General features: G+C 37.5%; 1 long non-coding RNA gene across 2 annotated transcripts; it reads right to left on the bottom strand.

Annotated features, from left to right (window-relative positions):
• Window positions 1-81,782: 81,782 nt before the first annotated feature.
• LOC144613049 (uncharacterized) lies at window positions 81,783-286,048 on the bottom strand. Of its 2 annotated transcripts, none has more exons than XR_013550372.1 (4): window positions 285,204-286,048; window positions 282,081-282,156; window positions 121,309-121,425; window positions 81,783-82,330 (listed from the first exon to the last, which is right to left on the bottom strand). It is a non-coding gene; the product is annotated as an uncharacterized LOC144613049 (long non-coding RNA). The 2 variants fall into 2 exon arrangements; XR_013550373.1 differs by lacking the exon at window positions 81,783-82,330 and adding an exon at window positions 117,779-118,211.
• Window positions 286,049-288,358: the final 2,310 nt, after the last annotated feature.

The raw sequence follows: 288,358 nt of genomic DNA, 5'->3' as shown, positions 1-288,358 counted from the left end.
ATCATTTCCCCATTCACTATCACATGTTAAGTTTATTCCATAGAAAGGAGAGGTAAGAAAAGAAATTAAAGCAAAAGAAAGTAGATTCTTCCAATTTCCTAGATCCTCACAGCCAACACTCTTCTGTGTTCAAAGGACAAATTAGGCTTGAATATTATCCAGATACCACATTTTCAGTCAAGTTGTATAGAATCAACTGAAATTCTTCATTTACCAGCTGTGGTTAGCAGAATAATAGTCCCCCAAAGATGTCCACATGCTAATCCCTAGAACCTGTGAATACATTACCCTACAGGGCAAAAGAGACTTTGCAGATGTGATCATGGTTCAGGACCTTGAGATGGAGAGATTGTCCTGGACCATCTAGGTGGGTCCTATCTAACCCATGAGCCATTAAAAGCAGAGAATCTTTCCTTGATGTGGAGAGAGATGCCATGTGAAAAGGACCCCATCTGCTATTGGTGGCTTTGAAGATGGAGTGAGAGAACATAGGCTTGAGCAGCCTCTAGAAACTGAAGAGGCCCTCACCTGGCAGCCAGTAAGAAACAAAGGGGGAAAGGGGTGGAGGGGTGTCATCAATTCTGCCTACAACCTACATGATCAGAATTGGATCCTTTCCTAGGGCCTCCAGAAAGGAAGGCAGCAGCTCTGCTGACACCTCGGTTTTAAGCTAGTGAACTCATGTGATACTTCTGGCCTACAGAATTGTAAGATAATAAAGTTGTATTGTTTTAAGATGCTAACTTTCTGATTTGTTTTAGCAGCCATAGAAAAATAATATACAAGCACTTCAGTCCCATCCAAGACTTTTCTGAATTAAAGATTCAAATTTTTGGCAGCTCCATCTTCTATTACACCCATAACACAAATATCTGCTCCGATCAAATTTTTGGTTCCCAGACCACAGCATTCATTTTATGCTTTCACGCTTTGGCCCATGTTACCACATCTGCCTTAAATGAAATGTCATGTCTTTTGTGCAACCTACACAAATCTTCCCAAATATAGCTGACCATTCCCTTTCTTTTAATCCAAATGTGTGTTCTACTCCACCTGTGATATCACAACTATTACCTGTTAATTTTAATAATTTAATTTTAATAGGCAGACTTTAAAATTTACCTCACAATTATTAAAAGTGTTTTTTTTTTTTTTGTTAGGAAGCATTCCATTTTGTTGTGAAATATATCTTAAACAGTCAACTTCAGGTAAATGTGTAGCACCAAGATCTGGATCTTGGGTAATGTCAAGGCTTTAGATAAAGGATAGTGTTTAATGGAAGAAGCATCATTGAGAGATCCAGGGGGGATTTGAAAAAAAGGCAGTAAAAGGAGAACAAGAGAAGGTATTAGAGGAGATCATCAGGAGGACATGACCACCAGTTGCCCTTCAAGCTAAATCTGGGCTATCAGAGAGTCCTCCCTCCCTGCCCTGTCCTTGGAATGTACACCCACTGTTTCCATAACTGGAGCCATTTTAGGGACCCAACTTGAGAGAGATTGAGACCATATAGATGGTACATGCCACTGAATCCTGTTAAGGTCTCTGTATAAAGTCATCAGATTCTGGTGAGCAGATGCAGATATGTACTTGTCTTGCTGCTGCCTGAGACAAGCCTTGTATGTAAGTTCTCTTGCTTGTTAAAACTTCTTCCTACCAATCTGGAATAGTCTGCCTCTTTTTTTTCCAGTCTCTCCTTGACTTCCATGTACAGGGGCTATTTTGCAAACCAACAGAAGGGGAGAGGAGAAAAACAAGAGTGTGTGCTGTACTATATTATATACTACTCTGCCTAACCCTCAGTGTTATTTATTGAATATGTAAACCATCCTCTTTTCAGCATCATTTGATTTTAGCCCCGTGGAAAAGAATATAAAAGATACTTAATGCAGAGATGGAGAAAGAAGACCTTATTTTTACACTGAAACTTTCTATTAGAATTACACTCTCTTTCCCATCATTGAACCATGTCATATCTCAATTCAGAATCTTTAGGATAAATTTTAAGAAAGACACATTAACCAAACATTTAAAAAAGAGTTAATACCTATTCTTCTTAAATTATTCCAGAAAATAGAAAAGGAAGGAAAGCTTCCACAATTATTCTATGAGGCTGCCATTACTCTGATACCAAAACCAAATAAAGACACTACAAAGGAAGAGAACTACAGACCAATATCTCTGATGTACATAGATGCAAAAATCCTCAACAAAATAGTAGTAAATCAAATCCAATAGTACATTAAAAAAATCACTCACCATGATCATGTGGGACTTATTCTCAGGATGTAAAAGTGGCTCAATATTCACAAATCAATCAATATGATACATTACATCAACAAGAGAAAGAATAAAAACCACATTATCATTTCAGTAGATACAAAAAAGTCTTTTGACAAAGTACAATATCCATTCATGATAAAAATCCTCAACAAAGTAGTTTTAGAGGAAACACCTCAACATAATAAAGGTCAGATACAACAAATCCACAGCAAGCATCTTACTCAATGGTGAAAAACTCAGAGCTTTCCCCCTAAGATCAGGAATAAGACAAGGATATCCACTCTCACCACTTTTATTCAACTTAGTACTGAAAGTCCTAGCCACACCAATTACACAAGTGAAAGAAATAAATGGCATCCAAATTGGTAAAGAAGACACAAAACTTTCACTATTTGCAGATGACGTGATTGTATATGTAGACAACACTAAAGACTCCACCAAAAAGCTACTAGAACTGATAAACAAATTCAGGATACAAATCATAGGATACAGAATCAATACAGAAATCTGTTGCATTTCTTTGTATTAATAATGAAAAATCAGAAAGATAATTAATTATAAACTACATTTACAATTGCACCAAAAAGAATAAAATACCTAGGAATAAACTTAAGACCTGTACCACGAAAACTATAAAACATTAATGAAAGAAACTGAGGACGACACAAACAAATGGAAAGATATTCCATTCTCATGGATTGGAAAAACAAATACTGGTAAAAATTTCCATAGTATCCAAAGCAATCTACAGATTTAATGTAATCCATACCAAAATGCCAATAACATTTTCACAGAACCAGAACAAATAAATCTAAAATCTAGGGGTGCCTGGGTGGCTCGGTTGGTTAAATGTCTGATTTCCACTCAGGTCGTAATCTTGTGGTTCGTGATTTGGAGCCCCACATCAGGCTCTGTGCTGACAGCATTGGAGCCTGGAGCCTGCCTCAGATTTTGATTCTTCCTCTCTCTTTGCCCCTCCCCTACTCAGGCGCTCTCTCTCTCTCTCTCTCTCTCTTTCTCAAAAATACATACACATTAAAAATAAAAATCAATTTTGTATGGAACCACAGGAGACCTCAAATAGCCAAAGCAGTCTTGAAAAAGAAGAGAAGAAAAAACTGGAGGTATCACAATCTCAGATTTCAAGATATACTACAAAGCTGTAGTAATCAAAACAGTATGACACTGGTACAAAAATAGACATATTATTTGCAAGTTTTTACTTAAATTCCAATTAGTTAACAGTGTAATATTAGTTTCAAGTGTAGGATTTAGTGCTTCATCACTTACACACAACACCCAGTCCTCATCACAAGTACCCTCCTTAATACACATCACCTATTTAACCCATCTACCTACTCACCTCACCTCTAGTAACTCTCAGTTCGTTCTCTATAGTTAAGACTTTGTTTCTTGGTTTGCCTCTCTTTTTTCTCCCCTATGTTCATCTGTTTTGTTTGTTAAATTCCACATATGAGTGAAATTATATGGTATTTTTCTTTCTCTCACTGACTTACTTAGCTTAACATAATACTCTCTAGCTCCATCCATGCCATTGTAAATGGCAAGATTTCATTCTTTTTTATGGCTGAGTAACATTCCACTGCGCGCGCACACACACACACACACACACACACACCTTTTTTATCCATTCATCAGCTGATGGACATTTGGGCTCTTTCCATAATTCGGCTATTGTTGATAATGCTGCTCTAAACATCATGGTGCATGAATCTCTTCAAATCAGTGATTTTGACATATAGATCAATAGAACAGAAAAGAGAGCCCAGAAATAAACCCACTATTATATGGTCAATTAATCTTCAACAAAGGCAAGATTATGCAACAGGAAAAAGTCTTTTTAACAAATGGTGTTGGGAATACTGGACAGCAACATGCAAAAGAATGAAACTGAACCACCTTATTTTACCATATACAAAAATAAACTCAAAATTGATAAAGGATCTAAATATGAGACCTGAAACCATAAAAATCACAGGCAGTAATTTCTCTGACATTGCCCATAGCAGCATTTTTCCAGATATGTCTCTTGAGACCAGGAAAACAAAAGCAAAAATAAATTAGTAGGACTATATCAAAATAAAAAGCTTCTGCACAGCAAAGGAAAAAAAATCAACAAAATTACAAGACAACCTATTGAATGGGAGAAAATATTTACAAATAACATATCTGATAAAGGGTTAGTATCCAAAATATATAAAGAACATACACAGCTCAAGCCCCACCCCCAAATAAATAATCCAATTAAAAATCAGCCAAAGACATGGACAGATATTTCTCCAAAGAAGATATACAGATGGTCAACAGATATGTGAAAAGGTGCTCAACATCACTAATCAGGGAAATACAAATCAAAGTCAGAATGAAACATCACCTCACATTTGTTAGACTGGTTAAAATCAACAACAAAGAAACAACAGGTGTTATTGAGGATGTGGAGTAAAAGCAACCCTTGTACACTGTTGGTGAGAATACAAACTGTTGCAACCACTGTGGAAAACAGTATGGATGTTCCTCAAAAATTGAAAGTAGGATTACTGTATGATCCAGCAATTCCACTACTTGGTATTTACTCAAAGAATACAAAAAGACTAGTTTGAAAGATATATGTAACTGTATGTTTATTGTAGTATTATTTACAGTAACCAAATTGTGAAATAAGCCCAAGTGTCCATTGATAAATGAATCAGTAAGGAAGAGGTGGTGTAAATGTATATATATATATATATATATATATATATATATATACACACACACACATATATATATACACAGTGTGTATATGTATGTATATATTATATTATATTTATTATATTTATTATATAGTGTATATATATGTATATATATATATATATATATATATATAAAACGGAATATTACTGAGCCATAAAACAGAACAAAATCTCGCCATTTGCAACATCATGGGTGGATCCATAGAGTATTATGCTAAGCAAAGTAAGTCAGTCAGAGACAGTCAAATATCGTATGATTTCTGTCATATGTAGAACTTAAGAAACAAAACAATGAAATGAACAAAGGAAAAAAGAGACAAACGAAAAACCTAACTCTTCATTATATAGTACAAATAGATGGCTACTGGAGGATAGGTCACTGGGGGAATGGGTGAAATAGTGAAAGGGATTAAGAGTACACTTAACTTGATGAGCACTGAGTAATGTATAGAATTATCAAATCACTATGTTGTACATCTGAAACTAACACAACACTCTATGTTAATTACACTGGAATTAAAATTAAAACAAATTTTTAAAAAGAAAGATACATTAGGACCAGAAACAAACATCATTTTCTTAAAAATATTTTGCTCAGAAAAAAAAAAAAAAAGAAAAAAAAAACTAAAAAAAAAAAAATATTTTGCTCAGGATCTTTTCAAACAGCAATTTCTTTTCAGCAGCAAATTTGCTTTGATATTGTCATTTCCAACATCTGTAAAAAGGAAAAAACAAAAGTAAAATGATTAGGAGCAGATGTCAGTGAATTTCCGAGGTCAGTTGACCATTCCAGGTGGTAGGTTCCCCAGAAGGACCAAGGGTCTGTACGAATGGTGAGTTTGCAGAAGGATCCAGGCTCTGCAGAGAGATACAAATGGCAAAGTTAATCTTGGGATTAAGATATGACAACTTTTACCTCACATATTTTTTTTAAATTTAGAAAATGGAAACTACTCTCCCTTTCCAGCTATGTAGCAGCAGTTTTTCTTACTTGGTGTTTCAACGCCATTAGGTTTAACTTGTCTTCATATGTAGGTAATAACTGGGAAAGAGTGAGGTAAGCAAATGACCCAGATAATTCAGACCAAGCAAACAAACAATAACAAAAAGTTAACCTCTAATCATCAACTCATTTAACTATGAAATGCCATTCTAAACACTGTTTGTAGGTAGTAAAGGCTCTGTAAATTGTGGAAAAAATAACTTGTAATTCACTTTCATTTAAAATGGTGTAGCTTTGGGGCACCAGGGTAGCTCAGTCAGTTGAGTGTCTGCTTTTGGCTCAGGTCATGATCTCACCATTTGTGAATCTGAGCCCTGAATGGGGCATGCTGCTGTCAGTGCAGAGCCCATTCAGGATCCTCTGTCCCCCTCTCTTTCTGCCCCTCCCCCACTTGCATTCTGTCTCTCAAAATTAAATATTTTAAAAATAATAAAAATAAAATAGTATAGCTTCTATGATGTCAAAATCAGTTCAGTTCATTTTCATTAACACCTACTGTGCCTTGAAATAAATGCATGTCATGCTAGATGCTGCAGTCAGCAAAACACAGCCTCTACATTCAAAGGGTTTACAATTTAGTTGTGGGGTGTTGGGGAAGGAAGATGGGCAACAAATAGGTGCCCTCAGGTTAACAGATACTAAATTCAGTCTCATAAGTTGTCTTACTATCATTTTCAATTGGAGGTATAGGAAATTTCTGTGAGACTGTATTTTTTCCAGAGGAAAGGCTGGAAATTCATACTGCATTAAGGTCTAAGTGCATCCTGCTCTTTTACCTCCAGATCTGGAGCTATTATCCCAACCATGAAATGCAGACCCTCAAAGCTAAATTGGTTTTAATGGATGTATTTGAATTTTAACAATAGCAATGAATTTCTACACAGCTCAATGAAAAGGACAAGCCCTCTGATGCTCCAAGATGCAGGTGATATGTGTTTTGGAAATCAGTGAAGCATTAAGTTAAAATTCTTAAACACAAAGAAGTACTTTTAACACTTTGATGGTAGGATGCAGGCATTATTCGTTGGATCATCAGAATTTAATTCTTCAATCAGTTTTTGGTGCCAAATTTTGGGAGTTGGGAGAAAAGATTAAGAAAATATACGCGTGCCTAAAATATTTTGACTAGCAACCCAAGGACTGCAAAATTGAGTGAGACTTTGACCCACCACAAAGAGGAAGACCCCATCACCCCTGCACCCACCCCCCACAGATGCTTCTTTAGAAGGATTATAAGTGGAGGAAGGGAAGTATAGTTAAAAGCAACAGAGTTATGGGGATTCAGTGAGGGATTTGGAACCTCTAAATTTATGAAATGTGCATATGTGTGTGTTCAAGGGAGAGGCAAGGAAAGAGACTCTTTACATTTCTAGGAAAAATCAACTACTATAGGATGATATTCCTGGGGAAAGAGGCTGCAGCAGAATTGATAATATTTTGCTGAATCAGCACTTTGGTACTTTAGTTGTGGTTTATTTTATGATGACTTGGTACTTTTGCAGACAAAATTAAATTGGTTGAGCGAGTTACTTTGCTAACTTTGAAAGATGTTAATGTAGGATGTGTGTGTGCATGTGTGTGAGAGAAAGAGAGAGAGAAGATATGTGAACTTAAAAGGAAGTTCACAGTGGAGCAGAACTTTTTTTTTCTTTTAAAGAGAACAGCCATTAAAGATGCTTGCTATCTGTTGATAATGGTGGCATGACCAAGCTATGTGTGACCAAAATGTTACTGGTTTTTAAAATGTTTATTTATTTTGAGGGAGGGAGAGGGAAAGGGAGAGGGAGAGAGAGAGAGAGAGCGAGAGCAAGAGCGAGAGCGAGAGCGAGAGCCGAGAGCCAGCCGGAGCAAGAGCAGGAGCATGAGTCAGGGGAGGGGCAGAGATACAGGAGAGAGAGAATTCCAAGTAGGTTCCATGCTGTCAGCACAGCGGGGGGGGGGGGGGGGTCATTCTCATGAATTGTGAGATCATGACCCGAATTGGAATCAAGAGTTGGATGTTTAACTGACTGAACAACCCAGATGCCTCAGAATGTTACTATTTTAAAAGGTCATCATAAGGATCCTACTGTTACAGAAAGCAAAGTGAATACCCACACATGGTTGGGCTGGTGGGGGTAGGGGAACAGGATCCTTTTTTGGCTCTGGGAAATTCTAGGCTTTAAATCCTATTTGAAGATGAAGTTCCAGGATCCTTACTTATTTCTCATTTATTTGACCTAGTTTTTCAGGTAAGTTTCTAGAAGGAAAGATGGCAGGATGGAGATTATTTCTCTTCGAAGACTAAAGTTATTAAGCACTCTAGCCAGCTGGCAGAAAAGGACAACAAAGCCTTCCAAATAATATTCATAATAAGTAAGGGGTGAGCTATCTGGTTTCAACATGAAAATCCATATTGTTGTAGGGAGGCAAAGGGTTCATGGCTGGTGCTGAAACCCTTCTGAGGCATTACACTGATACCATAAAGGGACCTTATAACTTACAACCCAAACGAAGAGCTGTTTAAAAGTGGTAGTATGAGAGAAGATTGCTATTAATAATTATACCAAGAAAAGAAGCATAAATTGAGGCTGTCCTGGGAAAACTGGGGTACAAAACCCTAGACATTTGAACTGGATTAATGGGGTGGTGTGTCTCTTTTGCTACAGCAGTTTCCATGGTGCACAAAATTTTGCACCAATGTATGAACTCCCTGATTTGAAATTAATACTCTGTGGTGGTGAAAGTCATGATATTGGGTCCCTTTGATTTGTTGTGAGGAATACAAAGTATTGCTGGGATTTGAGTAAGCCCTGGTGTGAGAAACTGGAACTTATTCCTGAGCCCACAGTAAAAAACACCTTCTCACCAGTGGTCTAGAGATACCATTTTTATCAGCATAAAAGAGGACCTGACTTACAAATACAGCAATATTAATGTTGGACTCAATGGTTGACTATGTGAATCAAAGATTAAATTAATGGTAAAATTGTTTGTTCCTATGCACTAAACTAATAACTCCTTTTCTTCCTAAGGTATGCAATGATTTTCTGATAATCTGGTTCTAAACCATCTAAAGCTTTTTCAGTCTCATGTGTGGACCTGGTGGGTTGGTGCCTTGGTTAAGCTTTACTGTTTTTTTTTGTTTTTTTTTTTTTTAATTTTTTTTTTTCAACGTTTTTAATTTATTTTTGGGACAGAGAGAGACAGAGCATGAACGGAGGAGGGGCAGAGAGAGAGGGAGACACAGAATCGGAAACAGGCTCCAGGCTCCGAGCCATCAGCCCAGAGCCTGACGCGGGGCTCGAACTCACGGACCGCAAGATCGTGACCTGGCTGAAGTCGGACGCTTAACCGACTGCGCCACCCAGGCGCCCCAAGCTTTACTGTTTTTTTCTGGTAGCCTGGAGAGATAAGAAACTTCAAAGCTGTGTGAGCACAAACTGTTAGTGTTTATTGAACATTCATTAGCATGTGAAAGAAAAGCATTTTTAAATTTGGTGTTTATTATTTTAAGTCTTTGTTGGCTAGATCTTGTGGAAAACAGAGGCATGTGAACATATGTTTGAGATTTTGAATGGGAGATACATAGGATGATAAAATATAAATAAAAGTAAAACCATAAATTATAAAAAGGATGATGCTGAGATAGTCAATTAATTAGGCTTACTTAATAAAGTAATTTTAATTGCCATTCCTTTCTTATTATCAGAAGGAATACTAACTTCCAACATTTTTAGGAGAAACAACTTGTTTTTTCTGTTATTATAAATCACCAGACCAGGAGAGATTGGGAGAGAGGGTCAAAGACTGCACACTAGCATTAAGGATACACCTAATTGAGTAGCAAGAAACCTCTGGGAGGGGAAACTAGATGCTGCCTGTCCTTTGGTACCTTCTTTACCCCTGTTTCTATGAACATGCTAAGTAGAAGGTGATCTATTCCCCTAGATGGTAAAGCTACAAACTAGGGATGGGATAGGAAGGTGATGGATCAAATTTAGATTAAAAGCACAACTAGGCATAGGAAATTGAGGGTTCACTGGTTACCATTTCCTGTTTTAAAAAAGTGGAAAAATTAAGTTTGGAAATGATTATAATAGAATAAAGATCTCTTAGATTTAATTGTGTTCCTTGATGTTTAGAGACTCATTTATTAGAGATTGTTGGCCTTTGGTTAAGGATCTCAATGTTTCTTTTTCTCTTAGCTCTTTTATTCTGCCCTACATTGTATTCTTTAGGGAAAGTAATGTAGGTAAGTTTGCTTCAGGACACTGACATTTATTATTTATTGCTTCTCAGTGAAAGGACTGGTCTTTCCCTCCTTTGAGTTTCCATTTCTCTGCCTTGATTTGTGGCCCAGGTTAAATTGATAGTGTAACTAGAGAGAGGATTTTTTTTCTAGCCAAGAATTCAAGCATCCTCTACATGAGCCTTGTCCTGCTACCGCCCCCTGTATACTGGCTCCATACTCCCACCACCCTTCCCTCCTCACCTCCTATAGGAAATATGCAGTGATGTCCCCAGAGGAAGTGTATTCCAAGAAGACTGCCAATCTCACAGTGAAAACCCTAAGTCTGGAGTTCCACTTTTGGGTAACAAATTCAATTTCTTTGCTTGGCATTAAGACTATCATTCAGCTTTTCGGTTTCCTTTCGTGTCAATTACTATGTTTTATCTTTCATGAAATATGTCCATTTCATGTAATTTCTCACATTTGTATCCCAAAGTTCTCTTTTCTTTTAATGTGTAGAGTCTGTGGTGACAAATCCTAAAATAAGTATTCATTGCTCATATTATTAGTTTGTTATTTATCTCTTTTTATTTTTTTTTAATTTTTTTTAACGTTTATTTATTTTTGAGACAGAGAGAGAGAGAACATGAACAGGGGAGGGTCAGAGAAAGAGGGAGACACAGAATCTGAAACAGGCTCCAGGCTATGAGCTTGTCAGCACAGAGCCCGACGCGGGGCTCGAACCCACGGACTGCGAGATCATGACCTGAGCTGAAGTCAGATGCTTAACCGACTGAGCCACCCAGGCGCCCCTATCTCTTTTTAATATAATTTATTCATGCTCTTTACTAACTTTCTTTTATTGACTTTGTTTTGCTTTTCTAGTTTCTTCAGATGGAGTTTTACACTGATTGTAGATCTTTATTCTTTCCTAATATATGAGTATTAAAATTCCCACTTATTATGTTTAGCTACACCCTACACATTTTGATATGTTGTATTTTAATCATATCAGCTCAAAATATTTTATAAATTTTTATGTAATTTGTTTCTTTTATTTTTTAACATGAAATTTGTTGTCATATTGGTCTCCATACAACACCCAGTGCTCATCCCAACAGGTGCCCTCCTCAATACCCGTCACCCACCCTCCCCTCCCTCCCACCCCCCCACCAACCATCAGTTTATTCTCAGTTTTTAAGTGTCTCTTATGGTTTGCCTCCTTCTCTCTCTGTAACATTTTTTCCCCTTCCCCTCCCCATGGTCTTCTGTTAAGTACTCAGGATCCACATATGAGTGAAAACATATGGTGTCTGTCTTTCTCTGTATGACTTATTTCACTTAGCGTAACACTCTCCAGTTCCATCCACGTTGCTACAAATAGCAAGATTTCATTCTTTCTCATTGCCACATAGAATTCCATTGTACGTATAAACCACAACTTCTTTATCCATTCATCAGTTGATGGACATTTAGGCTTTTTCTATAATTTGGCTATTGTTGAAAGTGCTGCTATAAACATTGGGGTACAAGTGCCCCTATGCATCAGCACTTCTGTGTCACTTGGGTAAATTCCTAGCAGTGCTATTGCTGGGTCATAGGGGAGATCTATTTTTAATTTTTTGAGGAACTTCCACACTGTTTTCCAGAGTGGCGGCACCTATTTGCATTCCCACCAAGAGTGCAAGAGGGTTCCCGTTTCTCCACATCCTCTCCAGCACCTATAGTCTCCTGATTTGTTCATTTTAGCCACTCTGAACATTGTGATGCCTCCCGCTTTGGTCTTCTTCTTCAAAATTACTTTGGCTATTTGGGGTCTCTTGTGGTTCCATACAAATTTTAGGATTCCTTGTTCTAGCTTCGAGAAGAATGCTGGTGCAATTTTGATTGGGATTGCATTGAATGTGTAGATTCTTTGGATAGTGTTGATATTTTGACAATATTTATTCTTCCAATCTATGAGCACGGAATGTTTTTCCATTTCTTTGTGTCTTCTTCAATTTCCTTCATAAGCTTTCTATAGTTTTCAGCATACAGATCGTTTACATCTTTGGTTAGGTTTATTCCTAGGTATTTTATGATTCTTGGTGCCATTGTCAATGGGGTCAGTTTCTTTGTCTTTCTGTTGCTTCATTATTAGTGTATAAGAATGCAACTGATTTCTATACATTGATTTTGTATCCTGTGACTTTGCTGAATTCATGTATCAGTTCTAGCAGACTTTTGGTGAAGTCTATCAGGTTTTCCATGCATAGTATCATGTTATCTACAAAAAGTGAAAGTTTGACTTCATCTTTGCCAATTTTGATGCATTTGAATTCCTTTTGTTGTCTGATTGCTGATGCTAGAACTTCCAACACTATGTTAAACAACAGCGGTGAGAGTGGACATCCCTGTCGTGTTCTTGATCTCAGGGGGAAAACTCTGAGTTTTTCCCCATTGAGGATGATATTAGTTGTGGGCTTTTCATAAATGGCTTTTACGGTGTTTAAGTATGTTCCTTCTATCGCAACTTTCTCAAGGGTTTTTATTAAGAAAGGATGCTGAATTTTGTCAAATGCTTTTTCTGCATCTATTGACAGGATCATATGGTTCCTATCTTTTCTTTTATTGATGTGATGTATCACATTGATTGATTTGCAAATGTTGAACCAGCCATGCAGGCCAGGAGTGAATCCCACTCGATCATGGTGAATGATTCTTTTCATATGCTGTTGAATTCGACTTGCTAATATCTTGTTGAGAATTTTTGCATCCATATTCATCAGGGATATTGGCCTGTAGTTCTCTTTTTTTGCTGGGTCTCTGTCTGGTTTGGGAATTAAAGTATTGCTGGCTTCATAGAATGAGTCTGGAAGTTTTCCTTCCCTTTCTATTTTTTGGAATAGCTTGAGAAGGATAGGTATTATCTCTGCTTTAAATGTCTAGTAGAATTCCCCAGGGAAGCCATCTGGTCCTGGACTCTTATTTTTTGGGAAATTTTGATAACTGATTCACTTTCTTCGCTGGTTATGGGTCTGTTCAAGTTTTCTATTTCTTCCTGTTTGAGTTTAGGAAGTGGTGGGTACTGAGGAATTTGTCCATTTCTTCCCGGTTGTCCAGTTTGTTGGCATATAATTTTTCATAGTGTTACCTGATAATTGCTTGTATTTCTGAACGATTGGTTGAAATAATTCCATTTTCATTCATGATTTTATCTTTTTGGGTCTTCTCCCTTTTCTCTTTGAGAAGCCTGGCTAACGGTTTATCAATTTGTTTATTTTTCAAAAAACCAACTCTTGGTTTCATTGATCTGCTCTATAGTTTTTTAGATTCTATATTGTTTATTTCTGCTCTGATCTTTATTATTTCTCTTCTGCTGGGTTTGGGATGTCTTTACTTTTCTGCTTCTATTTCCTTTAGGTGTGCTGTTAGATTTTGTATTTGGGATTCTTCTTGTTTCTTGAGATAGGCCTGGATTGCAATGTATTTCCTCTCAGGACTGCCTTTGCTGCATCTCAAAGCATTTGGATTGTTGTATTTTCATGTTCATTTGTTTCCATATATTTTTTAATTTCTTCTCTAATTGCCTCATTGACTGATTCATTCTTTAGTAGGGTGTTCTTTAACCTCCATGCTTTTGGAGGTTTTCTAGACTTTTTCCTGTTGTTGATTTCAAGTTTTATAGCATTGTGGTCTGAAAGTGTGCATGGATCTCAATTCTGTTTACTTATTAAGGGCTGTTTGTGAGCCAGTATGTGATCTATCTTGGAGAATCTGCCATGTGCACTCAAGAAGAAAGTACATTCTGTTGCTTTGGGATGCAGAGTTCTAAATAGATCTGTCAAGTCCATCGGATCCAATGTGTCATTCAGGGCCCTTGTTTCTTTATTGATCCTGTGTCTAGATGATCTATCCATTGTTGTAAGTGGGGTATTAAAGTCCCATGCAATTACCACATTCTTATCAATAAAGTTGCTTATGTTTGTGATTAATTGTTTTATATAGGGGTGCCTGGGTGGGTGGCTCAGTCAGTTAAGCATCCGACTTTGGCTCAGGTCATGATCTCATGGTCTGTGGGTTTGAGCCCCGTGTTGGGCTCTGTGCTGACAGTTCAGAGCCTGGAGCCTGTTTCAGATTCTCTGTCTACCTCTCTCTCTGACCCTCTCCCGTTCATGCTCTGTCTCTGTCTCAAAAATAAACGTTAAAAATTTTTTAAAAATTGTTTTATATATTTAGGGGCCTCCATATTCAGTGCATAGACATTTATAATTGTTAGCTCTTCCTGATGGATAGACCCTGTAATTATTATATAATGCCCTTCTTCATCTCTTGATACAGCCTTTAATTTAAAGTCTAGTTTATCTGATATAAGTATGGCTACTCCAGCTTTCTTTTGACATCCAGTAGCATGATAGATAGTTCTCCTTCCCCTCACTTTCAATCTGAAGGTGTCCTCAGGTCTAAAATGAGTCTCTTGTAGACAGCAAATAGATGGGTCTTGTTTTTTAATCCATTCTGATTCCCTGTGTCTTTTGGTTGGAGCATTTAGTCCATTTACATTCAGTGTTATTATTTTTTCCGTTCATCACTTTGAAGTTTTCCTGCCATTCCTTTCTGGCCTGCCAAGTTTTAGTAGATAGGTCTGCTACTACTCTGATGTGTCTCCTTTTGTATGTTATGGCCTGTTTATCCCTAGCTGCTTTCAGAATTCTCTCTTTATCCTTGTATTTTGCCAGTTTCACTATGATATGTCATGTAGAAGATCGATTCAAGTTACATCTGATGGGAGTTCTCTGTACTTCTTGGATTTCAATGCCTGTTTCCTTCCCCAGATTGGGGAAGTTCTCACCTATGATTTGTTAAAGTACACTTTCAGCCCCTTTTTCTCTCTCTTATTCTGGAATTCCTATGATATGCATATTGTTCTGTTTGATTGCATCATAGTACTCTAATTCTTCCCTCATACTCCTGGATTTTTTTTTATCTCTCTTTTTCTCAGCTTCCTCTTTTTCCATAATTTTATCTTCTAATTCACCTATTCTCTCCTCCGCCTCTTCAATACGTGCTATGGCTGCCTTCATTTTATTTTGCACCTCATTTATAGCATTCTTTAATTCCTCATGACTACTTTTTTTAGTCCCTTGATCTCTGTAGCAGTAGATTCTCTACTGTCCTCTATGCTTTTTTCAAGTCCAGAGATTAATTTTATAACTATTACTCTAAATTCTTGTTCTGTTATATTGCTTAAATCAGTTTTGATCCATTTGTTAGCTGTCACTACTTCCTGGAGTTCTTTTGAGGAGAATTCTTCCATTTCATCATTTTGGGTAGTCTCTGTGGTAGCTCCAAACTGTAAGGCACTTCTCCTGTGCTGTCCGGAGTAACTTGTGTTGATGGGCAGGGCCACAGTGAGACCCAATGTCTGCTCCCAGCCCACTGCTGGGGCCACAGTCAGATTGGTGTGTACCTTATTTTACCCTCTCCCAGGGGCAGGACTCACTGTGGAGTGGTGTGGCCCCTGTCTGGGCTCCTTGCACACTGCCAGGCTTGTGGTGCTGCTTTGATGGGATCTGGCCAAGGTAGTATTGGCCAGGGTGGATTAGCAAGGTACACAGAGGTGGGAGGGGCAGGCTTAGCTCGCTTTGTCTTTGGTGGTCTCCTGTGGTAGGGGCCCTGCTGCACCTGGAAGGAGCAGGCCCCTGGGAGGGATGGATCCACAGAAGCACAGCATTGGGGTTTTTGCGAGGTTCAAGCAAGTTCGGTGTCAGGAACTTGTTCCCTTTGGGATTTCGGCTGGGGGATGGGAGAGGGAGATGGCGCTTGCCAGCGCCTTTGTTCCTCGCCCAGCTGAGCTCTGTCTTCCAGGAATCAACAACTCTCCCTCCTGGAATCCTCTCGCCCTCCCAGTTCTCCGAGAGCAAAGCTGTTGATTTTTAACATTCCAGATGTTAAGTCCCGATGGCTGTCAGAACTCACAGAGTCCAGCCCCTCCACTTTTGCAAGGCTCCCTCCCACCAGTCCATGTAGCACATACTGCCTCTCCACCCTTCCTACCCTCTTCTGTGGGCCTCTTGTCTATACTTGGCTCTGGAGAGTCCATTCTGCTAGTCTTCCGGCAGTTTTCTGGGTTATTTAGGCAGATGTGGGTGGAATCTGAGCGATCAGCAGGGCAAGGTGAGCCCAGAGTCCTCCTATGCCTCCATCTTTTTTTTTTTTTCTCATTTTTGTGTAATTTAGTCTTTGACCCATGAATTATTTAAAAGGTGTAGTTTAATTTCCAGATGAATAAGGTTAACTCAATATTTATTGTTATGTAGTTCAAATTTAATTACACTGATGTTAGAGAATACACTCTGCATGATTCAGATTTTTTTAAGTTAATTGCCTTGTTTTATATTCCAGAGGATGGTCTGTCTCAGTGAATCTATCATGTGTACTTGAGAAGAATATGCATTCTTCAGTTATTGGATGGAGTACTCTATAAGTATAATTAGATTAAAGTGGTTCATAGTGGTTTTGAGATCCTTTATGTCCTTGTTGAATTTTTACTTAGCTGTTTTATCAATTGCTCAGAGAAAGTTGCTCAAATCTATTTTGATGAAAAAATTATCTCCTATTCTCTCAATTTTTGATTTGTGTATACTGAAGCTCTGTAATTGTGTAGACATGTTTGTTATTTCTTCCTGATTATTTCTCTTATTTTTATAAAATGTAATCTGTGGTATTTCTCTTTTTATTAGAGTCTATTTTATCTGATATTAGCATAGCTAGTTCAACCTTCTTATGGTTACTATTTGCATATCTTGTTTTTTTCATCTACTTCCTTGAAACCTCTCTGTGTCTTTATATTTTATGTGTGACTTTTATGGCAGCATATAGTTTGGTCTTGTTTTTACCCATATATCAGTCTCTATTTGTTAATTGCAGTATTAAAACCAATAATGGTTCCTGTAATTATTAACATATTTTAGTTTAGTCCTGATGTTTCCTTATTTGTTTTTTGTTTCTATATTTCCTTATTTTTTATTTTTTGGGAGAATATTTTTAGTATTTCATTTTAATTATTATTTGGCTTTTTTGATATATGCAACTTTGTGTGTGGGGGGGTCATTTTTTTTAAATTTAAATTCAAGTTGGTTTAGTTAATATACAGTATAGTGTTGGCTTCAGGAATAGAACCCAGTGATTCATCTCTTACCTATGATACTCAGTGCTTATCCTCAAAAGTGCCCTCCTTAATGCCCATCACCCATTTAACCCAGCAACCCTCAGTTTGTTCTCTGTATTTAGAGTGTGCTATGGTTTGCTGTCCTCTCTGTTTTTATTTTACTTTTTCTTCCCTTCCCCTATGTTTGTCTGTTGAATTTCTCAAATTCCACCTATGAGTGAAATCATATGATAACTGTCTTTCTCTGACTAACTTATTTAGTTTAGTATAATACATTCTATTTCCATCCACATTGTTGCAAATGGCAAGATTCATTCTTTTTAATCACCAGGTAGTATTCCATTGTATCTGTATACCACATCTTCTTTATCCATTCATTAGTCAATGGACATTTGGGCTGTTTCCATAATTTGGCTATTGTTGCTAATGCTGCTGTAACCATTGGGGTACATGTGCCCCTTTGAATCAGCATTTTTGCATACTTTGGATAAATTCCTAGTAGTGCAATTTCTGGGTTGTAGTGTAGTTCTATTTTTAATTTTTTGAGGAACTGTTTTCCAGAGTGGAGGATGTTTTATTTGTAGTGGTTCCCTGGGGATTACAATGTACATAACTCACCTTCTACATTAGAATTCTACTTAGAATTTCTGTTAGCATTCCCTACAGGAAAGATTTGTTAGTAACAGTGCTTTTCATTTTATTTCATCTGAAAATTTCTCTATCTCATCTTCATTTCTGAAGGATATTTTCATTGGATGTAGCATTACAATCCAATAACATAGTTTTCTTTCTTTTATCACTTTAAAGATATTTGTCTTCTGGCCTTGGAGCTTGCTGTCCTCCTGTAAGCAGTATGTTATTTTCCTCTAAATGTTTTCAGAACTTCATATTTGAATTTAGAAGTTTATTTGTAATGTGTCTAGTGTTGTTTTCTTTGAATGTATCCTTTTTAGAGTTCACCAATCATCTTGAGTCTATAAACGTATGTTTCTTAAGAGAATTGGGCATATATCATGAAATATTTCTTTTGTTCCAATATCTTTCATTTTCTGGAATTCCAAACATACATATATTAGACCTTAGATGTCTTATATGTCCCTGAGGATCTGTCCAATTTTTTCTTTCTTTGTTATTTCCACTGTCATATCCATTTTGCTTTTGAGTCTATCTAGTGTATTTTTTATTTCAGATATTAAAATTTTAATATAAAAATTTCCTTTTTGAAAATATTATTTTTATTATTTCCTGTTGAGATTTCTTATCTTCTAATCTCATTTCATGTGTTTGATTTATTTTGTTTGTTTTTGACCTCATAGAGCATAGTATTGCCTTAATCTTTGTCATGTTGGCATTGTATACCTTGCTTTTTTTTTTGTTTTTTTCTTTTTTAGAGAAAGAGAGAGATGGGATATATTTTTCTGGTCCTTTGTATGTCACATAATTTTGGATTGTATCAGACTCTATGACCTGTTATAATATTCTGTAGAACACTGATATTTTTATATTAGCAGACAATCAACAAGTGAGATATGGACCCTAAGTTCTGTCCTGTTTCCTGTGGGTGGTGGTTCAAACCTCAGTTCAGTTCCTTAAATCATTGCTATGCTTGTTTATAAGTATTATTGGAATTCATAATTTAAAAATTACTCTGAGACTTGTACAGGTGACCCAAATCTATTTATTTTTCAAAACTTTTGCTGTGATGATTTGAATCTGCCCAACCATTTGTATTTCATGAGTTAGGTGCAGTCTTGTGTTAGTGGTTCAAACCTCAGCTCAGTTATCTAGGTCTGTGCTATGTTGCTTCGGGTCTGTCTCATGCATGTTTGTTCAGAGTTTTGGCTAAGGTTTGCCAATTAACTTTAAATTTCCCCAAATACACAAGGCAGATTAATTAGGTGAAAGTGAACTTTTGTTTTAGATTTACTTCCAAGTTAGCCACTTATGGATGAAGAGTTGTAGAAAGCTCAATGTTGAAAATGGCAAGAATAGCCAATGAAAATTAGTAAGGTATATTTTGAGAAAAGTAAAGGACATGATATAAATCTGAGAGGGAGTTCAGCATACTGGTTAAGAGCATAAGACCTGGGATCAGGCCAAATTGGAATAAAGCTCCACATCTCCTATAATATAGCTCTGTAATGTTTGGGAAATTAGCCTATTTGAGCCTTAATTTACTCAACTACATTGAGAATAATGATTCCTCTCTCATAAAGTTCTCATGAGAAGTCCATATAATTGTGCAAACTGCTTGGCATAAGGCCTTACACATAATGACTTTTCAATATATTGCAAGAAAATATTAAAAGAGCACCTGAAACAAGTTGAAATAATGGTAGTGTTATGGGTTAGAAAAACCTTGAATTCAAAGTGAGTATATGTTTCTGTATGTTTTAGTTTCCATACACATCAACTTGAAAGAATCAGAATCCTTGTTCTCTTATTAAAAATTTTGAAAATGTTTACTTATTTTTGAGAGGGAAAGAGACAGAGTATAAGCAGGTGGGGGTGAGGTGGGAGTGGGGAGGAGCAGAGACAGAGGGAGACACAGAATCCAAAGCAGGCTCCAGGCTCTGAGCTGTCAACACAAGAGCCTGACACGGGGCTCAAACTCATGAACCACAAGGTCATGACCTGAGCCAAAGTCACACACTTAACTGACCAAGCCACCCAGGTACTCCAATCCTATATCTGACCAGTGTGGGATTTGGAGAGGTGGACATAATTGGGTGTAGCTGTCTACAAAACATGGAGGCATTAACATAAGTTTTGTAGTGCCCCCTACTCAGTGCATCTCAGTAGGGCCAAATGAGCTGTCTAAACAAGGAATCTATGATATAAGAAAAAAAAAAATGTTTCTGGGTCTCAGAATGTAGGGAATATGGAGGAGGTGGGGAAAAGCTCTGATATCCCCTAGCTAAAGCCCCCACTCTGCCTATTTCAGCCAATACACTCTCCTACAGCTTGTTTCCATGGCTTCAAAGCCCAGCCTGGCCAAATATAAACTTCCCATTGAGACAAATATCATACTTTTTATGAAAAATGCCTTTCAAATGGTAGTGGATCGTGTGTATGGTAGAGGTGGAGGTTTGCTGATAAGGGCAAACTATTTTGACCAACACGGAAACTTGTATGTTTCAAAGTAAAGTCATTTCCAGGAGAGTCAGATTGAAGTAGAGATAATATGCAAAAGATAATATGCAAAAAGAAAATAATGAACCAGTTAGTTTGGGTCAACGGACTATGAGAGAGTACACTCATTTGTGTAGTTCACAGTTTATTGTAATTTTTGGATACACATACTTGTAGAGCTATTTATGGCACACGTTGATTTTCCAGATACCAATCAGGAGTTGCTCTCTGAATAGGTCAGTGAGAATGGAAGCCTCCAACTGTACAAGAGGTTCCTTTTGGGCTCAGGATGTCATTAAATGGGGGGGCCTAAGAGCCTCTTCGCACAACTTTACTTGGAATCCAGGATTTCAACTTGTCTCATGTGACCTTTCACCAAAATATAGCACAAACAATTTAAAATTTTATTTTTTTCTTCTCTCTTTCTCTCTCACTAACACAGTTTAATGATGCTTCATTGTTTCTTCTCTAGGGAAATTCTTGACCTTCTCTAGGGCTGCAGGTTCCCCTGTCATCTTCTTCTTCCACATTATTTACTCTGGTATAGTAAGCTGAAAATCCTTATTCTTTCTCTGAACACCCCCTTAGGATGTTTTTCTTTGTTCATTCATGACACTTCTCAAATTTCACTTTATTTGGATAGCAAAAAATCAAGTTATTCAAAGATAATTTCATCCGTCAGCCTCTGAGCCCTATCAGCCTCTCTTCCTGTGACAAAATGTATCAAACAACAAAAAGAAAGGGGAAAATAAAGGGAGGAAAGGAAAGATAAAATATATCCAGGAAAATTTCAGAGAACAGAGAACTACTTATATAATTTATCCTTCTAATGTCCCTTAATAGAAAGCAGAAGTAAGTTGCAGGTGAGGTGACCACACATCCAATATTGCCCAGGACATACTGGTTTATGATTGTCCTCACACCCAATCCAGTTAGCACCATCTTTTATTCTCCACGGTGTCTAGATTTGTTTACCCATTGATAAGAAGAATGAGTTTTTCATATCAAAGTTGAATTGTACATTCTGAGAAGCAGGCACAGAATATCTGAAATTCAAGACTGTCTCTGGTCTTTGGGAGGCCTGGTCTTCAGACAAACATCCAAGCTCAGAAACATTCATCAAGAAAATGTGTTCTAGACAGAGAACATTCACTCATCTTTTGGAAGGGATTCTACCCTCGTGCCCAGAGTATTTACCAGGTAGCTACAATTTAGGAACAAAACCAAGCCCAAATAAGAGATTAGAACATCTCTATTCAGGACATGTGTGTTTTTGGGGATGAGTGGGTAAGAAGGGTGGGGATTTGGATGTAAATAAAGTTAATGTGTTAATGGATGTAAATAAAGTTAAGTTCAGAGAAAAGGGGAAGGACTTTAGAACCAGGCACATCTGAGTTGAAGACCCGTATGCACTATTTATTGGCTGTGATGCAAACTTCCTAAGCCTCAGTTTCTTCATCTATAAAATCAAGCCAACAAAATGGAGATGAAAATATAGATATTAGAGGAGTTATAATGATTAAATATAAAGTATAATTACTTGAACAGAATAGTAATGATAGCTTATATTTTTAAAAATGCTTAGAAGTATCAGATACCATTCTAAGAACTTTATATTAATTCATTTAATCCTTACAAAAACCATAAGATGAGAACCTACTGTTATCATTATCATTTTACAGGTGGTGAACAAGAGGTCAAAGTCCCAGGTGGCCAAGAATCAGGGAATCTGGATTTGACCCAAGCAGGCTGTTTTCAGAATTGTTCTTGGTCTAGGGGTTAGGCTGTTTTCAGAATTGTTCTTGGTCTAGGGGTTAAGCATGACCTTAGTATTTATACAGGTGTTCTCTGGCAAGCAAGCAAAAGATGTTATTAAGAGGGGTAAGGAAAAGAAAATTAGTTGTGAATAAAATGGAAAATGTACACAAACAATAATAGTTGAGTGTGAACCACCCTATATAGATAACTGTCTGAAAAGCTCTAAGTCAGATTTATGTACGCCTTACACAAAAGAAATATTTATGTACATCAATAAATTTTACATTAATTTTGATGATAATGCCATTTTAGCACATTTCTCACTTTTGGAATTTTAAAAAGTGAATTAATATGAAACAGAAGCTCTTAAAATAGATACATCACTGGATTAAACTGTGACTAACTACTACCTTAATTTAGGATCAGTATAAAATATTGCAAATAAGCTTTCCTCCCAGGATGCTGTACTAGTGATTCTGAGTAGAGAACCTATGTTGTACTGAATAAACAGGTGGGCAGTCCTTCCATTAGACTTTGTAGAAAAGAAATCATCCTGATTATCATTCAGGAGTGTCCCACTCTCTGATATTCAGGAAACCAGTAGTCAATTATTTAAAACTTACTTAGGCATCTTAGCTCTGTGCTATTTGTTTACTTTGAAACCAAAGGCTCATGCTAACTTTCCATGTTTTTCAATGTCACCAAAGGAGGAAGGGAATTTACTTCTCTAGTTCAAGCCCCAACAAAGTTTAATAATCCCTTCAGCAATCACCATCCATTTTCATTTGTAATGTCTAACATCTCCCTCTTTCTTATTTCTGTTATTACTTCTCTGTCCTTTTCCTCTTTTTCTTTTCCTTATCTCTTCCTCTTTTCACAAAGATAAGAATATTTCTAGCCTCCAAAAGAAGGTGGGGTTTTTTTGAGCAAAGGAATTTGCAAGTTATTTTCCTATTTCCTGGGGCTCAATCTCACTGATGACATTATGTAGACTCACTGGACTACATAGTGAAGCTATGACATACATCACGACGATCAACCTGACAGAAGCCATTTGAGGTACCGGAACATTTTCCTGTACTGGCTACATAAAGATTCACTCTTGGTATATACTAAGAGTTTGGTTCAATTTCTGGTATTAACTTGGTTATCAATAAATTATTATGAATGGATTATGCTGGCCCAAGTGCTAGCACAAGAACCTTGCCCCAAATTTACTAGTGGCCAAATCAGATGCATCTCCTATCTTCTATTTCATTGTTTTTTTTTTTCTAATAGTAATATTAAGAGGGTTTCTTCAAATATATCTTGATAAAAATCCTGCTACTCCTACTTGTCACTTAGAAAATTTAATAGTGTTATCCCATGAATATAGAGTAAATCACATAATTTTACTCATTCTACTCAATATAATCTTGGTAATATGTAATTAAGGAAAGAGCTTGGCTAGTTTGGTAATTGTTTTACACTGAAGAACAGTAACTGAAAAACCAGGCAGTCACAATTAGAAAGAAACCAAGTATAACCTATAGTCTGGTATTCTTATGTTTGATAACCACAGGTCAGAACTGAAACATGTGGACAACCATCTGCATGAATTATGAGTTTTCTGCAGCATTTCTGGTCATTTAATTAACAATGTATTTATTGTGTGTCTTTACTTGCAAAGCTTTATATAACGTAATTAGAGATATCAACAAATAAGACCATGGTCCTTGATCAAAAGATACATGACAGAAATCTATTAAATACATATAAAAGAAAGAGGCAGAGACAAAAGCACCAGTAATTCACTTTCTAGTACCAAAATTTATGAAAGCCATTAAATAGAGGATCTTTTACTAGACTGTTGACTGCATAAAAGTTATTCCATTCTAACAGCTCTCTAGTATCCTGTGGATAGTAGCACTCTTTACCAAATCAATTATATAGCATAGTGGTTAGAAACATGGGCTTTTGGCTAAGCCTTTTGTTGGCTGATGGAGTTTGAATAAGTGACCTGTAAAATGGACAAAATACTAAAATTTACCAGCATTGTTATTAGGATTAAGCAAGATGGTGACAGTAATGAGTTTTATTCAGTGTCAGCACATAGTAAGCACTCAGTAAATGTTAGCTATTTTTAAAGTTAACGGAAGATGAGCTGGCAGAACTATTTTAGGATGTCATATGTTGTTTCCATAGTATAGGATTTGAATTAAAACAGAGAAATATGAAATGACAAATGCCCACCATGAGGTTCAGACACACCCACATCATTGGCATTTTCTTCATCCCAGAAAAGCTTTGGGCTAGCCAGGATACTTCTTGGTGATAAAGGAAGAAAGAACACCAAGATTTCAGGGAGATAACTCAATTCCTCTTAGATATTTTCATCTCTACAGAAAAAGTCAGATCGCCCAGAGTCACATCTTCACTAGTTGAAGAAAGATCTAACATCGGTTTGAATTCGTGGGTGAAAGATGATTATTGTTAATAAGTAGCTACTGATTCCTGAGTCCAGTTGTTGCATAAAATGAGAACAAGCATTGCTTCCTATATTGAATTCACCTGGAAGTGCTGGACACATATCACAAGGTATTAAGCAACATTCACACATGGACTATTCACCAAGTATTTACTGATAGCTTGCTAAATGCCAAACACTGATTGTTTAAGAGTAGGTAATTTGTGGAAAGATTAATTCAAAAAAGGTAAAACTATTGATTTGTAATCTTAGATGCCAGGAAGATCTTCAAATATCTTTATATATGTGCTTAATATTCTATATTTTCATCACTGCTTTCCCCTATGGGGAATGACTATTTAACCTAGTAAGATGGGAAGTGCAAAAGCTTTAGTCAAAAATTAGTTTGGTGGTAAGTACTAACACTATCTGTATGATCTGGAACAAAAGTCTTCATTTACTTGGTCGTCAGTTGGATCATCTATAAAATTGGAGGAAAAATGCCTGACTCATTTAGTTGTTATAAAGTTTGAGTCATAACCATTGGCTAGCATCATTTTGACCCTCAGTAAACATTAGTTTACTTTGGCCCTCTCTTCATGGCACTAACTTATGCCTTTAATTTTCTGCTAAATACTTATGACTGGTTCAGGTGTAGATAATCAGAGGGACATTACCGAGCTTTAAGTCATGCCTGCCAAAGCAAATTCTAGGTCAACCTTGATGCCTCTATTGGAAGAACTGACAACAGAAAAATCTCATTCCTTCAAGAAAAATGTATTAGGTATCCACATTATGCTTGGCATTAAAGATACAAATGTGCCTTCATGGAGCTCACGGATAAGCCATACAGTACTTTAAACAAGGTATATGTGCTCATATGGGGGAAATGTGTGGTCCAATGGAAGTATACACCAGGCATTCCAAGGTCAGTTTTGAGTTCAGGAGTGAAGTGATCAAGGAAATCTTGCTAAAAGAGAATAATGAAAAGAATTGCAACAGCAGCCATTTACTGAGTGCTTGCAGTGGTCATTTTATAAAACTTAACCCTCTTATTCTATACAATGTCTCAATGAAGAGGATTCCATTTTATACCCATTTTGTTGATGAAGAAGATAAAGTACCCATTAGGTATTTTTATAATGACACATCTAGTAAATGAGGCACAGAGATCTGATATCTAAATAGAAACTTTAAGTAGTTAAAAGAGGAATTCTGGGAAGAGGCGAAAAAGGTTTTAGGCGGAGGGCATTCTGAGTACAAAGGGCCAGAGATAGCACAAAAATAGAGACTGGTAGTGTAATAGGAACTAAGAGTGGGACTGGGGGAGAAAGTAGAGGTAAAACCTCAAAGGGAAGCAAAGACCAGATACTCAGAAACTTAATACATCAGGCAAAGAAGTTTCAGCGCTCTAGAGGACCATGAAAAGTCAGTGAAGGATTTAAATACTTGCCAGAGCTGAGTTTGCAGTATAGAAAAAACACTTTAGCTAGAATACAGAGATAAGATTGGAGGAATGCAGTCAGTAGTGAAAACGGACAATTAGGATTTTTTTCAGTGGCCTAAGGTAGGAGCAGAAAGGATGATAAAGTGGATGGGGCAGACAACTATTTTAGATAGTTGAGTCAACAGCAGATGGTGATTAACTGAAGAATTTGAATGAGACAGTAGTCAAAAATATCTCACAGGTTTCTGGACTAAGAAGCCAGGTGGAAAGAATTTTCATTTGTTGGAAAAGGGAGTGCCAGAGAAAGGACAGATTAAAGAGAAATATATTGAGCTTAATTATCTAATTGTACAACTATCTGTGCAACACCAAAATTGGTTTTAAATGGGATTTTCAAAGGATAATTTGTCTGAAAGGTTCAAGTCTTTCAAAAAAAGTCAGTGTGAAGGATTTTATCAGTACTTTTGTAATGGAAATTGCATTACCATATAAGCATTCCCTGCATTATCATGGCTGTAGATTATGTGGAAAATTTAAGAATTATTGAAGGAAAAGTGCATGTTAAAAGCTATATTTAGTATCCTGGACCTAATTCTAATGTGGAGAAGAGTAGATGTCCTGACGTCAATGGAGAAAATTCAAGCATCAGACCAAGTACTGGATGACTGTCTTTTGTATCTGTATTGGTTTTCTAGGGCTGCCCTACCAAAGTACCACAGACCAGGCAACAACCTAAACAATAGTAATTTATTTTCTCACAATTATGAAGGCTGGAAGGTCAAAATCAAGGTGTTGGCAGAGTTGGTTCTTTTCTGAGTGCCCTGGATGAAGGATCTGTTCCAGGCCTCTCCACCTGGCTTGGAGGTGTCTTCTCCTATGTCTGAACATGGCCTTCCCTCTGTACATGCCTATGACCAAATTTCCTTTCTTATAAGGACACCAGTCATATTGGGTTAGGGCCAACCCTAATGATATCATTTTAATTTGATTGTTTCTATGAAGACCCTATGTCAAAATATGATCACATTCCAAGGTACTGGGGGTTAGGACTTCAATATATGACACTAGGGGCAGGGAAGACACAGTTCAGCCCATAATAGTATCTTTGTTAATACACCCTAAGCCAAAATCAGAGACAGTAGGGAGTTTATTCCAGAGGTTTCAGAGATATTAGTCACAACATCCAGGTTCCAGATTCGTGGTGACAGCATGCCCAATACTTAGTGCCTTTAGTGGTGACAGTGCCAACCACAAGGCCTAATTCCAGCTGCTGACACTGGTAGGCTCACTTAGTAGTTCTTCTGGCTGCTTCCAGCTGCTTGGCATCCTTGGTTTCTGCCCATTCTTTTAGCCTATTTCTCCAGATTTTCTAGGATTCTACAAGGCACCCAATGCTTTACTTTCTTTAATTCAGTTAATCATATATGGTTTCTAATGTTTCTAATCTAAACCCTTGACAACTAGAAAAAAGCATTCATAGATTTTTCTGCATGTTGAATTAAGACTTACTCTCTTCTATGGTACAGGACCAAGAACAGACTGCAGAGCCAGCAGATCTGGGTTTCAGTCTTGGCTCCATTATTTGCCAGAAACATGCACAAGTTTCTCAAATTGAGCATCAGTTTCCTCATAAGGAAATTGGAAATCATGTAATACCAAACATTTATTGGGCACCTATCAAATTCTAGGCACTGTTCTGTTATTTTATATACATTATGCCATTTGCTTCTCATAACAACCCATGACCATAATTAGTATTAATATTAATATCAGTTTTTTAGATGAAGAAAATGATGCTACATGCCAATGACTCCCCAAATGCTTGTCTCAAACCCAAAACCTATCTTTTGAGCTTAAGCCAATATACCCAATGACAATTATGACATATTGAAAACCTAATGTATTAAAAACTAACTCTTCTTCTTTCTTTTTTAATAAGCTCCACACCAAGCATGGAGCCCAGTGTGAGGCTTGAACTCACAACCTTGAGATCAAGACCTGAGCTGAGATCAAGAGTTGAATACTTAACTGACTGAGCTACCCAGGTCTCCCTTAAAAACCTAACAGAAACCCATGGGGGAGGGGAAGGAAAAAAAAAAAAGAGGTTAGAGTGGGAGAGAGCCAAAGCCTAAGAGACTGTTAAAAACTGAGAACAAACTGAGGGTTGATGGGGGGTGGGAGGGAGGGGAGGGTGGGTGATGGGTATTGAGGAGGGCACCTTTTGGGATGAGCACTGGGTGCTGTATGGAAACCAATTTGACAATAAATTTCATATATTGAAAAAAAAAAAAAAAACTTAACTCTTCAGCTCTGATTCCTTCCCTGACTCAATAAATGAAGACAGTCAAGTTTTTCAACCCTAAAACCTTTGTTATTATTGATAACTCACTTCTCCTACTTCTAATCATAACTAAGCCCTGATTAGTTCACCTCTGTATTAGTGTTCTATTACTACAATAATAAACTACCACAAATTTAGCAGTTTAAAACAACATCGATTCTCCCAGTTCTGAAGGTCAAAAGTTTGGGCACAGTATGACTGAGTTCGTTCATAGCCTAGAGTCTCACAAGTCTAAAATCAAGATGTTGGCAGGGATGAGTTTTCTTCTGGAAGTTCTGGGGGTGAATCCTTTTCCAAGCTCATTAAGACTGCTGGTTGAGTTCAGTTCCTTGTGGTTATAGGACTGAGGTCTCAGTTTTGTTGCTGATTGTCAATTGGGGGCTGGTTTTTGATCCTAGAAATTGATAGCATTTCTTCTCATACCTTCTGCAGGGTCCCTTCAGCAGTAGTGGCTTCAGAGCTCCCTCATGCTTTGACTCCCCCTGCTTTCCCCTTGTACTGTATACCTCTGCTTCCAGCTGGAGACAATTCTCTGCTTTGAAAGGCCTTATATAATTAGATTGAGTCCATCCAGAATACTCTTCACATCTTAATGCCAGCTAAGAAAAAAAAAACGCAATTGCCTCTGCAAAATCAATTTTGCCATGTAATGTAACATATTTACAGATTTGAGTGTTAGGATATGGACTTCTTTGGAAGGAAATTATTTTGCCTACTATAATAAGCTGACAGGTAAATCTCTTATTATGCATAGATAATAGCAATGTTACATATTTTTAATGTTTATTTATGTTGAGAGAGTGAGCAAGCAGGGGAGGGGCAGAGAGAGGGGGAGAAAGAGAATCTCAAGCGGGCCCCATGCTGTCAGCACAGAGCCTGACATGGGGCTTGATCTCATGAACCGTAAGATCATGACCTGAGCAGAAATCAAGAGTCCAACGCTTAACCGACTGAGTCACCTAGACACCCCAGCAATGTTACATATTAAGAGTTATATACTGTGGAGCTGGACCCCTTGAAGTTCTTTTACCTATTGGCTATTAACTTGGACAAGTTAGTTAACCTCTTTGTGCTTCAGTTTCTTCACCTGTAAAATGGAAGTAATAATATTGTTTGCATCATAAAATTCTTGGTAAAATTAAATGCATCACTGTATTTATGGTTTTTAGAATACTGCCTAGTACCTTGTAAGTGCTATGCTTTTTCTATTGTTACAAATTGATACTTAGTATGAAGGGAAGATCTGTGGGAAGGGACTGGAAAGAGTCAAGCAAAAAGCAGAGAAACTGGTTAGAAGACCATGGGAACAGTGCACTTGAAAGACTGATTTGGGCAGTGGAGATAGAATGGAATATATTTGAGATATATTTTGAAGGTTTTAGTAGGCTGAATAATGTCCTCACACAAAGATACCTATATCCAAATGTCTGCAATTTGTGAATACGTTATGTTACGTGGCAAAGAGGAATTTGAAGATATAATCAAACTTACTGAACTTAAAGTCATAGGGAGAATAGCTGCAATTACCCAGGTAGATCCAATCTAATCACATGAGTTCTTAAAGAAGAGAATTGTTTCCAGCTGGAAGAAGAAAAGGGCTTCAAAGAGACGAGGTATAAAGAGAGGTCAGAGATCCCAAGCTTGAGAATGATGTGGCGGATTGTTGCTCGCTCTGTCAGAGGGCCTTGTTTATAAGGCTGGAGAGAGATTTGAAAATTTAAGGGAGGCCCCCAGTTAACAGCCAGCAAAGAAATGGGCCTTAGTCCTACAGCCACAGGAAACTATATCCTGCCAACAATCGAATGAGCGGGAAGCAAAGCCTTCCGGTAAAAGCCCAGCTGGCTGATGCCTTAATTTGGGGTTTGTGAAACCAGGAGCAGAGACACCAACTGAAGCAGCCTAGCTTTCTGAACTACAGAACAGTGAGTAACAAACTTTTTTCAGGTCTTTATTTATTGTTTTTGTTTGTTTTGTTTTAAGCCACTAAACTGACTCATTGCGGTCATTTGTTATGGCAGCAATAGGAAACTGCTGCATTTATATATTGATATCAGTTATCCTCATAGACTGAGAGTTTCATAAGCACAGGGATTGTTTAGCTCACCACTCTACCCCAGAGACCTATTCCACTGTTTAGCATTATACTAGGTGCTCAATAAGTATTTTGTTGCAAAAACGAGACAATGAAAATTTGTATAACTTGACTAATGTCACACAATTAGTGTTTGAACCAGGCCTTGGCCTCATGCAAGAACACCATCTATAATGAATTGTTCTGAACACTGGAGAGTGTATATAAAGTCTCTGATGTGCAGTTGACATTCAGTAGCTATTAAATCCTCCATTTCCCCTTAATTATCCTGACCCCAGTTCAGACTGTCCTCATTGTACTTCTGGCTAATACTAATGTCCTAATGGGCTTCACTGACTTTAAGCCCTCTCTCTTCCAATCAATTTCTTACCAGATTAATATTCCACAAACACATTAGGTGAGACAATGTCTTTGCAAGAACAGGGCCAACTGTAAAGCCTATGTGTTATTACTATTATTACCATCACGCCTGCTTCTATGCTGCATTAAATCTGCTGAGCCAAGCTTCCAAGGTGCCAGTGTCACAGACACTTCCCCTGTTCTCCCAGATATGTTTCTCAGCATTCCTCAGTATGTACCCATCATGCAAGCAAAGCCATCTCTTTTCTTTTGGAGAAACAGCCTAGTCTATGACCCTAGACCTTTGCTTATACCCTTTCTGGCTCCCCTTTGTAAATTTTGCTCTGGCCTCAGCTTTAAAACCCACCTCCTTCTCACAAAGTTTTCCTTAACTACGATATCCATTGCTGGTCTCTGAATTCCCATAGAACTGAACTCTGATCCATGCTCTTTTGTATTTATTTATCTGGTGTATTCCACAGTCCTAAACTGAATGCCTTTTATATAACAAATATTTTTCATGGCATAAACTGTGACCTTTGCTCAATACTGTTTTGGAGATAGTTTTTGGCTCGTTGATATGTGTGGGTATGAGTCTTGCCAGCTCTACAGTAAACCCCTTGCAGAGTCACTTGAGAAGCTGACCTCTGGAGTCAAACAGGTTGCATTCAAATCCCACCTATATCTTACAAGCTGATTGACCTTGGGGAATTTCTTTAATTTCTCTAAAACTTAATTTCCTTGTCTATAGAAAGGAGAGAATAATGATATACTTCATTGGGTTGTTGCTATGGGAAATAAATTTGTGTAAAGCTCTTAAAATATTTTCTGGCCTACAAGTGTGTGATACACATTATCCATTGTTATTTTTTACTACTTTAACCACTATTCTGTGTCTTCCACAATGTCTATTACAATGCTGAGCACATAGTGGGTGTTGGATAAATATCCCTCACTAAAGAATTATTGAAAAATAAGCTATATCAGATAGCTAATCTAGCAAAGGAAAATCAGGGGAAAAAGGTTCAAAGAATTATCAACTGGGGGCGCCTGGGTGGCTCAGCTGGATAAGTGTCCAACTTTGGCTCGGGTCATGATCTCACAGTTTGTGGGTTTGAGCCCTGCATCAGGCTCTGTGCTGACAGCTCACAGCCTGGATCCTGCTTCAGATTCTATGTCTCCCTCTCTCTCTGCACCTCTCCCACTCACACTCTCTCTTTATAAAAAAAATAAATATTTAAAAAATTCAAAAGAATTATCAACTGGACTGAACATTCAATTGACAGAAGCCAAGAATTAATTAGGGAAATGAAGATAGCCACAAATTATTCCAGTGTATATAAATCAAGCTAAGAAACAGGGAAGTCAGGATTATAGGATAATTTTATTTTTGGAAAATTTAAATTGCTAATTAACATGTGTTTTCAGTAAAAAAGAAATTCCAGCAATAGAGAAAGTTGGAATATGACCTTTATCCTCACCTCCCACTATTCCCACAGCTCAGAGGTACCTACTAGGAAGAGTTTGTCTGGTTTTCCCAGAATGTTCTGTGTGTGTCATTACTTACCTTTCCAATCCTCTATTTCCTTATTTTGAGAATGAGCAAATACAAGTTTTTTGTAGGAATGTTCCAAAAATTTAATAAACTACACAATATAATAACCAAAGTTAATTTGAGGACAGCATAACTTTATAGGCATAGAGGGAAAAGAGCAGAGATCTGTCAGAGTATTTTCAAGGTGAATCAGAGATTAATTCTCATGAAGGTAGTAAATCTCAAATGTATCACTAAAGATTATTATAGAGCATGCTCTTTCCTAAATCCATTCAAGTGATTGTACTGTTCAAACAGAAGTTTGTAGATGAATTAGCTTTTAAAAATGTTTAAGAAAGAAAATAAATATGTGCATTTATAATTATTCATCACAAAGTCAGTGTGCCAAATTTAAAGCATGTTGTTTAGTAATCAGAAAAGCTGATGAATAAATTGGGAAAAAAAATAGAGAAAAAGAAAATGAATAAGCAATCACTGGATAGTAAAAGAGTAAATGAGGAAGTTAGATCATGGAGCCCATGCCCACGTGCACAGGATGAGTCTCTGCAGTGTTATTGTCCAGCACTTGCCTTTTGAGCAAGAACAACCTAGTGAACTTCCCCTGGCCTCCTCGTCTGCTGGCAGTATGCCAGACAGAGAATGAAATGGACTACCATAGCTTTCCCTTTCTACCATGCATCTTCACCTCCTCTTGCCCTGTTTCACTCTTTGGACTCCTACTTCACCTCTCAGTGTTATATGATGATGATAATAAAGACTGATGGTGACAGCGGTGATGATGGCAGTAGTTTAATGACAAGAGTATCAATGGCAGGCTAGAAACATACATATTCAAGAAAATGTACCTTTATTTTATTCTTCTGCATCTAAATCACATTTCTATTTCAAGTTGCAGTTCCTCCAAGTCCATTTGAAATCTCCCCCGACTCTTTTCCCAGGGTTGTGTCTATGTTATCACATGGTGACAAGGCAATGGGGTGTAGGTGGGTGGCCTTTAGGATTCATCACTCTTTCAACCCAGCTTCTATTCCTGTCTATAGATCCTTCTGATATTCTTAAGCCATCTGGGAATTAAAAAAACCCTCTGGTGTTATCTCTCATCCTTTACCATCTCTAAGACTCTGTTGGGTACACAGGAGACATTCTGCTGCACCTGCCCACACTGGGGTACCTTGGAACTCTGTGAGCTGTGTTAAACCCATCAGTTTAGGTACAGCCCATACTATGTTCAGGAGGCAGCATGGCCTGTCAAATCATTCTCACACTTTGAATATCTGACGTCTCCTTACACCACATGTCTCTAAAGTCCTCTTCTATTTCTAGCTGGACAGAGTTTTAAGAATTCTCCTTTTAAGCATTAATGTGAATAGAGTAGATCGGACCTCCATGGATAATACAAGGTAATGTCCTCATTTTAAGGTACATAACCTGAATTACATCTACAAAGTCTCTTTTGCCATGTACCATAACATATTCCCAAATTCTAGAGATTAGGGTATGAACATCTAGGGGTGTGGGCTGGATTATTCAGGCTAACACAGTCTCCAAAATATGCAGCAAATATGTTCAGTTATCTTTATTCCCATTGCCCCAAATAAGTCTTTTATTTGGATGGTTTCATTGAGTTCTCAGTTTCCCTGCTTTTGTTCTTGCCCTTTCCAGTGTCTTCCTACAGAGTAGTCAGAATGATCCTCTAAAATATGTTATTCAAGTACTGCCACTCTGTAGCTTCTATCCTTCTAAAGTCTAAGTTCCTCAATCTGATCACAGGGACTTGTGGGCTCTGATGTCCTTTTATTATCACTAGTCTTTTGTTTTTCCTCACTCTACCCCTTTGTCACCAGGCTGTAATCCCAGTGACTGCTTGGAGTCACTGAGATCTACCAGTATTGTCTTACCCTTGTTACTGCCTATCCAGAATTTTCTGTGTGGGCTACTTCCTCCTTACCATACTTCTCTCTACAGCCTGCCTTAGCTGTCTCGATTTCTTCTTTCAGTTCTGCACTTAAAGAGCTTTTTGTGGCCCACCATTGAGAAAATTGGTCTGCATCTGTTTGTGATTCCTATGGTTCTTTCTCCCTCGCTTGGACCATGTCCAGAAGGCAGCATAAAAATTCCTCCTTATTAAGGGCCCCACTTTTACTCTAGCTTTTCCTTAAAGTTTTCCCTCCATTCCTGTGTCAGGATGCTATCTAGTTTCTATGGTGGGATGCAGATCTCTGAGACTGTTTTCTGTGTTCGATGTTTCTATAGGACTTGAACTTCAGAAACTCGAAGTACTTTTCTATAAGTTTATTAGAACTTCCCTCCCCTGAATCAGTGGATGACATGGACCACATGTCAATGAATAAGTTACAGGGCAACAAGCTTGACTGAAAAATAAATCTGTTAATATTTTAAAATATCATCCAGACATAATGATAAAAATCATGAAAAATAACTACCATTCACTGAGTACTACTTATTGCCTGTAAAAGTACCACTAAATGCCACATGTTTTGTTTTAATATTAATTTATTTATTTTGAGAGAGACAGAAATAAAGAGAGCCAGCCGAAGAGGGGCAGAGAGAGGAGAGAGAGAATCCCAAGCAGGCTTCGTGCTGTCAGCATAGACAGAGCCTGACAGGGGGCTCAATTTCATGAGATCATGACCTGAGCCAAAATCAAGAGTTGGTTGCCTAACCAACCAAGCCACCCAGGTGCCCCAATGCTACAGTTCTAATCTTCAAAATAGTCCTGTGCCATAGGTAATATCCCATTTTATTGATGAGCAACCTGAGATTTCAAAAAGATAACAAAGTGCTATTTTCAAAGGCTTCTAATCAGAAAGATCAGTGTCTCCGTTCTGGCAAAAATGTTGAGTTGTTGTTGTTGTTGTTGTTGTTGTTGTTCATACCTGCTTTGGGCAATAGTCTTTTTTGTTCCTTATAGGCCCTGGAGCCCTCTTACCCATTAATGACTTTTTCTCTTGGAATTTGAGGAAACATCTTGAATGCCTTTCTCATGTATAGTAACTGTGAAGAGACGTGTGGTATATATATTTGACAACATTGCGATTCGTCATCAAACATATTAAAACAGGTGGTTTGAGAGTGCAGTCACTATGCAGAATTTAGAGAACTTAGAAGATTTGAGTTCAAGGATGATAGAAAGACATGATCAAGAAATGCTGATGAAGCAGTCAATTCTCCAAAAGAGAAATTGTGTCCAAAGCTGGCAATCTGTGGACATCAAGGAGCAAGAGTTACTTGAAAGAGCCAGAGAGATAAGGGAGAAAAGCTGAGGCAAGGTGTCTTTTAGGTGGAGGGGTCTTTAGAGGGATTACTCAGGGTGTCCCGTTTAGCATCACACAGTCCTCAAAGAGCCTTGCTTTTATGTTCCCAAGAGCCTTGCTTTTATGTTCCCAAGAGCCTTGCTTTTATGTTCCCAAGGAGGCTCCAGGCTTGATACTAACCAGACTGAATTCTCTGTGAATATTCTGTGGTGCAGACCTTGAGTGATTTACAAGTAGAAACTTTTGAATCTAAACAAAGAGTCACAGGAAGAGAATACTTCTCTCACCTTTAGTTTCCTAACATGCTTAGGTGTTTTATGCCAGCAGGGAGGGATGCAAACCCACATCCCTATAATACAGATGGAAGATAGTCATATATCTTAAACATTTTTAACTGCCAACCTGAGTAGGGTTTTAAAAATGGATACCTGCCTTAAAATATCCAGATGGAACTAGATCAAATATCTAATAAATGTAACAGTTATTAATAATGAATGAATAAGGCACTCTGAATATCTAAGTAAGAAGGAGAAAATTTTAGAAAATCTAAACATACTTTATAATAATTTTAAGTCCTCTTTGGTGATTTAGCATCAGATCAGCAAATATTTCTGTTTTCATAAGGTTGAAGTCAATGATTTTAACTATTTTTAATGTTTTATTTCAAAATAATTTTGATTTACAGGAATGTTGTAAAGATAGTACAGGAAGTTCCCATATATTCCTCATTCATTGTCTCTGATGCTAATTGTAAATTACCATGGCACATTTGTCATAACTAAGAAACTGTCATTGGTAAATTAATATTACCTAAACTCTAGACTGTGTTTGAATTTCATCAGTTTTTCCACTGAACTCCTTTTTCTATTTCAAGATCCAACCCAGGACACCACACTGTATTTAGAAGCTGCTGGGTTTCTAGAAAGCTAACTATAGCAGACAACCTATTTCTTCATTTTGTAAGGTGCAGTTTACAGCAGTTTCTTCATGTTGCTAGAACTTGTTTGAAAAGAGATACATTCAATCTGCTGATGGGTTTTGTCTAAAGTTCTGCAAATAAGTCTTGTCTCTAGGTGAACTAATTATTTTGGTAGTGGGAAGACCAACTGGGTGTTAAGAAATTTTTGGAGATAGGTCAGTATACAGCAGTAATATAAACTTGGGGATTGGGGCGCCTGGGTGGCTCAGTCGGTTAAGCGTCCGACTTCAGCTCAGGTCATGACCTCGCGGTCCGTGAGTTCGAGCCCCGCGTCGGGCTCTGGGCTGATGGCTCAGAGCCTGGAGCCTGCTTCCGATTCTATGTCTCCCTCTCTCTCTGCCCCTCCCCCGTTCATGCTCTGTCTCTCTCTGTCTCAAAAATAAAATAAACGTTAAGAAAATATATTAAAAAAAAACCAACTTGGGGATTTTTGTTTCCTAATTTAGACCAGAGCTTCTCACCCACTGACATTTTTCCTAAATCAACACTACTATTGGTTCAGATGAATATATTTTCAGTATGGGGTCAATAAAAGAAAAAAACTATGATTAAATTTTATTATTATGGTTATGTGTAATGATATTTCCTTAGGGGTAAATAACATTTAAAACAATCTGACCAATCATGTTCTTCTCAATTAGATTCATATTTTCCATGGAGTACTTCTTAAAAACTTTACACTAAAGACTACTAATGAGAGAGAGAATCCAACTCGGACCCTTGAGATCTGGCAGCTTATTAAAAGAGTCTTCCAAAAGAGAAAAAAATACATATATCTTTGAAGTGTTTAGCTTTGACTTAAAAAGTCATACATTTTGCATTTTATTCCATGATGTATTTGCTTTGTTTTCATATAAAATTAGTGTTTTAAATTATTTAATACCAAGTCAAAACTGAGTTCTGTTTATCCTGTGCCTTCATAAACCATCTTGCACCCTGATGGTTGAGGGTATGGCTGTCCCTTCTTGATGAGCAGACCTGTTAATGGAAGTCCATGCTAATCCAGGTGTTTGTTTAATTGCAGCCCTGATTAACCTCTTTAACCAAATCTCTTTGTACAAACATTATTATATTTTATACTCAGGAGAAAAATGTCTTAGTTCCAGGACTTAAGTCTTCATACTTCTGAATTAATAAATATGTGGTCTTTCTGTCTTCAATGTACTTCCAACTTTATTCACCTACCAACTCATGTGTATGATGAAGAAATTACAGACATAGGCCTTGGAGTCAGGGAAGCTGGGCATCTGGTCTACTCTAAACCAACATGTAGGACACTCTTTACCATGTAGTCATGGCATTTAAACTTCTAGCACTGTTGTATATCAGCCAAATGACCTTGAACAAAAACTCCACTAAGCCTTAATTCCAACAATGTTAAATTGAGATTGATCATAGTAACTAGCTTTCAGATTTATTATGAGAATTAAATGGTATGGTGCATGGAAAGCATTTAGCTAACTGTCTGATCCATAGTCACAGCTCAGTTATTTTGTTAGTATATTTTAAGACCCAGTTCCAATGTCATTTCTTCTGTGGAGTCTTCCTCTTTTTTCCATGGAGAATTAGTGGCCTTTACTTTGGGTCTCATTGCATTTTTGTTTTACTTAAAAAAAAACATAGAGGATTGTCATAGGTGAATCATCATATGCTTTTAAGTAATGAGATTATAAAATAGCAGGTACATTATATGTGTGAGATAACCATGTTAACAGTGGAGTGTTTTCTTTCAACACCTCTGTATTTTTCAAACTTTCTATAACATGCATTTTAGAATCTGAAATGAAGAAAGCAATGTAATACTGTTCTGACCATCCACATTAAATTTATTTTATCAAAGTAACACATGCACATATTTCCCTTTTCTGCCACTCCCTAACTACTGAATCCTGATCCCCAAAGCATATTATTTTCAAATCTTTTGATTGTTTCTCCCATTTGAGATTCTAAATAACATGCACATATTATTCCTCCCTTTTTCCATCTTCTTTCAGCTTTCTAGTATAGAAAGTCTTGGACCACTTCTCTCTTGAGCCACAACCTAATTTTCCAATATCTTTGTCCATCCTCTCAGTACAGTTAGATTATAGGAGTTTTCATTAAATCATTATACCACATTGTTATTATGACTAAGTATAATTCATACCTTCACTATGCAGTTTATTATGTTTATCTTGTATATTTTGGTTTCCTGGAATTAATCATTGTTACATTATTTGTTTCTTCAAAGATTATGTACCTCTCATTGCTTCTTCTCAAACTCTCCCAAGAAAGAGCCAATTACCTCTTAATAGCAAATGCATCCAATGGTCTTCCCTGCACCACCCCCATTTCCACAGACCTCTTTCCTAGACCCCTTGTGCTTTTGATCACTTGGGACTGCTTCCTGAGATTTCTAGGCCTCTCTCGTGGACTGAATTCTGTCCCTCTAAAATTCATGTTGAAGCCCCCAACCCCCAGTACTTCAGAATACGAGGATATTTGAAGATAGGGCCTTAAAATAAGTGATTAAGTTAAAATTAGGTCATTAGCATGGGCCCTAATGCTATCATTATCCTATATTTCTACCTTTTATTTTTTTGAATCTCCAATATTTTATTATGTAGTCCGTGTTTGTTGATATTTAGCCACATATTTACTACTTCTTTTGCTTTAGTTGCTTCTTGCAGTTCTATCTGGGAGAAACTCCCTTCTGTTTTAAATACACCCTTAAGAATTTCTTTTGTGTAGGGCTATTGCTGGTAAAGGCTTTCTGTTTTTGTTTGTCTGAAAATGTCTTCATTCTACTCTTGTTTTTCAGAGATGTTTCTAATGGGCTTAGAAATCTAGATTGTAGTAATTTTCTCTCAATACATGGAATATATCATTCTGATTTGTATTGTAACTCCTGAGAAATTGGCTCCCCTTTTATCACTACTTTAAAAGCCTGACTGCTTTTAAGATGATCTCTTTTTCTTTATTGTTCTGTGTTTCACTGTAATGTATGTAGGACCTTTTTGTTTATCCTGCTTGTGATTTATTTGGCTTCATAAAAGTGTGGATTTGTTTCTTATTTGTACTACAAAATTGTCAGCAGAATTTCAGTTCAGTTTTGCTAATGTCTATCCCTTTTCTTCTCTTGGAACTCTGAGATGTGTTAGATGTTCTTACTCCAGTTATCTGTGTCTTTTTGCTCCTCTTATATATTCCATGTCATTTCTCCATACTGGTTTGAGATAATTTCTTCAGATCCATCTTCTACTTTATGAATTCCCTATTCTTTTCACTCTAATATTTGGCTCAACATGCCTGTTCAATTTTAAGCTATTTTTAATCTTGTTGATTTTAGTTCCTCCTCTCTAGACATTTTCAATGTGTTTTATTTCTTTAAGCATATAATTTATTTTAAGCACGGTTACTTGAAATCTATATGTGATCATTTACTGTGATTTTTTTTAAGACTGGATCTGTTATATGTTGTTTACAGTACTTATTAATGGTACTTTGTTTCCTTGTGAATCTAGTTTTTATTTTTATTTTCTTTTTCACGAGCTTATTTTCCTTGGAGGTTTATTTGAGGAGAATTATTTGAGGCCTGAGATGAAAGTGAATACTACAGAGGTGACTGGCCAAATGCTGGACCACTCTAAATCTGTGACTGGGTTTCTTTTGAATCAGAAGTTGAAATTACATATCAAAAACTTGGGTAAAGGCTATGTTATGGTTGTCAATTCTTGGTCATTTTTCATTTGGGATTCAGGGTCAAGGTTCAAGACAAAAACCTTTCAGTCCACTGAAAGAGATGTTATTGGTTTTGGATTTGGTGCTAGATCATCCTTATCCCGAAGAAGTCCTTATACTTTTATGGGCCCTAGCTTTACCAGAGAAATCCATTTGGCTCCCTGTTTTTGGCAGTACTTGTGCTTTGTTTCCTGTCTTTTTCATTCCTTGAGTCTATGAAAGCCAGAACTCAAGTTCATATAGTTTGGCAGTTGTCCTTAGAATGAATTCCAGCCACAGAGCTCTACTTAGTTCTTCAAACTAAGAATTTATTCAAATTTATTCAAATTAATATTTGGATTAATAAATAATAAATAAATATTGATTATTTATTCAAATAAATGTAGTCAAATTTATTTTTATTTTTTTCATGTTTATTTATTTTTGATATAGAGAACCAGAGTGCAAATAGGGGAAGGGCAGAGGGAGAGAGAGAAAGACACAGAATCTGAAGTAGACTCCAGGTCTGAGCTGTCAGCACAGAGTCCAAATGGGGCTCAAACAGCAAAATCATGACCTGAGCTGAAGTCAGACGCTTAACCAACTGAGCCACCCAGGTGCTCCTTCAAATTTATTTTTAATATCTTATCCAGGATTTTAGGTTGCTTTAGCAGCGAAGGTTGATTCAAGAAACTGACCTCTTGTGTTATCAATAAAGACACTCCTGCTGTTGCTGATACCACACTATCAATTATAATGTATTGAATGTACTTGCTGGTGTTTCTTTTTCCTACTAGACTTGGAGCTTCGTATAGACCTTTGTTCATCTCAGTGGCTGGCTTATAATAGGGACTTCGTATATCCCTATAAATAATAAATATGAGTAGGATATTATTCTACATCATATTACATGTTTCATGCCCTTTATTGATTGACTTATGCAGTACATTTCTGACTTATGATTAGGAAAGATAAGGAGATTGGAATTTGAAATTTCATTAATTGGTTCAGTTGTTAAGTGTTTGTGTTCCTCTTTTTTAATGGAGATATAATTGATATATAACATTATTTTAGTTTCAGGTGTGGAACATAATGTATGTTTTCTGTGGCATAACATACAGGAGAAATTTATTAATGTAATTATTAATTCAGTGTATCACCTCATTTAAATCCATAAGAAACGCAAACCAGTTGCCCTCACAGCATAAAAACAAAAACAAAATAAAAAAATCCTGTTATATAACAGTGACTTTTTATTGTCTCATTTTTCTGGTGCCCTGTTGCCATGGAAATCTCCCCATATATCTGCAGACATGAATCACCGGGTAGCACTACATCTGCAGTGTACCATATGGCAAATTTACTACAGCCAAAGGAGGCAAGTAAAAACTCCTTAAGCAAATGGATTCACCACTTCGAAGGTTGAAGCAACTATCAAGTAGGCTACATTGCTTGTTTATTGGCAATATCAAAGTTCACAAAGGCATTTGTCCTGAACAACTGAATACATAGGTAATGAGCTGGTACTTGGAATGAACAGGCCAAAGGGCTGCTGGGAGGGCTGCTCAGGAGAAAATGCCCAACCCCATTTGGTAAACAGGGCCTCTACCCTTTGCAGTTGTCTGGTCTCCACCTGAATCCACTTCATTTGTAGTGCTCATAGAATGATCCTGTTGTTTAGATCTATAGATACAGATCTATAGCTCTTGGAAAACAACCCCATGTTGGTTTCATAATAAATATTTAACATATGATTGGATGGGTGGATAGTAGACTTGGGAAGTTAATTCTTGATGTGTCTGCAGTTACAGCTGCTGTGAGCAGGGGATGATTACCATTTGTGGACCACCACACATGCTAGGCTTTCATCTACGTGTTTTACTTACATTATTTGATTTTTATTTTCGAACCTTCCTGCCAAGATATGATACCCATTTGATTTATAAGGGCACAACAGTTAAAAGATACTAATCTCTTATCTATAGTTTGCAAACGTGTTGTGAAGTTTAGGTTCTGCTGCAATTCTGACTTCAAGGCCTGTTCTCTTGTCACTGTATAACAATTTCTCTGTAAGAGATGTTTATGAAGAGCAGAGGTCAACACTGTACTCCAGAGTCAGACTGCCCAGCCCAAAAGTCAGCTGTATCTTTTACTATCTTTGTGACTTCAGGCTACTTACTTGACCCTAGGAGGATTCTTAAGAGAATTAAATGACCTATGGCAAAGGGCATAGTAAGTACTAGGTAAGTGCTCAGTAAGTGTTAATTACTATCACTATGTTCATTCACTAATTTTAAAATATAGCATACTAGTGTTTGGATATACAAGGATGAGTAATTTTTTTTCTTTTTCTTTTAGGGCAGTAGTTCTCAAACTGTGGTTCCCAGACTAGCAGCATTACCATCAACTAAAAACTTGTTAGAAAAACAAAGTAGCAAGACTTATCCCAGATGTACTGAATAAGAAACTCTAGGGATGGAGCCCAGCCATCTGTGTTTTAACAAGCCCTCCAATGATTCTGATTCATGCCAAAGTTTAAGAAGCATTAGTGTGGGAGAAAAAACGTTGTCTTTCCCAGTTTTACCCAAGGCCAACTCTGCTCAAAGGATGTTTTTGGAACCAATCCTGAGACACTGATTTTTCTAGAATCAATCTCCATGTCTTCAAGTGGGTGATGCAATCACTTTGTTCTATGGGCCCATCTAATCACTCAGATTCTTGATTAAGAGTTAATCATTTTGTCTTGACTGCATTTGAAATGATCAATTATTTTATAATGATTTGCTCTTCTGTGGAATGAGATGTAATGCTGTGATTATCATAGCCATTAGAAGACACTGCTGGAATTTCTCCAGGGTTGAAGCAGACAGAATATTTGAGGTGCCCAAAAAAACAGGCTAGCCTCTATTTCTCCATGAAAACCTAACATTTGATTAATTTTTCTGACTAGGAATTATTTGAATCAACTTTGTAAGGCTTTTTCTAAGTTGCACATTGTTTGTGTGGGTTCATAAGTGGAAAATGACACATTGGCAAATTTTCAGACTTAGCCTGCTTCAATGCAAGAACAAAACTCCATGCATCTGAGCCTCAGTATGATTAATTTAACACCATCCTCAAAAATGAAAATTAAACCACTCATTTTACCAAAGTCAAAAGAGAGGCAATGAAATTAAAATCATTTTTATCAAGACTGTTAAATAAGGATGTTTAAATGGTTTAAATGTTGAAATCTCCCTAGAAGTTTTAAAGTTATTTACCTTTCCTAAATCTCTTTACTTAATCTATAAAACAAAGGGGGTTATTTATTTCAGTTGATTTCTTAGTGTTGTGGTGGTGGTTGTTGTTGTTGTTGTTGTTGTTTTTCCCCTAGCTGTCAGAAAAGAATGGTGCAATGAGTATGTGGAAAACTATTATTTACATTTAGAAATAGAATGTTTAAGTCCTTTGGGAGTCCTTTGGGAGTAGACCCACATCTAACTTGATAAAAATTTTAAGCAAGTCCTTTTGAGATCTCCACAAAAACTATCAAGTTGGTAGACTTCATAGCAGTTCCTGAAACTGTTGGCATCTAGTAGCTATACAGAAGCTTTTGATTTGAGCAGATGGAACATCCCAATTAGGTTGAGGTTGTTTATCTGTCCAGCAGACCTTCAATATCTTTATTTCATAAATAAGTATATTAATATTACCTATCTCATAAAGTTCTTACAAGGATTGCATAAGGTTATCAGTGTTAATAAACCTAATGCTTGATTCACACATAAAAAGAGCTCCACATACATGTCATTGTTGTTCCAGCACAGTGGTTTCTAAACTTTGTCATGTATCAGAATCACCTGGACTGATAATCGTTTTAAAAAATAGATTCTCAGGTCTCCTTCCAGAGATAAGGTGGATCTACCAAATCTGCATTTTTAACAAATACAATTTATTGTCAAATGGGCTAACATACAGTATGTAAAGTATGATCTTGGTTTTTGGGGTAGATTCCCATGGTTCATTGCTTACATACAACACCCAGTGCTCATCCCAACAAGTGCCCCCCTCAATGCCCGTCACCCAATTTCCTGTCCCCCCACCCCACCATCAACCCTCAGTTTTTTCTCTGCATTCAAGAGTCTCTTCTGGTTTGCCTCCCTCCCTCTCTGTTTGTAACTATGTTTTCCCCCTTTCCTTCCCCCATGGTCTTCTGTTAAGTTTCTCAAGATCCACATATGAGTGAAAACATAGGATATCTGTCCTTCTCTGACAGTGACTGATTTCACTACACATAATACCTTCCAGTTCCATCCATGTTGCTGCAAATCACATGATTGCATTCTTTCTCATTGTCAACTAGTATTCCATTGTATATATAAACCACGTCTTCTTTATCCATTTATCAGTTGATGGACCTTAAGGCTCTTTCCATAATTTGGCTATTGTTGAAAGCACTACTATAAACATTAGGGTACATATTCCCCTATGCATCAGCACTTCTGTATCCCTTGGGTAAATTCCTAGTAGTTCTATTACTGGGTCTTAGGGTAGTTCTATTTTTAATTTTTTGACAAACCCCCATACTGTTTTCCAGAGCCAGCTGCATCAATTTGCATTCCCACCAACAGTGCAAGAGGCTTCCCATTTCTCCACATCTTCACCAACATCTGTAGTTTCCTGAGTTGTTCATTTTAGCTACTCTGACTGGTGTGAGGTGGTATCTCAGTGTGGTTTTGATTTCTATTTCCCTGATGATGAATGACATTGAACATCTTTTCATGTGTCTGTTGCCCATCCAGATGTCTTCTTTGGAAAATTGTCTGTTCATGTCTTCTGCCCATTTCTCCACTGGATTATTTGTTTTTTGGGTGTGGAGTTTGGTAAGTTCTTTACAGATTTTGGATAATAGCCTTTTGTCTGATATGTCATTTGCAAATATCTTTTCCCATTCCGTCAGTTGCCTTTAAGTTTTGTTGATTGTTTCCTTTGATTTGCAGAAACTTTTAATCTTGATGAGATCCCAATAGTTCATTTTTGCTTTTAGTTCCCTGTCTTTGGAGATGTGTCAAGCAAGAAATTGCTGCAGCTGAGGTCAAAGAGGTTGTTGCCTGCTTTCTCCTCTAGGGTTTTGATAATTTCCTGTCTGACACTTAGGTCTTTCATCCGTTTTGAGTTTATTTTTGTGTATGGCATAAGAAAATGGTCTAGTATCATTCTTCTGCATGTTGCTGTCCCAAAAGACTCCACCAAAAGGCTGCTAGAACTGACACATGAATTCAGCAAAGTCGCAGGGTACAAAATCAATGTACAGAAATCGGTTACATTTCTATACACCAATAATGAAGCAACAGAAAGAGAAATCAAGTAATTGATACCACTGACAATTGCACCAAGAACCATAAAACACCTAGGAATAAACCTAAACAAGGATATAAAATATGTGTACACTGAAAACTATAGAAAACTTATGAAGGAAATTGAAGACAAAAAGTAATGGAAAAACATTCCATGCTCATGGATTGGAAGAATAAATGTTGTTAAAATGTCAATGCTACCCAAAGCAATCTACACATTCAAAGCGATCCCAATCAAAATTGCACTGGCATTCTTCTCAAAGCTAAAAAAAAAAATCCTAAAATTTGTATGGAACCACAGAAGATCCCCAATAGCCAAAGTAATATGGAGGAAGAAAACCAAAGCAGGCATTGCAATCCCAGACTTTAGCCTCTACTACAAAGTTATAATCATCAAGAAAGTATTGTATTGGCCCAAATCTGCATTTTTAATAAGCTTCCTAGGTATTTGGAATACAGCTCATTCTAGGTATTAAGATTTTCCAAAGAAATAGAACAAATAGAAGATAGATATCAAGACAGAATGAGAGGGAGAAATACATTTATTTTAAGTAATGCCAGCAAACTAGAAATTCAGACAAGAATTGATGCTTCAGTCTTGAATCTGAATTCTACAAGGCAGCAGCCTGGAAATTCAGGGAGGGTTTTATGTTGTCATCTTTAGGTAAATTCGTTCTTCAAGAAAGCTCAGTCTTTAGCTCTTAAGGCCTTAAACTTATTAGATGAGGCCCACCCATATCATGGAGCATAATCTGCTTTACTCAGAGTATACTGATTTAAATGTTAGTCACAACATAAAAAATATCTTAATAGCAACACGTAGTTTTTGACCAAATAAGTGGGTAGAAGGAGAAGGAATGGTAAATTGGACAGATATGAAGAAGTAGGGAGAGCAGTTTTGTTTAGGGGTTTGGGATTTTTTTTTTTTAAGCATAAAGCCCAAGAGCAATGTTGTAGCCTTTTGGAGGTTAAGCACAATTAACCCTCTTCTCAATAGCTATGTACAGCTCAAGAGACCTGGAAGACTATGGGGTTGTGGGAAGAGTCCATGAGTGGTTTGAGGAGTAGGTGGTATATAAGAAAAGGCATCACTATTTACCTTACATTATTAATACTTTTAATGCTGTAGGTATTGCTGATGCTTATAAGTAAAAAAAAAAAAAAAAAAGTGTGGGGGGGGGCGGGGGGTACACATGGGGAAAGACAACACAGAACCTGATTCTAGTGCCCAGTCACTATCAGGGGACTGGGGCCAAGATTAAATGGGTCAGAGGTTGGGAAGAAGCAGCCAAACTAACATTTTTGAGCCCCTGTCACTCAGAAACCATGTAGCTACATCATAAAGATTATCTTATTTAATTCAAAAAACTTTTTGAGGTTTTTACAAGTGAGACACTTGAACCTCAGATTCCTCAGGTAAATTACCTAAAGAGGGAGAGGGAGACAGAGGATGCAAAGTGAGCTCCAAGCTAACAGCAAAGAACACACAACATGGGGCTTGAGCTCACTAATAAACATGAGCTGAAGTCAGATGCTTAACCGACTGACCCATCCAGGCGTGCCTGTGCAACTTTTTAGTAATAGATCCATAGTTCAGATCCAAGTCTCTCTGACTGGAAAGACCGTTCTTTCACTGCTTCCTCATGAGGTAGGGTGCTGTGTCAAATTTACACAGACTGCTTCAGTCCAAGGTGGGCCTCTCGAAAAGATGTGGATTCTGTGTTCCTTACAGTACTTCTCTCATAAACTAGCTCAGTGTCATTGTCTCATCTCCTTGTGGACAAGTGAGAATATCTATGACAGCCCAAGGTCTGAGGTCTTAGGCTTTTAAATTTGGTTTGTGGAAAGACTAAGACTGGAGTGTGATCTGCAGAGTTTGAAGACAAACGTGTGTGAAAGGATGTACCCGGGGTTGAAATTTAAATTAAAATCCTGGCAAATAGAACCAAAGCAAACATCTGATGGAGTGAGAAAATATCAAAGTCTGGGGCTTTTGGAAAGAAATGAGGTTTGTCAAACCAGAGCAAGAAGCATAAGAACAGAGGAGAGGGTATGTGTGTGTACTTGAAGCTTCCTGGGGTAGTCAAAACTTAATAAATAGAATCAGATCGATACATTGTGTTGTATCCTTGTTCCCCGTCACTTTTAAGCTGTGTGACCTTGCACAAGTAACTTATACTCTGTAGAACTCAAGTTTTTGCATGTGTAAAATGGGTTTAAGTTTCAACGAACAAATGCAGGTGAAATATCTAACCTTGTGTCCATAAGTGCTCAATACATTGCTGCTGCTTTTGTTAATTATTATTAACCATAGTTGAGAAGAAGAGCTATGAGGCTGCATATGCTTGGTGCTTCAGGAGCCACGCTTGACACCATGTTCTCCCAGAAGATCCTGGGAAATATCCTTGACTTATTTCCCTAGTATTGGAGAAAACAGAGAAGCAATTACATGGATCTCCAAGGGCCTAGGTGGGGCAAGAGACTGGGTGATTGTCAAAAGTACCTGCGATGCTATACATCTCCTGGAAGGGAGCTAAGCTGGAAGAAATCCAAACTTGTTTCTCCACAAAAGGAGTTAAGAAAAGAAGTCAATGCTCACAGCCAAAACCAAGAAACTGGGAGGAACCAGGAAAGCTGAGAGTGAAGACCAGAGAACGGGTATTCAGGAGTCAGCTAAAATGGATCCCCAAGATTGGGTGACCACTCTGGATTTGGTAATGTTTTAAGAGGCTCTGGTGAGTGGGGTTATTTTTCTTTCTTTTTTCTTTTTTTCTTTTTTGTTCTAAACAAACAATTTCACTTAATAAGAACAGGAGAGATAGAAGAGGGGATAACTGTTAATATCTAGATTGTGACTACTTGTGAGAGCATTGCTCTTTTAGAATCCTATGCCTGAATGCAAACATTAGATCTTACACTATCACTCAAGACTTTAATCCTTGATGTGGAGAAAGGCATTTGGCAACTGTTGTCCTCTATCTCAAATCTTAAGACTTCTTTCGGGGGGCATAAGCACATTCTGGTGCTCACCCACCCAAAGTACCTTCATTTCCTGCATCAGAGCAGATAAACTAAGGGCTCTTTATCTGATTTTCTCTCCTACTCTTCTCCCCTTGGTTACATGCCTCCTGGAAAGAGAGAAAGAACAGTCTTAACCTTGAACATAATAAATTGATTTCACCTTCAGACTGGCACAGTTCTCCATCAACATACTGTGCTACCTTAATGCCTGGGTGGATTTTGAAGGGCTTGGAAATCTTCCTCCTCATATCTTATAAAATTCATCGCTTGAATAAATTCCTCTGAAGTTTCTCAAATGGTCTTTTCTGCTGTTCTTCTTGGACTGAAGATATGAAATACCATATGCATTTTCTTAGATTTAAGGTATCTTACAGAGCCACAAAATTTTACCCCTCGCCACTCCTCTTTACTGCTATATGTTACTAATTGGGAGTGGGAAAACAACTATGGCTTTGGCTGTGGCTGGTGGGAAGCAGTGTGTCTTTCTTTTATAAAAGCTTGAATTTCTTGCTATAAAGTGGCATTGCTAATTTTCAGGGAATTTCTTTAGAATATAGTCATTAAATTTGTTTTTTTTTTTTTTCATCCATGGGGAAAGAAAAGGGAGAGCCCAGTTCCTGTATTCAACAAGACCATTTAGAATCCATGATTGGCTATATTTCTCTAATTTGTAGGGGATTAATGAACTGCTGACCTAAATTTTTTAACAGTGGCAAAATGAAAATTGTTTCCAAGCAACCAGAAATTACTGACATGAGGATTAAATGTTTAAGCATTTTTCACAAAAGCCGAGAAGTCTATTCTGCTGGTGAAATGAATGGAAGATATATGATGAGAAGCCTGGGCCTTCTGCAAGACCCAAATAGGGGCTTGAGAGTCAAGCATACACATCCCCATTTATTGAGGTATCCCCAAAAGCCCTCCATCATGTTATCTTTTTTCTGATTGAATATAAGTAATAGATGTACATAGAGTATTTCCCCACAAAAACCTGCAACTAAGTGTCTTCTTCACTCTTATAAACTGTCTCTTTTTTTCATAGCCTGAATTTTTATATATATGTAGAGCACATTAAATGAGACAAAATAGTCTCAGGCCAGTGATCAACACATAGGAAATACTCAACACACAGGAAATACTCAACACCACTTCAGAGGTGATCTAATCATTGGTGATGGAGGGGTGAGGGGGTTGTTCTCAGGGCAAATCAGAACCTCACCAAGATTAACAGAAAGCTCTTTCATTTAGCAAAAAAGTTTTTGATTTTTGTTTAAATTTAGGTGACCCTCATTAGGTCAGCGCTCTTCATCTTACAAATGAGAAAAAGATGTTTGCCCAAGTTTACTGGAGGTGAAGTTGAGATCTAATTCCTGAGTGCTGAATTCTGCTCTGCTTCCTAGTGAACACTGCTTAACCAGTCTGAAACTCTCTACCAACCTCCAGGCCCATAGTTTGATCTATGGCAAATCATTGGAGCCAGATAGTTCTGAAATTCTAGGAGGATACAAAAGGTGTGTATTTTGTAACAGAAACAAAGAAAATTTGGATGGTTCCTTGGTAATTACTCCCTGTTTAAACTACAATTTGAAATTATACACCTTAAGCTTTTTCCAGATTTTTATCACCTCTCACACGTGAAAGACCACTGGTACATTTCTTACATTTGATGATTCTTGGATATTTGTAACATAGTAATAATAATCATTTAGAGAAGATACAGTTAGAATTTTTAAGACAATAAGTTCAATCTCTGGTGCCCTTTCCTTTGCCCTGAATTTTTAAAATAAAATTTACTGTCAAGTTGGCTTACATTACAATACTCAGTGCTCATCCCAAGAACTGCCTTCCTCAATGCCCATCACCCATTTTCCCCTCTCCTTTCTCCCTGCACCACCCCCCCATCCACCGTTAGTTTGTTCTCTGTATTTAAGAGTCTCTTGTGGTTTGCCTCCCTCCCTCTCTGTAACTATGTTTTCCCCTTCCCTTCCCCCATGGTCTTCTGTTAAGTTTCTCAAGATCCACATATGAGTGAAAACATAGGATATCTGTCCTTCTCTGACTGACTTATTTCACTCTGCATAATACCTTCCAGTTCCACCCATGTTGCTGCAAATCACATGATTGCATTCTTTCTCATTGTCAACTAGTATTCCATTGTATATATAAACCACATCTTCTTTATCCATTCACCTGTTGATGGACCTTAAGGCTCTTTCCATAATTTGGCTATTGTTGAGAGCACTACTATAAACATTGGGGTACATGTGCCCCTATGCATTAGCACTCCTGTACCCTATGGATAACTTCACAGTAGTGCTATTGCTGGGTCATAGGGTAGTTTTATTTTTAATTTTTTGACGAACTTCCACACTGTTTTCCAGAGCCAGCTGCATCAGTTTGCAGTCTCACCAACAGTGCAAGAGGCTTCCCATTTCTCCACATCCTCGCTAGCATCTGTAGTTTTCTGAGTTGTTCATTTTAGCCACTCTGACCAGTGTGAGGTGGCATTTCAGTGTGGTTATGATTTCCCTGATGATAGGTGACGTTGAGCATCATTTCATGTGTCTGTTGGTCATCTGGATGTCTTTGGAAAAGTGTCTATTCATGTCTTCTTCCCAGATCTTCACTGAATTATTTGTTTCTTGGGTGTGGAGTTTTGGATGTTCTTGATAGATTTTGGATACTAACCCTTTGTCTGATACGTCATTTGAAAATATCTTTTCCCATTCCGTCATTTGCCTTTTAGTTTTGTTGATAGTTTCCTTTGGTGTGCAGAAGATTTTTATCTTCATGAGGTCCCAATAGTTCATTTTTGCTTTTAGTTCCCTTGCCTTTGTAAATGTGTCGAGCCAGAAATTGCTACAGCTGAGATCAAAGAGTTTGTTGCCTGCTTTCTCCTCTAGGGTTTTGATAATTTCCTGTCTCACACTTAGGTCTTTCATCCATTTTGAGTTTATTTTTGTGTGTGGCATAAGAAAGTGGTCTAGTTTCATTCATCTGCATGTTGCTGTCAAGTTCTCCCAGCACCATCTGCTAAAGAGACTGTCTTTTTTTCCATTGGATATTCTTTCCTGCTTTGTCAAAGATTGTTGGCCATACTTTTGTGTCCAATTCTGGGTTCTCTATTCTATTCCATCAGTCTATGTGTCTGTTTCTGAGTCAGTACCATACTGTCGTGATGATTACAGATTTGTAGTAGAGGCTAAAGTCTGGGTTCCTGCTTTGTTCTTCTTCTTCAATATTACTTTGGCTATTCAAGGTCTTTTGTGGTTCCATACAAATTTTGGGATTGTTTGTTCTAGCTTTGAGAAGAATGCTGGTGCAATTTTTATTGGGATGGCATTGAATGTGTATATTGCTTTGTGTAGTATTGACATTTTAACAGTATTTATTCCTCAAATCCATGAGCATGGAATGTTTTTTCCATTTCTTTGTGTCTTCTTCAATTTCCTTCACAAGCTTTCTATAGTTTTCAGCATAAAGATCTTTTACATCTTTGCGTAGGTTTATTCCTAGGTATTTTATGGTTCTCCGTGCAATTGTAAATGAGATCAATTTCTTTAATTCCCTTTCTGTTGCTGAATTACTGGTGTATAAAAATGCAACCAATTTCTGTACATTGATTTGGTACCCCACAACTTTGCAGAATTCATGTATCATTCTAGCTGCCTTTAGATGGAATCTTTCAGGTTTTCCATGTTGTCTGCAAAAAGTGAAAGTTTGATGTCTTCTTTGCCAATTTTGATGCCTTTGCTTTCATTTTGTTGCCTGATTGCTGATGCTAGGACTTCCAACCCTATGTTAAACAGAAGTGGTGAGGGTGAACATCACTGTTGTGTTCCTGATCTCAGGGGAAAGCTCGCAGTTTTTCCACAATGAGGATGATATTAGCTGTGGGTTCTTCATATATAGCTTTTATGATGTTTAAGTATGTTCCTTCTATTCTGACTTTCTCAAGGATCTTTATTAAGAAAGGATGCTGAATTTTGTCAAATGCCTTTTCTGCATTGATTGACAGGATCGTATGGTTCTTATCTTTTATTAATGTGATGTATCACACTGATTGATTTGTGAATGTTGAACCAGCCCTGCAACCCAGGAATGAATCCCACTTGATCATGGTGAATAATTCTTTTTATATTCTGTTGAATTCGGTTTGGTAGTATCTTGTTGAGAATTTTCGCATCCATATTCCTCAGGGATACTGGCCTGTAATTCTCCTTTTTAGTGAGATCTCTGACTGGTTTGGGAATCAAGGTAATGCTGGCTTCATAGAATGAGTCCAGAAGTTTTCCTTCTGTTTCTAGTTTTTGGAACAGCTTGAAAAAAACAGGTAGTAACTCTGCTTGAAATGTCTGGTAGAATTCCCCAGGGAAGCCATCTGGTCCATGACTCTTATTTGTTGGGAGATTTTTGATAACTGATTCAATTTCTTCACTAGTTATGGGTCTGTTCAAATTTTCTGTTTCTTCTCATTTGAGTTTCAGTAGTGTGTGGGTATCTAGGAATTTGTCCATTTCTTCTAGGTTGTCCAGTTTGTTGGCATATAATTTTCATAGTATTTTATGATAATTGCTTGTATTTCTGAGGGATTTATTGTGATAAATCCATTTTCATTCATGGTTTTATCTATTTGGGTCCTCTCTCTCTTTTTTGAGAAGTCTTGCTATGGGTTTATCAATTCTGTTTAATTTTTCAAAAAACCAACTCTTCATTGATCTGTTCTACTGTTTTGTTTTGTTTTGTTTTTGGATTCTATATTGTTTATTTCTTGTCTGATCTTTATTTTTGCTCTTCTGTTGGGTTTAGGGTTTCTTTGCTGTCCTGCTTCTAGTTCCTTTAGGTGTGGTGTTAGATTTTGTATTTGGGATTTTTCTTGTTTCTTGAGACAGGCCTGGATTGCAATGTATTTTCCTCTTAGGACTGCCTTTGCTGCATTCCAAAGGGTTTAGATTGTTGTGTTTTCATTTTCATTTGTTTCCATGTATTTTTTAATTTCTTCTTTAATTGCCTGGTTGATCAATTCATTCTTTAGTAAGATGTTCTTTAACCTCCATGCATTTGGAGGTTTTCCAAACTTTTTCCTATGTTTGATTTCAAGTTTCATAGCATTGTGATATGAAAGTGTGCATGGTATGATCTCAATTCTTTTATGCTTATTGAAGGATGTTTTGTGACCCAGTATGTGATCTATTTTGGAGAATGTTCCATGTGCACTCAAGAAGAATGTATATATTCTGCTGCTTTAGGATGAAAAGTTCTAAATATATATGTAAAGTTCATCGGGTCCACTGTATCATTCAGGGAAATTATTTATTTATTGATTTTTCTGTTTAGATGATCTGTCCATTGTTGTAAGTGGAGTGTTAAAGTCCCCTGCAATTACCACATTCTTGCCAATAAGATTGCTTACGTTAGTGATTAGTTGTTTTGTAATCTGGGTGCTTTTGAATTCAGTGCATAGACATTTATAATTGTTAACTCTTCTTGATGAATAGACCCCATAATTATTATATACTGCCCTTCTTCATCTCTTGTTACAGCCTTTAGTTTAAAATATAGTTTGTCTGATACAAGTGTGGCTATCCCAGCTTTCTTTTGATTTCCAGCAGCATGATAGGTGGTTCTCCATCCCCTCGATTTCAATCTGAAGCTGTCCTCAGGTCTAAAATGAGTCTCTTGTAGACAGAAAATAGATGGGTCTTCTTTGTTTATCCATTCTGATACCCTGTGTCTTTTGATTGGCGCATTTAGTCCATTTACATTCAGTGTTATTATTGAAAGATAAGGGTTTAGAGTCATTGTATTATCTGTAGGTTTCATGCTTGTAGTGATGTCTTTGTGGCCCTTGCAAGGATTCACTCACAGAATCGCCCTTAGGATTTCTTGCAGGCCTGGTTTAGTGGTGATGAATTCCTTTAGTTTTTGTTTGTTTGGGAAAACTTTATCTCTCCTTCTATTCTGAATGACAAGTTTGCTGGATAAAGGATTCTCGGATGCATATTTTTCCTGTTCATCAAATTGAACATTTCCTGCCATTCCTTTCTGGCCTGCCAAGTTTCAGTAGATAGGTCTGCTACTACCCATATGTGTCTAATCTTGTAGGTTAAGTCCTGTTTATCCCTAGCTGCTTTCAAAATTCTCTCTTTATCTTTGCATTTTGCCAGTTTCACTATATGTCATGCAGAAGATCGATTCAAGTTATGTCTGAAAGGAGTTCTCTGTGCCTCCTGAATTTCAATGCCTGTTTCCTTCCCCAGATTGGGGAAGTTCTCTGCTATGATTTCTTCATGTGCATCTTCGTCCCCTTTCTCTCTTCTTCTTCTGGAACTCCTATGATACAGATATTGTTCCATTTCATTGAATCACTTAGTTCTCTAATTCTCCCCTCGTGACCCAGAATTTTCTTTTATCTTTTTCTCTTCTTCATCTTTTTCCATAATTTCATCTTCTATTGCACCTATTCTCCCCTCTGCCTCTTCAATTCTTGCTGTCACTGCCTCCAGTTTATTTTGTACCTCCTTCACAGCATTTTTTAACTCATCATGACTACTTTTCAGTTCCTTGACCTCTGTAGCAATAGATTATCTTCTGTCTTCTATGTTTTTTTCAAACCCAGCAATTAATCTTATGATTATTATTATAAATTCTTGTTCAGTTATATTCTTTATATCTGTTTTGAGCAATTCTTTAGCTGTCATTTCTTCCTGGAATTTCTTTTGAGAATTCTTCTGTTTCTTCATGTTGGCTAGTTTTCTGTCCCTTATGTGTTTTAAAAGCTTGTTATGTGCCCTGAACCTGTTATCACTAATATTAAAGAGGGGATATACACTGTCCAGTGCCTGGCCCTTCAGGAGGGTTTTTTTTGTTGTTTTTTGTTGTTGTTTTTTTTTTTTGGAGAGGGTTACTTGCTCTCTGTTGTTGTGACTTTGGTTACTTTATCTCCCTTCCCCTAGTGATGTTTTGGACCCTCGACCAGGTGTGCTTTGATTTGCTCATTGAAGTAGCCCTGGAAAGGAAAACAAACAGACAAAAACAAACAGAAAACAAAAACATGCACACACACACACACACACACACACAATCCAAAAGCAAGAAAAATCAAGCAAACATAACCAACAAAACAAAAAACCAGAAACACCAGCTACAAATAAATGACAGGGTAGAGGTAGTGCTGATGGAAGAGGCCTTATCCCATACAAAGAGAGAAATGATAGGGGCAGGGAAAAAGAAAGAATAAAAATTGACCAGGCAGAGAGACTATAGGCTTAATCCAGAGAGAGAGAAAAATGAAAATAAAGAAGTGGGTGGGGTAAAAGAAGAGAAAATAAAATAGATCAAAAAAACTATACAGTTTAATCCAGAGAGACAGTAAGGAAAATAAGGAAGGAGGTGGGGAAAAAGAAAAGATAAAGTTTCCCAAACTGAGAAACTATATGGCTTAATCCAGAGAAAGAGAAAGGAAAATAAGGATGGAGGTGTAGAACATGTATCAAGAGAATGGATTTGTCTGCTTAAACAGACAGACAACCAGAGTAACCAGACTGGAGGAGGGAAGACAGAAGAAGAAGAAAAGGAAGGAAGAATATATATAATAAGAATTGTCCGAAAATTAAACCAGGCAGTGCAATAGCACTGGTCTGGAACAGGGACTGTCTGGTTCATCAGCGTCAGTCCAGCTCCAGTAGCTATGCAGTTACCAGGCACAGAGATGTGTGCTTTGGTGTAAGTGGGCCCTGCCTCCACTGTGGGCACGCTGTCTATTCCCTGAAGTGTCCCACCTATGGCCCATCAGGTTGTCCCCATGGGTCCCTAGAAGCAGCTCTGCATCTTTTCCTCCCAGAATCTTGGGGTTCAAAGTCCTTTGGCCTCAAGAGGGCTTTGAGAGATGATGGAACTTTGGATTCCGCTATTTCTCTGCCATGTTAGTCCCTCCCTCCAACCCCTCCTTTCTGAGGAACTGCACCTTTGACCCGCTCAGATACTCTGGGGGAGGGTCTTGCCAAGCAGTGGCTGGGTGCGGGCCCATCCCTAGGAACATTGATGAGACTGTGCTGCTGCCAGTGACCAGAGACTGTGGCTGGGTGCCAGCTTGCCCCAGAAAAAGCTCACTTGATCTTGTAGCAGCAGGATTTCAGGGATTATGGAAAATCACAACACACATCTGGAGCCAGGATTCCCCCCTAATGTCCTAGTTCCAGAACAAGTGAATGTGGTTGTTCTCTGGGGTCTGCTAGGAACTTTGCCTGTGGGTTGGCTTCACAGCCTCTACTGAATGTCCTCCCTGCAGGGGAACCACCTTTCCACGTGTGGCCCATGGACGTCTTGGACCTCACTCTCTGCTCCTGGGGATTTGCCCTTCCCACCAGAGCACTGTCATATATTGAACTCTATATATAGAGTTTTGATGGAATTTAAACCCTCTCCTTTCTCCTTTCTCCCTTTATTTGTTCAGCCCTGCAGCTGTTTCCACTTTTCCACTTTCTCTTTAGCTGTTTATGGGGGGGGGGGTGCTTTGCCTATACTCTCCCCCTATCTCCTTCCTCTCTCCATAAGCAAAAACAGCTCCCTGCTGTCCCTGGCTTCTCTTTCCCCCACTTCACCTCTCTCTTCTGAGTACCTGCTGAGTTACGTGGTTCAGGTTTTGCGAATTATTGTATTAATCCTAAAATCAATTTTATAGGTGTGCAAGATGGTTTAGTGTTGATCTGGCTGCATTTCAACAATGAGAGATGCAAAAAAACTTCCATGCTGTTCAGCCATCTTGGCCCCTTTCCCTGAATTTTAAAAAGCAATAAAGTGGTAAAACAAAGACTTGAGTAAGGCAGCCAAAATGAAGAACAATTATATGTAGAGGTGGAGAACAGAAGAAAAAAATTTACAGGGGAAGTAAGACAACCAGCCCCTAAAATATTACAAAGAATGTGGGAAATGGAGTAAGCATTCGAAATACAGGGTCTAGCACTCAAAAGAGGTATAGACCCAGGAGATTCTTGAGGAATTGAGGAGCAAAATACTCATGAAGAGTTAAGAAGAGACCAATAGTTGAGTATGGTCTTCTCTATTCACCATGATAACATTGAAAATTTTAAGCAGGTGAGTATATGATCCTATTTGCAATTCAGAAAGAAAGATTTATGAGTGGATTCTACTTACTATCTCCATTTGTGCTAATAGAACTTTGCCCTTCTCACAGCACAAAGAATGTAGCCACTGAGTTCCAGAATTATTCATAACAAAGATGTAGCTAGGGTTGGATATCCTCCAACTTCATGATTCCTGGCTAATTTAAAATAAAATCTGAGCTCGTTTTGCAACTTAAGCCTCCTCTCTGACTTTGTGTTAATAGGGAATCTAAATTTTTCAGAAATTTTTTAGGTATTGATGGGAAAATATTTTCTCCTAACTTTTTTTTTTTTTAACATATCTGAGAGGTGACAGAATTTGGACAACATTTGATTGGCATGCAATTTAAAGTAGTAGCTTATTCAGGCAGCAACTTCAATTAATATCTGAATTCCTTTTATTACTTTTACATGCAAAAGAGATATGTAAGAAATTAATAAACCTATGTTTTCTAGTTTATAAAGAGTAGGAAAAAGCTTGAGAAATAAATCCTCAATATTATAGTCAGTTATTTTATTTTCTGGACTTAGTGTCCTCCAAATTTTTAAGCAGATAAGATGGAAGTGAAGGATAAAAGGACAGAAAAATAAAACTGGTTTTGGGCATAACCATTAACCCTCTTGATTTTTTTTTCCCCAGAGCTTTTGCTATAGGTAATTTCTGTCCCTCTGGTTAATTCTTTTAGAAAGTACTATCATGGTCCCTCTGAAAATGAGAAGTCTTCCCAGGGTGATGTGAATATGTGTCTTGATTTGATATTATAAGTCCAACTTCACACCAGTTCAACAGGCTGCATGAAGTTATGGTAAGCAAGAGTCTGACGCCATGACTTACCATTGTGTTGCTGGAGGCACAGCTTGGCAGAACCCCAGGCTGCAGCTTTGGTTCAAGACCAAGAAAAGATTTAGTGTCTACTACATTTGAAGGATTGAATGTGAAGATTTTTTTGTAGTCTGGACAAAATAGAAGTTGTGCCATTTTTTGTTAGGATTTCCTAGTAAATCTTTTACAACCTCTTACATTCAAAACTTCATTGTCCTTATATTTTAGATGTGGTTCTGGTGAATAGCATATGACTGAATTTTGTTACTGTTTTTTCCAATCTAGAAATGTTTCTTTTAGTTAGATCAGCTATTCCATTTATATTAAATGAAATTATTCTCATCTGTGTTTAAAGCTACTGTTTTATTATATGCATTGTCATTGCTATTTCTGTATTCCTTTTTCTCACTGCTCTTGTCTTCCATTTGATTGATGGCATTTGGCACCTCCAATTCTTTCCCCTCTACTAGTTTAGAGGTTATATGCTACCTGTTATTTTCACAATTAATCTTTAGCATGCATCTTTAATTTATTAAAGCTTAGTTTTAACTGCTGTCTTTATTTTCCTCCAAGAAAATGCAAAGAACTTAGAATGCTTTGATTGTATTATTCCTCATAATGGATAGGAAATTGTTGTTATGCACTTAAATGATACATGTGTGACAATATATTCATATTCATGTTTCATGTACATATGAATATTGATATCTTCTACAGAATTTTGAGTATCTTATACTTGATTTTATTTTAGAGTTATCCACCATTTTTATGGCTTCATTTGCTTTTTTGCTTTCATCCGTTTCTGAGCTTTTCCTGGTATAGTGTTCATATTACCTCAACTGCATGTTGAGAAATCTTAGTAGACTGGATCTATTGGCTGTGAACTCTCATTTGTTTTTATTCCAGAAAAAGTGTTTATTTCACCTTCATTCGTAAGAGATACTTGCATTGTGTATAGGTTTCCATACTGTCAAATACTTCTTTTCAGTATATTGAAGACCAAATTGCACTAATTTGCACTGCTAATGTTAATTTGTGAAGTTAGCTGTCATTTTAGTTGTTGCTCTTTGAAAGGTACTTAGTCTGGCTGATTTTAAGACTTTTTAAAAATTGAAGTATAGTTGACATAAAACATTGTAATAGTTTCAGTTGTACAACATAATTTAATAGTTGATAATTATATACATTACTCAATGTTCATCATGGTAAGTGTAATTACTATCTGACACCATACAACTTATTACAATATCATTAACTATATTTCCTAGGCTGTATTTTTCATCCTTGTGACTTACAAGTAGAGTTGGTCTTTTTCAATTTCCTTAGAGTATTTTGCCCATTCTCCCCACCTGCTGCCCCTCTGGCAACCACCATCTTGTTCTCTATTTATAAGTGTGTTTCTATTTTTTTTTTTTGAGTTCATCTCTTTTGTTTTTTACTCCATATATAAGTAAAATCATACGGTATTTGTCTTCCTCTGTCAGACTTATTTCACTTAGTATAATACCCTTTAGGTCCCTCCATGTTACTGCAGAAGGCAAGATCTCATTCTTTTTTATAACTGAGAAATAGTCCAGACTTTCTGTGATGTATGTATAAATTGTACACATGTATAAAAATGTACATAATCTATACTACATCTTCTTTATCCATTTACCTATTGGTGAATATTTGGGCTGCTTCTATATTTTGGCTATTGTAAATAATGTGGCATTCAACATAAGGCTGAATTTATCTTTTTGATTAGTGTTTTCAGGGTGCTTTTTTTGGGGTAGGGGGTTGGGTGCAGGTGGTAAACACCCAGTAGTAGAACTACTTTATCATATGGTATTTCCATTTTTAGTTCTCAAAGAATCTTCAAATTATTTTCCAGAATGGCTGCACCAATTTACATTCCCATGAACAATGTATTTGGATTACCTTTTTTCCACATCCTCACCAACATTTTTTATTTATTGTCTTTTTTATGTTTACTTTTTTTAATTTATTTTTTTTTATTTTTATTTTTTTTTAACATTTTATTTATTTTTGAGACAGGGAGAGACAGAGCATGAACAGGGGAGGGTCAGAGAGAGGGCGACACAGAATCTGAAACAGGCTCCAGGCTCTGAGCTGTCAGCACAGAGCCCGACGCGGGGCTCGAACTCACGGACTGTGAGATCATGACCTGAGCCGAAGTCGGCCGCTCAACCGACTGAGCCACTCAGGCACCCCTTTAATTTATTTTTTTATTTACATTCAAATTAGTTAGCATATGGTGCAACAATGATTTCAGGAGTAGATTCCTTAATGCCCCTTACCCATTTAGCCCATCCCCCCTCCCACAACCCTCCAGTAACCCTCTGTTTTTTCTCCATATTTAAGAGTTTTAGGTTTTGTCCCCCTCTGTGTTTTTATTACTTTTGTTTTCCTTCCCTTATGTTCATCTGCTTTTTCTCTTCAAGTCCTCATATGAGTGAAGTCATGATTTTTGTCTTTCTGTGACTAATTTCATTTAGCATAATACCCACCAGTTCCATCCACATAGTTGCAAATGGCAAGATTTCATTCTTTTTGATTGCCGAATAATACTCCATTGTGTATATATATACCACTTCTTCTTTATCCACTCACCCATCAATGGACATTTGGGCTCTTTCCATACTTTAGCTATTGTTGATAGTGCTTCTATAAACATGGGGGAGCATGTGTCCTTTCAAAACAGCACACCTGTATCCCTTGGATAAATACCTAGTAGTGAAATTCCTGGGTCATAGGGTAGTTCTTTTTTAATTTTTTGAGGAACCTCCATTTTGTTTTCCAGAGTGGCTACACCAGCTTGCATTCCCACCAACAATGCAAAAGAGATCCTCTTTCTCCCCATCCTTGCCAACATCTGTTGTTGCCTGAGTTGTTAATGTGAGCCATTCTGATAGGAGTGAGGTGGTATCTCATTGTGGTTTTGATGTGTATTTCCCTGATGATGAGTGACATTCAGCATTTTTTTCATGTGTCGGTTGGCCATCTGAATGTTTTCTTTGGAGAAGTGTCTATTCATGTCTTTTGCCCATTTCTTCACTGGATTCTTTGTTTTTTGGGTGTTAAGTTTGATAAATTCTTTGTAGATTTTGGATACTAACCCTTTATCTGATATGTCGTTTGCAAATATCTTCTCCCATTCTGTAGTTTGCCTTTTAGTTTTGCTCATTGTTTCCTTCACTGTGTAGAAGCTTTTTTATTATGAGGAGGTCCCAATAGTTCATTTTTGCTTTTGTTTCCCTGGCCTCTGGAGACGTGTTGAGTAAGAAGTTGCTGCAGACAAGGTCAAAGAGGTTTTTGCCTGCTTTCTTCTGGAGGATTTTGATGGCTTCCTGTCTTACATTGAGGTATTTAATCCTTTTTGAATTTATTTTTGTGTATGGTGTAAGAAAGTGGTCCAGATTCGTTCTTCTGCATGTCGCTGTCCAGTTTTCCCAGCACCACTTGCTGAAGAGACTGTCTTTATTCCATTGGATATTCTTTCCTGTTTTGTCAAAGATTAGTTGGCCATACATTTGTGGGCCCATTTCTGGGTTCTTTATTCTGTTCCATTGATCTGAGTATCTGTTCTTGTGCCAGTACCATACTGTTTTGATGTTTACAGCTTTGTAGTATTGCTTGAAGTCTGGGATTGTGATGCCTCCTGCTTTGGTTTTCTTTTTCGAGTTTGCTTTGGCTACTTGGGGTCTTTTCTGGTTCCATACAAATTTTAGGATGATTTGTTCTAACTCTGTGAAGAATTCTGGTGTTATTTTGATAGGTATTGCATTGAATGTGTAGATTGCTTTGGGTAGTATCAATATTTTAACAATATTTATTCTGCCTATCCAGGAACATGGAATCATTTTCCTTTTTGTGTGTGACTTCTTCAATTTCTTTCATAAGCTTTCTGTAGTTTTCAGTGTATAGATTATTCACCTCTTTGGTTGGATTTATTCCTAGGTATTTTATGGGTTTTGGTGAAATTGTAAACAGGATCAATTCCTTGATTTTCTGTTGTATTATTGTTGGTCAATAGGAATCCAATTGATTGCTGTGCATTGATTTTATATCCTGCAACTTTGCTGAATTCATGAATCAGTTTTTTGGTGGAATCTTTGGGGTTTTACATATAGAGTATCATGTCATCTGTGAAGACTGAAAGTTTGACTTTCTCCTGGTCGATTTGGATGCCTTTCATTTCTTTGTGTTGTCTGATTGCAGAGGCTAAGACGTCCAATACTATGTTGAATAACAGTGGCGAGAGTGGACATCCCTGTCTGGTTCCTGACCTTAGGGGGAAAGCTCTCAGTCTTTCTCCATTGAGGATGATATTAGCATTGGATCGTTCATATATGGCTTTTATGATCTCGAGGTATGATCCTTCTACCCCTACTTTCCTGAGGGTTTTTATCAAGAAAGGATGTTATATTTTGTCAAATGCTTTCTCTGCATCTATTGAGAGGATCATATGGTTCCTGTCCTTCCTTTTATTGATGTGATGAATCACGTTAATTTTTTATGGATATTGAACCAGCCCTGCATCCCAGGTATAAATCCCACTTGGTCATGACGAATATTTTTTTTAATGTATTGTTGGATCTGGTTGGCTAATATCTTGTTGAGGATTTTTGCATCCATGTTCATCAGGGAAATTGGTCTATAGTTCTCCTTTACAGTGGGGTTTCTGTCTGATTTTGGAATCAAGGTAATGCTGGCTTCATAGAAAGAATTTGGAAGTTTTCCTTCCATTTCTATTTTTTGAAACAGCTTCAAGAGAATAGGTGTTAACTCTTCCTTAACAGGAAGGTTTGATAGAATTCCCCTGGAAAGCCATCTGGCCCTGGACTCTTGATTTTTGGCATATTTTTGATTACTAATTTGATTTCCTTACTAGTTACAGGTCTATTCAGATTTTCTATTTCTTCCTGTTTCAGTTTGGGTAGCGTATATGTTTCTAGGAATTTGTCCATTTCTTCCAGATCGCCCATGTTGTTGGCATATAATTGTTCATAATATTCTCTTATTATTGTTCTTATTTCTGCTGTGTTGGTTCTGATCTCTCCTCTTTCATTCTTGATTTTATTTATTTGGGACCTTTCCTTTTTCTTTTTGATCAAACTGGCTAGTGGTTTATCAATTCTATTAACTGTTTCAAAGAACCAGCTTCTGGTTTCATTGATCTGTTCTACTGGTTTTTGTTTGTTTGTTTGTTTGTTTGTTTGTTTTGGTTTTGATAGCATTAGTTTCTGCTCTAATATTATTTCCTGCCTTCTGCTGTTCTTAGGTTTTATTTCCTGTTCTTTTTCCAGCTCCTTAAGGCATAAGGTTAGGTTGTGTATCTGAGATCTTTCTTCCTTCTTTAAGAGGGCCTGGATTGCTATATACTTTCCTCTTATGACTGCCTTTGCTGTGACCCAGAGGTTTTGGGTTGTAGTGTTATCATTTTCATTGGCTTCCATGTACTTTTTAATTTCTTCTTTAATTTCTTGGTTGACCCATTCATTCTTTAATAGGATGTTCTTTAGTCTCCAAGTATTTGTTACCTTTCCAAATTTTTTCTTGTAGTTGATTTCAAGTTTCATAGCATTGTGGTCTGAAAATATGCACGGTATGATCTCAATCTTTTTGTACTTGCTGAGGGCTGATTTCTGTCCCAGCATGTGGTCTATTCTGGAGAACATTCCATGTGCACTGGAGAAGAATGTATATTCCACTGCTTTAGAATGAAATGTTCTGAATATATCCGTTAAGTCCATCTGGTCCAGTGTGTCATTCAAAACCACTGTTTCCTTGTTGATTTTTTTTATGTTTATTTACTTTTGAGAGAGAGATACAGAGAGAATGAGTAGGGGAGGGACAGAGAGAGAGAGGGGAGACAAAGAATCTGAAGCAGGCTTCAGGCTCTGAGCTGTCAGCACAAAGCCTGATATGGGCTTGAACTCATGAACTGTGAGATCATGACCTGAGCTGAAACCCTATGCTTAACCGACTGAGCCACCCAGGTGCCCCAACCTTGTTGATTTTTTGGTTAGACGATCTGTCCATTGCTATGAATGAGGTGTTGAAATCTCCTAATATTATGGTATTACTATCAATGAGTTTTTTATGTTTGTGATTAGCTGATTTATATATTTGGGTTCCCCCACATTTGGCACATAAATGTTTAAAATTGTAGGTCTTCTTGGTGGATAGACCCCTTAGTTATGATATAATGCCCTTCTGCATCTCTTGATACAGTTTTTATTTTAAAGCCTAGATTGTCTGATGTAAGTATGGCTACTCTGGCTTTTTTGTTGACCATTAGCATGATACATCATTCTCCATCCCCTTATTTTCAATCTGAATGTGTCTTTAGGTCTAAAGTGGGTCTCTTGTAAACAGCATATAGATAGATATTGTTTCTTATCCATTCTGTTACCCTATGTCTTTTGATTGGAGCATTGAGTCCATTGACGTTTAGAGTGAGTACTGAAATATATGAATTTATTGTCATCATGATGCTTGTAGAGTTGGAGTTTCTGGTGGTGTTCTCTGGTCCTTTATAATCTCTGTTGGTTTTGGTATGTATGTATGTATGTATGTATGTATGTATGTATGTATGTATTATTTTCATCTTTTCTCCCCTCAGAGAGTCCCTTAAAATTTCTTACAGGCCTGGTTTAGTGGTCACAAACTCCTTTAATTTTTGTTTGTCTGGGAAACTTTTTATCTCTCCCTCCATTTTGAATGCCAGCTTTGCTGGATAAAGAATTCTTGGCTGCATATTTTTCTGATTCAGCACATTGAATATACCCTGCCACTCCTTTTGGCCTGCCAAGTTTCTGTGGATAGGTCAGCTGCAAACCTGATCTGTCTTCCCTTGTAGGGTAGGGACTTTTTTTCCCTTGCTGCTTTCATGATTCTCTCCTTGTCTGAGTATTTTGTGAATTTGACTATAATATGCCTTGTTGATGGTTGGTTTTTGTTGAATCTAATGGGAGTCCTCTGTGCTTCCTGGATTTTGATGTCTGTGTCTTTCCCCAGGTTAGAAAAGTTTTCCGCTATGATTTGCTCACATAACCCTTCTTCCCCTATTTCTCTTTCTTCCTCTTCTGGGACCCCTATGATTCTGCTGTTGTTCCTTTTTAATGAGTCACTGATTTCTCTAATTCTTAAATCGTGCTCTTTTGTGCTAATATCCCTCTTTTTTTCTGTTTCATTATTCTCTATAAGTTTGTCTTCTATATCGCTGATTCTCTGTTCTGCCTCATCCATCTTTGCCGCTGCGGCATCCATTCGAGATTGCAGCTCAGTGACAGCATTTTTAATTTCATCCTGACTAGCTTTTACTTCTTTTATCTCTGACAAAAGGGATTCTAATCTATTTTTGACACCAGCTAGTAATCTTATTATCGTGATTCTACATTCTAGTTCACACATTTTGCTTGTATCTGTGTTGGTTAAGTCCCTGGCTATCATTTCTTCCTGCTCTTTCTTTTGGGGTGAATTCCTTCGTTTTGTCATTTTGAAGGGAGAAAAGGAATTAATGGGGTAAAAAAATAAAATTAAAAAATTAAAAACACACACACACAAAAATGAATAAATGATGCTAGATCCTAGGTATGTTTTGGTCTGGGTGTTGATGGTGGCTTGATAAATAGAGAAAAAACAGGAAAAAAAAGGAAAAAGGAAATCATTAAAATTTGAAAAAATGAATACACTGATATAGACTAAAATAAAATGATGGAAGTAAAATAGAATTTGAACAAATTTACACAAAAGTAAAAAATATAGTAGAAAAATTAAAGAAAAATATTTTTAATAAAAATTGAAAATAAAAATGAATTTTTTGTCTTTCTGTATTCAAGAAAAAGAAACGAAAGAGAAAAAAAAGAAATAAAGAAAACTGAACAAATGGACTGGCTAACAGACTGAAATATGACTGAAATTACTTCATTTTCCCCTAGAAGTCAGACCATGAAGCGCTTTATAGTCCATATACTAAGCAGGCAGTGAAACTTGTGTTCTTGAAGAGCAAGGTTGGCACAGTTTGGTGGGGCTTAGTGTAACAGCTCCATTCTCCACAACATGGTGCTGCTAGCCTTCTGGGGTGGATTGTTTTGGCGCTTGTAGGTGTATGCAGAGGAGCGGTGAAAATGGTGTCACCCAGCTACCCAGTCTCTAGTATTGGAACTCTGTTGTCCCCAATCAACAGTTGCACACCCATCCTTTGTCTTCAGCTTCCGTCCATTCCCTGCTTCCACACTGTCTGTGACCAAGGCCCAGGCTACACCTCCCTCCTGAGTTTTGTCTCAGATGTGGCTGCTTTCCCTGGCCCCCCACTTCTGAGGGACTGCAGCTTTGACCCACTCCTCCCCTCTGAGGAGGGTCTCACGGAGCAATGGTTGAATGCCGGCCACACCCAGGAAAGTTCGTGGGACTGTGCTGCTGCGGATGCCCAGAGACTGCAGCCAGGTGCCAGCCTGCCCCAGAAAAAGTTCACAAGACAGTGTAGGAGCAGCACTTCAGGGATTATGGAAAATCATAACACACATCTGGCGCACCAGCACATGTGGCCATTCTCTGGGGGTCTACTGGGCCCAGGTGGCCTCACAACCGCTACCAAATGTCCTTCCAGCAGTGGAACCACTTCTCCCTGTATGGCCCAAGAACCTCCCAGACCCTACTCTGTTCCTGGGGATTCACCCTTCCCACCAGAGCACCACCAGGTTGAGCTGCAGTTTCAGGCTCTGAACTCCCCTTGTTTACAGTCTTAATGGAATTTAAACCCTCTCCTTTCTCCTTTCTCCCGTTTTAGTTCAGTCCCTGTGGCTGTTTCCAATTTTCCACTTTCTCTCCAGCTGCTTTTGGGGAGGGGTGCTTTTCCCATATTCTCCCCCCATCCCGTCTCTGTCCTCTCTCTGCCGGCAAAAGTGGCTCCCTGCCCTCCGTGACTTCTGTCTCCCCAAGTTCACCTCTCCATGCTGCATACCTGCTGAATTCTATGGTTCAGGTTGTGCAAATTGTTGTGTTAATCCTCAGATCAGTTTTCTAGGTGTGCAGGATGGTTTAGTGTTGGTCTGGCTGTATTTCATGAATGCAAGACATACAAAAAACTTCCATGCTGTTCCACCATCTTGCCTCCTCTATACTTACTGTCTTTTTGATACTAATTACTCTGACTGGTGTGAACTGGTGCCATATTGTGGTTTTGATTTACATTTCCCTGGAGACTAGTAATGAACATCTTTTCGTGTATCTGTGGGTTATCTGTATGTTTTCTCTGGGAAAAAAAAGTCTTTTTAGGTCATTCACCCACTTTTTAATTATACTTATTTTTTGTGTTGACTTGCATAAGTTCTTTATGTATTTTGGAAATTAACTCCTTGTTGAATATATAAATTGCAAATTTTTCTTCCATTCATTAGGTTGCCTTTTTCCTTTTGTTGATGGTTTTCTTTGCTCTGCAAAAGCTTTTTATTTTGGTGTAGTTCCACAGTTCACCTTTGCTTTTGTTTCCTTGGCCTGAGGAGACATATCTAGAAAAACATTGTTAAGACAAATGTCTAAGAGATTAATGGTTACATATTCTTTTAGGATTTTTATCATTTCAGGTCTCAACTTTAATCCATTTTGGGTTTATTTATGTGGATGGTGTAAGAAAGTGGCCCAGTTTCATTCTTTTACATGTTGCTGTGCCATTATGTCAGCACCATGTGTTGAGAATACTGTCTGTTACCGTTGTGTATTTTTGCCTCCTTTGTTTTAGATTAATTGATCATATGATCATAGGTTTATTTCTGGGCTCTTTGTTCTGTTCCATTGATTTGGGTCTATACTTGTGCCAGTACCATTCTGTTTTCATAACTATAGCTTTTTAGTATATCTTAATCTGGGATTACGTTACCCTCAGCTTTATTCTTAGAGTGCTTGGGATATTCAAGGTCTTTGTGGGTCCATAACATTTTAGGATTATTAGTTCTAGTTCTGTGAAAAATACTGTTGGTATTTTGATAGGGATTGTATTGAATCTGTATATTGCTTTGGGTAGTTTTAACAACATTTTAACAACATTTCTTCCAATTCATCAGCATGGAATAACTTAATGTTTTTGTGTTGTCTTCAATTTCTTTCATCAATGTCTTAAAGTTTTCAGTGTATACGTCTTTGACCACCTGGGTTAAAATTTTTCCTAGATGTTTTGGTGCGTTGTAAATGGGTGTGTTTTCTAAATTTCGTTTTTAGTTTTTCCATTATTATTGTAAAGAAACAAAACAGATTTCTGTATGTTAATTTTGTGTTGTGCAACTCTGCTGAATTCACTTATTCTGATAATTTGTTGGTGGAGTCTTTAGGGTTTTCTATATATAGTATTATGTCATCTGAAAAGAGTGACAGGTTTTCTTCTTCCTTACCAGTTCAGATCACTTCCTTTTTCTTGTCTGATTACTGTAGCTAGGACTTCCAACACTATGTTAAATAAAAGTGTCAAGAGTTGACATTTTGTCTTATTCCAGATCTTAGGATAAAAGCTTTGAGTTTTTGACCATTGAGTATGACATTAACTGTAGGTTATTTATCTATGTCCTTTATCATATTGAGGCATATTCCCTCGAAACTCACTCTGGAGAGTTTTTATCATAAAGAGATGTTGTATTTTGTCAAATGTTTTTTCTGCATGTACTAAGTGATCATAATTTTTTAATTTTATTTATTTTGAGAGAAGGAGAGCATGCAAGCAGGGGAGGGGCAGAGAGTGAGAGATGGGGAGAGAGAATCCCAAACAGCCCTGTGTTGTCAGTGCAGAGCTTGACGTGGGGCTTGATCTCATGAACCTCAAATCTCTGGGCCAAAATCAAGAGTCTGTGCACTTAACCAACAGAGCCATCCAAGTGCTCCATAGATGATAATATTCTTATCAATTCTCTTGTTAATGTGGTATATCACATTGGTTGACTTTTGGATATTGAACCGTCCTTGCATCCCTGGAATAAATGACATTTGATCATAGCATATGTTTTTCATATTAAAATTGGTTTCCCAGTATTTTCATGAGGATTTTTAAAAATTTTATTTTAGGGGTACCTGGGTTGCTCAGTCATTTAAGTGTCCAACTTTGGCTCAGTTCATGATCTCGCAGTTTGTGAGTTTGAGCCCCACATTAGGGTGTCTGCTGTCAGCACAGACCCCACTTTGGATACTTTCTCCCTCTCTTTCTACCCCTTCCTCACTTTCTCTCTCTCAAAAATAATAAATTAACATTTGATTTTTAAAAATTTTAATTCCAGTATATTTAACATACAGTGTTCTATTAGTTTCAGGTATGCAATATAATGGTTCAACAATTCTATACATTAATCAGTGCTCATCATGAGCCCAAGTGATGTAAGTGTACTGTGAATATCTTTCATCTATTTCACTCACCACCCACCCATCTGACTTCTGGTAACCACCAGTTCTCTATACTTAAGAGTATCTTTTTTGGTTTGTCTCTTTTTGTTGTTGATCATTTGTTTCTTAAATTCTACATATGAGTGAAGTCCTATGGTATTTGTCTTTCTCTGACTGACTTATTTTACTTAGCATTATACCCTCTAGATCCATCCGTGTTGTTGCAAATGGCAAAATTTCATTCTTTTTTATGGCTGAATCATATTCCATTGTATACATATATATCCATTATATACCACATCTTTATCCATTCATATATCAATGGCCACTTGGGCTGTTTCCAGATCTTGGCTTGGCTATTGCTATATAACCTAGCAGCATATATCTTTTGGGATGCATATATCTTTTCAAGTTAGTGTTTTCATATTTGGGTACATTGGAATTACTGGATCATATGGTAGTTCTATTTTTAATTTTTAAAGGAATCTCCATACTGTTTTTCCCAGTGGCTCCAATGGTTTGTATTCCCATCAACAGCGCACCAGGGCTCATTTTTTTTCAACATCCTTACTAACACGCATTGCTTCTTGTATTTTTAATTGTAACCATTCTGATAGGTATGGGGTGATATCTCACCATGGTTTTGATTTGCATTTCCCTGATGATGAGTGATGCTAATCATCTTTTCATATGTTTGTTGACCATCTGTCTGTCTGGAAAAATGTCTAATCAGGTCCTCTGCCCATTTTTAATCATATTTGTGTGGAGTTTTTTGGTGTTGAGTTATATGTATTTTTTATATATTTTGGATATTATTATTGGATAAATCATTTGTAAGGTAGATTGCCTTTTTGGCTTAATGGCTTTCTTTGCTTTTCAAATGATTTTTAGTTTGTTGTTGTTCCAATTGTTTATTTTTGCTTTTTTTCCCATTGCCTGGGGAGGCATATCCAGAAAAATATTAATGTTGATGTCCAAGAGATTACTTCCTATATTTTATTTTAGGAGATTTATGGTTTCAGGTTTTAAATTTAATTCTTTAATCCATTTTGAATTTATTTTTGTGTGTAGTGTAAGAAAGTGATCCAGTTTTTTTTGTTTTTGTTTTTTTGTTTTTTGCATGTAGCTGTTCAGTCTTCCCAGCACCATTTATGGAAGAGGCAGTCTTTTCCCCATTTTGTTTCTTCCTTCCTTTGTCATAAATTGACTATCATTGTGGGCTTATTCTGGGTTCTCTAACATGTTCCATTGATGTAGGTATCTATTTTTGCTTATTACCATCCTGTTTTCATTACTACAGCTTTGTAGTATAATTTGAAATATGGGGCTATGGTACCTCCTGTTTTGTTCTTCCTTAAGATTTTTTCTCCTATTTTTGGTCTTTTGTGGTTCCATAGAAACTTTAAGATTATTGGTTCTAGTTCTGTGAAAATAGCTGTTGATATTTTGAATAAGGATTGCATTACATCTCTAGACTGCTTTGAGTAGTATAGATATTTTATATTTTATAATATTTTATAATATTCTTCTAATTCATGATCATGGGGTAGCTTTCCATTTCTGTCTCATCTTTGATCTCTTTCATCAATGTTTTATAGTTTTCAGGGTTTAAGTTTTTCACCTCTTTGGTTGAATTTCTTGCTAATTGTTTTATTCTTTTTGGTGCACTTGTAAATGGGATTGTTTTCTTAATTTTCCCTATTTTTTCATTACCAGTGTATAGAAAGATTTGTGTATATTGGTTTTGTATCCGGAAACATTTATTAGTTATGATAGTTTTGTGAAGTCTTTAGGGTTTTCTATGTATAGTGTGTCACCTGTATACAGTGACAATTTTCTTTCTTACAATCTGGATGCCTTTTATTTCTTTTCTGATTGCTGTGGCTAGGACTTCTAGTACTGTGCTGAATAATAGTAGTGAGAGTGGACATCTTGTCTTGTTTCTGATCTTAGGGGAAAAGCCTTAAGCTTTTCACCATTAAGTATGATGTATGCTGTGGAATTTTCATATCTGGCCTTCATTATGTTGAGGTATATTCCCTCTAAACCCACTTTGTTGACAGTTTTTATCATGAACAGATGTAGAATTTTGTGAGATTTTTTTTGCATCTATTGTGATGATCATATCCTTCATTTTGTTGATGTGATATATTATATTCACTGATTAATGGATATTGAACCATCCTTATATCCCCAGGATAAATCCTACTTGAATGTGGTGAGTGATCCTTTCAATCTATTGTTAACCACAGTTTGCCAATATTCTGGTCAGGATGTGGTATCTATGTTCATCAGGGATATTGACCTATAGTGTTTATCTGTTATAGAGTCTTTGTCTGGTTTTCTTATTAGGGTAGTACTGGCCTCATAGAACAAACTTGGAAGCATTCCTTTTTTTATTTTTTGGAATAGATGGAGAAGAATAAGTATTAACTCTTCCTTAAATGCTTTGTAGAACACTCCCATAAAGCTATTTGTTCCCGGATCTTTGTTTTGTTTCTCTGTTTGATTATCAATTCAGCTTTTCTATTTCTTCCTGATTTTATCTTGGAAGATTTATGTTTATGGTAATGTATCAATTTCTTCTAGATGGTAAAGCTTGTAGGCATAAAATTTTTCATACTTTCTTAAAAATTTTTGTATTTCTCTGGCACCAGTTGTTATTTATGTTATTTCATTATGATTATGTTGTTCTTCTCTTGAGAAGTCTGACTAAAGGTCTATCAATTTTGTTCATCTTTTCAGAGAACCAGATCTTAGTCTCATTGATTTTTTTGTCTTAATCTCATTTATTTCTTCTCTAATCTCTATTATTTTCTCCTTTCTATTAACCTTAGGCTTTGTTTTTCTTTTCCTGTTGCTTTGGGTGTAAAGTTAGATTGATATTTTTCTTGTTGAAGTAGGCCTGTATTGCTAGAAATTACTCTCTTAGAACTGCTTTTGCTGTAACCCAAAGATTTTGGGACTGTTGTTTTCATTTTAATTTGTGTCCATACATTTTTTTTTATTTCCTCTTTTATTTCTTTACTGACCCATTGGTTGGTTGGTAGCATATTCCTTAGCCTCCATGTGTGTAAGTTTTTCCAGTTTTTTTTCTTGTAATTAATTTCTAATTTCACATAATTATAGTCAGATAAGATACTTGGTATAATTTCATCTTCTTAAATTTATCCTTTCATTCCTCTCTGCACTTATGGGTGGCCACATCAGAGTTTGGTTCTAAATCCTATCTCTGCCCCTCTCTCTCTCTCTCTCTCTCTCTCTCTCTCTCTTTTAAGGTATTTTCTCTCTATAACTAGCTGTGGAAGGACTGATTGTCCAATTTGTTTCAGGTTGTTTTCAGAGTGAGATACAATACATGTAGTTGTTGTCACCCTGTGTTCATAAGACAAGACAAGCTCAGGGTCCTTCTATTCTGCTGTTTTTCTCTCTTTTTCCCACATTTTTAAATGAAGTGTTCAAGTAATTTTCAATCTTTTGTTTATCCAGGTGAATTTTAGAATTGCTTTGACACTCCCCACCAACCCCCGGCTCCCAAATTCTTCAAAGGTTTATTGACTTCCATCAAATTTAGAAATTAATTTCAAGTAAATAGTGTGTGTTAATAGTTTTTTAAAAGGTTATTCATTCATCTTTTTAAATATTATATTTTGTCTTATTTAAAATTTGAAGTAAACTTTTTGTCTGCTAGTTTGTACTTTATTTTGCTAAGATAAATATTTTTCCCCTTTTGTATTTTAAACTGCTTATTTCTGGACTATAAGAAAGACATTGGTTTTTGTATTTTTATTTTGTTATCTTATTCAACTATTTTTAATTGTCTTTCAGTTAATTCTCTTAATTTTTTTTACTATTTTTTAAAATTTATACCCCTGATTTACATCTTTAATTTCTCTCAGCAGTGTTTTATAAAGTGTATAAACCTTGCATTTTTTGTTACAATTATTTCCCAACATTTACTTTTTTTTGAAGTTATTATGAATGGAACTATTGCCTTAATTACATTTTTGGATTGTTGCTACCTAGAATATAGAAATATAGCTGATTTCTATATATTGATCAGTTATTCTGTAACCTTACTAAACTTGTTTATTAGTTATATCTAGTTTGTTGTTGTTGTTGATGGCCTATATTTCATTTCTATATACTGGATAATGTCTGAGCATAAAGAAAGTTTTTCTTCATTTCAAATCTGACACAATAAATCCTTTCCTTCTCCTTTTCCTTCTCTCTCCCTTTATTTCTCCTTTATTTGAAAGGAGGGTTTGTCACATAGGCTAGAACCCACAGGACAATGTTGAATAGAAATGTTGAAAGCCCATACATTTCTCCATTATTTCTCAGAAAACTTCATGTATTAAGTGACTTCCCTTATTCTCCGTGGTACTTCTATTCACTATACTATTGTATCTCTGCCTTTTTTAACATTTATTTTGAGAGAGAGAGAGAGAGAGCGAGAGAGAGAACACAAGTGGAGGAAGGGCAGGGAGAGGGAGACACAGAATCTGAAGTAGGCTTTGGGGGTCCAAACTGTTAGCACAGAGCTGGACATGGGGTTCAAGCCCATGAACCATGAGATTATGTCCTGAGCTGAAGTTGGATGCTTAACCGACTAAGCCACCCATGCGCTCCTGCTTTTTTTTTAAGTGTGTTTATTTATTTTGACAACAAGAAAGAAAGCATTGGGAGGGACAGAGAGGGAGAAAGGGAGAATCCCAAGCATTGTGGACTGCACAGTGTGGAGGTGTGGAGCCCAATGTGGGGCTGGAACTCCAGAAACATGATATCATTACCTGAGCCCAAATCAGCAGTCACATGCTTAACCAACTGAGCTACCCAGGAGCCCCTCTACCTCTAAAAGGTCAACAGAGATAGTATGGAAAAACCTGAAAACAAGTGAAGACGGAGTAAGAAGATTTCATTTGATGGTTTTGTGAGCAAGGGAGAGATACAGTTTTGAGTAATGATGTAGTTTTGAGTAATGATATAGTTTTGAGTAAAGATATAATGAGCACGGAAGTTTTGTTAATTATAACTTATTATGTAAGTGCCAGTTATTAGTGTGATTTTAGAAGGGAAGGGTGAAGAAACACTTAGAATGGGATGATTTACCCTATCTCAGAAACCTACTTATTGCCTAACAACTGTACTCAACAACTCTAGCTTGCTTGAAATGAGTGTGATTTTTCAGCTTAAAAAAAAAAAAAAAAAAAAAAAAGAGCCTTTGTGTGTACATCATCTTACCATGAACTATTATCCTTGTCTAACAAGCCTTAGATCACTGAATTTCTCCCTCCCAATGTCCTTTTTAGGATAGGTATGGGGTGGAGAGTATTAAAAGTTTATTGAATTAAATGAAGTTCAGATATACCCATTGTTAATGTGCAAATGACCAAATAAGTTACCCTTGGAGGGTATCTTGGTTAAGAACAGAATGTGTTTATTACCAATAACTCTCAAAGACATTTTTAACATAAAGGCTGGAGATATAGGGGACTTTGAGCTGAAATCATTGAGACTTAATCTCAGACTATTTCATACAGAAATTAGGCTCCCAGTTCTATGAATAGGGAGATGCAATTATTTAGGAATACTTGTTATCAGCTGGAATTATGGCATAATTTTAACTCACAGTGGATCCAGTGAGCCTGAGAATCTATCTTATGGTTATTTACCTGGTTTATCATTTATGGTTTGTAGACTAGCTGACAGAATCTTCTCTTTGATCTATATACCTATGGAATAAAAGCCACTATTATAGCAATGGACATGCACAAGTCTCTGAAACTGTTCATCTCCCACTAACCAGGGTAGGAAGTTAGAAACAACATCCTATCCAAAGAGAAATTGCAGAGATTAGTGACATTGCCAAAGATATAAAGAAGTGGTAGGGGCGCCTGGGTGGCGCAGTCGGTTAAGCGTCCGACTTCAGCCAGGTCACGATCTCGCGGTCCGTGAGTTCGAGCCCCGCGTCAGGCTCTGGGCTGATGGCTCAGAGCCTGGAGCCTGTTTCCGATTCTGTGTCTCCCTCTCTCTGCCCCTCCCCCGTTCATGCTCTGTCTGTCTCTCTCTGTCCCCCAAAAAATAAATAAAAAACGTTGAAAAAAAAAAAAATTTAAAAAAAAAAAAAAAAAAAAAAAAAAAAAAAAAAGAAGTGGTAGATGCCATTTAATTAACCAGTAGCCCCTGAAAACCCAGGAGGATTGTGGTTGATAATGAAGGAGCATTGTAAACTTAAACAGGTGGCAGCAATCTCAGCCTCTGGGCTGGGTGTGGTCTGGGTATTTTTACAAGTCAACATAGCCTCTGGCACTTGATAGGAAGCTATTTGGCAAATGTTTTCTTCTTGAATCTCCCTCATTGGGGAAAAAACTGATTTAGCTGCTGCCACTATGAAATGACAAACCTGCCCAAGCAGAAGCCAGTAATAATTCCTCATTATGTAACAGTTTCTTGAGAAGCCCAGCCAGCCAAGTGAGAGCTTGAGTACATTGGACCTTTTCTATTTTATTTTACTTTATCTGTATTGTAACCTGATGTGTGATTTGACCCTACCAACATGGAAACCTTCTCTGGATATGTATTTCCCCTCTTTTCCTACAGTAATTCTTCCAGAACCATCATGTCAAGTCTGATCAAATGTTTCATCTGTTAATCTTGGTGAACAAAGAGGGTGAGACAATTGACATATGACCATAGCATCCACCTGTCTTATGTTATAGACTAAACCTATAATCCAGCAGTATAACTTAACAGTGGAAGACGTATTGATACGTAGTAATATGCCAGTTCAGGGTTGGAGACTGTACTCCAGGTTATAGTACATGCAGTAAATCTATGCTCATGGTGCTGTGTCTCTAATGACTAGAATACACAATTCCAGGAACCAAGGGTGAACGTGGTATTATCTCTAACCATCATCATTCCAAGTTATCCACTTGCAGAATTTTGTGTTCTGTCTCTAAAATCTTAGGTCTGTTATGTTTGAGGCCAGGTTTTTCAGTGGGTGAAATTTCTACTAAAGAAACTGTAAGGATTCCTTTCAACTTGAAATTGTGATGACATCGTGAGGCTCTCAAAATCCCTAAACCAGCAGGCAAAGAAAATAACTCACATTGGGAGTAACTGACTCCGACGACCATGATGATGGAACTGCTGCCACAAAATGGAATGGGAGCAAGAATGAGTAGATCTGAAGTCCAGGAGGTTTACTGAGGTGTCTTTTTTTTTTTTTTTTTTACTCAAGGATAAATAGACACATGTTGGAAAGAAGTCCTAACAAAGGCAAAGTGATGAAGAAATCAGATTACTTGGAATATAGATGTGGGTTATCCCACCAGACAAATGACCTAGACCAACTCAAGTGCTGACCAAGGGTTAGCAATATGTAGAATGGCTGGTAGAGGAGAGGATGAGGATACTAATTACAGCCATGTGAGCAGCTTTGGCCATGGGGATTATAGCTTATTTTGTTCCCCTACTCCTCTCATTGTCTTTGCAGAGATTGTGGCTGCTAACCATCTAGAAGGGACATCCACAGTAGACTGGTTGAGAGCACAGGTGGATCAAGAATGGGCAAGAAATCTAGAAAATACCTCTAATGCACTGTTACAAATCTTCTCAGCTACACCTCTTAATACAGCCATGGTTGCTTTGACCACTTTGGTACAGGTTCCAACCAACTTCATACAGTTACAAACTGACTCACCAGTCTCCTGCTACTTACCCCTTGCTTTGCCCCACAGTGGAAGGCAAATCACCTGCATGTGATGTGCCCACACATGTGCACATCAGAAGTATGAAACAGTTAACCTACAAAGTTAATATTTTACCAATGGGAGATAGAAGCCAATGGACAAATGCTTTCTCCTTACTCCTCCTGAAAGACATCACTGAGGCATATTTTGCACTGCTCCTCAGATGTTCTTGGATCAAACAGCCAATAATATATTACGTTATTATATAATAATTATAAAAATTATAATTAATAATATATTATATATTATATATAATCATATATATTATTCCTATATATAATATATGATTATATTATATATTATATATTAATTATATAATTATTAATATATGGTATTATTAATATAGATTACATGTTGTTAATACAATAATATATTCCTCTATGTGTTCTGGCTCCTTTCCTGCTTTGTTCCCCTGTCCCTCATGTGTGTTACTGGAATCACACACTCCCCAGTAGGGTACTCCCACAAAAGCCTTTGTTTCAGAGCCTGCTTCGTGGGGAACCAAGATAAGATGCTCTGTCAGAAAGCTATTATTAGATGTGAAGTCCAGATGATAAACAATGCTGTGACTTACCTAGAGTCTCACAGATGGTGATCATCTGATTTCTATCCTTATCCTATTTTATGGCTCAAATCTTGTAGTGTCTACACCAGATCACGTCTCAATGGGGCTGGTAATGCAATGACTATTGAAACTAGGACATAGTTAGGCCATTGCCAGTTCTAGTGACTGTGACTTTAATGTCAAATTTTGTGGTGTTTTTTCCTAGCAAAATCAGAGGCAGAAGCATGCAAGAAAATAGCAGATTCCGTGTTTTAAACAATACAAAACTGGAATGCTATCTACCTTAGGTAATCCTCTATTTTCCAATAACTGTGAAGGGGCTGTATACAGACACTCGCATCACAGTGTCTGTTTGGAAAAAAAAAAATGTGTTCCTGCCCCCGCTTTTAAAAATGATACACTGAGGCCTAGAGAGATTAAGTTATCTGTCTAATTTCATAAGCTTATTAGTGGCAATATTTAAGTTGTGACTAGATAATCTAAAGAACAGTGTAATTATGCTTTTGGTAAGTTTAAATACAGGTCTATGGAGGAATCTGGGAATTTTTGATAAGGCCCCGAGGGCCCTTGTAACACTATATTTCTGTGATCCTAAGTAATCATCACATCCAAAGAATTAATTATGCCACATGATATTTTCCCAGTGCAATACAGATGGCTTCATCTTACAATTTTAGGCTCTAGTCAGAGATGATTCACTGGCATTTTAGAGGTACTGTTGCAACTGTTCCCCAGAAAAAAACTCAAATAGGATGCTTCAAATTGCTGTCTATTGAAAAGATATGTTATTTAGTGACAAGTCCCTTTACATCTGAAAGGGAGATCCAGCAATCTCTGTGTGCACACTTAGTATATGCAGCCAAACTGCCCTTCTGAGATTGAGCTACAGTGGATATACCTGTGCATCAGGGTCTAGAAGCCTATCTTGTACCACATGCCAGATTAGCTCAGAACCAAATGATGAAAGGCACTGTCAAAAGGTCCTAGAAACCCTGAGTCAGGACAGCTAGAGAACATTGGCAGAGTACAACCTTCCATTAAAAATGTGATGCTTAAATCCCTTCCATAGCCTCCCTCTTGTACAGATAGCTAGGCCCTCTCTGAACCCACCCACTAGCTAAATTAAATACCAAATCTGCCAATGTCCAGATTAAAGTAAACCCCATTTTACTTACTGCATGTTACTTTTGGCTATAGAATTATCTTCGACATTCCATCCATTTGGCAAATGTTTACTGAACAACATACACATTGGCTTCATACTGGCAGTAGAGACATAAAATGACCACACAGTTGTGTGTACACCTTGTCTCATTCCCAAAAGGTACTGAACAACATAAATATCTTCCTCAAAAAACACTAAGTGTGGAGCAGATGCCAAAATGTAAGCCATGGTTACTGTAAATATCATAGAGGTGCTTAGAGGGGCAGCCTTTCTGCCTGGGTGGTTAAGGAAGGTTTCCTGGAGATGGGATGCCTGAGCTGGATATACTGGAGGACTGTCAGGATTACTTAGATAATAATGGAGGAAACAGACTACCAGTAGCAAAATGTGCAAAGAGTGAGAGTACATGATGCAGTCAAGAGACAGCAGTCAATTCAAGGAAACTGGGATAAGGTGCCTGTGTAAGAGGTGGATAAAGTTGGGCAGGTAGACAAGGCCACATCATAGAATGCCCTATAGGAGATTCAACTCTATCCTACAATCTGTGAAGGCTGATGATGAGGTTGAAATAGGGTAGTGATAAGTTGAGATCAATCACTGAAAAGGCAGTTAAACTAATTATTATAGCATTTTGTAAACTGGATTATAACTTTGGCAGTTCTCCCCATACAAGTCCTGCCATTAAGTAGAATAAGTGGAAACTTTATCTGCTACAGTGCTGAGGGGAAGTCCATGAGAACTATAGCTCCCCATTGTCTTCCTTCTACATTAGAGTAAATTTCCTATTTCAGAGAGGAAAGAGATGTAAATTAATAAGTAATTTTAGTGGCAGTGCTGTTAATAGATGATTATGTTCTTTCCAGCTGTCCCTTCATTTATTTCCTACCCAGTGTCTCTGGCTGTCACCTTTATGCTATTTGAACATTTCTAAGTCTGGTCATCTCTTGCCTGTCCTTTGTGCATTTAGCAGAGTTTTCCTTTGTCTCTGTCCTTTGTTATCCAAACTCCCTATTAGAGGTTTTGGTATTATCCAAATTCATTTACAGTCTTAATCTCTTGGAAAATTAAGTTGGTTGGGCTACATTACTATTCCATAAGTGGATTCACATACTGCCTAATGCTAATACATAATATAAAACTGGTCCTTAGGAAAATGAAAAAAAAAATATACTGAGGGATTTGTGGTCTTGTGTTCAGTTTCCCTTTGGATCTCAGGTGACAATGATGGATTAATATTATTACTTTAATAATTACAATTCTTGTGACATATTCCTATCATACATCCATGCATAACCCTTCTTTCTTTCTTTGCTTGTTTGAAATAATTGAATTCAATAAATAAATTTATATCTCCTACCCAACATGGAAACTAGAACATGGACCATAACTTTTATTTGTATATGTAATTCCCACTCAACTCATTCCCATGCTTCCCTTTACTTATGATATTTTACCCTTTAAACAATTATATATGGGCACCTGGGTGACTTAGTGGGTTAAGCATCGACTTCCGCCCAGGTCATGATCTCGAGGCTCATGGGTTTGAGCCTCGTGGGTCAGGCTCTGTGCTGAGAGCTCAGAGCCCGTAGCCTGCTTCAGATTCTGTCTCCCTCTCTCTCTGCCCCTCCCTTGCTTGTACACTCTCTCTCTCTCTTTTAAAAATAACATTAAAAATAATAAAATAAACAATTATATACACAGATATATGCATAAACACTTCTATGGAATCCCTAAAAGTATATCTTTTATTAAGATTCATATTTTTTACGTGCAGCTGTTCACTTATCCTAACTGTTGTGTATTATTTAACTGTGTTAAATATTTCACATGTTTATTCATTATTATTCTCCTGTAGATGGTCATCTGTATTATTTCCCAGATACTTCTAGTATGACGAAGGCTGCCTTAACATTTCTGCACATATCTCCTGGGGTATATTGACAATAGTCATTCTCAGATAAAAACCTGGAGGTAGAATTGCTGGATGTTAGAGTCTGCGTGTTTTCCACACAGAAAGATGCACTCGGTGGAAGGACTCTCTTTATTCTTTCTTAAATATGCTCTTTTATGGTAGCAAATGCCCATTTTAATTAAATGATGCTAATTATAGATAGCACTTGCTGCTTTGAAGAAAGTATCCACTTTTATTAAAATTAACAACCTCAAATTTTATTGGGATGTTTTACTACCCTGTGAAATTCTAAAGTCTAGGGAACACAAGACAAGATCCTATTTAAGAGAAAGGAAAATTTTATCTCCCTCTGTGAAGGAGCCATCATCATAGCACTTATCTCACTGTCATGAGGATTAATGAGATAAATAAATTATAACCACTAGTATACAGTAATTGTTCAGTAAGCCAATGAGGCTACCTTGGTTTCAGATGGTAACGTGTGCTTGCTGCAGCATTTAGAAGCCTTGGTGAGAACTGCCTTTCATGGAGTTTTCACTCCTCACCTTTATCTGTGAAACAGATATAGGAGCATTCAGAATACAGAGTTAACCCTTGACTGTGATGCCTTTCATTTTGAGGTAATTCTTTTATATTTATTTTGACATTATGGGGAAAGCAAGGCCACCACACAGCAGGCATCTTGGAATTGAGTTTCCTCTGATGCTGGGTCTTTGGTCTGCTTCAGTTTCCTTTTCTGAGGATACAAACATTGGTGGGTCAATGTGGAGCAGCCAGAACTGAAGGAGGCACTAGAAAACAGAAGAGGGAGGAAGCTGTCAGTTTGTTAAAAGAGAAATTAACTTTGTTCCAGTCCCAAGGCTGAGAGTTATCTTCTCTGGAGAGCTCCCTAATGGTCTTCCTTGGTTGGTCACTGAAATCCAGTGGATACCTACATGAACTTAGCTTCGTATAGGAAATAATTGTGGAAATGAAGACCTCAGGGCATCCAGACTTCATTTACATTCACTTAAATTATCACCTGCTTGTCCAGTTGTTATTTAAATAATGCAACAAAATACTATTTCATAAACTCCAGCAGCCCTTGTCATTTGTTTACATACAGAGGGAACATTTTTATCTCTTGCTAATATTTGGTTCTTTGCAAGTGGAACTGAAGACAGAGGTCTGTGTTGATGCTGGGCTGTTTATGCCACGAAGGAAAGGGCACTAACATGATAGGTAGAAATGCTTCCAAAGCAAACTTATATATTTTAAAAATCAATATATGCTTTTCACTTACTGTGTGTCAAGCTCTGTGTAGGATACTGAGGATACAAACATGAATAAGACATTTCTTCCTCCCGTGAAGCTATTGGGACATAGGACATAGGCAACTTAAGCAGTTACACCATAGCTAGTAACTATAAAAACGCTATATGGGCAGGTGCTACCAGAACACAGGAGTGGCAGCTAACTCATGGGGGATGTTTGGGAGCCATCATATGGATAAGGTGCCATATAGGTAGTGCCTTGAAGCACATGTAGGATATTTACAGTAGAGAAAGAATTTCTAAGAGAAAACCATTTGAGCAAAAGCATGGGACTGAGAAAATTCAGGGTCTCTTTCAAGATCAAGGCCTTCTTCACATGCCTGAGAACTCAGTGCCATTTTCCTGCTTATTTCCCTCCTGCCATGCCCTACAACAGTGCAGATTAAAAGCCTCAGATAAAACACATGAAGCACACAGTGCTTGGCACATGGCTACTGGTCAATAAATGATGACTGTCCTTATGATGAGGTTGCTAGTGTGTGGCTTCTATGTTTGCCCAAGTTAATCTCTTAGCCTCTGCCCATAGGACCGTAATAAAACAACCATCCCTCATTAAGCTCACAGTAAGTAGCACTGAGGCAAAAGCATGCGAATTACAGTTTATATTTATTGTGTGGATGAGGTGACTGAGCCTCAGGGAAATGGAGCAGCTTGCCTAATGGCACAGAGTGGTGGCATTAGAAACCAGTCCAAGTCTGCCAGACTCAAAAGCCTATGCTTTTTCCATTGCTCCATATGATTTATCATATTGAATCCATGATAGATCTTCTGGGATTGACTAAAGTCAAAAAACAACCCTCAGCATCCTCCAAATCAGCTCCTAGCCTGGATATTTGAAATATCCTGTTTAAGGCACCCACAGTTTCTGCTTATCTTCCAAAAGCATTTGAAAATTACATCTCTTGCTGTGGCACACAGGTCTCCTTCCTGCTACCTAGGTCAGAGCATTTGGAAACTGATTCCACTTAGTATATAAGCAGTTTCTGCCAAGGCTTTGAGACTTTAAATGATGTTCTCATCAATACCTTTATTTCTTCTCTTTTCCATTATGCATTTAACTTTTACAGAGTAATCATTACATAGTATTCACTCACTGTCTTAATAATCCATCTCCTACTGCTGACTAAATCCCAAATACTGAGCTTCAGAGTTAAGATGAAAAAACCCTACCCCTCAAGCAATCTCTTAAAGGCTGCTTTCAAGTGTTTCAGTTTAATTGGGAAGAGAAGAGAAGATTATATGCAGGATTGAGGACTTCCATTTTCCATTTCTCAGAGGACTTATGACTTTCCAAGCCTGTAAAAGAATATGACTCAAATCTAAGAAGTCAGTGTAAGCTACTATCTACCTAAATCAGGAAGCCTCCCAGACCCAATCTCTAATCATAATTAACATTATAATTAATTTCTCCTTTTCTCAGCTCTGCTGTCTGAGCATAGGGTTGACCCCATGAACTCATTTTAGCATAGCCTAATGAACTGTTATTCTTCAGAAGCTCATTGTGAGGGTGAGGACACAATTTTATTCAACTTTGATCACAACATCACAAGGTTTAGACTCAGAAATGTTCAAGAAATACTTGCTAAATTAACAGGACCAAGATAAGAAGTAATTATATTTCCAGCAGAAGAAAAGACACATGTCAAAATAGATGTCTTAAAAATGTTTTCATTCAGCTTGTGACATAGAAAATTATCTTAAATATAACACTTCCTGATGTTCCTGCTTCAATATTTACTAAAACTTCTCTAAACATTGATTAAGCACTGATATGAGTCAGGCATGCTGCAAATGTAAGAAAAACAGTCATTCCCCTTAAGAGCTTTGCAGTCTTTTAGTGGAGAGAGCCCCCAAACTCACAAATCTTGTAAAGCAAGATAGGTGTTTCACTTACAGGTATGTGAGGATGCTGGGGGCATGGCTTACAGTAGAACAGTCAGATAACACTTCAAAGAGACAAGGGGGTGAAGGAAGAGGAAGGACATGTAGGGCAAAAGAAACAGAGGTAAATAAGTGTAATATATTCCAAGAATGTCAAACATCAAGTGTGTCCTGGGCATAAAGATCATGGAGGAAGAACGGGAGATTGAGAGCTGGGTCTAAAGTTTTGTTTTTTCTTTTTAAATTATTGAAATATATTTGGAATATAATGTCGCACATAAGTATAGTCACCATCTGTCACCATACAACATCATCACAATATTATTGATTATAATAACTTTGCTGTACTTTTCATCTTTGTGCTTTATTTTATAACTAGAAATTTGTACCTCTTAATTCCCTTTGCCTATTTCGCCCATTTCCCCACCCCTCTTGCCTCTTCAACTACCAGATCGTTCTCTGTATTGGAGTCTGGTTTTTTTTTGTTGTTGTTCATTGTTTTGTTTTCTAGATCCCACATATAAGTGAAATTATATGGTATTTGTCTTTGATTTATTTTACTTAGCATAATACTCTCTAGGTCCATCCATGTTGTCACAAACGGCAATATCACATTCTCTGTTATGGCTGAGTAACAGCTGTGTTATTTCTCCATATCATTGCTTACATTTGTTATTTCTTGTCTTTTTGATACTTTCCATTCTGACTGGTGTGGGGTAATATGGTGATTTTGATTTGTATTTCCCAGATGATGAGTGATGTTCAGCATCTTTCATGTATCTGTTTGCCACTTATGTATCTTTGGAAAAATGTCTGTTAAGGTTTTCTGCCCATCTTTTAATTGGACTATTTGTAAGTGTGTGTGTGTGTGTGTGTGTGTGTGTGTGTGTGTGTGTGTGTTGACTTGTATAAGTTCTTTACATATTTTGGATATTAACCTATTGTTGGATATATCATTTCCAACTATCTTCTCCCATTCAGTAGGTTGACTTTTGTTTTGTTGATGGTTCCCTCTGTTGTGCAAAAACTTTTGAATTTGATGCAGACCTAAGAGTTTATGTTTGCTCTTGTTTCCCTTGCCTCAGGAGACATACTCAAGTATGTTGCTAAGGCTGATATACAAGAGATTATTACTATGTTTTCTTCTAGGGGGCTTATGGTTTACAGTTTCCAACTTAAGTATTAAATCCGTTTTGAGTTTATTTTTGTGCATGGTATAAGTGGTCCAGTTTCATTCTTCTGCATGTAACTGTCCAGTTTTTCCAGCACTATTTACTGAAGTCCTGTCTTTTCTCCATTGTGTTATTGCCTTCTTTGTCATAGATTAGTTAAGTGTCATTTATTTCTGGACTCTATTCTTTTCTATTGATCTATATATCTATTTTGGTGACATTTCCATGTTGTTCAAATTGCTATAGCTTTGTAATATATCTTGATCTGGAATTGTGATATTTTCAGCTTTGTTCTTTCCCCAGATTGCTTTGGTTATCCAAGGTCTTTTGTGGATCCATACAAATTTTAGGATTATTTGTTCTAGTTCTGTGAAAAATGCTGTTGGTATATTAATAGGGATTGCTTTGAATATGTGAGTTTCTTTGGGTATAGTATGGGCATTTTAACAATATTGATTCCTTCAGTCCATGAGCATGGAATATCTTTCCATTTGTTTCTGTCATCTTCAATTTCTTTCATCTATGTCTTAAAGTTTTCATAGTATAAGTCTTTCACCTCCTTGGTTAAGTTTATTCCTAGGTATTTTATTATTTAAAATTTTTTAATGTTTATTTTTTTAAGGAGAGAGAGACAGAGTGTGAGCAGGGGAGGGACAAAGAGAGAGAGACAGAATCCAAAGCAGGCTCCAGACTCTGAGCCATCAGCACAGAGCCCAATGTGGGGCTCAAACCCATGAGCCATGAGATCATGACATGAACCAAAGTCAGACATTTAACTGAGCCACCCAGGTGCCCTGGGACTGTTTTCTTTATTTCTCTTTCTACTACTTTGTTGTCAGTATACAGAAAACAAATTTCTGTATGCTAATTTTGTATCCTGAAACTTTACTCAATTCATTTATTCATTCTAACAGTTATTTGGTGGAGTCTTTAGTGTTGTTTACATGAAGTATTATTTCATCTGCAAATAGTGATAGTTTTGTTTCTTCTACACTACTTTGGGTGATTTTTATTTCTTTTTCTGATCTGATAGTTACAGCCAGGATTCCCAGTACAATGTTGAATAAAAGTAGTGGGAAGACCTCCTTATCTTGTACCTTGTCTTGGAGGAGAAGCTTTCAGTTTTTCCTCATTAAGTATGATGTTATCTGTGGGTTTTCCATATACTGGCTTTATTATGTTGAGGTATGTTATCTCTAAATCCACTTTGTGGGGAGGTTTTATCATGAATGGACATTAAATTTTCTCAAATGTCTTTTCTGTGTCTATTAAGATGATCATGTGGGGTTTTTTTCTTTTAATTTACTTTTTAATTTACACCCAAGTTAGTTAGCATATAGTGCAACAATGATTTCAGGAGTAGATTCCTTAATTCCCCTTTCCTATTAAGCCCATCCCCCCTCCCACAACCTCTCCAGAAACCCTCTGTTTGAGAGTCTCTTATATTTTGTCCCCCTCCCTGTTTTTATATTATTTTTGCTTCATTTCCCTTATGTTCATCTGTTTTGTATGTTAAACTTCTCATACGAGTGAAGTCATATGATATTGACTAATTTCACTTAGCATAACACCCTCTAGTTCCATCCACGTAGTTGCAAATGGTAAGATTTCATTCTTTTTGATTGCCAAGTAATATTCCATTATATATCTATATATATATACACACACACACACACACACACACACACACACACTACATCTTCTTTATCCATTCGTCCATCAATGGACATTTGGGCTCTTCCCATACTTTGGCTATTGTCGATAGCACTGTTGTAAACATCGGGGTGCATGTGCCCCTTTGAAACAGCATACCCAATCCCTTGGATAGATACCTAGTAGTGCAATTGCTGGGTCACAGGGTAGTTCTATTTTTAACTTTTTTGAGAAACCTCCATTCTGTTTTCCAGAGTAGCTGCACAAGTTTGCATTCCCACCAGCAGTGCAAAAGAGGTCCTCTTTCTCTAAATCCTCACCAATATCTGTTGTTTCTGGAGTTGTTAATATTAGCCATTCTGACAGGTGTGAGGTGTTATCTCATTGTGGTTTTGATTTGTATTTCCCTGATGATGAGTGACGTTAAGCATTTTTTCATGTGTCTGTCAGCTATCTGCATGTCTTCTTTGGAGAAGTGCCTATTCATGTCTTTTGCCCATCTCTTCACTGGATTATGTGTTTCTTTGGGTGTTGAGTTTTATAAGTTCTTTTTAGATTTTGGATACTAACCCTTTATATGATATGTCATTTGCAAATATCTTCTCATTTCATCAGTTCCCTTTTAGTTTTGCTGATTGTTTCCTTTGCTGTGCAGAAGCTTTTTATTTTGATGAGGTCCCAATAGTTCATTTTTGCTTTGGTTTCCCTTGTCTCTAGAGACGTGTTGAGTAAGAGTTGCTGTGGCCAAGGTCAAAGAAGTTTTGACTGCTTTCTCCTCTAGGATTTTGATGGCTTCCTGTCTTATGTTTAGGTCTTTCATCCATTTTGAGTTTATTTTTGTGTATGGTGTAAGAAAGTGGTCCAGGTTCATTTTTCTGCATGTTGCTGTCCAGTTTTCCCAGCAAAATTTGCTGAGAGACTGTCTTTATCCTATTAGATAGTCTCTCCTGCTTTGTCAAAGATTAGTAGGCCTTACCTTTGTGGGTCCATTTCCGGGTTCTCTATTCTGTTCCATTGATCTGAGTGTCTGTTTTTGTGCCAGTACCACACTGTCTTGATGATCACAGCTTTGTAATATAGCTTGAAGTCCAGGATTGTGATACATCCAGCTTTGGTTTTCTTTTTCAAGATGATCATATGGTTTTCATCCTTTCCTTTGTTAATGTGATAAACCACATTGATTGATTTGTGGATATTGAATCTTGCCTTCCTAAAATGAATCCCACTTGATCATGGTAAAAGATTGTTTTAATGAATTGTTGAATGTGATTTGCTAATATTTTGAGGATGTTTGCACCTATGTTCATCAGGGTTGTTTTTTTGGGGGGAGGGGGAGTGTCTTGTTTTGGTATCACAGTAGTGATAGTGTGTAGAATAGTTTGGTAATTTTCCTTTTTCTTCTATTTTTTTTTTTTTTTTGGAATAGTTTGAGAATAATAGGTATTAACTCTTCTTTAAGTGTTTGGTAAAATTCAACTGTGAGGCCATTTGGTCCTGGACTTTTATTTGTTAGGAGTTTTTTGTTTTTTTGTTTTGTTTTGTTTTTGATTACTGATTCAATTTCCTTACTAATAAAGAGTCTGTTTAAGTTTTCCAGTTTTGTCTAATTCAGTTTTGAAAGATTGTGTATCTCTAGGAATTTATATATTTATTCTAGATTGTCCAGTTTGTTAGCATATAACTTTTTATGTTGAGATATTTTCTAATATTTTGTATTTTTGTGGTGTCCATTTTATTTCTATTTTGTTTCTGATTTTGAGTTTTCTCTATTTTTTTAGAGTCTGGCTAAAGGTTTATCAAATTTGTTTTCAATGAGCCAGTTCTGAGAATCATTGGTCTTTTCTATTGTTTCTTTAGTCTTGATTTAATTTATTTCCACTCTAATTTTAACTACTTTCTTCCTTCTATCAAGTTGTTTTTTTTCCTTTCTCTAGTTCCTTTAGGTGTAAGGATCAGTTGTTTATTTGAGAATGTTCTTGTTTCCTATGGTATGCCTGTATTGCTGTAAAGTTGCCTTTTAGAACTGATTTTGTTGTATCCCAAAGATTTAGGACCATTGTATTTTTCACTTTCATTTGTCTCCATGTATTTTTTATTCTGTCTTATTTTTTTCATTGACCCATTAGTTTTTTAGTAGCCTATTGTTCAGCTTCCATGTTCTTGGTTTTTTTTTTCCAGTTCTTTTCTTTTGATTCCTAACTTCACACCATTGTGGTCAGAAAAGATGCTTAATGTGATTTTATTCTTTTTAAATTTGGGGGGGTTTGTTTATAGTCTAGCATGTGATCTATTCTGAAGTATGTTCCATATGCACTTGAAAAGAATGTGTATTCTGTGTATGGGTGGCATGTTCTGTATATTTGTGAAGTCTATCTGGTCTAATGTGTAGGTCAAAGCCAGTTTCCTTGTTTATTTTCTAGTTGTATGATCTATACATTGATTTAAGTGAGGTGTTAAAGTCCCCTAATATTGCTATATTACTTTCAATTTCTCCTTTTATGTCTATTAATATTAGCTTTATGAATTTAGGTACTCCTATATTGGGTGCATAGATATTTATAATTGTTAAATCTTCTTGTTGGATTGATCTTTTCATCATTATGTAATTCCCTTCTTTATCTCTTGTCACAGTCTTTGTTTGAAAGTCTACTTTGGGGGCTCCTGGGTGGCTCAGTCAGTTAAGTGTTCAACTTCAGCTCAGGTCATGATCTCACAGTCCGTGAGTTCAAACCCCATGTCAGGCTCTGTGCTGAAAGCTCAGAACCTGGACCCTGCTTCAGATTCTGTGTCTCCCTCTTTCTCTGCCCCTCCCCTGCTCATGGTCTGTCTCTCTCTGTCTCAAAAATAAATAAAAACATTAAAAAAAAAAAAGTCTACTTTGTCTGATAAAAGTATTCCTACCTGTTTTTTTTTTTTTGTTGTTAATGTCCATTTGCATGAAATATATTTTTTCCATCCCTTTACTTTTAGTCTATATGAAGTGAGTCTTTTATAGGAAGCACATACATGGGGCTTGTTTTCCTTATCCATTAAGTCACTCTATTTATTTATTGTTTTAGTCCGCTTATATTAAGGTAATTATTGATAGGTACCTACTTATGGCAATTTTGTTAATTGTTTTCTTGTTGTTTTTGTAGTTCTTTTCTGTTTCTTTCTCTTGTCTTCTCTATTGGTTTAATAGCTTTCTTTAACATTATGCTTGGATTCATTTCTCTTTATTTCTTGTTTATTTCTTTACTAGAGTTTTTTTTTTAATTTGTGGTTATTATGGAGTTCATACATAACATTCTACATGTAGAGCAGTCTATATTGAGTTGGTGATCACTTAAATTCAAAAAATTTCTGGGGTGCCTGGGTGGCTCAGTTGGTTAAGCGTCTGACTTCAGCATCAGGTCATGATCTCACGGTTTGTGAGTTTGAGCCCTGCATCAGGCTCTATGCTGACAGCTCAGAGCCTGAAGCCTGCTTCAGATTCTGTGTCTCCCTCTCTCTGTTCCTCCTCCACTCACGCTCTGTCTCTCTCTCTCTCTCTCTCTCTCAAAAATAAATAAAGATTTTTTAAAAATTCAAAAAATTTCTAAAAGCACTCAATTTTTACTCTCTGTTCTATGTATATTATGTCATATTTTACATCTGTTTACTTAGTATATTCCTTCACTAATATTTGTAGATACTACTGATTTTTACTATTTTTATGTTTTAATCTCCATAATGGCTTTATAAGTAACTAATATATTATATTTACTATGTGTTTGCTTTTACTAGTGAAACATTTACCTTTCATAATTTTCTTCTAGCTGTGGACTTTTTTTCCACTTACAGAATTTTCTTTAATGTTTCTTGTAAGGCTGGTTTAGTGGTGATGAACTTTTGTTTGCCTGGGAATACATTTATATCTCTTCAATTCTGAATAACTTTGCTGAATATTCTTCATTGTATGTTTTTCCTTTTTAATGCTTTGAATATAGTGTACCATTCCCTTCTGGTCTACAAGATTTCTGCTGAAAAACCACCTGATAGCCTTATTGAGTTTCCTTTGCATGTTAACTGTTTTCTTTTGTTGCTTTTTAAAAATATTTATTAATTTTGAGAAAGAGAGTGTATACACATGAGCAGGGGAGAGGCAGAGAGAGGGAGAGAGATAATGCCAAGTAGGCTGGGTGCTGTCGGTGCAGAGCCTGCTGTGCTTGAACTCACAAACCCTAAGATCATGACCTGAGCCAAAATCAAGAGTCAGCCACTTAGCCAACTGAGCTACCTAGGTACCCTTCTTGTGGCTTTTTAAAATTCTTTTATTTTTAATTCTTTAATTTTTGCCATTTTAATATGTGTCTTTGTGTAGACCTGCTTGGGTTCATCTTGTTTTGGGTCTCTGTACTTTCTGTACATGAATGTCCATTTCCTTACCCAGAGTAGGGAAGTTTTAAGCTATTATTTCTTTAAGTAACCTTCCACCTTGTCTCTCTTCTCCACCTGAAACTCCTATCATAGGAATATTACCACACTTGGTGATGTAACAGAGGTTCCTGAATTTATCCTAATTTTTTAATTATTCTCTGCTGTTTCAGCTGGTTGCTTTTCATTACCCTGTGTTCCAGATCACTGATCTATTTTTTCTGCATCTTCTAATTGACTCTTGATTCCCTCTGGTGTATGTTTTAATTATTTTTCAGCTCTGACTCATTCTTCTTTTTCTCTTTGTTGAAGTTCTCACTGAGTTTATCCATTGTTCTCTCAAGTCTGATGAACATTTTATGACCCATTACTTTGAATTCTTTATCAGGCATAATGCCTATCTCTGTTTCATTTAGCTCTTTTTCTGTGACATTTGTCTTGCTATTTTATTTTTAACACATTCCTCTGTCTCCTCATTTTGTCTGTTTGTTTCTATGTATTAGGTAGTCAGCTAAATCTCCCTGTCTAGAAAGCATTAGTCTTGTGTAGAAAGGTCCTTGTTGTGTCCTATTCAACCCCCCTGGTCACCAGGAACCCGTACTCCAGGGTTGCTCCCTGTGTGGTCTCCATGCTCCCTACTGTTGTGACTGAGCTGGGATTGCCGTGAGCAAGCTATTGGATGGGGATGCAATGACACAGTTCACCTGCTGTACTGGGCAGCATTTGCTTACTGTGTTGTTAAAAGGCCTGGCTGCAGTTGCTGCAGGCTTGCTGGTGGGTAAGTCCAGGGCACAGCCTGGGAATATGAAATTGCTGTGATAGCCAGGGGTGAACCAAAGGGCGAAGTTTGCTCCCTGGATAGCCACCTAAGAGGTCTGCTGCAGGAAATTTGAGCACTGGTGTGTGGGTTTATCTAACCCCTCTACTCAGGGCAGGAGTTATTTTGGAGGCCTGTCTGCTGGGGTGGTCAGGTCAGGTAGGACAGATTGCAGGGGAACGCTGAGGTGGGGCATGTGGTTCCAGCAAGGTAGACGGCGAGTGCTAGAACTGGCTTTCAAGCATTGGCTATCTGGACTGGGAAAGAGCAAGAAAAATGGTGCCTGACAACACTGTTGTTCCTGAAGAAATCTGCAGATTTCTGCCCCTCGTGCACATATCCTAAAATCAGTCAACAAATCTTCTTTATGTATATATCAGGTGATTTTCAAAGTGCTGCTGTTGTGCTGTCTTAGGTTGAGTTATTTAGTATGCTAGCTGTTTAAGGGTGGGACTTGGTTTCCTAATTGCCCTCCAGTTCTCTGAGTTGAGCCTACTGAGTTTTAGCTCCCAAAGTGTAGCTCAACCTATTTTAAACGCCAGACGTTATGGGGACTTGTCTTTCCAGTGCAGGTGCCCAGGGATGTTGGTGTTGGGTATCAGTCTGATCCTTTCACTCCTCTGTGCTTGTGATGGCCCTCTTATTTGTGAATAGTCCCAATTGGGGATTTGGTTCCTGTTTGCATCTGCTCCCCATCGACTCTTTTTGATGTCACTTTCTCTTTACAACTAGCTGTGGAAGATCTGTTCTGTCAGTCTTTGTTTTCAGAGTAAGCTGCAATACATATAGTTCTTGCCTCCAAGTATTTGTGGAATGGGTGAGCATAGGATCCCCCTACTCTGCCATCTTCCCTCTCCTTCCCTGAGGTTAAATATAATTGAAAGAATCTGAAGTATATCATCTTGTGGTCATTGATAACCAACTTAAAAAAAAAACTTGGAACATCACATTTTCACTTTCTCCCATGGAAATAGGCAGTGTGATGAAAATCCCTAGTAACCTGGCATACTGGTTTCTTCCTTTACATTCAAGAAAGCATGGTATAATGCCACAAGAGGAGAGTGATCTTATTTTTGGTATAGTTTTGAATTGGCTATAGTCAAAGAAAATAAGTAAAAGATTTACGTTTCCACATTTTAACTCTTTTTAATAGAAATTTGATTTGTGACAGCATTTATTCCCTCCCCTCCCTCACTGTTCCCCAGTGTGTTGTGTGCCAACATTTTAACTGTGATCTGAAAGGTATGTGATTGGAGAATAGGTCTCTATCAGTTAAATATTTTAGGATGATGGCAAAAGGCAGCAATTACGACCGTAACTGTCCCCAAATTAGTGTTCTAAAAACATTAGAAATGTCATTTACACTGTGCATATTTGTTCTATTCCCAGGAACTTGAAAAAAAATTTAAATTTACTGTCTGTAGCAGGTTTGGAGTTTGCAGACCTTCCCTTCACCAGATTGCCTTTAGAGGGATGTTTTTTTACACAATGCATCCAGTTTTGTTGTTATTTCAAACTGATCTCCCCACCTTGGTAAGAAGTCAGCAGTCTAACAATTAGGAGCTGCTGTGCTCACTTGTTTTTAGCTAATGTCCCATATTGAGAAAATTGCATTTTACTTAGCTTGAGCTCTATTTTTGAGTGATGCTCAAGTTAAAAGCAGGTGTGCCTGATAGCACTTAATTTCTTCAGTGGCTAAAGTACTATAAATGAGATGGCCCATGTAATCAGACTTCCAGTGAACACAGAATCATTAATTTGAATTTTCTCTTCTCCTACTTTCAGTGGGGCCATGCTCTTTTGCCTGGACTATTACACTATCCTCCTAAATGGTCTCCCTGATCCAATCCAAGCCCTCAGTCAATGTCTGTAGTGCTGCAGGAATGATTCCTCAGCAGACTGCTTCCTCTCTCTTCCCTTTCATAAAACTTTTAAGGGACTATCCTGGCTTTTGAGAAGCTAAAATTGAAAGTTCCAAGAATTCTTTCAAATCTTTCTGCTAACCTGAGCTATTAGTTTCCTTCAACACACCAATCTCTAAATCTCTGCCTGCCTCATGTCTTTAACTATGTTCTCTGAAATAAGTTACTTCCTTAAATGTCTTCCCAACCCCATTGACTTTACCCTTAAAGTTAAATTGAGGTTTTGTGATGCCATTCAGTCATCTGTCTTGGGAATCTCAAGACTTTCTAGGTAAAGTTCATTGCTCATTCATTCATGGAGTCAATACTTACTGTCTTCTTTGTGCCAAGGACTGTTACCACTGTTGGAAATACAGAGATGAACCAAGGTTCTTGCCCTCCTTCATCTTCTATTCTAGTATAGATCATATAATTAAGGCAATAGTTAAATGCTTGAGAGTGTAATTCCATGTAGTAAAAAGTGCATTGTAAATAATAATTTAGGACACATACATAGAGCTATAAAAGCAGTAAGGAGGCTTTTATATATTCTATAGCTATAGACAGCATATACTACTTAGGGAAATTGTTGCACGTATAAATTGTTGTTATAGCTCCTTAAGGTGATAAATCCTATTTACTTTTGTCACCTTTAATCCCTCTGCAAAACACTCAATAGTATGTGCTGATGAATTAAATGTACCTATGTATAAATGGGTAAACAAATGAATTATTCTCAGCTATGTTTTATCTTGAATTCATTAGAAAGGACATCCTTTGTAAACAAGTAATACTCCCAAGATGACAAACTAATTTCTTAACCAATACTGGGGCTCTGGCCAAAAACCAAATTATCTTTAGCACATGGATTAGAGTAATAAGATACTTCTTAAAACCACGCATCTGGGCCATTTGATATCCAAGGTATCTTCAAAGAGAGATGGAGCCTCTATTATCTAATCTATGTTCTATAATTTTATAAATGAAGACATCATTTTACTTCTTCAAAAACAATAAATCTGTAATATCAGTTTTAAGAATTAGTTTAAACTAAGATTTTGTTGTAAAACAATTTTCTGGGGGAAAGAAAGCAAATTTTGGCTAAAGTTTGGAAGAATCCATATTGTAAAGTAATTTTAAATGTAAAGTCATTTTAAAGTCATTTTAAAAGTAATTATATTCTGTTAAGTTTCTCAGGATCCACATAAGAGTGAAACCATATGGTTAACAGAAACCCAGGGGGAGGGGAAGAAAAAAAAAAAAAAAAGAGGTTAGAGTGGGAGAGAACCAAAGCATAAGAGACTGTTAAAAACTGAGAACAAACTGAGGGTTGATGGGGGGTGGGAGGGAGGGGAGGGTGGGGGATGGGTATTGAGGAGGGCACCTTTTGGGATGAGCACTGGGTGTTGTATGGAAACCAATTTGACAATAAATCTCATATATTAAAATAAATGAATAAATAAATAAATAAATAAATATCACTATTTGGAAGGCAAAAAAAAAAGTAATTATATTGCCTAAGCATTATATAAAAGTCCATCCTTTTTTAAAAGATTATTTATTTTTATCATAATAAGTATACTCTTTAACCCCTATCACCTATTTCACCCACACACCCACCCTCTTCCCTCTGGTAACCATCAGATTGTTCTCCATAGTTAAGAGAATGTTTCTCGGTTTATCTCCTTCTCGCTTTTTTTTTTTTTTTTCTTAGAAGTCGACATTTAGAGTGGACAGCTGATGCCTGGCTCCAGGTTGTCCATTAACTTACTCTAGCACTGATTAAATATTTTACTCATTCTTTCCTTGGTTTCCATGTCTGTATCATAAGCCTGAAATATATCTCAGAGCTCCCAGGATCCTCTGCCCTCTTTATAGATCTATATGAATCTAGTGGGGTCCCCAACTCTCACTAGTGGAATGTTCTAAAACAAGAAGAAATCAGGGTAAGAGTGCAGCATAGAACAAAGCAAGTGTCCCCTTAGGGAATCATTGTTAATTTCTTTTTGTCGTGTTTTCTTTTTGTTTTTTGTTTTTTGTTGTTGTTTGGTGTTTTTGTTGTTGTTGTTTTGTTTTGTTTTTAAACAAAGCATAGTACAAGGCAATATTTGTTGAAGTTCTTTGGTTGCAGGCAATAGATATCCCGTTATCAACTCTACTTAATTTATGCCAAAGGTAATTTATTGGAAATCTGTGAAATAGCTCACAGAATTAAATAAAAATCTGAACAGGGCTCAGAAAGGACCAGAAGTAGGCCAATGCTGAAATTTAGCATAAACTAATGAAGAATCTCCTTAGGGCTTCACCATAGGGAGGAGTAAATCCCATCAATGACCTTGCCATTCTCTATTGCTCAAAATTTTAAATCTAGGGATAGAGGACTTGATTGGCTTTCCTTGGGTCACCCCTATGTCAGGACAGCTGGGTGGTGAGGCATTTTGATTGACAGACTCACTATGAATGTATCTAATAGAAAAGATGCAATTCCCCAATGGAGAAATCAGATGCCTTTAGTAGAAGAACTGAAAACAGATGTTCAAGAAGCAGAATGCTCACCTCAAGCAAGGTTTCAGATCAAGAAAAGGGTTGGCAAAATTGAAAGAGAAATGATTTTGGCATTATATGCCCTGGAGTTCAGATCTGAGGTCTCCTACTTAGTAGCTATTATATGGAGTTTATTTTGCATTCCCCAGAGGTTTGTTCTTAGGATAAATGAATCTATACAAATTAGTGTCTAACTCAAAGTGAGTATTTAACAAATTGCATCTATTATTCTTGCTATTACCAAAGAATGAATGTGCTTAGGGTATTTAGGGACAAGAATGCATACATATAATGACATGTCACTGGAGAACCCTGAATGCCCCTAAAAGGACACAGCTGAGAGACATTCAGGAAGCAGCTTCAGGATGTGTGTGTTTCCACATACCTGATTCCAAAAATCAGTATCCTAAATTAATCTTAGAATTGCCTACTTCTGTGTCCTCATTGCAGTGCCGGCCTCCTCTTTTCATTATCTTTGGCCTAAAGATCTAGTGTTCAAGTAATGGAATAGAGGGAGTAAATTGTAATATTTGATTAAAATAGGAGATGTCATTATTTATGCTCATTCTATTCATTTGATACTTTCCAAACATAACCACATTAAAATCAGTGTTTTTAAATGCAGAGCATACTAAGATATGTGATGGGCAGGAGGAATCTGTGAAGATGTAGGCAATAAATGGATATATTGCCTACAGAGAATTAAAAATAATAATAAAAGCCAACTAAAGGCTATCTGCTTTTTTTTTTTTATTACCACTATATGCCGGCAATTCTAAATGATATCCAAGATAAAATAATCTCCTCTCAGTAGGAAGCTTCATCTTTTCCTCTCCTTGATTCACCCTTATAGGTGTGTTTTTCCTGTCATATTGCTAAATTTTAGAGAATAATTTCCATCTCTTGTTCAATTTTGTAGCTTCTATAATAACTGGCATTGACTTTATGCTCACATGAGGGAAATGGGTCTGGAGCTTCAGCATAGTGATTTATTTGGTTCAGGTTACTCTTTTTAATATAGATCTTTGATTCAATAAAATCAAATCTCAGATTCCTTGTGTAAAAAATAGGATAATAATGCTCACCTGTGACTCTGAACACTGTGATGAAGATTAGCAACAAAATAGGTAAGATCCCTGGCACAATGCTTTCCACTCAGTCTTTCAAAAATGAAGGGTAGTTATCATGATGTCTTTGGAATCATTATTAAGTCAGCAGATATAATAAAAGTATATCACGTGCCAGGCTAATTTACAAGAAAGCAAAGGTTAACGAGACATTTCTCTTGCCCTGGAGCACATCAGCAACAAACATACACTTCAGAGTGGTCCAAAGTCTCTCAGGTCCTATGGAAACAGCTGATGAGAGTATAAGGCAAGGAATAAAATCAAAACCTTAAATCCTATGGGGAAATAAGCCCTTAAGGAGAGATTTCTCTTTTTATTTAAAAAAAAAAAACTTTTTTAACATTTATTTATTATTGAGGGACAGAGAGAGACAGAGCATGAGCGTGGGAGGGGCAGAGAGAGGAGGAGACACAGAATCCAAAGCTGGCTCCAGGCTCTGAGCTGTCAGCACAGAGCCCGACACTGGGCTCAAACTCACAAACCGTGAGATCATGACCTGAGCTGAAGTCGGACGCCTAACTGACTGAGCCACCCAGGCGCCCCAAGGAGAGGTTTGTAAGAAAAAGTAACAGATTAAACAGAGTATATGCTACCTAGAGACATCACTTAATGGAAAAAATCAAGTTAATCATTCAGAAGTTAGAAGAAAATATGATAGGAAAATGCTTCTCTAAAGATGTTAAATAAAAAAAAAAGACACAAACTAAATTGTGATATGGAAAAACACAGAATAATTAGTGGAATAAATTTGTCAAATTGTTAGAACTGGCTATCTCTGGGTGCTGGGGCCACAGGTAGTTTTAATTTTCTTTCCTGTAAGCATGCAATTTATCACTTCAAAATCAAAAGGGATAACTATAAACTCAGAATTATGGTCTCTGAGCTGTTGAAAACTAAAGACTACATTTGCTACACATAAAATTTTATTGACTAGGCCCTAGAGAAAGTGGTGGCTTTAGCCAATAAACTCTGAAGAATCTTTTACTCTTTGGACCTCTCCTGAGTGAGATGTGACTTGTGTGATTTGCTTTTAGAGAAAATGGCACCGGAGGTTACCTTGCAGAAGAGAGTGAAGGGAAGCTTCAGAGAGTTGTGGCAAGCTTGCTGGAACTTCAGAATGTATTTTAAATGCTCAGTTCTTTACAAGAAATTCTGGGCCTATTAGATAATGAGTCATTGATTTTGAAATAGGCTTTCTCATACCTCTCATCCTTACCCCAAATACTTTTCTGCTTTTCCACTGGTGAGAACTTATTTACTTCCCAGTGCCCCTCCATTTATGAGTAGCTCCAAGAAGACTAGACTGGCTCTCCTAATTCCATTTTCAGCACTGAATGTGTGTGTCTTCAAAGTTCATATTACACTGACCAGAAATATTGTTTGTTGGTATTTTTCTCTTAGTGGAATGTGGTTACCATTATTCTGCTCTAAATATCCTGTGCCTCACAGAGTGCTTGTAACATGATAGAAGATGAATAAATGGTTCATCACCACATGTCAAATCCAGGTAACATTTCAGTCCTTACCTTACGTGACCACTAATGCTGTTGCCTGCCATTCCTTCACAACTTTCTGTCCTCCTTATCCATCTACTGAGGATTGTTCTTCAGTCCTTTTCATTACCAATATCTTGAGTATGTATATTTTCTGAAGTTCAGTTCATAACTACTTTCTCTTCTGTATGGATACAGAGCAGACTCATTTCCTTCTCTCAATTTCTCTCCACACAAGGGACAATGATTTCCGCATTCCTTTCCCCAGCCAGACCTCACTACTCAAATCCACATCCACCCCACGTGTCCTGGCCACCTTTATCCAGATACTCTACAGGCACTCACACTTAACATAGCTACATCAGGACTCTAATTTTGTTGTGTACCTCCCTTACCCAAGATCAATCTCTTCTTCCTGAGTTGTGTATCTCAGCGAGTCTCATTCTTTTTTTCAACTTCTTTTCCCTCTTTCTCTGTATTATGTTGAGGAACAATTTCTTCCTATTTTGTATCTTGTAGCAATCCTTTGATTCCCCTCCTTTCTAATTTCAGGCCCTTATCAACTCTAATGTGGACTATGGAAATAATCTAATAACTGATCTACTAAACCAAATTGTTAATAAAGTGATATTCCTAAAGCACAGGTGTTATCATGGCACTCTCCTGGTTCATGTCTCTTTATCACGTACACAAAACCTCCTTAGGTAGTAGGTTCTGTTCTCAGTGAAGCAAACCCTTAATGGTCAACATTAAGGGTGTTGAGGTCAACATCCATTGAAGGAAGAAGAGCAGGAGAAGGCAGAGGGAAAGGTCAAGCTGTGATGTGGACCCTGTAGCAGCCTCTGGACTGCTCCTTTTCCTAATGCTCTAACTTCCAATCATATCAACCTCCTTACAGTTCCTCAGTAGCTCAGCTTAATATTTTCTGTCTTTTCCTTTAGATAATATTCATCATTCTCTCTTTGATCTCCCACAGTACTCAGTACTACTCAGTATTATGGTTTTGATTTTTAGGTCTATTTTTAGTAGATGCTAAGCTTTTCGAGATAAGGTATTCAACTTACTCATCATTAATATTAGGCAAAAAACATATATAATGTGTATCCAGCACATAATACCCACTTATAAAAATAGTATGGAAAAGATGGATGGCTGGAAGGATAAAAACATTATGGCCATGCCCTCTCATGATATATATGTTGAGACCATTGTGAGATAGTTAATCATTGTTCAATTCTAGAGTAGCATTTCCTGGAAGGATGCCATTCTCTGGTTTTCATTGGAGAGGAGCAAGGAGGGGCAGAGGCAGTGTGACTTAAATAGATGAGGCCCAAACCAAACAAGTCAGCAAAGCCAGGAATGTGCAGGATTATTCAATAGGCAAGAGAGTATTTAGACTCCCACATGGTACAGGCAATAGTGATCAAGACCCTGAGCTGAGAGAGAGAAAAAAAAGGACTAAGAACACAGAATTATGTTTTGTCATAGAATCTCAGAATGCCAAAAAAAGATCTTAGAGGTATTCATCAAACCTTTGTTCTTCAGAAGAGAATGTTAAGGTCCTGGGAAATAAGAGATCAGAATCTACCCATCTATCCACTCATCTATGCAATGATCAATTCATTCAATATTCATTTGCAGTTTATGAGAACCTACCATGTTTAGATACTCTGCTACTCACTGGGAACACAAACATGAGTAAGTCATGTTCTTTTCTATAAAGTAGTCCTCAATATACTAGAAAAGAAAGTGATATAATTAAAAGACTGAAATTCAATGTGATGGGTACATTAATATAAGATTGTCTATCAACTGAAGATATGAAGGATGAAGTTCTCATCTTTGAGGCTGGTGGCGGGGGGGAATTGTCAAGTGTTATGGTAATTGATAATAAGCATGAGCCCCAAGAATGAAGTCAGATATGGAGTCAAAGGTTATGAGAACCAGCATCTCTCTACTTTTTTCTGGCTTCAGAACAGAAAACCTATATGAGCAGAATCAAGAAGATAGATTTCTGTGAACTAAAGGAAGAAGTGGAGTTAATTTCTGACATTCCACCAGTATCTGTGCTTAGCTTTTACTTCTGCTTCTTTCCATTCCAGGAATTAACAAGGGTCATGACATAAGCAGCACTGGACTCATTCTAGATTTTCATAGTTGAACTTACTTGAGTCCATTCATCTGTCTTTGTTTAAGTAAGAGAGAGGAAAGAATGAAGGGAGAGAGGGAGGAAGGAAAGAAAACTTCTAGAAACAAAGACTGAAAAATAGCACCTTCTTTTCATAGACTTCATTTTTAACATGGTTTCATGATAGCTTTAGTAGCCTGGTGATTCCACAAGCCTTTCAGGGATCAGGCATGAAGCCAGTAAGTCATGAAATTGATCCTATCAGTTATTTCAACGAATCAGGTCAGGGTGACACAAAATTTCTCAGATTTAACCTTAGAAAATAAACTGAGAAGAGGTGTTGGGTGTGTATTTAATCAGACGAAAGTTTGCCTCAGAAAAAGAATTAATTTTCTAAGAAGTCATTCTGATTTGTGACTCTTAGATTTATATCAGCAGCTATTCTAATACTGAAGTGCTCTTGCTGGAAAAAAGAGCAGGGTGTGGAAAGCATTAAAAGAAAAAGCCAAGGGGGTGCTTGGGTGGCTCAGTCCATTAAGCATCTGACTCAATTTTGCCTCAGGTCATGATCTCATTATTTCATGAGATCCAGCCTCATGTCAGGCTCTGCACTGACAGCATGGAGCTTGCTTGAGATTCTCTCTTTTCCTCTGCCCCTCCCACCCCCCATACTCTCTCTTTCTCTCTCAGAATAAATATTAAAAAAAAAAAAAAAGCTTCGAAGTTAAAAAAAATTAGGGATGCCTGGGTGGCTCAGTCGGTTAAGCATCCAACTTCAGCTCAGGTCATGATCTCACAGCTTGTGAGTTTGAATCCCACATCAGACTCTGCTGACAGCTCAGAGCTTGAAGCCTTCTTCAGATTCTGTGTCCTCCTCTTTCTCTGCTCCTCCCCTGCTTGCACGTTGTCTCTCTCTGTCTCAAAAATAAATAAACATTTAAAAAATATGTTAAAAAATTAGGAAATACAAAATACACTAAATTGTCTCATCTCTGGTATTCAGATACAAGTTGAGTATTTAAATGGTATGTGCTCAAATTAAACTCAAACTCTACTCAGTTTCACCATAAAAGTATGTACTGAAGGATGCCAGATAGTTTACCATATTTCTTTCTTAACATATTATTCTAATTTTGAAATAGAAAAACAAGATAATGAAGAAATTACTGAAAAAGCAACTACTATTTGTCCTTGAGTTAGTTAGCAGTTAGTATAATTCCATCTCTAGGACCAGATGCTGAAACTTACTGTTACATCACAAATATCATTTATGTCTTTCTCTATTTCTATACTTTGAACATTAGATGTTCTTACTTCATTTGAGCATTGTCTCTGTTTACAACATTTGCACTAAATTGAAAAACACTTATAAACACTCTGGGGACAGGGTGTGAGTCTTTATATCATCTTGCCACAGACCTCACTATGACCAACCATTTGCATGCCTTCCTGTGAATCTTTCATTGGCTAGACTAGAAACAATGGTCAGTGAATCACTACAGTATCTTCACTCAACAATGAAGTTTCACTAATATTCACTATACTTGTTAAGGCAGAGGCAGTAGGTTCATAGAGACCATGAAAAGATGTTAACAAGAATAGAAATAAAAATTACTTTCTATCTGATCTTATGTAAAATCCAAACATAAACTAACCAGGCTCTTGACTTCGTTGGTTTTTCAGTCTCAAAATCAGAAAATTCAAGGTAAAAATCAGGAGCATAAATGGAAATGATTGGACATTTTATCAAGGATTCCACAACTTATGAAACTTTCTAGTATCATGTAATTATTTCAGAAAATACTCTTGCTTTCTCAAGTCTAACCTAAACTTCCTTGTGGAGATATAAATTTATTCCTTCCTGCCCTATTTCCAGACATCCTGGGGGATTGCTTTCCCCTCTTTTTATGTAATACTCTTCCTTGGTTTGAGACTTAGGAAGTTTACTCTCCAGCTTTTCTTTCTATATCTATGGCTGTACTAATGAAAAGAATATGCTCCCATGTATACATTATTGTTGAAAATACTTTTGTAGAGACAGAACTAGCAGTTAGGCTCATGTGTATGTAAAACATTACCTGCCTCTCTCCAGACCCTTTCAACATTCTTAGGATGGCCCTCTATGGTGGCTTGCTGTGTTGGATCACAAAATAAGGCCTCTCCAGCTACCAAGTGCCCATAACAACTCAAGGCATTCCTTTTTCCTGAATCCTAAACTCCTTCCAGCCTTTGCTTAGTCCTGGATGTAGGATTCTATCTAGAATATTGCATACACCCCAGGATTCTGGCTCATAGAACCCTACTGATGCCGTGTCCTTCCTCTCATACTCCTGGATGAGGTGATAATAAGGTACAAATCTGCTTTCTCCATCACAGATACAGACCTGTCCAGTGGATTTGACTGGGCCAATTTTCTACTTGCTAGTGTCACAATTCCACAGGGTCCAGGAGATCTACTTATGGGACAGCAAAGCTGTAAATCCATTCTGAATGATAAACAACCTGGGATCAGTTGCTATGGTTGGACAGGGGTCCTAAGAAAGGGAGGAGCCAGGAGAAGAGGAAAGAATAATACACAAATTGATGTCTTTGGAAACAATGGCTTCCAAGATGTTATTCCTGGATACCTTGATTATATTAGAGATGAGGATCTTAAGCTCCTTGTGACAGATTGGGTGATTATATAACTTCCAAAGGCAACCCCTCAGTCAGCCAGTGCCAAGCCCTGTGCAACTCCTGAAGGGGTCTGTGTGAGTACACCAGTGTTCTTACACTTTGGGGACCAATGACTGAGGAGATCCAAATATCCTCATCCTTTGTGTTCTCTAGGGTAGCTTTCATAAAGGCATTGTTCTCAGAAGAGCTATTAATGGCAGCATGCTAGGAGCACCATTTCCTTTAATCTTTGTGAAATCACTAAATTTTTCATTTTGCTACAATTTTTCAGTGATAATATTCTAAGCATTTGAAAGCAAGAATAGTTTCTGCTTTTGATAGATGAAGCCAGATGGACTCAATAATAATTCTTTTAAATATATTTTAATTTGGAATCCTGCCCTTAATCCACATATCATAGTGTCTCTACCAAAATCTTAAGGCTATGAAACAAATGCTTTGTTAAACTCCCTCCAAAAATTTTTTTAAAAAAAGAGCTGGAAATGATGTCAGGGCACTAAGAAAATTAGTTCTTTAGAGTAGATGAGAAGAAGGAATGAAAGGGTGTTGAGGGTAAATCTTGGCTTTCAGAATAGAAAGCCACAAAAGCAGCCAGAAGGAAATGGAATATTTTTAAACTGTGACAAATGGCTTTATGCTTCTTATATTAGCTATTAACTGCTGGGACTCATTAGGCATAGTATGCAAAAGGCAATAATTGAATGTACTAGCACTCTGCGGTGCCACAGTGGCTTTCCTATTTCTAGCGTCCACTGTAATTAGGAATCCTCCTCGATATATGGGACTGAGAAAAGAAATGCTGTCCTTGAATCAAGCTGGCCTGGTTCAAGGCATTTTTATTCTAACTTTAACTCATAAAGGTAGACATTCCAATTTACTAGATACAGAAAACCTCTTTTTGGTACTTCTGAGTACAGTACAGAAAATCTTCCCAAATGATGGTTTGAGGAAATAAGGAAGATAAGAGACTTTATGTTCTTTCAGAGCTCAAGTCCCCACAGCCTTTACCAGGCCTTATGGCTGTTCTTCTTTGCAGTCCATGTATTCTCTAACCCCTTCACCCTCTCCTGCAAGATGTCCTCTCAAGCAGGGTCCCTTCCTTCATCAGGTCAGTTCCCTGGACTTAAAGCTACTTATCAATCTTTTCAGCCATCCCTACACATACACTCAGCCTGATGGCCTTTTCTACTTGCATTTAAATTCAACCTACCCCCTTTTATCACCATTCATAAAACTTTGCTTCTTTCCAAAACAAACAAATAAACAAACAAGAAAACAAACAAACAAACAAAACCATATCTCTCCATGAATAGCGCAACAGAACTAAGTGTCAAGTCCTGAGTCTCCACTCAAAAAATCACACATGTGTAGGATATGAGGGTTTTGATCAAAAAGTTCTCAGATTTCAGTTAACAATAAGCTTGGAATAAACCTGAATAGTGGGATGCAGTTGATAAAAATCTCTCTTAGCCCTAGGTTGCACTGAGAAACATATAATGGCCTAACAGAAACAATAATCCTTGTATATGTGGTATCAATCATATGTCAGGCAGCATGTAGCACCTGGAAAGTGTGTTCACACCTGGAATATTGACAAAACCAGGTATACACAAGAGAGAGACAAGAAAATACTTAGTGACTTGAAAAATATGCACAAAAAACAATAGAAACATATAGGGATATAGAAGACAAATGGGATATTTTCCCATCCAAAATGGTCCCCTTCCTGACTTCTCATTTCCTTTTCTGTCCCCATCCTTACACCAACATTCACTCAGTCCCCATCATACACCATGTCCTGTCATAGGCAGTAAGGAAATCAAGGTGATTGATTAGGGACTGGTCCCTGAAGTTCCAAGCCACTCATCCTCAGAATCCAAACACTGAATGTAACAGTGCAACTCTGTCACAAACACTTCATGCCAGGTTGCTTGTGATGGGTGGCACTTACACACACTTCAGTTAATATTATTATCTGAATGAGGATTGCATAGTGGAAGTAACATGGGCTTTCCAGTAAGATATAATAGGGTTAAAATTCATTCTGACCAATATTATCTGTGAAACCTCTATTTGAAGAAGATTTGGATTACATGGTGATAATAATGACTCAAATAACACTGATAAATGCACCCAGCTAAAGGTCTGCCACATTGTAGTTACTCAAAGGTGTTAGTTTCTAAACCTCTCTATTCTTACTAGTATGAAAGCTCCTTTTAACTTTTTTGAATTTTTTCCTGACATATTAATCCAGGGCCTAATGGACCTGACAAACATAAGTTAGGTTATGTGTTTTATTAGATGAGTTATAATTCTTTGTCTTAGAGGAGTGTTAGAAAGATTAACTAAATTAAGGAATAGGCTTGCTTTTTAAAAACTATAAAACACCATACCTATATGTGATGGTGATGATGACCATGACCACAATAAGAAGGGCACCATATACACTTATTGACTACAGTATCACAGACAGGAAGTCTAAGGGGTGAATAACTGTTAATAATAATGGTAGTAGCTCACCACATTAAGTATAACAACTGGTCTCTCACAACAACTCTTTGAGAGAAGTACTATAGTTTCCCCCATTAAAACAAAGAGATTGTGATACCAAGGGATTAAGGAATCTTCTTAAGAGACACATCTAATAAGTCATGGGTCTGTGATTCATGGTCTGACTTCAGAATCTAGGCTAAGTAGAAAAAGCTCCGTTGTTAGATCCAAAGAGGGTGGTGCCATAGCTTTGGTCAATGGTCTCTGCAGGCTCAATTCATATACATCAAAATAAGCTGCTTTATTTTTCAGAAATCCTGAGACTGTTTCCAGCTCATTCTGTACATCCTTTGCCAGGCAAAAATAGGCCTCTTTGCACCCTGAGAATAATGGACTGAACTTGGCAGAGATTATCATGATGAAAGCCACCCTGCTGACTGTGGTTCTATTCATATATTTTCATTTCTTCTGTCAAATCCACTTGTTCCGTGCATTTGCAAATGGCTGTGCTTTTCCCCCAAGAAACTCCTTAAGTAAAGACTGTTGGTCTTTCCTGTCACCAGGCTTCATGGATAATTGGGAAGTATCCATGAGTGTTGGCATTTCCACAGCAGCTATTGACTCACGCTCACTCACAACTGGGAAAAATGCTTTAATTTCTAAGGAAACAAATCTTCAGTACAATCAAATAGATATGGATTGTGACAGGCCACCATGAAATGACAAACATACTTATGAAACCTTCCTTCAGCTGTATGGATCCAAATGATCCCAGAAAATAGAGTGAGGCTCCAGATAGGCAGGCTTAATATACCTAAAATGATTGCAATATAGCAAGACAGAAAACAGATAAAATAGAATTTCCAAAGTTTTTCATGAAAATTGAACTATTGAACTATTGGAGAAACTATAATAACTACCATTTGGAGGCTTATTTTGAGCCAGGAGTTAAGTCAGGCATCTTACCTCACTTGTTCTTCCATCCACTGATTCATTCTTTTGGGAAAATGATAAAGCACCTACAGTGTGCCAGGTGCTATAGTAAGGGGTTGGAATAAAAAAATAATATACATGGTCCCTAACATCACAGAGCTCATAACCTAGTAGAGGAAACAAATGTTAGACACATTGTTACAAAAGTAATTTTTTTCTGAATTCAAGTATAATTAACATACAGTATTATATTTTAGGTTTATTACATAGTGATTCAACAATTCTATACATTACTTAGTGCTCACCACAGTAAGTGTAGTCACCATCTGTCACCATACAACATTATTAAAATATTATTGACTATATTCCCTATGCTATATTTTCATCGGTGACTTATTTTATAACTGCAAGTTTGTACCTTTTAATTCCTTTTTTCTATTTTTCCCACCTCATCCCAACTCCCTATGGAAAAACATTTGTTCTCTGTATTTATGAGTCTGTTTGTTGTTCTTTTATTTCTTTGTTTTGTTTTTAGATTCCATATGTAAGTAAATCATATGGTATTTGTCTTTCTATGATTTATTATGCATACCATAATACCCTCTACATCCATCCAGATTACCACAAATAGCATGACCTGATTCTCTTTATAGCTGAGTAATATTCCATTATAGATACATCCCACACCTTTAACCATGCGTTTGTTGATGGACACTTGGATTGTTTTCATATCTTGGCTACTGTAAATATTGTTGTAATAAACATATGGGTTCATATATCTTTTTAAATTAGTGTTTTCATTTTCTTTGAGTAAATACCCAGTAGTGGATTTACTGGACCATACGGTATATTTTTAGGATAAAAGTAATTATTTAAAATAAAATTATAATGTCTAAATAGGAGAATTACTTTGGCCTCTCTATAGTTCCTGATGGAGGAGACAGTTGAATTAAGAGGTTAAGTATAGGTAGAGGTCAGGAGTAAAAGCAAGAAGGAGAGGAAAAGAAGAAATTTCATGGGAAAAGTTCATTTAGACAACTTTAAAAGGCAAGTGTTGTTCTGTTACTGTAGAGCTAAGGACACTGAGGCACAGAGTGAATTTGAATTTGTAACTTGCTTAGTGCTTTACACTAGTAAATCCTAAATCTCCAGATTTGAGCCCAAATAAGCATTTTTCCCTAATAAGTTATTTTCCTTAGAAATTGTTTAACAGAAAAAAAAAAAAAAAAAAAAAAGAAATTGTTTAACAGAATATCTTTCCATCCATCATTAATACTTAACCTTTAAAAAGAGATACTTTTTCTGTTGTCAGGGATTTTTTTCCCTCCATACCTATGGATAATAGATGAATGTAACTTTTAACTTTAAAAATGACACCTGTATTCAACACATATAACTGAAAGGGACTAGCAATAATTGGTTTCTCTTCTATTGCTAGTAAAAGAAGTCCTCTGCTGTCCTTTTCAGAATTCTGTCACCAAGAATGATTTAATTCTGATATATTAAAAATAAAATAAACAGATATCCTAGTTTACAGTTGTGTGAGGTCCTGATATCGCAAAGATTGAGATAACAGTGAATAGAGTTGTGACCACCTGAGGGTATCAAGGAAATTTCCTTCCATGTTTGAAGGCATTTTATTACTAGAACTCTTCACTGTGCCAATTTTTTTTTTTTTTGGCTTACAAAGAGGCAATAATAGTGGTAGTAACACAACTTCCAAAGGTAGTTATCATTTAGTGGGAGCCTATGTACCAGGCACTTAGCATTTTATTGATATTTAAGATACACATTTTGTGGGTTTTTGTAATCAGTGATAACTTAAAATTGATTGACATTTTTCTTAGTTGTAAATGAAATAATGCATGCTCTTTTCATCAATGATTTCTTCAAATCAATAACATATGACAGCATATTTATATTTAATCCTCACACCAATCTATGAAGAAGTCTCAATATATTTATTTTACAAATAAAGAAACTGAGTCCTAAAAAGTTTAGGTAACATGTCTCAGATTACATAGCCAGTAAGTGGAAAAACTGTAATTCTGACCCAGATCTGTTTGAGTAAAGTTTGTGTTTTCTTTAATCTTTGAAACACAGTAGTGTCCTAGAAGTTTGCTTTAAAATGACTTAGTTACCCAAAGGGTCATCGTTAGATCAATATTGTTTTCTCTTTATGCTACTGCACGTGCAAATTTATTACACGTGCTTGATTTCAGATTTAGCCTATTCAGGCACATAGCATGAGAAAATTTTGTATCGTATTGTACAAAGAAACTTAAAGTTCCAGTTGGGTTTAAAAACAAATAAATAAATAAAGCTTCAATAAAGGAGTCTATATCTCAGCAACTTAGAATAGAGGCTTTGATTTATGCAGCTTGGGTCTGAATTTTGTTCTTAAACTTGCTAACTTTGCAAGCCTGAGCAAGTCTTGTACCTTTTTTTGAATGCAGTCTCATCGTCTATTATATGGTGCATGCAATGTTTTTATACAAACCCTTATGGTGTCACCTGGTGACACTATAGCTGCAGCTATAGTCAGGAGAATGAACACAGGGATAAGTCTCCAGTTTCCTTAGCACACTGCAAAGAGCATGCTTTGGAGGAGCCATAGCAGGACACAGCATGGAGTTATGGTCCACGAAAGGATCCTCTCGTCACAAAGTGACAAGGAAATGCAGTAGCTGTGCCGCTGCTGACCCTTCTGCCATGAGTTCTAGTCTGCATTAAGTGATTTGTGCTTGCACAGCTGCTGGTATAAAATATCTCTTCTATCAAACAAAGGGCACAGAGCCACAGGCATTACTTGGTACAAGCTGGAAAGCCAAGATAAAAAAGGTCAGCAGTTGCATGACAAATTAACATACCAATTCTGAAGTTAAGGAGTATTTTGAGAATTTAATTAGAATATACAAGTGCTTAGCACTACTTAGGATATGGTAAGGTTACAGAACATGTAACCTTAGGATATGGTAAGGTTACAGAACATGATAGCAATGATGGTGATAATCACGATCATGAGTATATGAATAAGACTATTTTATCTTAGATTCTATAAAAACATGATACTTTGACCTATATTAGGCACTATGTTGATGCTAGGCAAATTGTCTTATTTAGACTTCATAAAAACCTTGAAAAGGCTATCACTATCTCTATTTTGTAGATGAAAAGATTAGGGTTCAGAGAGAAGACCCAGGCTTTCTGCTTCCAAGCATGCCATGACACTATAAAGTCTTAATAAAAAGAGTCCTTTTTGGGGGTTCCTGGGTGGCTCAATGGTTAAGCGTCTGACTCCGACTCAGGTCATGATCTCACAGTTTGTGGGTTCAAGTCCCACATTGGACTCTGTGCTGACAGCTCAGAGCTTGGAGACTGCTTCAAATTCTGTGTCTCCCTCTCTCTCATTCTTTCTCTCAAAAATAAACATTAGAGAAATTAAAGATAAATAAGAATAAGATTAAATAAAAAAGAGTCCTTTTTATAAAAATGTTTGTCACAGGATCATTTTCTGTATAATATCTTGTGTATTTCAGAATATTTTATGCACATTTCCTTGGTATTTATTTGCTACCTGTGGAAAGTAGTTGTTGAAAATACAATAATATGTGAATCAGAAACCAGATTTTATCTTTCCCCTTTCAAAACCCAATAGGCTCATTAGTAGAGCTTCTGTTGAAAATTCTGCCAGTGGTGTATATTGCTGAGGATTTAGAGCAACTGGAACTCTTATAAATTGCTGGTTGGAAAACCAGCAATTTCTTAGGAACATAACATGCATCAACCCTGTGACCCATTAATTGAACTCCTAGGTATTTATCCAAGAGAAATGAAATAAATGTCCAGAAAATATTTATACACGAATATTCATAGTCACTCTATTCATAGCAGTCCAAATTTGTAAATGGCCCAAATGTTCATCATAGCAGAATTGGAAAACAAAATGTGGTAACTCAAATAATGGAACACTACTTACAACAACACAAATGAATCTTAAAACTCATTTTTTTTTCCTGTGGATACCATCATTTCTATGATGATGATATTCAGAACAGTGGTTGCCTGGGTGTTGGGGATTGACTTCAAAGAGGCATAAAGAAATGTTCTTGGGTGATAGAAATGCTCACTATCTTAATAGGGTGTGAGTTAGGTCAGTATATAAACTTACCAAAACTCATTGAACTGCAATAGTTAAGATCTGTACCTTGGACTATATATAAATTATATGCAATAATAAAAATAAAATATAGCAGATGCTACAATTACATTTTCATCAAACTAGTATCTCACTGTATCTCTTCAGATTGAAGATTAGTTTTAAGGATAGCCATAAGGACAAATTCTGAGATAATTTTTATTGCTTAAGTTCCAACCAAAAGTGCTTTTACCACTATGGCAGAGATTGGTAATTACTCCCTAGTATCTCATCACCCCTTCTGCTTGTGTAATTCCCAAGTTTAGCTAGGCACATGGATCACCAGCTAAAGACCACACTCCCTAGACTTTCTTGAAGGTAGATGTGGACACATGATTAGGTTTGGCCTAACTGAACATAAGCAATGTGTGTAACTTCTGTATTATCACCTTAAAAGGGAGGCACCATACTTTCTCCTCCCCATTACCCTTTTCTGCTATGCAAAAATGTACTCCCAGCAGATGTGGTGTTGAGCAAATCTCAAAAATGCAGATAAGACAGTGAGGGAACATTAATACAAAAGGAACTTGGATTCTCTCTCTGGTAAACCACCTCACAGTCCTGGAAAACCTACTGAGATTTCTAAAGCAGAAAGAAACTTCTCCCTTGTTCATGCTACTGTATTTGAGAAGACTTTTTTATAGCCACCTCATCCATAATCGAATCAATGAAACCATCCTATGTCTGGGCAACCTCCTTAGGACCTGCCTAATGCATCAAGGGATGCATTAACATCTGCTTGAGGAGAGGATTGCAGAAAGGTCTGATGGGTCTGAGGGATCACTGTTTCTTGCATTGGATCCTTGGCACTAACAAATGAACCTTCAGCCCCAAATGCAGCAGCATTTTTGAGAGAGATACAGGCTGGACTCTACCTCCAGCTACTCCATGGCTCACAAGCCACGTCATAAACACTTACATCCCAGGTGCAAAGGACTTAAACAGCCAGCAGATGGATCTTCATAATGAACATCTCAGGCTGCGTTTCTCTGGAGGAAAAACTGTGGAGCAAATCCAGCATCCTTGCTCACAGATTTTTTTTTTTCCTCTGCCTGCCCAGAGAGATTATTTCCTGTCAGTTGAATCTGACTTTCAAGATTTCATTCCATCTCACCAGTTGATAGTTTGTTTATTTTAGTGTCATTTGCTCCTGGTTTTGACACAGCAAACTTGTTATATCACACTGCTTTTTAATCTGTCTACATGATGACCTGTGGGTCAATTCTTACTTTCCTGACATGAATGAGCCTAAGCAACTTAATTAACCTCTTAGATATTTCCTTTCACTTGGCAACTTCCAAAGTAAATTCATTTTTTTTAGAGCACATTTTATCTTCAAACAAGCCTTGAGTTAGGGGGAAATTTTTAGTATCTCCATTTGACAGATGAGATACTTGAGGCACAGTGAAGATAATAAATATGTCCAAGATTACATAAAGTGATGGTGTGACACCAGGCGTCCTGGTTACAGATTTCATACTCTCTTCATGAAGTCATGATCTCTCTCCTTGATATCTTGTTTGAAAGGTAGGATTATAGACATAGGCAGATCACTCACTATCTAGGTGAGAGCCTGATGAGGAAGGACAAAAAAATAAGGGTTTTTAATTCCTACAATTTAATCTTCTTTCCCTGTTTTGGCAAATGGCACCACACTGAATCCAGCTGTCTAAGACAGAAAAATAGATTTTATCCAAAACATTTCCCTTTTAATCATTTCCTACAACAATCATCTGCCGCGTTTCATTCTTTCAACCTCTTTATTATCTCAAAAGGTATGTCCCACTCCTTTATTCTCATTGTTACTGGGTAAGGCTTTTATGATACCCAGCCTGTGTTTAATCAATAACATTAGAACTTTTATGCATGTCTCTATTTTTTATCTCTTCCAATCCATCCTGTCTACTGCTGCCTCATGATCTTTCTATAAGCAGTTCTGACTCTGACACTTCCTGCTTGAGCTACTTTAATTGCTTCCTTTAATTTTCTGGATAAAATTTAGATTCTTTATCATTGTATACAGGGCTCTTCATATTCAGAGTCACATGCACTTCTGCAGATTCCTTTCTTTCCTTTGCCTGCACTCACCCTTTGTTCTGCCTGTACCGAGCTACTTGAGCCTTCTCTGATGTGTCCTTCTATTTGCTATCTCTCTGCTGACATTTGAAAACTCAAACATATTTAGAGACCAAGTGAGTAACACAAGTGTGTAAAATAGCCTAGATGTAAGGTGGTAAAGAGCAGGGGAAAGTGTGGCGTGTGCGCAGAAATGCATTGTAAGTCAAATTTCAGCCCTGTGTTAAGATCAAACAACTGCTCTGAAGCACTATTCCAACTGCAGGCTGCCAGATGATAACCCTTAATGTTTCCATGCTTGCTCATTCAAGTATCACCAATGTCTCTCCCCTTTTATTTTGTCTCATTCAGCTCAACTAAATCTTAAGTACTCAGCATGTCATCCCTTCCCTGATCACAGGCATCCTCATTATGCATCAATCCTCTCCTACTGTGTGGCCCTTTTTCATGCTTTTGCCACCTCAAATACAAGGTGAGAGCCTTGATGGCAAAGGCTGTTTATAACTTGTTTAACCTCCACTTCCAGTGCTTAGCAGACAACTAGTGTTCAATAAATGTTTGAGTGGATGACTGATAAGTAAATCAGTTTGCTTGAATGGGAGGAAAGTCCATGAATAAATGGCCTGGATATAGGATTCTGGGCTACATATCTGGAATGTCTATGTTGATGGAGAATCAGTTGTCCTCTACCATATCCACCCTGGTTTTTTCATGGTAGAAGGAATGTTTTCTATAGCTCTGAGGTGTAATTTTTCTCTTTAAGGTCTCCATGTTCCAATTTTGATTTTAAATAGCTAGATGTCTGCTTTCTGGGCTTAAACAGAAATACCCCCCACCTTTTTCCCCCTAAAACTCACAACTAGGATTTGTTTTGTTTTCTTTTGCACTTAATTGACTGTCATTGGATGGTATATAATAGAGAAATGCCACCTCATCAGAGTTTCATTTCCAAACAAATACCACATTATGAAAAGCAATTAAATATAAAGATCATAATCTGTCTTCAATAATCTATGTGTGTATAATGTAGCAAGTTAACAAAGATAATAGGATCATAATTGGCTTAGAAAATGAGGTTGGAGGAATCAGGACATGAGATGGGCTTCAGGAGGAATTAAGGAGCCAAATATTAAGTGTCTTTGGCATAAGGAAAAAGAAAGTGGCTAGTGGAAAGAATCCTTGTAGGAGGGGTGTGTCTTTATGATCTCAGTAACAAATTAGGTTTGTTCTTATTACCCCCTCCCTAACGGTTGGCCCCAGAAGAAAAGAAAGAAAGGCTCACTTTTTCCCTTGAAAGTTTGGTGTTTCATAAACACTGGGTGTCTAATAACTAGAAAATCATAGCTCTCCTGAATAGCAAGAAAGCAGAAATAGAGGGTGCCTGGGTGGCTCAGTCAGTTAAGCGTCCAACTTTGGCTCAGGTCATGATCTCACAGTTCGTGAGTTAGAGCCCCCCGTTGGGCTCTGTGTTGACAGCTAAGAGCCTGGAGCCTGCTTCGGATTCTGTGTTTCCCTTTCTCTCTGCCCCTCCCCCCACTCACACTCTGTCTCTCTCTCTCTGTAAAAAATAAATAAACATTAAAAAATAAAAAAAAAATAAAGCAGAAATAGGAGAGACATCCAGAATTGAAGTTTGAACAGACCTCACAAGGCAGATTTGTGAAGGGAATAGGGGCATCAAGCTGTTGCCTAGTTAGAATGAGATCATTAAGGGAATGTGATTGTAATCAAGCTACTTCTGTGAATGACACCAGGATCCCACATCTGCCTGAGACTGCAAGCTCTGAAGACATCTCTGATTGAAGTTGGAAAAATGGTAATAGTAAATTGGAGCCAGATAGACTGCTTTTCTCTGAATTAAATGATCAGTGTACCTCAGAATAGAGAAAGGCCTATTGTAAAACAGTCAGGAGAGACTATAAAAAACCTTTTGTTCTATTCCCCTGACGTTAGGGGGAATGACATCTGAGCCAACAGGGGTAGAAGTAAAGATCTGCTTAACTTGGAGCAAAGGAGCTCCTTCCACTAAGCCCTCTAAGGAGTGATTTATATGAGTATTTACCTAAATGGAGTATTTTTTTTCCATTTATTGGGGCAAATTTCTGAAGACAGGAGAAGTAGCAAATTTGTGGATTCTCTGTTGCCTATCACTTTGTGGTGCAGTACACAGGAATCTAGTTGGCAGGCCATTGGACACTAGAAGATAGGCACTGGGACTTTTCAGCTGCATGATTGGGGAAGCATCAGCCCATGTGCTGACAAAATCAAAGGCTAGAGTCCAAGCCTTGTGGCTGGTCATGTGGTTATATGACATGGAATGAACCTTGGCCTTTTGTTCCATGACCTGAGCATTTATACTTGGAAAAGATACCCACCTTAGGTATGATTAGAGGGCTGAGGTCCCATGTCATTCACCCATTTAAAATACCTCAGTGGTCTTCCACTGCCAGTAGAATAACACCCAGACTCTACAACAGGGCATGTGTGGCCTTTCAGGATCTAAGGCCTAGCCACCTGTTCAAATGGATCCATACCTCTCCCTCATGTACTCTACTTGGGAACCACTGTGAGGCCAGGCTTCTCCATGCCCCTCAGCCTTTGCACATATATTCACTTTGTCTTCAATATCCCTACTCAAACATATCTATTCAGATTCTTACCTATCCTTTGGCACCTGCCTTGGCACATTATCTTATGATGATGCTTATGATGATGAAATGGATCCCTTCAAAAGATATACTTCCTTCCTTTCTTTGGCCACTATGCTCCTCATGCATTCCTCTATCATTGTTTATATGAATCAACACAAGAAATCAATTAAAACAGTACTTTGCAAATAGAATGCACTAGTAAATTTTAGGTGGTAGTATTTTTTAATCACATAATTTTGCAATTATCAGTTTATGTCTGTATCTGTCTCCACTACTAGACTATAAACACCTTGAGAGAAGGGACTGTGTTTATCTTTGTACTCAGTGCTGTCTCTCCAGATCTGTCTCCAGTTAGAATACAGATAACTCTTATTTTTATGTCCCAGGAAGGATATTGAATTTTTAAGCTTAGAAGGAAAGAAATACTTGGGTTCAAATCTGAACTCTTCGACTTACTACCTGTGATTTTCACTAAAATTATTAACTTCTTAAATCCTTATATTCCTCATTTTTAAAATAGGGGAAGAATAACAACATCATAAATTTTTTCTTAGGACTACGTGGGGTCCTATTTATTAAGTATCTGGCCCACAGTAGGAGTACATGGATATATGACTCTGACCTGGAGATAAAAATAAAAATCATCAGAATGCTAGAGATGGGAATGTGTTAACACAAGAAATTTATTAGAAGAGAAAGTTCCTCCAAACTTCAGAGTTTATATATTTTTAAAAATGAGTCATATAAACTTTTAAAACAACTTTGTTATTTTACTGTGAAATACAAAAGAATGTAATTGTGTGCAGTTGGCAAAGATTCTTACCCTTAATGTGAAACTTGAGGAAATCCAAACTGCAATCTAGAATTTTAAAATTCACTCCAGAAAAAGTATTCATTTCCCTTAGAAAGTGATTCAGTGAAGAAGTACTTGAGCTTAAGGGAAAGAATTTAGGACATTTAAACTTAAAAGAATAATACCTCACTTTGAACCTGACGGTGAAGGAATAAGGAAGATTTAAGTTTTTGGATGAGGCTGGTGCTCTCTTGTCTCTCTCCTCTCCGTCCTTGCCTCCCATTCTCTTCTCTTTGCAGAGCAATAATTATCAAAAAGAATCAAATACCAAAGGCTTTAATTTACTGCAGAATCACTCCAGGTAAAGTCATATTATTCTTTTGTTGTCCATGTCTGTCTTTCTGATTGAAGAATAACAGGAGGAAATAGCTCTATGAAGGAATGAAGGAAGAATGGCTTCTGGTTATTTACCAGTCATTCCTGGGGGGTGAACGGTCTCTGCAGTGCTGCATTCTACAGAGCATGAGGGTGCATTTAAAATCTTTTCATCTTCCTGTCAGATTTCCTATGTTTTTAGGCACAGCATTCAGTCTCACATATTATTCCTTTGTTATATGTTTGGTTGTTTTCTTTCTTGAGAATAATGACCCAGACCTTACATTATTCTACCAAATAAGAAGTCTAATTTTCTTTGCATTATTTTTATTGATATTCACAAAAAAATGGTGAGTAAAGGAAGACGGATGTGGTGGCTTGCACTTAAAAGGAAATGGAACTGACAATTCAAGAAGTCAAGTGATTTTGCCCAAGATTACATAATACATGACTCAGACTAGTATCTCTAAGCTCTGGACTTGGTCAGTGCTGCTAGCAGGTGCTGACTGGCTGTGGGCAGGGCAGGAGTACCAGTCCATGAGTGATGTGGATTCTGAACTCCAGGCCTATCTTACCAAGTGTTATAGCTGTTCCACTGATGCACTCATGCATCCTCTCTTGTTTCCATTGCTTTTCTGCTCATATGGAAGGAAAGAAGCTTAGTTCTGGAAGGATGCAGAATCCACAAACTGTTCCCCCACAAACACCACAACTGCTACCAGTTGTTCTGATCCTAATTTGTATTCCATACTTAGCAAGTCTCAATTTCTGATATGCATGCAATGAAGGAGGGTGGGAAAAGGGAAACAGGATTTTGAAGCCTTATTGTCTAGTTGAAAAGTGGTGTTGCTCGTGTCCACACTACTACCTTCTGCCTTGAGATGAATGAATCTGTTTGGCTGAGCTTGAGTCAGTCTCCACATTAGTTCAACCATCTTTGGCCAAAAGTTGAGTCAGCTGATACAAATACAGTCATTTAGATGGACTCCTTCATCAAGTCCTAGCAGACAATACCAGAGAAGGGAGGCTAGGGCTGAGAGAACCCAAATAGTGGCATTACTCTGGTAAAGGAGTGGGAGATGAGGCTTCTGGCATAGGATAGCAGGGTTTGTCTGGGTATGCAGGGCATAGCAAATCTGCTTGGTATTGTTCAGAAAAGACATGTTTTCCTTAGCACCTGGGGGCTAAGAAAAGTTTCCCAGTTGAATATGTCTTTGTAGGAGTTGGGGTAGAAAAAGAAGAAAGGTAAACATAAGACATATTTGTCTGCTAGACTAAATCCTTTAATATGGTTCTATACTTTGACCATGAACCTGTATACTAACACATATTTGGTGCCATGAGATCCTAAGTTACTCAAACATAGAGTCAAACTTTGCTCATGGGATTCATTCATTCCTTTACTTCAGCTGGCACTATTGAAAACTTGGTATTTTTCAAGTCCTGGAAATACAAATATGTATGAGATATAGGCTTCAGGAACCTCAAAGACTGGTAGAGATAATAGGGATGTAAATAACTAAATGCAACACACTTGAATATATACAATATGCCATCAGGAAGCAACAGAAAAATGGATTCCATCTAGATGGTTAGCAAAGATTTAGAGGGAAACTAAAAGAATCTGAGGAAGAAATTCAACTTGATTTATTCAACAACTATTTGACACTCTGGTAAGTCCTAATGAGTAAAATAATTTGATTCCTTTATAAAGGATTATTACATTAAATAGAGTTGCCATGGATGGACTCTGAGAAGAAGATATTTGTGCTGGTATCTAAAGGATAAGAGGGATAGGTCATGGGAAGGAAGGACAAAAAGACCATTTCAAGTAGATAGAACAGCACATATAAAAGTCTCACAGGAAGAGGGAGCTTGGAATGTAATTAAAATAGAAGACAGGCATAAAGCAGTAAGAGAAGAGGCTGGAGGGCAGTATCCAGATCATGCAGTGTCTGCTACACAGACAGAATAAGTTCAGGTTTTACCTTAATTGCTATGGGCAGCCATTAAGATGGTTTTAAGCAGACCTAAGACCTGATCTGACTCAGTCATGGTTTGTTCCAGGGAACCATAGGTTAAAGTGTTGCTGGAACATAGCATAAGTGCAAAAAGAGATGCAAAACTGTTAGAATGGGATACAAAGGCCAGAACACCTCAGCTGAGTATCCTCCCTTCTCATGATGATAATGGAGGGGACCCAGCAAACAATTTTTTTTTAAAGAGGAGCTATCTGATGAGATTTCTATTTTAGATTGTTCTTTTCTAAAGATGGATCAGAAAGGGACAAGAGTGAGCAAGCCCCTAAAGACCTCAGATATGAAAGTACCAACAGCAACAGCATGAGTTTTCACGACACCGTGGCCTTCAGCAACATGGGAGAGATGCAGTTGGTAGTGTAGATAACCCTTCTGAGATATACTCTCAACTATTTCTCTTAATTTTAGGGATCATGAACTCAATAGAGAAAAATAGACTGGAATATTGGGAAACATAAACATGGGAGATTTTTTTCTTTTTCCTTCAATTCTTGTCTATTGCTTTCTTACACTAACGCAGTATCTTAATCGTCTAAACTAATAATAGTGTTATGTGTCCAGTTTGTAACATACCTAGGATTCTGGGAATGGTGCAATTTCTTAAATTTGGTGTATATAGGCTTCTCCTATGATCTATTTAAGTGTCCTATTACCCCTCTACAAGTTTGGGAGTTTATTGGAGTAATTTAGGATGAGAACATCAGAACTTTGGAGGTGTCATTTCTAGTGTAAGAAATCCATTCAGCAGCTGCAGAAAAAAGTGTTGATGCAACAGGCAACCCGAGGCTAAAATGGAACAGAATTGGAGACACAGGTGGGATGTAGGAGATGGTTCATACATATTTGTGGAACTATTTTGACTTAAAAACTGAGAAAGTATTTGAGAAATTTTAATTTGTATTTATAAACTAAATGACCCTACAGTTAAGCACTTGCTTTATTACAAGGTTGGTGTGAAGAGAGGATAATCTCTACCAATGTAGCCTAAAAACACACTCATAAGTCAACTCATGTTAAACTCTAAGGGCCTGTTTGTTCAAACTGATTTGACTACTAGTAGTAGTAGTAGTAGTAGTAGTAGTAGTAGTAGTAGTAAAGGATATAGTGGCATTACCTGTTATACCTTTGTAATATCACATCTTTGTTCCTGGCGGGGAACTCCCATGGTTCATGTGTTTTCCTTTTAGAAGTACGTACTGGCAATTCCACTTAGAACATGACTTGGTTATTTCTAAAATAAATATAAAAATATGTAAAATGGAAAGTAATAATAGTGTATATTTATATAAAATGAAGATTACATAAGTAATTGAATTAAAAATACTTTGAAAAATGATATATAAATAAGTATAAGAATATTGCTTCCAAAACTTCTAGAGAATGCATATTTTTCAACATAATGAAGGAATAATTAAGATAGTGGTCATCATACTGGAACTGAAATATGTCCAAATCAGTGTTTGACAGTCTAGATTTTTCTAATTTGGTTGCCTCATCATCACCTTACTGATGCTGGGACTTCAGCTATCATTCAAATATGGAACTTGGCTTTGCAGTTTCTTGAGCATAACACAATGTTGTAATCAGACATATTCAAATTTGGTATTTCAAGAGTCATTGTCTTCTCATAGAATAAATGGAATTTGATACTGTCTTGAATATCTTGACAGATGGGCTCATCATTTCAGAGCAGATGGCAAGATGATTAGGCTAAACTGAAATCTTAAATACTAGACATATGAGCAGCTATACAGGAGCTAAAGACACTGAAAATACCTCTTTAGACAGCCTGAATTTTAGGGGGATATCTGTTTAAACCTCAAATATTCTTTTGCTCTGAGGGAACTTAGATTTTCCTTATAGCAAATACATTCTGTTGTTGAAAGAGTAGAGACTCGTTGTCGGGTTGACTTGAGTTTGAATCTAGATTTGCTGTTTGCTAATGTGTGATGAGATAGTTCAACTCAGTTTCCACATCTGTGAAGGCTGGGTCAATTGTACTGGCCTCATGGAATGGCGGGCAGGGGAAAATTTACTGAGATAGCACATGTAAAATATCTCACAGATATTCATTCCTCACAAACACCTTCCTTTATTGACCAGCAATAAAATTGTTCTGCATTTATAAATGAAGAAAAAACAGTATATTTTTTCACAAACATGATTTTATGGGATTTTTAAAGATATTTTAATAAAAAGGACTCTAAGAAAAAGAAAATAAGAAAAGGAAAAATACATATGTAAATATACCAGCATGCAGGCATACATGTGGGAGATACACAGTCATTTTATCTTTATTTAATACTAAATACAGATTTTAAAGCACTTTTGCAATCATTATTTCATTTAGTCCTCACAAGCATTGAGTAAAGCAGCAATATCTCCACCAAAATACATTTTTAGGGCTAGAACTCAGAAGTTAATTGAATTTCCCAGTGCAACAAAATACAAGTCAGACTTAAAACTGATATTTACAGATTCTTGGCCCAGATCCAAAGCAAAGGGATTCTGAAGTCCTGCCTAGTCACAGTCTCTGCTTTCCCCAATATTGATGCAGTGAACATTGTTGGTTATGTTCTCAGCATCCGCATCATCTTCCAACCATCAATATACCCAAATTTTGCTTTGGAGGAATCATTACCCATATATTCTCAACCACTTAATTTGAGTTCTATTGATTCCCACCCTCAGATCCATGAGTGGTTCATGATTTGCTAAAGCTAATTTGTGTTTTTAATCCTCCTGGTTGTGATGATAGAATTTGGAAAGAGGCACATTAGTCGGTCAGGGTCAAAGAGATGCAAAGTGACTTTTGCTGTATAACCTGAGAAAGAAAAGATTTCTCTCTCTTCTTTGAAACTATTTCTCTGGGGATTGTGATGTAAAAGTGTCAAAAATAAAGCCAGCAGGCACTTCATGATAATAAGGGGGAACACTGAAGTGACCAGGGCACTGTAAAATCTGTGACAGAACCCAACCTTGCAGAGATCAGAAAGTCAGATCCTTGTTGCAGCACCTGGCCCCCAGATCAGGCAATGACTGAATTACTACTAAACTTTCAGTTACATTAGCCTTTATTGAATGTCCTTTATTGTTCAAGACAATTTGAATTGGATTTTCTTTCCTTGCAACATTAAGGTCCTGTGTGAAATGCTGTGGCTAAAATTTTGGCAATAAAAAATAGATACTACTTGGGGAAACATCTGAATTCCTTGGAAAATCTATCTCTGGAATGCCATTTAAGTCAATCTTGAAAAGAGTTTACTTTTGAAAATTTTACAAACAACTTTTTAATGAATGCACTTGACTATCATTCCATCAGCCTATAAGGGATTTAATAAATACCTCTGAGCCAGGTGTACAGACAGGAAAAAATATAACCCTTGTGGCTGATCTTAAGGCACTCATAAACTAATTAGGTAAGTAGGGCTAGCAAACATGACCCAGTGAAAAGCACTAGGCTGCATATGCCCATGTTACATGGTGTGGGATAAATTTGAGTTCATAGAAATTCTGAATATCAGTAACTTCTTAGCAGAGTTAGGTATGTTCTCATGGAATAGTTGAGACCTGGTGACTCTGATATTACAACTATAGTGTAATAAGGAAAGAAGTGTTGACAGAGCTGTAATTTTGAAAAAGAGAACTTGGGACGCCTCAGTGGCTCAGTCAGTTAAGCGTCTGACTCTTGATTTTAGCTCAGGTCATGATCTCACAGTTGTGGAATCCAGCCCCGCATCAGGCTCCACGCTGAGCATGGAGCCTGCTTAAGATTCTCTCCCTCCCTATCCCTCTGCCCCTCCTCTGCTTGCACATGAGTGCACGTGCACTATCTCAAAAAAAATTTTTTTAATAAAAAAAAAGAACTAACATTTCAGATGTGTAGGATGTTCATAACCCTAATGTTTTACCATTGGCTATTTCAATAGCCATGTAATACAGGAGAGGAAAGTTGGTCTGGGACACGAGAGACATAAAGTCTTGTTTTGGTTCTAATATTTATTGCATTATTTTTAAAAACCTTATTTTGAAATAGAGATTCTCAGGAAATAGTGAGATTGTTCTAAGAGGTCTCATGCACCCTTCATCCAGGTTGCCCCAATGGTGTTTAGCTCTGAGTTATATTTTCATGTGTAGACTAGGTAACTAATGCTTCAAACAAGATGCAGAACTATTCCATCACTGCTAAGACTTCCCTCATGCTCCTTCTTTATAGCCACTCCCTCTTACCACTGGTAAACCATGACAATCATAATTTGTTCTCCAGCTCTAAAATGTTGTCATTTGAAGAATATTATATAAATGGAATCCATTTTATTTGTTTTGGTTTTGTTTGTTCATTTCTTTTTCCTGCCTTCCTTTGGGTTATTTGAATATCTTCTAGAATTCCATTTTGATTTATGTATTATGTTTTAGAGTATATCTCTTCACATAGCTTTTTTAGTGGTTTCTCTTAGGTATTATACATACATAACTTATCAGAGTCTGCTGGTGTTGACATTTCATCAGCTCAGTGAAGGATAGAAACCTCACCTCCCTTTATGTCCTTTCACCCCCCCCATTTATACTTTAAATGTCTTACATTTTCCTTTGCAAAAACCAATAACCCTTGTGATGAGCACTAGGTGATGTATGGAACTGTTGAATCGCTATATTGTACACCTGAACCTAATATAACACTGTATGATAACTATACTATATAACTATAGTAGAATTAAAATAAAATACAATTAAAAAAATTTAAATCAATAACTACATCAGTGTTATAAATTTCGTATCAACTGTCAAGCCTAATTTAGAAAATAAAATACAAAATGATAAGTCTATTGTCATTACTCATAAAATTTAATTCCTTACAGTGTTTTGTTTTTTTCTTTCCTGGTATTTCTGGAATCTTTTATAATTTCTGTGTAGAGAACTTCCTTTTAGATGTATTCTTTTATGGTAGGACTTATGGTAACAGATTTCCCTAGTTTTCCTTCATCTGAAACTGTCCTGTGTTTTTTTTTCTTTCATTTCTGAAGGATATTTTTGTTGGCTATAAGATTGTAAATTGACAGTTCTTTTTTTTTTTCCAGCCCTGGGAAAATGTTGTGCCATTTCACTGATACTTCCCTCTGCCCCCTCCATTCTGTTGTTGAATCTGTCTACTGAGTTCTATTTTAGTTCATGTATTTTACAGTTCTAAAATTCCATTTGGTCATTCTTTAAATCTTTCATTTCTTTCCTGAAACCTTTCCTTTTGCTCATTTTTTTCAAATATATACATAATTATTCACTGAAGAATTTTTATAATGACTGCTTTAAAATCCCTTTTAGATAGATCTAACATCTGTGTTACCTCATCCTTAGTGTCTATTAATATCTTTCTCTTTCAAGTTGAGATGTTCCTGGTTCTTTGTATGATATGTGAGTTTCTATTGAAACCTAGACATTTTAGATTCTATGAGGCTCTTGGTCTTATTTAAATCTTATTTTAGTGGGCTGCCTTTGACACTGTGTCAGCAGGGGAAGGAGAGGTCAACCATGTCATTACTGACTGACTGAGTAGAAGTCCAGGTGCCTCACTTGGTTTCAGTTAACACTGTCAAAAGGAAGAGATATCTTATTGCGGTGCCTGGGTGGCTCAGTTCATTAAGGGTCTGATTTTTCATTTCAGCTCAGGCCATGATCTCATGGGTTGTGAGTTTGAGCCCCACAATGGGCTCTGTGCTGCTAGCACAGAGCCTGCCTTGGGATTCTTTCTCTCCCTCTCTCTCTGACACTCCCCCACTCACTCTCTTCCTCTCTCAAAATAAACAAATAAGCATTAAAAAAAAAAAGAAGAGATGCCTTATTACTGCTACACATGGATGGTAGCTCATGCTCTCCACTAGAATTCTGCTGATACCACATGGCTGGGAGGAGGAATGGTGCCATTTTGTTGCTCTCCACCTGGCTCCTACTAGATAGACCTGCAGGGAGATGGCCTCATTACTACTGCGTGGTAATAAATTCTTGACTCTCCACCAGGCCACCTCTGATAGAACCCCAGCAAGAGGGGTGGGGAATGCTTCATTGTTGTCAGGTGGGTATGGAAGTCCAGCTCCCTATGTGGTCTCCACTGACAGTCAGGTGGCCTGTCACCTGTCTGGATAAAAGGTGTCACCTAGCAGGATAAAAGTGCCAGCGACTGTAGGCCTCTGCTCACCTTGCCACTGGGGCTGGGGCATATCATTAGAGCTTGTCAATAGTGAAGGTTTAGACTTTCCACTCCATCTATGCTACCTGGAATTTCATACAGGACCTCAGCTCTTTTCTGTGGTGTTTGGCCAGAGCATGTCCTTGTCTAAAAGTTTTTTGTCTTGCTATGATGTCCCTTTCCTCGTCCTATGGTGAGAGAAAGAGAGTGGGTTTCTCTTGGGGTATTTCTTTAAATCTGTACCCACTGGTGTTACTGAGTTGCTGATTTCTCTACATGTAGCTTGGGATATATGATGCAAAAGAAAATCCAAGGAATTTACCACTATGTTATTCCTTGGATTCCCCAGGCCCTAGACTGTTTGTCTTTTTCTATTTTTCAAAGTTATGTTTGTTTGATATATAATGTCCAGGGTTTTTAACTATACTTGGGAGCTGAAATAGGAAAAAGTAAGTCTACTCAATGTTTTTAGTGGTAGAAAGATTTGTTTTATCATTTAAGTAAGCTTAGAGGCTAGCAGCAGTCCAGTACTGATGCTAAAACTAAGACTAGACACTGATCTAGAGTTATCATAAATATCAAATTAAATAATATGTAAGTACTCCCAAAGTTGTAAAATGATGCACATAAAGAAAAGTGGTTGTATGTGTACTTTTCCATATATCTATGTGGATGGTCGTATATATGTGTGCATATACACATACATACACACACACAAATATGTGTGTATACACAAATACAATTATATCTAAAAACAAAAAAAAAAAAAGCTCCCAGTGTTTCCCAGGGATCTTTAAAAGACTATAGGAAATAACTCAAATAACTAGTCTCTGTGGTTAATTATATACTATAATGCTTCAAAATTTTTACTGTCCGATTATGTGATGTGAAAATAATTTCAAAACTAGAAAATAATGAAACCAGTAATTGAATGGCCATTTGAAAGGGACCATCTCTTCTGCATTATCTGCTTGGATTGCCAGTGATCCCACAAACAATATGATGGTAACATTTCCAAATTAGCTTTGCTGAGAAATCATAGCCTAAAGAGCAAGAGATAATTTTATCTAATTTTTATTTTATCTAATCAACTTTATCAAAATTAGTAGTACTCTTTGAAATATAAATGATAGAAAAATCTACCACAAAATGGTTTAAACCAAAAGAAAAGAAAAGAAAATTTATAGTCTTCTATAACTGGACAATTCAGAAAAGAGTCTCTAAATAACACTTGATGTAGTGGCCAAAATGTCTACAAAAATCCAAATTTCCCCCATCGCTACTTCACCTTCATGTTATCACCTTCATTCCAATACTATCCATCATTACTCTTGACAGTCTAACCCATTCCAGCAGTTTTAACCTTTATTCTTTATTGGGGTGAAATACCTTACCACCATTTTTAAGAAAAATAATGAAGCAATTTTTTTCACATGCCCTATAATTTACAGCCCATTATTGGCCTGAAATGGTTCTCATGGAGCTTATTGTCTCTGATAGGCTTGAGATCTAGTTAAGTTCTATCTCAGAACCAATGCCTTCTGTCTGGGGGCTAGAGCACAGTGATTGACTTTTACATCTGTTCAGGTTTCACACAGAAATATTTTGAGATATAAAAAAGTATAGTTTCCATTTTAGCATGATTTACATTTTATGGATGAGCTGGTAAAGCTGGGAGTCAAACATGGGTGTTCTGACTTTAGTTAAGACTTGTTACACTGCATTATCCTATATGACTAATGATAAGCTCTCATGGTAACAACCATCAATCAGTAACAGTTAAATGTACACAATTTGTAAAACATACTGTGCAGATGAGCCAACTCTTTGCTACTGTCATCATGTAATGTCAAGAAGTTGATATGACTCAATAATTATACAGTGGTTTGACAACATGAAACACAGGCAAACAAACCCATAGGAAAAACCTGATACTTGTGCAGAGTTAGAAACAGATCCACAAAAAGGAGGAAGAGAGGGTAATATTGCCTAATGAGATTACAATGAATAAATTTGTTGTGTTTTGATTATTATTTTTATAAAAACTACTCAGATAGTCATGGGAACAGAGCAGTTTTCTAAAAATCCAGAGTTATCAGCAGTCTTAAAGAAAACCACCAACTAATATTCTGGGGGAATTTAATAAAGACACAGAAATTTCTCATTTGGCAGACATCATTGAATAAGAGCTACAAATCCCACCCTCAACATTTATACCCATATGCAGTTTCTTTTATAATTCCTGTGAACTAAAATAAGATTATAAGTTTAGATGATAACCTTTCCAGTACCCCTACCATGACTGCTCCTTGCAACTTAACCTCCCTTGTGTTATTCCCACAACTTCCCCCACCCCAAAAATCCAAAGAACAGAAACACACATATGAAAATGGTAAACTGACAATTGATCTTTGAAAAATGCCAGTCTTATTTGTCAGTCTCAGACCTAGCAAACCCTCTATGACCACTCATTACCATACATCACATGATTTAAACTCTGATCCCTCTATACAACTTTCAAAAGTCTATCATTGTACCTACCTGTTGTCATTTCTTGCCAATTCTTGTTATTTTTCAAATGTTTATTTATTTTGAGAGAGAGAGAGAGAGAGAGAGAGAGAAAGAACATGTGTGTGAGCAGCGTATGGGGCAAAGAAAAAGAAAGAGAAAGAATCCCAAGCTGGCTCCATGCTCCAGCTGAAATCAAGAGCTGGATGCTTAACCAACTGAGCCATGCAGGCACACCCCTTGTGCATCCATGTTTAATCACCCCTCATTCCTGTCTCTTAGATCATTCATTGTTCCCTTAGCACACTCATACATCCATGGCTCTCTTTGATTATACCATACACTCTAACTTCATGTCCTAGATTTTTTCCTCCTCCTCCATCATTCTTTTAAAATTCCCATTATTGCACTTGTTAGCTACCCTTTCTTCTCTCTCAAGGGTGACTTCCTCTGAGAATTTCCCAACTCTTTCATCATGCTCCCATTGAAGCTGGTACATTACTCTGTTTTTAGTACATTTTCTGTACTATGTGACCTAATTACCTAAATATTGATAGTCACAAACACATAGCAGGCATGGGATAAAGAGAAGAGAAAATCCCTGCCAGTGAATAGCATACTTTCCATTTGGGAGATAAAATATAACCAGAAAATTTCCATGTTATGGAAAATTTCCAGTTATGGCTAACTGCTAACAAAGCATGTATGTGTGCCATCATAACACAAAAGATATGTAATATAACTGAAGAGGACTTGTAGAGATGACAACAGCTTGGCAGATCTTTGTAGGATGAGTATCCTAATTATTTGTTTACATGATTGTATTCCCTACTTGAGCACAATCCTTTATTGAAATCCCATTCTTATTTTCATAATGTTGAATGATGTCCAGCCAAGTGTAAAACAAAATAAGATGTTAATAAATGTTTATTTGTTGAACAAATGATTAATGAATGAATATATTTCTTATTAGGCACATTGCCTCATGGATGCTTATAGGTCAAATAGATCATTGCTTATTTTTCTCTGACCAGTTCATGACACTGGCAAGTGAAGATATAATCAATCAAAAAAGGAAAAAAAAGAATTCATCCAAATTAAAGCCATGATACAGTTTAATATCAGCCTATCGCCTACATATTTGTCCTGGAAGAATAATCTACATGACAAATTATGCTGGGATAAAGGGAATTTGATAGTATCATACAGATAGAAAGTTTTGAGGCAGCATAATGTATTTAAAAAAATACAAGTCAAAATTTGACTCTGATAGTTGTTTCCTGTGTGATTTTATTTCACCTCTGAACCACAATGTCTTCAGCAGTAAAATAGGGACAATAACAACTTCCTCCAGGTTTACTGTGGATTCAAATGCAACAATGCTTTTGAAAGCATTTATCTCAATATTTAGCACATCATAGGTACTAAATAAATTTTTATTAATACTTTAATCAATATTTTTTTCTTTATAATTCTGATCAATCCTTAACTTATATTTGATATTAGAGTAAGACACATGGAGGTTTACATGCAACCTATAATCATTATCTATTGATACCACAGACAAAGTCTTTAAATGAGGTTGGGGTTCTGTGATCCCATTAATCAGGGCCACCAGGAACAGTGGTCCAGGTTTCCCACATGAGCACCAACCTGGGAAGGGCTGGAATGGAGCTGGCACTTTTCACATTAAGTTGCTGGCCTGCTTCCATCCAGAGAGGGTACTTTGTACCAAGGCCTCCAGTGGGCTAGCTCAGTCCTGTCTTTTATTATATCACCTACAGCACAACTGTGGACTGTGACAAAATAAGATTGTAAATCTCTTGCCTGATTTAAGGCAAATTCTATGAGCAAGTCACTTTCTATTTTTCAAGCAGAAAGCCAATATAGTTTTTGGACAAAGGCAAATCTCAGTGTTTTGAAATCATTACATATTCTAATCTCTTACTGCATTCTATGTTATTAATTCACTTGGGATGAGATTTCAGTTCTTAGGGTAAATTAAATAGAAAAAAAAGCTATAAATCTACAGGAAAACAAGGAAAATTGTTAATTGTTCGATCAATTCCAGTGGTCTTCAGACCTATAAAGGGGAATTTGACAAACCATATCACAGAGAAGAGCAGAAAATACCGTAATTTTCCTTAGGGACTGAGGAAAAAGGCTGGAGATATTTATTCACACATGGTTTGGGGCCCAATTGTACAATTATTTGCTTTTGCATCTTAGTTCTAATTACTTATTTCTATTGGTCATCCAAGACCAGTCTCCACCCAAATCCACTGGGGTGAGGATGAGAGTGGGAGGAATCTTCAACTGGGTGTCTAAAGATGAGAAAAAAACATGAAATGTCTCTCATGTTTTAGACTCTCCCATAAGTACAATTGTATGTAATCATCAAAACAACCCTTCTACTAGGATTTTTATCTCCATTTGCAGACACTAAGCTGAAGCCAGGAATAGTCCCAGAACTGTTAAGAGGCCAAACCACTGTCAGAACTGCATTTCCTGAAGTCAGGTTCTATGTTCTTTCCACTTTATCATAATTCCTTCTGATAGCTCTGACCTAGAATGTATCCTCCAGGTTTGCTTCAGCTATGTCAACATCATCAGACGATTTAAAAAGCCCTAATGCTATAAAAACCTCTCCAGAGCCCAAAGACAAGCTCAGATGAGAGGTGGGGTAGGAGCCAACTGACCAGCATTGTTCACTAGCACAATCCCTCTTCCCTTACCTTATTACAGTGGCCGATGTGGAACAGCTGCCAAATCCTGCCAAACCCAGTGCAGCTCATTTTCCCTCTGCACAGGCGAGCTTCCTCCCTGTAATTCTGTCCCTTTAATGCTTTGCAGCTGGAGAAGAATGAGAAGTCCTCTCTCAGAAGAGAGGGCAAAGTAAGGCAGCTGCATTGGCTAGGGGAGGAGGGGAACTTGGGGAAGCTTTCCAGAAAGCAACCATCTCCATCCCCTGGAATTGTCACCCTGGTCTCATTATTTATTGGTCACATGGAACAGAACACATAATGTGATCCCATATAGATAACTTCGTGAGCTCCATTTCCAGTCCTTTCAGGTCAACATTGAGTACTCATCACACTTTTCTGGCCCCTGTCCCAAGGACTTACCATGTCATTGCATGTACCTAGAGCTTGTGGCTTCTCTGGAATGACTATTTTCACTTTTATCAATTCAATTTCAACATCTCTCGTTTTTAAAGGAAAAGAAAAATGTTTGGATGTGTCTGACCTCTTCCAAGGCTTTATGAAATCCTGGTGGAAAAGGAACCACCTACAGAGAAAGAGGGACATTCACTCTTTCATGAGTATATCATTGGTATGCAAAGATTTGGAAGTGATTAAGAGCAACCCTCTCTCTCTCTCTCTCTCTCTCTCGCTCGATCTCAAAATAAATAAATAAACTTTAAAAAAAGAGTATAGGACTTGGCATCACACTGTTAGGGTTCTGATCCTGGCTCTTCGATCTACTAGTTGTTGGGCAACTTATTTGATACCACTATGTAAAATAGAGATATTACAAATACATCAATCATGCCTACTGCATTGTGGAAATCAATTGGGAAAATGTGTATAAAGCTTCCGGCATGGCACTTCTCAGAGAATAAGTAACCAGCAACTGCTCATTGTTGTATGTGTTGATGTGTGGTGGTCTGGTACAGAACTGGGTTTGCAGGAGCCAGAGGTGAGATGTCATCTCTGACTTCAGGGATGATTAACAATTCTAAAACAGGGTAGAAGTGAAATTATAATACAGGAAGTGTTGAGCAACAGATACAGAAGTGATCCGAAACAGGAAGCATGAGGTTTGGTCTAGGGCTGTCCTTCCCCTGAGTTCCTTCAGCATCTTGTTCTTAAATGATGGCGGTACATTCACTCCCTAATAAAATAGCTTATTCATTTACCCTAGGGTACTGAGCCACTTGAGGGCGGGAGTTTTGTCTTGTCATACTCTTTTTCTTAATACTCATGTCTTTTTTTTAACGTTGTTTTTGAGACAGAGAGAATGAACAAGCAGGGGCAGGGCAGAGAGAGACAGAGGGGAACAGAGGATTCAAAGCAGGTTTCATGCTGACAGCAGAGAACCCAATGTGGGCCTTGAACCCAGGAACCATGAGATCATGACCTGAGCCAAAATCAAGAGTCAGATGATTAACCGACTGAGCCACCCAAGTGCCCTAATACTCATGTTTTAAACCACAGCTTACATAGAAGGCTCTTGGTAAATATTCAACAAAATAATACATGGTAGGAGGTGATATGTAAAACATGTTCTGGGTACAACAAAGAGGCCATTCAGGTTTAAGTAGGTTTACGTAAAGAGAAAATACGAAGGGCTGTATTATGTTATGGGAAGCCTAGTGTGCTAGAATAAGAAATTTGAACTTCATCATGTACAGCCATTAAAAGTTTCGGAAGACAGAAGAAGCAACAAAAAAAGTATTTAAATTTTAGTTTGAATATGGTGCTCAAGAAGAACATGAAGAAGACAAACCAGGTAACACTTTAGGGTAACAGCCCTGAAATTAGGTGCTAGGGGTCTGAGCTGAAGTAACAAGGACAGAAGTGAAGTGAGGACATTTTTGAAACACCCCTGAAGAGGAAGGTGTAACAGGACTTGGTCACTAATTGGATACATATGGTAGAACGAAGTGGGGAGGGGGTCATCTTTGAGCCTGATCATTGCAGTAGTTCTGGCAACCAATGGGTCTTGAACCCTCCCCCTTAGAAAGGAGATATCTAGATGAAAGAGCTGCCCTTGATTTGAGTATTTCTCACTTGTTCTTGCCCTCCGTTCAAATAAGAACCGGGATTAAAAACCCTGTGGAAGCCAGTGACACGGAGCTCGTTCCTAACAGATAGACAACAGGAAAGTCACCATCTCTCACCCTGACAACAACCATCCTTCCATTCACCTTCTCATCCATCCATGCACTTGTCCATCCAATTCTCCTTCTAACACATTTCTTGAGTACCTTCCGCAGGCCAAACACTGTCCTGCTTTCTAAATACTCCCTAATCACAGGCAGTTTGCTGCTCCTTATGAGTCACACGACTGCAAAAGCAACGGTACAGAGTACAGAATGATCTTAATTTTTTTTTATTACATTGATTGGTTCTGTTTCTTCATGGGGACAGCGGTAAATTGCTCTTTTAAATTTAGCTTTGAGACACTATAATTTCAGCTCTAAGTGTAGAAATTGAACTGCTTTTAGGGATAGCAAAATGATGGCAGTATCCTGGTGCTAAAATACAATGACAAGCTAAAATACAATGAACCATTACATTGCGCTATGGGAGCTATGTATCCGTGCTGAGAAGGGCAGCATGCTTTGTGAGCACTATACATAAACACGCTCCCTGAGTGTTCCCTTTCTCACTATAAAGCAGAGATGATAATGCATGCCTACTGTCTGAACTTGACAGGGTTGGTGGAAGGATCACAGGATACAAGATCTGTGAATGTGCCTTGTAAAATGTACTAATAAAAGGGAATATTATTTTTGTCATTAGAGTTTTGGGGAAATTTATGAGAGGACTATTTGTCAAAACTGTTCCCTGAGTCTCTCTTATAACGTTGTATTTGACTGGAGAAAGCAACAATGTGAATCCAGAAAATAGTTAAATTGAAAGGTTAATTTTGTTGCTATCTAAGTGACCCTAAACTAAATGTTTAACCTTTCAGTCTTCTCATCCTTAAAACAGAGATGATCATAATACATGTCGTAAAGTATTACTGTAGGTCTCACAGCTCCCCAACCACTCCCTAAATCCATCACCCTGAAAAAAATACCATGTTTCAGACGCAGCACAGAGCTTCACTTCTATTTTAAACTCCTGGGAGCTCCACCCCTCACCTGGGTTTCTAAGCATTCTGTTCATGTCTTAGGAGAATGCTGCCACATTTCTAAACAGTGCCTCTGATAGACACTTATGCCTTGTCTTGCCCCATACTCGAGGTGGCTTGCAGAGTTGTCTCATTTGAACTTGTAGCAACCCACACAGTGCCTACACAAAGCATGTGTTAAATACATGTTCACACCAGATGAATGAATAAAAGATATATATGACAATGCTTTGTAGACTATAGGAGAGTTAGCAGTTAGGAATAATTCTGAATCTCATTTGTCAAATGTTACAGTGTGTGAGTGAATTCATGGCAAAACAAAAATGGGTATAATAGTTTTAACCAGGAAGAACAGGGCTTTTATAATCTCTATAACTCAGTGTCTCTCAACCTGGGAGATTTTGCTCCTTAGAGGACATTTGATGGTCAAAACTGGAGGGGGATGCTACTTGCATCTAGTGAGTAGAAGCCATGGATTCTGCTGCTAAACACTCTATAAGACAAAGGACAGCCCCCATAACAAAGAATTATTTGGAGAAAAATGTCAATATTGCCAACACTGAGGAACGCTACCCTAACCTTCTTGTCTCACTTAGAGGATAGGCTGTCTTTTAGGTTGTGCTGGTGATTTGACCTTTCATAAATCTGTTTGGCACTCATCATCCATAGATTTCACAGAAGAGACAAACATGATTGTTCCATAGACAACTACTTTTACAAAACAGGCTGAGGTTTGCTCAAGATAATAGTAGCAAGAACTGCAGACAGGACTTAAGTGAGTAATTGCTTTCCGTGTTTTTGCATCCATGGCAGGCTGCCCTGGTTGGTCTTTGACTAGGGCTACAAACTCTGTCAGGAAATCCAGGGAAGAAACTAGACTTACCTCCTTCCAGGAGGAAATGTTTTTTCTAAAAAACATTAACTTTATAGTGCTATTTCCTCAAGGACTAGGACAATATAACCACAGGAACAAACCTATATAAGGTTTTTTCAAAGTGACTTTGTTTTCCTCTGAAGGCTAAAACCCTTTCTTCTGACTTACCTAACGTCCCTTTCCACCTCACTCATTTCTGCATCACAGAGATGCAGAAATCCTATCTTAATTCCTTGAACATCCTGCATTCTAGCTCATCCCTCTCTCAGGAGCATCCATGCATTGCCTAGTTAATTCCTACTGATCTCTCAGAGCTCAGCTCAAATATCACCTCCTAAAGATTGCCCGCTGTGGCCCCGCATGAAACTAGGCTGCAGGTTGGACCCTCATCTTGTGCCCAGCCATCCTCCCTAATTCTTATCACAGCTATGGTTAAATTCATTATCTGTATCTTCTCTGTAGCAGGAACCATTTCTATCTCTGCAAGTAAGCCTTACATGTATCTGGCATACAATCAAAATTTATTTTCAGTAGAAAAAATAACTTTCTAGGTATAGAGTATCCCCACTTGAAGTTGAAATGATATTTGGCAGGTAGTTCCTGGTTCAGAATAAAAAAATCTTACAAAAAGAGCATACAAAGATAATGTAAGTAAAAAAACTGAGGTTGAGTAGAGAAGGGACTATAACTTGTCTCCTACATCTAATTATCAACTAGAGAGGAGATAAGTCCTTTTTACAATTAGCAAAAAAAAAAAAATGTTAACTGCTGAAAATATGAAAATATTAATAAATGTGTGGAAAACTTTGTGAAAACACTAAAAAAAATCTATTGAGAGATCTAAAACATTTTGTAAATGAAGAAACCAAACAGTTCAAAAGTATTGGTTCCCCCAAATCAATTTATTGATCAGTGTAATCCTATTCAAAATCCCAGTAATATTTTTACATAATAAAATGGTTTAGATAATCACCTGGACTACTTTACAGTCTAAAATAGGTAAAATAATTTTGAAAATGATGCAATCAGAACTGATCTAGTAAATAATAAAACTTACACTGATTTTTTTTTGCAACATGGCACTTAGATAGAAATCAAGGAACAGAGGAACAGAATAGAACAAATAATCAAAAACAGACCCAAGTGTATATTAAAACTTGGTAAATGATAAAGGAATTATATAAACCAATGAGAAAAGGTTAATTGCCAAAAGAACCATTGAACATTTCAGGGAAATATCAAGTTACCTTACCTCTTACCATATACCAAAATAAATTGTAGTGAGTTAAACATAAAAAGTGAGTAAGTAAATATATAATGATGAAAATAAAACAAGATATAAATGAATATTTATAGTTATTCTTTGGATGTAGACTCTCTGAGGATAAAAGCTATGGGAGAAAACACAAAGGAACAAATTAGGATATTTGTTACATGATATTGGCGATTTATTAAGATGTTCAAGCCATCATACTCTTTGCTTTATCTATGTATTGTTTGATGAAAATTTATCAACCACTATGAACTAAGTGAAATTAATATGCCGATTTTATAGAGAAGAAAAGTAAGGCAGAGAGCTGTTAAAGTAATTTGACCAAGATCACACAGCATAGAGATGGCAGAGCAAGGATTCAAACCCAGTGAAATAACAGAGCCTCTGTTCTTTATCATGGTGTTCTTTGGGATGCTACAAAAAAATAAACTGTAGATCTAAGCTAAAAATCATTAAAGAAAAAAAACATAAGGTAAAAAATTTTAAAACTCCCATTAAGTAAAAGGCAAATAACAAATTGGGAGAAATATTTTCAACAGATATGACCATAAATATATGTCCCTTACTTGAGTCTATCCTCTTTGTTCCTATTCTCCTTATCTTAGTAGTCTGTATAGAGGATACATATTCATGTGTGCATAAGTGTGAGTGTGTGTGTGGTGTATAAAGAGCTTTCATAAATTAATAAAAAAGACAACACTCAAACAGGAAACAAATGGGCAATAACATGATCAGAAACTTCAGGAAGGCTTAGAAATGAAGTATGGTGTGCCTGGGTGGCTCAGTCAGTTGAGTGTCCAACTTTGGCTCAGGTCATGATCTCACGGTTTGTGGGTTCTGGCCCCATGTCGGGCTCTATGCTGACAGCTCAGAGCCTGGAGCCTGCTTCGGATTCTGTGTCTCCTCCTCTCTCTCTCTCTGCCCTTCCCTCGCTAGTGCTCTGTCTCTCTCTGTCTCTCAAAACTGAATAAAAACATTAAAAAAAAAAAAAAAGAAATGGACTATAAACAAACTAGTAACAAATCATCAATATATTATTTTCCATCAATTCAGAAAATATTTACTGATAAATTAGTACAATGTTTCTGGAAACAGTTTATAAATATCAAGAACATATTAAAAATGCACAATTAAAAAATTTAAGATATTTCCAGATTCTATTAGCCACCCATTTTATAGAAATTTTCTGAGGTGTAATGAGTTATATAATAGTAAAACCATAGAAACAACATCAATGGCAGCATATTGTTCAGAATAAACTAAATGTACAATTAGAAATGGATAGGTCAGTCATGTAATATCTACAGCATAAGTTTCTGAACAACCCTATTTTCATGAAATATTGAATAATGTAGTAAAATGTCTCTGATAGAAAATCAATAAAAATATAGCAATATTCATCCTGTAGAGGGCAGACAGACTTTTTTTTTTTTTTTTAACATTTGTTTATTTTTGAGACAGAGAGAGACAGAGCATGAATGGGGGAGGGGCAGAGAGAGAGGGAGACACAGAATCGGAAGCAGGCTCCAGGCTCTGAGCCATCAGCCCAGAGCCCGACGCGGGGCTCGAACTCACGGACCACGAGATCGTGACCTGAGCTGAAGTCGGACGCTCAACCGACTGAGCCACCCAGGCGCCCCCAGACAGACATTTTAAGGAGGCCTAATAACAGCCAAAATGAACCTTAAACTGCTGCCTCTCCCAAGCTGTGCCTAAAGCCCTCAAAACCAGGGAGCTTGGATAGTTGACAGAGCAAGGGTTGGCCTTCCTTAGTGCTTTTCTATCTCGGTTAATTGACTAGAATCCCATGTTAAGTTTGGGGAACAATGGAGGAACCAGAAGGGGAATGAAAAAGTGAAGTACTCCATCCCACCTATGGCCAAATCTCTCCATTCCCATTGCTACAGAGAACACCACTTAGATTGTGACAAAAGGACCTTAATTCTCTCCTCCCCCTCCTCCCCCTCCTCCTCCTTCCCCTCTTCCTCCTCCTCCCCCTCCTCCTTCTTTTTCTGTTTTAGACAGAGCTCTTAGACAAAGAGATCCTAGTCTTGGATCTCTTTGCAAACAGCTTCCTGGGTTTTGCCCTAAAATGGAAAGTAAAAGAATGCTCAAAAATTTTAACAGGACCTTGTTGCTAGGCAACCATTTCCTTTGTCTCTAAGTATATGGAATATGACATTGTTTGGAATGTGTTTTTAGGCCGTACCTTAATACAAAGGAGCAAGGTGGGGGGTTAGGGAGGAGGTGAGGGAAGAGGTGGTGAGATAGAAACCTTTAGATTAAAACAATATAAACATATAATATGAGGGGAAGAAAAACCAAAAGAACTCACCATAGACATTTCAACCCACCACCACCATGTGGTGACTAAAACTTCAAAATGGATTTTTTTTTGGTAAGAATAAACATATGGTTATAAGCATATTCTTACCTTCATTATGATCTGCATATTTTCTCTCTACAGGAAATGTAAATACACTCTTGATATCTTTTTACAGTCACATAATACAAAAGCAGATAAAGATATGTTGTGATTGGACTTGTTCACAGTATACCATAGGCTTGAATTCCTCAAGTTGTCTATATTTACAGGACAGGTGGGTCTCAATTATGTACCTATCTCTGTGTTCTTGTTGGCCTGAAGACAGCCTATAAATAAGAACAGACAGTGGTGTCTATTGGCCAGAACAAGTTCACAACTCACTTTTGACTCTGTTCTCAAAAGTATCATTTTTATTTGTTCAAAGGCAAGGATTCTAATTGGGCAGCTTTTTTTGAAGAAATGGGTTGTAGCAGGTTATGAATAAATACATATAGAGATACTTTTTGTTCTGCTTGGTGGCTGGCCTGCCATGGTAAAAGCCATCATCATTGGGGTCACACACAATTCAAGACTTGGGTGTAGTTAGGGAGAATGGAGTGAGAAAGACCCATCAGCTTGCTGTGATTTGAGGGTCTGGCCATTTGCAGCCTAGAAAAGAGAACTTCTCTATCTGTTCTAGTTTACTCACCAGAGATCATACTGGGTTTAGGGCTGAAGGACTTAGCACTGAAGTTTTGCTTCATCAGTAAATAGGACATTTTTCTATGCACACATTTCCCTTTAGGACCTTGTAGTCAGGAATGGCTGGTTGAGGTCAGGATTTAGGAGTTCTCTGGCCAAACACATATTAACCTCATTATGATTCACAACATTGTTAAATGGCAGAGAAGCAAACTTGATGGGATTCCAAAGATTTGGCTTTTAGCTCCTACTTCACCATAGATAAGTAGTCATATTTTGGATGGTTCTTTATCCTCTTAGTGTCTCATTTTCTATTATTAAATAAATCCTACCCACAGAAGCAGGTATAAAACATATGTTGAGGGTTTCAAAAATAATAAGATAGACAACTATATACTTAATACTCAGACTAAGAAACAGAATACGAGTATGTGAAAAGGTCCTTGTGCCTCGATATGGCCTTCCCCATGAGCATCTCCCTTCTTTCCTTTTTCCTCAAGAGGTAACCCTTATCCTGACTCTTGTTTTAGTCATCCTGCCACTTTTTGGTGATTTTTATTTTTACATGGTTTCAAACTTGAAGAAGATTTGGAAGAATAGTATAAGGAAATCTTGGATATACTTTACCCAAGTTTGCCATTTGTTTACATTTTACTTATTTGTTTTATCATTTTATATATGTATGAACCATTTGAGAAGAAGGTGGAATTACTTTTCTCATTTGCTCCTCAATGTGCCTCTTTCCTAAGAACAAGATCAATGTGTATTCATTCCCTAAACATAAAGACACTCTCTCACATCATCACATAGAGTTATCCAAAATTAAGAAATTTAATATTGCCATAATAGTTTTTCTCATCCATTTTTAAATTTTATTAACTTCTCCAATAATATTCTATAAGCCTTGATCACCCTAGTCCAGGATCTGACCCAGGACCACCAATTTCTTTTATTTGTTACATCTCTTTGTAGTCTCCTTTACTCTGGAATCATTTCTCAGTCTTTTTTCACCTATCTTGACCTTGAGAGTTTTCAAGAGAATGGAACAATTGTTTGGTAGAATACTCTCAATTGGGTTTATCATATATTTTATCATGGTTACATTTAAGTTATGTATTTTTGTCAGGATGCGAGAAAAGTGACATTATGTCTCCCATAGGAGGCACATAATAGCAGTTTGTACTGATATTGGTGATATTAATATTATCACTTGATTTAGGCAATGCCTACCAGGTTTCTCCATTATAAACGTGCCATTTTCCCTTGTTAATAGGTATTTTGTGGGGAAATAATTTGGGATTATGTAAATACCTTAATACCCATCAAAGACTACTTCTTTTGTATCTCTCTATATGTGTTGCAATTCTACTGAAAGTTTTTTCCTTTTCTCCCATTTATTTATTTATTCATGTTTTATATTGGTATAAATTCATGCATTTTTTAATGGGTAAATTGTCATAGATTTGGCCAATGAAGCTGCTAAACTTGCCTCTGGTTTTGCTTATAATGTTCTCATTATTCTTTGAATAATTCCTTATTTTCTGGCAAAGCAAGATGTTTCAGGGTCAACTCATGATTTCCCTGCCTCAGTACTGGATCTGTCCATTTTCCTAAGGAATCTTGTTTTTTAATAGAAAAAAATATTTATGAATGAAGATCTGTGCTGAAGGTGTGCTTATTGCTGTTAATATGTCAATATGTCATGGCCTTTAGACCATCTCGATAGACATACCTAGGGAATATTTCACACACACACACACACACACACACACACACACACACACACACACAAATACTCATAATACATAATAGTGAGAAACCTGGTTTTCTCAACACATTTACTCATTCAACCAAGCTTGGAATACATAAAACATAGTTTCAGAATTGCTATTCCATACCACAGCATAAATCAAACCTACTAACTACAGTTCAATATGATTTACATTTTTACTTATAAAATTTATATTCATTAAACACAAAAACCTTAGATATAAAATTTCATGAGTTTTGACAAATGCATACATGATTCACACGTCTGTTAATAATAATACATAGAATATTTCCATAACTTCAGAACATTTCTAGATATATCTTCCAAATTAACATGCCTACATCTTCAGAGTGTTTTGAATGTTTTCAACTATAGATTAATTTCCCCTATTCTAGAACTTTAAATAATTTGAAGATAATTGTCCATGGTATCTCATAATCCTTGAACATGGTATATCTTGTTTTTATTTAGGACAAATGAGTTTTTCTTAGCAATGTTTAGTAGTTTCCAGTATATAGGTATCAAACATTTTGTTAATTTGTATCTAAGTATTTTATGTTCCTCTTTTAAGCTACTATGAATACTTTTATTTCATTTTCTAAAAGTTTGCTGCTAGTGTATACAGCTACAATTTTTGTACACTGAACTTTTATCCTGCAACCTTGATAAATTCACTCATTAGTTCTATTACTTCCTTTGTCATTTCCTTAGCATTTTCTATAGAGAGAATCATGTTTCCTGCAATAAGAAACATTTTCACTTCTTTTTTCCTCACATGTAGTGACTTTCATTAGCTTTTAGTGCTCCATTGCATTGTTAGAACTCCTGATAGAATGAAGAATTAAAGTGTGAAACAAAAAATATGATATTGACTTCAGGTTTTTCCATAAATGATTATGGTCAAATTAAGGTAGTTCACTTCTAGTCTTAGTTTACTGAGAGTTTTTATGATGAATCAGTATAGACAGTTATGATTTTTTTTTTCTGAATGTGAGAATAGGAAAGGATAAGAAAGGACAGGAAGGGAGGAAAAGGTAAAATTATTTGGTGCCACTCACCTGGCAACCTTCCTCACATTTCCATCTTTCAGTGATTCCTCTCTTATCTGAACTGATTGCCTTAAGAGTCAGTGCTTAATTGTTCTCTATTACGTGTGTGTTGATTTTGTCTTTACTGTCAAAGTAAAAAGAACTTTGAGGGTAGGAATACAAAGTTTTGCTTCTCTGTATCCCTTTCTGCCCTTGTATTTGGCTGGGCTTACAGAGATTGCTTGATCACTTTCAACACTGATTTTATAAGTAATAAAGTGCTAAAATTATTTACTATTTTAGAGTTCTGCATCACTGCAGTCTCAAGAACAGACCTATATGACTTGTTAGTGACCACAGAACTCATTTGAAACACAGCAAGAAAAAGAACTCAGATTCTTTGACCCTTCATCCACACCCCATCTTAGTGCACCAGGCTGGCTGATCCCCATTGTTCCTCCCAAGACCATCTCTGAGGTCAGTTCTTACATCAATAAGGATCATACTATAGCCTCAAAATTGGGTCAGATCAGGATATATAGACACAGAGCCACCATTGGCCTCTTATCCTCCATAACCATGGAATTAGCCCATCAACAAGTTTATACTGAAAATGCCCAGTGGCCAAACAGGGTCTTTCCAGACATTCTGCAACTTGGCACAAATTAGTTTCTAGTTAGATATATGTGATTGTATGTTGTACCCAATTCCTATTTGCATACAGATCTCCTCTGGTGTGGATAACTCTGGAGAAGGGTCCTCCAAAGGTTCAGAGTAGGCTATAGTTAAGGTCACCATATTTGTTTCAACTGCTATAAATGTTGCATCTTTGTAGGTTACGTGGTAGGGAAAATTGTCTGTACCACATTCACATTAGACAGATATCAACTTGACTGAGCAATCCTCAAGACTCTGTCAAAGGGAAACAGAGATCAATGGAGGGTACTTGGCTTCATTTACCCTGAGACTGAAGCAGGGTCTCTACTTAGTTTTCCAATTTTATTTCCTGCCACTCTCTCCTTTGCAGTGCATGGTCCAGCGACTCTAAAATATTTGTCATTCCCTACACACAATACTTAGCTGGAGTTTTTTTTTTTTTTTTCCTTCATAGGCTCATGCTGTTCTCTCTACTGAGAATGTCAATAACTTTTCTCCTTCCCTCCCAATCCTTCTCTCACATACTGCTTTTCACCTAATATCCAGTCACTTCACAGTATTTATTAAGTACTACCTGTGTGCCAGGGACTTTGTTAGGTGTTGGAGATACAGAGGTGAAGATCATGAAGTTCTTGACCCACGAGAGCTCCCAGTGTGTTGTGGGGCTGACAGGTAAATAAGCACTGACAGTAAAGACTAATACTGTGATGGGGGACCACAGGATCCTGTGAAGGCACAAAGAAGCATCACCTATTCTGGCCTTGCAAGGCCACTGAAGCCTCCTGGTGGAGGTTATACAAGCTAAGATCTAGAAGATCAGGTCTTAGGAATTAGCCAGCCAAAGGGAAGAAATGTGAGAACCCAAGCTGTAGAAATTGGACTCCCAGCTTCAGGACAGAGCTCAACTAATTTATCTTCTAGAAGACTTTGCTGACCTGTCCCAGGATGTCAGTTGTCCTCTGATTTTTCATCACTTCTTGTGCAGATTCCAGTTATGACACTTAACCACTCTCTGACATAATCTTTCATATGTCTTTCTTCCTTAGTAAACTGGGATGTCTTCAGACCTGAGCTTTATTCACTATACTTGCAATATTTAGTGCTGAAACTGGTACTTTATGATTATTAATAAGTGTTTGGGGATGTGAATGAATAAATAAATGGACCACCAACACATGTGGAGCTCTTCTAGAGGAGATGATACCACCTGTGTAGCTGACTACACTGCTCCAATTACCCTGTGCAAAATTTGTGACACCAGTCCATACCAGGCTAGGGCAAGGTCTCTGGTGACAAAGGAGAGCAACCAGGTTTTCAGCCCTTCTTGTCATCATTTGTGACTTGTAGAACTACATGGGCCACTATTCTTTCCTGGTTGCAGGAAAGGGATTCCAAAAGATGTAGGCTTTCAGAATTGTATTCTTCTACCTAAAAAAGAGTTCCTGCATCTCCATTGTCACATAGTTTTCATTACATTTTAAGATTTGTAATGAAGACCTATTGTACATCATGAACTATCAAATAAAAATGAAATGGTAATCCACTTTTGACTCTCTTCCCTTTTCCTACAGCCATGATGGGAATCATTTTACCTATATGTTGTTGGTAGCTGACACTCCAATCCTCATGCCCCCTGTGATTGGTGTTGGGGAAGTAATGAAAAACAAAAAATCTCCTGCCAACCCAAGAAAATCCTCTCTACAAAATATAGAAAAGAATGAAACAGTTTTATTGGTGATTAAGCATTAAACCAGGCTGCAATGCAGATCACAGGCAATTGCTAAAGAGATCACAAAGACAAAAAGAAACCTTACCCTTCATAATAGATGGGCAGATACATTCCATTATATACATGTTAATTATCTTTATCCCAAGGAAAATAAGCTTTTATGACAAGCAGATAATTACAATTGGAGTCAGGTGTCTAAGCTAAACTCACACAGGGACAGGGAGACCTGGGTACCATTCTCCCCATGTTCACATTCCAAAGGGATGCGAGTAGCCTCCCAGGAAAACCACTCTTAGGAGGCAGAGCTGGCCAGAGGCTTATTTAGCTTTTAAAAGATTTACATACGTCTGAAGCAGACAGAGAAAGCATTTACAACTTCAAGTTTTCTAAAAGAATGCTAAAAGAAAATGGAAAGGGTACTTTCCTTTCTGTTTTGGAACCAGAGAAAATTTTAAATTCAATTTTTTTCTATACTTGTATATACCCTTATGTTGCCACTTCTCATTTATTTTATTCTTGTACCTGATCTGTCTCTATGTAATCTGTGACTATGATTATCTTTTTCAACTTTTGATTGTTTCTCTCTGTCCATATTCTGTGTGTTTCTCCTCCATGAAACCTGTGATTTGACCACCTGTCCTCCCAGCCTGTACACAATGATTGGTTAGCTTCAGATAACCCTGGATCCCATCCATCTGCCCTTTCTATTGACTGTGACTGGGCACATCCTTAGAGCAATTCTTCTTAAAGTTTAATGTGTATAAGGTCATCTTGGGAGCAGGGTAGGGCTCAGGATTCTGAATTTCTAACAAGCTCTTAGATGTGGCCACTGCTGCTGCTTAGGGACCATGTTTGAGTAGGAAAGCCTGGGAGCAGGACTAGTTTTTTCTACAGCCTGGGACACTGTTTATCTCCTATTGCCTATTTTCCTCATACAGACTGTTATTATTAATTTATTCATTTATTCAGTAATAAATATTTATTGAATGCATTCTTTTTAGGCAATGTCTCTGTCTTTTGTCCTGCTGTGGCTGACACTCCCATCCCTTCAAACATAACACCGCAACTTGGAACAGACTCCTCTCTAACCACTTCAGCCAATTCCCTGTTCTCCTATGGCATGTCCCTAAGACTGCATTCTTTTCCATGTGGATCTCCCAGGACATTTCACACTACAAATATTTTCTCCCTTTGTCTTTCTATGAAAATTAATCACAAGTTGGAATATATCCCTTTGTCAGAGTATATGCCCTGGCTTTTTTATTTGGAAAATATAGTGTCCGAGCATAGAGACTTTGGCTGTGAGTCTGGTCCCTTACAGCATGCAGCTGTCATTGCTGGCTTCCGGGCAACGTTATTAAGGCTTCTCTGCTTTGTGGACTGTGGTTGTGGTCCTCTATTTGTCAGAAACGGGGAGACAGGAGGGGTTCTGAGTGCTTTTCAGCACCAGCCTCCCTTCATTATCTTACTCTCTGTGACAGGTAGGGCCAAAACAGAGTTCTCTGTGTCCTGGATGACATTTTAGTGTGTCCCCTGCTGACTGAGTGCCCCTGAGTGGAGACCTCCAAGATCAGCAGGCCCCTGAAGTAATAACCTAGAGGAATTGGTACTGAATCCCTTAGAACTGGTTTCTCCCCCACTTTCAACTGCCATGTGGTCTGATCTTAAAAATTACTTTTAAAGTGTTTTCTTTGATCTTCCAAATCACTGTAAATGCTCTCCAATTGGCATCAATTAACATCAAAGTGATTACTTGCCCAGCCCCACAGGAGTCCATAGCTTTATAGATGTCAGGGTTGAAGGCAGCTCCTTTCTATAGCCTCACTTTTTTGGAGGAACTAATCCAAGCTGATTTGCTGTCAGCCTGGGATTAGTACAGCTTGCTGTCTAGCATGAAACAGCCTGAACCTGGAGTCCACTTCTCCCACCCTTCCTCACAATAACACCATGTAGTCTCCTCACCATGCAAGGCAAGTGTTCACTAGTTATTAGTCACATACACAAATGTATAATTGTTCATGTACTGAAGTGCTGAAAACTCAGGCAGTCAGGTGCTCAGATCAAAGTGGAAAAAGTTTGCAACAGACCATGTTGGTATTGATATTAAGTCAATTGGGATAAGACAGGGAAGTGTTGCTGAGCATCGCAGACCCTTGCCATCTGTCAACTCAGGAGAATTAAGATACTTTGAGTTTCTATGACAATTCCAAGGTCTAGAAGACAGAGTGCATGCTGCTGTAGACATGGCAGGCTCCAGACACGGTGGCACGAGGGTCCTACCCTTGTGGAACAGGGTTGATCTTCTTGCCCATCCATCCATCCATCCAAAAGGCAGGCCTGCAATGGCTTCTTATTCAGCAGTGTTCCTGAGATTTCAGCCTGTGAACACCAAAGGCCTTCAGGGCAATTAACTCTTGACTCATCAGAAAGCCAGAGTCTGTGACCAAAGTGGGTCCAGAGCTCTGGAGGCAGAGCTCAGGTGAAAGCTAAATGGAGTGCCTTCTAAAGGGCTCAGTATTTTATGACAAGCATATTTTACAACATGCAATAACTCATCATCTCAATAATCTGAGAAGGCTTATTTTGGCTTAGATATTTTAGAAAATATAAAGGATGGTTTTCAGTATGAGCTAGATCATGTTTTTAAATTTTTTTATTTGGTTTTAATCAGAGTAGTCATGATCCGTAGATACAGTTCACTGAAGATGTTGAACCCTGAACAAATAATTGTCAGGAAGGGAGAAGATCATTTTTATATTAGAAATTTAAAAAATCCTAGTATAATAATCCATTATATATATTTCATATTATAATTTTTAATTTATGTATTTTATATTCTATATTTTTGGTCTCTTGGCAAATATGGCACATTACATTCCTGGGGATTTGAAACTACAGTCAAGTTAGGTGTTAAATCTTGGTTTACTAGACTTGAACCTTAACCTAAGTGATGCCATTTTGGTCCTGTGGTTTTCTTTTTTAACAGATACAGAGTACCTATATAGATATATATATAGGATATGTATATAGAACACATGCACACACACTAGGATATAATACTCCATGTGGTTATGTAATGATGCCTACTTCAAGCATATATATATTTCTATACACAGATAGTATTTACAAAAAATATGATTATACTGACTATAAGGTAAACTACCATATATAATATTTTGGACATATGGTATCTGTGCTAATAGAATATATAATAGTATTTAACTATATAAGATACATACTTTCATATGCACAGAAAACTGCTTCTCCTCAAATAAATAATTGGCAATTTCCCTGAATTTAACTGCTTTAAAGTTTCAAGGGATGTTTTAGATAGAAAGACTATGCCTATAGTCTGAGTTAATACATCTCTTTTTGAAGTTGACTTTTTCATGAGCTTTTATTTAACTAAATTATGCACATCATAATGCATATTTTGCAATCAATTATTCACCAGTGCTTTAACTTTCTCAAGCTAAATTACTACTCTGTGTGAAAGAAGAATTGCTGTTTTGAACCTCTTCATTACTATCTAAGCCAGAAATTTTCATCATTTTTCTGTAAACCTGCAATCAACTGGAAGCCCATTCACTTTAGAGTTCTTGGCAAAAATTCATCCTTCTCTCTTATTAAAGGCCCAGGGCACGTTTCTAAGCAGAATCATGGACCTGGAACAAACTGCATTTTATCTTCACAAGAATCCTAAGAAGTAGATACTATTATCTCCATTCAACAGATGAGCAAACTGAGACTGGTAATATGTTAGCAGAGCCAGAATTTAAACTCAAGTATTTCAGACACAAATCATATACACTACTTGCAGGGTTATGCTGCCCAACGTAAAAAGAAGGAAAGAGTGCTTACAGGTGTAACTGAGATTCCTACACTGTTGTCACATGAGGAAAGGACACAGATGAGGGTTTGGACCAATAATACTATTTTTAAAGTTTCTTATAAAACAGTTTATCTCCAAATAAGGGAGATGTTTGCATGCTCCCTTTTCTATCTATGCTAATAGTACCTTCCCTTTTAATTCACTCAGACTAGAAACTCCAATGTCCTATGCTAACCTACTTACCCTTCCTCCCTTGTGACATCAAACACTGAGTGGCCCCCTTTAGGAAGATCTTGCACATCTATGTTTATCCCCTCACACCTACAGTTCTACGGTGGCCTCCTCAACTTTCTTTTTAAAAATAAAACAACATTTTATTAATTTCAGGTATACAACATAGTGATCCAACAATTCTATGCATTACTCTATGTTCACCACAGTAAGTGTAGTCACTATAAAAATCTACTACAATATTATTGACTGTATTCCCTATGTTGTACTTTTCATATGTATGACTTATTTATTTTATAACTAGAAGTTTGTACCTCTTAATCCCCTTCACCTATTTTGCTTGACTCACTCACCTCCTCTCAGGCAACCATTGCTTTGTATTTGGTTGTTGTGTCTTTTAGATTCCACATATAAGTAAAATCATAAGGTATTTATCTTTCTCTGACTTAATTAACTTAGCATTATACCATCTAGGTTCATCTGTAGTGTCACAAATAGCAACATTTGTTGCTCTCATTCTTTTTTATGGCTGAGTAATATTCTATTGTATAAACTATACCACATCTTCTTTTTTTTTCTTTTTTCTTTTATTTTTTTCTTTTTTATTTTTAAAAAATGTTTTTTAATATATGAAATTTATTGTCAAATTGGCTTCCATACAACACCCAGTGCTCATCCCAAAAGGTGCCCTCCTCAATACCCATCACCCACCCTCCCCTCCCTCCCACCCCCCATCAACCCTCAGTTTGTTCTCAGTTTTTACCAGTCTCTTATGCTTTGGCTCTCTCCCACTCTAACCTCTTTTTTTTTTTTTTCCTTCCCCTCCCCCATGGGTTTCTGTTAAGTTTCTCAGGATCCACATAAGAGTGAAACCATATGGTATCTGTCTTTCTCTGTATGGCTTATTTCACTTAGCATCACACTCTCCAGTTCCATCCACGTTGCTACAAAAGGCCATATTTCATTCTTTCTCATTGCCACTTGTAGTATTCCATTGTGTATATAAACCACAATTTCTTTATCCATTCATCAGTTGATGGACATTTAGGCTCTTTCCATAATTTGGCTATTGTTGAGAGTGCTGCTATAAACGTTGGGGTACAAGTGCCCCTATGCATCAGTACTCCTGTATCCCTTGGGTAAATTCCTAGCAGTGCTATTGCTGGGTCATAGGGTAGGTCTATTTTTAATTTTTCTGAGGAACCTCCACACTGTTTTCCAGAGCGGCTGCACCAATTTGCATTCCCACCAACAGTGCAAGAGGGTTCCCGTTTCTCCACATCCTCTCCAGCATCGATAGTCTCCTGATTTGTTCATTTTGGCCACTCTGACTAGCGTGAGGTGATATCTGAGTGTGTATACCACATCTTCTTTATTCATCTATTGATGGATACTTGGGTTGTTTCCATATCTTGGCTATTGTAGATAATTCTACAATAAAAATAGAAGTGCACATATCTTTTCAAATTAGTGTTTTTGTATTCTTTGGGTAAATACCCAGTAGTGGAATTACTGGATCATATGTTATTTCTGTTTTTAATTTTTTTAAGTTTATTTTGAGAGAGAGAGAGAGAGCGTGCACAAGAGTGAAAAGGAGAGGGGCAGAGAGAGAGAGAGGGAGAGAGAATCCCAAGCAGGCTTCACATCATCAGCACGAAGCCTGATATGGGGCTTGATCTCACAAACTGAGAGATCATGACCTGAGCTGAGATCAAGAGTCGGATGCTTAACTGACTAAACCACCCAGGTGCCCTTCTATTTTTTTTTTTTTTTTGAGGAACTTCCATACTCTTTTCCACAGTAGCTGCACTATTTTACATTCCTATCAATGGTGCATGAGGCTTCACTTTTCTCTAGATCCTCACCAACATTTATTATTTCTTGTCTTTTTGGTAGTAGTCATTCTGAATGGTGTAAGGTGATATTTCATTGTGGTTTTTATTTGCATCTCCTTGATGATGAGTGATGTTGAGCACATTTTCCTGTGTCTGTTGGCCATCTGTATGTCTTCTTTAGAAAAATGTTTATTCAGGTCCTGTGCCCATTTTTTAATCAGATTGTTTTCTGGGTGTTAGGTTATATATCATTTGCAAATATCTTCTTCCATTCAGTAGGTTGTTTTTTTTTTTTTTTGTTTTGTTAATGGTTTCCTTTGCTGTGCAGAAGCTTTTAACTTTGGTATACTCCCAACAGCTTATTTTTCCTTTTGTTTCTCTAACCTGAGGGACAGATCCGTAAATGTGTTGCTAAGGCCAATGGCTAAGAGATTACTGCTTACATTTTCTCCTAGGAGTTATATGGTTTCAGGTCTCACCTCTAGGTCTTTATCCATTTTGGGTTTCTGTGTATGGTGTACGACAGTGGTCCAGTTTCATTATTTTAATGTAGCTGTCCAGTTTTCCTAACACCATTTATTGAAGTGATACTATTTATGTTTCCCCTATTGTATTTTCTTGTCTCCTTTGTCACTGATAAATTTACTGAATAGGCATAGATTTATTTCTGAGTCCTTTATCCACTTCCATTGATCTATGTGTCATTTTTGTGCCAGTACCATACTATTTTGATTACTATGCTTTTGTAGTATATCTTGAAATCTGGGATTGTGATACCTCCAGCTTTGTTCTGCCTTCCCAAGCTTGCTTTGGCTATTCAGGGTCTTTTGTGTTCCATATAAATTTTGGGATTCTTTGTTCTAGTTCTGTTAAAAAAATAGTATTTTGATAGGAATTGCATTGACTCTATAGATTGCTTTTGGTAGTATGGACATTTTAACAATATAAATTCTCCTGAACCAAGAGCATGTAATATCTTTCCATTTGTTTATGTTGTCTTCAAATTATTTCATCAGTGTCATATCATTTTCAGAATAAAGGTTTTTTTTTGTTTGTTTTGTTTTGTTTTTACCTCCTGGGTTAAATTTATTCCTAAGTATTTTATTCTTTATGGTGCCATTGTAAATGGAATTGTTTTCTCTTTTTGCTGCTTCATCAGTAGTGTAAAGAAATGCAACAGATTTCTGTGTATTAATTTTGTATCCTGCAACTTTAAAGAATTTATTAGTTCCAATAGTTTTTTGGTGAAGTCTTAAGGATTTTCTCTATATAGCATCATCTCATCTAAATAGTGACAGTTTTACAATTTCCTAACCAATTCGAATGCTTTTTTTTTTTTTTTTTTTTTTTTTTTTTTGTCTTAATGCTGTGACTGGGACTTCCACTATTATGTTGAATAAAAATGAAGACAGCAGACATCCTTGTTTTGTTCTCAATCTTAGAGTTTGGAAAGTTTTCAGTTTTTCATCATTGAGTATGAAGTTAGCTGTGGTTGTGTCATAGATGGCCTTTATTATGTTAAAGCATTTCCCTTCTAAATCCACTTTATACAGATTTTTTTTAATGAATGGATGTTGAATTATGTCAAATGCTTTTTCTTCATCTATTGAGATGATCATATTGTTTTTACTCTTTCTCCTCTTAACGTGAGGTAACACACTGAAGGATTTGTGAATAATGAAACATCTTTGAATCCCTGGAGTAAATCCCATTTGACCATGGTGAATAATCCCTTTAATATAGTCTTAAATTTGTTTTGCTAATATTTTGCTGAGGGTTTTTACATCCATGTTCATCAGGGATACTGGCCTAGTTCTCTTTGTGTAGTGTGTTTGTCTAGTTGTGGTATCAGGGTAATGCTGTCCTTATAGCATAAATTGGGGCATTTTCCTTCCTCTTCTATTTTTCAGAATAATTTGAGAAGAATAGGTATTAGTTCTTCAATTGTTTTGTAGAATTCACTAGTGAAACCATTGGTTTGTGGACTTCTTTTTGAGAGTTTTTTATTATTGATTCAATTTTGTTACTAGTAATGGGTCTGTTCAAATTTGTTATTTCTTCCTGATTTAGTTAGAAAGTAGTATGTTCCTAGTAATTGACCCTTTTCTTATAGGTTGTACAATTTGTTGGTATATAATTTTTTGCATCTGTCTCCTATATGTCTTTGTATTTCTCTGGTGTCAGTTGTTACTTCCATTTTATTTCTGATATTAGTCATGTCCTTTCTCTTTTTTCTTGATGAGTCTGGCTAAAGATTTATCAATTTTGTTGATCTTTTCTAAGAACCAGCTTTTGAATTCACTGAGCTTTTCTACTTTTTTTAAAAATCTCAATTTAGTTTATTTCTGATCTGATCTTTATTATTTCCTTCTTTCTACTAACTTAGGGCATTGTTTGTTTTCCTTTTTCTAGCTCTGTTAGGGGTTAAGGTTAAATTGTTTGAGATTTTTCTTGTTTCTTGAGGTAGACCTATATTGCTGTAAACTTCCCTTTTAAAACTGTGTTAGCTGCATCCTGAAGATTTGGGAAGACTGTGTATTCCTTTTCATTTGTCTCCATGTATATATATTTTTTAATTTCCTCGTTGATTTTTTTCATTAACCCATTGGTTGTGTAGTAGCATGCTATTTAGCCTCCATGTATTTGTGCTGTTTTTTTCCCTTATATTTGATTTCTAGTTTCTTACTCTTGTGACTGAAAATTATTTCAGTTGTCTTAAATTTATTGAGACTTGTTTTGTGTCTTAACATGTTATCTGTTTTTCTGTTTTGAAGAATGTTCCATGTGTTGTTGAAAAGAATGGGTATTCTGCTATTTTGGGAGGGACCCTCCCAAAATAGCAGAATACCCATTCTTTTCAACAACACATGGAATATATATGTGTGTGTGTGTGTGTGTGTGTTAAGTCCATCTAGTCTAATGTATCACTCAAAGCCACTGTTTACCTATTGATTTTCTGTCTGGATGTACCCATTCATGTAAGTGAGGTGTTAAGTTCCACTAATATTATTGTTTTGTTGTCAGTTATGTCTGTTATAGTTGCTTTGCATATTTAGGCGTGTCTCTCTCGAATGCACAGATATTTAAAATTGTTATGTACTCTTGTTGAATTGATCTCTTTATCATTATATAATGCCCTTCTTTGTTTCTTATTACATTCTTTGTCTCAAAGTCTATTTTGATGTAAGTATTACTATCCAGCTTTTTTTTTTTTTTCACTTTTATTTGCGTGGAATATCTTTTTCCCCCCCTTTACTTTCAGACTATTGGCCTTTAGGTCTCAAGTAAGTTTCCCACGGGCAACGTTTAGAAGGGTCTTTTTTTTTTTTTTTAATACATCTGGTCACCTATGTCTTTTGATTAGAGCATTTAGTCTATTACATTTAAAGTAATTACTGATACTTTGAAGGAGTGTTTTTTGCCATTTTGTTAATTGTTTTCTGGTTGCTTTTGTTCTTCTCCGTTCTTTTGTTCTCTTCACTTGAGGTTTGATAGCTTTCTCTGTGTTATGCTTGAATTCCTTTCTCTTTATATTTTGTGTATCTATTGTAAGTTTTTTTTATTTTTGGTTATCATATGGATCATATGTAACATCCTGTGTATATAGGAGTCTGTGTCAAGTTAATGGTTGAATTTGAGCATGTTCTAGAAGTATTAATTTTTTACTCCCCCCTCTACATTTTATGTATATTATGGCATATTTTACCTCTTTATTTTGTGTACTTTTAACTAATTTCTGTAGATATAACCATTTTTACTACTTTTGTGTTGTAACCACCACACTGGCTTTATAGCTATTAATCTACACATTTACTGTATGTTTTCTTTTACCAGTGGAATCTTTTTCTTTAGTAATTTTCTTCAGTTTATGATCTTTTCTTTTCAATTTAAGAAGTTCCCTTACCATTTCCTATAAAGCTGGTTTATTGATGATCAACTCCTTCAACATCTGTTTGTCTGGTAATCTTTCTCCTTCAATTCTGAATAACATTGCCAGCTAAAGTATTCTTGGTTGTAGTTTTTTGTGGGTTTTTGGTTTATTTTTGTGTATTTTCTGGGTTTTAGGTTTTTGGGTTTTTTGGTTTTATTTTCCCTTTCAGCACATTGAATATATAATGCCATTGAATATGTAATGCTTTCTCTGTAGCCGAAAAGTTTCTGCTGAAGAAACAGCTAAGAGCCTTACGGAGTTCCCCTTGCATGTAATTGTTTTATTTTCTCTTGCTGCTCTTAAAATTCCCTCTTTATTTTTCATTTTTTCTACTTTCATTAATATGTGTCTTGGTATGGACATCCTTAGGTTTATCTTGTTTGGAGCTTTCTATGTTTCTGGCCATCAATGTCTGTTACCTTCCATAAATGAGGGGAATTTTCACCTTTTATTTATTCAAATATGTTTTATGCCCTCTTGTAGTGAATATATTATTGTTCTTGATGATGTCGCTGACATCCCTTAGCTTATTCTCATTTTTATCATTCTGTTTTCTTTTTCCTATTCAGCATGGTTGCTTACTATTGCACTATCTTCCAGATCACTGATCTATTCTTCTGCATCTTCTAATCTCCTGTTGATTCCATCCAGTATATTTTTCATTTCAAGTATTGTATTCTTCAGCTCTGACTGGTTCTTTTTTATATTTTCTATTTCTTTAAGTTCTTACTATGTTAATTCACTCTTAAAGTTGAATGAGTATCTTTATGACCATTGCTTTAAACTCATGAGGCACCTGGGTGGTTCAGCCAGTTGGGCATCTGACTTTTGCTCAGGTCATGATCTCATGGCTCATGGGTTCAAGCCCTGTGTCGGGCTCTGAGCTGACAGCTTGGAGCCTAAAGCCTACTTCAGATTCTGTGCCTCCTTCTCTCCCTGTTAAAAATAAACAAACATTTAAGAAATTAAAAAAAAAAAAAAAACCTCTATCAGGCATATTGCTTATATCTGCTTTGTTTAGTTCCTTTTCTGTGATTTTTGTCTTGTTCATTTATCTGGGACATGTTCCTCTGTCTCATTTTGTCTCACTCTCTAGATTTGTTTCTGTATATTAGATAGGTCACCTACATTGCCTGGTCTTGAAAGTAGTGGTGTTGTAGAGGTCCTGTTGCAGCCTGTAGAGCAATACTCCCTGATTACCAGCGGTATCCTCGGTGTGGGCTCTGTGTACCCTCTCACTATGGCTAAGCCATGCTTGCTATGGGCACACTGGTAGATGGGCCTGGCCCTCATCTCAGCTGGCTGCAAGACCCACTTTGCCCACATTCGGCAGGGTTTGGTCCCTGTGTGGCAAAAGAACTAGGTGGGCTCAACACTCAGCGAGCTATCTGCATTTAGCCTTTTTGATAGCTTCAGGCTCATTGAAGGGCAGGGCATGCTCCCTATGCAGGTAGCTAAGAGATCTGGCTGTAGGAACTGTAGGTATGATATGTGGTGTTATCTATCCCCCAACACATAAAGGGCAGGTTTCACTTTGGAGGGGTGCTGGTTTCAGCAGGGGTTGCTTTCCAGGTGTGGCAGGGAAGGAGCTGCTTTGAAGGGGTACCTGCTACAGCAAGCAGATTAGGTGAGACATGTCTGTGGGGAAACACTGACTCCCACAAGCACACAGCTATCTAGGCTCATGGAGGGGAAGGAAAATTGTCTGCTAGAGCTTATGTTCCTGGAGAAATCTCTTATGGATCCCTGCCCCTCAGACACATGTCTTAAAATTAGTAAATCTCTACCAATCATACCTCAGGAGCTTTTCAAACTGCTGCTTCTATGCTATCTCTGAGGCTGAGTTATTTAGCGTGCTAGCCCTTTAATGGTGGGTACTTGGTTTTCTGTCTTTCCAGTGCAGGTCCCCAGGGCTGAGGGTGCCTGGTGTGGTGTCTATCTTCTTAATTCTCTGTGACCGTGAGGTTCCTAGTGGGTAGTTGTACTTGGGGGGGGGTGGGTGGAGGTTGGTGCCTGACAATGTCTCTATGCCTCCTGTCATTTTTTAAAAAAAATGTTTATTATTTTTTGAGAGAGAGTGTGGGGAGGGAGGGGCAGAGGGAGAGGGAAAGAGAATCCCAAGTAGGCTCTCTCTGTCAGCACAGAGACCAACCCAGGGCTCCATCTCACAAACCATGAGGTCATAACATGAGCTGAAATCAAGATTCAGACACTTAACAGACTGAAACACCCAGATGCCCCACTTTCTGCCATTTTTGATGTGTCCTTCTCTTGACTAGCTGTGGAAGATTTATTCTGACTTCTGAGGTCTTTTTCATAGTTGTAACACATGCAATTATTGCTTTGGTGTATCCATGGGATGAGGTGAGCTTAGGAACCTCCTCCTCCACATTCCCCAAACTCTAAACTTACTTTCTTATAAAATATTGCTGATGGCTTTTCGCTGTCTTCAGGATAAAGTCAGGGCTTTCCAGGTGTGTGAGACTCTAGTTACAAGCTGTCTTCCCCTTGTCATCCATACTCCCTCTACCTTCCCATGACCACAACAGTAAGGGCTGCCACTGTAGAGAAAGTGGTAGGGGCAAGCAGTATGCTCTAACCTTTTCTGTACTCCTGATTAAACTCTCAAATAGCCTCATGGAGGGGACACTAGAGCAGGGCATAGAACCAAGCCTTCTCTCTGACTCTGAAGGCCTTACTCTTCACCACTGCACCACCCTGTCTCTTTTAGGGCATATGGTTTCTCCCCCAATTTTTCCAAGTACCCCACACATCGCCATCTCTGTGGCTTGGCCCTTGTCCAAGTTCTTACCTGGAATTCTTTCCCCCTTTCAACCTGTTAAAATCCCACCCATATTTCAAACCTGTATTATTGTTATATTCACTTAAGAAACTTAGGGTTTCTTTTTTAACCTTAATATTTATTGTGAAATATATCCGTACAATAGTTGTATTTGCTCGAGACATTTTTATTAAAAACAAATTTTGTTAAGGCCGAGTTTATTCTCCTCGTCTATCCCAGAAAATATCCTGAAATTTGTTTTTATTATTGCCATGCGTGTATATTATTGCCAGGCTGCAATAAATATTCTTATACAGGTACCCATGTATACATGTGTGAATGTTTCTAACCTACAATCTAGTCACAGAGGAATCACTTTGTTGTAGGGTATGCACTACTGTTAACCTCTAGTTCTTGCTAAGTCCAAAGTGGTTGTACATATTTATACTCCCACCAGCAAAGGATAAGAGTTTCCATTCCTCATATCCTTGCCAACACTTGGTATTTTCAATCTTTCAGTATTTGCCAATTTGTTGAAGTAACATGGCATATTTTCATTGTGTTGTTTTCCCCTCATAATTAATGAATTTGATCTGTTTTTGTTTTTTTTTTTTTTTTTGTGCATTTATCAGATCTGGGTTTTTCCTCTTTTCAGGAACTTTCAATCCCCTTTTCCAATTTTCTTTTGGTCGTTTATAAAATTTTACTCATAGCTATTACATATGCACACTAATTCTTGGCTACATATATTATAAATAGCTTCTCCAAGTCTGTGGTTTATCTTCCACTTTGTTTAGATGTCTTGGCCACATAAAAGATTTAAATTTTAATGCAGTCAAATCTATTTATTTTTAAATGTTCTGTTTATCAAAAAATTATTCTTGGGGGTACCTGGGTGGCTCAGTTGGTTGAGTGTCTGACTTTTTAAAAAAGTGTGGGTTTTTTTAAGTTTTGTTTTTTGTTTTTTTTTTATTTTGAGAGGGGGGGAGGGGTAGAAAGAGAGGGATTCTCTCTCTCCCAAGCAGGCTCTGCACTGCCAGCTCAGAGGCCTATAAGGGGCTCAATGCGGGACTCAAGGTGCCTCGAGTGTCTGACTTGATTTTGGCTCAGGTCATGATCTCACTTTGTGGGATTGAGCCCCATGTGAGGCTGCATACTGACAGCATGGAACCTGCTGGGGATTCTCTCTCTCCCACTCTCTCAAAATAGATAATAAAAATCAAACAAATTATTCTTCTGTGCACAGTGTATTTTATGTTATGCATTCAAGGTTTGGCTCTTCATAATTATGTATTTAGTCCACTTGGAAGTCATTGTACACAGTGCTAGAATAGAAATCTCATTTTATTTATCTACAGTTTACTTCTTTCCAAGACCACTTGTTGAATAATATATTCTCTTTCTACTGGTTTTTATGCAACCTATATTATAATTTTTTATATATAGTGGATCTGTTTCTGTGCTTTTTTTCTGATAAAGTCATCTATCTTGCATCAAAGTCACATTGTCTTACTGACTAAATTATGTCAGCAAGACTTATCATGCTTGCCCTGACCTTTACATCTGTTCGTTCTTACAGTTACTTAGTTTCAAACAAATTAATCCTCTTGTATACTTTTACTGAATTTTTAATGTTCCAATTTCATTTTCAGAACAATCACTGGACTTTTAATATTGTCTCTCTACCCATGAATATGATTTATCTTTGAATTTAATGTGACTTATTTTTATCTATTTCAGTAGTTTTATACTTTCTTTACAAAGACCTTTCATATTTTTTATCCATTCATCAGTTGATAGACATTTAGGCTCTTTCCATAATTTGGCTATTGTTGAAAGCACTGCTATGAACATTGGGGGGAAAGTGCCCCTATGCGCCAGCACTCCTGTATCCCTTGAGTAAATTCCTAGCAGTGCTATTGCTCAGTCATAGGGAAGTTCTATTTTTAATTTTTTGAGGAACCTCCACACTGTTTTCCAGAGCAGCTGCACCAGTTTGCATTCCCACAAGCAACCAATTTGACAATAGATTTAAAAAAAAAGACAAAACATGATAATCATCAACAACAACAAAAAAAGACTAGACCTTGCATAGTTTTTAGATCAAATCCTAGGTCTTTTTAGAATCATTATGGTTATTTTATAAATTATATTTTTATTTTATGATTTTATAATTTTATAAATATGGTATAAATTTATATTTTATAAATTATATTTTTGAATTATTTATTCTTGTGTGTTTAAGAATCCAATTAAAATTGACCCTTGATCAACATGGGGATTAGAGCTGCCAGTTCCCCCAAAGTTGAAAATCTGTGTATAACTTCTAACTCCTCTAAAACTTAGCTACTAATGGTCTATTATGGACTGGAAGTCTTACTAATAACATAATCAATTAGCATATTTTGTGCGTTGTATGTATCCTATATTTTTACAGTAAACTAGAGAAAAGAAAATGTTATTAAAGTCATAACAAAGAGACTGTTAGCACTGCAGCACTGTTCTGTTTTTATAAAAAAAAATTCCATATGTAAGTGGACCCATACAGTTCAAATCTGAGTTAAGGGTCAACTATAATTTCATATAATTGTGTTTATCAAACTTACTAAACTCTGTTCTAAATTTTTTTCATAGGATTTCTTGGATATTTTATATGTAGAATTATATCACCAATAAAAACAAATTATTTTGTTTTTACTTTCTAATTGCTACAGTTTTCATTCCTTTTTCTTCTCCCTGAGATGGCTAGGACTTCCAATGTAGTTAATCTGAAGCAGTAAGAGAAATTGTCCTTAACTGTTTCTGATTTAAAGGAATCTATTCTGTCATTTTATAATTATATAAGCTTTAGAGTTTGAAACATACTCCTTATCAAGTTAAGAAAATTTCACTCAATTTTGACTTTGTTAAAATTTTTCATCATAAATGAATTTTGGATTAAAGTTTTTTTTTGCATCTGTTATACTCTACATAATTTAATATGCTAATAAAATGAATCACATTGGATCTTCAGAAAACAAAACATGGTCAAGATTCTTTTATTAACATTGCTAAATTTACTTTGGTAATACTTTAGCAATTTTGTTCTCTGACCTATAATTGGTCTGTATAGTTTATTTTTATTATGATGCCCTTGATTGATCTTCATATAATGTAAGACCAACTGCATTTATCAATCAGAATAATCAAAGCTGAAAAAAAATCAGTGGTTAAATGCAACTTTTTTTCTCCTACAACATGCACAACTATCTTAGCAGGGGCCAGTTCTTCTTCTAAGTCATACCAGAACACAAACTGGCAGGTACTTTGCCTCCACCAGTGATCTGTGAGCATTCCAGTAGATGAAGCAAACACAATGAATTACACATTTTCACCTAAAAGAGGAACCTGCTAATTTCACACTTATTCCACTGGCCAAAATAAGTCACAATGCCATGCCTGTCTGGGTAAGTGCAACCCCCATGTTCCAAGAAGGGAGAGAATCAAAATATTAATGACTATATTGCTTCACAAATAAGTTAGGAGCGTTTCTTCTATGTTCTCTGGGGAAAAAATTGTATAATTTGAGGTTGAGATTGAATCTTCAGGAAAACTCCTGGAAACCCATGCAGATCTGATGCATTTTGAAAGGAACGTGGTTGGAAAATTTTAACAATTCATTCATTTTTGTTAATTAACTGAGGCCTATTGGAGTTTTCTGTTTTTCATTATGTCTACTTGAGCTTAGAATTTTATATGGCATTGCCCATTACATCCAAATTTCCAAATCATTGCCCTCAATTGTTCATGCCATTTCTAATGATTTTTAGAAATATCTAACAGTCTTCACTTTTTTTCATGATAATCTTAACAGAATTTTAACAATTAGACTTGTAAGAAGCTAGTTTTTGGATTTTTTGATCTGCTTTACTATTTGTTTTATGTCATTAATTCTTTACTTTTTAATTCTTAGCTTTTTAATCTTTGGTTTTTCTTTTATATGAAAGCTTTTATTGATTCTTAGAATGTTTTACTATAATTTGTTTTGATATTTTATATATATATATATATATATATATACACACATATATTTACATATATATTTTATAAATAGTATATGTAGTCATATACATTTTGATATTTTCATTTTGACCTAAATATTTTCCAAATTCTATAATGATTCCTTCTTTAATCAACACATTATTTAGCAATATGTATTTTTGGGAAAAAATTGTATTGGGGATAGTTTTTAATTATCTACTTCCTTTTGTTTTAAACTGATGTACAGTAGGGGCACCTGGGTGGCTCAGTCAGTTGAGCATCTGACTTTGGCTTGGGTCATGATCTCTCAGTTGACAAGTTCAAGCCCCACGTAGGGCTCTGTGCTGACAGCTCAGAGCCTGCTTCTGATTCTCCCTGTCTCTCTGCCTCTCCCCCACTCATGCTTTGTGTCTCAAAAAAAGATAAACATTAAAAAAAATTTAATTGATGTACAGTTGACATGATACTATATTAGTTTCTGGTATGCAACACAATGATTCATCAATTATCATGACAAGCATATCATAATGTCACAAATATCGTCACCATCTGTCACCAAAGTTACTAAAATATTGTTGACTATATTCCCTATGCTGTACTTTTCATTCCCATAACTTCTTTTATAATGGGATGTTTGTACCTCTTAATCACCTTCACCTATTTTGCCTACCACTCTACTTTCCTCCCCTCTGACAACTACAAGTTTGTTTTCTATATTTAGGAGTCTTTTTTTGTTGTTGATGTTTTGTTTGCTCATTTCTGGTTTTTAAATGTATTTCACACATATAATATTTGTCTTTCTCTGACTTATTTCACTTAGAATAATATCCTCTAAGTCCATACATGTTGTTTCAAATGGCATGGATAAAGAATATGTAGTATATATATACAATGGGATACTCAGCCATAAAAGTGACTCTTAATGTAATTATAATGTCATAAAACATGGTCTGTAAAATTCTGATTTTGGGTTTTAAGTTATATTTTGTACCTGAAAATATGATCAATATTCATAAATGAATCATGCATAATTTGAAAGGAATATATATATATTTTAAATTTATATATTTGTTTTGGGAGAGAGAGAGTATGAGCAGGGGAGAAGCAGATAGAGGGGGATAGACTGTCAGTGAAGAGCCTGACATGGGACTCAAACTCATGAACCGTGAGATCATGACCTGCGCTGAAATCAAGAGTTGGACACTTAACCAAGTCACCCAGGCACTAATATCCATTAGATCAAGCTATTGATTATGTTATTCAAATTTTCTATAACCTTGGTATTTCTTTTTGTTTGCTTTAATTTACTGAGAAGTACCATTCTTTAGTAGCTAGTAATGCAAACTGGATGGATTCCAAAGCTGTCTCTACTATTTACAAGCTGAGATCTTGGGCAATTTCTTTAACCCCTACATGCCTCAAATTCCTGATCTACAAAGTTAATTGAATAATAACAGTTGGCATATAAAGTAGTTGATATATAATTAAAAATAATGGCTAACTTTGTAATAATTTATGTCAGCCCTAGAAAATTATTACAAACAGATTAAATGTCTCACTAAATCAAGATTCAGAGTTTCTTAGTTCTCCTAAAGACTCTTAAGAACATATCTGATCTCCCATGTTTTAGTGCCTCTCTCATTTTCTTTCATTTCTCACAGTTGTTTTCTCATTATGTCTGTTAAATTCTTTTAATGCAATGGTATATAATTTATCTGTCTCAAGGAATGGCACTACCATCTTACCAATAACTCAGGATATCAGGATGTTGTCCTTGTCACCTGTTTCTCCCTCACTTCGTATGTCTAATAAATAACCAGATCCTGCATTACTTTCCCATCTCTTAAATCCATAGAGTTTGTTTTCAGTTCCAATATTACTTCCCTAAACCAGATCACCTTCATTTTTTTTTTTTTTTAATTTTTTTTTCAACGTTTTTTATTTATTTTTGGGACAGAGAGAGACAGAGCATGAGCGGGGGAGGGGCAGAGAGAGAGGGAGACATAGAATCAGAAACAGGCTCCAGGCTCCGAGCCATCAGCCCAGAGCCCGACGCGGGGCTCGAACTCACGGACCACGAGATCGTGACCTGGCTGAAGTCGGACGCTTAACCGACTGCGCCACCCAGGCGCCCCATCACCTTCATTTTTCCAAAAGAATTGTACTTAGGATACTTGTTTCACCCACCTATCCAACAAATATTTATTAAATATATACTGTGGGACAAGCACTTTTCAGGGTGCACTGGATACAAAGATGAATGAAAAAAGAGATGTGTCTCTGCCCTGATAGAATTTATAATATAGTGTGGGAAATAGACATCAATCAAACACTTTCACAGACTAATGGAAAACTGTCTAAATAACAAGAGCATTGAAGGAGAAGTTTCATAGTGCTGTGATTGAGGCCCTTTGAAAAGTTTTTTCTTTCTTCCTCTAGACTGGAAGTCAAGGAAAATGTCTGTGAGAAATGAAAAGGGTGTTAAAAAGGGATGCTTGAATTTATGAGTCATTAACTTTATAATGTAGCTCCAGTGGTTTTCCAGGTTTACATTATATTCCATAATAAGCTTTGTTTTTTATATTTAAAAAAACACAATAAATGAGATATTTGAAATAGCCTTGGATACACTACTTTGTTTCACTTGAGGTGTGTTGAGGTGACAACAGCCCTGTGGTGTTATTTCAGTCATGATTCTACATGGTAATGCCCATTTATATGTTGATCTCTTCCAATAGGCTGGAACCCTCTGGAAGACAGAGGTATGCCTTAACTACTGTGCTTCAGACACCAAAACCCTGCTAAGCACTTGGTGGGCCCTACATAAATGTGTTTGAATAAACTCAAAATACAGACATTTGGACTCCTTTCTAAATAGCTCATTGCATGTGAATGTCCTCAGGATGCTGAAGGGGAAAAAGAACAGCAAGAACTTGGATCCCCCACCAAAGATATGTTTTTAAGTAGAGAGGTTTTTTAACCTTCAGCATTGTTTAATTTCATTCATGAATAAACAAGCGAACGATAAACTTCAGACCTCACTTACTCCCCCTCCAAAGTGTACCTGGTTATCCATTTGTCCAAATGATTCTTTAATGTGAAACCCTCCATGTGACTTCCAAACAGTGCCAATTATTTTCTGAACAGCAACGAGTCAATGAGCCAAATTATGTGTGTTTTCTTATCATACTCTAATTAAAATTCTTCCCAGTAGGTAAAGTTTCTTAGTGCAACATTAAAATATTACTCTATAATTCAAGGTCATGTTTGCACTGAACAAATTAGCTTAATTCAAGTGTCACATTGATTAGGAATATTGAGTCTATGCACAAATTCTTTTAGTGCTTGGAATGCTCATGGAATGACTGAGTAATCGTTGGATATTGGCGTTAAAAAAAAAAAAAAAAAAAACCTCTGTAGAGGAAGAAAGATGTTACTTACCTTTCCTTGGGTTACAGAGTGAAATCCAGAGCATGTCTTTTTTTTTTTTTTATAGCCATCAATGATGATTTGAAACATGAACAATGAAGTACTTCTTACTGAAAATAGGTAAATAGGAAGACGCTCCAGGCATTCTAGAGAGTGAGAAGTTGCTTAGCATTTAAAATATTATAGGACTAAACAAACTGGTTGCAGACATTAATCTAAAATGCAAAGGAGGGGCGCCTGGGTGGCTTGGTCGGTTGGGCAGCCAACTTCGGCTCAGGTCATGATCTCGCGGTCCGTGAGTTCATGCCCCGCGTCGGGCTCTGTGCTGACAGCTCAGAGCTTGGAGCCTGTTTCAGATTCTGTGTCTCCCTCTCTCTGACCCTCCCCCGTTCATGCTCTCTCTGTCTCAAAAATAAATAATCTTCGTTAGACATATAGTTTGGATATGTGTCCCTTATTTTGTAGTAGTTTATCCTTAATATGGAGTGTTCAACTCTTTTACGTCATAAGAAAATATATGCAAGTCCCATATATTAATGATTGGGAATATTAATTTATAATTTTTAAGACAACCAATCTTTGGAAAAAGAAAAGTCAGAAAACAAGGGTTCGTTTGGCTTCATCCTTCATTGAGGTCATAGAATGTTGCCTCTGCTTCTTTGCCTAGGTCCATCACTCCCTCAGATCCCTCTAAGACATCTGCAAAAAGGAACAATGATTCTTTAAAAGCCAGCCAGCCTTCCTGCTGAGCATATAAGTTCTGCCACTTATGGCTGGAGGTTACTTCCTGTGTGCCATCCTTACCCAACTGAAGGTGTCTGACTGATGCTCTGTGTTGGTAAGTACTGCCACTTATTTTTGACGTCCATTGTAAGGAGAGTATAAGTGCCAAATATTTGCATAACTGTCCAGGCCTATAAATAAATGTAGATTTGCGATTGTATCCCACTCAGCCTTGTTGCTCAGGTTGTTGGTTTACTTTTTTAAAGTTGTCCATCAAGTCTCCAGAGAAAGACCCAGTAAGTTACAAGCACACTCATTCTTTGCCCCCTGTCTACAATCCTCATACCCATGTCTTAAAGTTAGGATTGATTCCAGAAATTGAAAGTATTTCTAGCGTCCTGCTGTTTGGGGTGGGTGAGTGTTATAGGCTCCATGAGAAAAGATAAGGTTGGTCTAATTTAAAATCAGCCTGAGTTGTTGCATTAGAGTCACAATAGGTTTGGCTACATCAAAGAGTCTCACAACCAATGTTTCAACTATTTAATTTTATGTTTTATTTCCTCCAGGCCAAAAGGTACCCTCAGAGAAAAAGAAAGAGGGATTCACATGATAGTAGGTCTGTCCAGAAGTTTCTAGGGCAGCTTAGCCACATTTCGTGAAGTTTTCTTGGGCACTACTGAGCCAAGAAATAAAAGTTCACCGGTGCAGAAGAACACACATATTTTGGTAAAATTTTTAGAAGCTACTGGGGAAATGGTTGGATATGGGCTATTTAAACAAATTGTAGAATTAAGCTTATTGAATCTTACTGAATTCTTTTCCAAGTATGAGCTTCTGCAATATCAGTTGTCCTAGAACTTACCGGACATGAAATGCAATCAAGAAGACAAGAAGACTATGACCTCAAGCAATTTAAAATAGCTTTCAAATACAATTCCACAAGAAATCAGAAAAAAAAAAAAAATACAAGTCTGTCCAGACATGGTTAAATTGTTTCTAAAAAGAATTTTTTTTCTTTATGTTTTGCATACATTGGAAAGGGGAAGCAAAAAGTATGCATGGTATTTAGGCAGGGAAATAGAGGCTCAATCTGCTATAACATACCTTTATGTCTTCTGGAACTCCTAACATGTATAAACTCTGAATCGGGTCCTATAGGATATATGACATATTGAGTAATACTAATAAATAATGAATACTTACTGAGAACTTTCCAGGTGCTAACACTGTTTTAAGCACCTGACATGTAATAACTCAATCTTCATAACAATTCTATTAGATGGTCACTATTATTTGTTAAAGAAGATGCCAAAGTAAGCATTGCTGAGAGAATCATTCAAAATAGGGCCAGGAAGATACTGAGGAAGCAGGACCTATGCACATCTCCTGTTTGAATTTTAAGAACACCATGAAATCTTGACTTTTGTCAATTTCAACTTGTCAGTTGCACGTGGACCAGCTCCTCCAATACATCTTTCTTCTTTGGACTGGAATAGAGATATAATGGAGCAACTTCTAGCTAAACAGTCAATACTGTGTCAGTCAATTTAACTCTGGCAGTAGGAACCATAATTCTTTCAAAACAATTTATGTAACCTTTTGAGTGTTGCCTTTACAAGTCTGCACTCCCTGTTTGCAATTCAGAGCACATTTTTTATTTCAATGGACTTTATAGACTGCTTCTTCTGGGTTGCAATTCCTAAGACCTTAAAGAAATATTTTTGGTTGCTTTCCTGTCTCTTGATCTTCTTGGGCAACATTACATGGCCTAATCTGCAGGATCTAAAGTGCCTGACCGCCATCTGTAGCACTGTTGTCATTTGGGTAAGGTCAGAACAATGGCCCATTGCGCTCTGTGCACTCAGGCAGTTAACTCCAAATTTTTGAAAGCTAATCTGAACCTTTCCAAGTGATTCTCAAACTTAGCTGAAGCTTCTCAACCCTTTCTCTACCTCCACCTCCTCCACCTGTGTAACCTAGTTTAGCTGAACTTCCATTCAATATTGACAACTCAGAGGTTTCTCTAGACCCCTAGTCATCCAGGTTCCTTTTAAAGTTAAATGTAATGAAGGATGTTGAAAGGACTTCATCAGTTACCTGTACTTCTTGGACTAAGGCAGAATTAGAAGCCATTACTAAGGACTTCTCTGTGGCCTTGAGGACCCTTTAGGATTTGCTAAAGAAATTATTTACTCTGACCTATGAACCTGGGTATTCTCACCTTTATCAATTTATCCATATACTTGGGCATGCAAGGGAATAGATGGAAAAAGTAAGGTAGACAAAGCCTTTTGAAGACTTTTCTAAGCAAGAAGCTACAGATAAAACAGGAGCTTTTAAGCTAGCTAAAGATTTATGTAAAACTATCCTAAGACTGCATATTGGTGAAAAATTTAACAATGTACTCAATGGCCAAATGAATTTTATTATTATTATGACAAATGGGAAAATACTTTTAAAGAATACTCTTGAGATTCATCAGGCACTAATCATCAGGGACATGCAAATCAAAACCACAATGAGATATCACCTCACACCTGTCAGAGAGGCTAAATCAATAACATAAGAAACAAGTGTAGGCAAGGATGTGGAGAAAAAGGAACCCTCCTGCACTGTTGGTGGGAATGCAAACTGGTGCAGCCACTGTGGAAAACAATATGGCAACTCCTCAAAAAAATTAAAAACAGAACTACCCTATGATCCAGGTATTCTACTACTGGATATTTATCCAAAGAAAACAAACACTAATTCAAAAAGATATATGTACCCTTATGGTTTTACAGTATTATTTACACTAGCCAAGACATGTAAACAGCCCAAGTGTTCATCCACAGATGAATGGGTAAAGAAGAAGTGGTATATATATACACAATGGAATATTACTCAGCCATAAAAGAAATGCAATTTTTCCATTCACAATGGCAAGGATGGACCTAAAGGGTATAATGCTAAGTTGAATAAGTCAGAGAAAGACAAATGCCATATTATTTCACTCATATGTGGAATTTAGGAAACAAAAAAAATGAACAAAGTAAAAAAGAAACCAACATAAAAACAGACTATCACATACAGAGAACAAACTGATGGTTGCCAGAGGGGAAGTGGGGGGGGGGGGGGATGAATGAGATTAAGAATACACTTATCTTGATGACCCCTGAGAAGTATATAAATTGTTGAATCGTATTGTACACCTGAAAGTGATACACAATCTATATTAATCATACTTAAATTAAAAATTAAACAGATCTATAATCTAAGAAAATTTGATGTTTATTAAGTAATTTTAAACAAGTTTTCCTTACTAAGTGTATTTGTTTATTTTGAAAGAGAGGGAGAGAGAATGAGTGGGGGAGGGGTATAAAGAGAGGGAGAAAGAGAATCCTAAGCAGGCTCCACTCTGTCAGCCTGGGACCTCATGTGGGGCTCCATCTCACAAACCGTGGGATCATGACTAGAGTCCCATGCTTAACTGAGCCACCCAGATGCCCCGTGGTTTCTTTACTACTAATATAATCTGCCTGGGTAACAAAAATTCTATGTTTTGTCTGCATCACATCTTTGATTAGTTAAAAGGAAACAAAACACAAAACAAAAAAAAAAAAAAACGAACTGAGTTTTCTCTATTCAAAAAGAGCTAAGGCTTTTGCAGCTATATCTGTCCTTGAAATCTTTTTGTCACTTCAGTGAAGTAGATAATTAAGTAGCCATGCATCTAATGAAACTTTTGACATTTTTGGACAAGCTTTCCCAAATCAAGTTTGAAATGAAGTCTTTTTGACCTGAAAGAAACTTTGGGACTTTTTTCTAGAGGGTCCCTGGAATATTTAAAAGTTCTATTAAACTAAGTTTATTTGATATGTTAAATTACATGGGAAGCATTGTCAAATAAGAATACTAAACCCTCTTTATGTTGTATTTGTGTAAGTGTATGGTAAGTGTTCCAAAAATTATATGGAGGTTCTAAAATTCTGACATAAGTTTAATGAGAATCTTCTCCTTATAGCAGTATGCCCAATACTCCTACCCCTATTTCCTTTGAGCCACAACTGATAAGAAGGGATACACTTCAATTTTACAAAAGCCTGATCAAATCCATAGAGACCAATCATACTACCAAAGTATGTTCTACCAAAGAACAGTCTTTCCACAGCATTCTCTAGAAATAAAAAGACATTGAACATTTCAACCATCAACCTGGAGACATGATTTATTGGAAAAAACACTTGCACAAAGGTTCTCTCCAGTCTCACTGGAAGGGACCATACAAGATATGGCTAATCAACCTTTACACCATTAAATTAGAAGGCACCGATTCATGTTTCTTATTTTTTAAAAAGGCTCTCATATCCAGCTGGACTACTAAATCAACTGGAGACCTCAAATTGACTATATTCTGAAAGAAGAAGCAGACAACATCTGAATAGACTGCTTTCCTGAAAGTCAGGACCAGGTCAGTACAATAACTCTTTAATATTTGCCAAAAGTATAATGAAAACTTTTAAATTCATTGAGATCTTTGTTCTACTGTTTACCTGGGTAGGAATTCTTATGAATTTTGCTGTTTGATACTCAGTAGGACTTCTTCCCCTGTGGTAGCCAAATCTCAAAGCTTTCTGTATACCTATTGTTGTTCCCTCCCTGATTTTATATGTATATATATCCAAATGATGAATTTTTTAATCTTACTAATTTTTCTTCCAGCTTTCATCTCCTTTGGTACCTCGAATGGTTAATGTTATTATTCAAATATATCAATCACTAGTGGATTGGCCATAATTCCTCTACTAAAAGTTTGCAAAGTAAATAAATAACAACTAGTAGTATGCTGATCTCTGAACTTCTCAGATGTTCCCAACTTTACCATAATTTTTGATAAAGAGCCTTCTGCTATAATCTACAGAGTCCAAGCTTTCATCCCCAAACTCCTATTCCATGCTTTCTCTTGATATCCCATATCCTATATAGCTTTTCCTCCCTGCCCCCCCAACCAAATAATGACTATTAAACTCCTAGAAGACAGATTCTAGGCCCTTGTATCTGCAACACAAATGCACAGACCCATATTTGTCTGATAATAATTCATCACTTGCTTACCTGACCCATTCACTTGACTACCCCTTCCCAAGCTTGCCAGCCTAATGAAACTTGTGGGCAACTCCCTAAGACTGATCCTTGACTTGAGTTTTTTTCCTCTTCATTTCCTGTAAATGAATCTATAAATACTGTCAACATGTCTGGCTTGCTCTGTGCACTTGATATATTTTTGTTTGTGGATATAGTCATCAATCTTGGGCTTATAAATGTCTTAACAGTTGGAGAGGCCTTAATAGCTTGTGTTTTGGGGAGAATTTAATATCTTCCTTCACTATTCTCAAAATGACTACAGCCACTACTGCCAAATCTCACACAAGAAAAAGAACATTGTTAATACTTGATATTTACCCTGATGAGGAACCTTCAGGATATGAAGACAATAGTTATGGTCATAGCCAATGCTGCTAACTTCCTGCTAGATATTCTACCAGAGATGAGTTTAAATAATATCTTAGAATCATAGGTTCATGTCTTAGAGTAGGCACAGCAGACTTTGAAATTTTGAGAAATGTTGAGAAATTTTAAGAAATATATCTCCTTTTATTAGCCGTGGGTCAGAGGAGGTAGAGGCTAAGTGCATTGGATACCCTGGTGACCATCTCAAAGGATGAGAGTCTGAGTTTCAAAGGGGATGGAATTTAGAGGAAATAACAGTAGGGGTTTGGGCCAAGGTATTTGAAGGGTCTCTAAAAATTTTGCCAACTGAGTCTTAATAGTGCCATTAGTGTGTTCAACTAACCATGATGATTGAGGATGATCTGCACACACACACAAAGTGTCATAAAACTAGCCAAACAGAGTAGACCTGTCCAAGGCACATGACCAGTAAATTGATTTCCCCTATCACTCTGAAGTTCAAGAGGATTTCCCCAAGTAAAGATAATTTTTTTTAACAGAATTTTTTAGCTATAGAAGCAGCAGTGGCCTGAATACAAGGGATAGCTTCAGTCTGGTGAGAAACCATGCAAGGACTAAAACATCCATGACATGAGAAATATATATGAAATCCATCTTCATTTTTTTTAATGTTTATTTATTTTCAGAGAGAGGGAGAGAGAGAGTCCCAAGCAGGTGTCATGTTCAGCATGGAAGCTGATGTGGGGCTGGATTGCACAAAAGTGAGATAATAACCTGAGCTGAAATCAAGTCTGATGCTCAACTGCTTAAGCCACCCAGGTACCCCTGAAATCCATCTTGGTGAACAAGTTTCCCTGGATTGTATTTTGAATAGGTAGGACAAGTGAGGTGAACACTTTTTGTGACCTTATTAATATTTCCCTACCAATATTGGTTTATGAATGCCATCATTGTGTTAGTAGTCTAATGGTTTAATGCAGCAATAGTGGTAAATAGTGAAAATTTTAGAATTTCTGGTAGGGCTAGATCTTTTAATTGGTCAAAACTAGAATTCCTTTTATTGAATTAGCAATTACTAGATATCTCTTGTCAATTTTCCAAATTATCATTTGGAAGAACACTTCTTTGGATCATTACAGAGATTTGGCTATTGGTTTCCTTGAGAGTAGCATTTCAGGCAGAAATGTCAGTGAGGTGGTTTCCTTTGAACTCCAGTGAGTTGAATTTGGAAGGCCCAGGGCCTTAATAATAGCCAGAGCCACCTTTAAAAGTATCAAGGGGCGCCTGGGTGGCTGTCGGTTAAGCGTCTGACTTCAGCTCAAGTCATGATGTCATGGTTAGTGAGTTCAAGCCCCACATCAGGCTCTGTGCTGATAGCTCAGAGCCTGGTGCCTGCTTCCAATTCTGTGTCTCCTTCTCTCTCTTTCCCTCCCCTGCTCGCACTCTCTCTTTCTCTCTCACAAATAAACATTAAAAAAATTATGGCATCTAATAAATTTTAGACATGGGGCCATTTTTAATTTATCCCAGTAGAAGTACAACAACAACAATTTTCATTATTTCCATAACATTCCAAAGTCATGAGCTATCCCAAAGGAAAACTGGCTATCAATATAAATGTTTTCAGCTTTGCTCTTAGCCTGATTACAAGGATAGTTAAAGGGAATCCCATATTATTTCTTCAGTGACCTTAACTAAAAATGGCAGGAATGGCTCAGAGGTAAAGGGGTTATCCCTGTGCCATGGGTCTAGTTGTTGAAGAGGCAGAGGGGTAGGTGGTGTTCAAAACACTTTGATGTCTAGAGCAAAAGGAAAACTCCTCAACAGTACAGTATGAATAGGAACAGCAAGTTCTGAAAGGAATCAGATAAAATGCCAGCACAGGAGTCAAACTGAAAGCCAACACAGTTCTAATAGGAATAGTCTGAGTCCAAAAAGGAATTGACTAAAGGCCAAATTAGTACCCTTAGAAAGGACAAGGCCTTAAAACAGATCTTGAAGAAAGCCTGAAGAGCCAAAACACAAAGAGAGCAGAGCTCAAAACCCAGAAGAAAATTACCCTTCAAATTCCAGAGTCAACAAAAAAAGCAGTGAGCCCAATTAGTGCTGTGAGTATAATTTCCTATTTGCACATCAGCCTCACAGTTGTTGGGGGTTGCCTCTGGATCCTATTTCTTATAATTACATAACATTTACCTTGAAAGTTATTTTCCTTATTAAGGAATAAGAAAATGGAAATTCAGGACTAGCACCTTAAGGCAAAGCCATAGGTAAGTTCAACAATGTAGACGAACATTATTTTATGTAGAAGAAGGAGGATCTTATCAAGGATTGTTTTGAATGAAAGTCCATGGGAAAAAAGCAAGAATTCAGGGTGATGATGGTTTTTCATTGGCTGAGTTGCAGGGATAGTTGATTTTGATTTCTCATAGGAGATGCTTTCCCTATTGGGGTTTGTAATTGACATTAAGTGATAGGGCTCCCCCTCTTGCATCCCTAGTCTACTTTAGTGAGGTTTACATTTATTAATTTTCACAACCCAGGATGGTTCAGTCTTAGGTTCTCTTGCATTTTTAACTGGCTTGGAGCTGTCTTGCATTCATGTTTTTAAATTACATTGTTGATTATTATTTTAATTTGTGCTTTATTTGCTATTTTCAAATTGCTTATGCCAGGTATTTCTGGTTATTGTTGTTCTACTACTTAAAATGTCAGACTCAAAAACATTCATCAGGTGTACCTTTTGACTAAAGGTAATGAGAACCTAGTTGATGTCTACACCTTATTTCTTCAAACCTCCTTATTACTCAAATGTGGCCATAAGACTCTAACCTACATGATTGTTGAACATCTCAAATATCAATAACCTAAAAAACTCCTTGTCGGCAGGACATAATATACCCAATACAAGTTGCCAACCACTCTGCAGTGAAATGGGTCTAACAACTGATCATCAATCCTTTCCTGCCAGAAACATCTTGATCAAAGGAGAATAAGTAAAAGAAGATTCCAAAGTGAAGTACGTATAAGCATTGCTAAAAGAGTCATTCAAAATAGGGCTGGGGAGAGGTTCAGGAAGCAGGGCCTATGAACATCTCCCGTTTCAATTTTTAGAACACCAAGAACTCTTGACTTTTGTCAATTACAACTTGTCAGTTGCACGAGGACCGCTTCCTGGAACACCTCCTACTTTGGACTGGAATAGACATAATGTAAAAACTGTTAGCTAAACAGCCAATACTGTACTAGATAGTCAGTTTAACTCTGTCAGCACCAATCATACTTCTTTCAAAACAAGTTATGTAACCTTGCAGGTTTTGCCTTTATAAGCCTGCATTCCCTGATTGTAATTCAGAGCACACTTTGTTGTGAGTAGTCTGTGTGCCTCATGGATTGTAATCCCTAAGACCTCGATAAATGGAGAATAAAATAGGAGGCCAGAGAATAGCTAATAGGAATTTTTTTTTTTTTTTTTTTTACAAAGGACCCCTGGTGCAGGAGTGGTGACTGATATGCAGAGGACAATGCAGAAGGAAGTCAATGCTCCCAGCAAAAGTCAGGCTCAGGAACTGGAGGTAAAGTATTGGTGAAGGCTTGTAGTAAGACATGAGCCTGAAAATAAGACACCCAGGGCCTCTTCCCATCCACAAGAATAAGTCTCCAGGGGAATACAGAAGAATAAGCTTTATAGTCTGGAGAAACTGGGCCATAGGGGCTGGACTTGGGCACACAATCAAAAAGCAAGGCTGGAGTTCTCCACAGAAATAGGTCATGGACTCCCTCTCATGTCCTGATCTTAACAGACATAAAGAGATATATTGATGGTTATACAATAATAGTAGGGTACTTGAACACCCCATTTACATCAATGGATAGATCATCCAGGCAGAAAATCAACAAAGAAACAATGTCTTTGAAAAACACACTGGGCTAGATAGACTTAAAAAATATATATGGAACATTCCATCCCCAAACAGTAGAATATACATTCTTTTCAAGTAAACATAGAACATTCTCCAGGGTGGATCACATGTTACCCCACAAAACAAGTCTTGATAGATTTAAGAAGACTGAAGTCATAATCATGTAACAGTATGAAACTAGAAATCAATCACAAGGAAAAAATGGCGAAAAAAAAAAAACCCACAAGTATGTAGGGACTAAACAACTAATAGGTCAATAAATCAAAGAGGATCAAAAAATACATGGAGACAAAAATGAAAACACAACAGTACATTTTGAGATGGATGTAGTAAAAGCAATGCTAAGAGGGAAATATATGGTGACACATGCTTCCTCAACAAATGAGAAAAATCTCAAACATTCTAACCTTCCACCTAAAGGAATTAGAAAAAGAATAATAAACATAAAATGCAAAGTCAGTAGAAGAAAGAAAATAATAAAGATCAGAGTAGAAATAGAGAATAATAATTTAAAACCATGGAAAAGATCAATGAAACCAAGAGCTGATTCTTTGGAAAGATAATATTGATAAACCTTTAGCTGGACTCGCTGAAAGAAAAATACTTAAGTAAAAAAAAAAATTAGAAAAAAAGGAGAAGTAACAACCATACCAAAAAGGATTATAAAAGACTACTGTAAGTAATTATATGCTAACAAATTGGACAACCTAGAAGAAATGGATAAATTCCTGGAAACATACAATCTTTTAAAATTGAATCATGATGAATAGAAAATATGAACAAATTACTGTAAGGAAATTGAACTCATAATCAAAAGACTCCCAGCAGACAGGTCCAGAACCAGATAGCTTCACAGGCAAATTCTTCCAAACATTTAAAGAAGAGTTCATACCTACTCTCCACAAGATGTTCCAAAAAATAGAAGAAGGAACACTCCCAAATACATGCTATGAGGCCAGTATTACCCTGATGCAGAAACCAGAGAAAGAAACTGTGAAAAAGGAAAACTATAGGCCAATATCCAATGAAAATAGATGTAAAAATCCTCAACAAAATATTAGCAAACCAAATTCAATAATACACTAAGAGGATTATTCACCATGATCAAGTGGGATTTATGCTGAGGATGCAAGGATGGTTCAATATTTACAAATCAATGAATGTAATATACCACATTAACAAAACAAAGTATCAAAATCATGATCATCTCCATCAGTGCCAAAAAAGGATATGAGAAATTCAACCTCTTTTCATGATAAAAACTCTGAACAAAGTGGTTTAAAGGAAACATAATAAAAATCAAATATTATCAGCTAAGATCATAATCAATGGTAAAAAAAACTGAAAGCTTTTACTCTGAGAAACAACACAAGGATGTCCACTCTCATCATTTTTTTAACATAGCACTGGAAGTCCTAGCTACAGCAATCACAAGAAATAAATGGTATCCAAATTGGTAAAGAAGAAGTTAAACTGTCACTATTTGCAGATGATATGATACTACACATAGAAAACCCTAAAGGGTCCACCCAAAAATTTATAAGTAATAAATGAATTCAGCAAAGTTGGATTATAGAAAATTAATACACAGAAATTGGTTGTATTTCCATATACTAATAACAAAATAGCAGAAAGAGAAATTAAGAAAAAGTCTCATTTATAATTGCACCAAAAAGAATAAAATGCCTAGGAATAGACTTAACCAAATAGATATTGAAGATGACACAAGTGGAAAGATATTCCATGCTTATGGAGTAGAAGAATTAATATGTTAAAATGTCCATGCTACCCAAAGCCATCTACAAATTCATTGCAATACCTATCAAAATATCAATAGCATTTTTCACAGAACTAGAATAATCGTAAAATTTGTATAAAACCACAAGAAACTCCTAATAGCTAAAACAATCTTGAAAAACAACAAAGCTAGAAGTATTACAATCCCAGATTTCAAAATACACTACAAAGGAGTCTGGTACTGGCACAAAAAAAGACAGGTTGATATAAAGAACCCAGAAATAAATCCACACTTATATAATCAGTTAATCTATGACAAAGGAGGCAAGAATATGCAATAGGGAAAAGACCAATGTCTTCAATAAATGGTGCTGGGAAAACTGGATAGCCACATGCAAAAGAATGAAACTGGACCACTTTCTACCTACCTACACAAAAATAAACAAAAATGGTTTAAAGACCTAACTGTGAGATATGAAACCATAAAACTCCTAGAAGAAATCATAGGCAGTAATTTCTTTCACATTGACTTTAGCCACGTTTTTCTAGATATGTCCCCTCAGGCAAAGTAAACAAAAGCAAAAATAAACTGTTGGGACTAAACCAAAATAAAAAGTTTTTTTCATAGTGAAGGAAGCCATCAAGAAAACAAAAAGGCAACAAACAAATGGGACAAGATATTTGCAAATGATATAAATGATAAGGGGTCAATATCTAAAATATATAAAGAACTCCAACTCAACACCAAAAACAAGAAATAATCTAATTGAAAATGGGCAGAGGACCCAAATAAACATTTTTTTCCAAAAAACATACAGATATCCAAGAGATACATGAAAAGATGCTGATCACTACCAATCACCAGGGAAATACAAATCAAAATCACAATGAGAGATCAGCAGTCAGAATGGGTAGAATCAAAAAGGAATAACAAGTATTGAAGAGAATGTAGAGAAAAAGCAACACTCATGGACTGTTGGTGGGAATGCAAATTTGTGCAGCCACAGTATGGAGGATCCTCATAGAAATACCATATGAACCAGTAATTCTACCACTGGGTATTTACCCAAAGAAAAAGAAACACTATGTTTATTGCAGCATTACTTTACAATAGCCAAGGTATGGAAGCAACCCAAGTGTCCATTGATAGATGAATCAATAAGGAAATGGTATATGTACACAATAGAATACTACTCATCCATAAGAAAAGAATGAGCTCTGGTCATTTGTGAAAATATGGGTAGACCCAGAGGGTATGATGCTAAGTGAAATAAGTTAGACAAAGACAAATACCACATGATTTCACTTTTATGTGGGGGAAAAAAAAGAATAAATCATAAAGAGAAGCAGAGAACAAACTGATGGTTGCCAGAGCGGAGGGGATAGGAGGATGGGCAAAATGGGTGAAATGCATGGGAAGTATTGGTTTCCAGTTATGAAATGAATAAATCATAAAAAGTTATAGCATAGGAAATATAATGGATGGTAATGTAATAATGTTGTATCAAGACAAATGACAGCTACACTGGTGATGAGAATAGTATAAGACATAGACTTAGTCACTATATACCTAAAACAAATGTAACGTTGCATATCAACTATACTTCAATAAAAAAGTGGATATGTACAACCTGTGTATTTAGTGGCCCATTCAAGAACAGTATTAGATTCAAAACATAAGTGTCCTGAAAATTTGTTTAAAAAATGGTTAAAAACAATTTAAATCATGGGGTGCCTGGGTGGCTCAGTAGGTTAAGTGACTTGATCTCAGGGCCATGAGTTCAGGCCACATATTGTGCTCCAAAAAAAAATTAGATCATATTTAAAGCCTCCAGAAGAGGAGTCATAAAGAGGGCCATTGGTTACACACAGCAAAGTGTTAAAATCCTTTTCCTCAGCTTTTTCCTAATATCCTGCTATTGCCTTAGTTTTCCAGTCCTATTGTATAGAGTTCCTTGAATTTACTTGAAACTCAGCCTAAGGTGCTGTGTCGGTCTCAATCTCACCAGTTGCCCCCGGCCCCCTCTTGATTCATTCTCTAAAAGACCTCTTTTCAGGCCATAGCTCTACCCACTTCCCTGAGTAGAACCACAAAGGCCAGGGGTCAGCAACCCTCAGAGCACAGGAATTCTTACCCAAGAAGCTGGGGTAGCGCAAAGCTGCCTGAACACATTGTGAGCCCATCATATTGATGCATGACTATTTTTTCAGTCTGTGGAAATGTTATGGATTTTTAGTAACTCTTCGACACCCAGGGTCCCTGGCCTATGATGGAAACTACTACCTCATTTTCTACCTCCTTGAAATCTCTGCAGGACCCAGTTTAACAATTTACACAGGGTGTTTTGTGACAGTACAGGGCAGCAACAATGTCTAAATCCAGACTCATATGGAAACATGTCCACTCCAATAAATCAATGTTCTTACCTTGACTAATTTATTGACTTACTTGGCTGGGAAAAGGTCATGAACAGCATTGGACTGGATTCAAATTGATCTAACCACCAAACAGCAACAAAAAGAAAGCATTTCATTATTTACCCCACAAACTGGTCAGTTTTCTATATATTTTTTTCTTATTTCTATAACAATATCTACAGACTCACATCTGGCACTCTACACAATTTATTTGAAAATACTGAAAACCTCAGCAGAACAAAAGTTAAAAAGTTGAGAAAGGGATACAGGAAAAAGAAGGGGGCAGGAATAAAGTTATCTCATTTATTAGAATTAGAATCCTGGCATCTCATTGTTTTAGCAAAAATAGGGAAATCATGTTTGTCCCAACATAAAACCTAAGTCTGTAGCAGTCTAAGATGAAAATTTTCTAGGCCTTCCCTTAATTGGACAATGTCACCTTGTCTCCCTGGAAGATAACCAACCAAGAAGGAAAATGAGCAAGAATACAAATAGATAATAAATACATACATAGCATGTATTACCATGTGCCATGAATGGAGAGCAGAGAGACAGTGCAATAAGGGACAACACTAACCCAGATTTAAGAGGTTTTGCCTTAAGACTGGGCTCTCCCACTAAAGGTCAAGGTGCAGGTAGCAATTCTGTTCATCTTTCTAAGGGAATTTTGGCCAGGTGATCCCTAAGATTCTTCTTAACTCCACAATTCAAAATCTCCTTTTGGAGTCATACTCATCCATTTATCTTTAATTCTCAAACACAATTGAAAGAACATCAACTGTGGAGTCAGAAGAAATGGGTTTATGTCCCAGTTAGGCCCTCATTTGTATGATATTGGGCAAGTCATTATCTTCTTGTCTTCTTTTACTGTTTATTATTATTACTTCCTCAATATAAAATAATGTTTTTCTTATATTGCTGAAAGGGGTAACTATAATAGCAAACATATATTGTAAATGATTAAATACTATGCAAATTTTGGTCATTAATATTTTCACGGCTCTGTCAACGGGGTTTCTTCCTCTATTGATAGTAAGGTAGTAATGTATTGAAATTTTCCAAGATAAAGCCTAGTGTGTAATATTCCTCCTCCCCCAAAAAATCATTTGCACAGACCCAGTGGCCAAAATTGTGGATTATTCTTTTGATTAATTATTCTATTTTAAAAGTCTGAACTAATTTCCATAATAAGACATAGGAAAGATCTCTAGCAATATCTCTTCAAGTAATTAAAAACCTATTATTATAATTTCCTTTTTAATTAAATAGGCAGTGGAACAGTGTCTTAGTTCAGGCTGCTAAAGCAAAGTATCATAGACTGGGTGGCTTATCAATTAAATGCATTTCTCCCAGTTCTGGAGGCTGAAAGTCTGAGTTCAGGGTGCCAGCATAGTTGAGTGCTGGTGAGGAGAGCCCTCCTGTGTGTTGCAGACTGCTGACTTCTCATTGCATCCCTCACAAGGCAGGAAAAGAGCAAGCTAGCTTTCTGGTTTCTTCTTATAAAGGCACTAATCCCACTCATTAGGGCTCCACTACCTGACCTACTTATTCCCTTAAAGGTTCCACCCTCCAGATACCACCACACCAGGAACTAGATTTAACATATGAATTTAGAGAGACACAACATTCAGTCTGAAACAAATGGTGTTATACAAAAGAGAGATAATTCAGCAAATTCAAAAATGCTGATGTCATTCAAAAAAGTCTACAATGAAAATCTTCTATTTTTATTCTCTTTATACACCAAAGTATAGGGTTAAAAAAGTTCTTTCTAGATGTTGATTTTCCCTTCACCTTCAGAACTTTTGGACTTTTTTCTCTCCAGACTCCTAAATGATTTGCTGAACCTTCATTGTCTGTCTGACCAAGAGTCACCAAGAGATATTTACTCTGGGGGAAAATAAATTAAAAACCAGCAGTGGCTGCTGTCTTCACATGGAAAGTTATGCAAATGTTCATCTGTTCTTTTGAAGCCTTGAGCATCCTGTGGGACCAAGAGTCTTTTTGCCAGAATTCATAATCCTAACGTTTAAAGTGAAGGTGCATTTACCTATCAGAAGGAAGCTAGCCAACAGGTTTTACAGTATCAGAATGATCAGAAACTGCTTCCAAATACTAAATCTCATGGTGGAAATATGGTTCTTTGGGGCTATTGGAAGTATCAGACTCTCTCCCCTGAACTTTCCTCTCACTGGCCCATAAGCTGATTGGAGCAATCTCAGCCAGAGGAGCCTCAGAGACAAAGAAAAAAATTAAGTAAAATCTTTCATGGTGCTTTTCCCCAAATAAAACTTTGACTAAATGAAATGCTCCCAAGGAAGTTGTTAATTGGATTGTTTGGTGAATAAATCAATAGGTAAGAATCCATTTTTCCCCCAGCTCCTGTCTAAAAAACATCTCAAAGAAAGAGGCCCAATTTCCTTGCTATGTACAGCATTTGATTCAGTGCCAAACATTTTTGGGAAAACCTGTGTCTTAGCATATTCATAATCTAAAGAATAAAAGCAATAACGGAAGGTGAGGAAAGTTTCAAAGGCTATTCTTGGGGAAAGCCTAGCTCCATGTATTTTAGCCTCCCTAGAAGGGCAAAGAGGATAGAGATTATGTTAGGAACCTTATTTCTGTTACAGCTTTCTATCTTTATGACCATCCATACAGGCAGGTTACTCAGGCACTCCACAGTTTAAAAAAAAAAATCCCTATTATAAGCAACACCTAATGATAAACAATGAATAAAATAGTCTCTGTCTTCTGTCCTTATAGTATGGCAAGACAGACATGCTAAGAACTACAGGTGCAATGAGCTTAAAAAGAAGTGTGGGGTGTTATAAGAGCATATATAATGAACCGGAAATACCTGAGCAAAGATGGAGAAGGTGTGAAGGACAGAACAGTTATTATCTTTTTTGACAGATAGTGAAAGTGAAGCCCCAACAGATTAATTATCCCACAAGTGAGTGAAGAGACAGGATCCAGATCCAGATTCCTGTCCTTCAAAGTACAGGTACTCAGAGATTCCCATCTGAGACTCTGAGTATATCTTATCTGCTCAGTCCTGCCTGGGAGCAATTGTCCTCAGGTTTTTCTCCTAAGTTGGGGAAGACAGAAGAGGGAATAAATTTAGTCAACTTCATTTTAACAAAGAAAGCAGATAACATCTCTTCAAAATGTTTTCTAGAAGTGATTCTATAAAAGAATCATGTATTACTAGCTGAGACTTGTGCCATAATAACTCTGAAAGTACTAAAGCTTGGGACTCTGGGCAAATTTGGAAAGATCAGCTGTCAGAGCCCGCAGCACCCACTTTTAGAATTTGTGTTCATGGGCCCTACACCCTAACCTACTAGGCTCTGGATCACACTGCATCCCAGATCCCTACAGCACAGACAAATGCTACATAAGCCTCTTGCCAATCTCACAAGTCAGGAATCTTTCTTCAAGGACCAGAGAGCCATCTTTTTGAAATGTAGTTACCAAGGAAGATAAAATGCCCAATCTCCCAGTTTGGGGGAAGAGCTGAGCCTAACTTCAGCAATCACCTGACTCCAAATTCCAAAACCTATTTCCAGTCATACATGTAGGAGGTAACTAGCAAGTTTATCTTGAAGACATAAGTGTAATGGGTTGCACCTACTTTGCTATATAACAGAGTGATTTCTTTCTGTCTTTGCAGTATCTTTAGGGGATGGCCTGTAATGTGCATCACATTCTGCTTTAATGCTTACTCAATAGTAAGGCTGTTGGCTTTGTCTTGTAACCTATGTGGAAAGGTGTTGTAATTCGGGAGATTTTGCTTTTAATGATCGTCCTCCAACCGCCCCCGCTCTGCCATTTTCCAACTGATAGGAAGAGGTGAATTTTATGATGACTGCCTACAGTCCAGACAGAGTGTTGCACTTTCACCAGGCTTGCAAAATCAAAGTGTGAATTGTTCCCATATAATCACGTGAGAGGCAATTTTCAGCAGCATGTTTAGCCACGCTCACAGAACACAGGGTCAAGAACAGCTTGAGTCAATCTCCTTGTCAATCTCCCTCAGTGACAATTTAATAAAAAACAGAATTTAAATTAGAAAGATGAAAGTATCCCCCTTGCAGGGCCAGAGCATTTGTAGAAGGAAGAAAATGAAGCCAGGCTCCCAAATCTATCAAGAAGAATGGGAAGAAAAGCTTTGGAAAGACCAGTAACAACACTCCCAGGCTTGTTGCTTGTGTTATTTTCCCTGTAGTGCTTAACAGTTGACTGCAGTGAAACAAGCCCTGTGCACTTTGACAGCACCAGCAGGATGGAGACCAGTGGAGGCTCTGCTTACAGACTTTGATGGGGAGACGCCCAAAGGATGGGGATCAGATGTAAGAGGAAGAGAAAAAAAACCCAATACCTAAGACCTCCAAAAGAGGAAAGGAAAGCCAGAGAGAAGGCAAATATCTTTAGGACCCAGGGACAGTGCCCATTTCACAGGATGCTCTGCTGGGACACCTGTAAGACCCCTCAGATCCCCTCACCTCCAGGCTGAAATGCCTGATTTTCTACCATCTGGACCTTGTGGATTTCATTTATGATCTGATCCTTGCTCAGTGGATGAGCACTATTTATTGAGCACTTGGTATGTGCCTAGTAACTGAGGTAGGATTCAAACACTCAGGCACACCCTTTGTTTTGGAAGTAAGATAGGTAGATGTATCTGTCTGTCTGTCTATCTGGACTCCTAGATCTTTGTATTCAGGTATCCATTCAAATGTTCCCTCTACCTAGAGGCTTTTCCTAACCACCTGTCTGAAGTAGCCATTTCATCTCTTACAACATCCTAAAGGCACTCTCTGCATGGTTCTTATTCCTACTTGCAGGGAAACTTGTCTGTCTCCTTCTCTGCTATTTCCCGAGGGTGAAGAGCAGTACCCAGTACCGGCACTTGGTAGCTTTATTTACTTAAGTAATTCACTAGTTGATGGCAAATTCCCAATGGACCTTTGGGTCCGTTCAGTCTTTTTGAGTTAGAGGGAAGTGGAGAGAAAGCACAAGGACACTACTGTTTGTAGCCAATAATTAAAAAAAAGTTGGAGAAAGGATTTTTATAAAAAATAGTTTTCTAATTTCCCAGTTTTTCCTAGGGCTACAAATGGCACCAATGGAAGTGGGTTTTAGTCAGGAGTCCTATAAATGCAGGGCTGCTGCACTCTGATATCCCCCAGCTGGAAGGAAACTGCTCCTGTAACTTCCCTGGTTGCTCTGTCACTTGTCATCACTTGTCATATGTCACTTGTCATCACTTTGCACTCAAGTCATCTTCCTGCATGTTTGCGTTGCTCCAAGGACCACTCCTGGGTCTGAGTTCACTCCTTCTCCTCTTCTTTCCCTCCAGCCTCCCTCCCTATAGCCTGGGCAGTGGTCAAGGTCAGTCTTACAAATGTGCATGAATGAACTGCCACAAGGCAAACCCTAAATCTTTAATGTCATCTTGTTATTTAATTTTCTCATAAAAGTGTGATGGAAAAAAAAATGATGACATTCTATTTAAGTGAAGCCACCAACAGATGGTTCTGGTTAATTGAGGTTTTTTTGGTAGGCTCTTTTTACGAAAGACCCTGTCACACAGGCTTCTTAGCATCTCCTTCCATGCCCCAGAGCCAAGTGCTTGGAGAACATATGCTCTTTTTGAGAACTCTAGTCTGTCTGCTCTGGGAATTCTTCCAAATTCCCACTAGTAGTGCTCATTATGACTCTATTTCCTCATAAAAATACCATAAGGGTAACACCACCACATATTTTTACAGCCTTTTACAATTCACAAAGCACCTTGACATCCATGGTCTCTTCTTTATCACAGGCTCTTTGCTCCTTAGATAAGAGAGGCTCCATTTGAATCAGGATTCCAAAGGAAAAGCAAGGATATACAATGCCTTCTAGAAGGAGAATAAGGAGTGGACATATCCTAATGCAGCTTCTCATGAGATAGCAAGAGGAACACATCTTTGCCCCTAACATCAGCAAGCTTGAGTGCCAGTGCCTTCAAATATCATTGTTATCATGTGGTGTCATTCTTAATAATGGCTAATTGTTTACCCTGTACCTGCTAGGTAACATGTCCTAATAAAGGTTACAGAATCTCATGTTACTGGTATGGATTTGCTGAGAGGAGTGTTGGGGAATAAAGGCTTTCTTGAAACCAAAGCCTAGGCCAAAGCCTACCATATGTACAACAGAAGAATGAAGCTTCTCTGTTAAGTGATAGTGATGGCTCGGCCCTCCTGGATCCTCTCTTTCCTCCCTTCACTGATGACTCCTGCAGCCATGAAGACAACTCTGGGGACTTCCCAGGGCTATTCAGAGCACACCTGGAAGATGGTTTTGAGAGGACCTTGACTGGGAGAAGCACAAGAGAGGAGAGAGGAAGTGAGAGGACAGGAAGGTCACAGAAAAGCCATTTTCCTGTGACACTCCAGCTCCTCAGAATGTGAGGGGCTTACGTAACAATAAGGGCACATCCTCATGGCAGACACAAGCCTGTGTTCCCCCAGCACCCTTCCCCACCTGGACACCTGCTGCTGGGAGCAGCTGTCACCCTGGACGCTTCCCACGTCTCTCCACTTAAGTGCCACCATGGAAGCAGAAGGGAAGTCCTGATTCTGCCTGCTGTCCATCCCCTGACATTACCGAGTCCTTGTAAAATGCATCCATGCCAGTTCAGAGCTCTGCCTGCAGACTTCAGGGAACCTTGAGAAGTCTGACCTCCTTGTGTTTCTCTCCCTTGTGCTGGGCCTGACAGATACTGATCTAGCAGAAACATGGATGGCTCGGGGAACTCACCTTGCCCCGACTTCTGCAGCAACCTCTCCACAGACTTCGGCGAAGGCTCAGGAGCTTGTCATCTATCATACTCACCTTTCATTTTCCAGACAGCTTCCCTGGGTGTTTTCATACCTTGTCAGTGCTAATAGAGCCTCTCCGTGTGAGAGGGCCCATCCAGTTTCTGCCCTCCCTACAACACAACCCTCCAGAATCACAGTACTGAAAACGCATGAATCAAATCCTTGCCTTTCAACATCACATTATCCTAAAAAGCATATTTGGAATTGGGTGTACATAAAAATATAACCTCTGCATTTTTCTTAGCTCTAAAATTGAGTAAGCCATAGTTGCTACCTCAGAGAATTGTGATTGCTGAGATGTTATGTCAAGTGCTCCATGCAGTACCTGGCATAGGAAGTACTCAGTAGATAATAATGAGTAAATAGCTTGACATGTAACTAAATACAGAGATAAGTAAATGAACAGATAAATGAACAGTAGAGCATAGGACTCTGGGTTAGTTACCATTCTCTTTCCTTTCCTGTGGAGATGATAATTATTACTAACATTTATACTTTAAGCAACTTTTTGCGATTGCTTAGAAACTCAGATCTCATGTGAAGTCAAGGCATATGCTTTAAGATCTAACCCAAAACACGGTAGAGGTAAGTCATTAAGAACACGGGCAGTGGGGCCAGACCACACTGGACCAAATCCCGATGTTGGCCTTAATAACTGTGTTACCTTGTGTAAGTCACTTAACCTTGCTGTGCCTTAGTTTCCTTGTCTGTAAAACAGAGACAGTGATAGTACCTGACTCATGGAGATGGTATGAAGAGTAAAAGGATAATCCATAAAAGGGCTGACTGCAATGCCTGGCATAAAGCAAGGTGCTCCCTAAATCCATTGGTGACATAGAAATCTGCTGCTGCTGTTCCTATTACCACAATGACTCTAAACAGACAGATTTCTACTTGCCTCACTTCAGGATTGCTATCCCTGAACATTCCTTCTGCTCATCTCACCCCTGGATTGGACCCATTTGAGATTAACCCATTAACCCTTGAGATTACCCTCCTCTTTTGGGCAGCACACAGGCACTGCCAGACACCCCACTTGCCCCCATTCAGCCTTCCTTCTCCTCCCTACAACTTGAGCCACTGAAGTCCAGGATGCTTTGAAGGCAAGCCACCCTTAGTTATTGTGGTTATGACAAGGCTATTCTGTGCACCCCTTGCACATATCCCTTGCATGGTGTACGTGCACAGGACTGCTAATCATGGAGCCAGCATAAAAACAGAAGAATAAAAATATAAAGGATTTGAGTTGTGGGTTGTGAAATTGTGACACCCTGTACAGCCCAGGCTGAGGGAAGGTTAGCTCTAAGACAACCATCCATGACACCGTGGTACCTTCAAAGCAAGATTGGTCTCATTCCCTAGAGGTCTGCTGAGATGCAGGACCTGGGGCTCACCCTGGGGCTTCCATCAGAGCAGCCAGGATCATAGTGAGGAAGTTCATAGGAGCCAGACAATGCCATTGAGGTATATGTGAACCCAGAGTTAGTGCCTTCTATTGGCCTGGAGAATTTTAAACATACAAAGATAGCTGGAGCAGGTGGTAGATGGAAGGAAGTAAATAAAGACAGCTATGGGGCAGCTTGGACTCCCATCTTTTGTTATCACCAGGATGCCTGAGTTTTCCCAGAGCCCTTGTTGGTGCTAGAGAAGGAAACAGGCTTGGATCACTATCCAAGAAAAAGGGCTTTTAAATAAGGAAACACAGCACCTGGGCAGCTCAGTCAGTTAAGCGTCTGACTCTTGATTTCAGCACAGGTCATAATCTCATAGTTCATGAGATGGAACCCCACATCAGGGTCTGCACTGACAGTGAGGATCCTGCTTGGGATTCTCTCTCTCCTCTCCCTTTACCCCTCTCATGTTTGCTTGCTCACTCACTCACTAGCGGGAAGGGAAGGGAAAGAGGGAACTCTATTACAAAGGACTATGGTTTTACTGAAGGAAGTCAAAAGCTGGGGAGGGTCTTAAAATATCAGCCAAGGAAGCCATCAAAAGGAATGGTGCATTGTGATGACCCTTTAAGAGCTTCCTAGGAGCCCATATTCCTTCTCCAAGAGGAAGCCAGCAATGAAGGTTTGCCACTCAGCAGCAACAGCCAGATTATAATAGCACCAGTTAAGTGACACCTTTTCCTTTTATCTACTGAGTCTCAATCCCTCCCTTACCCAGATTAACAAAGAGCCAGAAAAAGAGAGGAAGGGAGGGGGGGTAAAAAAAAAAAAAAAAAGTTCTTTTCCCCATTACATGACTCTGAGCAGGAGTCTGCTGCTGACTGTCTCCAAGAGGAAAACCTTGATTTATAGCAATAAGCAACTTCCATGGGGCAGATCCTCCCACCATGGCTGCTGTTCATCCACCAACACATCACTGATTTCAGAGTTGGAGGAGATGGTAATAATTGGCTTTTCCTAAGATCTCCAGCATTGCTGAGCAGAGCATGAGCTGGCGTGAGAAAGGTTGGGGGTAGGAATAGAGGAGAGTTTGAATTAGATAGGAGATTGAAGTTATTTATTTATACTGGACAGGATTTCTTTATAATTGGAAAATGAGACTTGATAACCAAAGTGGATCTATTCTTATAGTTGAATGTGATCAAGACACTTCTCTCCAGATGGTATCAAGATGTTTGAGATCAGTCAGACTTTTTAAGACAGCGATGACTAAGAAGCAAAGGCACTCTTGGTATCTCACAAAGTTCACACTGTTTAATATTCAGGTTATATTTCAGTCCCAAAGGCTCCCTTAGGGGTTTATCATCCATTACATTCCAAAGAAAGAATCAGCCTTTGTGGATACTGTTACCTCTCCCTCACTCCAATCATCCTCCTTCAGGGAAATGGGGCTGAACTGTTATAATGAGAGCTCATCATGTTTATTTGGAAAAAAATTTTTAAAAACTGAAAGGTGTGAATGCATCCAGTTTCCAGTTACAAAATATAATTCCAGGCTAGTGGGAGCAAGACTAGTGTAGGGAAGTCCGTGCCCTGGTCTGGTTGCCTCCCCCCAGCCCCTGGATTGTCCCTGTGCTGTGCATGTCCATTGTACTGCAGACCCTCTAGGGCAGCTGAGCAAGACACTCAGGAGCCCACCTACAGTGGAAATGTCCCTTGAAGGACATTAGGCCATAAGAAAGAAGGATTACTTTGGAAAGAGACATCATTGGGGGCTAAATGACTCCTGGCAAGAAGTTCATTAGACCTTGACCCATCATATAGACAGTTATACTCCAGACATCCCCCACAGGCACAAGTATCAGCCTGGGCCAAGCTACCATTATGTCCTGCCTGGAGAAGGAGTCTCCCAACTGTACTCCCTAATCCTGTCTTTGCTTAGTATAGTCTATTACCTCCACAGCAGTAAAGTTATCCTATTAAAACCTAAGCCAAATCCTCTCTGCTAAAAAACAAAATGAAATGAAGTCTCCCCCATTTCATTCAGTAAAAGCCAAAGTCCTTCTAATGGCCTAGGCCTACATGATCTGCCCAGATAATTCTCTGGCCTCAACTCCTACCACCCTTTCCATTAGTCACTCTTCACCAGCCACCCTGATCTCCTTGTTATTTCTCACACCACCAACCAGATCCTATCTCAGGGCCTTTGCACTCTGTTCCTTTACCTGGCAATACCTTCCCACCAGAGGCCATGTCATATACTCTTCCATTTACTTACGGTGTCTTCTCAAAAGAAGTATATCTAGCAATGGCTTTCTGACTGCCTTATATAAAAAATCTCTTGCCCTGTCCCAGAACTTACTGTCCCCTTCGTTCCACTTAATATTTTTTACACAGTTATCACAATCTGTATATACTACCTTGTTTACTGATTATTGACTTTATATTTACACTGGAATGTAAACCCTCTAAGAAAAGAGACTTTACCTGATTTGTTTTTTAAGATTTTGTAAGTAATATCTATACCCAATGTGGGGCTCAGATTCACAACCCCAAGATCAAGAGTCAAATGTTCAACTGACTGAGACAGCCAGGTTCCCCCACCTGATTTGATCCTTAGCACCTTGATGAGCACTGAGCATGTAACAGCAACATGATAGATATCTACTGAAGGGATAGGTGTTTCTCCTAAGTAATATACGACCAATGAACAAAATCTGGGGACGAATTCCCCTAAGGCTGTGGAGCAAGAGGCATTCCATGAATCTCCCCTTTCTCTCCTCATCATGAGGACCAAACTGGAAAGATTCGCCCATCTGGAACCGTTTTTGTTTTTTGGTTTTTGTTTGTTTGTTTTTTTAGAGAAAGGACACTAAGCCCTAAAGAGAGGAAAATAAACACAACCGAAAATATTAAATTCCTCCAGAGTTCTGTTTGCCCTTATTTAGTCACATTGACCGTGTAATCATCTCCTCCTTTTCATATCTAATTTTTCCTCACTCTCTTGATTCATCCCTTCCATGCACATTTTTCATAACTTGGGAAGTAGTAGTCTCAATAGATCTGCTTAGCAGTGAGCCTATTTTGTGCTTCATCTCCTTAGCAAAGAGCTCTCTTAAGCAGGTCAGATGTCCAATGTCTAGCCAGTGAGAAATTTTAGCTGAAATAACATTATTCAGTTTTTTACTGAGGTATAAATTACATATAGTGAAATACACAGATCCTAAGTGCATATGTAGAAAGAAGTTTATAGAGGTACAAACCTGTGTAGCATGCATACCAGTTGAGACAAAGAACATTTCCATTACCTCAGAACAGTCCCTGGTGTCTCTTACAAGCAAATTACTGTAACCTCTTCAGAAACAACCACTGCTCTGCTTTCCACCCACAACAATTGGCTTTGCCTACTTAGGAATTCTACATAAATGGAATTATATGTACTCTTTTTTTTTTTAATCTGACTTCTCTTGGTTGTATTTTCAAGATTCATCCATGTTGGTGGATTTATCAGAAATTGCTCCATTTTATTGCTTAGTATTTCATTGTGTGCATAAGCCACAATGTATTCTTTCACCTACTACTGGATGTCTTTGCCCTTTCCACATTTCAGTAATTATGAATAAACCTGTTTTGAACATACGTATACCAATATTTTTGTGTGTAGACAAGGTGTTTTCTTTGGATCTATCACATGTTTGTTTTCTTTTGTTTTTGCTCTTAGGTAAAATAGATATATAAGATTTATATGGGCAGTTCTTAATTTTTCCAATAGAGTTTTACCTTTTAATTGTAGAGTGCTTGCATATTTTTAATAGAATATGTCATATTTTTATGTTATAGCAAATTGTATTATTGTTATTTAATGCCATATTCCAATATTGCTAGTTCATAGAATAAAACTGATTTTTGTTTGATTTGTATATATTGTATCTTTGATACATTCACTTGTTAGTGAATTACAATTAGAATTTTAACATAATAAGCAAGTGGTCTGAATATTTATTTTCCTTTCTACTCCTTATGTCTTTTTCTGTGTATTATTGTACTGTCTGGTACCTTCAGTAAAATACTGAATTGTAATGGTAAGAGTGAACATCCTTAAATTTTCACAGTCTTACATATTTCATCATTAAGTATTATGTTAGCTGTAGGTTTGACAGATATGACTTTTATCTGGTTGAGGAAGCTTCTGTGAATTCCCAATTTGCTAAGAGTTTTTATTTTTGTTTTATTTTGATGACTGGGTACTGAATATTTAAATTTTTTTCACCTATTGAAATGATACTTTTTCTTTTATTCTGTAAATATATTGAATGACAGTGATTTATTTAACAGTATTAAGCCAAGCCTGAATTCCCAGAAGAAATTCCATTTGCTCCTGATCCATTATCCATTTGATATATTGTTCTATTTTATTTGGTAATACGTTTTTGAAGATTTTTGCATTTCTGTTCATGACACATATGGGTCTATAGTTTTCTGTTCTAATCTTTGTCTGGTTTTCGTAACAGGTGAGCACAGGCCTCAGATATTTTCTAGAAGAGTTTGCATAAGATTTGTATTATTTCTTCCTTATATGTTTTTTGTTCTTGTCTTTTTAAAGGTTTAAAATTTATTTTGAGAGAGAGAAAGTCCAAGTAGTGGGGGTGGGGGAGCAAAGAGAAAAGAAAGTGAGAATCCCAAGCAGTCTCTGCACCATCAGCATGGAGCCCGACTCAGGGCTCGAACTTACGAACTGTGAGATCATGACCTGAGCCAAAGTTGGACGGTTTACCAACCAAGCCACCCAGGCACCCCTTTTCCTTGTATGTTTGATAGATTTCACCAGGGAACCCATCTGGCCCTAGAATTTTCTTGGCGGGAAGTTTGCTAACTATAATACCAACTTATTTAGTGAATAAAAAGTACTTTTAAGATTTGTTTTTCTGTCAGTTTTGGTAAGGGATTAATCAATTTATCCAGTTTATGGGTTTACAGTTGTTCATTTCTATTTATGCTGTGTGAATTTCTAAGCAATACAATACTTTCAGATGCTGATAATTTGTGTTTTCCCTCCTTATTTTCACGATTCATCTAGCTTGAAGTTTATAAATTTTATTGATTTTTTTAATGGACCAACTTTTGCTTTGTTGTTATTTTCTACTCTTTGCTCCTTTTCTTCATTAATCTCCACTCTAATCTTTACCATTTCCATGGATTTGTTATTAGATAGCTTTAGGTTTTTTTTTTAATATTTATTCATTTTTGAGAGACAGAGAGAGGCAGAGCTCAAGGAGGGGAAGAGCAGAGAGAGTGGGAGACACAGAATCCAAAGCAGGCTCCAGGCTCTGAGCTCCAGGCTCTCAGCACAGAGCCCGATGCAGGGCTCAAACTCACTAACCATGAGATCATGACCTGAGCCAAAGTCACAAACTGACTAAGCCACCCAGGCACCCCAATAGTTTTAAGTTTTAATGTTGGTTCTGCCACTGATTAGCTGAATAGGCTTAAGAAATGGATTTACCCTCCCTGAAACTCATTTTCTTCATCTGCAACATAGGGACCATAATTCCCACTTTCCATAGTTTTTGTGAGTCTTGCAGTAGTTATAAACATAAGTTACTTAGTACAGTATCTGGAACATATAAAGGGCTCTGTGGCTGTCAGTTCTTCCCTTCCCCATATCAGGGAGTAAAATGGGACTTGAATAGAGAAAAGTTCATGTATCTAATAGGGTCAGGAGATTTGGGTTATTTGGAAAAGTCACTGTGTCTCTGAGTCTCAGGGTGTATTGTTCTTTGTCTCATGAGAGATTGACCAAGAGATCACACAGTTTTCTCCAGATGCAATAAACATTCCATGTGTCTGTGAATAAAGAGTAGGTCTCTCTATAACCTCATGACTCCACTCTCCCAACTAATACTATTCCTGTGACAACTAACAAAAAGGCAATAGAAAAAAGTTAGGGAAACAAAAAATCAAAGGAAAATAATAAGACAGCCTTCAAAGCACAGAGAGAAGAAGGAAAAACAAGGCAGAGGAATGGAAAAGAAGTACAAGCTAATGGTAGACAGCAAATAAGGCTGAGAGCTGTGTTGCTGTTGGCACTGCCAGCTGAGAACCTGCTCATCAGAATTCATAGAGATGATACAGGAAAGAGAGAAGCCTGTCTGGGCTGGGGGCTGCTTTGAACAGGGCTCAGATCTTCCAAGGCAGAAACTGCCTAGAGCATCATAGCTTAATTTCTGAACTTCCAAATCACCAACTGAGCTCAGCTTAGAAGTGGTAATTCTAAAGTTTTAAATTTTAACTTTCAGGAAAAAGAAAAATCTTCATTTTTCACTGGTTCTGTCCCCAGAATACTTAATCCATATTTTCATTTGGAAGGAGTCAGTGAGAGAAGAGAGTGAAATGAGTGGAAAAGAGTAGAGGAAGAGTGATTCCCAATAAGAACAGAGTTAGCCAAACTTACTGGGCCCTTAGAATGGGTCAGGTATTGTTAGGTGCTTCTGCATATTCAATTTAAATTCTTCTTCACCATCCAGAGAAACAACCCAGGTGGAATAACACTGAAGGAAGAATATTACTGTGCTAATTTGGGGACAGTATGTTAAATTTTAAGTACATGTATGTTTTCAAACATAGGGCTAGGAGGCAAGAGGCATGTCAGAGAGCCTTACTATGCAACATTTGGTTCAAGGATCAAAGGCATCTGATCACCAGGGAACTTATTAGATGTTCAGAATCTCAGATGCTTTCCCAGATCTTGAGTCAGAATCTGGTCATTTGTATGCACCCTAAAATTTGAGAATCCTTGATTTAGAAAATGAGAAGATAATGCCAATTATCCCTACTGCAATTATAACAGGCCATTTACCGTCAACACTCTGTTTTCATTCCTTAATAGTGATGGAAAGTACAATTAAGGTGGCCATTTTCCATGCTGGGTAGCTCCAGAATAGGAAAGACTTGGGCTGCAAGCTTCACTTTGTCACCACTATTATGACACAGAGAAAGTTACTTTTTTTTAAGTTTGCACTTCTGCTTCTGCAAAATGAAGCCAATTCATGTAATTAAGAGTGTCACTGGGTCAAGAGCAAGATATGAAATAGATTATGAAGCATGCTAGATCTCTCCCCAGGAACTTTCTTCAGCGGCTCCTAATAGCCTACAAATTAATGAACACTGTCCTTCAGTGACATTCAAACCTCTTTAGCCCTCTTCTGCTTCTCCATCTTCATTTCCTCTTATATTTTCCCATGAATCCAATATTGCTGCCTTTTCCTCAAACATAACACTCACTTTCAGTTTGTACCCCTACTTCCATATTTTTCCTTCTGCTAGGCAAGGTCTCCTCTCTACCTCTCACTACCAAAATCCTACTCACTCAGGAAGACTCAGGTCAAATACATCTGTTTAATCAAGTTGTTACCAGTAGCACTAATTGGACATCACTCAACATTTTTCTGCTTAGTTACATGACTTTCCCTTTTCTCTACAATAGTACAATTTCATTATTTTTTGAGTTGGAGCTAGTTGTGTATATATCTGAAATCACCTTTGGAACACAAATACTCCAGGAAAGGGTTATTACTTGTTATTCATCATTGTTGTCCCCTCAACCACCAGCATTGTACCTTTTACATAATCTATAATAAAGAGTTGAGGAAATTAGAAAGGAAAAAGAAAATTTCAAGACACTGGAGATACTTTGAAAACATTCTTATGTGGTAGAAATAAAGTTGCTAATGAAATATGTGTCTATCTAATAATAAGAAGGTGGTGGAGACGGTATGCATAATTCTATAGAGAAATCCCATTACATATATCTCAAATGCTTGCTGTGTGCTCTGTGACGCCTAAGTGCACCTCTAAGCTCTCCTTTAGTTTGGGACAATGGAGAGGCAAAGTCTCAACCATTCCCCCTTAGACTGGAATTATCTTGATTACTGCTCATTTGCAGTTAAGGAAGGCTAATGTCTTGTGAAAGCATGGACATCCTTAAAAAGGGGATGGAGGCTAGTTCACGCTAAAAAAAATCCAATGAGAGAGATTGTTGCAGAGAAGATACTGAGAAGGAAATCAATAACTCTGGATTCACGTTCTAATTCTGGAACTATGGGACTCAGGGCAAGTCACTTGACCTCTCTGAGCCTTAGTTTTCTATCTTTCAAAAATGATTCCAGCAATCAAATAGGTACGATTGCTTATCTTTTTGTAATTTATAAATTGTAAAGAACTATGTATATACAGCATATCATCAGTAAATTCAGCTAGCAGGACAAACTCAGAGCAGCAGACTATAAACTACTAGGCACTAGAAGCCAATGACTGCATAATTTAGACCTATCCTTCCCTCTGTGTTGTGAGAACAAGTAAGATAGACAAGTGACACATTTCTTACTATTTTTCCTGTTATGGCCCCAGATAAAGTCCCCTGTCTTATTTCTACTGAGCCAGAGGACCCACAGATTCCCTCTGCACCCCACCTAGTTACTGAAGGAGGAGTTCACTGTAAGAGTCCAAAACACCTTATAAAAATGGCTAAATTGTCAGGAAAAGAGAAAGTGAAGTCGAAGTCAAAATTGCCATTTTCCCCCAGAAATACTCTGAATGAAAAGATGGCCCAATGAGGAAGGAAGAAAGATGGTTTTATTCTAATTACATCATTTAACCTCTAAATACACAACTTCTAGCACAAGAGTGAGGAGGTAAAGAATGTAGGTTTTGGAGTATGACTGCCTTGAGTTTAAAGCTAGGTTCTTTTGAGAGCTAGAAGGGGCTGAGATTTGTACTCTACTAGCAAGCTAATAAGTTAGCTTATCACAGTTTCAAGGATGCTGGTATTAAACATAACACTCCTGGATCAGAGACAAGGGATAGTTTATTACTCACAAAATATCAGTAGAAAGAGCATAAGCATTTTTATCAGTTCTCCAAGCCCCAGTTCCCATGGGGTGATGCAAACATGTACATGTACACCCCATGGGGTTAGCTCGTATATATATATACACACAGTAGGCTATGTTCCAGAAGAGGAACTCTGAGTTTGAGTAACCCAAATCTTTTATAATGGGTGGTCAACATGCCTGTCCTATGCTTTATTGAAGAACCTATCTTACTGTCTTCATTGTACTAGACATTAAGCCTGCTTAACCTCTGCCCCGAGGAATAGTATCCTTATTTTCCCAGACTCTTCACCCTGAAAACATGCTTGAAAAGATAGCCCAGAACAAAGGCAATCAGTGGCTCTGCTCACAAGTTGAACAGAAACATGAGAAATCCATGGAGAATTGTCTCTCAACAGGTTCTATCACTTAAAGGATATGATTAAAAATCGTTTTCCTTCCCTCTGAGCATTGGTTGTGGGTTTGTCTGTTTCTATATAATGCAGGTGATAGCACATATCTTACAATAGGATGAAAAGTAAATATTAAGTGCTCAGCATATTGCCTCATACCTCAGTGGTAACTAGTTTAATGCAACAGAATGACAGTGGAGGAGTATGTGGAAATTTCTTCAGACCTTCTCCTAACCCATAGTACATTCTGATGGATCAATAGGTACAGAGGCAGCTCAGTATGATTCTCAGGGCTAAGTAAATATAAGAGGCAGCACAATATAGAAAAATAAGTCTATTCACCTCTACAAATTACCAAAGAGGTGATGCTGGCCACTCAACCTTGCTCAACTTTATTTTCCTCACCTAAAAATGGTCTAACTTACCAAGTTATTATAGCATTTAAATGAGACAGTTATGTGATAGTATTTATCACATAGCAGTGCTGTTCAGTACATAGTGGTGGACTATCATTAAGTACAGGTAATTTCCCAAGTCAGTTGGTTCAAGGTAACACTGAAAGTTGCTTTCAGAGCACTTTCATATCCACCACCACCCTTTTAGAACCCCTGATCCACCCATTAATAAAGAACTGACTGAACAGCCATCATGTACTATGAACTATAGACCTGCAAATTCCCTCCACCTGCCCAAGACTCCACACTTGGTCCATTAATAGGGACAGGCAATGTCCTATTGAGAGCAGCATCTTAAAATTATATAACATGGCCTCTTAAGATCTAAGAATCCTAGATTTTGAGCTGGAATGATTGGTATATTAGAATCCCAGATCTTTGAGAATGTACTTCTCCTCCATAGAACTTAGTTTCACAACCTTAGCAACCTGAGCTATGACTTACAAAGACTAGAAAAGTCTTTCTCCTTCTCTTACCCACTGATAGCTCATGTGATCACTTCTCATTCTGTCCACCCATCCAGTGTATCCCATTCCCTTCTCTAGCTTTCCTTTCTCTGTTTAATCAAATTTTGATCTATTTATTAAATGGGTATCTGTAACTACTGTGTGTGATCATTCAGCTAAATGTACTCTATACACAGTAGGTAACTATAGGAATTACCAAAAATTGTGAGGTTATATGATACAGATTCTTGGGATTGCAGAGATGTTCACATGTGAAAATTTTAGAAGAAATAGCAAAAATAATGCAATCATTCAAGATTCACACACATGTGCATATATATGGAGCCACGTGCCCATTTTTCTTTAGCAAATTCATCACTTCTCCAAGCTCAAGTCACTAGTATTAGCACATGAAATGAATACTAAAATAGAGACACAACTATATAATTGTAATTTCAGATAGATAACAGATACACTATGTACTAGTAAACTTCCTAGTGTCTCTTAGAGTTACAGGAATGAAGGTGAGGGGCAGGTGGTAAGTAAGACTGACTGTGCCATTGTCAGCTCTCAGGGTAGGAGAGGGGTTAAGAATGTTGAAGAATAGCAAACACCTTTGTCATCCCTAGCCATGAAGCTTCAGTTGAATATGTCAAAGGAAAGTTGTTCTTTTAAAACCCCTGAAGAAGCAGGCTGTGTTGATGACAATAGTTTGGTAATCTTTCCTTGGCCAGATGGTGCTTAGCAAGTGTTTGTTGAATGAATACATGAATGTATAGCCCCCATTATCAGTGGAATTTTGCCATCTCCCTTCATCTGGGACACTGAAGGATCCTGGGCAAACAGCCCACCAAGAATTGTTCTGTTTCCAATTATGCCTTTGTGTTATAAACCGTGAACTCATGTATAAACCATGTGGCGCAGACAGCCTAATTTAAATCCTGAAAGACTTAGGGAAACATTATGTCTGCTCAGGAGACTCACAATGTGAAATGAGACTCGCAGGCATTGTTAACCATAAAACGCCAAGGAAAAGGGAATATTTCCCTCAGGCAGCAGCCTCATAACTCCTTTTCTCCACAGAAGCCTCATCTTTTGTTTTCGAAGTTTGGGCAGAGGGGGATGTCTGGGGTGTCCTAACTAAGAATGTAAACTCTGAATTTCAAAGAAGGCGGGAAGCTGCTCTGGGGGAGAGAACAAGAGGATCCACTTCAGATGGAGAGGACAGCCTGGGGATTTTCCACATTATATCTTATTTTAGGGAATATGCTCCATTGTCATCCTGAGAACACATCAGTATATATAAATATATACATTTATATATCCATAGTATTATATTCTTCAAGTCCTAGAACAGTCTATTCATTTTATATTTACTTAATAAACAATTATACATGTCTTATTAGTTACCAAGACCCTAATTATCTATATATACTGTCCCATTTAATCCTCACAACACCCCTGAGAGGGAGGTACCATTACTGTCACTACAGACATGTTATAGTTCAGATCAGGAAAATGGGGCTGAAAGCATAATTCAAGCTAAAGCACATAAATTGTACAGCTGGGCTTGGGATGCGGACATGTCTGATTTTAAAGCTCGTATCCCCTTGCACAGAAGCAATAGTGACTGCCACCCTTCTTCACAGATATGAAAACAAATAAAAAGGAAAGGTTATCCTCTGGAACCATGACACTTCATTCAATCCACCTCTGAGATGAACTTCAAAGGAGATTGAAAAGATACAGAGATAAAAGAAAATTCAAGAATGCAGCCTGTCCCAGAAAGTATCATTAGTTTAAGTGACACCAAGATGGTGATAATTCACAAATGTCTGTCTCTGGGCCTCTCCTTTGAACACCAGCCCTGGATAACCAACAGACTACACAACATCTCCACTTGAGATCTAACCACCACAGAAAATCCTAACATTTCCAAAATAGAGTTCCTTATATTTCCCCTAAATGAGCTCCACTAGGCCTTTCCTGTCTCAAAAAACAGCAATTTCATCCTCTTTTCCTAGCCCACACCCCATTTCAGAAACTCTTGTTGGTCTTGCCTTTCAAATATATCCAGAATCTAAAGGCTTCTCAGCATCACCTTTACTACCACCCCCATTTAAGCCCCTACCGTTGGGTCATTGCAAAGGCCCCTTTTAGTTTCCCTGCTTTTGCCCATATCCCCTTGAGCCTAATTTCAACACAGTAGTAGAGTGATCCAATCCAGCTTCCTCTAATGGCCCACTTACTTGGAAGTAGGAGTTAAAACCATTTCAATGGCCTGCAAGTCCATTTGTGATCTGTCACCATTCCCCCATCTCACTACCACCCCCATCACCTCTCTTACCTCATTTCATACTGCTGCCACGGCAGGTTGCCTGGCTCTATCATATATTGGATTCCCTCTATAGTGAATGAATTTTTCCCAGATGCCCACATAGCTTTTCCCTTCACCTTCTTCAGGTTTTTTACCCTCATGTCACTTTTATGGAGGCCTTCCCTGGCCGCCAAATCTAAAATTGCAGTGCCTCTCACTCCTCATGTTTCTTATTCCACATTCATCTTTATTCTCCCTCTTAACACTTCTTAAGTATCAGCATGCTATGTATGTTGTTTTGTTTTGTTTTTTAACATCAGTTCATTCCAACTTATGTTCCAAGAGTACAGACCCTCGATAAATAGCAGACCCTCAATAAATATTTGTTGAATAAATGACTCAACGAATACCTGTTGTTGGTTTAAGGTAGGTATCTTTTATTGCTGGCAAGGAGTTTCCTGATATCCTGTTTTTTTTCCTTTAAGTATTGGATGTTCATTTTTATCAATACTGGGGTTATCACATACTTTATTCTATCAACTGTTAATATGAAGAATTTACTTATAAACGTCCTGCTAATTCAATCATCTTATATTCTTCATATAAATACTACTAACAGTAAATGATTTGCTAAACACTCAAGCTCAATCTGCTAGTTTGTTTAACTCCTTTAAACAGTTTTTTTTGGTATGTGCTATGTTTGTCTGAGTTGAGGATAAGCATATGCTATCTTTATCAAATTATTTAGATAGTTTTTCACAATTTTCTATACTTTTATACAGTTTGTGTGATAAAGATATTATAAAAGCATAACTTGTTCCCCCAAACCTTTAACAGTCTAAACTTTTTTGGAGATAATTCTTTAATAATTTGTCCATTTAGTTCTTCGTTATTAATGGATTCAAGTTTTTTACTTGTTTTTGAGTCACTTTGATAAGACATTTTCATCAGGCAAAGTTCATCCATTTCACCAAATTTCCTATATATTATCATGCAGTTTTTTCTAGTGGATTTTTCAAATGTTAAACTCTTCTGTGCTTGTTATTATAAACCCTTTTCATTGCAGCTTTTGTCCATTTGGATTTCTCTCTTTTCTTTATTAGACTTTCAAAAGGATGAGTTCATTTTTTTTTCAAAGAAATAGCTCTTGGATCCAATTCTATTCTTTTATGCAACTCCTTAACTTTTGCTTGTATCTTTATTTCTGTCCTATTTAAGAAATACCCATTCCTCCAGGGTCCATTTTAAGTTTGCTACCTAATTTTACTTGTTTTATTATTCTTCCTCATTTTATCTTCTTTATCCCTCTCCCTTGTCATTATGAATCATACTTATCTTATAGAGCATCTTAATAGCTTCTCAGTTCTAGCTTCCTGCTCTTGTTTCATGTAAGTTTTATCTTTTTATATCTCACAAAACTTTCCAAGAGTTTTCCAAGCACCTGGGGGGAATCTTCATAAGTTATTTACCAGAGGTAAATTCTTCCTGAGTTTTTAGGTCAATTGCCTTTTTCCCAGTTTTATAAATTTGGGGGATTTTGTTTGTTTGTTGTTTGGGTTTTGTTCTTGTTTGTTTTTTCTGCACAGGCTAATGTTTGCCTTTGGACAGAATGTATGGTGGTGCTTGACCTCATTCACCACTTAAGTTCTAGTGGTATCCTCTTATATTGTTATCAGGAAACAGATCAATCACAATTCCTTGTTCTAGTCTGCTTTACTTAAGTCTTCTGCTGGCCTGAGATGGGATCATATCTACATTCCTATACTCCTAATTCAGACAATATATGCAATTAAACCTTATAGCCTCAGCTGTGTTACCCCAAGTGTTCTCCCAGTCTCAACCCCTAGCTGTAATACTTTACTACAAGTCTGGCATCTCTTGGAAACATTTATTCATATATTCAACAAATATTTGCTGAGCACTTTACATGTGTAAAGCACAGCTCCCAGCATTTGTCTCCTTATTTTCTGAGAGGCTATCTTCTGAGTCCTGTTAGTCTAAAACAAGTGATCAAAAATTGTGAGCAGAAAGGGACAATATTTGCACTACCTCACAATAGTACCCATTTAGAGGAGGCGTAGTGACTTAGTTCAGGCTTCTCTAACAAACATACCATAAACTGGGTGGCTTAAACAACAAACATTTATTTTTTCGTAGTAGTGGAAGCTGAGAAGATCGAGGTACCAACAGATCCCATGTCTGGTGAAAGCCCTCCTTCTTGGCTTGCAGATGGCTGTCCCTTCTCACTGTATCCTCCTGTAGCAGAGGACAAGCTCTGTGTCTTATGTGTTCTTCTCGTAAGGGTACTAGTCCCATTCTTAACGTTCCATTCTTATGACCAAATTACAGCCCAAAGGCTCCATTTCCTAATACCATTACATTACAGGTTAGGATTTTAATCTATGAACTTCGAGGGTGGGGGGAGGGTGGAAACAAACATGCAGTCCCTAAAAGAGACATAATTTTCTGGATGATAAAGACCTGGGTCTCTGATCCAGAATGAAACAGAAAACAAAGGAAGAAGAATGTTCCTCCCTCTTTCAGGCCAGTGGTCCTGCTGTTTCATGAGGTGACACATGATTCTGATACCAGTTATTGTTATCAATCCATCTTTATGAGTCTTAGAGTAATAGAAATTAGAACTCCTCCTAGATTCTTGTCATAGGATGTCTCACAGACTTTGCTTTTCCAGTACTTTCATGTTTTTAAGGGAATAGTAACATTTGATACTGAAGGTCATTCAGGCCATTCTGAATATCCCACTTCCAGAATCTGGCATCTTCCTAGGCACAGGCAGACCACTTGGGCACTCAGGCATATTCTAGCTATTGGGGCATTAAGAGAGCAACCATGCACCATGGAACTCTGAAACAGTTAAATGAATCAGCTCCTCAGAGTGGAATATAGTTTCAAACCATAAAACCAACATTTCTGTTGTGCTTCAACGCGGAGCCTACTGATGTCCATTTGGGTAACAGGCACAGCATGTGCTTACAGGAACAGCTGCCTCTCTTTTCCTCCTTCGGCAGCCAGGACACTGAAGTTAAAAGGATCTGCTATTTTCCTTCTAGCTGCTACCAAGTAGGAAGCAGTGCAAGACCTATAATTCTCTGTCCCATGTAGTGTCATCTGGCAGGGGCATGCAAGGGAGAGCCTGAAAGTTACCAGATACCACCTATGCAAAGAATCCAGCTCCTGTATGGACAGTTGTGGTGTATGAGAAGCATTTAGAGTCAGTTATACCTTCAGAGTCAGAGAGAATGAACTTTGGAATCAGACATGCAATTTTAGCAAGTTACTCTTATCATTTTCTCATTTCTCATTACTTTCAAAGAATGAAGGTAATGGTGGTTATCTCACAATGATATAGAGAGGACCAAATAAGATAGTATATGTTACATTTCGGGCATATAAAATATGTTCTCAAAAGGATAGTTCTGACCAAGGCCAGGACTAGGTTAAAGCAAGTAAGGCATTCTGCATCGGCACAATGTTTAAGGGGGCACCAAAAACCCCAGTAACCAAAAGAGAACCCTGTTTTATTTGTCCCATCCTAATCCCGGCCCTGTTTTCAGTACAATTTTATTACAAAACCAGGAGCCAGCCAGTGGGGCTATAGTTTGCTGGTTTGATTTCTTAAAAATATTTCATTAAAATATTATGTATATTGATTACTGAGTTGGGGGACAACTGCCTTCAATGTTGTTCCTGAGGTGAATGCCTCATTCACCTAATCCTACTCCAGGCTCTGGTTCTTCTGCTAAGCACCATTTCTTAGTAATTTATTATTTGCTGATTTTAGTATCACTGAGAAAATCCACATGCTCTCTCTTCCTTCCCCCAAACCTCTCTCCTTTCTTGGTCTCTACTTAGCATCGAGATTATCACGATCCTCCTAGCTATAAAACGTGGACACATTCATTACATATTATTACAAATATTACTATAAAAAATACTACATCATATTACAAGCATGGCCATATTTAAGCAAATGGCCCAAACCTTAATGGTCTTGTCCAAATTGGCTTGGACAGTAGGAGGCCCTGGCTTATCCAGGAATTCCATACAAAATATTTCCACAATGTCTAGGGTACTCACTAGCCCAAATGTCCTCAAGGCCCCCAAATGTTATAAGCACCAAGTAATAGGACTTTCCCTCTGAAAAGCTATGACGGAGGTGGAAGGAGTCTTGCAACAAGTTTTAGGGGAAATACGGACATGTGTAAAGTACAGGTATCTTCAGGGAACTTAGTGACTGAAGGGTGGGAATGAGAAACGGTGTAAAACAATAACAGCCCTTCATTGGGCATTATGTTAAATTCTATTATATGTATCATCTCATTTAATCCTCATAAAAGGATGTATAATGTATATATTATCACTCCTATTTTGCTGGTAAGTAATTGATTGGGCACAGATTGACTTACACAATCAGCTAGTAACTAGCATTTCTAGGGTCTTTCCTGCTTTATCCTTCTTCATCATGTATTCAAGACATACATGTTAAATCTCCACCATGTACAGCCCATGAGGAGCAAAAGTTTATCAAGCCTTCTCCCAAAGAATTCACATTCTGCCTGGGATATGTGTATAATAGAGGTACACAGGGGTTTCCAAGGGAACCCACAGCACCCGGCCAAGATGGGTGTGGTCAGCCTCCCAAACTGAACAAGCCCAAATCCCAAAACCTAGTCCTCTTCTAAGCGCTCCCTGTCTCAGTGAATGAGTACCACCATCCACTTGTGCAGGCCAGAAACCTAGGATGAATTCTTCAGTGACCCTCTCCTCACTCCCTATATGAAATCAATCAGTAATTTTCATAATTGCCTCTTAAAATATCCTTAGAATCTGCTCAATCTCACCCATAATCTAAAACAAGCTACTGCCAGCACTCACTTGAATAACAATTACTTTTTCCATATTTACTTGCCCACAACCCTCTCTCCACCAAGTCATCCTCCAAATGGCCTCCACAGTGACCTTTGTAACATGAACATCTTACAGGCTGGCCTGCAATGGTTTTGGTTTCAAATTAAGGAGTGGATTCATTAAAAATGTCCACCATTCCTGATGTGGTTGGGCTCTTGCCTCCCCAGTCTCATCCAAGGGCATATTAGCCTATGATCCCCCCACTCTCCCTCTCCCCTGTACCCCCAACACTCATGTTCTCTCAGACCCCAACTCATGGCCCCCTCCAACACAAGAGACTATTTCCTCTGTAAAGTCTTGCCTCCCCTGTTCTTCACCAGTTACTTCTCGTCCTCCAGGATCCATTCCTTGGGAAAGCCTTGTCTAACCCCTGACTATATTACCCCCTCTGCTATGGGATCCCACATAATGGAGCCTCTCCATTTCATGCCACAAGTTCGCCTTTGTCTGTATTCTAATGGAATAATCCTTATTAAATGAACTTTATTTAAACATTAATTATGTAATCTGAACATCAAACTGTAACATGAGGGCAGAGACCATGTCTTATTCTGTTCATCAATGTATCCTTAGCTCATAACACAATGCCTGGCACGAACTATCAGTTCAAAAAATATTTGTTAAATTTTAGAACAAAATGCCAGGAAGGAAAAGAAATGTCAGTAACTCCTCCAGATAAAAAGGCTTCCGTTAAGCATCAAAATATTTCATTTTAAAGCATTTCTTAAAATGTTACACTTTCCTTATCTTCTTAAAGTACACTAGAAATAACTCAATATTTATCAAAGGCTCTAAATCTTTATTAGGAACCTTAGTTATCATATTTTCTTGTAACACTAGCTGGCTTTTGACTCCTGTGCTTTTTAGATTCCTCAGCCTGCATGTCAAGGATTGCTGCTCTCTCCCTTCAGAGTTGGCAGTGTCCTTTCTGGCTAGTGTCAGCGTGCCTGCCTCTAACAATCTCTTTCATGATTTCTTATTTGTTGCTTTGAATGTCTGGCAGACTGGGAAACTAGATAACAAGCCGGTTGTATTGAGTGTGAAGTCAGATTGACACGTTCCAAATGAACCCAGAGGGTTCTTCTAAACTAGAACTAATAACCTCCAGAACCCCCTGCATGCCTAAGACCAGTCGCTCTCACCCCACTTCTGAACATTCCTTTGCTTCTTTCTCTTTTTTCTCTCCCTTCCTAGCCTTTCTTTGGCAATATTGGCCTTCTGTGGACTTGGCAGCTAAGAGAAAATTTCCCTTTCCCCTTATGTAGCAAACCCACTAACATGGCAGACCTAACCATCAGGGTTTTGATGCCTTTGTTGGTTTTCACTATTTTTAGGTACTCAGTAAAATATGCAAGAGTTTATTTCTCCCCAAGTCTCATGCAAAAGCTCAGAATTGGAATTTTGTTTTTGGATAAATGGGGTTTTACCCTAAACAGATACCAAAGACATCAAGCAGTTTTTTGAAGCATGTGTCACTATTAGCAGAAGGATCAAGCTTGGTTATCAGTGATAATGAGCGTATTCCTTGCTTAGTCATAAAGAATGTCCCTATTTTTCTATCCAGTTAGAATATTAATTACTTCCACCTTGAGTTAAATGAAAACAGGAGGGAGCCAAACTGCTAATTAAAAACTTGGGAATGGTTTTGCTGGCTATGGAAGAACAGCAAAGCAAAATAAGAGACTGGTATAGGGAATTGCTCAAGTACAGAGCAAATGAGAAAGCAGCAGCTCTCAATTCTACCTTGAATTTGAGCACTTGGCCCTTTCAAGTTGATTGCATGCTTTAAAAACACATTAAGGAAAAGCAAGGAAGATGGAGAAAACAAAATTTAGAATGGCAGAGTTCCTACAAGCTAAGAATCAGACTCTGATCCAGAGGGCAACTTCTTAAGTGATTTTGAAGACTTGGTCTAACACTTAGCTTTGCTACAGCAGCCTTTATTATGTTAGGCAATTACCCCCTTGATGCATATGTGATGTTAATGGCAGGTTAAAATCAAAGGTGATAAAAAATGGCAGCACTGTCTGTTCCCTGGGGAAAAAAAGTTATGACCACAATTTTGTACAAGCTAGGAAGAGGCCAAAGATTCACTGCTTATCCTGGGCTGGAAGGCAATCTGATGAAAAACTAAAAGGCCAGCAAGAATCTAGGTGACTGAGCTCAGCCAACAGCTGGCCAAGCAGGGGACTCAGAATCAGACATACTTACATACTTACATATCCTCTTGCATTTGTAAAATAACGCTGACTCTAAATATAGTTTATTTAAGGTAAGGTCCCACTCAGGTACATTTTTATACTGTTTTCCACCCAAAAGGCTTGCTTGGCTCTTAGAATGGACTTAAAAATGAGGCTATTCTGAGAAGCTATCTTTGTAATAGGCAAAATTCCTACTATTCCATTAGTATGGATAGGAATGATGAGAAGGCAGCTGCTAAGGTGTAGAGGAAAGAGCCCAGATGCAGAGCAGACAATCTGAATGCTAGTTTCATAATATCATTCACTAACTAGTTCTGTGACCTTGAACAGAGTGGGTCCTAAAGCTTCTGGTCTAGTTTCTTCAACTTTAAGTAACAGAGTTTGGCCATATTCTTCTAAGCTTATAGTCAACTTAGAGAATCTGTGATTTTTAAGAATTTCGAGAACTTAAATTTTTATTGTTTATCATGGTATTGGGTGTTGGGGAGGATAATGATGAATAGAAATTCTAGTCTGCAATTCTACTGTAAGTAGAAAGAATACTAAACTTGAAGTAACAGGTAGCACCTAACTTCTCTAAGCCTTAATTTGCATTTCTTAAAAGTGGGCATAACAGTAATGTACTTTGTAGGGTTGTTGAGTAGATTAAATAAAACAATGTGTGTCTAAACTATTTCTGTAAATGTTTTAGGAAATCATGCTCCAGGCCCTCAAGGACTTTAGGCTAGTTTATTGGGTGGATAGGAGGGGCCAAGTCAACAGAGAACCATGGTTCTCAAACTTGCAAATTACCTGGAGGTCTTGTTAGAGATGCAGACTCTGGGGTGGAACCCAAGATGCCACATTTCTAACACACTCACAGACATGCTACTGATACCTAGTTCACATTTTTAGTAGAAAGCCTATCAAATGAACGTGTTTAAAGCAAGACACTGTAGAATAAAGCATGTGCATGATGCATACCATGACTGAAAGCCTCTATTCCTTTCCACATACCTAAGTCCTCTCCTCCTTTGAAGACCAGTTCAAGCAGTATGGTTCAGACTACTGCAGCCCTCTATAAACCCTTCCTTCTTAAGCATGGTGCAGTATTCTGGATTCAAATAACTTTCCCAGGTGACTGTGATATCAAATTGGTTCAGCACCAAACACTACAGAGGTAGTTCTCAGCCCTGGCTGCACGTTAGAATCAATTGCAGAGTTTAAAAATGTAGAGGCCCAGCCCCTAGGCCAGCTAATTATATGAAATCCATTAAAGCACCACAGGTGGTTCTAAGGTGAGCCAAGTTTGAGAACCACACACCATACTCAAGTCTACGAGTGAGGGCAGGGATCATGTTGACTTGGTTTACCACTGTATTTCCAGTGCCTAACACAGAATTTGGCATTCAACAAATACTTGTTGAATGAATAAGTCAATAATAAATAAGTGAATAATAAATAAACAAATGAAAATTCAGACTGTCAGCCATTTCCTTAATCTCTTTTCTGATGCCCAACAAAACTACGTACTAAAGTATAGAGTTGAAGTTAACCTCTGGAGCAGATTGCCAGGACTGCAATCCTAACTCTGTCACTGGACACCCATGCAAACTCAGGGAAGCTTCACAACCTCTCTGTCCCTCAGTTTCCTACTCTGTGACATAGGGATGATAACAGTATTACCTACTGTTTAGAGTTTTGTAATAATTAAATGAGTTAGGACATAGAAAACATGTAGAAAAGTGCCTGGCACACAGTAACAACGTATTAATTGAAAACTATTTTTATATTCCATCACTGAGCACACAGGGGTTCTTAGAGTTCTGCAACTGGTCAGATCAATGAGCACTGTCCTGTCATTTACCCAACTGATATTTCTTAAACAGCATCTCTATTCCAGGCACAGAGAATCTGTGACTATAGATATAACAGCAAAAGGAGAGAAATAGGACTGTTCTTACATTACTTAAAATATAGTGGGCGAGGTGTACACTGAACAAGTTATTTCGAAGTGATGAGTAATAGAAAGTTATTTTAAGTGTACTGACTATTACAAAGGGGAAAAGTATCATGAAGACCTAGAAAGAGGGTGGGAAGGTGACTACAACAATGTACAACATGGGCAATTAACACTGAAGGTTGGAAAGGCCTCCGAGAGAAGGAAGGATGTTCAAACCTATTTGAGCAAAGAGAGGTGGCAGAGCCTTCCAGGCAGAGAAGAATGTTCATAAAAGCTCAGAAGCATGGAAGAGCAAAGTTTGCTTTAGGCACTGAAAGAAGGCAGGTGTGGCTGAGACATATAATCACGGAAGGCTTTGGGACATATGGTTGCTTAGGTTGGGTTTTGAGGCCACGTAAGATTGGGAAGGCAATGAACAAAACAGAGGGAGTAAAGACAGGAAGGTGAAAATGAACACAGCATTTATTCATTCATTTTCTACAGCGTGTTAAAGATAGGCAGTGAATGAAAATACAAAATACCCCTGCCTTCATGGAATGTACATTCTAGCTGGGGAGGTGGACAATAAGCAAATAAACCTAGTAATTAAATAAGATAATGAGAGGTCATTGCAAGGGCCATGTAGGATATATGCAAGGTGACATGCTGGGGGATAACAAGAACGTATGTGAGTCAGGAGATATGTCTGACAGAATTAAAGAGGACCTATTGATCACCATGTGATTTGGCTCTATGGGACCAGGTATGCCAAATTATAGCCACCGTAGAAAGACTGACAGACAACTTCAATGTCTTTAGATACAAGGCTGCTTCCTTTGTGTCAATCTGCGCTTCTACCCTCTTTCTCTCTCCTCATGATTCCTTCCTCTGCTCTACTAAGCTTCCTTTATTAACATCGCCTTTCTTTCCTTGTCTTCTAAAAATAAACTGGAGAAGTGAGCATCACATAGAAATCACTGGTATGGCCCAGATGTGAAATCAGAAAGAAATAATTTTGAGGTATAAGCTCCAGTCTTTATTAACTATAGTACTTGAAGCTTCGGTTTCCTTTTCTATAGAATGAAGTAATAATATTTGTATTCTAAAAGAACCAACAGGATATGCATATATAGTGTGTGTATGTTTGTGTATATATATATGTGTGTATATATAAATGTGTGTGTGTGTATATATATATGTGTATATACATATATACGTATATATGTGTATATATATATACATGCATACATATGCATGCATGTATATATATATATATATACGTATACATGTATATATATGTACACATGTATATATATATACGTGTATATATACGTGTAGAGAGAGAGAGAGAGAAGGGGAACCTGTAAGGAATTGGCTTATGTGACTATGGTTGCTGATTGGTCTGAAATCTGGAGGCAGGCAGATGACCCAGAGAAGAGTTAATGTTGCAGCTGCAATCTGAAGGCGGTCAACAAAAGGCATCTTAAAGTGGTCAACAAATTGGATGAGATCCAACCACAATATGACAGGTAATATAAATTATTCAAAATCTACTGAATTAAGTATGACTCACATCTAAAAACCACCCTCACAGCAACATCTAGATGATTTTTTACCAAATATATGGCCACCATAGCCCAGCCAAATTGACATATGAAATTTACCATCACACTATCCTTTTACCTACACCAAGAATGTTACTTGGATCACACTGGTTAATATACATGGATGAACTTGGGCAGGTCACTTTGTCTCTCTAAACCTCAGTTTCTTCATCTGTAAAATGCAAGTAAGATTACCTATATCACAAATCAAAATAAGAATGAGTTATCACCTCACAGCTGTCAGAATGGCTAAAATCAACACAAGAAACAACAAGAGTTGGCAAGGATGCAGAGAAAGGGGAACCATCTCGCATTGTTGGTGGGAATGCAAACTGATGCAGCTGCTCTGGAACACAGTATGGAGGTTCCCCAAAAAGGTAATAGAATTATCATCTGATCCAGCATTTGCACTACTAGGTATTTACCCAAAGAACATAAAAACACTAATTCAGAGGGATATATGCAGTCCAGTGTTTATAGCAACATTATCTACAATAGCCAAATAATAGAAACAGCCCAAGTGACAATCACTGATGAATGAATAAAGAAGAAGTGGTATGTGTTTATATATATATGTGTAATAGAATATTATTCAGCAATAAACATGAATGATATCCTGCCATTTGCAATGACATGGATGGAGGTAGAGGGTATAATGCTAATATAAGTCAGTCAGAGAAAGGCAAATGCCCTATGATTTTACTCATCTGTGGAATTTAAGAAATAAAACGAACAAGAAAAGGGGGGTAAAAGAGACAAAGCAAAAAACGGACTCTTAACTATGGAGAATTGATGGGCATGGGGGTGCAATAGGTTATGGGGATTAAGGAGTGCACTTGTGATGAGCACTGGATGATGTACAGAATTGCTGAATCACTATATTGTACACCTGAAACTAATATTACACTGTATGTTATCTAACTAATATTTAAATAAAAACTTAAAAAAAAGAAGACTACCTATTTCATAGGGTTGTGATGACAACCAAATGAAGCAATCTAAATAAAAACTAAGCACAGGGACTGACACCTAGTAAACTCCCAAATAACGTTTCCTTTTACTATTATTTTTATGTTAGTATTATTTGCACTGAGCACTTCACATTTTCTTAGCTGTTAACCTTAGCATACCCTGCTATGCATACCACTTTCCTCTTTGACTGAATTCTAACCACACTTCAAGATTCAGCTTACATGTAAATCCTTTCCTGACATCCTTTGCCCTGCATTCTGGATTAGCTGCACTGTTTTCATACATCTTTCATAGCACTGAGCTTACTTTTTTTGTTTGGTTGGTTGGTTGGCAGATTTCATCACTAACATAAATTATAGAGGTAAGTAGGTGACTTTAATTTCCATGTCCTATCACTTAGCACAAAGCAGAACACAGAATATTTGATACAGTTGCAAAATGAACAGAATTACCCAGATCTGCTTATGCTCATGCAATGAAATGTATATTTGGAGGCACTTTACCCTCTTCAGATTATACCCATTTGTCCCTCCTCATACATCTATGGGGACCATGAGAGCCCCAGCCATTCCAAGCCTCTGGAATCACAACTTTTAATATTCATTCTCTGTTTCATTATATTAAGTGACATCCTTCTTCTGTTTATTACAACTCTGTAATAGGCAAGTATAAAAATATGTTCGATGTTTATTAAATTGAAATAAATTGACACTGACATACTATAACAGATTCAGTAGGTAGTTGCTGTAGAAAAGTCAGGGATAGCTTGTTTATACTAGCAAGAGGGAATGTTTGGGGGATGACAGAACAGTTCTGTATCCTAATTGAGATAATAGTTACATGAATCTTCACTTGCATTAAAATTCATGAAACTATATACCCAAAAGTCAATATAACTGTAGCCTAACAGAAATAGAAAAAAATCAATGTGCAGAAAGTGTACACAGTGAGACAATATATAGACAAGTCCAGACAATAAAACTTTTATGACAATAAACAATTTTATGACAATAAAACTCTAATCTATTACCCCTGCAGCAACCAAGCCAGGAAGCCAAACCATAACCTCTGTAAACAATGGCCCAGAATGGCCCATGACGTGGTGACAACTGTCAGTTTCTCTACTTTCTGTCCCCACTTCCGAACTCAGGACCAACAAGAGTAGGCCAAACCAATCACTAGGATGCCTTATTTCTAATGAGTCCACCTCCAGCTTCCCTAGGCCAACAATCTGCCATCAGGGCACATCTGAAGCCTTCCCTTTTCTTTGCTAAGATACTTTCCCACCCTTGGTCAAACACAGTGATAGGGGCTCTCTTGCTGTAACAAGCTCTAAATAAGCAGTTTCTAGGGGTTTTTTTTCTTATGTAAATGGTATTTGTTTATTTCCACAGCAGTATACTATCATTTGGGATAAAATATAATTGTATGCATGTGTTTGTATATGCATAAACTTTAAAGTACACGTGCACACATGGAAACAGAAATGATGTTGCTTCCTAGGAAGGGAACTGGTTGGTTGGGTAATAGACTGATTTTTCTGTATTCTCCTTTTGAAACTTTTGGATACCCCACCACCATTAAATGATTTAAAAATCAAAATCAAAATAAAAGGGCAACCTGGGTGGCTCAGTCGATGGAGCATCTGACTCTTGGTTTCAGCTCAGGTCATGATCTCACAGTTCATGAGTTTGAGTCCCACCTTGGCACAGAGCCTAATTGGGATTCTCCCTCTCCCTTTCTCTCTGTCCCTCCCCCATTCACATACACACACACTCTCAAAAATAAACATTTTTAAAAAGTAAAAAAAAAAAAAAAAAAACTAACTAAATAAATAAATAGTAAAAGTGAAGTTCACTAAATTATGAAGACCTCCGGACTAGAAGTATTAATTATTCAAATTCACAAATGATCACAAATAGTCTCTCAAAGTAACCAGCTTGATAATTATTATGTTTAGAATAAATCAGCGATAAGGAATTTGGTGAGTTGTTTCACAGCTCTGAGATTCGCTGCCCCATGAAGACAGTACCAGCCTGGGGGGTGGGGGTCATAGGGAGGATTAATTGCCACTTTATATGTGTGGCACCTGTCATATATTAAGTGCATTTGCTGGAAAGACTAACTGCTGAAGAAAATATGCCCCAACATTTATTATAACTCAGACACAGATGTTTCTTTCTTGCTCACAGACCAGTGAGGGTAAACAAGGTAGCAGGTGGTGCAGTTGCTCAGGAACACAAAGTGTGGTCCTGCCATCTTCAGTGTGGGGCTTCCAAAATCTTCCTGGGTAGTGTCCCTATCCATCTAGCACAAATGGGAAGGACACAGGAGGCTCCATAGCCCGTGCCTGGGAGTTGGGACTGTCACTTTCACATTTAGGACTGCCAGGTTTAGCAAATAACAGACATCCTATATTTTATCTAATTAATTTGAATGCCACATAAATAACACAGTATTTATCTTATGTTTTTATTATTATTGGTTTTTTTAGAGAGAGTGTGCATGCAGCAGGGGAGGGGCAGAGGGAGAAACAGAGAGAGAATCTTAAGCAGGCTCCACGCTCAGTGTGGAGCACGATGTGGGGCTCAATCTCACAACCCTGGGATCATAACCTGAGCCAGAACCAAGAGTTGGATGCTCAACTGACTGAGCCACCCAAGCACCCCCACAGTATTTTTTCAGTATAAATAGTATGTTCCATGTAGTATTTGGTACATATTTATAATGAGAAATACATCTAAAATTCAAATTTAACTAGGTATCTTCATTTTATCTAGCCATCCTGGGCCACATTCCATTGGTTAGAATAAAACACAAGCCCACATAAAACAACAAAGAAGGCTAGAAAATGTGGTTTTGTTGTTTCCTCAGAAGAAGGGAAGAAGAGTGTGGGTCTTGCTAAGCAACTAGTAGTCTACGCCATGATAAGGAATGAACACAATTTAGCTCCCTTCCTTTTTCTACGCTACAGGTGTTACAGGACCTACAGAATTAATAGAAAATAGTTGTTCTTGAGCTTTTGCAGGCATTAGAATCTTCTAGAATGCTAGTTAAAAGATTCACATCTTTTGTCCCAACCTTGACAATTCCAAATTCTTTCCAATCTTAGACCAGAATCTCTCATCTTAAAAATATATGTATTTATTTATTTTGAAAGGGGGAGGCAGAGAGAGAGGGAGAGAATCCCAAGCAGGACCCACCCTGTCAGTGCAAACCCCAATGTGGGGCTCAATCCCAAAACCACGAAATCATGACCTGAGTCCATATCAAGAGTCGGATGCTCAACCAACAGAGCCACCCAGGTGCCCCCAGAATCTTCTTTCCTAACCAGTGCCTCAGGCTCCATTTCAGACAATGGAAGCAACATATCTTAGACTCTTTGGAACTAAGACATAGGTACATAAAAAAATTAAGGACTAATCAAACAGTTTGAAGCGACACAGGCTATAGTAGGGCACAAACCTGAGGTTTTGTATCACAATAGACAGAGGCATAGTTTCCAACACTACCTGTGCGGGAAGCCAACCTGGAACACTGGCCTCAAACTTTGGGTACCAAGCACAACTCAAACACCTGTCAAAACAGGCTCTGCAAAGGTTCTACCACTTGGAGCAGGTCCTCGGTAGACTACAAAAATCAAATAACAAGAAGACAGTGACACAAGGTTGGCGTCCTTCATCAAAGTCAGACAGTCCTGGACCCTGTGCTGCATGGCAAGCCTCTGGAGGCAGCAGTACAGCTGGTGTGGACTCTAATAAACTGCCTCCTTGGAGTGATAGGACTTGTGAAGCTGACTGCTGTCTCAGGTAGTTTAAAGAACAAGAGAATTATTTTTTAACAAATCCTCTTGTGATGGTTGAAATCCCAGCATTCATTCGTATTCATTTTGGAAGCTGGCACCCATCACTTAAGGGACTGGTAATAAAATTGACAATCTGCTACCGTGGAACTCATGCAGGTGTTATTAACTTTAACTGAATTGATCTCAACTAGATCACTGTCAGAGATGATATGGTAACAATTGATTTTTTTTCCAGCTCTGAGAGCATTATCAGTTGACTTATTTCCATTTCTCCAGTCTTATTTTTTTTTCCTTTTGGTTGAAGGTTTATGGCAGCATTTCTTTCTTCTTGCTTTCTCATTTCAATTTGTAAATAGTATGTTTTTAAAGCACAATATTTAGGGAGAAAAGGCAATGCAACTTCAAAAACAACTCATCCAAGCCCATAAATTTGGCAGCTGTAGAATATGTTTAAACAGGCATTGAGAAAGAAGGGCACTTTCTCTGAACGTGATTCATATCAACCATGCATTATGGACTGTTATGCCTACTGTTATGGACAAACTGTGCCCCCCTCCCACAAATTAGTATGTTGAAGCTCAAATGTGTAGCCTGACCATGTTTGAAAGAGGTAATTAAGGTTAAATGAGGTCATTAGGGTGGGCCCTAACACAGTAGGACTGGTGTCCTTCTAAGAAGCAACACCAGGGATACACACACAAAGGAAAGGCCAAGTGAAAACACAGCAAGAAAACAGCCATCTGCAAGCCAAAGAAAGAGGCCTCAGGAGAAATCACACCTGCCAACACCTTGATCTTGGACTTCCAGCCTCCAAAATTGCAATAAAATGAGTTTATTTTGTTTAAGCCACCCAGGTCTGTTGTATTTTGCTATGACACAGGGCTTACCAATGCACCCACCTACCCAGTACCTCAGAGGAGTGCAGTTCTGTGTAGTACAGTGTTTCCTAATAGGCTTGGGAAGAGCACTGCATGTCTTCTAGCAGCATTAAGGTGGATGGAGGCACCAAGATGCTTACTCTCTGTTCCCCATTCCTAGAACACGCACCTGCCTCTCCTGTTGTGCTCACCTGAATCAGAAGCCAGTGCAGAAATAAAGGCCCTACAGGGAAAGATGGAGTGTGGAACTCTGATATGGATGGCCCTGGCCCTGTAGTTTCCTAGCACTGTGACCTTGGGCACTGTGTCCTTGGGCAGTGAAGCTCCACAGACTACTGGGTTATTATTTGGACAATAGGGAGAACAATACCTGCTTCTGAGAGCTGTTACAGTGATCCAATAGAATAACAAATGTGAAAGTATCTTGTACAGTGTAAAGTACCAAACTAACAGGCGTAGTAAGGCTCTGATAGTAGAGGATTATAAGAGTCACTCTTTTCATTTGTTACCTCAAATACTTCAAAAATTTGTATTTTAAACTCGTGACTATCCAGAAGGAGGTAAATCAGCTCTTCTACTGGCTGGAAATTATTTTAACAAAACCAGGAAGACAAAGGTCTGTGCCAATAGGATGCATAAATTAAAGAGTGATTCTGAAGATGGAGGAGTAAACAAGGGCAAATCATAAACAATTCAAGGTATAGAGAAAAGTCAAGAAAGCTGTTTCCTTAAAGTACAGGCCCTGGACTCAGGTAGGTCTCAGTGTGAGTAAGCTTTTCATCTTTCTCTTACAAACTATGTATTATGGGCAGGTTATTTAATCTTTCTAAGCCGTATAGGTTTATTGAGGGCTAAATAATATTGTATGTGTATATCATATATATACACATATAATAACATATGTGTATATGAACTACTTTGGTGCTTTTGTATAAGAAATGTAATTATTTCTTGTCCTGACTTTACCAGCAATTCCCTGTGTGACCTTGAATTCACCCTTTTAAGCCCGTCTTCTTACCTGGTTTCAAGGACTTCCTTCTGGCATGCTATCATTTTAAAATAGTGAACATTGTGGCTGTATCACAAGGCTGATAAATAATTCAGGGTTCTTATGTAACTATGAAATATAACTTACAAATCAGGACTAAAAAAGAACAACAACAAAAAAAAACAAAACCAGTGATTAGATTTGAAAATGGTTCTCCATAAGCATACAAGGTCATAAGCAGAAAACTGCGTCTCATGAGTCTTTTTCCTCCAGACCGAATGGCCATTCAAGAAATGGATACCACGTACCTACTATGGGCAGAGCCCAGTTCTAAAAGCTGAGCATACTGCTGGAGCAAGCTCATGCATGGTGAACTGTACAGTGTAGAGCATTCACTGCTGTGCAGTGCAGAAGACTTTAGGATAGATCCAATGAGAGCAAGCTAAGCACTGAGAGGAGGTTCAAGATGCAGAGTTGGATTTAAGTCTCTAACATTTACAAAGGTGGAACAGTCCTAAATAAGTACAGATCCGCTGGCCTGGAGCTGTCAGTGGAGCAAAAGCCATGTCAGCCTCTATCCTGGTGAGGAGCTGGGGAAACCCTCCACCCCGACCTCACAGTTATGTGCCAAGCATGCTGACAGAGGTCACCCAAGCTTGTCTTTACTTAACTTCCAAAATCACGGTGTTTCTGAAGCCACAACCAGGCCAGGAGGTCAGGCAATGAAATCAACCATCTCCGCGTGTGTTTGTTTTTTCTCATCTGTGAAATAAGACCTACTTCACAGGGTTTTTCTAGCAATACAATTAGATAATATATGTGAAAATGCTTAAGGAAGCGGCACAAATACAAATGCTCATCATTGCTGCCATCATTTATCTCAAAAGGATCTGCCATGTGAAACCACCCACTTCAGCCTGGTTTTGCAGCAGATGGCTGCCAGAAATATCAATAGCAGCAATTTTTCCAGTCATTCTTCAAATTCTGCTTAGTGTTCATTATCACCTTTATTGACTTAGCCCAGCTGCAGACACCAGCCCAGCTCCATCATCCTGTCACCGGGATTCGGCTGGGCAATTTGTGCTTTCCAAAGAAGGAAGGATGGTTGGGCAGGAATGCAAGTAGGATTCAACAGCACAGCCTGATGACATCCTCTCTCTCACATGTCCTCTGTCCTTGCTGGGCCTCCACAGAGCAGGGGTAGGGCTGTCCCTTCTGATCCTGGGGTCAGGAAGGCCCGCAGCTCTAGGGTCTATGTTTGTATTCAGGAGAAGAAAGCTACATCAGGGCCCATCATCACTTAAGAATGAGCCCTCTACAGACAGAGAACTTTACAAGCAGCGTGATGTAGTGGGAATAATGGTAACAATGCCCTCTGTGTGCTGAGGAGGTACAAGGAGCCAGGCTCTATGCAGAGGCTTTAAAAATTAGTTACATTAGGGATTCCCAGGTGGCTCATTCGGTTAAGAGTCCTACTCTTGATTTCAACTGGGGTCATGATCTTGCAGTTCATGGGTTTGAGCCCCATGTAGTGCTCTGTGCTGACAGTGCAGAGCCTGCTTGGGATTCTCTCTCTCCCTTTTTCTCTGCCCCTCCCCTGCTCATTCTCTGTCCCTCTCTCAAAATAAAAATAAACTTCTTAAAAATTAAAAAATTAAATAAAAATTACTTAGATTTGAATGCCAGCTTTGTTCATTCCTAGCTGTGTGGCCTTGAGAATGTTACTCAGCCACTCTGTGCCTCAATTTCCTCATCTGTAAAATGTTTCTGGGAGTATTGCTTTGAGGATTATATAAATATATAGCATATAAAGTATACATAAGTGTAGACATATAAAATATAAATATGTAAAATACATACTATATAATATATAAAATAAAATCTAGAATACAGGAAAACCCCTGTGACATACGTATCACATTAAGTATTATTAGTTATTATTATAAATCTTCTATATTCATTTACTATTGTGGCTGTAACAAATTACCACAAAATTAGTGGATTAAAATGACACAGATTTATTATGTTACAATTCTGGAGGCCAAAATTCCTAAAGTTAAGGTGCCAGCAGAGCTTCCTTGCAGGAGGCCCCAGAGGAGGACATGTTTCCTTTCCTTATTCAGGTTCCGGAGGCACCTACACTCCTTGGCTCATGGCCTTCTCCTTACACCCCCCCTAACCTGTGCTTCCATGGTCCCATCTCCCTCTCTGCCTCTTATCCTCCCAGCACTGTATTACAAGGACTCCTGTGATTTCATCAGGTCTAATAGAGCAATCTGGGATGATACTCCCATTACAAGACCCTTAACTCAATCACATCTGCAAAGCAAGGTAACATACTCATAGGTTCTGAGAATTAGTATGTAGACATCTTTGAGGGGCCATTATTTGGCCTCTCACAGCTCCCAAGAGTAAAATATTTGTATGAGGATTTTACAGTAAGGGCTGAGTCTTGGAGGAATTACAAAAAGCTAAAAATGCTAAAGGTGGGTTCCAAATACAGGTAAGCCTTGTTGAAAAATCCCTAATCTTTGTACCAGTTGCTTCTAGACATGGAAAAGGAAACTCAGAGTTGGCTTCCCAGTCCTGCTACAAGCTGCCCAATGGACTGGGCCACTAAGAGGTGCCAATGAGACAGTGACTATGAAGAAGATTTAAACTGTTTCACAGGTACGAGGCATACGTATGCCCTTGAGTGAGTGTCCACATGGGGAAAATCTGCCCAGCGAGCAGAATGACTTAAAGTCACAAACTAAGGAAATAGTAGAACCAGGATTTCACCCTAGATCTGCTTGACTCCAAAGAAAATAACTTTATTCAGCGAAAACTGTAAAGAGTCATTGCAAAAGAAGTGTGCTTTTGTGATTTTCAACTTGAGTATACATGGTGTAACCTTTTCATCCTCTCATGTACATAACCTTTCAAGTACAAAGCATAACGTGCTTCTATTCAATCTTGTACTTTATGCACTACAACCTTTATACTTTCAACATGGACACGTCTGGGATTGAGAAGCTAGGACATATGAACACAGAAGGAAAAGGTTATGGCTCTCTAGTAAAGAAGGGGGAAGGTCAAGCGAGGACATGCTTGGAAACCCGAACATCCTAAGCAGAACCCCAACTGGTCCATCCATTTCTGACAGAAAAGGACAAGAAAACTCCTTAGAATAAGAGGAAGAAGTTTAGGGCCAATTAAATCAGGCTCTTCCCACTGCATGGTGGATGAGAGACTTAAAGAATGTATTTCTCTCCTCTGGCCCCAATTAATGGTACAGATTGAAAATATAAATACGTCTGAATGGGGGTAAGTTAAGTCAAATGAATTAGGAGAATTGGCTGGCTCCTAAGAGGAACTAAGCACTACTGTGCCCCGAAGGTTGACCTCCAAGGGGCATGGAATCTGATGGTTTGGATCATGGATTAAATCTCCACTCTGCTTTGTTAGGCTGGATGATTCTTTTTTAAGTTTTTATTTTAATCGCCTCGTGCTCATCACAACAAGTACACTCCTTAATCTCCATCACCTATTTCACCCATCCCCCCACCCACCTCCCCTCTGGTAATCATTAGTTTGTTCTCTATAGTTAACAATGTGTTTCTTGTTTTTTCAGTCTTTTTCCTCCCCTTTGCTTATTTCATTTCTTAAGTTCCACATATGAATAAAATTGTATGGTAAAGTTCTTTCTCTTACTGACATATTTCACTTAGCATCATACTCTCTAACTCCATCCATGTCATTGCCAATGGCAACATTTCCTTCTTTTTATGGCCGAATGATATTCCAGAAACACACACATACCCCACATCTTCTTTATCCATTTATCAATTGATGGACACCTGGGCTGCTTCCGTTTCTTGGCTATTGTAAATAATGCGGCTATAAGCATCAGGGTGAATGTGTCCCTTTGAATCAGTATTGTTGTATTCTTTGGGTAAATAAGTCAGTAGTGCAAATGCTGGATCATAGGGTAGTTCTATTTTTACCTTTCTGAGGAAACTCCATACTGTTTTACACAGTGGCTGCACCAGTTTACATTTCTACCAAGAATGCAAGAGGGTTCCTTTTTCTCCATATCTTTGCCAACACCTGTTGTTTGTGTTGTTGATTTTAGCCATTCTGATAGGTGTGAGATGACACCTTGTTGTAGTTTTGATTTGCATTTCCCTGATAAGTGATGATGAGCATCTTTTCATGTGTCTCTTGGCCATCTAGAGGTCTTCTTTGGAGAAACGTCTGTCCATGTCTTCTGCCCATTTTTAATTGGATTATTTGTTTTCTCAGTGTTAAGTTGTATCCATTCTTTATATATTGTGGATACTAACCCTTTATCAGATACATCATTTGCAAATACCTTCTCCCATTCAGTAGGTTGCCTTTTGGTTTTGTTGACTGTTTCCTTTGCTATGAAGCAAGTTTTTTTATTTTGATGAAGTCCTAATAGTTTATTTTTGCTTTTGTTTCCCTTGCCTTAGGAAACCTATCTAGAAAAAAAGTTGCTACAGCTAATGTCAAAGAAGTTACTGCCTGTGATCTCTTCTAGGATTTTTATGGTTTCAAGTCTCCACATTAGGTCTTTAATCTGTTCTGAATTTATTTTTATGTATGGTTTAAGAAAGTGGTCCAGTTTTAAGGCACCTAGGTGGCTCAGGCTGCTAAGTGTCTGACTCTTGATATTGACTCAGGTTCCTCAGAAGTTGTTCAGAGGAAAAAAATGAAAAACCATCCATAAATCACTTGGCAGAGGAGCTAATACATTTCATGCATGGAGGTGATGATGGCTTATATTAATTGACGTCTTCCCACATTGTAACACAGAGACCTCTGACAAACTGACATTTATATTGCAAAATACAAACTCAGAAGAATACAGTAAGAAGTTTCTAGGTGCTTGTTCCAAAAACTATTCAAATAAAAGAAAATAGAAAAATATACAAGAGTGATAGTTAACATTTATTAAGCATCTGTGGTGGTCCAGGTACTCTTTTATATATTTTATTTATATTAATAATTTAATCCTTACACAACCATATGGATTTACTATCAACCCATTTTAGAGATGATGCAACTAAGGAACAGAGTCTGCACTGCTAGGAAATGTAAGAGCCAGGATGTTAACTTGGGCAGTGTGGTTCCATAGCCTACACATTTTGTAACTACACTAAGGTGGCCATATAATTTGCCATCCAATCCAGAATACTTTTAGCTAGGAAAGCAGGCAGAAATCCAGTGTTCCCAGGCTAGCCAGGACATATTGGCATGCTAGCTCTACTGCCTACATAATAGCCTTTAAGAACATAAATAGATCTTAGAAATTATCTACTGCTTGTATAAAATGAGGAACCGTAGTGCCTGTCTCATGGTAGGTACTCAATAAATTTATGTTGAGTGAATGAATGAGTTGAGTAACTTGTCAAAGGACTGAAGTATAATTTTCTCTTATTTTTATGATGTGATTGCAGAGCTTGGAAATATCTAGGTTGATGTTGTCTGGGAATTTTCCTGTACTTTCTTTCATAGGACAGACAGTGACTACTAATTGCTTTAGAATTCATTCCATAGGTAAAGCAACTTACTGAGGTCAATGAGGAAAGGATCTGAGAGTGTCACAATGTTGGACAGACAACTCAAACTCTATGCCTGTGGGAGACAGTCAGGACAAAAGATCAATGTCTGTCTCCCTGGTAATTTATGTGTAAGAAAAATATATCTAGTCCCTCTATGTTCCTTACTGTCCTGTGACATCAGAGAATGTTTTGTGTATTTTTCTTCTCATGTACTGCCAGAGGTGCCTTTGGAAAATACAATAATACCTAATATTCATGATGCTTACTATATGCCAAGTATGGGTCTCAACCACTTTACATATATGAATCTCTACCATACCCTATGAGGTAGGTACTTCTGTTACCTATTTTACAGAGGAAGAAAAGGCATAGCTAGTAACTGACAGGACTGGGAATTAAGTTCAGAAATTATGAATTAAATAGTTCCAGAGCCTATACATTTCACTGTTCTGCTGTGTTGCCTTGTTATGCTGATGCAGCTGTTATGAGAAGGTTCTGGACAAATACATGGAGGAGGGGGAGAAAGAAGAGTTACAGAGAAGGATTATTCTACTAAAAAAAAATCTCAGGAAAGAAAAATAACAGTTGTGGAAAGATGGGAGTACCAAACTCATGGGCTGGTTATAGAAAGAGTATTGCTTGATATCAGGAGAGTGAGAAACCAGTAACATTTTGGAGAACAGCTCTTTCTTAGGTGGAGCTTTTTGAGAGTATCAGCAATGAAAAGAGAATTTTAAAGTTATTTTTCTGTGTTCTAAAGATGTACTTCACCACAACCTTAAAAGTTAGAGGTGATTTTTAAGAGGCACAGGAAACTTTTTCATGTATTTCAACTGTTTTTTCATAGAATGTCTGTTTAAATTGACATGAATTTGTCCCATTTGGGTTTCATGTAAAGTATCCCATCTTGTATGCACAATGGGACTATGAGGTAGATACTACTATTGTCATATTGTAGATGAAGAAACTATGGATCAGAGAAGTAATTTGCTTAAGGTCACACAGAAAGTAAATACCAGAAGCTAGGATTTGAACTTAGATCTGACTCCAAAAAGCCGTGCTTTCACTATGCAAACTAAATTGGTTTGTACCTCCTGTGACAAGGCCAGAGTTCACACAGAGACAGAGAAAGATCTAGAACATCAGCCTCTCAACTTTAATTGTAGAGACATTACAGCTTCCCTTATTGCCTACATTTCCTCCCAAATGTATACTATGTACACCAACAGGACATTTAACACATAGAAAGAAGGGAAATTCTAGACTGGAAGAAAATGATAATTCCCAAAAGAACCTCTTTCAAATGTTTCTGATATTTGACCTTGAACCTCACTTTTTTCAAAAGTGAAAATACATGTGGGGCACCTGGGTGGCTCAGTTGGTTAAGCGTCATCTTTGGCCTAGGTCATGATCTCCCTGTTCCCAAGTTCGAGCCCCATGTCAGGCTCTGGGCTGACAGCTCAGAAAGAAAAAAAATAAGCATAGAATAAAAGATTACTTTCATTACTTCAAATAAAACCTTTGCATTGTTACCAGAATTAAGTTATCAAAATCAATTGAGCTTTTGTTAATACCAATCACAGGGAGCCATGGCCAAAACCACTAGCCTTAGCATGTAAAGGACTATGAACCCTGTGGTCCTAGTCATTCATCTATTCTAATGATACAATTGAATAAGTCATTTCCTTCTCTGGGCCTTCATTTTTTCACTCAATAATAGAATATTATTATGGGTAAAGCAATGGTTTCTGTGTTCAGTTCTGACTTTAAAATGCCAGTTCCTAGTCATAGTAAATGTCAACAGCACCCTTTTTTAATCTTAAGAACAGTGATTTTTTGATGAAAAAGTCCTCAACAGGTCATCCTGGTTGACACTGTGCAGACACAAGAAATTCTACCTTAATGAACAATTTGTGATTCTGTCAAAAGTTGTAACCTCAATTTCCTTCTAAGGAGGAAGCATTTCCATCCAGATCCTGAGGGAAGGGAAGGGTTAGTGGCCTAGGAAAGAAATTAGACTTAGTTCTGATTTCTTCCCACCAAATGGCCACACAATGGTGATGCTATAGTGATCAACTGAATTCTGCTCTGGAGATAAAGATACATATTAATTATCCTTGGAGTAGCTCTAAACACTGTAATGTAATCCAAGATTAAGTACTATGACTGTGCTGACCACTTTGTTTAATAACGTAGAATACATATCTATGCAATTCTTTCCACTTCTCATAGAAAACTCAAGCACATATAAGTAACAGGTTCACAGAATCATTCATTTATAGATTCAAGAAACTTTAGTAAATGCTTACCAACGTGCTAGACGCTAAACATATGGGAGAAATTAGAATATAGTTTTTTGCCCTTAAGGCTAGTAGGCAAGACAAAAAAAAATGCAATACCAGTGTGATAAGGTGGTAAAAGTATTATGAAAGCACCCGAACAGAGTTTAGGGAGTGAAGGTGGCAGTGTGGTGATAAGCTGGTTCTGAGGGTGGCAGGAACTCTTATTTATAACATTTGCTGATTTCTGTGGTGTAAGAACTCCAAAAGGCCTATTTCAAGGCTTCAACAAGACATCCCTGAACACAGAGTTGAGAAGAGGGATGTGTAATTAGCTCTTATAAGCTAGTACACCCTGGCAGAAAAGGGCAGATTCTCAGAAGCACTGACAAAAGCTTTCTTATGTGTTTGACCTTTCTGCTAAGAGATTTCTAAACTGAATGATTCTACTGAAAAGCTGGGGAGCTCAGGACCCACAATATTTATTAAATTCCATGCAGGGAGTCTAGACCAACCTAAGCTCAAAGAGCTCTTTTGTCACTGAGAACAGAGATGCCTGACCACTGAGTTGCACCTATGTTTACCTGTGTGTAGGAAGAGTAGTCAGCATTCTGGTGTGTTTGTTCAGATTATAAACCACATGCCCTCAGAATAAAGATCCAGTGAACCTGCTGTCAGAAGAATTTCCCCTGTGGTGGCAGAATGAAATCAACGTCTTTGGTGGAATACAGTTAAATCAATAAGAAGTGCTGTTTTAACACATTTCAGAAACTGCCAAGAAACCTGACCCGAGTTTAAGAACATCACTGAAGCCAAACTTTCTTGTTTATATAGCAATTCAGGGATATTAGGGCAGTTATTCATGAAATTTATCTCTGTATATACAGTTTATAACAGAGTTTATAATTCCTTGTTCTAACCAACTCTAAATGAGGCAGAGCCCTTTTGCTCCACCAGTAAATTTTCCTTAAACGAGCCTTTCGAAGTAATAGACCTACGCAGTGTTAAATGAGTAATGCAATAAATAAATTTACCGTCCTGTGGTCCAAACATTTGAGCAACTCTGATTTACTATTTGGTGGGTTTCTCTAGTGGAGAATTTCTCAGAGCCTTTATTCTGCATTAATTATGGCTACTTTATTGAGCCATGTTAAGTTCTATCAGACAATGTGCCAAGCACTTTAAATGTTATCTCGTTTAATCTTTTAATCAAATTTGTAAAATACAGATGATTATCAACATTTTTCTGAGGTTGAAATTAAGGCTCATTAGATTGAAATACCTATGTTTAGGATTATAGACCCAAAGAGCGGATCTTGAACCCAGACCTCCCTGACTTCAGAACCCATGCTCTTAAACTTTATGCTATTTTCTCCCTATGCTATAAACCTCTCGCTGTAGGGCAGTGTATGTACCATTTCCCAATGTATCTGAGGACTAAGTACTTTTCCACAGATGCACCAGTGTCCAACACAATATACTTGGTGAAGTACTGTACCATAGGAGCATAACACTAACTTTTATGGATATAATGCAAAGAAACAAGAAAATCTTGTTTAGCAGTTGAAAATTATGGTACAGCTAGAAGGAATATAAGTAACAGAAGTCATACAGTTGACCCTTGAACAACACAGGAATGAGGGGCACCAACTCTCCATGCAGTTGAAAATCCACATATAACTTTTGAGTCTCCCAAAAGTAATAATAGTCTACTGTTGACCAGAAGTCTTACTGATAACGTGATTAATTAATGCATATTTTGTATGTTACATGTTATATTTTTTGTTTTATGTTTTTATGTTTATGTGTTTATATGTTGTACAATAAAGTAAGCTAGAGAAAAAATGTTAAGAAAATCATAAGAGGAAACACATTTATGGTACCGTACTGTTTAAAATTTAAAAATCCACAGGGCACCTGGGTGGGTCAGTTAGTTCAACATCCAACTTCTACTTAGGTCATGACCTCACGGTTCATAGGTTTGAGCCCTGCGTCAGGCTCTGTGCTGACAGTTCACAGCCTGGAGCCTGCTTCAGATTCTGTGTCTCCTTCTCTCTGCCCCTCCCCCACTCATGCTCTCTCAAAACTAAACAAACATTTAAAAATACATTTTAAAAAATCCATGTATAAGTGGATCCATGCAGTTAAAACCTGTGTTATTCAAGAATCAACTGTGTAGAAGGGGAAAGTTAGGGTCATGAGAAGTGTTAAAGTCTGAAGAAACAGGTTTCTACCTGGGAGCATCACAGATATAATCTTGAGCAAGTCATTTCACCTTTCAGCCTCAGCCTTTTCTACAAAGTACCTATGTTACATGAGATAAGCTTCAAGCTTCCTGATGTTGTATTCAGTCTGCCATGGACATCTCGCACTCCCTTCAATGTGTTGCTGCATAGGCCAAAGTGACAATGTCAGGCTCATTCTTTCACTCTGTGAAAGTGTCATTGGACTACTTTTCAGGGTTTTTTGTGCAGTTAGGAATGCTGAAAAGTGAAGAATGCGCTACATGGACCTATGCTGCGATGTGCTCTCCCTCTGGTCAGAGAACATGCTTGCTTGCTGCTTGCTACAAAACAGCATATTCCCTCATCTCAGAGCGTTTTGTAGCACACCCCACTGAGCACGAAGGCTCTACCTGGTCCTCTTTGTTGCATGTGGAATTCAGGGACTGTGGAAACTGGTTTAACTATGCTGATATTCCTGCTACTTATTTTATAGTGAATAAGAGAGCCCTTCATCTCTAACCCAGGTTTTGTATTTTCTAGCAGCACTCAAGCAACTATGCAACTTAGCAACTATGCTAAGTTGTTAGCTTAAGTGGTTGTCCTGCTGTTAGCGCTTTTCTGTACTGTCAAACTTATTTAAGTAGGGTAAAATCCTAGCAGATGGCATAAGGGAGCACATGGTACTCCCTAAATTTAGTAGAATAAAGAGAAACCATGAAGTGCAAGATGTGACTGGTTGTGAATTGTGTGTGTGTGTGTGTGCACGAGAGCGCGTGCCATTCACTCATTCATTCTTTCAGCAGGCACATTCTGAGTCAATGCCCTGTGTCAGACCCTAAGCAATAAATGATGTGGAGGAAACAATCCCTATTTTCAACAAGCTCTTTAAGGAATATAACCCATCAGTTATAGAAGAAGCAATTAAGCAATTGCTAAAATTATAAACATGTCCTTAAACAGATTCACACAGACCAAAATAAAGGTAAATTCTGAAAAAGTTGTCCAAAAGTTGGATAGCTAATAGAAGAGGAGGGACACTGAGGTTGTCATTGACATAATTAGACCAGACACTGTATGTGAGAATATCTGGCAACATGTAACTTATGTGTGACCCGTTATAGGTGCTCAGTAATTTTTCCTGAATCTTACATTCAGATAGCCTTGATATTTGCACACATTGGTTCCAGTTTTATTTCAAAGCCAGATGGAAGTAGACCAATTATTTCCATGCAAAACCAGACAAAATATTAAAGTCCATTCAAAATCTAACAAAATGTCACTATATTTGAAAGAGCAGTCAAATCACTCATGGCGTGAAATTAACCTGTGCTCTTAACAAAGAAACACACAAAACACCAAGAATTTTAGGATGGTCCTGGGAGACATTTAGTTTTTTTTTAATTTTAGTTTTAATGAATTAGAGAATCAGAGAAAGAGAAATTATAGTATCCTCATGTGAGGAAAACCGTTTACCTTGATGCTGAGAAGGCAAGACCAATGCTTCCTATAGTCCTGAATGTTGCTTGGTGGTTTTTCCCAGGCCAATTTATCATACAAGTGACTGCTATATAGCTCTCTTATCATTGTGGCCAGTGCAATGGTAAAATAGGATAACATTTATCAAAAAATTAGTGAAAAGAATAGGTAGGTCTATAAAGTTTATTCATATACTAAATTTTCTAACAAATATTTATTGAGTTCCTATTCAATGCCAGGCCATATATAAGGTGCTGAGACAGTATTAATGGAATTATTTGTAATGTGTTTGAGTGTGAGTTGTTAAGGTAACTGAAGCTGACTCAAACACTGCAAAAACTAAGATAGGCTTATGACTCCTGATTTTGGAATCCTTTTGAGTGAATAAACCATATTCCTGTCCAAAAAGACATTCTTGGTGGGAAGTCACCAAAACTAACGTAATTAGAGGTAGAGGGCAAATAGCCAACTCAGATCAATTTGTAAAGGCTGCTGGAAACAGCAGCTTAAGAAAAAAAAAACTGTGTAGCCTCTTCAATGTGTGGGTATAGGAGGGAAAGCAGAATGGTTATCATACAGGCAGTAGAACTGCAATTTTGAGTTATAGATCTAAGGAGCCAGGAATGCAGAAGACAAAGACAAGTGAGTGACTTCCTGGGTTTGTAAGAGCCAATCAGGTTCCCAATTTAAAGATAGGCAGGTAATTTGAGTTGGAGCTCTGGTGTGTCAATGAGTATCCTTGAAAGGCTGAACCCAAAACATTGCTGTCATTTTTTTTAAAGTAGGCACCACAACCAGCGGGGCTTGAACTCATGACCCTGAGATCAAGAGTCAGATGCTCAACCAACTGATCTACCCAGGCACCCCTGGTGTCATGATTAAAATTAGAAAATGAATCCAGATAACATAAAAACCCAATAAAGCATAATTCCTGGCAGAATGGGGAAATAACACAGCAGATAAAGCTCTTACTTCTGGCAACATAAGAATGTCTTTTGCTATGGAGGAGGGCCACCCACCCAAGGCTCAAATGATAACATCTGAATGCAAGTACATTATTACCCAGCTGGAGATTTTATTTTACAGCCTTCCTTACAGCTGGGTGTGGTTATGTGATTAAGTGCTTGCCAGTGAAATGGGAGTCCAAGTAATATGTGCATCTTCTGTCTCAGTTGCTTAAAGTTGTTTACCAAGTGGACAAGGACACTGTCCTAGAGATGGCAGAGAAACAAGGTGGAGGAAGCCAGTTCCCTGTGTGACCTCAGGGAGCCAACATGCCCCACAGACCTGGTCTGCTGCTACCTGGGAAAGAATACTCTATTTTGAAATACATTGTTACCACAACTAACTTAATTTTTTCCCTAAATAGTTATTCAGAGAAAGCCCTCTGAAAGAGACTAACAACATTTGAGCAAGATGTGTGGTCACAGAGCATGAAAGAACACATCCCCGGAGCATAATGGCATGAGACAGGCTCTCTTTCCACATGCGCTCAACCAGCAACGTAAATATTAACCGAAATTACCTCTTAATAAAGGGCCAATTTTGGACACACAGAATCCAGAAGATGGTGTATACATTTCTTCTTATTCCCATGTTAGCCACATTGGCCATTTTGAGGCCTTTTTAGCTCTGATGTTTCTCCCTTTCTTCTTCCCTTCATCTTTTCTACATGTCAACTCTCTTCCCATGCACCAGCTCCAGATGGCTGCAGGCTCAATCAAGGAGACAGACATGCTATCATTATCTCCATTTTACAGAAAATAAGGTCCTGATTGAGTAACTGACCAAAAGTCTCACAACTAGCAAGTGATAAAGCTAGGATCCAAACTCACGTAATCTGACACAAAAACCCCCTTCCTTAATTACCATACTCGCTGCCCCAGTAAGTACAGCTTTTATGAAATCTTCAAAGCGGAGCATCTTCAAAGCAGTTAAATCTTTATCTTGCTTTTAGTGAATGCTTCTAATAACATAATATCCCTACTAAAAAGGCTTCTTTCTTCCAGGGATAAAGAGGAAAAAAAGGGGGGGGGGGGGACGAAGGCAACAGAAAATTCTACCTTGCTACTCTTAAAAAGTATCAATGCTCAGAAAATGATGGCCATATCCATTCTCAAATACTGACACTCCCATGAAATAGCATTATTTCACACACATGTATAAAGTGGCAGAATTGTACTCCAACTTATCTCTGTAATACTCACATTTCTGTTGCTTTCTCCAAAAAGGAAGAAAGATTCACAATGTCCAGAGATATACCTAAGTGGCCCTGGCAGTAGTAAAGCAGTATGCATAGAAATGTTGCATGCCCAGTAGTTTCTGGCTGTGTCTACCCCCTTGTTATCCTGCTCTCCTATCTTTGGCATCCTATGGGTCTATAACCTCTCCACACCTGTCAATACTTACTGTGATCAAGCTCCCTTCCCTAATTAAATTTAGCTTTCAGCAAAGACCCCAGCAAACTCCTTCAGACTAAGACAGAAGTGAACATTACCCACAATATATAATCCAGAATGAGAATATTCACAGTATGACATAAATTAATCTCCAGCCTATGTAAAAGAAAGTTCTCACTCTGGGATTTTAAGCATGGAAGTAGAACTAATGCCTAGCCAACTCTCCTAGCTTGAGGTCACCCATACCCCAGTCTGACTAAAAACCACCACCACCACCACCAACAACAACAACAACAACAACTGTAGTGTCAGGTAAGACTTCCTATTTTTTAAATTAAGCCAGGTATCTACCTTCTAAAATAGTGAAACCAAAGTACTCAAAGCTTGAATAAGCTTCATGTTTTTCTCTTCCTCAGAAAGTATTGAGAAGGTGACTTGTTAGAACTTCACTGGGGTCAATCAAGCGTGTGCTTGTATCCGGGCTGGTTAGCAGTGCCTCTGACAGCAAGAACAGTACAGGCGACCCAGACAGCCAGGCAGTGACAAATGGCTTTTCACAGCTGGCCATGGAAACAAAGAGTAAAAATGTAATTACATTTGCTGCTATTAAAAAAAAAAAAGTCTCCACAATTACATTTACTGGCCATTAAATAGTTATTGCTTTGCTTATACCAAAATGGCCAAGTTGCATTTCTTGCTTTATTGGATTTTTTTTTATTTCCTCTAATGGCTAAGCATGCTTTCCTTGGCATAGAATTTGCAGCTCTAACAGCATAGCCTGCCCTGTTGGTTGTTAAAAAGCTCCAAAAAGAAAGAAAACAAAGCTGAGAAGCCACGTGGCATTGGTGCTGCAGCTCCCAGCCTGAAGGTCAAGGATTTTAGGGATCTGCAGAGCTTTTCAAGGAGCCGCAGAATCCTCCTTCTGTGTATCAACCACCATCATAGCCTGCTTCAACCTCTCACATGTGTCTGACATACACATGATGAATAAAATATTCATTTCCAAGTGGTACTGTAGTCATAGTGACTTCCTGGCATGAATTATAGTAGTATACGACATTTTTTACATGAGAAAGGACTGACTTCATTCCTGAAACCATATGCAACCACTGTCATTATTACCTACACAATTTAACAAAGTGTAAACCTAACGTAAGGATAGGCTTCAATAAAAGTAGATTGGCAGTACAACTGTTCTCAGAACAATGGTCATGTCAAAATGTAGAGTTTCAACCCTTCAGAATCTTAGTTGAAGTAATGATGGCTCCCACAAGAACAAACTAAAGAGTAAGTAAATTTTGGTCATATCATAAATCCACAGATTTCCTTTAGAGAAATGATTATGTATCAACAATGTTTTCCCAAAACAGAATCTTCAGTAGGTCTGACATCAGCAAAAAAAAATGTCAACCTTTTCAAGCCTCTAAATTTAAAAAAGGACATTTCCTCTTATTAATTCACAACCTGAGGTTCCTGGGAACCCCAATTCAACAGGAAACATTGATTAGTTGTCACGTAAGAAAAATATAGCTTCCGATTTGTACACACTTCTGAGACTCAACTCTACCAGCAGACCAGTACATCCTTGACAAAAACCAAAAGACCATGTCTGCCATCAATCAACCTCTAAGGCAAAGGACAGTCTCATGATGTTTCCAGCCTTGGGACCCACAGCGTTGGTCTGAATGGAGGGAAGTTGTTGCCACTTTCATATTTTATGACATTAACGGTTGCCTCATGTTCTTTTTTTAATGCCTGGAGTAAAGAAACCTTATTTTGGCTGAAACATGTAGTAGGCAAAGAAGAATCAAATTGTCAAACCTGGGGTCATGCCATAACACCTCATGGGCTGGGACCTACTTTCAGATAAGAATTACATCCCAACCACCCACACTGTATTTGGCCCATAGTAAAACTTCCATAAATGTTTGTCAAGTAAATTATTGAGTTCTGAATAAGATACTCAAAGCTGAGTTGGACCTATGAGTTTCCCGCTGTCCTGTTACACTGAGAGACTGTTGTTTTCTCTGTGAGGTGCAATATAGGAAGCCCAGTTCTAAGAGGCTGATTCCTTTATAACTACATAAACTGGGTTTGCTATTGTCCCATTTTCCAAATACATAGATTCAAACTGTACATTGAAAAGTCTTGCCCAAATCTAGATTTTGGTGCCAGGAGTTTCCTAAAGTATCAAGAATTCTGAAAAGCCTTACTGTAGCAGATACATTTTACTATTGAAATTTCTAACTTCAATTCCCTTTCCTGAAACTAAAACTATCAGGAAGAGGGAGTGTCTGAAAGTCATAGCTGTGCAGCCCCCTCAATGGCCTCTACCACCACCACAATGAAGCCAAATAAGCCAAACCCAATCTCTGCCCAACACATACCTGCTCAGAGTTCAGTCACAGCCCCGCCAGTGGTGACTGTTTATGTGTTTGTCTCCCTGAAGAGATTATGAGCTCCTTAAAGACAACAACCTCATTTCATCAGTCTCCCTCACTCTACAGACCAGCATAGGGACTGGAAAAGATTCAGTACCCCATAAATATATTCTGGATATTAGTAAATTAATTTTCTGTCTTAGTTCATGCTGCAGTGAAATCTTGCATAAGCTTCTTGACACTTCTATGTTTTTGAGACTAGCTCTGTATCTCTCCTGTCCTTGTGCTTTTTGTTCAGTTCTTGCACTTAAAGAGTCTATTAACATCACCAAAGAGCCACATTGATAACTCCAGAGATAGAAGTGAGATAAGCAACCAGCAGCAATGACACAGTATTCCCTTACTGTGACCCCAGCCCTGGGCCCTAGACCCACTCTCACTCACAAAAATGTAGACTTTGAGCTGAAACAGCCACCTTCAAAGTAACACTTCCCAGTATTACTGAATCAATTTTCATATAGATTATTTAGGACTCAATAGCAAAGAACTTTCTTCTTTCTTCCAATCATGTGTCATCAACATCACCACCATTATTCATTAAATGTTTACTACGGGGGTGCCTGGGTGGCTCAGTTGGTTGAGTGTACACCTCTTAATATCGGCTCAGGTTGTGATCTTGCAGTTGTTGGAGGATCGAGCCCCACTTCAGGCTCTATGCTAGGCATGGAGCCTGCTTGGGATTCTCATTTTCTCTCTCTCTCTCTCTCTCTCTCTCTTCTCCCACTGTCCCTCCCCCCCCCCCCAGTCTCTCTCAAAATAAATTAACTGAAAAAATTAAAAATTAAATGTTCACTATGTAGCACACACTGCTTAGTCACATCGGTGCTGGTGGACAACCCCCCCCCCCCCCCCAAGGACACATATATGCATAGATAATTCTCTCAGCATCAAGCTTGGCTCAAATGTCATCCATGAAGGATATCAACAATAATCAGAAAATTATACCTGCCCTTTCCCTCATTCTGTCACTCCTGGTCCCACTTCCCCTGACTCTGTTCTTCTCCATAGCATTTATCACCTTTTAAAATTCCATATTTCGTGGCGCCTGGGTGGCTCAGTCGGTTGGGTGTCCGACTTCGGCTCAGGTCATGATCTCGTGGTCCGTGAGTTGGAGCCCGCGTCGGGCTCTGTGCTGACAGCTCAGAGCCTGGAGCCTGTTTCAGATTCTGTGTCCCCCTCGCTCTCTGACCTTCCCCCATTCATGCTCTGTCTCCCTCTGTCTCAAAAATGAATAAACGTTAAAAAAAATTAAAATTCCATATTTTAGTGATTTATTATGTTTATAGTTCATCCATTCTTTATCCATCACATCGCTTTCCATGGGGGCAACAGTTTTGTCTGTTTTACTCACTGATGTATCCCAAGTACTCAAAAAGGTTCTATCTCACAATAACTATTTAATAAATACATGTTTAAATGTATTAATGTATACAAGTATTTACACAGTGCTTAGCATATTTTGCTCAAGAAATTGTTAAAACGTGCCCCTTCAAGAAGCTCACAGGATAAAAAAAATTTTTTAATAAAAAATAAAAAATAAATTAAAAATAAAAAATCCTCAATCTGAAGACATTTTCAGAAAAAAACTGTTTTTGTTTTTGTTTTGTTTTGGTTGCAAAGTTTCTCTAACAAAGCTCTTTTCAGTTTGACTGGCATTCACATTTTTCTCACACAGCATGTACCTTTCCTGTATGACAGATTTTCTGGAGATTGAGTCTGTTCATGCTGGGCTTTTTGCCAATTTTTCCATATGCTGGGCAGGGACTAGGTAAGAGAAGCTAGCCTCTCTATGAGTTCTCCTGAGAACAGCTTTGGCCATCCCACAAAGTCATTCTTAGACATTTACATTTCTTATCCTGGGGACTGGAAAAGGACTAGAGGAGTACATTAAAAACCATGTAGGACATGATCAGTAGTTTCAAGGAGTTCCCTATACATGCTGTTTTCAAATTTATTTTAATATGACTGAATGTCTATGTTCAAATCATGGCTCTACACTTCGCTAGTCCTGTGAGACCTTATACAATTCACTTAACCTCCTTGAGCCTTGAATTCCTTGCCTGGGAAAAAAGGAGATGATAATCATATTCCCTCATAGAATCATTGTGGAGGGGAAATGATGTTTAGAAAAATAAGAGATTAAGATGCTCAGAGGAGGGTTTGGACTATTACAGGTACTACTTAATCTTAACTTTTACATTAAGTATCATCTGACAAAACAAAGGCATATGAAATGAGAATAAATAACTATCAAGGGTTAAATATCTCTCTCTTTCTCTGTATGTGTGTGTGTGTGTGTGTGTTATTTATTTTTGAGAGAGAGAGAGAGTAGGCAGAGAGAGGGAGACATAGAATCTGGAGCAGGCTCCAGGCACAGAGCCTGATGCAGGGCTTGAACTTACAAACTGAGATCATGACCTGAGCCTGAGCCAAAGGCGTATGCTTAACCGACTGAGCCACCCAGGCACCCCTAAATGGCTTTCTTAAGGTTTTGCTTTGATTTCTGTATTTTATTGGCTTTTATCCTACAGTTATTTGAAAAATGTCAGTTCAATTTTTAATTATACCTGTGTTTAGTTTTGCAGACTTGAAATAAAATCAACTGGTAACTTTCTCCTATGAACTATGAGGAATTTATCACATTTTTACATCCTTTGTCCTCTCCCAGAATGTATTCGCTTGGCCTTTGTTAATTCAATAAGCCAGTTTATTATCAGACTCTCATGATTTCTTACTGTCCCATGGATTTAGTATGCTCCATATTTCTTCCCCACTATCTAATGCCCACTACTTTTACTCCACCAGAATCAGTGGTTGTGTTTCTATAGACAGAACGATGGAATTTTCAAACTGGAAACTTCTTTTTTTTTTTTTTTCAAATAATGTCATTGTAGACACTTGACATTCTCTGTTCTTGAGAGCACACAGATATGGGTGGTTCTACAGATACATTCCTTTCTCCTTTTCCCTTACTTTAGCAATTTATCTCCTCTGGGGGCTCTGCTTGTTACAAGATATGAGAGGAGCGTTTCTTCCCACAGCTAGTGAGACCAGGAACTATGCCTAGCCATGTGCACCCTCCCTAGATTGTGTTGCCTCATACTACTTGGTAATTTTTTCCCTGGCCTTGAGTATTTTCCTCAAATGCACATGAAGATAACTACTTAGCTAGGATTTTAGGGGGTTGCCTTTATAGATCTCCAGAGGTCTCTCTGTAACTCTGTCCTCTCCATTCTCTGCATTGCAAATTCTTCCCACTGTGGCCACTCTGAATTCTGAACTCCATCTTCTCAACTCAGGGAGACTGCTGAACCAACTGAACCACCTAGGCACCCCTCACCAAGAATTCTATATAAAAATTCCACACAGGTCTTCTTTTGTTGACCCACCAACATGTGTATATGAATTTCACATTGTTCTCTATCTCCCTCCCTCTTTGTGTGTACGTGTGTGTGTGTGTGTGTGTGTGTGTCTCAAAAATAAACGTTAACAAATTTTTTAATGTTTTTATTTTTAGAGAGAGAGACATACAGAACAAGTGGGGGACAGGCAAGAGAGAGAAAAAGAGAGACACAGAGTCCAAAGCAGGCTCCAGGCTCTGAGCTGTCAGCACAGAGCCCAACCCAGGGCTTAAACTCACAAGCTGTGAGATCATGACCTGAGTCAAAGTCAGACATTTAACCAACTGAGCCACCCAGGTGCCCCAATGTTAATGTTTTTTTTTATAAAAAGCATCTAAAGCATAAAACTAACTGGCAACTATATCTGTTATAACAAATGCAATTCAATGAGCACTCCTAATTCTATTAAAGGAAAAGCATACCTGTTTTTTTTTTTTTTCCAAAAGAAAGAAAACTGAAGCAAGATTGTAATTATATCTTTAAAAAGTGATTTCCCACCTCCCAGGGTGCCTGGGTGGTCCAGTTAGTTAAGAGTCCCATTCTTGATTTTGACTCAATGATCTCAAGGTTTGTGGAATCAAGCCCCACATCAGGCTCTATGCTGACAGTGAGGAGCCTGCTTGGGATTCTCTCTCCACCACCACCACCCGCCCCGCCCCCCCTTGCTCAAGCACACACACGCCCTTTCTAAAAATAAAGAACTTTAAAATGTTTAAGAAAAAGCGATTGCCCCCCCCAAAAAAGTGATTGTCCAAAAGGGAAACACAATTGTCTTTTTGCAGATCTTTCTAAATAGATCCTATAAATTATTCTGTTTTCATCCTTTTTGCCTAAAGGCAGAGTAACTGATTAAATGACTTTTCAAAGTTCCTTCCATCTGTGATTGCAACAAAACAGATAGAACATAAGCAATTAAAATCAAATATACCAGCTCTTCTGGGGTAGAGTTATATTTCTAGCAGAAATAAATATGAGAAAGAATATCCACTGAAAGACTGATTATACTGGAGAAAATATCTATCACGTGTAAAGACAAGAAGACATTCATCAGAGATAAACACAAAATGAATTATGATAGCAAAAAAAAATTGGACAGTCAGCTACAATAAATAATACCACAGCATCACATTCCAACTGTTTGCACACTTCAGAGCAATTTTGTTGTGGAAAGTAACTCTAAAACATTATCAACTGCCAATCCTTTAATAGAAAATTAATAAACTTGCTTGGTGTAGTTACATATTCATTAATGAGTATATTTAAAATCTAGCTATCATTGTGCATCTTCATGGAGGCTAGAGAAATGGTACATGAATTTTCACGTTAAAGACCTGTCTAATCTCAGAATGTGCAGCAATATAAAAGAAAGAATAGTCAAAATACCTAGGAAGAAGAAATGAAATGGTTGAAACACGTCTTATTAGAAAAGCCTTTGCAGAAGAAACAAATTGAATTGTGATCTAGCAAATACCAAATTCATGATCAATCCCATTTTTTCTCAAGAAGCATAGGAATATAGGATGAGTGGAGATGCTATCTCCCTTGAGGGTGAGATTTTGGCCTAAAGCCCTGTGGAATCTCTAGCATCTAAGAATCATAGATTTGTTCCAGACAATAGGAGTTATCAAAATGCCATCTTGAGTGAGCTAATGATTTTCCCCCAAGGAAATATACTTTCAAATAATTATGTAGCACTTAACAGAAAGCATTTTGGCCTGGCTTAAATATGTGAAGCAGGTGTTGTTGTAATTTCCATTTTACTTATGCAGAAACTGAGCTTCCCAGAAACTACATATTTGCTTTTATAAGTCAAGACACAAATGGCAGTGCTGGAGTTTGAGTAGTAGAGAGAACTTGCCAGTGTCCTCAGGAGTAACCCACATTAATAAAAGATTTCATCCTGTGCCCTACACTTCAAGATGATTTGTGTATGTTTGCTATTGATCCAGAGCAGATGAGGCAGGTCAAATGGAATAGATGCCTGAGGACTGAGTTAGGAGAACATGGGCAAAGAGCAGTGTAAGTGGGGATATGTGTCCAAGAATCTGTTCTCAAATCAACGGGAGAGCAGAGGTTTATGTGCTGGATAACCAGAAAACCAAAGGTCTGATCTGAAGGTGGACAGGTGGCTACATATCTGTCGGGAGGGAAGCAAGAATGCTACTCAGAGTCCAGGAGAGTTAACCCAAGGAGAACAGGATTTTCCCATTTTAAAAACCTCCTGCTACACATTAAATGAGGAAACTGAGGTACAGTAAAGTTTAGTGGTGTATCTCTGGTTAAAAAAGGGCTCAATCCTATTGGGAAATAGGACCCAATCCTTCTGGGTATTTATCCCAAAATCCTAAAACTGAACAAAATTTAAAAAGCAAAGCGTATAGAACACTTGTGAATCAGACCATTCTGCCATGTGAATGGCCAGAGAGAAAGGGAAGAAGGAAAAATCTAAGAATTTTACTTTATAACTTGGTAATTTAAAGTCTTAAAAATGTGGTGATTTAGAGTATTCATTGATTTTGTGCTTGGTTATTTCTAACAGGCTTGAATGTAATTACCTTGAGGTTTATTCTCTGTGCCCTCCTGTGTGGGGAAAGGGAAAGGAAGGAAAGCCGAAGGAAGGAAGACACAGGAAGAAGTGACACCAAGGGTGAGATTGGTCCAGAGGGGACACTGCTTACTCAGCAAAATGACAAAGGCCAGCATATGAACTTATTACCTTTTGGAGGAAAAAAAAAAAAAAAGTCAAGCAGAAAATGCTATTGCTCACATGAGGATAATTATAACAGAGAGGAAAGGAGCCAGACTAAGGAAAGAAAATTAAGCCAAAGAGAATGCATACCGATCACCAAGAGAAATGGCAAAGCATGAAGACTCTGAGCCTGGGAAACTCTCTTCTGAGGGAAATTAGAGGAACCCCATCGCTTGCATAATTAAATACAGATATTGTGCTTTAGGGAACATACCTGAGGCGATACAGGAAGAAAGGAAAGGCCTATCTGGAGATCCTGAGCTTTCTCATGGAAAATCATGAACGAGGGGAAAGCCCTGCCTATGCACAGGTTTATTGTAAATTTAAAAATAATCCAGCTCCACCACTGTTGTTTGTCTAAAATGGAGTTCAGAGTCTTCTTCCCATTCCCCCAATGGTGCTCACCTGATTTAAGCATCAGTGTTCTGGCATTTTGTTGTGGTTATTTGAGTTTAACAGATGTATCCCACTGTATCAACATTTCATGTGTGCTTAGGATTCTTCTCAATGATTATCACTCACACAGTAATAGCGAGCCACTGGACACAGCCTAAAGGAAACAGTGATTTGCAGGGCAAGTCGCAATAATCATAACAGGCTCTGGAGTCAGAAATAGGTCAGAATCTCTCACTAAGTGTGATCTTGATGAGGTTCATTAACTTTTATGAGGTTTTATTCTATCATCTGTAAAATGGGTATAAAAATCTCTCTCCTTTAAGATTACTGTGGGGTATAAGTGAGATGATAAATTTTTTTTTAAATGCACTAAAATTAGTGCTTGGAGAAAATATGCCACAGAGCCTTTCAATAAAAGTCATCAATAGGGGCACCTGTTGGCTCATTGACTTTCGCGTCCAACTGTTGATTTCGGCTCAGGTCATGATCCCAGGGTCATGGGATGGAGCCCTGCCTTGGGCTTGCGCTAAGTGAACAGCCTGCTTGAGATTCTCTCCCTCTGCCTCTTCCCCACTCATGTGGGTCCTCTATCTAGAATAAAAACAATGTTATCGATAATGCTGATGATGAAAAGACACCACTCCAGATATTAACAGTTAGAAAGAGACCAAACAGAAAATACAAAATGTGTATTTTACCTCATACCTCCAGGTGTTGGGAGTGTGAAAATGGGAAACCTGATGGGGGGAGCTCTCATGTTGCTTTCCACAAAACCAGCAAGATTACTCTTACCTTGACAAGGCAGGACACTTTCCACATAGGAACTTCATCTCCTGCTTTTACAACAAAGAAGGAAGATTGCTACCTACCAGGCAACAAAGCACTAACTACCACCTGCAGCCAACGAGAAGCTGTCGCAACCTTCAACTCCTGTTCTCCCCTGAAATTTTGTTCCAAACAACCCTCCCAATTTCCTCCTAACACCTAATAAAAGCTGACCTTCTGTCTCTTTGGACTTGCCTGTGGTTTGCCAAAGTTCGCTTGTCCTGAATTGCACTTCCTCTGCTGTTCCCGAAAAAAATCATGTTGCTACTAAAATAACCGACTATTTTATTTTTAAGGTTGGCAGAAGGTGCTCAGTGACTGTTGACTTATGTCATTTAAGCATATGATCATATAGAGTGCTTATGGAAGAGTGATGGCATTCAAGCATTTTCTCTCCTGGGTCATTTCAAGAAAGATCTGGAGTGAAGAGATAAGGACATTCACTTTTCTTGTGTGTCTATGTAGATGATGAAGAGACGTGATATCTTTCTTTTCCTAATAAAAATCCTGGCCAAAGTTCTGTAATATAAGTAAACATAAGGAACTTGCTCATGTTTTATTGCTGAGATAATCTTAGCCTCTTTTGATGGCAAGAGTGAGAAGTTTAAAACAAGAAAATGAGGGTTTGAGTCCCAAGACCAACATTTCCTCCTCAGTTTAGTGACAACTTCAGTGTGAGCCCTCATCACCCTCACTGCAAAACAGAAATAATCATCTTCTCCCCAACTACTCCACAGGGTGGTTATAAGAATTAATTAATAATGTTTGTGGAGGTGTTTTGTAGCAACATCATGTCAAAACATTACCTTACCACATTTTTATCTCATAGGAAAGTAAAGTTCATTCTTTATGAAGAAAATAGAACATAAGCCCCAATATAGTGGGCTATATGGAACCAGCATTCTGGTATTCAAACATTTATGAGGGACCCACCACCGGTTCCCTTCTACTTGTGAAGTATGCAAGCCACACCCTGTCGAAGCTATTCTGTAGGGGGAAATAAATTATATTTGCATGAAAAACTGTGTATTCTGGGTGTTATATGAATCACCAAATTCTACTCCTGAAATGATTATTATACTATATGTTAATTAACTTGGATTTAAATACAATTTTTAAATTGAAAAAAAAAAAAAACCCTGTGTATTATCTAGAAATACCACTCCAGGTTATATGATTCTACTTTTGCTTGTCTTTAAGCTATTTTGCAACTGAGTACATTGTGAGTAACTGCAAGTAATGCAAGATGATTCTTATCTATAAACACTTAAGTTTTATCTTGCCCTGCAGAGATTCAATTGTCTTTCTACCCACTCCAATAAAAAATTAGTTTTGCCTCCATTTATATATTTAGTTCAATATTTCTGGTCTACAACTATGCCCCTTTTTTTGCATTTTCTTTTTTGAATCACATTTGCTTGTCCATCATATTTACCTGATTCCTTTATGAGTTAAAAATCTTTAACACATGTTCATTCTTGTATCTGTATGAGAATAACAAATTTACTCTTTTTTGGAAATTATCTTTAAGCAGTTTGTCCCTTCCTCATTTACCCCACAAACATTTTCTGAGCAACTACTCTGTGGCCAGCTCTGTTTAAAGAGGTCACCAGAGCACTTAGCACGCTGCGGCACACTGTGAATCATTTCCTGACCCAGCCCAGCTTTATTGTGGCCAGCCCACAATAAATACTCAACAAATGGGTATTGAATTAATTTTAAAATGTCTTTTCCTAAAGGCGGTAATTTTTAGTCTAGTAATTTCTACTCTTGTAAAGGCCTTCCAACTAGAGCCTAGACAGTGCTGGTGACACTGAAGATGTGATAGATGTTTGACGAATGAATGAACTTACAGTAAGCTTTTGAGGGACTCACAGTGCACTGATGTTGCTGCTCATGTGAAGGTAGACCATCCAGGCTTGCACAGTTCCTCTCACTTGGGAGACATGGCAATCCATACCCAATGATGGACTTCCAAGGCATGACAGATATAAAAACCCAACATATATATTTGATCCTTCTCAACGAAATCACCTCCCTGGATCAGCAAACCATTATTGGAGCAGTGAATTTGTGGTATCTTTTCTTTTAAAAAAATTTTTTTAACATTTATTATTAAGAGACAGAGAGAAAGAGAGAGAGAGAGCGCGCATGAGCATGGGAGGGGCAGAGAGAGGAGGAGACACAGAATCCGAAGCAGGCTCTAGGCTGAGCTGTCAGCACAGAGCCCGATGCGGGGCTCGAACTCGCAAACCGCGAGATCATGGCCTGAGCTGAAGTCGGACACTTAACCAACAGAGCCACCCAGGCGCCCCTGTGGTATCTTTTCTTGAATGGTTAGATTCCCAAAGTAAAAAAAGTCATTCTTCTAATTATTTAACTTTTTCCTTAGTCCAGTCAGTTAAATTTTTGTCATTGTTTTCAGGAGTTGATGTCATCCTTGCTCCATGGCTAATATTTTTATTCAATTACCATCAACCACAAACCTCGGGTTCATTTTTGTCAAACAGATTCTGACATTATCTCTGTCTTGCGGATACTGACAAGAACACTAACATGACCATTGGTTTTCTTTCATAAAGTGGAAAATAAGAGTTATGTTATGAATTTTCTAAACCCCGTGCACTGTGAGAAAAATCTATGCCTAGAAAGATAATTTAGTATAGAGAATTAGATATAAATCTTACCAAAAAAAATTAAAAGACACTACATGCTTAGAATGAACTACAAATCCTGGTTTCCAAAAGGGAGCTGGCATAAACCTTGAAGAGATTTATTAATAATGTCCACATCTGCCCTGATACCTTCTCAACACCAGAGGTAAAGAATTATTCCTCACTGACCATGCTATAAATATAGCTGGCGGGAGAGGGAGTTTTACAGCTTCAGAATGACCATGTGGATTACTGCGAAAGGTTGTTCCCAACACCGGAGGGAATTAAATTAGCTGTGCTGAGAGTCTCAGAAGGTTGAAATGTGCTATTGTGCTGATATTATGTGTCACAATTGATGTAGTCAGTCCAGCAATTTTCAGCTATACGAAGTGAAAAAATATGGCTAAATTGGCTATTTTAATTAGCCAATTTGAAGATGGCCATGGCAACTGGCACAGGATACACAAACTCAAAATCAGATCATGCCTTTCTGAAGTCGTAGTGTTGTGGGAGGAAGGAGCCTTGAACAGAAATAACAAGGCAAGTAACCACATGTGGGAAATGTTCAGCAAAATAAGAGAAGGAGAAATAAAAAGATGTGATGAGAGGGGGAGAGATTACATTCAGCTCTGGCTTTAGGAGACTTCCTATGGAAAAGGAATTTGAGCTAGGCCATCAGTATGCCATGGTTATAAGGAGATGAAAGGCCAAGCATGCTGAGAATAGGGCACAGCATTGGTACACACCTGGAAAAGAGATAAAAGGACAAGTAGGAAGAAGGGAAATAAGCTCTCTGTGTGAATGTCCTCTGTGTACAGACCTACCCTACTTTGATGGCTTTCTACTTGGTAAGGCTATGTTTTTGGTGATAATCACTACAAAATTGCCATGTATGGAGACTATACAGGGGAACATGAACATAAGCACCTAGACGTGGGAAGGCATTGGAGTATGAACTAAAAATAGCACGTACTCAGTTTTTGGTAAGAACAATGGTTTTTAAACTTTATAAATCCATGGAAACTCTATTTGAAACAAAACATATGCTGGATCACAATAAACAAAATGGAGCTTCTCTGTTTGAGACAGGGATGGGGGTCCAAAGGCCCACCTAACTCAGCTTCTTCTAAATACAAACCTCATGTAGAAGGCCACAGAGGAATGATGTCTCACTGCTTTCTGGAATAGAGTTTAGAGAAAGTACTACTCTCAAACAACAACAACAAAAAAAATGTACAGTAGCAAGAATTTAGAGGTTTGGTTCTGATGGTTCAGTCTTTACTCTGGAAGGAATAGAAGTCGTTAAGAGTTCCTTGGGTAAGAGAAATGTACTGTGAGTGAGAGAAGAGACAACAGGAATATAATGATAGAAAGATGGAAATAATAAATCATTCAGAAAAGATTTGTTCCTCACTGACCATGCTATAAATATAGCTGATGGGAGAGGGAGTTTTATGGCTTCAGAACAACCTTACTGTGAAAGGTTGTTCCCAAGTGTACATGTCCCACTTGACCAAGTGATTGATGTGAAGGGGAAGGAAAAGGGAGAAGTCCACAAAATAAGGCAGGACTTCAAGCTGGGTGACTTATATCATTAGAGAAAAACAGTGACTTGTGGAAGCTTGAAAGAAAAGATGAATTCAGTTTAAGAAATGCTGCACAGGCTGGGCACCAAAGGTAAAGGTGGCCAACCAAGAGCCAGATGTGAGACAATGGACCTTAGTAAATGTGCTCAAACCTTGTGATGCTCAAAAAGCACAGAAGCTACTATTCCCAATATGAACAAGGGGCCATCTATAGAACACAGCTACTAGATAGACAAAATGTGTGAGAGTATAACTCCCATACAGGAAATGTATTGCTAGAAGAACAACCTTAGGTAAAAGTTCTCTTTTCCATCTTCCTCTTTTTTGGGCTGATAGGCTTTCTCAGATTTCAAACTATTTCTTCATACATTCCTTTTTTCATTCAACTTTTACCAATTAATTACCATTTGGGCTTGTGGCATAGTGCTGGAGCCTGTATGCAATTAAAAAGCAAAAACAAAAACAAAACCGTAATAGTGGCCCCTGGAGGCAGCTTGGAGCAATAGAAAAAGCATAGATTTGGATGTCTGATGAACCTACACTTGAATTCTGGCCAGGTTAAACTTTCTCTAAATAGGATTTGAATCTAGACCACAGGGAGAAACCAGGATAAATGGTCACCAAGAGATGGGCTGGATTTCCAGAAGGGATCCTACTTTCTCCACCCCTTGATGGAAGACCTACCACTGTGGCTCTGACTTGTATGCACTGGGAGAAAGCAGTACCTAGTGGGTGCCCTGTTTTCTCCAGCCCCTTCCTATGGCATCTCTGCCATTTGTAAAGAAAGGGAAGTGGTATTTTCACACTTTTGTTCTTGCTCAGGGTAGAGAACAGCTCATCACTACATTTTCTTCTTCTTTATTGATTTTAATTCCTCGAAAATCAATCTATTACATGATGCCTACCCTACAGCGACTAAAACAAGACTGTGGACATTTCCACTTCACATAGTCCCAACTAGCACTTTTCGGGAATCTGCCTCACACTGGTTTGGTGTCTGTGTGGTCACTGGTTTGGTGGTCTGTGTGGTGTCTGTGTGGTCTATTGAGTTAGAAAGCCAAAGAGATAAAGTCCAAACTTCCAACTCCTTAATTATCTTGACCTACCAGAATAACTGGAAGAAAATGTATTCTCAAATAATACAGATAAACTATTCCTTCTTAAATCACTAATTATAGCCTAACAGAGCCCAAGAGTTGGTCTAAGGAAAATTTTATACAGACATCTGACCTCTAAAAATTGAGATTTAGAACTAAAAGCAAAGGCAAAAACATAAGTAAATAAAAATAACTGGAACTATAACAAACTAAAAACCTTCTGCACAGCAAAGGAAACCATCATCAAAATGAAAAGACAACCTGTTGTATGGGATAAAATTTTTCAAATCGCTTATTTGATAAGGGGTTAATATCCAAAAAGCATGAAGAACATCTACAACTCAATAATAAAAACAATAACCACAACAACAACAGACCATCTGTTTTAAAAACAGATAGATGAAGGGCTCCTGGGTGGCTCCATCAGCTAAGCATCCGACTCTTGATTTCTGTTCAGGCCAGGTTCTCATGGTTTCTTGAGTTTAAGTTCCACATCAAGCTCCATGCTGACAGTGTGGAGACTGCTTGGGATTGTCTGTCTCCCTCCCTCTCTGTTCCTTCCCCACTTGTGTGCTCTCTCTCTCTCTCAAAATAAACAAATAGACTTAAAAAAATAAAAATAGATGATCTGAATAGACATTTTCCCAAAGAAGACATACAGATGGCAAACAGGCTCATAAAAAGATACTCACTGTCACTAATCATCAGGGAAATGCAAATCAACACCATAGTGAGATATCACCTCATGCCTGTTAGAATAGCAATTTCAAAAAGACAAGAAACAAGTGTTGGTGAGGATGGGGAGGAAAAGGGAACCCTCAGGCACTATTGGTAGGAATGTAAATTGATGCAGCTTCTTTGGAAAACGGTAGAGGGGTTCTTCAAACAGTTAAAAATAGAACTACCATATGATCCAGCAATTCCACTTCTGGATATTTATCCAAAGAAAATAAAAACAGTAACTTTAAAGATATATGCACCTCCATGTTCATTGAGAATTATTTATAATGGCCAATATATGGAAACAGCCTAAGGTCCATCAAAGGATAAATGACTAAAGATAATGTAGAATGTATGTGTGTATGTGGTGTGTGTGACAGAATATTACTCAGCCCTAAAAAAGAATGAAATCTTGCCAATTACAACAACACAGATGGACCTAGAAGGCATTTGGCTAAGTGAAATAAGTCAGAGACAGACAAATACTGTACGATCTCACATGTAGAAGAAAGAAAGAAAGAAAAAAAGAAAGAAAGAAAGAAAGAAAGAAAGAAAGAAAGAAAGAAAGAAAGAAAGAAAGCTCATAGATACAGAGACTGGTGATTATTACAGGTGGGAGTTGGGAGGTGGACAAAATGGGCGAAGGGGGTCAAAAGGTACAAACTTCCAAATATAAAATAAATAAATCATGGGTATATAATGTACAGCATGGTGACAATAATTAGTAATACTGTATTGCCTATTTGAAAGTTGTTAAGAGTAAATACTTTTTTAAAATATTTATTTATTTTGAGAGAGAGAGAGAGCATGTGCACAAGTGGGGGAGGTGTAGAGAGGGAGAGAAAATCCCAAGCAAGCTCCACGCCATCAGCACAGAGCTCAACATGGGGCTCGATCTCACAAATCCATGAGATCATGTTCTGAGTCGAAATCAAGAGCCAGACACTTAACCAACTGAGCCACCCTGGCGCCCTGAAGAGTAAATCTTAAAAATTCTCATCACAATAAAATTTCTACAACCATGTATAGTGATGGGTTTTAACTAGATTCATTGTGGCGACCATTTCACAGTATATACAGATATCAAATCATTATGTTGTACACCTGAAACATGTTGTATTACAATTATACCTCAATTTAAAAAGACAAAAAAATAAAATAAAAAGGGATGAGAATAATTTCTTAAAGGTTATGTTTCAATTTAGCCTTGTAAATGTTAAAAGTAAAGGGTCATTTGGGGGGGAGCTATTTTTATAGTGTCCTTAGGTGTGTGCAATGAAATACAGAAGAGTGAAAACTGAGCACACAGTGTATGAGATAGTGAAAAAGCTTTCCCAGGAAGCACTATTCATTCTTTATTGAACAAATATAAAGAGACTGTACAATATTGAGAGATTTTCAAAAAATCGAATCTATCCACATCTCCCCCAGTCCCCCACGATTGAATTACTGCCTCCATTTCCAGCCCTAATATTTAATTCTTTTTGGGAACAGACAATGGTTACAGCAGCTCCACTTTCTCTATGAATCTACTACATTAATCATGAAATTGCAGACACCTCCCCCACTACAGGTGAAGTCAAAATGCCTCCAAGGTTTACTAAAAGCTGCATGGGTAGATTTGGTCTAGGCAGCCAGGGTTTTCCAAGTTGCTCTCCACTGCAAATTGTCCCCCCACACCTTTGTCTTCTCATTCCTGTTTTCTATTAAATTAGTAATATCTCTGTTTCAATTCTCTTCTCCCCAGGTTTGAAAATTAAACATTTTATGCTCCTTCTATTTAGTGGTTACTTTGACAAAATCTGAAGTTGACCAGTATTCTGTGCCTCATCTCAAATGATACAGGAACCTTAGGACTCTGATCAGGACTCACCCTTCAATCCCAGTCTTCTATGCTAATTTTTTCTAGCATTGTTTCTTTTGCTCTGCACATCTCTGTAACATTTCTAGTGGTAACTCAAAATCCTCTTCTCAGAGCACTATTTCTTAGAATCATGTATTGACAGAGGCTAGGTTGCATACCAACTTCAAGCTTGATGTTTTAAAAGGAAGTTTCTAAGTAAGCTCACATTACAAGGTATAAATTTAGCTCTCCTTCTAAAACATCAAGCTTTATTTATTTTTTTTTAATTTTTTTTAACGTTTTATTTATTTTTGAGACAGGGAGAGACAGAGCATGAACAGGGGAGGGTCAGAGAGAGGGAGACACAGAATCCGAAACAGGCTCCAGGCTCTGAGCTGTCAGCACAGAGCCTGACACGGGGCTTGAACTCACGGACCGTGAGATCATGACCTGAGCCGAAGTCGGCTGCCTAACCGACTGAGCCACCCAGGCGCCCCTAAAACATCAATTTTAAATGATGACTTTCTCTTCTGACCATGGAACAGTTTTTCCAACTTTCTTCTGACTTTGGAGTAATATTCTCAGGACAACCCTGAGTCAGGCGCCCCTAAAACATCAAGTTTTAAATGATGACTTTCTCTTCTGACCATGGAACAGTTTTTCCAACTTTCTTCTGACTTTAGAGTAATATTCTCAGGACAACCCTGAGTCAGGCTCCATTCCTTAGAACTATGTGTCCAGCATGCAGCAAACATGGGGAGACTGCACACTTATGGCTCAGTACTAGAGAAAAATCTATTCCAAGATGCTGGAATCTATTCTAATTCATGCTGTCCTATTCCTCAAAGATATGGCTAACCTGTGGGAAAGCCCCACCAGTATCTTCAAAAAAATGTTCAACCTTTCTTCCATATGCTCTCCCTGCCTATGCTTCCCTTGTGTACACTTTTCTGTTCCACCCCATGTCTTAAGTCATCATACTGTGAATGTAGTAACTTTATAGAAGATTTGGGGTTGTCCTAAAAAGGGAATTACATTGTAATTGCACAGCATTCTATAATCTCAAGAACTCTCTCTTCTGCTTTCCTAAACTTACGCTCCTCATACTACCCCACACAGCCTCTAAAGTGTGCATTTCAGTCCACCTTTCCCCACTACCTCTCTCTTAGTGGGGAGCTTACCAGGCTAGTCTGTCATCCTCTAGCTTCTCTGGAATTCCATAGGATCAATTTTTCTCTACTTACTCATGCAGGTAAGATTACCATTATTAAGCACTGGGTACTTGGGCTTTATCCTTGAGGCTTTCTAACTGAGACTCTAGGTACACAAAAATACCCCAAGAACAATTTCATGGAATAAAAGGAAGTCCAAATATGCTGGCCTCTAGGCCCCCACATCAACCCAATCTACTTATCAGAGATCTTCTAGTAATAAAAGCAGAAATGAGGTCAAGACCTATGACAAGGAAATTTCACTGCAACCAATTATAAATATGCTGAATAAGTTGCTACTTCTTTATAAATACCCTAAAAGCAAAGAAACTGGGAATTAACAATTTTCTTTCATAACAGGCAAAGGAAGATGTCTCCTTCCCTCATGGGTCTTGAGTAGGAACATTGGTGAGAAAAACATTCAGACGAATAAAGGAGTTTTCATCAGCAAATGAGCACTTTAGCACTAATATGATGATAAAAACAAAATATTTCCCACACTATATAGATTTAAGGCATTATTAAGCCACAATGATTTTGTCTTGTCACTACTCCCTTACTTCTGCCTTTTAATGATAAATAACCATTTCTTAGTTTCTCATTTTTGCTTTATGGGGTTTGCTTTGCTTCCCAGGCAACAACTATTTACTGAAGATTAAAGACAAAGAAAAAAAGTCAAGAAGCTTTATTCATTCCATGGTAGCTCTTCAGAAGAGATGTGAAATAACTCTCTTAACTCAACTGAGAATAGTCATTATCTACCATGTACGCTAGAGGGCTCACCAAGCCCTGGAAAATTTGGGGGTTTGCCAAACTAAATTCTGGAAAGATAACACAATATAAAAGTGAATATTGCCTTATTCCACTCTCACAGAGAAATGTCTCTTCTCTTTTTAAACCATAGGAACTTGGCAAACTTACGAATGTTAGGAAAGAGAAATACTAGCCGAGTTTAGGTAGCAGAGGGAAGACAAAGGATAAAAACTATAGGGTCCCTTACCTGGATAGATTGATTTTTTATTATGATTGCTATTATGACCATTACACTGAAAGGAAGAAAACTTATTTGGGTAGCTAGTATGCAGTTGCAAGCCCTATTGTCCGTCTAAAGTGTTTAGACTGTTAGCTGACAGGTCAAGATGAGGAATCACTTCCGAAGAGGTATGAAGTGATTCCAAACTCCCTAGGTCAGAATAGCTTAAGATTTCACTCTGAGTTGAATTCCTACAACATACACCAGACCTAAGTTTCAGGAAGAAAATAAGTACGTCTTATATGAGAAGATGTCATAGATATGTAAGTTAATCTCTGAGTGAATGTTGGGCTACACAATAAGCCACCCCACCTTGGCCCCTACCCCCAACATAGACCATGAGTGGGGAATGGACTCAAAGCAGTAAACGCATTGGCTCATGAGTGACCACTTCAATTCTCTTTGTTGTTGTTTGAATTAAGGGACACAAGGGGAGTGAATGAAAAGGTAAGGGACACAAGAGCAATGAGGTCATTATTCTGTTCATCAAAACAGCACCTTATTTCCATTTGTACACATATCAGGTTGTTGCCTAGGAAATGTTTAGAAACCACTGTGTCAATAGAGTATGAGAGTCCATTGTTACAATCATATTTTCTTTCTCACTGACTACATGAGCTTGAATAGGTCATCTTGACCTAATTTATTAAGCTTAAAAAAATCAGGCTTGTAGAAAATAATACATGTGAAAGTGGGATTTGCCACTGTAGCAAAGGACCTAGAGAAATAATTGAACTGTGAGACTTCTGCAAATTCAGATAAGCCAGATATGAAGTAGAAGAGGGGATATAGGGACACCTGGCTGGCTTAGTGGCCAAGGATCCAATTCTTGATCTTGTGGTCATGAGTTTGAGCCCCACACTGGGTGTAGAGATTACTTAAAAAAAAAAAAAAGAGGGGATATAGAAAGACTGGGACATGAGGCATCAATTTCCATGAAGGCCTGAATTAAGAAGGAGGAAAAGTTGTTATATTTATCATAATTCATGTGACTATATGTTCAGATTTGGGCCTAGGACATTCCCAGTTCATGCCCACTTCCTTGCATGGTTATCCACTATACCATCTTTCACTCTCAAAAACGTGCCAATATAGATGAAAAATTACATGGTCACATTAATTACAGTCAAGGTAAAGACCCACAGATTTAAGATATACTGGAGTTTGGTTAACTAAAATCTATATCCTATTTCCTCTTCCTGTAGACTATCCTTCAATTTTAACATGCATTATTTATAGCTTTTTTTCCTTTTTCAGCTTTGAGGTATAATTGACCAAAGAAAGTAATAGAAAGTACAGAACATGAATTTTATATAGGTATATTGTGAAAGGATTCCCACCATTAAGTTATTTAACATATGCACTACCTCACGTTTACTTTTTTGATGGAAGAACATTTAAGTTTTATTCTTTTAGCAAATTACAATTATACAATACAGTGTTATCAACTACAGTCACCATGTTATACATTAGAGCCTCGGGCTTTCTTTGTATTATAGCTGAAAGTTTGTACCCTTTCTACCAATCTACTTCTACTTTCCTCAATTCCTGGAAACCACTTTTCTGCTATTTCTAGGAGTTTGGCCTTTTTTAGATTCTACATATAAGTGATATCATGCAGTACTTATCTTTCTCTGGCTTATTTCATTTAGCATAACGCCCTTTGGGTTCATCCATGTTTACCCAACTGGCAGGATTTCCTCCTTTTTAAAGGCTGAGTGGAGCACCTGCGTGGCTCAATTGATTAAGCTTCTGACTCTTGATTTAGGGTCAAGTCATTATCTCACAGTTTTATGAGTTTGAGCACCACATTGGGCTCTGGGCTGACAGTGCAGACCCTGCTTGAGAATCTCCCTCTTTCTCTGCCCCTCCCCTGCTTGCGCTCTATCTCTCTCAAATAGTGAAAAAATAAAAATAAAGGCTAATATTCCATTATATATGGATACCACATCTTCATCCATTTAACCATCAATGGGCACTTAGGTTGTCTCCGTATCTTGGCTATAATGAATAATGTTTCAATGAATATGGAGGGGTAGATACCTTCTGCTTTTCTTTCTGCATGTTATAGAAAAAAGCCACCTCTCCCAGTTTTGTCAGACAATTTTAATGTAGTAGATGAACCTCATCATCAGCCCAGCACATGCTTCTCATTGCCTCTCAAACCACCATCTTTGTTTTGGGGCAATCCCAGTAGTTGGGAGTATGCCAAGACCAGTCAGTGTCTCAAATGAGATGTTTGTAGTCAGCACCTAGATGTAGTGTGATTAGAAGCCAGACACTTAGTCAGCAGCTGGGAAAGTATGCAGTCAAACCCATTTAAGGGGAAAACTGTGCATTTTAGCCTGCTCCCTCTGCACTAATCCAGGCTGTATTGCCATGGGTATGGAGGGGGGAGAGTGTTCCTACACCCACTTACAAAAACTCCTTTTCTGTTTGCTATAGTCCTGTAGAACTGTAAATGCAAGCCTTGTGATTTAGGGACCCAGCCCTCAGATGGTAGCTATAAAAGTTGGAAGTGCTAAATATGTGGACAAGCATCTTTCACGGAGATGCTAATAACAGTTTTGTTGGAGAAAACCAGAGGGAGAAAAGTGGGGAGGGGAGTGATCACCAGTTCTCTCATGTTCCAAGTTCAATCACAGTCAACACCTAGATGCCTACTAATCAGATGCCAGATCCTCAGGCAATAACTTGTATTCATCCAAAACCCTTCCAGACAAAGACCAAGAGAATGGGTGCTTTTGCCTGTTCCCTCTGCATTGAACTCTGTGGGGATAGCCATGGCCAAGTGATATCTTTGTTTGCTATAGGTCTGTGGGCCCATGAATGAAAGCCCCATTTGCTTTCAGCTAAATGATCTGAGGGACCATGCTTTGGGTGACGGCCTTAAAAGTTGGGGCACTAGATGTGTGGTCCAGACCTTTCCCTCTTCAGAGAGAAGCTGGGAGTTGGGGTTTCCCCCCTGACTCTATACAGCACTGTATTGGGAGTTGATTTTATGGTGAGAACAGGTCTACCTATTTTGATGTAGGCATTTTCTCAGTCACCCAATACGTGAAATAACTCAAACAGTTTCTGGATTTCTGAGGAAATTCCTCCTTGTGTAACTATAGATTTGGTTCATCCATGGGAAGTGGGAAATTTAGGAACCTCCTATGTTGCCATGTTAGGTTGGAATCCCCTAGCTTTTCTTATGAAATATAAAGTACTTCAGTATTTCTATCCTCCTCCCAAATTATAAGAACACTGGTATGCTTTCATACTCCTAGTCTATCCAGCTTAGAATTTTATAATTATCTTTTAGTGTTAAAAAAAAAGTGTAAGTAAAGTTTAAATAAAGATCATAAAAATGTTATTACTATCTGTGTCATCACATTATCCTCTTCTTTCTGTTTGGTGAAATTTATCCTTTAATAGTTCAAGTAAGGATCTATGTTTGATATTTGTATGCCTAAAAATGTCTTCATCTTTATTCCCTCCATAATGATAACCTAACTGGGTATAAATTCCAGGCCAAGAATTAGTTCCCAACAGCACTTGGATGATATTACTCTATTTCCTTCCCATATCCATTCTTCTTTATCTGCAATCTACCATTTACCTAATTACTGTTTTTTTAAAGGCAATCTTTTTTCCATCTGATAGTTTTTATTATCTCCTTTTCCTTGACATTTTTCATTTTCACTATGACTAGAAATTGGTATGTTTTTACTGACTACATTTAATATTCAGTGCATTTTATGATCTGAGAATGTATGTTACCATTCCTCAGATATTCTCCATCATTCACATGGAACACTGTTCTGAGTTGCTTTTCAGTATTTTTCCTTTTTAAAAAAATTTTATCTTTCCTTTTGTGATAACCTCTCCAGGTCTAAGAGTTTTGTGATAGGTCCCATCTGGTATTCCAGGCTTAAACATTATAATGTTAGATCAGGATTCTTGCTGAAAATGATATTGTAGAGATCTTACAATCCACAATCAAAGCTCTATGCAGATTATTTCAGTCACTAGGCTATATTAGAAAACAGTGCTATTCAAGAAGACTGACAGGTCATGAAAAAGAATAGAATAACACATCACAGCATGATGCAGGTGATTTCCTCACCTTCAAAAGCATCCTCAGTTTTCATGTTGCTCCACATTACTCAGAGGTACAGAGATGATACTCTACAAACTCACATGTATCCCCGTATTTTATTTTAGTGTATAAATTTAAAATACTAGATTGTAAGTTAAACATATCCAACTAGAAATCATTAACATTACAATGATAAAGAAGCAGCAAAATCCTGTCAACTTTCATTTCACTAAAAACAATCTAAAGACGTCAGCAGGTGAGTGGCTCATCCTAGTGAAACAACAGACATACCATTGGTTTTAAGAGAGACTTCATATACAAAAATTAATTTTAATATAGAAGATAGAAACTAACATAGCTAACAGACTTCCGTTATTGTCATCTGGATCAATTGGACATTGTTGGAAACTTTTGTATCCTCAAACTGGTGACTTGTTCATATTGATACATTGATTTAAAAGAACATTTTTAACCTGCTCAATATATCCTGATCTTCTCATCAACCTTGATAAAAGCATTTTTCATTACCTAAGTATAACTGACATTTCTTGAATACTACTGAAAACCCTCTCAGTTTCATCTCCTATTCCAGCCCACTGCTACAAAAACCCATTTCTTTTAGTCACTCGGGAATTTCCCATCCCCACCCCTGTCTACATATCACAATCCAGAAGCAAGAGATTTAACATCACGTGGCAATCCTTGACCAATGGAACTAGCAGCTAAGGGATAAATGTTTCTCCTTTTTTCCTCAGGTAGATAATTCTTAGACATCATTTCCCCACAAGATTAAGCAACACATCACCAGTGGGCACTGACTTCCCTCCTCTGTTCATTCCTTCCTTTTTCACTTGTGCTCCTGGAATCATATTCCCATATAAACCACCTGTCTTCAAGCTCTTTACTTAGGCTTTATTTTCAGGGAAATCTACACTAAGATATTTTTCAAGAACCTAACCCTTGGGTACACAGATATATAGTCAATTGCAAAGCTACAACCCATGTAATGAGTCCATTTCTTTTTAATTACAAAGTTAATGTATGCCCACTCTTGCACTGAAAATAAGAGTCTCACCGTTTCTAATCTGATGTTTTTCTGTACAGTATTGGACATCAAATCCTTTAAATATAATTGAACTAATTTGCCTAAAATCAAGGCACATTCTTCTAGTCTCTGACACCCACCAGACAAAATGCCCAGAAAGACTCGAAGAGAAAACAAAGGTCCATTTATGAATTTGCTAGATTAGTAGATTCTGTAAGCATCTGAGGATACAAATTTGAAATAGGAGACATACCTGCCTTCAGTGAGCTCATATTATGGTAAGAGAAACATAATAGATTCATATATATATATATATATATATATATATATATATACACACACACACATATATACATACATATATGTATATATATATATGTATATATATAGTATATACACATACATACATATAACACACACACACCAATGAAGTATAATTACATGATATATAAAATAAAAAAATTATTCTATAGAAAATGAATATACAAATAACATGGTACTTAGATTCTACCTTCCCCCAAAAAGATCTTTGCTGCATAATTTTGGGTACATTATTTCTCTGAGTCTCAGTGTCCTGAAATGTTAAATAGAAACAATTATAACTACTTTAAAAAGTTTTTGTGAAAATTCAAGAAGACAATATGTGAAAAGTGTTTGGCATTTAATATATGGCATCCACTATTATTGTTCTTTGTTACAGACTTTTCATCGCTATCGTTAATAACAAATGTCATTTACTATCATTAATGTAAGAGGACATGACCATTAATTTAACAACATAACAGGAAAATAACCATGGTAAAAATAAATGAAGTTAGGGTATGTGGTCTAGAGAGAAGTAGGGAAGGCCAGAGGAGGCTTCAAACGTAAAGGTGAAGAGAAGGCGGCAGATCTAAAAATAAGTTCATAGCACAGGTGGGCTTGTGGGTGTTCCAAGTCCTTAGTCCACAGTATGGAGGAACTCACAATTCTAATTTGAGGTCATGACTTCCAGAGCCTGTCATTTGTGGAAGAGCAGCGTCTCCATCACCCCTGGATTCCTGACAAATACACAATTGTGGCTTCACTGGCTTCTCCCCTCAAGCAAGCGTTAAGCTGAAACTCACTCAAGCAGAGCTATTTAGCTGCCCTTCCCACTCTGTTCTACTGGCTGTGTTGTCATCATGTGTATTCAATTAAGATTAATATCACTACCAAAAGAGTCTGAGTTCTCACCAAGCCCCAAACAGAAATCACGCATTGGGAACCAAAGTCCTATGGCTCCATTATGTTCTGAGGGCAAACAGCAACTGAATGATGAATTACATCCTCCATTTTGTTGTTGTTATAGTTGTATGGATTTAAAATGATTAAGATAAGACCCAGCTGTAACACATCAGTAACCAATGCAAACAAGACTACTCTTTATTAATGGATAGATAGTCCTTACATCCTTTTCCATTTTATTTTATTCACAATTATGGTCTCTAAGAACATTCTTGTTCTTATTCTTATTTTGGCTCATTTGAATTAACAAGACTTATTTCTTATTGATAAATTATGTTTAATTAATCCTTTTGGACAGCACTGAGGACCAAATATTGGATGAGCTACTTAATCATGAGCCCTGTCAGAGCCCAAATCCACCCCAGACTAACTAATGGAAAATTGTACAAACAATAAGCATGCTAACAGAACAGATAAAGCTGTCCACAGCCACTTGAGAAATGCCCTCCGTCAGGATATGTTTCAAAACTCTGCGCACATATCTAAAAGGTTCCAGACTTTTTGTCTGGGATTAGTTTTTATAAAGTCAAATAGCGGATTCACCGTTACAAATCCAGTTTTGGGGAAGACTGAATCATATACAGTTTGAGGAGCCATTTTGAAGAGAAAGAATAAAAGTAAATAGGAGATAGATATAAATTTTAACATGGATTAAGGCTAAAAAAAGAAATGCTAATAAAATGTAAATTTTTTTAAAGTTGACAAATACCACAAACATCACTGAAGTCAGAAAAATAACATACATTCACTAAGTTACTGCGTGATCCATTTCTATAATACTTCCTCATACATATTTTTGCTGTTTTTTCTGGTTGTCTCTTCATATTACAACAATTTTGTAGTATCATTTTTTGATAGAAATAAATGGAAAGAGCCTTTTTTCTAGCACGGTTGGTCAAATATTGTTTTTTTTTTTTTTAATTATTTTTGATGGCATTAAGTAGGCATCTGTGTGAACTGAATTCTCTACTTACAATGTTACATATCTGATGATGCAAAGAACATTCAACAGACAGGCTTCCAGTTCCTTCCCGTAAGCTCTGCTCACACAATTCCAGGGCCAGATACAGTAAGACACATTCACACTGTCATGTCACATCTTGATGTCACAATGTCCAGCATAACAAGCATTAGCAATATTCATGGAAGCTATTTCTATGTCAGGATGCTTAACAGCTTCACTCTTCATGTAAGTGGCCATTTTTCATTAAAAAAAAAAGCTATTAGCATCCTTCAGCATACTAGTGAAAAATACTGGTCCACATCTTCATATGGTGACTTTAGCCTCATGTTCTCCCCCAAGTATATATGCCATACAATGTCTGGCCTTAGCATTGGAATCCAGATTCATTCATGCTGATATCTTTGTCCTTTTCTATATCTCTCCCAATCCTCTCTACGTTGAAAAAAACAAGAAAGAGCACAAAGCCTTCCTAAGCACAGAGTTCTTGCTGCATTTAATGGAAGGATTCCCTGGGGTTCTACATGTGTATCAGAGGACCTGGTTCTGCCAAAAACGGCAAATCTAATCACCAAAAGGACGTTTAGAAAGGATTTTTCTTAAAAACACACCTTTGAAATTAAAAAAAAAGTAAAGGGGAGAGAAAAATATGATTCTTAAGTTACTAGAACATGGTAGCTGCACACTCAGCTGTTAAAAAAATTCTTGAAGGATTAACCATGTATTAGGGATTCTGCATTTTAATTTTGGCATGAGATCTTGGAGTTTTAAGGAAAATACAGTTGAAACCATTATTTTTTCAAGCTATCTGATAATTACATGGCTTACATCCTTTTCTTCCTTTTTTCAGATTCCTGTATTGGTTTTTTTTTTTTTTTTTTTTTTTTTTTAACTCTAAACAGGGCTACATTTGGAAGTGGTGACAAATTTAACACTTACACAGAATTTCTTAATGTCATTTCTTCTCCTAACAAGCTTAGTGAGAAATGAAAATATGAAGGAAAAGACATATCTTACTTGTGTGCTTCTTCCAAGCCAAGCAAGAGAATAGTTGTAACAGATTCCATGCATTAGTGGGCACTCCATTACCCCATTTTGCTAAGAATCAAATCAAAAGAGACATCTGTTCTCAGTAATTTCTCTTTCTTCTGTACCAGCAAACTGCTTCCAGCAGAGGAAGAACTCCACAGTGCCATAAAGAATCCCTCTGGCTTTCAACAAACCATTATGTGAAGGTCAGGTCTATATGCTACCAAGAAGAGTTAAGGTGAAATATACATATATATATATATATATATATATATATATATATATATATATATATATTACACACACACACACATACATACAGATATATAGACAGATATACACACACACACACACATATATATATAATCAAAAGGGTAACAAATTGATCTTCTATTAATCAAAAATGGCCAGGAAATCTATTAGATTGAATTTTTCCAGTTAATGGTAAACATGGGATACTTGTTATGGGACCTGTTATATGTCACACTATGATAGGACCATGCTTCTCAATGTTTTTTAAACTACATTCCTTCTTGATGAACATAAAAATCTCCACTTTCCTGGAGCTTCTACTCTCTGCCTAGGTCCATAGGCCTTGCTCTTGTCTTCATAATGGAATCAGTGAGAGACAAAGGACATTTTATTTTCTGTATGTTCCCATCAGCCAAGAAGTTCCCTTTAGCTTTTCTGACGCAGTTTACATTACAAAACTAATGGCCTTTTGTGACATTTCAATTTGAAAATTTGTATAATGTTAAATACATATTTTCATATTGCCCGCTGGGAGAGTGATACGTTCTCCTGGAGGAAGAAAGGTCTCTGCCCCGTCCCTACCCACAAGTAAGAAATGCTGCTCAAAGACTAATGATTCCAATTTTCTGCTTTAGTAAATAGGATAGAGAGAGCATAATTGAATTCCATTTAGTGCTTAGGATCTAATAGTGCCTCAGGCTCTGCATGATAAAGTTGGATCTTCACTATACAGCACGATAGCTACAGATTTACAAAATAAACAAGCTTGACTGGAAGGTGTACCACAGAGTCAGGAAATACCGCAAGTGCCCCTCCCCTATTGTTATTTTTTTTTTTTTTTAAACAGCGTTTCCGTCACTATGAGCATTGTTGAGAATTATAACTTGAAAATATTTAAACTACCCAATGCAGCTCATCTTTGGTGATTTTCCCCCAAAGCATCTTCTATCATATATGAAGAAAGAAGCTAATCTCTTTTTTAATCTATTGCCTTAGAATCCTCCTATATTTGCAGATATGTAATGACTTTGCCATGTCAGTATTTGCTCAGGCTCTGGATATTAACTTCCATAATTCTTTTCACATGCTCCTGGCAATTAATCCCTCATGCAATATGCATACTTTAGTGCCCTTTTACTGCATGACCTCCACGGTCACATCTCCCCAGGCTAATACCATGCTAACACCTTGATTCTGCTTTCCAATTTTAGGATATACTGAGTTCAGGAAACAAAAATAGAATGGGCCTTGAACTGTCTCATTTTTGTTCCACCTTTTCATGGTCCCTGTGTGTTTCACCTTGAAATTAATTAAGAGAGGACAGTGAGGTGAAATTGCACTATTTCATCTGGATGTTACCCTGCTTACCCTTTTTTTTCTTTTTTTTTTTTTTTGACTCTTAAAACACCAAAATTTCAGACATATATTTAAGCAATAATGAAAGGATCACAGCTCATTACAGAGGTTTTTGGTCAAACACAGATGCATCCCCCCTCCTTGATTTTTTTTTGGTTCATAAGAATATGAAACTATTATTATGGCATAAAGTTGCCAAAAGGGGGAAAAGATTTTTTTTTAAGATGTTCATGAGATGAAGAAGTATGGTTGACTCCAGGTGCATGATGGAGACAGCAGATTCTGTATCCCACAAAAAGGTGTGATACCGGTACAGAGCAAGGGACAGTAGTAAATTAAATTTCCATGCCTGTAGAGAGATGAGGAAACAAAGACGATACTTGCACGGCTGCTCACAGACAGGGTAGCAATTGTATACTTACAGGTGGGGGCTTGTGGGGGAATCAGCAAGATGTGGTAAAAATACTCATTCTCTTTGTTTCAGTATCCTAGGCCTCAGCTGATACCACATTGCTACTACCAGTCCAAAACTCACACACACACACACACACACACACCCATAATAGACACAATAGGGTTCAACAAATCATTCAGGCAGTTACAACAGGGAGTGCTGCACCTGGCCAGGCTGGAAACAGTAAAAGTAAAGAAAACTAATGTAATAAAGCATGAGCAAGCACCACTGGGGACACCAAGAGAGAATCTAGTATCAGTCAGACCAAGTGTGACTTCTAAACAAGAAATGCTCATCAAGGCATGAGGCATGTTTCCTGAAAAGTTTCCTCACGGTCATACCATGCAAGGGTATGCAAGCTGATTTACAGAGCACTACAGGTATTCTCCCAACAAGGCAATAAGACCTGGATCAGATGATAACTTGACTCATACGCATTTACAGAGGGGCTACCATTCATTAGGTGCTATGCTGGGCATGGGAGAAGGCGAGCACAGACCCTTAGACAAGCAACAATCATGTCCTGTGCTGAATGAAACTACAGGTGCTCCTAGGGGTCAGGGAGATGGACATGGAAAATAAACTCATTCTAGAAGAGTCAAGGACAGCTTCACAGAGGTGAGTTCTCCATGCGGAGTTTTGAGCATATCACACAGGATTCTTAGCTACAAACAACAGAATGCATTTGCCTATTTTTAGCAGCAAATCACTTTATCAGAGGAAAGCTCACAGGTTTTCTGAGAGACTATGCAGCCAGGAGTAACACCCCAAAGCTTATTATGGAACAGCTCCAGTGGAGAAACTGCTACTGCCACCTCTGGGCAGAGATCCAGTCCTGGGCCACAGGACTTGACCAAGTGCTGCCTCTGGAACTTGATGAACCTGCCACCTCAGAAGCTCTACTTTCCAATTCTGAATCTGGGGTCAGTGCATCTGACTGGTGGAGCCCGGGTCACATGCAAGAGAAAATGAGAAAGCCCACTTTCTGAATTTGAGACATACAGAGTAGAGAATGAATGCTTCAGGAATAGGAGGCATATTTGATGTTTCTGGGCACACAGAAGAGATGATAAAGGTTCACTTCAGAGGCCTATAAAGACACTCACAACATGAAGCAAGGAGGAATGGTGTGTGCAGGGGCACTGAGAGTGAAAGAGCCTGGCTTACAGCAGATCTGAGAGGTCATTGCTCTAGACTTTCAACCTCATCTTAGGAGAGGGATTCAAGAAGCAGCAACTCAGTTGTACATTATCAGAAGAGATTTTATTACTTTAGTTATTACTATTATTAACACTCTTATTCCCAAATGTCGGATTCATTGTATCTTGGATGCTCTGTTCACACAGCACCCATCACTAGCCAAACCCTGTGCTCAAGCATTGGGAACTAAGACTGTGGAACAGCCACTGAGACCTTCTGCCCCCTCCCAGGGCCTGACACATTTAGATCTATTAAAGCTAAGACTTTTACAATTATTAACAATATTCCCCTATGCATCCTCAACTGGAGTTTGTCTAGAAGTATTTCCTATTAGAACATTTAATAACCAATTGCATATCATCCCATGCTGTATGAGCACATGGTTTTTGTTAGTTAAGACAGCAGCCATGGTACATGCATTGTATAGCCACCTACTATAGAACACAGGCACAGAAGCTTGCTTACTACAAATATTTTATCATCATAAGCAACCCTTTCTTTACAGTAGCTGTCAGAGCGGTTTGCATTTACATTCACACATCTGTCCACCTGTCAATCAGGAAACAATTAGAGGCAAAATGAAGAGAGAAAACCTGCTCCTATTGGCTTGGCTTTCTCATGCAAATGCCAAGCTGACTTGGACAGAATACTTTCAATACTTTAATGACCAGTAAGTCAGAACTTCACACATTTTCAAACTTCCCTAACAACTCTGCATAGACACAGACAACACCTTAGGGATCAGTCTAGCTTATTAATTAGTCTTCACACTCTTGTCTGGTTTCTAACATTTTAGAGCCAGCTTGTAACATCAGCTCAAGTTACAAAACCTGCTGCATCAATAAGTTATTTCCCATAACACTAGAGGCACAATTAAATCAGTCTTTATAGCTTCTTGAAGATTTCATATTCAGTTACCAAATGCACCAGAACTTTCTCACTTTACTGAGCTAGGCATTTCCATTCTGTATTACTGCAATGAACTTCTTTCTGAGCTTTTTCAAGCGCTCCATTTAAATGCCTTGTTGAAAGAAAAAAAAAACTCCCAAATGTAACCAAACTGTTCTAGTTCAGTTTATGACTAAGAGCTACCTAAACACCCCTTCCCCCAGCTCTCCTTCTTCTGCCTCTATTTTTCTTTCTTATTGTTTTGATCAACTTTTAATTGGACCACCAGAGACAACTCAAAATCTAGGGAAGAAAGCTCATTGTCCTCTACCTCAGTGTCTAATGCTCACTCTAGGATGATCTTCTGCTCTTTTTTGATAGGTCTTTAGGGAGTAATCTCAGAGAAACCCATTTTTAATAGTTGGCCAACTCAAATAAAACCAGGAAAGATGTGGGAATATGGAAAGATAAATTATACTCCAACAAAACAGAAATATGATGCAACTCTAACAAATGAGTCCAAACTTTTTACAAAGAATTCTGTTGAGACCATACTTGGATAAGACTTTAGGACAAAGTATAGGGTTATTTAAAAGAAAACATTTCAAAATGGATTTATTGCTTATTAGTGGACACGATTTCACATTTTAAAAGAACTATAATTTGTAATTAAACACCCTCACTCCACCCTACCCTAGAATGATACCTACTTGTTCACAAATAGAGATAGGAAACTTCATTGGACAATTAGGGGTTTACATGACACTTTCACAGAATTTATCTCATTTTATCCTTAACATTAGGTAGAGAAGGTATTCTTAGGTCCATTTCAGTAACTAGTAAGCTGACCTCAGCACTTCCCCAAGATCACATATGTAATTAAAGAGGGATTAAGCCTCTAATCTTATCTTCTCACTTCTTACCATTCTCTTTTAAAGAGCCTTCAAACTAGTGTTTGAACACCGAGTACCTGACTTTGTCAGTCATTCAAGAAGAGCCCAAGGCCCTTCCTGGGTCTGCAACCCTTAGCACCACCAAAGTTGAAGGGAATGATGTCAAATGCCCCATCATACCTCAAATAGGAGACAGGTCAGTAAAGCAAATGTTTTCACCTTCATTACATTTTTTAACCACCTTACCCATGGAGGGTGCTCAGCAAAAATACCTTTCCAACAAAGCTTCACAATTTACAAAGGAAACACTCTGCATATCACTGTTCCAGGCCTTTCCCTTTTACCAGCTCTTACTTCCCTATCTTTCCATCTAATACTCTGTTTTAGTTGCCTTTATTTTACTAATTTTTTTTTGCATTTCCTGCTTGTTATTTTGTCCAGTGATGAACTTTTAGCAAAGGCAAGACAATGAAAGCCACAAAAACCTTCACCTTCTTTAGAAGCAATGAAAGCCAAAGTCTACTATGACCACAGAGAAAGATTCCATTCCCTACCCATCCTATGTTAACAGCTTTTTCTCCATTCACAATATAGTATATTCAAGAATACATAAATGCTTCAACCCTTTCCTAATTCCGGACTTATGTGTTAACACAGAATCGCTAAGCAACCTAAAGCTAATTCTTTTATTGCTGGCCTCTTATACCAGTGCTTCCTGCCTTGGCTTCAAATGCAAAATCTGAATAAAACTATGTCTGCCCTCATGAGACTTACATTTGTAATGGAATTCATCATAAAAATAAATTCTGTTTGAATTTTCTGGGTCTCTACCATGCCTAATACCATGGACTATATTTGTAACTCACCAAATATTTATTATGTTGAATTACAATTATGGTAAGAGTCAGGTATAGATATTCTGATAAAATGTCTATTTGAACCACTGCTTCAAAAGAAATATAAGATAAGTGGTATATGATGGGGCACATGGGTGGCTCAGTCATTTAAGCAGCTGACTTCACCTCAGATCATGATCTCAGTCTGCGGGTTCGAGCCCTACATTGGGCTTTGTGCTGACAGCTCAGAGCCTGGAGCCCACTTTTGATTCTGTGTCTCCCTCTCTCTCTGCCCCTCCCCAGCTTGTACTCTATCTCTCTCTCTCAGAAATAAATATTAAAAAAATAAAAATATATATAAGTGGTATATGAGCTTAAAGAGAACAGACATTAATATCTAAACTATAGCAAGGTAGCCTCAAATGTTCAAATGTCTCTCACTACTGAGTTGTGTCATTTATACTTAAAAGCAGTTTCCAGACAAATAGCTTTAATTCTCAGTGGGCCAGTTAGCCATTTCAAAACAGTTTTAAACAGGTTTCTCTACATTTCTTTCAAAAATTAAGTGTGTTCTTTAGTTTCAGCCATTCTTTTTTTCATTTTTGGTTATTGAACCTCCATAACACATCAATTTGTTTTTAATTCAATACAGCAGAACTTCTATTTTGGATTAGTTTTCATGTGGGCCCATACCTGTTCCCAGTGTTTTATATTTTCACATTATTCTTTATCAAAATTACCACATATGTTATACCCTTATTCAAACAACAAATGATGTCATGGATTAGTTCTATCATTTCCAAATTATTGATGGAGAAGCTGAGGTTCATGGCACCCTAAGCGGCCTCATAGAGGATTCCACAAAGGCATTTACTGAAGATGGTGATGGATGTAAAGAGATGGTAAGCAGGGAAGATAAGCATTCCAGGTGCAGAAAATAGCCAGTCAAGCATAAGTGGAAGTGCATAGCTGAGTGAGGACCCAGCTGCCCCAGGATCTTTCATTCATGGGGAAATTCTCCTTTGTCACCATCCTGTAGCTCTTTCCTTGAACCACAGATTTAGAAGGACTACCTTGCCTCTGGTAAAATAAGTTTCTGATTTTTTATAAAGGAAATATAGAAAATACTCCTTTATTCTATAATACTTATTTCTACTGACTCTGACCCAAGTTTCAAAATTACCCTATTATACACAGAATTACTACCCACTGAGTCTGTATACTGTTTCTTGACACTAATACTATGTAACTTTGGGGAGACTCATGTACAAAATACAGGTAACAACACCTACTGTACATGGTTGTTGTAAGGACTAAACAAGATAATCTGTGAAAGTACCCAATGCCTGGCACAAAGAAGTATTGTTTGGGGATAATCTCAGTGAATTTGGCTATATTTGGCTAATGCCTCCAATCCAGCCTAGAAAAGAAAAGGCAGCCAGCTGCTGGAGAGTTTATGCAATAACTTTCAATAATCAGTAACTAGGAATTTAAATTCTACCAGCGGTTTTAAAAAGTTGTAAAATGTTTTCCACTTCCCTCCAGAATCATGCTGATACCCCCCCCCCAAAAAAAAATACATGAAAAATTATGTACAGACAATTGTGTTGAAGTAAATGGCTTAACTTTTTAATACTTCCCTCCTGGTGCATCAGTTAAGCCATTAGCACCAAGGACTTCTTCCTGAGATCCCATCTGCTCCCCGAGGTTTATTTTAAACAATAAGCTACTTATTCTAAGAGGAGAGATGCTCCCATCACATTAAACTAAGAAGTCCCAAACACAGTTTGGTGTCCTAGTTATTTTGTCTAGAGACTTAACAGCTTAAATAATTTCAACCTAAATATTAGGAGTTGAGGGGAATAGAAACAATCTGGTATTAGATATTAGGCCAAGCAAACCTAAGTCAGGAGGCACTGATGGTCTGAAAAAGGAAATACACAAATGGGTGGAAAAAGGGTCAGATGAGAAGTTGAGTCCAGCAGCCTGCAGGCAAGTTAGGAGTTAGGAAGTCAGAGACAGAGAGGCAGGACAGAAGCCAGGCACAGCCCCAGAGTATGGCAGATGAAGCACTTGCCACACAAGGTTCTACTCTCAAAAGCAAGAATGGCCTGAGGTTAGCATTTGAAACATCCGCCCAATGACAGGTGCTGGAATTGGGAGGACACAGTTAGCTGAGGCCCCTGGCCAAACAACCAGTTATCAAATATAAAGGAGAATTTTCAGTTTTCATCTCTCTAACCTTTGTTATCTGAGGACATTAACCAGAGAATTAGAAACCCTTCTCCTTTGCCTGTAGAACATACAGAGGTCCTCATGCTGACTTCTGGCCTTTCCTTTACAGCCGTTTTAGCTGGGCCTGCCAGCTTCTAAACAGTAGTGTTTCCTTCCTGCTCTCTCTAGATGATCACATCCCTTCATGTTTCAACTACCACCTATTAAGAGATGCCCTCTAGATTAGTATCCCTTCCTAGATCTCATTTCTGATTGCCAGCCCCATTTGTCAAGTGTTTAAAGGACATCATGTGGGCATTTTATCACCTTCAGCCCATCCATACTTCCCCAGAATCAGTCATTCTCTCTCTCCCTTTCTCTTTCCCTTCCTCTCTCTTTGCCCTCCCTGCTTCATTTCCCTACACATACATACCCACACACCTACACATACCTACGCAAGTAAAAGCTCAAGTTAGTTTAAAATGGTGCTTCTTGAACCTTAATGTGTGTATAAATCACTTGGGTATTTTGCTACAGCTCAGATTCTGATACACTTAGGCTGGGTGGGACCCCAGATTCTGCATCACTAAAAGCTCACAGGTTTCATCAATTCTGCTGGTCCCTAGGATATTCTTAAAGTCACAATGATACACAGGAACTAGGTCACCTAAGTCAGAGTTTCACCTCAGTCACTGCCTCCATTCCCCTGTTTGGCCTCAGTGTCTTTATCCATAAAGGCACAACTACACTGTACAAATCGTGAGGTTTCCATCCAGCACTTAAAGCATGAATCAAGAGCTGAAGCCTGTTAACTGTAGCTAACAAAAGGTACCCCCATTTCTATGCAGTGAACCTGATTAAAAAATCTAACCAGGACTTAGTAGCAATGCTAAATTAAACTAGGATTTAGTAACAATACTAAAGTGTTCAGAACACTGTCTGCAATAGATATGGGTCCAGGAAATACACACTCTTAAAGACACTGGGCCAGGGGCAAAATTGGCACAGTTAAAACATGATATTCTACATAACCTAGATAGATGTAGATACTAGATAGATGTAGATACTAGATAGATGTAGTATCTATCATGTGTTAGATACTACAGTACAATAATAGATTTACAGCTACTGTTTGGGCACTGGCTGTATAAGAAAGGGGAGAGGTATGAGGTTTGCCCCTGACATAGGGCTAAGTAAAATTGGTTCTAAGGTATCCATACCAGTTTACTGGGTGACTTGTACACAATTATCTCATTTTGATTCACTAATTCCTCTCCACCATCCTGTAAGGTAATTATTCTTATCTCTTTTGATTAGTTGAGAAAACCAAGACTAAGAGGGATTAAGTGACTCCCCCAAGGTCACATAGCCTATAGCTGCAGGGTGTCACTTTTTAAATATTTTTTTAATTTTTTAATTTTTTAAAATTTACATCCAAATTAGTTAGCATATGGTGCAACAATGATTTCAGGAGTAGATTCCTTAGTGCCCCTTACCCATTTAGCCCATCCCCCTCCCACAACCCCTCCAGTAACCCTCAGTTTGTTCTCCATATTTATGAGTCTCTTCTGTTTTGTCCCCCTCCCTCTGTCACTTTTAAATATACATCACTTAAGTCTGAATCCCTGTTCCTTTTATGACCCTACTTATTTCTTTAACAAGTAAATATACAGCACCTGCCACGGGACAGGCACAGATCTAGTAGCTCTGGACTTTCTGAGAAAATCATTTTATGGAGACGAAGACTCAATGCCTGGTTCCCCTACTTTCAAAATAGCATGTGATGTTGGAATTCATTTCTCCCTTGGACCCAGAAATTTAGCAATATCTAAATACCATCAGAAGGGAAGTAATAAATTTGGCATTTCTGGAGACTCATGTTTTCAATCTTCTCTGTGATAACTAGTTACTAAAGGTTACCAATGTGTTGAAAAAGATGTTCGTTACTTCTCTTTTTTCCTGTTTTTGTCGGGGCACAAAAAGAACTCAGGACAGGGGTGGGGAGTATAAACAACACATAGGAGAGAGAGATTAGAAACTTTTAAACTTTAAAAAGGTCTTTACTTATACACTCATTCATGCCACTGATTCACAGATTCATAAACTGCAAGAAGACATTAAAAATGGGCCCTTGGCAAGAAACATCATACATAAACCATTTTCAGTAAAAGGCAGTAGAGTGTAGAGGTTAAGAATATGAACATGGAAGAAGATCTCTTCCTAGCATCAAATCTCAGCTCTGTCACGTAATAGCTGTATGGCTTTGGGTAAGTTTTCTAACTTCCCTATACCTCAGTTTTCCATCTGAAAAACAGGGTGGAATATAATAGTGCCTATTTCATAGATTTGCTGTGAAGAGTAAATGAAACATTATGTATAAGGTACTTGGGAGACTGCTTGATAAATAGTAAGCACTTTAAAAGTACAATTATTACTGCCATTCTCTTGCTCAAAAACCTGCTTCTCTCTACCAACAGGCTAGGTCCAAACCACTCAACTTGACATTCAGGCCTTCTGAGATCCTAAACCATGACTTGAGTTTCATTTCCCACTATCCATTCAATTGTATTTCAGCAGTATTACCCAATCACTAAGCTCTTACTCTGGGCTAAGTGCAGTTTTAGGTGCTGGAGGTATAGAGGAGAACAGGCAACACATGCTCCTTGGACTCATAAAACTCAGTTCCTCGGATTCAGCCAGCCCAGTCTCACCACTACCCCCTTGAAAAGTCATGGTAATCTTGACCTTTATTCGTAATATCCTCCTATCTAACATACTTGAGTAGCAGTTAGGATTCTCTCCTCTGCCTAATCAAATTTCATCTTCCTTTCCAAGTGCCCTCTTGCATGAAGTTTTCCCTGACAATTCAACTCAAGGTTGCTCCCCTTGAATTCCTATGTCACAGCATTTAATTAGCTACTCCTTCTATTCCTACGAAAATATTTTACCCACACTGTAACAGATTACAGCATTAATGGTCAGGAAAACTTTAGTGGAAAATCCAGCTCTGCTTCTTAAATATGTGGCCTTAAACAAATTTTTTAACCTCTATAAGCCTCGGTTTCCTCATCCATAATGGGAACAATAGGATTTACCTTACAGTGTTTTTATGACAACAATGCACACAGTGAGATTTCTGAGATATAGAAGATACTACATTAATGGTAGTCTCCCTTTCTTCTCTCCACTCCCATTGATCTTATCTTCCCATCTAACAAGTAAGTCCTCTGATTTGGTCGAATATGGCTCTAATGCCACATATGCAGGATTGAACATACGTTAAAAATTCAAATAATAAAGGGGAAGGGAAGAGAAAGTGATCTTAGTATCTAGAACTGACAGAGAACCTTCATGTCCTGTCTTGATGACACCATCCTCTTACCTAACAGCACTTTCTATTAAACTCTCTCATGTGACAAAATGTCACATGCAAAGCATTTATTTCCAGTTTTCCACACATCTATGTTCATAATAGGTACCATGTGTTAAGCACCTCATTTTTGCTAAGGTGATTTACAATCCTTCAATGTCTGCTACAACCCTGTGAGATGGCAATTATTGTTTCCATTTTACAGATGAGAAAAAAAGTTCAAAGAATAAATAATTGATTCAAGGTGACCAAGCTAAAAAGTGGCAGCACAAGAATTCAAATACAAATCTGACTACTAAGCCATGATAATACTAAACATTTACATTACATCAAATCTAGAATGCACTTTTTTTACACCTCTGAAATCAGGATGAGCCCAACCCGTAACTGATATTTTTATTAAATTACAATTATTAGCCTTTTTTTCTATCTTAGTGGCATTAAGTGCATAAAGATGATGCATTTCTCAGCCAATGGTTTATTTGATTCAACAAATGTGTTAACAGTACTTTTTATGCAGTAGGCATCACACCTTAAATCTACTAATTCATCTAATTCTCACAAGAACCTTGTGATATAGTCTTTTATTATCATTTTCATTCTACAGATAAAAAGACTAAGGCATAAGACAGTTAAGTAGCTTGTGTTCTCTCCCCTCTCCAACTTAACAGCTAGAGCACATTGTACTTAGTATTTGAAACCCAGATATGGTTCCAGATTTTGTGATTAAAACCAGTAAATTGCATGCATTGATGCTATGCTATAAACTGCTATGCTACATCAGCTCTCTCTGCACTGCTTTTCTGTCCAAAGATGTCCTTAAGAATTATTTGTAGGTTTTTAACAAGACAGTAGATTTCTTCAGCTCTCTATAATTTCACAGTACCTAGCACAGTGTCTTGTTCATTGCCTCACTGGCAAATGCAGAATAAGTCTTTATTGAGTCTAATCTTAATACAAATATCAAAAGTAAAAATTTAACAGATTTAGTGTAGCCTTTCAGCTTTCCTCAGGTGATGTTTACTGATGGATTCATTTAATTCAGTGGTTCTCAATAGGGCAATTTTCCTCCCAAGGGACATTTGTTGATGTATGGAAACCTTTTTCACACCTGGGGATGGGAATGGAGCTGCTACTGGCATCTAGTGAAAAGAAACCCTGAATTCACTGAATAGATATGGAGCACCTTCTCAAGCCACATTTTTCTTATCTATAAATCTAGAAATTCATAGTATCAAAAAAATTCTTTTGATCTGAATGTACTCCTACTCAATACATGAATTCCCTTTTCAGCAACCACATCAGATAGTCTTAAGACTCTATCTGAACACCTCACCTTCAGGGGCCAAAATTTTATAGACTCTGGGGAAGCCCACCCATTTCTAAAACCATTAATTACAATTCATAACGGACATGCAAGAAACATGGCTACAATTCTGCTTAACATCAAATAAACCAGGCTGTATTATTATGGCTGATAAAAGCACTATTAAAAAAAATCACCCATGACTTTTTCAAAATTACTGTTCTTTAACATGCAGTCTCAGTTCACTAACTAAACTCTTTCTTCATCTTAAATGCAATTTTCCACACAGAATATTTCTGACTAATGGTTCTTAGATAATCCTCAGAAATGTCAGTACCCTTCACTAATTCAGATTATCAGAGAAAAGCCAATCTCAAATAAGGACATTTAAAAATTATGACATAGCTATAAAATTGCCTCTTTATTACTTCTAAATGCTGTTTTCATCCATCCATGCAATAAGCCCTTTTGTATTCCCATGCTGGACCTCAGAAATACAGATGGAATAGAACCAAACCCTGGGATGAAGGTATCCACAGTCTGTCAGAGGAGGCAATCATACTACATTGTGACTGCAACCAAGGAAAGACTGATGAGGAAGTCACCAATTCTATCTGGGGGACTTGAGAATTTACAGAAGAGTTGCCTGAGCTAAGGTTTCAAAGATTTGTAGCATTTCCTGGACAAAACAAGGGAAGAGCAGGTGCAAACACACCAAGTCTGAAGGAATGAAGAGCATTCTGAGAACGTACATAATCCAGCAGGCTGACACTCAAGCCCTGTGTACAGGATCTCCAAGGCAGGAGATTTTGTGGAAGCTCATATGTGCCCTGGTAGAGAGTTTGGACTTTATCCCAGGACCCAAGAGACCAAGTCAGAATGCACTGTAGAAAAGATCACTGGCAGAAGCGAGAACAAATTGGAACTGAGAGAGACTGGCATGCAAAGGTGATGGTGATTTATCTAGACATCTTGGAAAGGAACTGTCCTTCTTACAACAGTATCTGCCTAGCTTAATGAAGACCTAGTTTATTTTAAATGGAGCATATCAATTGCTATCATTGTATTAGGTCACTAAAGGGCATGGAGAACAACTGTGGATCTTATGGAGGAGCCAACTAAGTCCAAGGAAGGAAAGTAGTTGTACTTAAGTGATACAGTAGTTAGAGAAGACATAGGAGGAGCACTCAGGGCTCTAAATATCCAACCCTTTCCACTTTTTCTACTGATATGAGATTGTTGTTATTTGTTTGTGAAAGGCTGTTTTTTTTTTTATCATGTGAGCAATTAAATGCTTCTCCTTTTTTTCTCTCCCATCATTCACCTGATGTTCTATTTACCCAATTAATTTTTACTGTGTATAAAGAGAGCCCTTTCAAAGCCAAGGTAAATTTCAGCCTAGACCTTGTCAACCTGCTGTTAATTCCTAATTAACTGAGATGAAAATGAATGGAGGTTTATTGTTATTGAGCTTCTGAAAGCCTTCTGCTTACACTGGATTTGGAAGCACTTGACAGAAGGATTGTGTGCCTTATATTCTGAACTCGACAATGGACAGATGACAGAGCAAGGGAGCCATCACAGGGCTATAGGACCCAGATGGGCAGGATGTTTCCCAAATTCCTTAGTAACTACTGTATTGATGCAGGGGGAATGCTCTAGGAAATGGCATTGGAGTAGGGTCAGAGTTCAAACCTTACACTGGTGACATCCTTGCATCTCCAAATTGAATAGTCTTGAGAACCTCAATATTGATGTAAGACAGGATTATCACTGCAAGTTTGTTATCATTTATTATTCTCATTCACACAACTATGGGGGTGATTATGATTCTGTGAAATTGGAAGTAATGACTACCCACAATTTCCTATGCTTTGTAAGTAGCTATAACAAGAAGAGAGAGAGAGAGAGAGAGAGAGTGTGGGGTAGAGGACGGTCAGAGAACACACACTACATAAATTTTCTGAAGGTTGCATAACAGCTTCTTTCTTCAAAAAAGAAGAAATAAAGTCAGCGGTTAATTTGTACAAAGTCACTTGGGAGAACCAAGAGTTATTTGCTGCTGAACCCACTCTCTTTGTAAAATCATTCATCTCCACTCCTCTAGTTTCCACAGGTAGGGACCTCTCCTACACAGTGACATTCAAAGCCTCTTTCAAAGCCTATCCCAGGTCTTCCCAGGGGTGGCAGAGTTGCTTATCTGTAGGGTTTAGGAGATGGACCTCCATGCAGCCTTTTATTCTCTTAATCAAGGTGAAATGTTAGTGAGCTGACTGCAAACCTTAACTACTTTCTCCAACTTCATTTTATGAGAAATAAGCTGATCTCAGTCTCTATATCTTGGGCTCCACAACCATCTCCTAATTCATTCGAAATATGAGCAAAGAAATTTATTTACTAAGTACTCCTAAAACACCTAATACTTTAACCACTCTACTGTGTGATACCTACTGCCTTGGAAGACTGACAATCTGGAATATATATAACTGAAAGTCTGGAGAGACTTTACTCTCCTCCTGAAACAACCAAAAAATGGACAAAATATATCAAACTATGGTTTTGAAGATACTGGAAATCAGGCAAAGAATGACAGTGGTCCCTAAGAATAGGAAGTAAATAAGAGATAAAGTTGCCCAACTCTCTTGAGAGTGTTCAATACAGAGGGGAGGAAACCAGACAGAGCCCACTGAACTTCCTAAGTTGAGGAAATGAAATTAAAAGTCCAAAAGGACCAAGGTGGTTAGAGAGCAGACTCCTGTAAAGGAAAGAATAGCACAGAGAGAACTCTGAAGATCTGAAAAAATTTTCCTAGATTATTTAGCTAAGTGCTGATCAACATGTGCCTGTAAGGAAATGACCTAACACTGGGGGAAAAGCCACCCAAAGAATTAGAAGGAACACTGCCTGATCTTACATAGACATATTGGAAAACTTCATAAATCATGGGGAATGGGGTAGAATACCCAAAAACTCTTGCTTTGATAGTGGGAAATAGTTATCTCTAGATCGAGTACTACTTGAAACCCAACTAATAAATCTTAAAAGTAAAACTCACAAGGATCAATCTATATCCAAGGAAAAGGACTGTATCCAGAACAAAGCTCAAGAAAACTTATAGGAATACAAAGATATCAAGCCCCCCAACAAGGTAAAAAAAAAAAAAATCCATGTCTGGAATCCAGTCACATAGCAAAAAAGCAGGAAAATACAACCCGTTATGAGAAAAAGCAAAACCCACCCACAACTGACATAAATGTTAAAGTTAGCAGAAAAGGAAATTAAAACATAATGTTATTCCATATGTTAAGAAATAGAAACATAGAAGGTATTTTTTTAATCCCAGTTACACTTCTAGAATTAAAAAATAAAATATGTGAAGTGAAAAATGCACTGGTTGAGGTAAACAGCCAATTATAATTTGCAGAAAAGAGGACTAGTAAACCTGAAGACATTGTGATAGAAACTCTCCAGAATCAATCACAAAAAATAAAATATGTAGAAGGATAAAGAGGAGATTAAGGAAAGAGCATGAAAGTCCAAATATACAAATAAGTAGATCCCTGAAATTTATGTGTGTGTAGGGGAGGGGATTATTTGAAGAATAAGGACACAAAATTTTTTCCGTATTTGACTGATATTATAAATGTAGGGAGCCAAGAAGTTCAAAATACAAAAAAAATGAAAAAACTATACCAAGGCACATCATAATCAAACTGCTCAGAACCAATAGTAAACAGAAAAATCTTAAAAGCAGCCAGAGAAAACACTACAAGTTACATGTACACAGGAATAAAGACAAGAATGACAGCAGACTTCTTATTGGAAACACAAGTGAGAAAAGAGATAACATTTTTTAAATACAAAAGGAAAATAACTGTCAATTAGACTTCTATACCCAGAAAAACAACTTTTGCAAATGAAGGTGAAATTATGACTATTTCACACATAGAAAATCTAAAAAAATTCAACACCAGGAGTTCATCAGTACAATAAATGTATTAAGAAAAAGGTCCTTTAGGCAGAAGGAGAGGAAAATATGAATCTACATAAAGGAAGGAAGAACACCAGATATGGTAATACCTTTATATAAAGATAACTGACTATTTAAAACCAGGAATCAACAGACTACAGCCCACTATGTTGTGGTATGAATGTTGTTACCTCTCCAAATTTCATATGCTGAATTTTGGCAACAGGAATTGCCTAAAGGTGATGGTATTAGGAGGTGGGGCTTCTGGGCAATGAGTAGGTCCTGGGAAGTGGACCCCTCATAAATGGGATTAGTGTCTTATCAAAGAGGCTCCAGAAAGATCTCTTGCCCCTTCTTCCATGTGAGGTTACAACAAGAAGTCTGCAAACTGGAAGAAGGCCTTCATCTGACCTTAATCTCAGACTTCTAAGCCTCCAAAACCATGAGAAACAAATTTCTGTTGTTTATAAACTATGCAGTCTATGATATTTTGTGATAGCTGCCAAACAGACTAAGACCAAATCCTTCTTGCTTTTTTTAAAATAAACTACTATTGGAAAACAGTCATTCTCATTAATTTATGTATCACCTATGACTGCTTTGAGCTACAATGGTAGAGGTGATTTGTTGCAAGAGACCATATGGCACACAAAGCCTAAAATACTATCTACCTCTTTATAGAAAAAAAATGAGAGTATATGGTTAAGATTCTTCACTATGTGCAAAATGATGTAATATTTTTTGAAAGGTGTAATAAATTAAAGATGTATGCTATAAATCCTTAAGCCACCACTAAATTAAATAAGGAGTTGTAGTTAACAAGCCAATGAAAGATATAAAGTGGAATCATATTCAATTAATCCAGAATATAAGGAAAGTAGAAGAAGAGAAAGAATAGATGAAACTACTAAGAAAAAGAAGGTATATTTATACCTAACATATCAATACTTATATTAAATGTAAATGGCCTAAATACCTCGATTAAATGGTAGATATGATCATATTGGATTAAAAAGCAAGATCAAACTATATGCTGCCAAAAGGAACACACTTTAAACATAAAGACATTAACAGACTAAAAGTAAAGGAATGAAAAATAATATACCATGTTAACATTATCAAAGGAAAGCTGGAATGGCTATATTTGAACAAAGGATATTTCAGAATAAAGAATACTGTCAAGGGGTGCCTGGGTGGCTCAGCTGGTTAAGCAGGTGACTTCACCTCTGGTCATGATCTCATGGTTCCTGAGTTCGAGCTTCACATCAGGCTGTGTGTGACAGTGTGGAGCCTGGAGCCTGCTTCAGATTCTGTGTCTCCCTCTCTCTCTCTGTTCCTCACCACCACCCCCCTTCCCCTGCCTTGCACACTCTCTCTCTCTCTCTCTCTCTCTCTCTCTCTCTCTCTCAAAAATAAAGATTTAAAACAATTTTTAAAAAAATAATACTGTCAAGGATAAAGAAAGTTATTTGATAATGATAAGTAGGTTAATTCATGAAGAGAATATAACAACCCTACACATTTATGCATGTAAAAACAAAGTAAGCAAAATGTATGAAGCAAAAACTAAGAACTGAAAGGAAAAATGAATCCACAATTATAGTCAGATTTAGAATAATGTAATTAAAACTACAATGAGTACCACATCCCACCTATTAGCATTAAATTATTAAAGCTTAATTATTAAATTATAAAGCTTATCTTAAAAGTTGGCAAGGAGGTAGAAGGGCTAGATATCTCATACACTGCTGGTAGGACTTTGGAAAAATAGTTTGGAAGTTTCTCAAAAAGTTAAATGTGACCTACCATATGACCCAAACTTCTACTTCTAGATATGCATGCAGGAGAAATGAAAGCATATGATCATATGCTTGTGTCCAAGGGCTTGTACACAAACATTCACAGAATCTTTATTTGTAATAGCCAAGAACTGGAAATAACCCAAATATCCATCAATATGTGAGTGAATACACAAACTATGGTATATACATACATTACGATACTAATCAGCAATGAAAAGAAATGAACTACTGATAAGTGTTAAACTATGGAAGAATCTCAAAATAATTATGCTAAGTTAAAGAAATAAAACCCCCCCAAAAAAAGAGAGACTGTATACTATATGATTTCATATATAGAAAATTCTATTAAATGAAAACTAATCTTACAGGAACAGAAAGTAAATCAGTCATTACAATGGGATGAAGGTAGAGGAGACCAGGGAGTAGCTAGTGAGAGGAATTATGAAGGTGCCATGAGGATAGCATAACTTCTAGGAGTTATGTTTTTATTAACTTGATTGTGGTAATAGCTTCACAGGTACATGCTTATGTCAAAACTTACCAAATGGTATACTTTACATGTGGCTTATCATACATCAATTAATCCTCAGTAAAATTATTTTTAAAAATGTATAGAGAGAATCACTGGTCTGTATCAAGGTCAGCCAAAGGTGGCTTGAGAGTGCCCACAAAGCATAACTGCTTTGTCTGCAGAGAGGTACAGGCCAAGTGGCTCCACAGTGTTCCTGGCCCCTCCCACTGTCACCTTCCAGTGCCTGAGAGAATATTTCTTCTAAACCCCATTTTCTTCCTGTGAGGTCACATACAGCTTCTGTTCCCCTCATCTCAAAGGTGTGGTAGGAGGCAGTTCTTCTTACCCACCACCATCTTTTCAAAACAACTCTCTCTGCCAGCACCAAACACTGACAGGCACTAGGGGAAGAAGAGCTATCCACAGCTTTCAAAGACTGCCAATGCCTAATTGGTGCTGTTAGATTATACAAGGGCTTCTTCTTATGTAATCATTTAGGAAGTATCCATGCTGGAAAATAACTTTTAAAGTACCAACAGTGTAACCCATCATTTTTTTTTCATCAATGTACTTCCCTGCACAAAGAGGAACAGTGTATAAATTAAGGAATTAGGGTAAGATTATAGATGTTTTGCTCTAACACAGTACCTTATATGTGCTTCCCTCTATGTAAAGTCTGAAAAGTTCTTTCCATCAATAAATACCACCCATATTCTATACTAGATACACATAGGAGACAATACTTGATGCACCCCCAAGTGATGAATCAATTGTCAAAATACCACTTATACATTAGCCAGAGGAAGACTAGACCAAGATCTCAAACTAGAAATTGAGAAAATGATAATTTGAGGAATTCAGAATTCTACTGAGTACAAATAAAGTCACCACTTGGACTTGATTTTCCACAAATTGACTTTTAAAACTGATAGCACTTAGACTTTGATGTGAAACATATTAATCTCAAATATATTCCACATGTTTTAAGATACAGAAATCTATTTAAGGGATACCAAGATGGTAATAGTCCATTTGGAGAGTGACATTTTCGTGGTGGTAGGAAAGATGGAAAAAAAAACTTCCCCAGTGTTTGTCAAGCAAAAGAAAGTGGGATCCCACAGCTTCCATGGACCCTCGCTGATATAAGCAATATAAGATAGAGGATTTTCTTCAGCTGAACCAATAGGCAAGAAATCTATCCACAGGCTTATCTTTCTTATAATCAGAAAAGGGCAAATTCTGTATTATCACTATATAATATATTCAATCACATTTCCGTTTCTGAGAGCAGATGAAAAGTGGGAAGCCTGGGATTCTAAATTAATTCCTTCTATTCCTTTTCAAGACATAGCTTCTGTGCTATAGAAGGGTATCACTGCTCCCTTCTCATTTCTTATTTATAAGTCAAACTCCCTGTCCTAATCATCTCCAGCTCTTCCCCACAGCTAAATGGTTTCAAAGAAACTGAAGTTTGGCATCTTTTGCAAAATGCCTACTGCTTTACTCCTTAAATACTCATATTGATTTTAGAGTTAAATAAAGTTAGTATGCCCAAGGATAATTCTGTATACCTACTGCTATCTCTGATTCTGACTGCTAATCCAATAAAATCATTGAAATAGTCAGAACTCTTTGATTCCAAGAGATAGAAATCCAACCCTGGGTTTTTTCTACAAGCCTGTAAATATAACCATAAACAATTTCAAGCTTATATCCTTCTAGGCTAATGGCCAGAAAGCAATTTTGAATTGCATATATGCAATTCAAGATGCTCAGAAAGGACTCTGATTTCTGCACCCCAAGACTGAGGTGTTATGATTTTCTGCCTACACCAAAATCACATAATTTGGCTGAGGAGGGAGCAATTTTTATAAAGGAAGGGGAAAAGGGGGAAGAGTGGGGAATAGGAAGTAGGAAGGGGGGGAAGAGGTTAGGACACATAAAACCACTTGATGAATAGTTGGAAATTGGGAAACCAGTTTACTACATTTGTTCATCTTACACATTAGGTTTGGTTATTCATCTTACAGACCTTTTGAACCATCATAAAAAGTAACACTGATATGTGTTACCATCAAGCAATGGTAGGTGTCTTAATTTCATGGTCCAAAGGAATGGAATTAAACTATTGGCAGTTTTATTTGAACTACAGATTAGACATTCTCCCTTAAGTTAAAAAAAATTAAAAATACCAAGAATTATGACATAGGTAACAGGTAGAATTCTTGTTTCAAGTAGAATAACCCTACATAAAATTTTGTGCTTGCTTGCTACTTCTTAACTGTTGCTAGAAATCTGCCTTCTAGCAGAATCTCTGCTAGAGATTTCTGCCTTCTTTCACCTTAAAACTTCAAAGAGTAAAATAGCTTCTCTCATATTGGCCCCTAAGTCTCAAAACTTTGAGGTTTGAACAATTTTCCAAAATGTGGTTTCACTTACAATGCAATTCTCTAAACTGATTTCAAAGTGGTAGATTTGGGCATTGTCCTCCATCTGTGTTAGTCATGGGAGGGATGCTTTCAGAAGATGAAAAAGAGATGTGCTTCGTACTGGAAAAATTCACAAGAAAACTCAACCAGGCTAACATCACCTTCTGTGTTATAGTCCCCTGGTGAGTCCTTCATCTTCTTATCCAGAGTGAGACCCCATGATGCTGCCCCACTTGCCACACAAACAGAAACAAAATGATGCTCCCCTATCTGAAGACACCTTAGACACCTTACTAACTTTCATAAAGACCTTCCCTTCATAACATCTGTTATTTCTTCCAGCACAAATTATCACAGTAAGGTTTATTCTTTATGTAAAAAAAAAAGTTTCCTATAGAAAACTGAAAATATAAATAAAATATTTCAAGAGATTACACCAGCTTTTTTCATTTGACATTGTATCACAAGCATTTTTCATGCAACTAAATGTGAAAACATGGTTACGTTGGCTGCAAACTATAATTCAGTCATATTAATGTGCTGTATTTTACTTAATCATTAGTATGTTTTCATGTTTTTTCTATTAATAACACTATTAAATATCCATAAATCTTTTTCTACACCATTATTACTTTGAAATTTATCCCCAGAAATTGATTTATCTCCTTCGATCTGTAATTTCTTTTCAAACTCTTAATACATATTGCCAAATTTCTTCTAAGTATGAATTAAATTCTCACTCTTACTAACAGAATCTGAGAGTAATTATCTTTGTCATCAATGGTATCATCATGTGAGTATTCTCAACAAAATTTAAGCAAAGTTATCAAAATAAAAATTTGAGATGGATTTTCACTCACCAGCTGACTTAATTTGCACCATGACTAGCATCCCAGTTGCTGATGTATTTTAAATGCAGACTTGCTTGTCAGTAACCTAAATGTTTATCAAAAAGGGGACAGTTAAATTATGGTACATTTATATATGTATTCCAACTATATGCAAGCAATAAAAAAAACTGAGAAATATCCATGCTTCTTTAAAAAAAAAAAACCAAACTATATACGTTTCTACATACAGTAGTAACTGCATATAGTGTATACATATATGTTGTGTATATATCATGTATATAAAACTAAATATTCATAGAAAGATAAAAGGTCTGAAGAGATAAGCACCAAACCACCATGAACAGTCTTAACCTAGAAAGAGTGGGTTTCTTGACAGGGGGTGGGAGATTCTAGAGATGGAAATTTCAACTTGGATTTTACCACAATAAGCATTTATTATTTTGGCAATTATGCCTCAGTTAGAATAGATACAACACTCCATTAGAATTAATAGATATTTTTACTACCCTGTAAGGAAATTTTATTTTATAGATTTTGAAGCCATGAAGTAATTTCTGAGTGAGATGGGGAGAAAAACTAATTTTTTTATATCTACCTTTATAATATTTTAAGATCTACCTGGTAAATTTAGAAATAAAAAAAGTGTATTGTGGGTATAATTTGACTTGATCTTAAAATAATAATACTTTGTATATTTGAACATCAATGTGGGAGGGGGAGAAAAACACAAAGCAGAAAATATCAAAGGAAAGATTCTCTGGGAAGATTTATCATCCTCTCAAATGCTCTGGGTACAAGTCTAGGCGTTATCCTGTACTCATTTCACTCTGATCTTCTGTATCCAACGTGGGTTGTATCTCCCAGTTCAACTCAGATCTACACCTCCTCTTCTCCCAAAGTCAAGGTCCCAATTCAGGCCCACAGTTCTCTCATCCTCAATAGCTTCCTAGAGAACTTTTTGCCTCTAAGTCACCTTCTGCCTCCTGCAGCTTATGTTATTCAGCACTTCACTTGCCAAGACTATTAGATTTTCATCCACTGTAAAGTCAAATACTAATTTCTTAGTACAGCATTCAAGGACCTATGCAATGTGCTGCCTGGTCCACCATTTTTCCATCACTAGCTACTGGATGTGCCTCCCCCATCCCAACTCAACAACCAATTCACATTTCTCTGTACTTTCCTTCAAGTCTAACCTCCATGACTCTGCTTGTGATGAGCCATCTATGTCCCAGTTTTTTTAAATAGACGAACTATTGTCTAAGGATGTAAGAAAGGAGGAGAAACGAGGACATTCTTAACTTTGATCACAAAGATTTGGAAGTGAAACTGTATTATTTGAATTTGAATGCAAAATTCAAATGAAATTTCAAGGCAGTGATAAGCCTGTTTCTAACTATTCTCTCTAACACCACTACAGGTGGTGGCTGTGGTAGCACACACATACACACACACACCTCTCCAATCCCAGCCCCAGAGGTTTGTGGTCACTGCCTTTTGCTCTTTGGAGTCCTCTACTGGAAATTTTGAGAAGCACCGCTTGAAAATTTTTCCAACCCCCTTCTCTTTGACAATTCCTGTCCATTTTTAAGAGCCAGCTCCTCTACAACACATTCCAAAATCCCTCCAAAAAATAAAACCAAAAATTAAACTCCCTTTCTTTACTCCCAAGAAATATATAATGACTATTACATATATTATATAATTATATATATTCCTATATAATTATATAATATATCCCTATAATATATAGGAATATATAGGAATATATATAATATATATATTCCTATAACATATATATGTTCCTATAACATATAATATATATAATATATATGTTCCTATAACATATAATATATATAATATATATGTTCCTATAACATATAATATATATAATATATATTCCTATAACATATAATATATATAATATATATTCCTATAACATAATATAATATATATATTCCTATAACATAATATAATATATATATTCCTATAACATATAATATATATAATATATAACATATAATATATACAATATATTCCTATAATATATAATATATTCTTATAATATATATGTTCCTATAATATATATAATTATATATAATATTCCTATAATATATATAATTATATATAATATACATAGTATATATTATAAACTGTTGCTAAATTTAGGTGGGTTTATGGATTCCCAATCCCTGCCTGTTCACAAAGCAATGCATCTCAGTAAAGACCAGGAACAGCTTGAGTGAATTCATGCCAGGATGCAGCCTTACCAAGGTGTGGGGAAATAAAATTTCCCAGAATTTGTCAGTGATCCTGCAAAAAGCTTTAGCCTTCTGAGCTACAAAAATGTATATGCTCTAAAGTAAGGGAAAGCTTACTTTCACTTCTGGAAACATGTCTACATACCATAAGACTAGATCTGTCATTTAAAATTTATCCCCAAAAGTCAAGTGGGTACGTCCCAGGATAGGTACCTAGGTTAGGTGAAAAGGTTCTTGGAGAAGGGACCATTATCTACAAAGGTATTTCTATTTCAAGAAGTATTAAGTAATCCCTGTAATAAGTATCCCTGACCTTGGGATACCTCTTTGTCACAAATCCTAGAGGCAAAGGACTATCAAGTAGTTGGAGTGATTTTATTTGCATATCAAAGGGCTGGAGTCAGAAAGAAACCTTTCAGGAGAGATGGGAGACAGTTGCCTCCTTTCTCTTTGTGTGCAGAAAAAAGAAAAAAAAAGAAAAAGAAAAAGAAAAAAAAAGAAAAAAAGTCATTTTCCTCTTCCCTCATCTATGGGGTATCCAGCTACTTGCACTAAACAGCTAAAGTGGCCTTAATCACATCACCCAGGGGCCAAGACTAGGTCAAAGAGGAGGCCAGAGCACTTATTTACTTTGAAGTATTTAATAAGGAATGGGTCTCTGTTAAAGAATACTTCATGTGCACATTCAGCCTAAGTTAATAAAGATGAATATTAAAAACCTAAGGCCTATGAGAACTTAAATGTAGCCAATATTTGTCTTCATTTTTCTATTTTGCTACTATTGTTGTTTCTCCTCAACTCTCATCACCTGTCTCCAATCCTCCTGCCATCCATTTTGCTTCCAGAAGCCTCATTTATGTTTACTATTTACCTTGTTGTCCTGATTTTGGCATACGGCTGCTCATTAAAGCATCATTGTTTTCCAGAGGGGAGCTCTTTTTCAGTGATACAGAAGTGTTTTAATCTAGTTATAGACACCTGGGATAGTGAGTCAGCTAACCTGTAAGAGGCATGAAAGAGACATGGTAAGTCATAAATCCTCAACCATATCTCCTTGTACTAGCTGATAACAGTGAAAAAAATGCAAAGGTAGCAAATGAGCTTGTGGGATATAGAGGTTAGTGAGCTATGGCTGCACTATCCATGCTAATCATTCTCCTACTTAATATATTCATGGAAATTCTCACACCTACTTAACATATTCATGAAACTTCTAGTACTCACTTAAAATATTCATGAAACTTGCTCATTTTCAGTCCCACAGTGCTCACAAAAGTTATTACAAATAGATAAGGTGGGAAAGGTAATCTGAGGACAGAATGTGTCTGCCTCCGTCAATTGTGTTAGCATCTGGTCAGAAGCAGAGACTGTATCTAATGAATTCTGACTTCTCCAAACATCTAATATTATACTTCACACACAATAAAGTTTTATGAGACTAAATGTTTGTCAAATCAAGTCATTCCTACAGGGAAAAAAATGATTAATAGAGGATGAACTAAATCCTGTCAATGAAAAACTTAATCTCTGTAAAAAAACAAGTTATCACAGTGTTGGTAAGTGTATGGAGAGATAATTACAAATACATAGCTAGTGGCCATATAAATGTGTTCATTCTCTTGGAGGACCTCTTTTTGAGATTATCAAAATTTTACTACACACACCTTTGACCTAGAAATTCAACTTCTAAAAATAGATCTTGTAATTGTATGCATATGCAAAAAAGAATGTGCACAGATAAATGAATCCTGCATTGTTTTTAAAGCAAAGGAAAAATAAGCTGTATGTGCATTAATAGAGGACTAATAAACTGTATTACTTCCACTTATTAGGAATATAACATACCTACTACTAAGTATTGACAAAAAACAAAATGTAGCAGATAGGTCTACATGATGTGAAAAAATCTTCAAGATAAATGGTTACTTGGAAAAAAATCAATTAAGATATAGAACAGTATGTTTAGAATAACCTGTGTTTTTTTGTGTGTGAAAGTAAACACACACACACACACACACACACACACACACACACACACACAAATTTACTGAAAGATTACACAACAGACAGTTGATAGTAGTTAAGGATTTGGATGAGAAAACCAATATTTCATTCTTCATTCACTGCTTGAATTTTTATTCTTTTTAATTATGAAAAAGAAAACAATACAAAGTTAAGAACAGAAAAAGGGCACTATAAGTTCTAGCCATAGCAATCAGATACGAAAAAGATATAAAAGGCATGCAAATTGGTAAGGAAGAAGTAAAACTTTCACTATCTGCAGATGACATAATACTATTCATACAAACCCTTAAAGAATCCACCAAAAAACAATTAAAATAAATGAATTCAGTTGGAAAATACAAAATTAACATACAGAAATCTGCTGCATGTCTACACACTAATAACAAAGGAGCAAGAAGACAAATTAAGAAAACAATTCCATTTATAATTGTACGAAAAGAATAAAATACCTGTGAATGAACTTAACCAAGAAGGTGAAAGACTTGTACTCTGAAAACTATAAAATACTGGTAAAAGGACATTGCAGACTCAAATAGAATGATATTCCATGCTCATGGAATAGAAGATTTAATATTGTTAAAATGGCCAGATGACCCAAAGCAACCTACAAACTCAATGCAATCCCTATCAAAATAACCATTGCATTTTTCACATTAGAATAATCCTAAATTTTTTTTTTTAATTTTTTTTTCAACGTTTTTTATTTATTTTTGGGACAGAGAGAGACAGAGCATGAACGGGGGAGGGGCAGAGAGAGAGGGAGACACAGAATCGGAAACAGGCTCCAGGCTCCGAGCCATCAGCCCAGAGCCTGACGCGGGGCTCGAACTCACAGACCGCAAGATCGTGACCTGGCTGAAGTCGGACGCTTAACCGACTGCGCCACCCAGGCGCCCCATAGAATAATCCTAAAATTTGAATGAAACCACAAAAGAACATCAATAGCTAAAACAATTGTGAGAAGTAACAAAGCTGGGAGTATCACAATCCCAGATTTCAAGATCTACTACAAAGCTATAGTAATCAAAATAGTATGGCACTGGCAAAAAAATAGACACATAGATCAATGGAACACGTTAGAAAGCCAAGAGATAATCCTACACTTATATGGTCAATTAATCTACAATGAAGGAGGCAAGAATACACAATGGAGAAAAGACAGCCTTTTTCAATAAATAGTGCTGGAAAAACTGGACAGTTACATGCAAAAAATGGAACTGGACCACTTTCTCACACCATACACAAAAATAAACTAAAAATGGATTCAAGACCTCAATATTAGACTTGAAACCATAAAACTACTAAGAGAAAACATAGGAAATAACCTTTGACATCAGCCTTAGCAACATTTTTCTAGATATGTCCCTTCAGGAAAGGGAAACTAAACCAAAAATAAACTATTAGGCCTATACCAAAATAAAAAGCTTTTGCACAGCAAAGGAAACCATCAACAAAATTAATAGGAAATCAACTGAATGGGAGAAGGTATTTGCAAATGATATATGCACTAAGAAGTTAATATCTAAAATACATTAAAAAAAAACTTACACAACACCAAAAAAACCCAAATAATCGGATTTAAAAACTAGTGTGTGGGGGGGGGCAGCTGGGTGGTTTGTCAGCTGAGTGTTCCACTCTTGATTTTGGCTCAAGTCATAATCTCACAGTTCATGGGTTTGAGCCCAACATTGGGCTTCATGCTGACAGCGTGGAGTCTGCTTGGGATTCCCTCTTTCTGACCCTCCCCACTTGCTGCCTCAGGCATGTTCATTCATGAGTTCTCTCTCTCTCTCTCTCTCTCTCTCTCTCATAATAAATAAGCTTAAAAAAACACAGAGGATCTGAATAGACATTTTTCCAAAGATGACTGACAGATGGCCAGCAGACATATGAAAACATGCTCAACATCACTAATAATCTAAAAAATGCAAATCAAAACCACAGTGAGATCGCCTCACTCCAGTCAAAGTGGCTAGTATCAACAAGACAAGAAATAACAAC

This window comes from Panthera onca, chromosome D1 (genome assembly GCF_046562875.1).
Source record: "Panthera onca isolate mPanOnc1 chromosome D1, mPanOnc1 haplotype 2, whole genome shotgun sequence".
In the NCBI taxonomy this organism is placed as follows: domain Eukaryota; kingdom Metazoa; phylum Chordata; class Mammalia; order Carnivora; family Felidae; genus Panthera; species Panthera onca.
This window is presented reverse-complemented; position numbering and strand designations above follow the sequence as displayed.